At 36.7% G+C, this 261938-nt stretch overlaps 1 protein-coding gene and 1 pseudogene across 3 annotated transcripts; both read left to right on the top strand.

Annotated features, from left to right (window-relative positions):
* Nucleotides 1-28689: 28689 nt before the first annotated feature.
* On the top strand, nucleotides 28690-161482 carry MGAT5B (alpha-1,6-mannosylglycoprotein 6-beta-N-acetylglucosaminyltransferase B). Of its 3 annotated transcripts, XM_051995520.1 has the most exons (17): nucleotides 28694-28786; nucleotides 33616-33728; nucleotides 67500-67641; nucleotides 91574-91686; nucleotides 92712-92785; nucleotides 99472-99642; nucleotides 100678-100842; nucleotides 101647-101816; nucleotides 123896-124027; nucleotides 126020-126153; nucleotides 132781-132911; nucleotides 136749-136904; nucleotides 137855-138001; nucleotides 138649-138765; nucleotides 155847-155921; nucleotides 158174-158436; nucleotides 159280-161482. In XM_051995520.1, the coding sequence occupies exons 1-17, from the start codon at nucleotides 28719-28721 to the stop codon at nucleotides 159476-159478; spliced, it is 2370 nt and encodes a 789-aa protein (XP_051851480.1). In that variant the 5' UTR covers nucleotides 28694-28718; the 3' UTR covers nucleotides 159479-161482. The 3 variants fall into 3 exon arrangements, with proteins under 3 accessions (XP_051851482.1, XP_051851480.1, XP_051851483.1); XM_051995522.1 differs by lacking the exon at nucleotides 33616-33728 and having other exon boundaries at nucleotides 28690-28786; XM_051995523.1 differs by lacking the exon at nucleotides 158174-158436 and having other exon boundaries at nucleotides 159280-159384.
* Nucleotides 161483-239493: 78011 nt separating this feature from the next.
* LOC127561392 (cyclin-K-like) lies at nucleotides 239494-245334 on the top strand (annotated as a pseudogene).
* The last annotated feature ends 16604 nt before the right edge of the window (nucleotides 245335-261938 follow it).

Here is a 261938-nt window from a genome sequence, read left to right as displayed (position 1 = left end):
AGTTTTGTCACAGATGAGTGTATATATCTGGGCAAAAGCTGGGAAGGCAACTTTGGCATCTACTTAACGTCAGATCCTTCTGACTCAGCTTCTCTATTGTTCCTTTGAACAAGAATGTTTCCCACCTGATTATTCAGGTACTGGCTATGAGGTGGATCTGTTCCTGCATGATTGATTGTCAATTGTGGCTATTACTTAAAGTCAAACAGAGTTAAGGATGCTTTATCTTGTCATGTATGTGCTCTCAGGTTGAAGCCTGGAGGACCTGTTTTAATGCTATTATAATCATGTCCCTCTTATAGCAAATTTCTATTATCAGAGTAAGTACTCAGTACAAGCCATGAGCACAATACAAGTATGTAAGATCTTGCTGTTTTCAATCTCAAAATTTATAGTTATTTTATTCTAAATAATTAGATAAATGGACAAATAGATATTTGGCCTAGTCATCTGCCTGTTACTAGATTTATATCTATATGAAATAAGATCCTTAAATGTTTCAAAATGATATAAGAATATTTGCCTATTGATACTATCTATGAAACCTAACATTGATTATTGAAATTAAAGCTAAAACATCTCAGTATAATTTAGAGAAGAGAATTTTAGCGTAATCAGTTTTCTTAGAGAGATATAGCTTAATGGGATATTTTATGTAACATCAATGAAAAAATCAATTTTATTTATGTTTGTTATTAGTGTGGAAATAACATTTGTTTGTACTGTATGTCCTATGGTACAGGCATATTTTCTTATAAATGCCTTATTGGAAATGTACTGTTTTGGAATTGAGTACTTTAAGTATCCTTCCAAACTTTTAACCTAAGGAGTAGAAGGCCTCTACTTGCAAAGGTGTTGTTATTCATGTTTCCATGACAATTTTTATTCAACCTTTTTTGAGCTTTGTCTCTTCTAAGCTCCAAGACATGTACCTCCAACTACTTGCTCAAACGGGATACTATCCTCTACATGATTCTGAAGCTCCTCATGTCTTTTTTTTTTTTAAGCTGACAAAAAATTTTATTATGATGTCAAATTTAATATATACTCTGAAAAACTTACAAATTTAAGTTCACCATTCCCTATATAATCTCTTTTTTTAAAAAAAAAAATAACTTTTTATTGATAGAACCCATGCCAGGATAATTTTTTTTACAGCATTATCCCTTGCATTCACTTCTGTTCCGATTTTTCCCCTCCCTCCCTCCACCCCCTTCCCTAGATGGCAAGCAGTCCTTTACATGTTGAATAGGTTACAGTATATCCTAGATACAATATATGTGTGCAGAACTGAATAGTTTTCTTGTTGCACAGGGAGAATTGAATTCAGAAGGTAGAAATAACCCGGGAAGAAAAACAAAAATGCAAGCAGTTTATATTCATTTCCCAATGTTCTTTCTTTGGGTGTAGCTGCTTCTGTCCATCTTTGATCTGAATTAACTCTCTTTATCGAAGAAATCCACTTCCATCAGAATATATCCTCAAACAGTATCGTTGTTGAGGTATACAATGATCTCCTGGTTCTGCTTGTTTCACTTAGTATCAGTTCATGTAAGTCTCACCAGTCCTCTCTGTATTCATCCTGCTGGTTATTCCTTACAGAACAATAATATTCCGTAACATTCATATACCACAATTTACTCAACCATTCTCTAATTGATGGGCATCCTTTCATTTTCCAGTTTCTAGCCACTACAAACAGGGCTGCCACAAACATTTTGGCACATACAGGTCCCTTTCCTTTCTTTAGTATCTCTTTGGGGTATAAGCCCAGTAGAAACACTGCTGGATCAAAAAGTATGCACAGTTTGATAACTTTTTGAGCATAGTTCCAAATTGTGAAGCTCCTCATGTCATGCATCTCCCCTTCTCAGTGTGGACTCCGCTAGGCAGGGCGAGTTCTATACCCCTTATCAGACTGAAGCAGCTCCAGAAGATGAGACCTTCATTGTAATGTTCTCTTCTCTAAATTATAATGTTCTCTGGATGCAGATTTCTTGCAGGGCTTCTAGAAGCAGCCTTCGTTTCAGTTTAAAGTAATACCGTGTTTCCCCAATAATAAGACACTATCTTATTATTTTTTTGGACAGAAAAACGCCAGAGGGCTTATTTTCAGGGGAAGGCTTATTTTAATGAACATTGACAGCAATTTTAATAAACAGGTAAATGTGAACAAAAAAAAAGTACCTTTATTCAATAATGATCATGTCATCTTCTTCAACAACATCATCATAAGTGTCCATACCCTGAATTCCATCCTGGATGTCTTGCGCCTCTATTTCCTTCAGAAGAAGTGGACCCAATCTGTCATGTCCAGCAATATAGCTCTCTTTAAATGAACATGTCTTGTCCAGGTAACCTGCTCGTAGTGCCTTGGCGACACAGCTGCCAGTAATTTTATCCCATGACTTCTTCACCCAAGTCACGACTTCTTGCAGACAGGGCTTCACAAAGTTTCCACACTGATTCTCTTTCCATTCTATTTTCAATGTAGTCATTGACTTCCAAGCACAAATGGTCCTTGAATGGCTTGTTTATTGCAATATCAAGGGTATGGAGATAGGCAGTCATTCCTGCAGAAATCATTACTTGATCTATTCTTCTCTCTGCAAGGAAGTTCTTCATTTCTTTAGTGCAGTGAGTGCTGGCTGAGTTCTTCTTTTATCCTCCATCATGCCCCCTGAGTTCTTCTTTTATCTCCATCATGCCCCCTCACTCCCGCTTACATACCGGGTTTTTATGTTGTCCTGCCTCAGCTCTCCTCCGCAGCACTACTCTCAACGGCACCAGCAAGCAAATCACTGGGGAAGAACAGGATGATGTGCTCACTGCTGCAGCTCTGATTGGATGCAGCTCGGAGCGTGGTGTGCGTTTCACCCGGGGGGGTAGGGGGGAGGACGGTGCATACAGAGGGTACCATAATGTAGCGTGTAGCTTCACCACAGTAGCAATCTCAATAGGGCTTATTTTTGGGGGAGGGCTTATTTTAGAGGACTCTTACACAGTAAGGGGAGGGCTTATTTTCGGGATAGGTCTTATTATCGGGGAAACACAGTAATCACCTCAAATGCAGCCAGGAGTTAAAAGTTCAATCCTATATTGTGTCCTTCAAAATAGCCCGGTTAGTTTTCTTAGAGGCCTATCTCTCCTTGGTTCCAAGAGCTCTTGCCACTAGACCTTTGTCTCTCCAGCTTCAGCCTCTAGCTCCCTCCAAATCCAAAGCCTCCAGCTAGCGCAAAAGTGGAAGTTGGAATGAATCTGACTCCTCCTCCGAGAGTGGGATTGTAGGCTTCTGACTTGTGACTCTCCCAAAATCAATCCTAGTTGAGGCTCCTAGCTTATATATGTTCTCTAAAGGTGTGAACTCTAATGTGTGAACTCTCTTAAAGGTGGGAACTCTAAAGGTGTGAACTAAGTACATAAGCATTGCCTCTATAATTCCAGTGACTTAGCACCTTGTTTCAAGTTCTGGCCCATAACACTTCATCCCTTTGCCCCAAATAAATTTGGATTCTAACAGTTTGAGGAGGGAATGATGTAGCAGCTCTTAGAAGGAAGTAGCAGTAAACCTAAAGCCACCTGGCCTTAGGAGTGATGTATTTAGAAATGATATATTTCTTTCGTTAGGCTATCCTGTTCCAATTTATTCTATATGACCAGGATGCTAAGACCACAAATATTGCTGGCTGCCAGATAACAGCCTATTGGTCTGTAATAACAGGGTCTCTGAGACTAATAAGATGCTTAAAGTTGATGCAGGCTCAGAACAAAATTGGGTATCTGCCACTTGACTTAATGATGTGTCAGATCTAAAAACACATCTCTGAAAGGTTCTCACCCTGCCTCCTTCCTTCCCCAATCCCAGCTCTGCCCAGAGAATTATGGGCACTGTACCTGTACACAAAATCAAAACTAGACCACTTCTCAGCTCCACCTTTAAGCCATAAAATTAGCATATCAGTGACATGAAGCACTTGGTCCTTCTCACTTTTCCCTATAAATTTATTTTCTTGCTCCTGGTTTTTTACTAACTTCTTTTGGTACTTAGTCAGTTCTAATTGGCATTACAATTATGATAAATTTTGCCCTTTGCTTTGGAGATAGGTCTGAGCCTGCTAATTTTCGAGACACCTTATGACATCAGTCTGGAGCCCCAACATTTTTGCCATCCCCTAGAACTCCACATTTGTTGTCCCTTAGAATAATATAAATTGAAAGGTCTTATAATGAAAGTAGTTCTGGATTTAATTTTGAAAGGTTTAGAATTGTCAAATGGTCTGTTAACTCTTTTCTCTATACCTTAATTCCTGGTATTGATCTGCTGTAGCTTAAATAACCACATCTAGGCTGATTCTAGATTAAGGGTTCTTAACTAGAGATTCTTTGTACTTACGTTTATTTTTAAAATTCTGATAATTATTTCAGTGTAATGAATGTAATGAGTTTCCTTTGTAATTCTATGTAGTTTATTATATATTAAAAACATTCTTAGAAGTGATCCATAAGTTTCCTTAAATTTCCAAAGGGTTCCAAAATAGTTTAAGAAACTCCTGTTCTCAAGATTAAAGATAATTTAGAAAATATTGTTGAGTGACCATTTCCTAATTTTTCAAATTTTGAAGTCTTTTTCCCTTCCTTGCTGAGCCTGTCTTCTAATGTCAGTCTCATATCTGTATTATTGTTACATGATTCCAAGAAATGCTTTTCAATCAGATTTTATGGAAAAGTCTAATAAACCATTTAAGTTATAACATTGAAGAAGGAATTGTTTCCCTAGTATGAAAGAAAATTTTATACACACACACATAGATATATTTATATACTAAAGAAGTTGAAATTGGAAGAAAACTTGATTTCATTATGCACCATGATTTAAATATTCTTGAATTTTTCATATGCAGACTATCAGTTATACAATAATGATAAGGGTACTAGAGGTCTTTTGAAGTGATGATCTATGAAAAGTTTGTGGATATTGATGCTTAAGAATTCATTATTTTTGTTGAATTAGCCATATTTTATATCTGGAAAAAATCTTTGAGGTTTAATTGATATTACATGAACCAAAATAACTTTTTATTGATATTAACGAAGATAAGAATTGCTGATGAAAGAATACATTAAGGAAAAGTAAATATGTGTCTACATTTTTGGCGAATAAATTATTTAAATAGAGAAAACAGCAAATGTTAAGGTTTTTTTTTTTTTTTTTGGTTAAATTGTCAAATCGAAGGAAGTTATGCAGTGGCTTGTCTGGCTCTTCTACAGGTAGGTGAGATTGAAAGCTGTAGTGATAGTATTTCTGTGAGGAATGATTTGTTTCCCCTATCAAAAGTTTCTTTGGGAACTGAATGTCAGTGCCTCAAGTCACTTTCTTTTATGAATTGTTTAAGCATATCCTGTCACTTGCAGAATTGATTGGACTTTGATAGAAATAGCCAGTTTTCTTTCTGTGAAGATTAACTCAGCTTTCATTCCTTCATAGTTATAACCACAAACTAGTTAAAGATGAATAGAATATGGCCAAATATAGAACATATTTGTCCTATTTAAATTGAATTGCTATGACATTGCTTAATATGTATTAAGCACTTTTAATACGTTAGTTGCTATGCAAAATATATGAATAATGTGTGTATACACATTGTTATCCCTTAACTTATAAAATTTTTTATCTTCCCATTTTCAGGCTCCATATTATTAGTAATTCGTTTCAGCTTGGTTCTTCTCTAAAATATAATCTTCTCTGGTTCTTGGGGAGCTTCTGGGAGCAGCCTTTGTTTCAGTTCAAAGTAATCACCCCAAATGCAGCCAAGAATTAAAGTCCAAATTCTTTATTTTCTCTTTCAAATATTGTCTCCTTCCTTGGGTCAATTAGCTTTCTTAGAGACCTCTCTCCTTGGTTCCGAGAGCTCTTGCTGCTAGTCCTTTGTCTCCACCAGCTTCAGCCTCCAGCCAGCACAAAGGTGGAAAATGGAATGAATTTGTCTCTGCTTCTGAGAATGGGCGTCTGTGTTAGTGGGCTTGTTCTTTTGTGGGCTCCTCCTTATCTATGCTCTCTTAAAGGTGTGAATCTTGTGAAACTCTAACCCATCAATTGGAGAATGGTTAAGTAAATTGTGGTATATGAATGTTATGGAATATTATTGTTCTGTAAGGAATGAGCAGCAGGATGAATACAGAGAGGATTGGCGAGACTTACATGAACTGATGCTAAGTGAAATGAGCAGAACCAGGAGATCATTATATACCTCAACAACGATACTGTTTGAGGATGTATTCTGATGGAAGTGGATCTCTTTGATAAAGAGAGCTAATTCAGTTTCAATTGATCAAGGATGGACAGAAGCAGCTACACCCAAAGAAAGAACACTCGGAAATGAATATAAACTGCTTGCATTTTTGTTTTTCTTCCTGGGTTATTTATACTTTCTGAATCCAATTCTCCCTGTGCAACAAGAAAACTATTTGATTCTGCACACATATATTGTATCTAGGATATACTGTAACCTATTTAACATGCAAAAAATTGCTTGCCATCTGGGGGAGGGGGTGGAGAGGGTGGAGGGAGGAAGGGGAAAAATCGGAACAGAAGTGAGTGCAAGGGATAATGCTGTAAAAAATTATCCTGGCATGGGTTCTATCAATAAAAACTTATTAAAAAAAAAAAAAAAGAAAGAAACTCTAATAAGTACTAAGTACATTAGTGAACTAGAGAACTGTTAAGTACCATGCTAAATTAGATAATTATTGTCTCTATCAATTCCAATGACTTAGCACCTTGTAAGAATCCTAACACTTGGGAAAGAGATAGTTTATCTGGCTATATAGTTGATCATTGTATTGATTAGATTAAGTAGGGTTTGTGAGGTCACACACACAGCTGATTAGAGGAAGATGTCTCCCATTATGAAGTTATCTCAATATGACTAAGGTCCTGCCCACAAGTGGTCTCTGATCATAGACATTACTTCCGGGGCTCTCAAGTTCAGCCTCCTGGTTGCACTGGCTTGATCCATTTGTCCTCTGATCCTAACACAGCCTTACTTCATCTTGTGTGTTATTGTAAGGGTCAGAGGAGGAGCCATGCACAGTGTGATCAGGAAGCACAAAGACCTTGAAGCCTGAGATGCCCGGAAATGGATTTCTGTGAAACATCAAGGAATGCCTCATGGTCCCATTGAGATCTGCATCATCAACAGGAAGCATCTTTTTCTCTAATTGACTGTGTTGTGTGACTTCATAGGCCTTATATAAACTGTGGGGATGAGGAAGCAGGTCTCTTTGACCAGGAGTTCTAGTAGGAGTAACTAAGAGTGAGCAGGAGATCAGAAGGGTAGGATATGAACACGTGAATAAAAGATCCTGAGCATGCATGTAACTGTCTCGGGTGCTCTATCATACATTAAACCACTGTTCCATAAAGTGGTGGCCAGAGATCTCTGAAGACCTCCTACAAAGGTGAGATTGGTAACATTGGTATAAGCACTGCAAAAGACAGTGGCCAGAGATTCCTCTGAAGACTTGGGAATTAGGAGAGACTGGCAGTAGTGATTACTGAGTGGGCATGAACATGTTAGTTCATACTACCTTGAATTCTCTGAAATAATTTTGTTATTTGTTACAGTGCAATAATAGTCCTTTAGATTACCAAAATATTTTAACCAATTCCCCGTTTATCTGAGAATTTAAAGTGCAACTTAGATTCTAGCTCCTTTTCCCTTTTAATCCCCCATTTTATAATTAGGAAATTTTGTTTGCTTGTAATTATTCCTATCCTGGAAATATTAGCTTCCTTAACATCAAAGTTTTAAATTGTATTTCAATGTAAATCAGTGATTTGAAACATTTTTCATATGGTTATCGATAGTCTATTTTTCTGTTGAAAACCTTTATGTCCTTTCATCATTTACTGGGAGAATGGTCTTATACTTTGCATCATTTTATTTATATACTTGGAATCATCATTTTATCATAGAAACATATTTCATAGATTTTTTTCAAATCTGATTAACTTTTTCCTTTCTAATTCTAGTTGCCTTGATTTTGATTTACCATGTGCCAAATACTGCTAAGTGCTGGGGCTATCTATCTATCTATCTATCTAGTTTGAGATATTTTGGTTCAAAAAGAGAGATGAAGCATGGAGCCATGAGAGAGTAGACTTATGCATTCCTTCCGAGAGCAATATCAAAGATGATTTGATCATGGTTCCAGTTCTAATTTTAACAATGTGGAGAGTGGAGGGTGGATAAAACAACTGTAATTAGAAGTTAGTTGGGAAGAAGGAATTGAAATATATTTGCTATAATTCACTTTAGATTTTTTTGTGTCTAGCTGTTCTTTCTATTTTCACATTGTTTGGTAACTATATCATATTTTTGGCTCTGCTTATTTTGCAACAATTCATATATTTCTTTTTATACATAGAGATGCATATGAAGAGAGATTCATCACATTCATCATTTCTAACAACACGGTAATACTCCATTACATTCGTGTACCACAATTTGTTTAGCTATCCCCCAATCAATGGGCAGCTATTTTGATTCCAATTCTTTGATATCTCAGAAAAGTAAAGCCATAAATATATTGTGTATATAGAGACTTTCCTATCAGTGGCTTCCTTATCAAAGAGTATGTACATTTTAATCATTTTATTTGAATAATTCCAATCTTTTTTTTCAAAAAATGGTTGTACCACAATGGTCTAAGACAGTTCCAAAAGACTCATGATAGAAAATGCTAACCACATCCAGAGAAAGATATGAATACAGATAGAAGCATACTATTTTGACTTTGGGGGGAGAGGTTCATTATTTTTTCCTTTTGTTCTGTTTCTACATTGACAATATGATTAATGTGGAAATATGTTTCACATTATTGCATATGTATAACCTATACCAAATTGCTTACTGTCTTAGAGAGGAAAGAATAGCAAGATGGAGGGAGAAAAATTTGAAACTCAAAATCTTTCAAAAAATTAACGTTGAAAATTGTCTTTATGTATAATTGGAAGAAATACTACTATTTTTTTTTTAATAGTGGTACCATTTCATGACACCAACAATGGATTAGTGTGTCTGTGATTCTAAAACCTCTCCAACAATGACCATTGCCAGTTTTAATCATTTTTTTCTTATTTGCAGGATGTGAGGTAAAACCTCAGGTTTTTGAGTTGTGGGGGTTTGTTTTTATTTTGCTTTTCTCTTATTAGTGATTCGGAGCATTCATTCATTTGATTGTGAATACTTTGCAATTCTTTTTTGGAGAATTTTTTGCTTATAACTATTGAGAATGGCTATTGGTCTCAAATATTTTTGACACTAAGCTGTTATTAGAGAGATGGGACACAAATTTTTTTTTTCCATTTAAGTTTTTCCCTTTTTATCTTAGGGTTGTTAATTTTGTTTTTGCAGAAGCTATTCATATTATCAAAGTTACCTATTTTATAATTTTTAATTATATCTATTCCTTGTTTGATTAAGAATATATCTCCTACAAGGCTATACCTGTGAGAGAGGTATAATTCACTTCTCTACTAATTTTTAATAGTATAATCTTTAATATTAATGTCACATCCTTAGTAGAATATAGTGTAAAGTGTTGGTTTAAGTCTAATTTCTGCCAAACTACTTTCCAGCAAAAATGTTTTAATTAATTTTTGGTTGAGTCTCTAGAATGTCTAATTTGACTCCTGTCATTCTCAAAATATAGTTTTGTTTCCACTATCTCTATACTTATTCGCTTAAAAAATTATAACTATAACTAACATTTCTAGAATTTAATCAAATAATTTAGTTCAATTAAATAAAGCATCATATTTGCAAAAAGCTTTAAAGGATATTTTGGACTCAAAGTACTGAATGGTATCCTTAAAGGAGTTTTTTGGTTAGATTTTTTTAAAGATAAAATTTTGTCTATAAGAAATATTTTATTCCTTTTCTCTGAACAACAATTCTTATTTGTTAAAGTCACATAAGACATTATCTCCAATTTAGTAGGTTCTTCCATATGGTAGTCACCATCTCTCTCCCGGTAATAGCCAATATAAGAAAATAACAGTGATAATAACTCATTTTGGAGGGGGGGAACCCTAAAGACATATGAAACTATTTGTTCTCAGGATGCAGAACTACTACTACATACCAGAATTATTGTATTAGAAAGACCTGAGAAATATGTTCAAGATTATACCTAATCAGAGGCTTCTCTTTTGGGAATAGAAGTTTATTTGAAAGCTTGTTTTAACTACCATTTCTTTAAAATATAGATGTCTTTTTTTATTCTTTTTGTAAGGCAGCAACAATCCTTTGTCTTCTTCATTATTAAAATGAGAATCATGATAGTTGACATGTATAAAGAACATTAAGGTTTAAAAAGCACTTTACATGTTATCATATTTAGACTACTGGTATTATTCCCATTTAGGATCAGGAAGTAAGTCAAAGAAATTACAGCAAATAAGTGTTGAGGCAAGATTGAACCTATATCTTAACTGCATCATCTATACAATGCTACTTTCTAATACTTGTACTATTTAACTTTGAGGCAGCCAGGTGATATAGTAGTTAGAGCTTTGGACCTGGAGTCAGAAATACTTGAGTTTAACTCTGGCCTCAGAAACTAGTTGTCTGACCCTAAGCAAGTCACTTAATCCTGTTTGCTTCAGTTTCCTCATTTATAAAATGAGAAGGAAATGGCAAACTTTTTCTTTGCCAAAAAAATCATAAAAGGAATCACAAAAAGTTGGATACAATTGAAATAACTGGACAACAATAAATTGTGTTGTGAGGGTCTTATTGTAATGTCTAGTGCTCATTCTCCTATACTCTTGATACATTCTTTTTTAAAATAACTTTTTATTGACAGAACCCATGCCAGGTAATTTTACAGCATCATCCCTTGCATTCACTTCTGTTCCGATTTTTCCCCTCCCTCTCTCCACCCCCTCTCCCAGATGGCAAGCAGTCCTTTACATATTGAATGGGTTGCAGTATAACCTAGATACAATATATGTGTGCAGAACCGAACAGTTCTCTTGTTGCACAGGGTGAATTGGATTCAGAAGGTATAAATAACCCGGGAAGAAAAACAAAAATGCAAGCAGTTTACATACATTTCCCAATGTTCTTTCTTTAGATGTAGCTGCTTCTGTCCATCCTTGATCAATTGAAACCGAGTTAGATCTCTTGTCAAAAAAATCCACTTCCATCAGAATACATCCTCATATAGTATCGTTGTTGAGGTATATAATGATTTCCTGGTTCTGCTCATTTCACTTAGCATCAGTTCATGTAAGTCTCGCCAATCCTCTCTGTATTCATCCTGCTGATCATTTCTTACAGAACAATTATATTCCATAACATTCATATACCACAATTTACTCAACCATTCTCCAATTGATGGACATCCATTCATTTTCCAGCTTCTAGCCATTACAAACAGGGCTGCCACAAACATTTTGGCACATATAGGTCTCTTTCCCTTCTTTAGTATCTCTTTGGGGTATAAGCCCAGTAGAAACACTGTTGGATCAAAGGGTATGCACAGTTTGATAACTTTTTGAGCATTGCTCTCCAGAATGGCTGGATGTGTTCACAATTCCACCAACAATGTTGTTATTCTTTTTAACCAAAAAAGAAAGGAGGTGTTGCTTTATAAGTCATACATCCTTATTCAAATGCAAATTATATAATAATTTAATAATCCCACAAATTGAAAGTCAGGTATGATTTTCTAGAACAACTAGTTATGAGTTTGGTTTACAGAATCTTAATTGAAAAGTATCTCAGACATCATTTTTGAATGTAAAGGAAAAGTATCAAGTGCTTACCATGCAATAATGTCCTAAGTGTGGGTGATACAAATAGGAATGTCCCTGCTATCAAGAAGCTCACATTTTCACATTCTCCACACATAGAGTAGGGGCAGGGAAAAGGGTAAGACAGGTCCTTAAAAATGCAGGCCCTTAAAAAGGCAGGACAAATAGCAAAGTCCAAGTGGTTGGAGAGCCTTGTATCCTGTCAATCTTCATGGTCCTTTTGTTTTACTGGAAAGATTTTAGTGGGTGATTCCTTTTTCACCCAAATCACTTGAAAGGCCATGTCCATCCTACAGCTGGCAAGGCTGACTGGACCTAAGGTTCATAGTTCTTAGAAGCATCAGGATTAATCTGTTCCCCTAGGAGGGGGAAAAAGAGGAAGACATACAGAAAAGTTAGGACAGGGAGGGATCTGAAGTGGGTGAGAGAAAGAATCCCTTGAATATGAATTTCCTTTACAACTTTTCAGTTTTACAACCTCTCAGTGATGGGGGTACTCACTGTCTCCTTTTTTTTTTTTTTAATTTTTATTTAATTTTTATTTAATTTTTATTTTTTTTCTCACTGTCTCCTAAAACAACACCTCTTACTTTTGCATAGCTCTCATTGTGAGGCAATTTTTCTTTATTCCAAGTCTCAGTATCTCTCTGCAGTTTCTGCCCATTGCTCCTTGATACCAAGCTGAACAAGTCTAAATCCTTTTTTTTGTATGATAGTTTATCAAATAATTAAAGAAATTTTATTTCTTCTAACTTTCTCCAAACCAAAAAAATCTTAAAATCTTTCAGCAACCCTTATCTGTCATGACCTCCAGTCTTCTTATCATCCTAATTGTCCTCTGGGTTTACTTCAATTGTTATATTCATCTTAAAAGTTTGGTGTGCAGAACTGAACTCAATTATTCCAGTTGCATTTTAATCAGAGTACTATTAGTTCCTTAATTCTGAACAAATTCTGAGTGTAACTCATGTCAGATTTTTCAAGCAGTGTGTGACACTTTCATTATATTGATCTTGCAATTTATTTCAATCTCCCCATTAACCATTAAACCCTTAGATGTTCAATATTTCTTTTGATCTTTCTCCCATTCCCTATAAATCACTGAACACTAGCCATTCCTCTTTTTCAAGTTTAGCACTCCTACTTATAGAACTATGGATGGCACTTTTTCTATACTCATTCTCAGATTATATGCTCTTGTTTCTATTGCCTGTACTTGTCTTTTATTAAACCTAGGTCAGTTGATAAATTCCCTTTGCATTCCCATTACTTTTATAACACTATCCTTTTTCTTTCTCATCAAAATCTTTGAAGTTGTCAGAGTTTTATTCTTGAGAGTGTCCCATTTCTTCTTTTCCCCTAAAATACCATAAACTGTGAAATTCTCCTATTACTGAACTTACTGAAATTCTTTCTCACAAATCTAGACTGTGCCTAGTTTTTCTTCCCAATTGGGAAAACATTAACTACATCACTGTTTCAAGGTCCAATTTTCAGTCTAAATTTTTATTTCCTACTGCAAAAGTGACTTACCCTTTTCTGTTGAGGAGCCAGTTTAGATTTCCTTGATGCCTTAGCCTGCTTGGGTAATGTATAAGGATGGTATTCATATAATCATAGAATGTTCAAACTGGAAGAGTCCTTAGTAGCCATATTATCCACTCCAGAAACATTTTCAGATAATTTGGATCCTCATTAGCTATATATAGTGTTTCTATATATAACTTTTCAAAAGTGGTACCAGGATAGTGAAAACATCAATTTACATTCCAATCCTAAAATCTTTCCCACTCTGTTGTTTTCTTCTATTTCTTTGCATTGCTCATTTAAGAAAACCTTCTTATCTCTCCTTGCTATTTTCTGGAGTTTGGCATTTGGTCCTTCTCTTTCTCCTTTACCTTTCACTTTCCTTCTTTCCCCATATGTTTGTAAAGCCTCATCAAATTGCCATTTTGCTTTCTTGCTCTTCTTTTTCTTGAGAATATTTTTTGTTGCTGCTTCCTGTAAAATATTGTGAGCCTCTGCCTGTAGTTCTTCAGGCATGCTATCTACCAGATCTAATCCTTTAATTCTATTTATATCCACTTCATATCAAAGGAATGTTATTTAGGTTATATCTATATGGTCCAATGATTTTTCCTCTTTCAAGTTAAGTCTAAATTTTGCAATAAGAAACTCATGATCTTGACAACTGTCAGCTCCATGTCTCATTTTAACTTTTCCATCTTTGCTTTCACTGTATATAATCAATCTGATTTTGATAATGATCATGAAGTGATGTCAAGTAGAGTCACCTTTTGAGTTGTTGAAAAATAATGGTTGCTATGACCAGTAAGTTATCTCCATCAAACTCTATTAGTATTCTTCAAGACCAAACCTACCTTATGTTGCACTTACTTTTTAGTTTCCTACTTTTACATTTCAATCTCCTATGATCAATGTGACATCTTGTGTGTGTATGTGTGTGTGTTATTTCTAGAAAATGTAGTTGATCTTTATAGAATCAAGCAAACTTTGGCTTCCTTAATATCAGTGATTAGAGCAAAAACTTGTGATACTATGATATTGAACAGCTTGCCTTAAATTCAAACAGATATCATTTTACCACTAAGCAAAATTACTTAAAACAAGAAAAAACAAAACAGAATAAGAAACATTGTCATGTGAACAGAAGAATGTAAAAGGAGACTTCAAAATATATAACAAATTTTTCTTTCAAGAAAGCACATATAATAATAGAACATATTGTATTCAGAACTGTCCATCTTTTCCTTGTTTCCTTGTAGATTTTCTGCTGTGTACTTTTAAATTTATCGTTCTTCCCTTTTCTACCCCCCCACCTCACCCAAGTAGACTACAATTAAACATGTATATATTTATGTCTACATATACATACCCATATATACATATACACACACATGTCTTGTTTCCTATCCCTGCCAACCCTTTCCCTTAATTTACATATTTTATTCCATTCCTGTTAATCTACACACCCTTCCATGTCCCTCCCCCATTTAGGGTATTATACTTTTGTGTGTGTGTATGTGTGTGTGTGTGTGTGTGTGTGTGTGTGTGTGTGTGTATGTGTATGTTTCTGATATGAGTAGGATTTCAGAGTTCCTAGTCTCATCCTCCAACTAATTCCTGTCATACCTCATTCATATGCCATAATTAATGTTTTTATATTTTCCTACATAGCTTTGCTTTTCAGAATTACATCATACTTAGCTCTACCCCAATATTTACTTATTGCAGTCTTAGACATATGGTTTACATTTCTACATAAAAAATTTAAACAATTTTTTTCTTATTGAGTTCCTTGAAATTGGACTTTGATGCTGACTTTTATATATCAACTTTCTATTGAGTTCAAATTTGTTTGATATAAAATCATGAAAATCTGACAAGTCATTGAATATCCATTTTTTCCTTCAGTGTAATATTTAATTTTACTGAATACTGTATTTTCAGCTGCAACTCTTGTTCTTTTGACTGTCAATATGTAATATTATAAGATCTTCAGTCTTTTATCATAGCTGTTGATCCTAATTGTAACTCCAATATATTTGAATTGTTTTGTTGTTGCTTGTAAATTTTCCTCTTTAACTTAGGATTTCAAAATTTAGCAATGATGTTCCTATGTTTTTCTTTTAGGATCTTTTCCAGATGATATCAGTGAATTTTTTTCTATTTTCTCTCTTGTTCTTGTTATTTTATTCTTTTTTGTATTGTTGTATTAAAGTTCTTTTTTTGGTCATAGCTTTCAGGTAGCACAATTAACCTTATGTTTTTTCTTCTTGAGCTTTTTTCCACATCTGTTGTTTTTCTTATGAGATATCTTCTGTTTTCTTCTTTTTAAAAAAAATCTTTATATTTTGTTTTATTACTTCTTGGTCTCATATAACTTTGCTGGCTTCCCCTTGCCCAGTTCTAATTTTCAAAGAGTCATTTTCCTCCTTAAGACTCTAGATCTCCTTTTCTAGTTGGGTGATTTTCCTTTCATAATCTTCTTGTTTTTCTTGGATTCTTCTTTTTCAAAAAGTTTTTTCCTCAGACACTTTCATTTGTTTTTTAAAACTCTTTTTATAATTCTTCTATGAATTCTTTTTGGGCAGGTAACCATTTAACATTACTCTTTGGGGTAGCCTCTGGTTTCAGGTCTTACTTCAATTTCCCCCCTGTGACCTGGAACCCAGAGCTCAGAATTCCACCTTCCTGTAAGTACCCACAATCAATAGCTTCTTGACCAATTCCTGCATTCACTGAGCGTTTGCTGATTCCTTCTCTCTCAGGATCATGTTTCAGAAGGACAGTGGGGAGTGGCATTCCTTATCAGCAGAGGTTCCCTCAATCTTCCCTGATTTAGATTCCCCGATTTCCCACATTATTCAGAAGGTAAAAGTGCCCAGGTATGAAATGAAGGACAACCCAACAAAATAAAATTGTTTCAGTTTCTCAGAAGAGAATGGGTAAAAGAGAGAGAAAAAGAAAATGTCCTACCCTTCTCACTAGTTCAGTTTATGCTGTAAATGAGCTGAAATCTTCATTCTCTGTTTGCAGCATTATTTGCCAAAAAGAAAACCACAGAAAAAATAACAAGTATTTCAGTCTCACTAGTTTTAAAGATAGGCAATCAGGTAACTTTTATTAATTAAGTAGTAATCCTGACCTAGTCCACACAACTTATACTTATTCTTGGGTTCAAAATACTCTACAAAGTCTACAATGTTACAACTATTAAGTTATGAACTCCCATCATTGCAATTATTTTATTTAAATCAGACAGAAAACACAGTCAACTGAAGACAAAGGCATTTACTGAAATGACAAAGTAAAACCAGTAGCAATATATCTATTTCTCCATAAATCTAGGGCATATATTCTCACAAATGCATAGTATCAATGGGAATAATATACACATGTAGAGTTCACATGTGAAGAAGTATGCAAGGATGGAAAAGTTAGTGAAAGCATATTGAAAAAGGGTAAAATTATACCCCTCAATGTTTCCTGACTTCAGGACCACTGTTATTTTTATAATGCTCTTGTTTTCCTTGGTCTTAGAGCATCTGTCTTAAAGATGCTTCAGTGGCTGCTGTTTGTCAGAAGTTTCTGTCACCATCCAATTTCTGACTTAAATAAATTCCTTGGTGAAGATATTACTATACTGTCAGAAAGATCTGAAACTCTTTTATTCTGACACTCATAAAAGAGTCTCTAATTCTTCTCCAAATTTTGTCTCTGAGGCCTTCCATATTCCAATAAGTAGCTTCTTAAATCTCGTAGGGGCCAAGTTTTCTGGAGCAGTGTCATTATAGAAAGCTAATACTCAGGGTTACTCGCTTCTTTCAAACATTCTTCTACTATATAGTTTGGGTACTTTTGCTGATAAACTTTATCCTAACTTATGGTGATTGTCTAATATGCTTCCTAAATTTATAATTCTATAATTTAGCTTTTTAAAAAGCTCAATAATTCTGGATCTCAGGTTCTTCAGTTTTTAAACTCTAGTTTTCTCCTGTTGATTCATATAAATGAGTGATGTAAAAATAAAAAGTCCATCTTTGCCAAGGAGATAATTTTATTGTCTCTGTTATCCCTCTTCTAAATTTTTCATATGCAAATAAAGCATCTTAAAATGTCTTAAGGAGGGACATTTGCCTCATAATCTTACAATTGCAAAATGAAAAGATCTCCAAGAGTGGCTCTACTTTGGAATAAAAATCACAGTTCTTATGTTTGTTGGAATACATGGGAGAGCTGTTGGAATAAATTGGGATCCACCTGACAGTGGCTGCTGGAGATCCAACCCAGAATGGATCTCCTCTTGTGAGAGGATGATACAAGGAGACTGAGAGGCAGTTGCTGTTCTTCTGACCTGTCTGACTGAGAGGCCTTTGCGTTGTCTGACCCTCTCTTATTCCCTCTGCCTCCAATCTATTTTATTCTCAGTCTGCAACACCTGTGTCACTAAAGGCTGCCTTGCAACTCCTTCAGATGTTATGATCCAGAGCTGTGGAGGCTCTTGGAGAATTGACCTGTCTCTTAACATATGTTGTTGTTCAATCATTTTCAATTATGTCTGACTCTGTAATCCTATTTGGAATTTTCTTGGCAATGATGCTGGAGTAGTTTGCTCTTTCTTTCTTCAACTCACTTTATAGGAAACTGAGGCAAACAGGAATAATTCACTTGCCCAGGAAAGTGTCAGAGGCTAAATTTGATCTCAGGAATATGAATCTTTCTAATTCCAGGCCTGATATTCTAACCACTGGGTCACTTTGCCTCCCTATTTCTTATATAGCAAACCTCTTAAATGTGTGATGTAAGGGACCAGGCCAATGTACCATACTGCACTGCAGTGGATACCCTGTTTTTGCAATTGATCTTTGCACAGAGGGTGGTTGCTACAGAGAAGTTTTTTTTTTTTTTTTTTTTTTTTTTGTAGAGAATTTCCTGTATTTCCTAAGGACCAGAGGGCAAGTTGAACTGTGGACATAGATAAATTTTCAACTGAACTTTAATTCTGAAAGGTAATTTGGGAGAGATCCCAAAAGTCCTGAGGTGTCTGAAAATAATTTTTAGGCTTGAACCCATCTCCTAGTCAAGGAGCAAAGTTTATTGAAAGTAATATAAAGCCATTACAAAGTGGGCTGAATTGTAAGGGAATTCACTAAAGAATCAGAACCAAGGAGAGTCATTATATTCAGCTTCTATCATAGATATTCTAATTCTATGGTTCAAGAGCTAGGGAGTCTATCACTGGCATGTTACTTCTACATGGGTAGGGCTAGGGAATTATCTTCATATGAAATAAGGGTGGTCTCTGAAATTTGATTATCAGTGACCAGATAATCAGTCAGCAATGAACTGAGACGTAGTCTATTTAAAATCAGACATATTGGGTATAGGAGTTTCCTGAGGCAGACTCCAAAACCAAAAGTTTTAGGGTTTCATATTACATCAAATACCACTCATCTTAAAATGAAAAGTATATTTCTCTCTCAAGGATATGTTAGGTACAATGATATTTATTGTAAACATGACTCTAACATCGTCACCCTCTTAGTTCAGGTTCAATGTCTTGATGAAGTGAGGCACTCATGGGTCACTTGTTGTACCACAGTTTCCTTTTGATGTTCTGACCTAGTTTCCCTAATTGTCCTATTTAATTACTCTGCCTCAGGTTGTAACCTTTTCCTCTTAATGTTTGATGAGATAAAGGTCTACCTCAGTTGCTCTGCCCCAAAACCCCAGGCTATAATCATTCCCTCTTAAATGGTTGATGAGATAAAGATTTTATATCTTTAGGTTATAATCTTTCCTTCTTAATGTTTGACAGGATAAATGTTTATCCATTTTAGATGTCATTAGAATATCAGTAACCTCTCTAGTACCTCCCTCCATTGTGTCATCCTAAGTGCCTCCCCTCATTAGGCTATCCCCATCCAGGTACCTCCCCCATTATGTCATTGTTCTTGTTATCCTATTAAAAAGCTTGCTTTCTGATACTTAGTGCTGGATTCTTTGAGATGATAGTCTCGTCCAGCCCTGGGACCAAGATCCATTTGGTCCCAGTATATCTCTCCATTTAATAAACTCTTAAATTGGTCTCTAACCTCTGTCTTGCTCAGTTTCTACAGCATTACAGTAGGATGAATGGATTTAACTGTAAAAGATTTAACTGTAATGCTCTATTACAGTTTGTCCCCTCTAAGCTGAGACAAACTCAGCCAGGGTGGAATGCAAAGACATATTCATTCTACTGTCCACCTTTGTGGTGGCTGGAGGCTGAAGCACATGCCTAGGATTCAGAGACAGATTCACTTCATGTCACACCAGAGTGGCTGGACTCCTGCATTTCCTCCACTGAGAGCAAGGCCCTCTGAAGAACCTCCAGAAAGCTAGCTGAAGCCCCAGGTAAGGAGACAAGACTTTGAAGGAGACAATAAAGAATTTGGACTTTAACACCTGGCTATTCTTGTGATGATTACTTGGCTAAAAAGAAGGTTGCTCCAAGACCTCCAGAGCCAACAAGAACATTACAACTCCTTATTTCTTCTTAAATTAAATATAAAATTTTCCATTTTACTTTTTTAACTCCTTCATGAATGACACCAATTTTTCTTTTCTTTATTTCTTTATTATATTTGACTCATATTTCTGCACTCTCTGGTACAGTCAAACTAGACATGCTATTCCACACATGCAATATTCCAACTGCCAATGCCAAGCCTTGGCTTGTACTGTTTTATATGCTTGGAATGCACTCTTTTACTTCTTAAAACTTTTGTTACTTTTAACACTCTATGTAAACATTGCCTATTACATGAAGCCTACTAATTTTCTCTACCCCCATTTATTAACATATCTATATGCATTTTAAGATATTTTTATGAATTTTATAGTAATCAACAAACACAAAAATTTCCATATTTTATGTACTTTGCACATATTTGTGTATATGCTATCTTCCTGGATGAATACAAGCTCTTGGAAAGCATTATTGTTCCAATTTTATCTTTTTTTTCCCTTTTGATTCTAGCAGAGTCCCTGACACATAATAAGTATGTAATAAATGTTTGCTAAATGATCTTTTTTAAAAAAACAAATTTTCTGAGTTTCTTTTATTTTTTTACATCACCAGAATTTCTCCCAGTATCTGTCCCTTACCTCCCTCTCATATAATTTTTAAAAATTATTTAAAAAGAGATTACATGAAGTAAAGTAGATAATTTTGATACATGAAATTAAAAAGGTTTTCTCACAAACAAAACTAAAGCAGGCAGAATTAGAAGGAAAACAGGAAACTGGGGGGGGGGGATTTTTATGGCAAGTTTCTCTGATAAAGATTTCTTTTGTATTTTTCTCTTTTTTTTCTTTATTTTTAGTATTAATATTTAAAATTTCCTCAAAATCTCTTTCTCCTTCTAGAACCTTCCTTATTCATTGGGAAGGGTGCTGTTATGGACCAGAATGCTGAACTTGAAACAAGGATGCTTACAAAGCACTAAGTGGAATTGAGGAAACAATGGTTATCTAGTTTAGCATGGTTCAGTATGATTGCCTTAATCCTACAACAAATAATGGTTTCCTAGTGATAAAATGATTGGTTTATACTCAGTGTGGAGCATATAAACTAGGCGCCACAGCCAGAATTCATTTGGAGAGATTCAGAGGGCAGAGAAGACAGGTGGGAACTCAAGCTCTTGGAACCAAAGAGAGAGACAGGTCTTTAAGAAAGCTAACCAGGCCCCAGGAAAGGAGACAAGACTTTGAAAGAGATAATAAAGGATTTGGACTTTAACCTCTGGCTACTCTTCTGGTGATTACTGAACTGAAACTAAGGCTGCTTCAAAGACCCCCAAGAAACCAAACCAGAAAACATTATAGAAAGCAGAGAGGAATTGTAGGAATATGATGAAATAAGACAGGAAACAGCCTGTCTCTCCCAATTTTTTCTACAACTAACTTAAAATGATGGCTCTGCTCCATCAGCAGAAATAATTAAAAAGTGGAGTAAAGCAAATCCCTTAACTTTGTTTGCCTAGGTTTTCTCATCTGTAAAAAATGAGCTGGGGAAGGAAATGATAAGCCACTGTGGTATCTTTATCAAGAAAATCCCAAATGGAGCCACAAAGAGTCAGACATAACTAAAAATTACTGAATAACTACTCTTTCTAGAACACCAAATTGCCTCTGGTATCCAAGAGATAATAATTAAAATCTCATCATTGTTACATTTGGAGCTTTAAAATAGTAACTTTTCTGTCACTAGAGGTCTTCAGTACAAGCCTACTCCTTGGGGATTTTTTTAAATGAAGGAAATAAATTCTGAGAACTTATCCAACTCCTTACCATTTTAGTGTGAACTTTATACTAAAGACCATGGATGCCATCTTTTTATGTATGTGCTTTTTGGTTTGTTTTGTTTTGAGAACCTCTCCTAATACACTGTGAGTAGCCTCAATAAGCAAGGGAAAGGACAATAGATGTCATCATTATTCTGACAGGCTAATTTGAAGAATGGTCTTCTGGCATAAAACTTTTTTTTTTAATTTTATAATAACTTTTTATTGACAGAATCCATGCCAGGGTAATTTTTTTTACAACATTATCCCTTGCACTCGCTTCTGTTCCGATTTTTCCCCTCCCTCCCTCCACCCCCTCCCCTAGATGGCAAGCAGTCCTACATATGTTAGATATGTTGCAGTATATCCTAGATACAATATATGTTTGCAGAACTGAACAATTCTCTTGTTGCACCGGGAGAATTGGATTCAGAAGGTAAAAATAACCCGGGAAGAAAAACAAAAATGCAAATAGTTCACATTCATTTCCCAGTGTTCTTTCTTTGGATGTAGCTGCTTCTGTCCATCATTTATCAATTGAAACTCAGTTAGGTCTCTTTATCGAAGAGATCCACTTCCATCAGAATACATCCTCATACAATATCATTGTTGAAGTGTATAATGATCTCCTGGTTCTGCTCATTTCACTTAGCATCAGTTCATGTAAGTCTCTCCAAGCCTCTCTGTAATCATCCTGCTGGTCATTTCTTACAGAACAATAATATTCCATAACATTCATATACCACAATTTACCCAGCCATTCTCCAATTGATGGGCATCCATTCAATTTCCAGTTTCTAGCCACTACAAACAGGGCTGCCACAAACATTTTGGCACATACAGGTCCCTTTCCCTTCTTTAGTATTTCTTTGGGATAGAAGCCCAGAAGTAACACTGCTGGATCAAAGGGTATGCACAGTTTGGTAACTTTTTGGGCATAATTTCAGATCTGGCATAAAACTTCAGATACTGCTTTTCCATCAAGGGGATTATCTTAAATATTTTATAACAGAAAGCATGAAACATGCGCTAGAGAAACAATATTTTCCCATTCCAAGTCTTCCCATTCAGTTTGCACTAGTTGGATACTTGTGCAAATCTGGGTATTTTGTCTATTATTATTTTTTATGATTTTCAAACAGTGTCAGTAAGTGCTGTTAAGAGATTACTAATGCTCCAGTGCTCTTGCAGAGAACAATGGATTGTTGCAGCCTGATAATATGCAGCCTGATAACTGTAGTAAAAGTATATTAAATGTGATTTCAAACACAGTAAACAGTTTCTTTTCTCCCTTTTCTTCTTTACTCCTTCCCTTCCTTCTTCTCTTTTCTCTCCCTCTTCTTCCTTCTTTCCTTCTTTTCCCCTGTTCTTTTTCCCTCACTGCTTAACCCCTTTCCCTCTCCTCTCCTTCCTTCTTTCTTTCATTTATTCCTTCCTTTCTCTGTCCTTCCCTATTTTGCTCTTCCCTCCTTGCTTACTTTTCCTTTCCATCCATTTCTTCCTCTGTCCCTTCCATCCTTTTCTTCTTCCTTCCTTCTTTCTTTCTTCCCTCCTTTCTTTTTGCCTTCCTCCTTCCTTCCTTTCTTTCTACCTCCCATTCTTCTTTTCTCCCTTCTTCACTCCTTTTCTTTCTCATTCTTTTCTTCTTTCTTCCCTCATTTCCTTCATTCTTTTATGCCTTTCTCTCCCTCCCTTCTTTCTGGGAAGTCACTGAGAAAAATTTCCCAGTCATGTATATATGGGAGAAAGGAAGAAGAGAAGGAAATAATAGAGATTTTAGGACCAATTATTTCTGCCCTCCTTTCTTCCCTTATTGCCATCATAAAAACCCTGAAATTGCTGTGTAATCCCAAAGCATCCAGTACTTCAGCATTGAGTCAGAATGCACTTGGCCTCCTAGAAATGGAATTGGAGATTAAATGTGAGAATTATTCTTCCTTCACTCTTTAGGTTTTGAATCTTGCCTCATATTTTACAGAAAAAGTTGAGGCCATCTACCATAAGTTCCTTCTTCTCCCTTTGTAATATTCTTTTCTCTAAAATATAATGTTCTCTGAGAGCAGGTTTCTTGGGCGGCTTCTGGGAGCAGCCTTCCTTTCTGTTCAGTGTAATAATCACCTCAAATGCAGCCAGGAGTTAAAAGTCCAAATCCTTTATTGTTCTGTCCAAGTCTCATCCTTCCTTGTGCCCAATTAGCTTTCTTAGAGGCATATCTTTCCTTGGTTCCTGCTGCTAGTCCTTTGTCTCTGCCAGCATCAGCCTTTCTTCCTCTGAATCTCCAGCCAGCACAAAAATGGAAGTTGGAGTGAATCTGACTCCACCTCCAAATATGTGCTTGGGGGCTTCTGTCTCTGGCCCTGAGAGCTTCTTGATTATATGCTGTGCACTGAGTACACACTAATCATTACATCACTAGGAAACCATTATTTGTTGTAGGATTAAATCAATGCTAAACTAGATTTAATCACTGTCTTCTCAATTCCGCTTACTTAGCATCTTGTAAGAATTCTAACATCCCTTCTTTCTCATCTCATATTATTCTGATGCTTTTTGTCACTAATCTTTATCCGTGTCTCACATGAAGAAGTAACCTTATTCATTTCCAAAGTCAACCCCTGTATCTGCAAAACAACCTCATTCCATCATGTTTCTTCAAAAAGATTGCCCTGTCTTCCCCACTTTATCACTTATCTTCAATCTTTCCCTGCCTACTGACGCCTTACTTATTGCTAAAAACATTCTCATATTCTCCCTATTCTGAAAAAAACCCTCACTTGACCTTTCCATCCCTTCCAATTATCATCTTTAAAAAAAGATTTTCTTTCCTTTGTGGCTGAACTCCTTGAAAAAGCCTGCAACTGGTGTCTTCATTTTCTCTTCTTTTGCTCACTTTTTAATCTCTTACAATCCAACTTCTGAACTCATCATTCCATTGAAATTCACATCTCCAAAGATATCATTTATCCCTTACTTGCTAAATTCAATGGCCTTTTCTCAAAATTCCCTGACCTCTCTGCAGCCTAGGACATGCTGATCATCCTCTCCTTTTTGCTATTCTTCTCTCTAGATTTCCAGAACATTCTCTCCTGGTTCTCTTCCTACATATCAGTTATCTCCTCAGTATTTTCTGTTGGATCCCCATTTAGATCACAACCTTTAAATGTAGGTGTTCATCAGGATCCTATCCTAGGGTTCTTTTCTCTTCTCTCTCTATTACTTCACTTCTATTACTGCAGTTTCCATGGATTTAATTGCCATCTCTCTGCTGATGCAGACAGCAACTGAAGCCAAGAAATTAAAAGATACTTGCTCCTTGGAAAGAAAACTTTGGCTAATCTGAATAGCCCAGTAAAAAGCATAGATATCAACTATTGAAGGTTTGTACAGTCAAAGTTATGGTTTTTTCAGTAGCAATGTATGGCTGTGAGCAACATAGAATCAATGCTTTCAAATTGTGGTGCTGGAAAAGACTTTTAAGAGTCCCTTCAATAGCAGGTCAATCAAATCAGTCAATACTTGAAGAAATTAATTCTGGCTATTCACTGAAAGGTCAAATACCAAGCTGAATTTAAATATTTTGACATAATGAGAAGACAAGATTCATTGGAAAAGAGTCTGATATTGGGATAAATTTAAGACAAAGCAGAAGGGGAAAGCTGAGAATGAGATAGTGTCATGGAAGCAACAAACATGAGTTTGGATAGACTTTAAGAAATAGTAGAGAATAGAAGGATGTGGTGTGCTATGGTCCATGGGATCATAATGAGTTGGAATGACTGATCAACTGAACAACTACATTTAACCTCTGTTTACCTCCAATCTTGCATTTCCACTTTCTTTTCAGATATTGCAAACTGGATATAGAGTAAGTGTCCTAAACTCTGCATGTTCAAAATGGAATTGATAATCTTTCTCTCTAAGCCCTACCCACATTCCCAATGTCTCTGCTACTGTCAAGTACACCCATCTGACACTTTTTCACAATTTATATGTCATCATCAACTCACTATTATATCCCAATATTCTAACATTATCCCCCATATCCAAGCTGTTGCCAAGGCCCGCCAATTTCTACTTTGAAACATCTCTTGAATATGCCCCCTTCTTTCCTCCAATATTTTTGTCATCATGAAGCAGGTCCTCATCATTTCACATTTGGATTATTAAAATAGCCTTATGATGCATCTACCTGCCTCAGGTTTCTCTCTACTCCAATCTATCTTCCATTGAAATATCAGAATGATTCTTTTAAAGCCTAGGTTCAACTCTGTTGATCTCCCTGGGAGGATCAAACTAGATCCTTATATATAGGGTCTAGAACTTTACATACATCATCTCATTTGTTCCTCTAAAAACTACTTATGTGAGATGGGTACTACAGATATTATCTTCATCTTACAAGTTAGGAAGCTCAAATAGACATAGTGATTTGTCTACAGTAAAGGGTCAAGATCCAGGTTATCAGCCAGGTATGCACTCAATACATTCCACCATACTTCCTGTCATGAGAGCTTAGATAGGATTCATCCATCTAACATGTGCCTTCTGTTGGTATAGAAAACCTTTTTAAATAAATAATCAAGCCCAAGCAAACTAGAACCTTGGATAAGATTTTGAGCATTTTTATTCTGGGAAAGAGAATACAAATGAGAATTAAGAAGCTCAGCTAAGAAATTTGATCCATTGGGTATATAGTTGGTGCCCATTTTACCTCATTGGCAAGAACTTTTAAACTTCTCTGAATGATATGATTGAACTATATCCTCAGAGAAGTTTAGAGGCAATTCTCAAAATAAGTTACCTATTTGTGATCTGTAAACTTAAAAAATTGATAAGTAGATTTCTATATAATTTGTTTTTTTTGGTAATCTTATGCATTTTGTTTTATGCATTTTGAAACTTTATTTTGAGTAAAGATTCATATGCTTTGCCAAAATGGCAAAGAGATCCATGACACAAAAAAGAAACCCTGCTCTGGAAGAGCCTTTACTCTGCAGAAAATTCTTGAACATTATTACTTCAGGATAACTTCCCTCAATTCTTTTTTTTTTTCCCCCTGAGGCAATTGGGGTTAAGCGACTTGCCCAGGGTCACATAGCTAGGGAGTATCTGAGGCCAGATTTGAACTCAGGTCCTCCTAACTTTAGGGCTGGTGCTTTACCCAATGCACCACCTAGCTACCCATTTCCCTCAATTTTTACTCAAATTAGTAGTAAGAAGTCAAAAAAACACATTTATTAAGGGACCATTATGATGTGTCAGATAATCTACAAATGTTATCTCTTCAATCCTTATAAGAACTCTAAGAGATAGGTGCTATAATTATCTCCATTTTAAACAAACAGGAGTTTAAATGACTTGGGCAGGATCACACAATTAGTAAGAGTCTGAGGCTGGATTTGAACTCAGGACTCTATTTACTCTACTATCTAATTACTTCCCAGGTCCTGATGGGTAAACCTGAAGGTTTAGGTTTGTTTTGTTTTGTTTTTAGTACTGTTTCTTATTAGCGCCCATTCCTTATTTATTATCATCCAATAACTTCAATTACTTTTAGGAAAAGGGTTTTTTGGAGAGGTAAGGAGGGTATTTGTTGGGTTTTGGGTTTTTTTTTTGTTGTTGTTGTTGTTGTTTTTTTTTAATTAATGTGATATAGGAAACAGTTATTTATAAAACTGTTGGTACAAAAATGTATCCCCAAAATGTCCAAACGGCACATTTTCCTGTAAGAACATACAAGTCCAAGGAAAAGTTAGCTCAAAAAGATAATTGAATGACAATGTAAGAGGACATATGTAAGAAGCATGTATGGTAATGTGGTACTTCACATCTTGTTTACACTTTTGATTGATCCAAAAGCATATCTAGACCTTCTGCAATTACATTATTTGGGTTAGGGGTACTAAGCACATCTCCATACATATTAATATATTACCAAACCAATGTTCTACACCAGAAATAAAGTAGGTGCCTTGCAAAGCCAGCGATCATATATAATCAGGGAAGAGCAGCCTCAGTTTGGGAATCTGTTTTTTCCCACTTACCCATGTTTTTGATACTGGTTGTTACTAAATGTACACCTTGTGCAGGAAACTAGGGAAACAAGATAATGGCCAGGATCAGGAAAATAAACTCCAACAAGGCCACAAGCACTTGATTTTGGGAGGGAGTTTACCTTACTAGCTGCGTCCCTAATCCAGAGCCAAGTGGGTGGGGGGAAAAACACCTATTAATTTTCACCACTAGGTGGGGATAGCGCCCCAATATAATGCCGTGAATGCTAGGATTGGGGAGGGGGGTAAGGAAGTGGGGGCAGCAGAGGCTTCGCAACCTCCACAGGAGGACACAATGCAGGCTAGGCTTAACGCAGCGCCTGGGCCAGATACCTAGGAGTGAGCAGAGCGGTAGTATCAAGAGTACCTGGGACCAGACAAGCAACTTCTTTGGAGCAATGGAAGCATCCAGACAGGCCCCAGAAATGCGAGGACGGAATGCGCATCGGGACACAAGGGGAGCCAGCCTCTAGCACGGGGGCAGAACGGGGAAGGAGCCAAAAGGTGGACTGCCGTAACTCCCGGGGACTGGCATCGAGGACTTGGTGTGGCTTCTGAAATGAGGGACCCCGAAGCGGGAAGACCGACGGCACTTTAACACAGCCTCGGGGTCCTGTATCGGAGTCCTTGAAGGGAGAAGCGTGGTCTTTAGGGACCCTGGGTGTGCCCAGCGCTTGGTTAGCAATACCCAGCCCCGCCCCATCCCCCGCCAGTTCTGACCCCACCCCCACCTTCGATCCCCTTGCTCGGATTTCCTTCTTCCAGAGTTGAAGACGGCTCCCCACTCTGGGAGTCTAGTGAAGAGCGGGGCCTGCAGAGCCTGGTACCCCACAGTGACCACGTGATCCTGAGAACTTGAACTTGGGGGCGGCAGGTGGGAGCGAGGTTCGTTTCCTCTTGCTCTTCTACATACTGGATCAGAACCTGGGACAGGGTTCCCACTCCCCGTGTGTGTGTCTCTCTGGCTCTTTTTGGAAGCAAGTTCGAACAATGATCACCATCAATTCCGATGGGAAAATAATGGTCAGAAGATGTCTGGTCACATTGAGACCCTTTAGGTAAAGTTCTTTAATAACCATCTCTTTGAGGGTTTTTTAATGGAGATGGTTTGGATGGGGGAGGGGTGATTTCTGTCCTCTTCACTGTGGGAAGGAGTGTGTGATCCAATTAATCAAACTTCAGAGTGATCAATGGGTACAGACTCAGATAACTAGGCAGCTTTTAGGGTCCTGTGGAGGTAGAGTGGAAGTGGGGAGGTGGAAGGCAAAAGGCAACAGGAGTTCTGTCAGAGTATGTAGATAATGTCGGAGGGTGTAAGTGTGTGTGTGTGTGTGTGTGTGTGTGTGTGTGTGTGTGTGTGTGTTTGTTCTCTTCGAGGCTTTGGTTCAGAAGGAAGAATCCAAAAGCTCCACTGAGAGTAGTAACTAGCTATCTTTCAGCAAGAATAGTGAAAGTCAGCCTACATCTGTTTAAATCCTTTTCTCTCCATAAACTATGCAATCTGTCCACTGCCAGTGGTCCTTGCCTTCAATGCATAAAGTTATCTCATTTGTGTGCACACCAGAGAAACCTGTGCTCCAGACTGCGCCCTTCTTCTTTCTTCTAATTTCCATTCAGTTTCTTAGTCCCTCTAATTGGACTGAGGTTGGAATTGGAATATGGAGAATGGTATTTTTCCAATAGGTTATTCTCCAGGTTTGAGTTTCAGAAATTGTGGGAGACCTACTAATCACTTTCCACTTGACTCTGGATTATGGAAATGGTAAGGTGGACTGAGGATGCACAAGGCTAGTAGACTAAAGTCCAGGAGATAGCTGAATATTGGGTTGGGAGGCAGAATCCTGGGGGGTCAAAAAGGCCTTGGCTCAAAAGAGGAGAATAGGAAAATGCAGACAGCATCTCCCTTCCTCCTTCCCTCTGTTTTGCTCTGGGGCCGGGGATTAGGGCCTGTCACTCTCGGGTTGTTCATCTCTGCCTTAGTATTTTCTAGTTCCAAATTGCATAAATGGATTTGTTCCTTTAGGGTAGGCCAGTGTTATTTCTGAGCAGGAAGGTTACAAGCTGTGCTGGGACCTCCTGGGAGTTCACAGAGTCAGATTTGGGGGTAGATGCAAAGACTGGATTGGAATTGAATCTTTATCTAAGAGCACAGAATAGAGGGAAAAAGGAGGAAGACTAGTATGGAGAGTGGGCTGGGATAGCATGAAGGGTTTTTAGGACACATGTTAGATGCAGCAACAGGTTAGGAAACCCCAACCAATAGGTTAGGGAGTGTGGGAAGCCAGAGTGGGCAAAAAGCGTGTGCAGAGAAGGTATTACCCAACCCAGTATGAGGATTATGTAATGGAATTGACTGCAAGCCAAGCCCTTTAATTTTCATTCCACTTTATATCCAATAGACTCAGGAGACCCTTTATGGAGCTATATTTGGAGAATATTGCCCCGTGTCCTCCTTTCTCTTTACTTAGCTGGATCTCCCTCCATCTTGGCAAGGCAGAAATCCCGACAGCTAAATTAAATGGCCTCATACCAATCATTTGTGAGCTTCACAGATAGCTTCTGGGACAAGAAACCAGGTTCCTCAAAGGGGGATCTCCTCAGAAAAAGAATAGAGGAAAGTTTGAGAGGCTGTTACTCCAGAGAGATGCTGAGATAAAAGGGAATGAGTCAGAAGTGGAGGAGAGGGGATTTCTCTTAGACTAGATTCAAAGAATTTTAGAATATTAAAACTGGAGGGACAGGTGTAAACTTAAAGCTCACTGTTCAATTCTTTAGCTTTACAGATAGGAAACTGAGGCTCAAAGAGAGGAAGTGACAACCAATTAACATTATGCCACAAATTAGTAGGATTTGAAACGGAGTCCTGAGCTTTCTGACTTTGGTAGAAAATCTTTTAGTTTCCTACCTTCCAGGAACCTTGAGATAAGTCCTCACCTCTTTTCCATAGTCCTAAAAAATGGAGATCTTTGTTCTGCTATAAACAACAGATGAGGCCAACATCTTAGACTAACAAAAAAGGAAGCATTGGATGAAGTTAAAAGCTACAGATGTTTCAGCACCACGGAGAGCTTCCAGGTTCTTTCCATCCAAAAGCTGCTGAACACTTAGCTTCATACGTAATTAACAAATGAATAGATATATTGGAGGAAAGAAGGGAGAGAAAGAGAGAGAGAGAGAGAGAGAGAGAGAGAGAGAGAGAGAGACAGAGAGACAGAGAGACAGAGACAGAAAGACAGAGACAGGAATACAGAGAGACAGAGACTAGCCCTTTAGAGCTCCCTCTTCTTTTTTTTCCTTCCTCTTATTCCTCTCACATCTTTGTAATGTCATATCTTCCTCCTTCACTCCATGAAAGCAACATGGCCTTTCTCCTTGTTGAGGCAACTCCTACTACATATACTCAATCCTATCTCCTACCATCTCCAGCAGATTTTCTCCACTATTGTTTCCACTTATTCTTTAATGTTTAATCTGTCCTTATCTATTGATTCCTTCTCTGTTCTTTATTATTGTTGTTTACGAATACATGGATTTTCCTCATCTTTAAAATCCTCATTATATCCTGTTATTCCTGACAGCTATTAGGCAGTATCACTATTATCTTTCTAGTTAAACTTCTTGAAAATGCTGACTCCAAACTTGAACTATTACAATAATCTCCTAATTGGTTTCTTTGTCTCATGTCTCTAATCCATCCTCCACTCAAGCTGTCAATATGATTTTCCTAAAGCATATGTCTGACCATATTACTCCACAATTCAATAAACTTCAGTGGCTACTTATTACCTACTAAGGTAAATTATGAAATATTTTATTTAATATTCAAAGTTCTTTATAACCTGGCCTCTTCCTATCTTTCCAATCTTTTTACATTCCACTTCTCTCCATGAACCAGATAGTCCAGCCATTCTGGCCTACTTGTTCCTTAAACATAAAACTTCACATCAAGTCACTTTTTTCCATATCTGAAATTCTCTCCCTCCCAACCTCCAACTTTTAAATCTCTGGTTTCCTTTGAGACTCAGATCAAGCCTCACCTTCTAGAGGAGGAAAGAGGTGAGGAGATAAACTCTTTTAAGCATATGGGTTGGACTTGCAGTATGGAGATAAAGGAGATGAGAGGTGAGGAAAGTATATACCCTGCTATAATCCTATAAAAGTTGTAGCTTCAAGAAATAGCTCAATATGGTAAAGGCATTATTTCAGCCTTGAAAAAAATTATGGTTATATAGCCAAAGACAATAAAGTCCAGCTCTAGCTAGAATTGCGCCATAAATACATTCATTGCTACCTACTCTCCCATGTGCTAGTTTATATAGTTCTAGATAGCTATAATTAATTACATATTTGTTTGCACACTTCCATGAACACCTGCTTACATTTCTTCAAAGATATAACTATCTCTCTCTCTCTCTCTCTCTCTCTCTCTCTCTCTCTCTCTCTCTATATATATATATATATATATATATATATATATATATATATATATAGTTCTACCTTTTCTGAAAGTATGTTTCCCAAGGGCAAGAAGAAATTTCTTCCATTTTTCCCCAACCTCTTCCCCCTAACCCTTCTTGCCAATTTATATATGAAGATTGCCTTAATGCAGTTCAATTAATGCCACAAATTAAATTATACAGGTGGTATTTTAGTTTTTGGAATGTACATACAAGAAGTCTGGGTTGAGGGTTGGCAATATTCACTTGAATAAGACTCAGGTTTGGGTTTCTTCTTTCCACTGGTCATTGTTTGGGGGGACTCTTTCAATTGATTATAGTGATATCTTCTATTCCCATGGTGTTTCACAGTTTAAAAATGCTTCCTTGCAAACATTCTTTGAAGTAAGCATGTAAGCACTATTGTCCCCATTTTATTGAGAAGGAAACTGAGGTTCATAGGGGATAAAGTGACTTGTTAATGGTTACATAACTATAAAGTGTCAGAATAAGGATTTGGGATTGAAATACAGGCCTTATAACAATTCAGTTTTCTTTCCAATATGTTAGTTTTCCTATCAACATAATATTTAGCATCATGTAATAAGGCAGAGACCCTGTGATATCATATAGGAAGATGTTTAATTTCAGACATGAAATTTCAAATGATCTAAATTGGGAAACTGATGTTACCACTGGACCTTTGCTGAGGTGCCAGCATGGGAGCTTACTAAAAATTCTTAAATGTACCAATTTGTGGACTTTATTGGCAGGGGTAAGTAAAAACTCTTCTTCCCTCCCCCTTGAAAAGGAGGATATTACTGAAACTACAATGATCACAATAGAACTTCTTATAATTTTCTCAACTCACTTGTATTATTTGTTGTTCAGGCATTTTTCAAGCTTGTCCAACTCTAAGTGATCAAAATGGATGAGAGGAATTAAGGGTATTTTTTATGGATAGGTTTAGTGTGTAGTGAAGCTACTGCTACTCCTATACATCATTCATGGGACAGATCCCTAGGCCAGGTGATATGGTGGGGTGGTCTAGACCAGGGACTAGTTTTTCTGACTCTGACCTCTCTGACAAATTTGCCTTATTTTCAGTAGTCTGTCTCCTGAAAGAAGGAATTAGAAGCCCAGAGTCTGAGAAGAAAAGTGTATTGGCACTGACAAAATGCCTTGACTGAGGTATAACAAGTCCTGGTTCTTAGAGATCAAATACAACAATGTGTGAAAAGCATTTTATAAACCTTAGAGCAATATGATTATATGATATTAGAATATTAAAAACTGGTGCTAAAACCCAGGCCTCCCCCTTTGATGGTCTTTCTGAAATGCCAGAGCTGCCTTCTATCTATCTTGTATATATGTGAAGTCCACAGGAAAGAACTTCATGGCTTACAGCCCCCTATGCTTTGCTTTGTCCCCTCAACCCCATTCCTTTGCAGGCTGTTTGTTCTGGGAATCGGTTTCTTCACACTCTGCTTCCTGATGACATCCCTGGGAGGCCAGTTCTCCGCCAGACGCTTGGGGGATTCACCTTTTACTGTCCACACTGAAGGTACTATGGGCAAGAAGCCTTTGACTGGGGGAAGAGGGATAGGATATGAGTGTATGTGCTTGTTGAGGAATGGATGGAAGTGTTCCTGAAAGTACAGGCCCAGTAGTCTCCTAGCTTTTCCTCAGAGAGGGGCTACACATAGACATGTATGGAGTATGGAGTATATCTTGGCCTATGGGTGGGAACTTCTGGGGATAGGCTGAAGCTGCGTGACTAATGTGTGTGGGTGAGACTTGCATGCTGCTTCTGCTTAAGGGATGAAATCCTCTAAACATTTTCTGCCCAGTATTCCCATGCTAAGGACCTTTGCAGATAAGAAAAGAATAAAGATTTGCTCTTTGCAGAATGAAACAAAATGTTCTACACATAGTAGACATTTAATAAATATTTGCTCAGTTACATTAAACTGAAAAGCATTTGCTGAAATGGCCTTTAAACACAGCTTATCTCTGTAACTATAAACTTCTGTGATTTTTGGTCACATTAGGATAGGAAAACATTTGGTTTTCATTGAGTTCAGAGAATAGGTCTGACTAGGGACTAGTATTTTTGACTCTGACTTCTCTAACAAATTTGCCTTATTTTCAGTAGTCTAACTTCTAAGATGATCTGGATGGTCTTCTCTAAAAGCTTAAGAAATGTTGATCTTGACAAGACACCATATCATAAGATTTACATCACTATGGAACGTTAGAGCTAGATGGGTCCTTGGAAATCATATGGTCCAACTCTTATTTGCAAGGGAAGAAACTGAGACTCAACTAAGAGAAGTCAGTCAACAAGTATTTATTAAGTGTCTACTATGTGCTGGGCACTGTCCTAAATGTGGAAGGTCACAAACCTGGTTAATATCAAAGTTGGAGAAAGTGTCATGATTCATAGTTCTTTGGTATTTCTACTACACCATAGTGATGATTAAGGGGAGAAGAAATGATGGATTTTAGTGTACAACATGGCTCTTCAGCTCATTCTAATTTTTTTATTTTCTTTCTGCTCTAAGCTATTAATTTTCCTCCCAATTCTCTCCTTCATCATCCAAATTTCACTTATAATTTAATTTTTTTTATATTCTACTTCATTTATTCCAAATATAGTTCTTGTGTGACCAAACCATTTTTTTAAAATGTGAAACTCTACTTATAGTTGCTATGGAGTTATTTTCTTCTAGGTTTTCTTTTTAGGTAATTCTTTATATTTATAATTCCTTATGCATATGAAATATTTATATTTAGGCAAATATTTTATATATATATATGTGTGTATATATACAAATTCTATACATTTATTCATGATGTTTAATGTCTTTCTTTTTACCCCTATCTTCTGATCCCACTAAAGTTTCCTTGGTCAGGATATTGGCTGGTTTCTTTCTCTTGGGACTTGCCTAGAGAACTAGGTAATCTTTTATCCCTCTGGAATTGACACAGTCAGATTCCTACATGATCTTGTTTCTGATTGGGACTGCCCAGTCAGAGCTCTGCTGATTCTTTCCCACTTAGTGTTTCCCCCTTGGTCATGTCATGATCAGAATTCTCAGGGATTTCTGTTCTCCATGTCTTCCTTTTTTGTTTAATTAAATTTTAAATTTTTTATTCTGGACTTAGCACACACCAAGCAAAATGAGCATTTCTATAAATATTGTTAAAGAGGAGAGGATTGTACATAAAATTATGAATCTTTATGATCAATCCACACACATTTATTAAGCTCTCACCATTTGTTAGGCAATATGCTAAGCAATAAGAATGCAAAGAAAGGCAAAAATAGCTCACAATCTAAGGAACTCACTTGTTAATGAAGGAGATAATAGACAAAGTAGTAAGTACATACTAGTTATACATGGGGCAAAATGGAGGTAATCTCAGAAGGAAGACATTAATATTAAAGAATCTCCTTGCAGAAGGTGGGATTTTAGTTAAGACTTTCTCTCTCCAAGGAAGCTAGAATGTGGAGGCAAAGTGGAAATGTGGAACAAAGTTCTAGGTTTGAAGTACAGTTAGTGATAATGCATTAAGTCAGGAGATATAATACCTTGTGCAAGGACCAGCAAGGAGACCAGTGCCATGGGGTTACCTTGCATGCATAAAGAAATAAAATGAAAGAACATTGAAAAGGCAGGAAGGGGCCAAGTTACCAGGGACTTTATATTTGTCCCTGGAGGTAGTAGAGAGTCACTGAGTTTATTGAATGGGGTGGCAGATAATATGATCAGACCAGAACTTTAGGAAAATTATTTTGGATGTTGAATGGAGGATGGAGAGGAAGGAAGAACAACTAGAAGTTTATTGCAGTAATTCAGATGTGAAGTGATGAGGGTCTACATCAGGGTGGTAGCATTATCAGAGTTAAGAGGTGTAGCAACATGACTAACATGGTAATAGGTTTTGCATAAATATGCATAAAACTTATCTCAAATTACTTGCTTTCACTGGGGGAGGGAAGGAATTTGGAACTCAAAATAAAAAAAGAATATTTAAAAAAATTTTAAAAGATATATGCTGTGGAGATCATTATACACTTCGACAATGATACTGTATGAGGATGTATTCTGATGGAAGTTGATTTCTATGACAAAGAGACCTAACTGAGTTTCAATGGATAAATGATGGACAGAAACAGCTACATCCAAAGAAGGAACACTGGGAAACGAATGTGAACTATTTGCATTTTTGATTTTCTTCCCAAGTTATTTTTACCTTCTGAATCCAATTCTCCCTATGCAACAGGAGAACTGTTCGGTTCTGCAAATATGTATTGTATCTAGGATATACTGCAACATATTTAACATATATAGGACTGCTTGCCATCTTGGGGGGGGGGTGGAGGGAGGGAGGGGAAAAAATGGAAACATAAGCGAGTGCAAAGGATAATGTTGTAAAAAAAATTACCCTGGCATGGATTCTGTCAATACAAAGTTATTATTAAATAAAATAAAATTTAAATTAAAAAAAAAGATATATGCTATGTAGATGCTGTAAATCAAGAGAGAGCAAAGAAAATAAAGTATTAAGATAATGATCAACAGCTTCAGAGGTTGCAAAGAGGTCAAGAAAGATGAACATTGAGAAAAGGCCATTAGAATTTAATTTAAGCATTTAAAAAATCTGTGGTAAGTCGTTTTGGAGATAGCAGTTTCCATTGAATAATGTTAGAAGCAAGATTGAAGAGTTAAGAAGAGAATGAGAAATGAAGGAAAGCCAATTGTAAGTGATTTTATCAAGGAGGTTAGTCACAAATAGAGGAGAAATATAGTACAATAGCTCACAATCATGGCTAGATCAAGGGAGGGTGGTTTTTGAGAATGGGTGAGGCATACACATATTTGTAGGCATCAGGGAAGTGGCTAGTAGAAAGGGAGAGATTAAAGATAAGTAAGCTTGTATTGTAAGCTTCTTTTTCTTTTCAAGAATATAATATAATCAGTATCATTATTCAGTTATATCTGATTCTTCATAGCCCCATAGACCATACTGTCCATGGAGATTTCTTGGCAAGGATACTGAAGTAGTTTACATTTCCTTCTCCAGTGGACTAAAACAATCCTTTCCTTAATTGGGGCAAATAGATGTTAACTGGCTTGACCAGGATCACACAGTTAGTAAGTGTCTGAATCCAGTTTGAACTCAGGAAGTTGAGTCTTCCTGATTCCAGACCCAGCACTCTATCCACTGAACCACCTAGCTGCTCATTATACTATATCATTATGTGAAAATATCTTATTATATATTATGTATACATAAAATTATACATATAACATATTATACACACACACACATACACACACACACATATAATATGTAATTTTCAAAGTTGTCCAACTTTATGAATTTCTGGCTTCCTTCTGTTCTCTTTTCTTTCTTTCTTTCTTTTTTTTTTTTTTTATTTTGTGGGAAAGGACCCTCTCCTTATCTCACTCTTTATCTTCCACTCCTTACCAACTTTTAAGAGGAAAAAATCATTGTAACAAAAATGCCTAGTCAAACAAAAAAAAAAATCTACATTCAGCATGTTCAAAATTGTCTGTCTCATTCTTCATCTTCAGTCCATCATCTTTCTGTCAGGAAGAGAATAGAATTGTTTATCATCAGTCTTCTAGAATCATGGTTAGTCATTGTTCTGAGTGATACTACTGGGTAAAAACCACTGTTAAGTGATTTCTGGGCACAGTTTCAAATTGCTTTTGCAGAAAAGCTGTACTATATAAAGTTTTACCAAACTTGCATTAATGTGCTTATTTTTCTGCAGCCCCTCCAAAATTTTTTTCATATGTGACTGGTGTGCAGTTGAAATCGCAACTTGTTTTAATTTTAATATCTTTAAACATTAATAATTATTATAGGGCTTTTTAACATGATTTTTGATAGATTGGAATTCTTCTTTGGAGAGTTATCTGTTGAGGATCAGTTCTTGTCCTTATAAATCTGGTCCAGTTTCTTCCTTATATGTCTTGGAAATGTGACTCTTATTAGAGAAACTTTCTACAAAGGTTTTTCCTCCATTATCTATTTCCCTTGTATTTCTAATTGCATAGTTTTTGTTTGTGGAAAACATTTTTAATTTTATGTAATCAAAATTATCTCCTGTGATTGATCCTCTCTATCTCGTTTGGTCATGAATACTCTTCTTATTTCTATTTCCAAACTGTAATTTCTTCTTTGCTTCTCTAATTAACAATATGACCGTCTGTAAATTAGTTGTGTATTTCATTTGGAATTTATTTTGGTGTATGGTATGAGATTGTTTATACTGTCAGACTGGTCTCCAATTCCCCCAGCAATTTTTGCCAAGTAATGATTGCCTTAGTAGCTAGGATATTTGGATTTATAATAGCTATGCTATGATCATTTATATTTGAATGTTACATATCTAATTCGATTTATCAATTTTAAAAATATTTAAATAGTACTAAACAGTTTTGATGAGAACTATTTTGGAGCATGGTTTGAAATATGGTATTGGTAAGATTCTTTGCTTTTTCAATACCTTCCTTGGGATTTCTCTTTTGTTCCTCCAGGTGAACTTTGTCATTATTTTTTCTAGCTCTATGAAGTAATCCTTTGAAAGTTTCATTGGTATGACAGTGAATAATTACATTGATTTAGGTGGTATTATCATTTTATATTGAATTGGCTCAATTTGTTGGGTTTATCTTTATTTCTGTGTTATAGTTCCTGCATGGATCTTGGTAGGTAGACTCCCAAATATTTTTTAAATTCTCTAATTATTTTGAATGAAACTTCTTTTTCTTTTTGCTGCATTTTTGTTGGAAGTATACAGAAATGCTTTTGATTTATGAGGGTTTATTTCATATCATACAACTTTTACTGAAATTATTTCAATTAATTTTTTAAATAACTATTTAGGATTCTTTAAGTAAGCTATCATATCATCTGCTAAAAGCAATAATTTTGTTTCTTTATATACACTTATTCCCTAAATTTCTTTTTCTTATTTTATTGATTCAATTGGTATTTTTAGAATTATATCAATAGTGGTGAAAATGGACATCAAATTTGTTCAGAGATGTCTGACTTTTCTTGACCTCATAGATCAGAGCATGCCAAGTCCTTCTGTCCTCCACTATCTCTTGAAGGCTGTCCGAGCTCATATTTATTGCTTCCATTACACTAGCTATCCATCTCCTGCCCTTTTCAATCTTTCCCATCAGGTCTTCTCCATTAGTTCAGTTTTCTCATTATGTAGCCAAAGTATTTAAGTTTCAGCTTCAGTATTTGACCTTCCAGGGATTAGCCTGAATTAATTCTTTTAAGTATTGACTGATTTGATCTCCTTGTTGTCCAAGGTACTCTCAAAAGTATTCTCTAGCACCACAATTCAAATGTGTCTATTCTGTAATATTCAACTTTCCTTATGGTATAAATCTCATAGCCATATATTGCTATTGGGAAATTCATAGCTTTGCTATATGAATTTTTGTTAGCAAAGTAATGTCTGTTGATTTTTAGTATGCTTGCTTTAGCTTTTGTCTTCTCAGAAGACGGAAGACAATCAGAAGTTGTGATTTTCTATTATAAATACTCCTAGAACTTAGTTTTAGATAAATATTATATTAAAGAAAGATCCATTTGTTTATATGTCTTTAGCATTTTTTGGAAAATGGAAATCAGTATTATGATTTACCAAAAGTTTTTTTTCTATATCTACTGATATAATCCTGTGATTTTATTGCTTTATTTTTTATTTCTTAAAAACTAAAGCTATTAATATGATCTATTATGTTTATAGTTTTCCTAATATTCAATCAACCCTACATTCCTGGTATGAATTCAAAGTGTTTAATCTTTTTGATATGTTGTTATAATCTTTTTGCTAATATTTTATTTAAAAATGTTCTGTAACTATTCATAAGGAATATTGGCCTACAGTTTTCTTTCTCTGGTTTGCTCTCCTCCTTTGGGGCATTTATAGTATGTCATATCATTAAGTCATAATAATATAGTTATTCATTGCTACATGAGATTATCCAATTTGAAATTTAAGTTTGAAGTTTACAGTTTTTGTTCAAGTTGTATATTATTGATTCTATAGGACTGAAATTCTAAAGAACAAGTTAATTTAAGTCAAGCGTGTAGAGGACCACAGAGTGAGGGAACTCTGGGTGAGGTGTAAGACTCTTCAGCCCAGAGGGAACCTGCTAACAATGTCTGGTTTGGCTCCCCATATACTCTAAGGGCTCTTGACTTTCCTGAGAAGTCAGGAGACTGTGATAACCTGTACTGTAATTGAAACAGAGTGATATCAGGTAGCAAAGAGTGCTACCAGGTGGCAAACTATATACAATAGCAAGTTGTTTATGTGGTCCCCCATGCACAATATATACTTAGCACATGCCCAGTATTGTTTTGGTACATAAGGATAGTAGGGTATATAAAGAGAAAGACCTTGGAATAAACAGACTCTATATTTTAGACTCGGGAGTCTTGCCTCATCACTCCTCCACTAAGACAGAATGTGTTAACCATCCCAACATGGGGGCTCTAGAAAGCACAATTTGTTTTGTTACCCTAACTTGGGGGCTCTAGAAAGCAGGACATAACACAAGGGGGTGAACTTTTATTTCTGTTATTATTTCTTTTATTTCTGATATACATTACCTCAATTCCTAAAATGCCAAAGACACATAAGAAAATGATAATTGTAGTCATTCCACTGCCTGAATACCAACAACATTTTCAGATTAACCTCAGACCTGGGAATAGATGAAAACTATATTGTTTAGTTGTGAATTTTTCTGAGTTTCAATGACAATCAGAAGTCAGGAATCTGTTCTACTTTTAACTATCTGTCACATTGTTATTTAAGGGTTAAAAAGTCTTGTTCCCAGCAGTCACCTTTAAAAGGGACTACCTAGTATATATTATTATGTATACTATATAAAAAAGGTTAGAGTAGATCAAGGATCTACTAAGGATCAAGGAAGTGATGTCATAACATGTAAATGAATTGGATTTAAATGAGGGAGAGCTGTGCAAAATCACCTGGCTCATTTTCTCCTTTGGAGCCATTTGGGTCCAGTGGCCAGATATAGATCACTATGATCACTATGACTGGGAGATCTTCATTTATTTATTTATTTATTTTGCTGAGGTATTTAGGACTAAGTGACTTGCCCAAAGTCACACAACCAGAAAGTGTTCATTGTCTCAGGTCATAGTTGAACTCTGGTCCTCCTGACTTCAGGACTAGTGCTCTATTCACTGTAGCCCCATCTTGATCTTTTTAAGCTAAGATCTTCAACAGGTCTCAGTCAGACCTGAGGCTAGGTAGCAAATGAGGCAAAGAATATCCTCTTTCGCTTAATCCTATATACATATACATATACATATACATATATATATATATATATATGTAAATCTGGATGGGGAAGATCCTCAGGGTAGGGTCACACAGCTAGTAAGTGTCTGAGGCCAGATTTCAACTTAAGTTGAGTCTTCTTGACTCCAAACTACATCTAACTGCACCTCACCCAAATCTTCTCAGATTTCTCTGATTCTCTCCTTTTCATCCTTTAAACATCTTTATATTTTTTCTTACTCTTCTAAAATACCTTCCCTTCTCTCCCTGTACCTGTCTGTTGCCATGTTGAATTAACTGTACTTCTACACAAAATTCTTTAGGTATATTTATTTGAGTGTTGAACACACCTGAACGCCTTCTTTTGACTGATTAAAATAAGAGATGTTCATGGGATGCCTGCTCCTTGCACTCTTTCCTCCACTTTTGCATACTTTTCTTCTCATACATTTGATTGTGAGAAAATCTAAGTTCCCCTTCCTATCTTCATCATTTCTTCCCTGCAAAATTTCCTTTGGCCTTTTACTTTCTTCCTTTAAGACTACCAAAATTTTATTCAATTTTTGTTTCACCTGTTTATTTTGTGTTTATCATATTTAATTCCCTTAATGAGTCTTGAAAACATTAGGATTCTATAGGAATATTTCACTCTTCTCCCCCATTAGAATATAAGCATTATATAGTTGTTTAGCTCTTTCCAATTATTCAAATGTCATTCAACATTCAACAAGCATTTCTCAAACATTTACTATATGCCAGACTGTGTTAAGTACTGTGAGTACAAAGAAAGACAAAAACAAATTGCTGCCCCCAAGGAGCTCCTTGGGGGAGAATGTATATAAACTTTTTAGGCTTCTCTTTATTCTTGCTTTTGCTTTCAAAATTTTGACTTCCTTCTAATCTTTTCATAAGAATACTTGAAAAAAAAATCTCCTATGCCATTAAAGGTCAATTTTAGTTCCTGTAGAACGGTAGTGAGTTTCTCAAGGTAAGTCATTCTTAATATTCAATCTTTATCATTTGCCTTTTGGAATGTTGCATCACAAGATCTTTATAGTTGGGCGTTGCCAAATGTAATGTAATTGTGACTATAGTTCCTTGGTATTTAAACTCTTAAAAATATATTTTAAAATTATTTATTTTTAACATTAATTTTAAAAAAATTGTGAGTTCCAAATTTTCTTCTTTCCCCTTCCATCCATTGGGAAGGTAAACAATACACCATTTATTAGGTATTTTAAGCCTTGCTTTCTGGTTACTTGAAGTGTATTTCCTTTGACTTAGAAATTCTGAATTTTGGATGTGACTTTCTTGGAAGTATTCAATTTCAGGTTTCTTTCAAGAAGTGACTGGTAGATTCTTTCCATTTTCATTTTGATTTCTGGTTCTAATAGATCCAGACAGCTTTCATTTATGATTTATTTTCTTTAAAATCTATTTTATATTTCTTTTTAAACATTCATTTAAAAATTTTTTGAGATTCAAATTCTCACACTTCCTCCAACCCTTTCCTCTCCCATTTAGAAGACAAGCAATATGATACCAATTCTATGTATGAAATCATGCAAAACATATTTCCATTTTAGACATATTGCAAAAAAAAAAAAGTGAAAAAAATTAAACTTCAATTTGCACTCAGAATTCATGAGTTGTCTGAAGGATAGCATTTTTTTTTAAATCATGAATCTTTTGGAATTGTTTTGCATCATTGAATTAATCAGAGTGACTAAGACTTTCACAGTCAATAATTGTACAATATTGTTTTTACTGTATACAAGGTTCTTCTGGTTCTGCTGACTTCATTTTGTATCAATTCTTATTAGTCTTCCTAGGTTTTTCTGAGACCCTGCTCCTCATCTTTTCTTTTCTTTTCTTTTCCTTTTTTGCTGAGGCAATTGGGGTTAAATAATTAGCCCAGGGTGATACAGTGAGGAGTGTTAAGTGTCTGAGACCAGATTTGAACTCAGGTCCTCTTGACTGGGTGGTGCTTAATCCATTGCACCATCCAGTTGTCCTCCTTATCATTTCTTAAAACACAATAGTATTCTAACACAATCACATACCACAATTTCTTCAGTCATTCCCCAGTTAATGGGTATGGCCTCAACTTCCAGTTCTTTGCCATCACACACACACACACACACACACACACACACAACCCTGTTATGTAATTTATGATTTTTGAAACATGGTTTTTAAGTGCCCATTTTTTAAGGAGGTGGACTTTGGTCATGGTTTACAAGGAGCAAAATGATTCTTAAATTTTCTCTCCTAAGCCTTTTTTCCAGGTCAGTTTTTAAAATTTATGCATTATATTTATCTGAGCTCTTACTGTATTCCCTGCTAAGATTTTTTTCAAATGCCCAAATGTTGGAGTTCAAATGTTGGGTTCTTGTTCTTCTATAAAATATTATAAAAGTTCTCTCTGGGTGCTTTCCCTGGAATCAGGATTTTGTCGGTCCCTGTTTGGGCGCCAAAATGTGGTGAGCTTTTTCTTCTCAAAACACAGCCAGGTGATAAAAGTTCAGATCTTTTATTATCTCCAATATAGCCTGGTTAGCTTAGAGGTCTATCTCTCTGCTTGGTTCCAAGAGCTCCCTCGGAATGTCTCCAGATCCAAAGGTTTGTCCTTCAGCCTCTGCCTCTGCTTTCTTCAGCCTCCAGCCAGCTCCACTCTTCATGTCATTCCGGTGAAATCTGACCGAGAGCCTCTGTCTGTTTCTTTTATACAAGAGGGAGGAATTGTGGGATACGTGAGAGAGGGATTATGGGTTTTCTCCCATAGTGCTCTCTGGCCCAAAGAGCTTTAAGGGAGGTGTGAATTCACCAAGTTACAAAGTTTACTTTGTGAATCTGGCAAACTTGTGAACTCCGATGAGTAAAGGTGTAAACACAAGCATTGTACTAATTAGTTCTACTTGGTACCTTGTTTCAGGTTCTGGCCCAAAACATCCTCTTGTAAGATCAGATCAACAATCTATCAACTCTAATGAGTTAGCAGTTTGTAAGGATTCCAACATCTCCCCCTTTCTTTTGTTTTAGAACATAGGGTGGTCATGACCTCCCTGATTTCTCAAGGAGGTGAGAACCCCCCCAAAAAAGGTGATCACGCCTTCCCTGACACCTCAGGAAGGGAGATGAAAACACCAAAAGAAATAGGAAGTCAAATCAGATTAGCGGGTTTCTGAAGGTGCTCACTTGAAACAGGTACACATAAATCCATGAATATGGGCCTGAACTTTGAAATAGATATACATGGTATACATAAATCCATCAATATGGGAGGCATTATACATAATTTACAATAGCACATAGCAATATAACACAGGCTAGTAGTAATGTAACAAATAACATGAATCATCCTGAAAATTTACAAATGTCCATAAGTCCTAGAAATAGTCCATAAGGAATCCATTGTCCATTAGTTCATGTGCCAGGAACCTAATAATTCCTGTAAGCTCTGAAGTATTGCAAAAAGTCTCATCAACAATTTTTCATCTCAGGGAATCCAATGATTCTTGCTGGTTTTTCAAGAACTGAAACAGTCTCATCTTGTGTTAGGAAATCCAATGATTCCTAAAGTTTTTAAAAGTCCTTTTAACAGTCTCATTGTCAGCCATCTGATTCTTTCTCCATCTGTGAAAATATAAGCAGATCCTCTTCCCCAAGCAGTTAACCTAATTCCCTTCTATTACCAAATTTGGGATTTCTCCTCATCATCTGGTAATTACATTGGAGCTGTTTGCACTGGATACTGCCTTGTTGTCTTAAAAGGCCTGTATTCTTCCCAACTGTAATCCTGATAGCTTTTCTGTTGGTTGATGACATCAGAGCCCTGAATTTCTAAAGACTCTCTGGGTGTAACCTCAGTTGCTATCATGCCCCACCTGTCCTTTGATTGATACTTTGGAGCTGGATCCTGCCTCTCATTTCTCTGGGTCATCCTACATTCAGAGGCCCAGTGAAAGCCTCGGTTACATTTTGGACATGGGGTTTTGGGTTTTCTCTCACCCTGTCTTCTCTATCTCCATTTCTACATTGGGTTCTTAGATGTCCAACTTTTCCACAATGAAAACATCGACGAGTTTCTCTAGAATTCCTTTGCCAAGAAGGACCTTGTCTTTCCATGTTCATCATAGTTTGGGCATAATAAGCATTTGTGCCCACTGAGCAGTTTGTAAGGATTCCAACACCCAAAGTCTTCTAGTTGCCTTTTTCTGCAGACCTATGATAGATCAAAGTGCTTACTCTTCTTTCTCTTTTACTATCTCGATCATAATGTCCCCTTTATTATTTGGAGTACATATACAAGTACAGGGCTCCTCAGTGATTTTCTATGTTGGAATTTTAATGGAGAGTTTCATATCCAGGTTTGTACATGTCCAGATTGTTGCAAGGCATTTATCAAAAGCTTTCATGTCTTTGTGTATGTATGTATGTATGTCCTAGTTTAAAGATATCAAACTTGCATGAAGCCTGAACCAAACTAAATGTAATCAGAAAATAACTAACAAAATAAACAAGCACATACTACAATATAGATAATGTTAATTTTGTATTTTCTAAGTCATTATGCTATCTGAAGAGATATTTCTATTTGGGTTTGAATCACTTATCTAGTTTGGGTAGATTTGAACTTTGTTGAAGGTCAGACTAAAAGATAATTGTTAATAAATTGGTATCACTTTGGAACAAAGTCTTGGTTGGAATATCAAGGGATCCATCCTGGCCTTGTACTAGTCAACATTTATATCAGTGACTTGGATAAAGGCACAGTTTACACACTCTTTAGATTTTCATAGGACATAAAACTTGGAAGAACTGTGTATTAGATGATGTGATTAGCATAATCACAATCAGGATCCAATGCCCAAAATTTGGAATAATGTATAAAGTCTAATAAGATGAAATTTAATAGTTATAAATATGAAGTTCTTTATTTGAATTTTAACACTATGCTGGGTTGCTTATGAGTAATTTATTTGATTTAAAAAATGGAATTCTAGTGGATTGTAGACTCAATAAAAATTCAATAGTGTGAAATAATAGTAAAAAACAAAAAAAACTTTGCCACAACCTAGACTATATTAATAGGAGCAAGAGTATCTAGAATGAGATAAGGATAATAGTTTTGTTTTATCCTGCTATGTTCAGACCATACACTTATTCTTCTTGGTCTCAATTGGCAAAACTAGTGTTAAGTGAATTGCAGAGAGACAAATTTCAGCTTGATGTAAAAGAAAAGTCTCTGTTTATGAGAACTTTCACAATAGCTCTTATTCATACCTTTATTTTCATTCATAGACAGCTCTCAGAATCCTTATCTTTTTTCTGTAGAATTATTATGTACAAGCATATCTCATTTTATTAGTTTGCTTTAATGTGCTTCAAAGATATTGTCTTTTTTTTAAATAAATGGAAAGTTTGTGGCAATCCTGTATCAAGCAAATCTATATCAAAACCATTTTTCCAATAGCATGTGCTCACTTCATGTCTCTAGGTCATTTTTTGGTAGAAACATTTCAAATTTTTCATTATTATTATATGTATTATGGTGATCTGTGACCAGTGATCTTTGATGTTATTATTATAATTATTTGGGTCTCTATGAACCATGCCCATATACAACAGCAAATTTAATCGATAAATGTTATGTTTGTTCTGACTTCCACAAATCAGCAATTCCCAATCTCCCTATTCTCTGAGAGACAACAATATTGAGATTGACCAATTAGTAATCCTACAATGGCGTCTAACTGTTTAAGTGAAAGGTAGAGTATAGCAAACTTCATTGTTGTTTTATTTTAAGAATTTTTAGCAAACACATTTCCATCAGTCAGCAGCCATCAACATCCAGGCAAGACTACATCAGTAAAAAACAGTTATAACTCACTGAAAGGCTTACATGGTAGTGAACATTTTTTTTAGGAATAAAGTGTTTTTAATTAAGGTATATTAATTATTTTTTAAACAATATTAATAGACTACAATATAGTAATGATCTAATTTCTCCTGCTGTGAAGTATCACACTCAGAATTGTACTTAACTCCATTCTTATTTGATTCTTCCTGCTTTTCACCTAGTTTAGTTGGCACCTCTCCCTCCTGCTGTTTCTTCTTTTTCCTTATTTTAACACTTATAAAATTTCCTAAAGCCAGTTGTATTAAATCATATGTATTAAGTATGTCTTTGGAAATTGAGTGAAGTCCACTTTTATTGTAGAATTGACAAAGATCCTCTCCTACTAATTTCCACTTGTCTAGATCCAATTCCTTTTCCATAGAGAAACAAAGGTTAGGGTAAACTTTTATATACACTGCCATATCAAAAAGTTAATGTGACTCATTTTATTGTAATATTCACTTTATGATGATAGTCTGAAACCAAATTGGCAAGATCTCTGAGGAAATCCTGTTGTCTCCTATTTGGTCTCCTTGCATGACCTTACCCCAATTTATCTTTCATTTAATATTCTAAGACACCAATAGATCTGTGATCTCAATGATGGGTATTCCCTCCACCATTTTCTATACAGATGGGTAGAAGACAGTAGTTCACAAGAAACGTAGAAAGACCTGGAAGAAAGCCTTTAGTTTGTTACGTAGATCTTCCATGGAAGATCTATGAGAGAGCATCTCCAGGAATTTCACAGGATCAGAAGGGATAGATGGGTTGCAATCTGCACTGGTGAAAGGAAGAGCCCCCTCACTGAAATTACAAATCCTTTGACGTCCTGAAAGGAGAGTTATATAGATCTTAACCCTGTTATTGTCTTGTTTAAAACCTTCAGTGTCTTTCTATTGTATATGGTATAAAATGCAAAATCTTCACAAAGTTTTGACATTTAAATCACTCTATAATCTGGCTCCAACTTATTTTTCAGGCTTATTTCATATTACACTACATTATGCATGCTCTGCTACAATCAAACTGTATTAGTTTCCTTCCACATCTTGACTTGCTAATTCTTGCCTCCATGAATTCCTATGTTTTTCTTCCTGTCCTGCTCTGCTTCTCAAATGATATCTTCCTTCGATGTTCAACCTAACCATTGCCTACTTTACAAAATTTTTACTGATTCCCTTAATGCTTAGAACTCTCTCCTTCTTCTTCTTACCCATTATTTATTTAATTGGGGGGGGGGAGGGAAGGGAAGAAAATGAGGGTAGAGCACATAGAAGCACTGTTGGAATCTTTACGAACTGCTAACTAATTAGAGTTGATCTGATCTTACAAGAAGATGTTTTGGGCCAGAACCTGAAACAAGATACTAAGTAGAACTAATTAGTACAATGCTTGTGTTTGCACCTTTACTCATTGGAGTTCACAAGTATGCCAGATTCACAAAGTAAACTTTGTAACTTTGGGAATTCACACCTCCCTTAAAGCTCTTAGGGCCAGAGAGCACTATGGGAGAAAACCCATAATCCCTCTCTCACGTATCCCACAATTCCTCCCTCTTGTATAAAAGAAACAGACAGAGGCTCTCGGTCAGATTTCACCGGAATGACATGAAGAGTGGAGCTGGCTGGAGGCTGAAGAAAGCAGAGGCAGAGGCTGAAGGACAGAACCTTTGGATGTGGAGACATTTAGAGGGCTCTAAGCTAAACCGGCTGAGTTTTGAGAAGAACAAGAACTCCAACATTTGAACTCCCAACAAAGCACCATATGGTTGAATTTTATTTCTCCCCACCAAGTTGATATAATCATAGAAAGTAAGGGGCAGATAATAGAAATAATGAAGTGATATGCTAATGAAATATGAAGACATGTCTACCTACATCCTGTCATCCTTATGAAGTGTTTAAGTTTTTCCTTAATATAGTTTAAAGAGTGACTGGCTATTGGCTGGGGTGGGGGTGGGGGGCAGAAATGTCATATTCCTGAAGGCTTTTAAAAGACTAAATCTGCCCAGATTTAGAGATTGTGAGTTTGAGGCAAAGAACAGCTATGTGGAATGTGACCCCATTACCTCTAACAAAGGATGGATAAGGGAGAAGAAGAGAAAATGATTTTCTCTTTTCCACTCTTTTAGGTCTTGGCATTATGCAGCAGATAATACATCCAGTAGAATTCAGAGTCAAGAAGACCAAAGCAGGGAGCAAAGAAACACCCACCAGACAGAGACACAATAGGATTTAGAATAGGAAGCAGCTGCAAGGAAAGAAACCTTTGGTAGCAGAGATGAGAATTGATTCAGTGTTATGAGACAGAACTCTGAATTTGAAACAAAGGATTCTTACAAAGTACTAAGTCAGTGGAATTGATAGAAACAGTAGTTATCTAATTTATCATGGTTCAGTATGATTGATTTAATCCTACAAGGAGACGTTATGGTCCAGAACTTGAAATAAAGTACTAAGTGGAATTAAGGAGACAATGGTTAAATCTAGTTTAGCATTCATTTAATCCTACAACAAATAATGGTTTCCTAGTGACATAATGATTGGTTTATACTCAGTGTGTAGCATAAAGCTAGAAGACTCAGCCAGGGAGATTCAGAGATTCGAGACAAGCAGACAGAAGGCTGGAGGCTGGAGGCTGAAGGCTAGAGCACAAACCCTTGGACTCAGACAGATTCATCCCATCTCACACCACCTTGGTGGCAGGCTCTCCTCCTTCGCTTCCCCACTGAAACCAAGACTCCAGAAGGCCTCCAGAAAACTAGCCAAGCCACAGGTGAAAGAGATAAGACTTTGAAGGAGACAATAAAGGATTTGGACTTTAACACCTGGCTGCATTTGTGGTGATTACAAGAAAATCTCAACAGAAAACATTACATTTTAGAGAAAACATTACATTTTGGTGCCCAATGTGGGGCTGACAGGATCCAGATTTCAGTGGAAAAGTTTCTGATCCTTATTTCAGTGGAAAAATCTCCTTGACCCAGAAATTAGGGTGAATACAAAAATAGACAAGAAAACTTAAAGGGCTAAAATAGTACTTCATCTAAAATGGGACAGATGTTTAGAAAACAGACTTCTTTTCCAATTCAAGGAAAATGTGTAGAGAGTATTGTCAGACTTATGAAAAGTCAAGGTTTGATTGTAACTTCTTGGGAGCAGCTCATTGAACTTTTAGAAACAGTACAATACATATGTCTTTGGTTCTCTAAGGAAAAAGAATTGAATCCAGATGAGTGGAAATTAGTAGGAGAACAACTATGCCAATTCTACAGTGATAATGGACCTGACTCAATTTCCAAAAAAAAAAACAGTTTGTACATATAATTTAATACAACTAGCGTTAAGAAACTATATAAGTATTAGAATAGGAAAAAAGAAAAAAGAGCAGGAGTGGGAGGGTACAGACAAATTAGGTGAAAAGGATGAAGAATCAGCTAAGAATGGAATTAAGTACAATTCTGAGTGTAGTTCTTCACTGCAGAAGCCATTAGGGCCTTTCCTATCTCATAACACTCCCCCCTCAATTAAACCCTTCATAGAATGAAGGAGAAGGAGGAGGGAAAGAGGCAGTAAAACAATCAGCACCACTTATGAAGCAGCCTATGACAAGATTACAAAAGGCACTGGTTAAGGCTAAGAAAGAAGGACAGGATATATCTGATTTAAAAATAAATGCTTACCCTGTGATTGAAGAGAACAAAAGAACTAAAAGGAAGAAAAAAAAGATGGGACAGCTCTGAACAAAATGTATAGCAATTATTATATAGGATTTCTTGAAGTGGAAATTTGTTTTGTACTTTGAATCGTCTCATGTTCTGCTGTACTATGGTGATGTTTTTGGTTTTGTTTTTCAAGAGATAATTAACCTAAGCTATAAAAAAGAGCTAGTCCTATGTTATGAATTTGTCCTGACTCAGGCCAGTTCTAGGTAGTTTATGGCTAAGAATTAATTGGATGTTAGACAGTTAACAAGAGTAGATTTACTTAGTCATAATAAGGAAGGGTCATTCAACAAATGATATTCTTTGAGAATACAATGAGTTGATTCAGCTAAGAGAATCTCATCTGCCTCTAGAGAAGACTTGAAACTTTTTATGGCTGTTTTGTACTTGGATTGACAGAAAGTGACTTAATAGACTAAGCCTTTAATCCCTTGAATTGATCAAGTCTGGAGAATGAATGTTTTCAATACTTTAAAAACTTATCTAATTTGCATGGGGAAGAGATGTTATTCATTCAAATTTGGAATTGAACTCCACACACATTAGTTTTTCAACTCAGTAACAGCACTTTTTAGAGACAATAATTCCAATTTATAAATTGGATATTGAATCATGCTGTCAAAAAGTCCTCTGATGGCAAATACAATATGTTTTTTATAACCATCTTTCTCTTGGTCAGTGACATAAAAGACTTGGGTCAGAACAAGCCAATAGTGTATATCTGAGGGAATGAACTAAAACTTCCAAATGCTGGTTCACATTTCCCATACCAAGAGTTTCCTGATGATTTCAGGTAGTTTAGGCCAAATAAATCTATTTTGTCCTTCTAACTTTTTTTTTCTTTTTCTTGATTATATATGCCTAGGTGAGATCTTTGATTAGTTTGTTCTTCATAAATTTGCTTACAGGTCCACTCCATTTAAATTCATAAGTTCCCATAAGGAAAAGAAGATAAAGATAGAGAATATGAAATGCATTATTGTCTCTAAAATGTGCTGTTACTGAGTTGAAAAACTAATGTGTGTGGAGTTAAGTTCCAAATTTGAATGACATCTACCCAATTGAGTGTTGCCTGCCCAAAGGTGGGGAGATTTAAGTTCCAGCTTTGTAGGGAATAGGAAGACAGCTGTGAATAAGTGATCACTCCTCTGTCCATATCTTCAAGAGGAGAGGCAGGACTAAACCTTGACTCATATTTTACTGAAAAATTTGAGGTCATTTTCAGATGAGAGCTCCTATTCTTTCCCTATTTCTCATCATATTATTCAGATGTCTTCTGTTACTCTCTTCTCCTTCATCTCAGTTTCACTTAAGGAGGCAGCTTTTCTTTTCAAGGCAAATTCCTCTACATATACAAGCAATCCCATTCCATCTTGCTTCCTCCAATAGAGCCTCATTTTCTCATTAATCTTCAATTGTCTATTGGCTACTTACCCCCATGCCTACAACTAATATATTTACAGCCTAAGAATATGATTTTCTTTTGGGGAACAGGATAAAAAACTCTTTCTTTGGTAACTAGACAATGTAGAAGGTAGATCCTTGGGCCTGGAATCAGGAGGTCCTGAATGCAAATCCAGTCTCAGGCACTCACTAGCTGTGTGACCCTGTGCAAATTATTTGACTTCTGCTGCAGTTTCCTGGAGGGTAAATGGGGGTAAAAACAGTACCTTTACCTCAAAGGATTGTGTGGGATATTATTTGTAAAACACTTAGCAAGTTACCTGGCACAAAATAGATGCTTAATATCAAGCAATCAATAAAGCCTGCTTTAATTAATCAATTTATTTAATAAATGTTTGTTTACTTTGTTTCTGTTTTGGTAATTTTTGGAAGGAGGTAGTCCCCTCCTTCCAAATGTTTATTACAAAAAGATAATCATAGTTATTAGAAAACATTTATCAAAGCAAGCAATAAAATAATAATTGGGGAAATTATACAGAATAGTTTATCAATAGAATATAGCAGTCAGGGAAGTCTTTCTAACTTAAGAGCAAGATTATCCTCTCCTCAGCTTAGATAAAATTTCATCTTGATCTTGAGTTAGAAAGATTATCATTAACAGTCTTTCTATAGAAAGATTGGGCATGTAGAATCAGAGGACATTTAGAGGTTTTTGGTTTCTCCCCACATGTCTATCACTCTAGGGACCTTCCCTTGCCATTTAAAATTTATCTTCCCCATGTATTGACAGAACTAGATTTGCATATAAGGCATTAGGCCTTAGGCTTTAACTCATACTTCATATTATTTAAGTAAGTTCCACATTTTCCTGTTGATTTCTGCTTTGGGGTTGAAGAAAATGGAGGAAATGGAGAGAGTCATAACCAGTATATGTCTCAGGAAAGAGATATATTTAAAAAGGCTTGTTGCCTATCTCTGGCCTTCAATCTGAGAAGCCCTAATAGAGACAATTAGCAACATGAAGCCCAAGTTCGTTGTCAAGATCTTCATTCAGATGGTAGAGTTCTGCTAAGGTATTAGCTATGTAGGGAAGACATAAAATAACAGAATAATAGAAGCTCCATAGTCATGGAGAGCCTAGACGGCTTGCTTATTTATTATATAATTTACTCACCCCCATCCTTCCACCCCACTCCCTCCAAATGCTCAATACTCTAAAAAAACAACATTCCAAAACAAACTATTACTTATTGAGGAATTGATAAGACTTTCTATTTTTTTTTTGTTTGTTTTATATAACTTTTTATTGATAGAACCCATGCCAGGGTAATTTTTTACAGCATTATCCCTTGCATTCACTTCTGTTCCAATTTTTCCCCTCCCTCCTTTCACCCCCTCACCCAGATGGCAAGCAGTCCTTTACATGTTGAATAGATTACAGTATATCCTAGATACAATATATGTGTGCAGAACCGAACAGTTTTCTTATTGCACAGGGAGAATTGAATTCAGAAGGTATAAATAACCCGGGAAGAAAAACAAAAATGCAAGCAGTTTATATTCATTTCCCAGTGTTCTTTCTTTGGGTGTAGCTGCTTCTGTCCATCTTTGATCAATTAAAGCTCTCTTTATCGAAGAGATCCACTTCCATCAGAATACATCCTCAAACAGTATCGTTGTTAATGATCTCCTGGTTCTGCTCGTTTCACTTAGCTTGATAAGACTTTCTAAAGAACCAGGGCAGAGTATGGGCTGCAATAGAAGAGACTCAAGAAAAACAGTCCCACTTGCCTTCTATAGAGATTAGATAATAACTTGGAAGATGATGATCCTGAAGATAATAGAATTGGTACCTACCATGTAGTCAGGAAATTCTGCCCATCCCAACCAAAGGTGAAACTCTATAGAGATAATAAGAAAGAAATATTTCTTTCCAACCTCATATACTGGCTGCAAAATTACCTAGGGAACAGAGGGTATCCATAAGAGATCTTGAAAGCTGATTTAAGTCATCCACAAATTCAGGTTTGGTAGAGCAGTCCAACAAAGTACTTTTCTAGAAAACCTTAGAGAATAGAAGATATCCAGAGGTATACTCAAGTTAGTTTGAGCATATAATATTAAAATTTGCATAGCAGGCCTATGGATGTTGATAGTCATGCACAAACTCAGTTTAACATGGCATATGTAGCAGGATTATTCAGCCAGTGAACAGATTTAATTGTGATGATTAAGGAAAAATAGAAGGTTATGCATGTAGTCAATCAAAATTTTCTCTCTCTCTCTCTCTCTCTCTCTCTCTCTCTCTCTCTCTCTCTCTCAGCAAGTGACCCTATTAAGACTGTGCATATCTCTGGAAGTGAGTAAAATCCTCAAGCCCACTAATTATGAAAGGCCTAGGTCTTTGTGGAAACAAGTTTCTGGCTTAAGAACTGTGTCACATGGATTTTGCTAAGACTATATATAAGAATTTGATGAAGTTACTTGAGAAAATGATACCTGAGCCTTCCCAAGTCACTAGACTACCATCCAGAATTGGGACAGTGGACAAATGTCACAAGCACCTTTGCTTGATTAGTGGAAGGTGTTTGACCTGAGTGGGGATAAGGGAGGGAGTATATAATGAATCAGGATTTGGTTGAAAGTTGAGACTGGCCATCCATTCCATCTCCAACCTAGCATCCATCCTGTATAAGTGCCAAGTTGGAATATCAGAGAAGAAGATGTACTACATGTGTTTGTATTATATTTTCCTTTTTTTTTTTTTTTTTTTTTTGGCTGAGGCAATTGGGGTTAAGTGACTCATCCAGGGTCATACAGCTAGGAAGTGTTAAATGTCTGAGAACTCAAGTCCTTCTGACTTCAGGGCTGGTACTATATCCACTGCATCACTTAGGTGCCCCTGTATTGTATTTCTTAATGAAGCAAAAGATATTTGTGAAGAAAAAAACTTTTTATTGTTTTTTCCTTTTACCAAGGTTTCCAAAGGGTTTGTCATACACCATTCACAAGATAGATAATGAATATGTTTGTGTATCAATTTGACTTAGACTGTAGAATGGACTACCTTATGAAGCAGAAGATTCCTCCTCAGGGTCTTCAACTGGAGACTAAATAAACACTTGTAAGGGATAGTTTAGAGGGATTTCTTATTAACATTAGAATACATGGTTTCTAAAGTCTTTTCCAAATTTGAGGTTCTGTAATTTTGTGTATGTTAGGTCAAATATATTGGCTGCAAAATTACCTGAGGAACGCAGGGTATCCATAAGAGAGCTTGAAAGCTGATCTGAGTCATCCACAATCCTTAGAAATAGTTCTGATGATTATAAAAATACAAGTGACTAGTGTAAAATGTAGAATTACTAGTGTAAAAATGAGAATGGGGAGGTATTTTCAACTCTAAACTGGATCACCAATGAGAAAATGCCTCAAGATGCCTGATTTGGTGAATGAGATGGAATGGAGTAAGGAAATTTTAAGTTTATTCTGAATCATCAATCTCTTATTCAAAAGTACTACTTGATGTATAGGAGATGAAGAAGAAGGAGAAGAAATAATTGTTTTTCTTATGAAATTCCACTTAAGAAAGGTACCATGAAATCACCAATCTATCCACTTACCTTCAGAGAGACCATCATACCAACTCACAGGATCCAGTATTGTAAAGTTAGAAAGCATTTTTAGACATCCAGATTACAGAATCACAGAACTTCAGGAACTAAGGAAGCCAGATATTATCTGATCAATAATCTCCTTTACAAGAAATCCCACAAGTGATCATCCTTGCTATTGTTTGTCCATTGTTTTCTAAGAGGACCATCACATCAGGGAAGTGAAGCCATGACATGCAAGTAAACTGAATCCAAGTGAAGGAGGGCTGTGCAAGGTCATCTGCCTCACTTTCTCCAGTGACAAGATACAAATCAGGATAACTGGAGATGGCCTCGGATGCAGTGGGAGACCTTAGCCTCTTAATGTTAAAGTCTTTCCCAGGTCTCAGTTTGACTGAGGCAAAACCTATTAAGTGATCAAGATTAAGAAAGAAATGAAGAAAGAATGGCCTCTTTTATCTAATATCCACAAAAAATAATTAATCTGGAAGGGGAAGATCCTCTGGGTTTTTGGCCAAAACAGAAACGATTGTTATTTACATGACTTTGAGCCAATCAGGGACCAAACAATGACTACATGGGGTTTTGACATGGGACCTATTATTAATTGGCCAGTCAAAGAGAGCTAGATTGATTAGGGTTTGAAGCATGGTCTTTAAGAAAGAAATCTAGCCCCCAAACCCTAAGGTATCTTGGGATATTTCATCCATCAAAGTTTATATTCCTTTCACAAAGCATCCATAGAAAAGGAAAAATAAAAATAAAAATAAAAGGAAGGGAAAGGAAAAGGAGAGGGAAGGGAAGATAAAGGAAGGGAAAAAGGAAAAAAAACTCTTTTGTCCAATTGTCCTACTCAGTTGGATCCCCAGTGGGGCAGCTCCTGATATTAATTACTCACTAAAAGGTTCTGGGAATAAGAATGTGGCAATCAGGAAATGCCCTGTTTTGACAAAGGAGGAAACTGAAGTTTAGGTAGGTAAGGAATTTGATTCTGTTCAAGGGACCTTGCCTGAAGCATTAAATCAAACCTTCTATATCAATCTATTGATTCTAAGTTCCTTAGCTATCTTCCATCTGTCCTTCAAGCAGACTGTCTCTTCAGTTTCATAGAAATTAAAGAAAAAGGCATTTCCCTAAGAAAAAAAAGCTATTTTGATGTCCTTCCTGGAAGTTTCTCAGTGAGGAATGGAGTTCCAGTTGGAATCTCTGCTCTGAGCAAGAATCCACCAAGTGATCATCCAATTTGGGGCTAAAGGTCTTCGATTCTCAGAGGATGGGGACTCATTCTAAAGCAGCCCACTTTACTTTTAGATAATTCTGCTAGGACATTTCCCCTTACATTATGCCTTATTTGTTTCTCTGTAACTTTCAGCTATAATCTGTAATTCTGCCTATTTGGGGTAGATCAAGTATAATCTGCCTTTTGCAGAGTGGTCTTTCATATATTTGCATATATTTAAAGAAGATATTATATCTCTGCTTTTTTTTTTCCCTATCCTCCAAGTTAAGCTTCCTTAATCACAGAACCATACATAGAGAGGTGAAAGGGACCTAAGAAGTCCCTTTACCCATATTTTACAGATGAGGAAACTGAGGCATAAAAAGTTTAAAATAATTTCCCCAGGGTCACACAATTTAGTAAATATATGGGGCAAATTCAAACGTGGATTTTCCTAGAGATCATATGTCATGGTCTCAAGGACAGTCACCACCCTGATCACTTTCTTTTCGATATTAGTCAGCTGATCAATTCCTTTCATTTCTGTGCTTTCCTCTCCTTCCTTCTGAGATGCTAATAGCTCAAGTTCCAAAAACTTATAGATTAGAAATTTCCCTACATGTTTTTATCTTTGACAATTATGGATATGCAGTTTTTTCTCCCCTAGACCAACTTTTAATAAATGCAATATTTAGATGCTACTTCTGCCAGATCCTATTGATAGAGATTAAAGTGAATAAAGCATGTTAATTTTTCCTTTCATTAAGCCAAATTTTTCCTTTTTTTTTCCAACTTCATGCTATTATTTTTTTTTGGTCTGTTGGACCAAGAAGAATAAATCTAATCCATCTCCAGCATGATAGCCTTCAAATATTTGGAGACAATTATCATATCTGCTTTAAATCTTCTTTTCTCTAGGCTAAAAGATTCAATTCCTTTGACTTATCCTCAAGATCTCAAAACCTTTCACTATTTTGGTTATCCTCCCATCAACACAATCTGGTTTTTACAGTATCTCTCTTAAAATATGGATTAAGCAAATAAACTCAAAATTTAAGATGTGGTCTGAATGAGGGAATATTATCATTCTATATTTTCTCTTATCTTTTAATCCTACTTCTATTAGTTTATAGGGACAGCTGGATGGCCCAACGGAGAGGAGAAGGGAAGAGAAAGGAAGGGAAAAAGGAAAAAAAGGTCTTTTGTCCAATTGTCCTACTCAGTTGGATCCCCAGTGGGACAGCTCTGGAGAGAGTACTAGGTGTAGAATCAGGAAGACTCATTTTCCTGAATTCAAATCTGTCCTATGACACTAGCTGTGTGATCCTGAGCCAAGTCCCTTAACCCTGTTTGCCTTGGTTTTCTCATCTGTAAAATGAACTGAAAAAAGAAATGGCAAATCATTCCAGTATCTTTGCCAAGAAAATTCAAATGGGGTCATGAAGAGTCATACATGACTGCAAACAACGATGTAGTTTATAGAGGAGGAAATTGTGACCTAGAGAGAGAAATGGATCTCACTCCAAATCAGAAGTTAGTTGTCATCCTACTATGCTCCCAAATACTCTAGGTAAGCCTTAAACATTTTTTTAATCTCCTTATTTCTCCTGTTTCCTTCCAGGAGAATCTGATTCCATCCAGAATCTTTGAGTAGGCTAGTCATGTTAGAGTTTACCAGTGAGCCATTTATCCTACCTAATTATTCCTTTATTATGTAAAGACCCTCCAATTTTTTTTTTCTTTCCCACTTCAAATACTGGTGAAAAGTATGTCAGATTAGAGGGCTAAGTACTGGAAAACACTTGATTGATATTAGCAGTGCAAATGACTTTGAAAAGATAAACATATTTGTGTCTAATGATTGCCACCTATGGGGAAAGAAAAAAATTTACATGATAACTGTATTATATATTTTAAAAGAATTGAAAGTTGTACATAATAATTTGTAATTTCATGTACAATCACCTTTTTTATTCTGCTATGTTATAGAATTGCTTGTTTTATTTCATAAATTTAAAATAAAATAACTATTTTTTTAAAAAGCAAACCATTTCCCTTCAACTTTTTGTACTTGCTGGGTAGATCAGGGGTGGGTCAGAAGGAGTGATGGCCCAGTAAGGAAAGCCTAAATTTAATAAGTTGAGAATCAAGAGGCCACATTGAAGAGCTGGCCTTGGAGCTAGAAAGACGTGTATTCAAGCCCTACCTATGATCTCTGAAAGATAAACTATCTATATTATCCTGTGTATACTATTATACTATCCTGAGCACAATAAAAATCCATATTCGGTTCCTATCCCTCTTTAGAATCCTTTCATCCCCAAACCAAACATCAAAGCTGCTCTTTTTTTTTTTTTAAATACAATATATGTATACATGTCCAAACAGTTAATTTGCTGTATAAAGAGAGTCGGACTTTGAAATAGTGTACAATTAGCCTATGAAGGAAATCAAAAATGCAGGCAGACAAAAATAGAGGGATTGGGAATTCTATGTAGTGGTTCATAGTCATCTCCCAGAGTTCTTTCCCTGGGTGTAGCTGGTTCAGTTCATTACTGCTCTATTGTAACTGATTTGGTTCATCTTCATTGTTGAAGAAGGCCACATCCATCCGAATTGATCATCATATAGTATTGTTGTTGAAGTATATAATGATCTCCTGGCCCTGCTCATTTCACTCAGCATCAGTTCATGTAAGTTTCTCCTGGCCTCTCTAAAATCATCCTGCTGGTCATTTCTTACAGAACAATAATTCATAATATTCATATACCACAATTTATTCAGCCATTCTCCAATTGATGGGCATCCACTCAGTTTCCAGTTTCTGGCCACTACAAAGAGGGCTGCCACAAACTTTCTTGCACATACAGATCTTTTTCCCTTCTTTAAGATCTCTTTGGGATATAAGCCCAGTAGTAACACTGCTGGGTCAAAGGGTATGCACAGTCTGATAACTTTTTGAGCAGAGTTCCAAATTGCTCTCCAGAATGGCTGAATGTATTCACAATTCCACCAACAATGTATCAGTGTCCCAGTTTTCCCACATCCCCTCCAGCATTCCTCATTGTCTTTCCCTGTCATTCTAGCCAATCTGACAGGTATGTAGTGGTATCTCAGAGTTGTCTTAATTTGCATTTCTCTTATTAATAATGACTTGGAACATCTTTTCATATGGCTAGAAATATTTTCAATTTCTTTGTCTGAGAATTGTCTGTTCATATCCTTTGACCATTTATCAATTGGAGAAAGGCTTGATTTCTTATAAATTAGAGTCCATTCTCTATATATTTTGGAGATGAGACCTTTATCAGAACCTTTGACTGTAAAAATGTTTTCCCAGTTTATTACTTCCCTTCTAATCTTGTCTAAATTGCTCATTAAAAAAAAAAAAATTTCTAGTCCAGGAAGGAAGAGATATCTGTATATTAGGAGTGCTATAGACACCCCAATTTTTGTTTCCCCATCTATAGGGAGGCATGTTTTAGAGTGGGGGAACTCCTCCATTCCTCAAATATTCACCTATTTCCCAATAGTCAGCAAGCTCTCTGTCTTCTTTTTCCTCATTCTATACCTTTTGCTGCCATCGTTCCACATCCTGCCCCTGCAGATTTATACCAATTCTTATTCAAATTTAACCTGTTTCCCACTTTTCCACTTTGGATTTGACAAGCTTTTCCAAAGGAAGTGACCCCTCTCCTCTAACCTCAGATGAGCTAAGTGCACTCAGAGTGTCCATTAGAAAATGACTTACATTTACATGGAAAGGGGAAAAGAGTACTTCATCTGGGCAAGGAGTGATGGGAAAGAAGTTCCAAAGACAAATATTATAGGGGACACATGAGGGGACACATTCCCTTCTATCAGGAGTTAGACTCAAAAATTGTCTGTTTAGGAGAATGGGAAAATATTGTTTTATAAGGAGTTACCTGTAAGGTCAGTTGGGTTATTTAGTGGATAGAGTACCAGCTCTAAAGTTAGAAGAACCCGAGTTCAAATTAAACCTCAGATATTTATTAGCTGTGTGATTCCTGGTAAGTCACTTATCCCCAATTGCTGCAACAACAACAATCAAAGTTATCTGTAACTTTTCTTCAAGGACAGTGGGTATTTGTCATATCATTTTCCCTAAGGATAGGGAGGACTGACCTGCAGGAGCTAGTCTTTCTCCTTAAGGAAAGGACAACTTTCTTCCTGGTCCTTAATTCTATTCACTCAGCAGCAAGCCAGTAGCTTATTACCTTGCTTTACTTCATCCCTGTGCACTTAGGGGCAGCTAGGTGGCATAGCGAATAAAGCCAGGAAGCTGTTGCTATTCACTTATTTTCAGTCATGCCAGTTCTTCATGACCCCCATTGGGATTTTCTTGACAAAAATCTGAAATGTTTGGCCTTATCCTTCTCCAGCTCATTTTACAGATGAGGAAACAGAGGCAAACACATATAAGGGATTTGCCTAGCTAGTAAGTGTTTGAGGGCAGACTTGAACTAAGCAAGATAAGTTTTCCTGACTTTAGGTACAATTCTCAGAAAGAGCTGACTTCAAATCCAGCTTTAGAAACTTCCTAGTTGTGTGTCTATGGACAAGCCATTTAATCTCTGTTTTTCTTAGTCTCTTCAACTATAAAATGGGGGTGATAATAGCCTTCCCTCCCCAGGGTTGTTGTCATTATTAAATGAGATAATAACCGTAAAGTGCTTAGTAGAGAGACTGATCCATCATATTATATATAAATACTTAATAAAAGATTTTTCCCTTCCCTTTCCTTCTCCATGAGGTAGTGCTGGGGCTGGTCGGGAGTAATTTATGTCTGTTTTATATTCAGGCAAGATGAAGTCTGAGAAATCAGGCGACTTCTCTAAAATTCAACAGCTAGTTGGTGGCAATGTCAGGGCAAGAATATAGGATTTGGAAGCATGAAGATAGTGGACAGAAGACTAAGTTTTAGCATCAAAGGGCCTGAAATCAAACCCTCTTTGCTACTTACTAGCCATGGTTATCTCTAAAAACAAGTGGTTGGACTAAATGATATTTAGGATGTCCTCTTTTGTCTCTAAGTCCTACTATCTAAAATGTATTCTCATTGTCCTATACTGTGTGTGATATATCTGTCCTTTTCTCCCAGGTCCATCTTTAGATGTCTTTTTTCCCATTTTCCCAAAACCCATACATAGAGTTCAACATAAATTTGTTGTTGTTGTTGTTGTTGTTTTCTTTTATTATTATTATTATTATTATTTATTTTATTTAATTATAATTTTATATTGACAGAATCCATGCCAGGGTAATTTTTTTACAACATTATCCCTTGCACTCGCTTCTGTTCCTATTTTTCCTCTCCCTCCCTCTACCCTCTCCCCTAGATGGCAAGCAGTCCTATATATGTTAGATAACATGAATTTGTTTATTAGAACACTTACATTTATTTAGAAATTCTTTGGCTGATCAGCTATTGGGTTTTATATTTGAGAAGTGCCTGGAGCTAAAGTCCTTTGGGCTTATAAAGTAGGATTGTTGAAAACCTAAAGAAAGATTTCACTAATAAGACATGACCAAAGATATGGGGTCCCTGGCCTTTAGGCACCAATGCACAATACACACACATACACACACACACACACACACACACACACACACACACACACATATCCACTACTAAGTATCAGTAGTGATTGGAAAGTAAAGGAAATGCCCAAGAATCATGAAGCTATGTAATAGTTTTTGGTTTCAAGTGCTTTGCTCGTTTTTTAAAAACATGATCTCCTGCATAAATGGTCTCTATTTCTAGCACGATATGGGAAGTTTCCATTTCGATGACCGATCTGGGAAAGCTTTGGCTTTGTTCCCATTCTTCCCATACTGTCAGTGAGCTGAGTTATCCAGAAAACTGCTCAAATTCAGGATAAATATATTCTTTTTTTGCAATCTAGACTTGAGGAAGAAGGATGAAGGAGGGATATGCTAGAGTGAAGGCTTCAATGTGTAGGAGGAACAAACAGAAAAATAGCAAAAACAAAGGAAAATAAACAACACAACAACCCTCTCTGAAGGAACAACTAAATTTGGGAGAACAAAGACTAAGAGTTTCATTTTGAAAGAATTGAGTTCAAGATCTAGATAATTTGGTCCTTGTGGTAGATAGTGCCAAGATTTTGAAGTTCATAGCAGGGTCTCTGTATGTAAAGAAGTGAGTTGGACAGGAGCAGCAGAAGATAATGCTTCCTGCAAAGTCATCAGTTTTCATCACTGGTCAGGGAAAGGTATCTGTATCAAGCATTAGTGTCTTCTGCCTCTGAACCAGGATCTCCTTCTATAGAGGTAAGACCAGGTAGGAGAGGGAGGAAAGTGGTCTTTGCCTGCCAGGTAGCATAGGGGATAGAATGTAGCATAGAGGATAGAACTTTGAGTTTTGAGTCTCTGCAGAAGATCTTACTTCAAACCCAGGATTTGCTACCTGGCAGATACTTCCTGGCTGTCTGAGTCACATAATCTTTATCTGCCTAAGTTTCCTCAAATGCAAAATGGTTATTGTGAGATACAAATAAGATAATATTTGTAAAGTACCTAGCATTATGCTTGGCACATAGTAGACATTTAATAAATACCTTTTCTCTTCCCTTGTTATAACTACAGGTTTTGAAAAGTTTGAATCCTTCTTCTGTAGGGTCTGATTAGGCATTTTCAGCTATCCTTTATTACCATAAAGAAAAACCACCTCCCAACAATGCTACTTCTTGGTCCTCCACTTCCTTCCCAGGCAGGAGTGGTCCAAAGACCATTGAGTCTTATAATATCCAGTCAATAAGATCAATAAGTTCTATATTAATAAAAGGGAGTGATATTTTGCCACTTTTGTGTCAGTGCTCACTCTGCTATGGCCTTTGTGTCTATGCATAATTGATTTTAGTTGCTAATTGGGCCCAAGCTAGTGCCTACTGCTTTTGCCCCTGTGACCCATAATCACTACATTGGCACCTATCCCACTATGCAAGGTTAGTTGCTACCCTACTATATTTTGTGGGTACTGCCCCTGCCTTTTTGGGTTAACACCTTCCATTACTTGGGCCTAAGCTCTGATGACCTTGTTGGGATCTTATTCCAGGGCCTAGCTTTGACCCTTATGCTAAATAGAATATTGCTATGGCTATGTGTTCCTTTTCATCCTCTACCTTCCAACGACAAAGTAGGATCCTTGCACAGAGCCTGACTTTTCCTTCCCCATCCCAGGACAGAACCTTGCCACAAGCTTGTAATACCACTGCAAAAGCCTAGTTGCCCATTCTGCTAATCAAGGTGCTGGTAGCTCAGAAAATGACAAGGGATTCTGATCAATCATGATGAGGCTTGAGTTCTTCTTCCTCTCAATAGTTATCCTTCCTATCATGGAAAATTGCTCCTGCTCCCAGTAGGAGGCAGGAGCCCAGGAGCTCCTGACATTTCTACCTTAAAAGAAGGCCATCAAGGCTAGGTTTGCCCAACTCAGAATTATTTATCTATGGTATATGCAAATAGTAACTACTTTTGCCAAGGTAGGGTATTCGAGTGCTAGGGCTTGAATTCTGCAGGTGCCTCTTACTGGAGGGATTTGGGCTGGGGGGCAGAGGGGGAAAGAGAGAGAGAGAGAGAGAGAGAAGAGAGAGAGAGAGAGAGAGAGACAGAGAGACAGAGAGAGACAGAGAGAGAGACAGAGAGACAGAAACAAAGAGACAGAGACAGAGACAGAGAGACAGAGAGAGAGACAGAGAGGAGGAGTAAAAGGAGGAAGAGGAGGAGAAGAAGAAGAAGAAGAAAAAGAAGAAGAAGAAGAAGAAGAAAAAGAAGAAGAAGAAGAAGAAGAAAAAAAGAAGAAGAAGAAAAAGAAGAGGAAGAGGAAGAAGGAGGAGGAGGAAGAGAAAAGGGAAGAGGAAGAGGAGGAGGAGGAATAAGAGGAAGAGGAGAGAGGGAGGGAGGAGAGGGCAAAGGATGGAGAGGGAAGGAGGGAAAGAGAGGGAGAAAGGGAGAAAAAGAGTATTACCATTCTCAGTTCAAGAATGAAAATGAAAGCTGTTTTTAAAAAATTTTCAAACTTCAATATCCCCTAATATCAGCAAATCAACTTGGGATATAATTGGTACATTTGTTCCTGGGGAGAATCAGGAAATTTCCTTTCATATGTCTTTTAACAAAGTCTATGTGATACAGCTTCTAGTGTCTTCCCAAATGCCACATCGAAAGTCCCAGTTTCTTCACCACACTTTTTCAAACGTTACAATCTTGGGGGAAGAGATTGACCTTGATCTAGGTCTATTAGCTCTATCATCAGTCATCTATGCTCCAAGAGTCATTAAATTATGTCTACCCTTTGATCTAGCAATACCAGTACTAGGCCTATAGTCTCAAAAGATCAAAGAAAGAGGAAAATAACTTATTATGTTCAAAAATATGTAACACAGTTCTTCATAGTAGGAAAAAAAAAACCCTGGAAACTAAGGTACCTACATATTGGGGATTGTCTAAGGCCAATTGTGGTACATGTTTAGATTAGATATCACAACACTATCATTACACCATCAAAAAATGGTGAAAACAATGGTTTCAGAGAAACTTGGGAAATTTTATGTGAACTGATAATTAAATGAACAGAATAAAAGTAACTTTTACTATAACACCAATATTGTAAAGAAAAACAACTGAAAAACTTGAGCACTGACAAATCATGATTCCAAAAGCCTAACTAATAATGAAGTCTGCTACGGATCCCTTATAGGGATGTTCAAGGACTTAAGTTACAGGATGAAATACACACTTCTGGACATCACCAATTGGAATAATTTGTTTTGGTTATCCTCATTTGCTACAAAAATTATCTTTTTTCTTTATCTTTTTTTTCCCCAAGAGCAGGGAAGGTAGGTGGGGGGAAATGGCTGTTTTTTTTTTTTTAACAAAAATACCAAAAGTTATATAAAAACTAATAAATTTAACAATTAGTAAATTGTTCATCAATAACCTTGGAGACAGAAGTTTCAGTAGGATGATAGTATTGAAACCATATTGCAAGTTGAGAGGTGTATGGAAAACAGAGGCAGAAAGTGGTTTCAGAACTTCTATTATATGGAGGGAGGTAACTTCTGTTATATGAGATGGGAGGTAGGAGGAATAATTTTAAATTTTGCCCACGGCATTCAAATGAAGACATTAGTATTCTGTTCTACTTGGAATTCACTGTTTTCAACTGGGGACCAGAGTGAGGCAGAGGAAGAGCAATGACTTGAAACCATAGCTACTCATTTGACTTGGTATCCTAGGGATTTGCCTGGCTTGAAGTTACCTAATCTCTCATTTTTTACTTAACTCCCTCATCTTAACATTTAATGCCCTCCAGAACATATCTCCAACTTGCTTTTCCAGGTTATTTCCTGTCACTTCCTTTCATATTATTCTATACTCCAAACAAACAATTTCTAGCTGGCCTCTGAACTCAACATTCTATATGCTACAATTCATTTCTCCTTCACTTTCACCTTAGAAGCTTTAAATCCTATAGTGCTCAGCTCAGATAACACCTTTATCGTTCTCTGATAGGGCTCTTTTTCCTCAAATTCTAGCTTTTTTCTCATATGTGAATGTGTTGTATTTTCCCAGTAGAATGGAATCTCCTTAAGAGTAAGAACTGCTTTCCTTTTTTTTCCTTTCCTTTCCTTTTCTTTTTGTTTTGTATTCGCAGGACCCAGCACATTGTCTTGTATAGGGTAGACAGTGCATAAATATTTGTTGAATGAATAACTGAAAGATCCATTGCTATTTTCTTAATTTTTCCTTTTCCATTTAAATTACAAAAAATGCAAGTAGTCAGGAAAATATCCATTGGTCCTCCTAGAGAATCCTTCTTTACAAGGGAAACTGAGTTTAGGATTATAGATTATGCCCCAATTCTACTTATAGTTATTGTGTTGCTAAAGAATAGTTCTCAGTACAACAGGAGTACTGAAAAGAATCCCATGCAGAGAGCTGAGCTCTGTGCCATCTCTGTTTTATCCTGGTCCCTATGAGCCAAGTTGCTTCTAAATAATCATAATCACTTGGGTCTAATTCTGCTGAATTTTCTTCTTAACAGTTATTGGTGCATTGGAGTCCCGGGTTGTCCTACGCAAGATGAGTGACCTATTGGAGTTGATGGTGAAGCGCATGGATACAATGGTGCATTTGGAGAATGGCAGTGAATTGCACAGGGAAGATAAAGGACATGTTATAGATAGGTGAGTTCCAGATATAGGAGCTATATGACTCCACCTTAGGTTGTGATGTCTATGAGTAGGTAGACCATGAGAGGTGTGGGAAAGATTCAAGCTCTACTCTCCCTTTAGGAGAGGAATTCAAATTCATTCTTTTTTTTTTTTTTTTTTTTTGCTGAGGCAATTGGAGTTAAGTGATTTGTCCAGGGTCACACAGCTAGGAAGTATTAAGTGTCTGAGGTCAGATTTGAACTCAGGTCCTCCTGACTTCAGGGCTAGTGCTCTATCCACTGCTGGCCTGAGGAATTCATTCTTAACAAGAGGGAATGTAACACTAGATATTTTCCTAAGGTCTGTTGATTTTAAGTATTATAGTCATAAAAAAGTAAGATCTGGAAATCAGCTCTGTTGCTTACTTAAGGACACTTTGGTCAAATCACTTCTCTTTTTCTAGTCCTCAGTTTTCTTATTTGTGAAATGATGGCATTATTCTCAATGACCTCTGATGTTCCTTCCAGTTTGACATGTGTGACATTCAACCCTTTCAGTTTGCAGGTGAAGAAACAGAGACACAAAGAGAAGTGGTTTGCTCAGCATCATATTGCAATTTAGTGATATAAATAGGACTAAAACTTGAATTCCCCAACTCCTTTTCTAATTCCCTTTCCACTGTATTCTATTTGTTCCTTCTACTGTCCAAGATTGAATTGTTCTATTTTATGTAAATTTGGGGAAAGCCCATGTTACACTATTTTATTCTATGGGAAATACATGACAGAATAGATGTGTTTCTATAAGCATATGTCTGCCTATACATTAGTATTTAAAAAATAATTTACTTAGCATACTGAGGAAAGCAAGGGATTGGGAGTCAGTTGACCTAAAGTCTGACCCTAGCTCTGCCAGTGTCTAGTTCTGTGATTTAGGGTATGTGATTTCTTTCTTCCAAAAATCAGTTTCTTCATTTATAAAACAGGCATAACATTGTGTATTTCCTCTGTTCAGATGATTCCCAGGTTTATATATTTAATCATTCTTCTCCTAAGCTCTAGTATTACATCTCCAAATGCCTATTGAATGCTTCCAACTGGAAGCCCTACAGGCATCTCAAGCTCAATATGTTCATGACAGAACTCATGATCTTTACTACCAAAACATCCTTCTTCCTAATTTCCCTGTTCATTCATCCTCCCAGACATTCAAATGTGCAAAACTGCACATTTTCAAAACTTCACATGTTCATTATCCCTTTAAATCCATTTGTAATCATTTGCCAAGTTTTGTCAATTCTACTTTCATAGTTTCTCTTATATTTTCATTCTTCTTTCCACCCAGAGAGGAACCAGTCTAGTTCAAGCCTTTATCACCTCTTACCTTGACTAAATTCATCATCTTTCCACACAAATCCTCTCTTCTTCCTCACTTCTCTGGTATTGCTGAAGGCATCATCATCCTCCCAATCACCCAGGTTTTCAACCTAGTTGACATCCTCACCTCCTCATTCCTTGCCATTGCTCATATCCAGTAAGTTGCCAAATCCTATTATTTCTATCATTGTAATATTTTTGGTACTATATACTCCCTTCTGTCCTCTGATATTGCCATTATTCCAGCAGAGGCCCTCATCACCATACTATATACCTTGGACTATTGCAATAACCTCCTGGACGGCTTCCCTGCCTCATCTCTCCCCACTCCAGTCCATCATCCACTCATCTATCAAAGTGATTTTCCTAAAGTGCAGGTCTAAACATAACATGCATCCCCACTCCTCCACTTAGTAAACTCCAGTGGCTATTATTTCCAGGATCAAATATGAAATTATTTGACTTTCAAAGTCCTTAATAACCTGGCCCCCTCCAACTTTTCCAATCTTCTACTTTACTCACAAACAATGTTTCCTATGAGCCAATGACACTAAACTTTCTTGTTATTTCTCAAACAAAACACTGCATCTTCAAACTTTAACCTTTTTCCTGGCTGTTTACCTTACTAGAAAAGATATTTCACCTTATCTCTGCCTCCTGGCTCCCTTCAAGTCTTAGCTAAAATCTTACCTTCTTCAAGAAGTCTTTCCTGGTCTCCTTTAAAGGCTAGTGCCTTCCTTCTGAAAGTAATTTTAATCTATCCTGTAAATATCTTGATTATATGTATTTTGCATTTTGTCTCACTAAGTAGATTGAAAACTTCTTGAGAGGGAGCAGCTAGGTAGTGCAGTGGACAGAGCACAAGCCCTGAAATCAGGAGGGCTTGAGTTCAAATCTGATCTCAGACACTTAATATTTTCTAGGTGTGTAACCCTGGACAATTCTATTAACCCCATTTGCCTCAGGAAAAAGAAAGAAAGAAAAGTTCATGAGAGCAGGATATGTTTTTGCCTTTCTTGGTGTCCCCAGTTTAACATAGTGCCTGGAGCATCATAGATGCTTAAGACATGCTTGTTGATTTGACTTGATTCCAGACTCCCTTTCCAGGCCTATTACAATTATTTCTCCTCCACAAGCACTGTGGCTCAGCTCAAGTGACCTACTTGTTTCTCTCTTATAACATTCTGTCTCTTGTCTTTGTGTCTTAGCACAAAGACTCACATTACCTCCTATAAACAGATGCTTCCTTCCATTCCTGATCCCTGAACATTTTAGAGCTGCCTCACTTGGAATGCGCTTATTTATTTATTTATTTCTGTGTTTATGTACCCATTGTTTTCCCCAACTTAATAAAGCAGAGACTGTTTCATTTTAGTATTTGTATACCAAGACCCTAGCACTGTGCCTGGCACATAGAAAGTCTGTAATAAATGCTTGTGGATTAATTGTCATAAAGGGTTGTTGTGAGAATCCAATGAGATATGTTAGTCACCTAGGTTTGGATTGAAATCAGAAACACCTGGGTTCAAATTATGCCTTTTGATAATAGCTGTGTGATCCTGGGCAAGTCCCTTTACCTAAGCCTTAGTTTTCTCTTCTGTAGAATAGGGATAGTAATAATACCTACTTCACAGTACTGTTCCAAGGTAGACAGACAACATATGTACAATGCTTTGCAAATCATAATGCTAATGATGAGCAAATGCTAAGCAAACAAATGCTAAGCAAACCATAAATGCTAGCAATTATCATTATTGTTATTACTATTAGTTAATAGATTTTTAAGTCACAAAGGATAACATAAATTTCAATTATTAGTTGTGTGACCTTCAACAAGCTAATTTACATGTTTGAGCCTCAGTTTCCTTATCTAAAAAGATCTAATACTTACATACTTATCTCCAGGAGTTGTTTTGAGGAAATCTTTGCAAATCTTAAGCTTTAAAAACTATGTAGAGATTTGAGATATAATTAAGTTAACAAAATTTTTGTAACCCACCAGGCAAATAATACACACCCCTAAACTCAGTCCCAGTGTCTTTTGCTTTGGAACATTGATAAATCTGTGCCCACAATGTTTCTGGAGACAATGCTAAACTCATGGCCTCTATTCTTCAACAGGACTATAGTTTACAGGACAGTGGCAATTCTTGCTGAAGTTCAGCTGTGATCAAGGCAATTCCATGAAACTGAGTATTAAAATTATCTAATTATTCTTATTCTGATCTATGATTTCTACATCTCTCTAGCTTATCCTTTTTATCTACTTTTCCCATCATTCTGCTTTTCTTCATAGGAGTTGCTTTCATGAGTGGAGGAAATTTCATGAGGGGAAGGGTCCATGATACCCCTTAATCCTATCCTTAAAAAATCAAAACAATTTATTGTAATTGTTGGAACCTATCAGATCTCATTGATGGAACTATACATTTCAAAGACAAGATGTTCCTAGTTTCAGGATGATAAATGATATGTATGAACACACATACATATTGATGTATAACTTATGGACTCGTGGCATTTTGGAGTAGAAAGAACTTATAAATTATTTGCCCAAACTATTTTACTGATATTCAGAGACCCCATGGTCACACAATTGACATTCATGTATTCATTTAAGTTGAGAAAACACATTACTTACAATATTCATTTGTACATATTCTGTTTGTTGTAGTTGTTTAATTATTTAGTTTCATCATCTGATTCTTTGTGATCCCGTGGACCATATCATACAATACTATCTACGAGGTTTTCTTGCCAAAGATACTTGAATGAGTTGTCATTTCCTTCTCCAGTGTATTAAGGCAAACAGTAGTTAAATGATTTGCTCAGTGTCATATAGTTAGCAAGTGTTACAGGCTATATTTGAACTCAGGTCTTCCTGATTCCAGGCTCAGCTGTATACACTGAGCTACCTAATTGCCTACAATATTCTTTTTTTTTTTTTAAATAATTTTTTTATTGATAGAACGCATGCCAGGGTAATTTTTTACAGCATTATCCCTTGCATTCATTTCTGTTCCGATTTTTCCCCTCCTTCCCTCCACCCCTTCACCCCAGATGGCAAGAGTCCTTTACATGTTGAATGGGTTGCAGTATATCCTGGATACAATATATGTGTGCAGAACCAAACAGTTTTCTTGTTGCACAGGGAGAATTGAATTCAGAAGGTATAAATAACCCGGGAGGAAAAACATAAATGCAAGCAGTTTATATTCATTTCCAGTGTTCTTTCTCTGGGTGTAGCTGCTTCTGTCCATCTTTGATCAATTAAGGCTCTCTTTATCAAAGAGGTCCACTTCCATCAGAATACATCCTCAAACAGTATCATTGTTGAGGTATATAATGATCTCCTGGTTCTGCTCATTTCACTCAGCATCAGTTCATGTAAGTCTCGCCAGTCCTCTCTGTAGTCATCCTGCTGGTCGTTCCTTACAGAATAATAATATTCCATAACGTTCATATACCACAATTTACTCAACCATTCTCCAATTGATGGACATCCTTTCATTTTCCAGCTTCTAGCCACTACAAACAGGGCTGCCACAAACATTTTGGCACATACAGGTCCCTTTCCTTTCTTTAGTATCTCTTTGGGGTATAAGCCCAGTAGAAACACTGCTGGATCAAAGGGTATGCACAGCTTGATAACTTTTTGAGCATAGTTCCAAATTGCTCTCCAGAATGGCTGGATGTGTTCACAATTCCACCAACAATGTATCAGTGTCCCTGTTTTCCCACATCCCCTCCAACATTCCCCATTATCTTTCCCTGTCATTCTAGCCAATCTGACAGGTGTGTAGTGGTATCTCAGAGTTGTCTTAATTTGCATTTCTCTGATTAATAATGATTTGGAGCATATTTTCATATGTCTATAAATAGTTTCAATTTCTTCATCTGAGAATTGTCTGTTCATATCCTTTGACCATTTATCAATTGGAGAATGGTTTGATTTCTTATAGATTAGGGTCAGTTCTCTATATATTTTGGAAATGAGGCCTTTATCAGAACCTTTGATTGTAAAAATGTTTTCCCAGTACAATATTCTTTATAGATATTTATGAGCATGTTTTCATCCCTAAGAGAGAAAGGCTACTTGAAGACAAGGACTGTTTCATTTTATCTCCAGTGCTTGGTACATAGTAGGTACTTAAATAGTGATTGGTTCATTATTTCATTTGATCTTCATAACAACCTTGTATGGTAGGCAATGCCAGTATCATAATCCTTTTCAAGTGAGGAAATTGAGGTTCAGAGAGGGGAAGTTATTCACTTAAGGTCACAAAGTTAGTGGCAGAGCTATGACTAGAACTTAGATCTTCTGACTCCTAGTCCAGTAGAGTTTGTTATATTCCCATTTCTTGGACCCCTCCATAAATACTTTTAACTGTGCGAAGCAGAAATAACTGCTGATAACTAATAACTAACTTGCTATATGCTGCATCTTATCCATTATTGGTGATACTTTGTTTAAGTCCTCAGATATCTTCTCCCCTGCGTCTATACATGCTTCTAACCTACCTTCTTTGACTGTAAACTGCAATGTAAATTAGCTTTAATATCAACCTAAACAATGAATAATTAAGATGGTAAATCTGCTACAAAAAATTTATATTATGAATTCCATACCCAAGTAGCAAGGTTCCTCTCCATTGGTGTGAATGATTAAACTCTAACTCTGTATATTGTCAAATGTCTTCCATATTCACAGAATCTGTGGGGAATGGAGTAGAAAGGGAGACAAAAGAAAAGAATATATGACTCCTGGCCTCAAAATGCTGACATTCTATTAGAATGTCAATTAAACAATTAGACAAAGTGCTGACATTCTGTTAGAAAGACAATATACATACACACACACACATATACATACACAACACACATATACATACACATACACATACACATACATATATATTACATATATACATACATATAGCCAGAGAATAATTAGACATGTAGGGCAAGCAACATATGAACAAATGCAAAATAATAAAGTTCTCCCTTTAATCAATGATTAAGTCTCTGCTATGGGTAGAGCTGAATATGATATAAAAGCACTAAACTTCAGTTTCTGGTTTCAGAAGGCTTAGTTAGAATCTAATAGAGGAAAATAGAACAGAAATAAATATTTCTTAAGCATCTACTATGTTCAGTGTACTATGTTAAGTGTTGAGGATACAATTTTGCTGCTGTTCACTAGTGTTTAGCTCTTCAAGACCTCATTTGTGGGTTTATTTGTTTTGTTTTGTTTGGCAAAGATCCTGGAATTATTTGGCATTTCTTTCTCTAGCTCATTTTATAGACAAGGAAATGAGTCAAACAGGATTATGTGACTTGCCAAGGGTCACACAGCTAGTAAGTATCTGAAGCCAGATTTGAACTCATGAAGAGGTCTTCCTAATTTCAAGACCAGTGCTTTATCCTCTGTGCCATTTAACTGCCCTGAGGATATAAAGAACAAAACTGGATATAAAAAAAACTGGATGCCCTGAGGATATAAAAAACAAAACAGTTTCTTGAGGGGCCTACATTCTAATGGGAACATATAGAAATTGTTAAATAGAGCAATATATTTGGAAAAAGTACAAAAATATTGTTAATATGTGTTAGAATTCTAGTGTTAACTCAATGGAATTGATAGAAACAATGCTTATATAATTGGTTCACACATTAGAGCTCATACCGTTAAGAGAGTTTACACGTTAGCTCACACATTAGAGTTCACAATTTGGGAGATTTCAGGATTCAGTATGAGAGTTTACACCTCTCACAATCCCACTATCTCAGAGGAGGAGTCAACCTTTGGGTTCACACCTTTAAGAGACCATATATAAGAAGCTCTCAGTCTCAGCGAGGGTCAGTTAGAGATATTGAGAGCCAGGAGTCAGTGGAGAAGTCAGAGAATTGAAGAGATTGAGAAGCTAGAGACTGCAGTCAGGCAGAACTGGGGATTTGGAAGAGGAGAACCAAGATTCAGAGAGAGCTGGAGGCTGAAGCTGGCAGACAAGCTTCAAGAGCTCTTGGAACTAAGGAGGGAGATAGGCCTCTAAGAAAACTAATCTGGCTATTTTGAAGGAGACAATAAAGGATTTAAACTTTTAACTCCTGCCTGTATTTAAGGTGATTATTACATTGAACTGAAACTAAGGCTGCCTCTAGAAGCTCCCCCAGGAAACCTGCTCCCAGAGAATGATCATATTTTAGAAAAGAAGAACATTACAAATATGGACTTTAAATATAAATTAAAGAAGTTTCAGTGGTTTGTGATCTTAGCCAACTTAAAAATCTCTGGAGCTCCATTTTGTTATCTCTAAAATAAAAAAAAAAAATCCTGAGATGATTGCAAAGGTTCTAAATGTTCTAAATTGTGATTCTTTAAGCCTATTCAGTGCTATTTACCAAAAACTTTGGGAAACCACCAGTCTTCAAAATATTCCCTAAAGATTATGGGAAGATCAGCATACTATTAATAAAGAACAGAATTGGACTGGCTGGACTATTCTTGAAAGCAATTTGAAGTTATGAGAGCAAAGCAACTGATATGTACACATATATTCTTTGAGTCCACTGCTAGACACATAGTCCAATTAAGTTAACAGTAAAAAGAAAGGCCCTGTACATCAAAATATTTATAGCAGGACTTTTTGAAGTAGCAAAGAAGAGGAAACATAGTAAATACTTATTAACTGGGAAATGACTGGATAAATGGTAGTTTTGAATACACTGGAATACAGCTGTGATATAAGAAATTATTAATTTGGTGGATAATAGAGAAGTATGTGAAGACTTTTCATGAAAGTCTTTCATGAATTAATTTAAGTAAGCAGAGCCAGTAAAACAATATACTGTGCACACTAACACAAAATCAAGGGAAAGAACAACAATAAAATAAAACAATTGAAATTACATTATATATTTGAAATTATAATGAACAAGTTTGGCAATAAAACAGATATGAAAAGGTGCTTCCTTCTTTTTTTTTTTTTTTTTGGTAGAAGTGGGAGACTATAAATGTGGAAGACTGCCAATAATAATAGTCATAATATATCTAACATTTATATAGCACTTATTATAGGGCAGGCCTTCAATTCTGGGAGGTAGGTGCTATTATTATTATTATTCCCATTTTACAGATAAGAAAACAAAATAAGAAAACAGATAAGAGGAAACAAATTAAGTGACTTGTCCAGGGTCACACAACTAGTACATATTTGGAGCTGGTTTTGAGCTCAGGTTTTCTTGATTTCAAACTCAGTATCCTATCTATAGGATAACCTAATAAGGATAACCAGTATTATAAGTATTTTATCTATAGACTACAGAGCATTATATATATATATATATATATGACATATATATATATATATATATATATATATATATATATATATATATATGACTTTTATGATATGTTAGTCTTGTTGTACTGGTAGGATTTTTTCTCCAGTCTTTTAAATTTTTTATTACAATGGATGGCTCTCTGGGAAGGGGAAAAATAAAGAAGTTACACTGGGAAATATGGTAGATGTGAAAACAAAAAATACTACTAAAAATTATTTTTTCAAATGGTCCCTAATCCTGGCAGTGCTACATATGGTATTGGAGTGTCAGCCATTAAAAATTTTAACATGAAATTAAATTGATGGACTGGGGAATGGAGTGCCAGAAAAGACAAAGGAATATTCTTTTCTCACTAAAATTTAATCCTATACTCCAGCTTGATTTCTTTTAGGCATGACAGTTATCTTCTCAGATCCTCACACAGGGACCAATTATAAATATCTTATTACAGAAGAGAAGAATAAAGGCAATTCATTGAAATGGAAAAAGTCCTCTGAGTGGAAAGGGTGTGACCTTGAACAAGATATGTTATCTCTTTGGGCCTCCTTTGTAAAATGAGGGGGTAAAAACACATGGTCTATTAGTTCACTTTCCACTCAACAATTCTATGGAAATCTTTCTAACTTCCTTAAAAAAACAAAAAAACATACAAACAAAAACTATGCATTTACTAGTTGTCAAGAAACGCAAACATTTCATATGTGAAGAAGAAAAAAAATTGTATATGAAACTGACCTTTTTTTTTTTTTTTAAGTATATATTACAGAGGGCAGCTAAGTGGCACAGTGGATAGAGCACCAAGCCCGAAGTCAGGAAGACCTGAGTTCAAATATGACCTCAGACATTTAGAACTTCCTAGCTGTGTGATCCTGGGCAAGTCACTTAACCCCAATTGCCTCAGCAAAAAAAAAGAAGTGTCCCCTTCTGAACTTTTCCCTTCTGTATATTTTTAATGTTTCATTGATCCTATTTTTATTCCATCACTATTTTTACCCTTGCCTTCCTTCTCCTGCCTATTTCCCAAGTCCTCTGTTATAACAAATATGGTCAAATCAAACACATCAAGACTTTGATAATTTCTGAAAAAGCCATTCTAGTCTATTACCTCTCATGATCCCTCTTTTAAAATCATGGTTAGGTCATGGCTTTGACCAAAGTTCTGGTCTTTCAAAGTTATTTTCCTTTAAATTATCATGGTCTTCATGTAAGTTCTTCTCTTGGTTCTGCTCAATCCACCATGTATCAGTTCATTCACATTTTTACAAACTTCTTTGACTTTTTTCTCTTCATAATTCTTTATAGTACAATAATGTTCATTAAAATCAATATACTTCAATTTGTTCAGCCATTTCTCAGTTAATAGACACTCCCTTTGTTTCTAATTCTCTGCTACAACATAATGTACTGCCATAAACATTTTTTGTACATATGAGTCCTTGTACATCTTTTAACCTTTTTCAGCCTATATGTGTAGTAAGCGTATCTTTAAACAGGTATGCATTCTGGGATATAATTCGAAACCTTCTTTCCAATTATGGAATCTTCTTAGTGGGTTTTGTCATTCCCCAAATGAACAGTGGTCAGACTAGGTTTGAGTTCAGGATCTGTCTACTGTTGTTTGCTTTCTCTTCCCAATGGAGAAAAGAGAACAAGGATAACCAAGATTATAAGTATTTTACCCATAAACTACAGAGCGTAATGAAAAGCATACTGGACTGAAAGTAAGGAGCCTAGGGTTCTCCCTCTAATTCTGCAATATCACAACCTCTTTTTCATTAGAAAATAAAGAAAGCCAGTATTCTAAGTATTTAATTTAACCACAAACTACAGAATATAATGAAAAGCACACTAGACTGAGAGTAAGGAGCCCAGAGTTCTGTCCCTAACTGCAATATCATGACTTTTTTCTTATTGGAAAATAAAAGTGTCAGCACTTTCTCTGCAGAATGATATGTGGATACAACTACAGAAATTAAAGCATTTATAAAAGTTAAAATAAGTATGACTACATTTTTTTTCAAAAAAAATGTATTAATTGTATATATATGTATATATTAATCTGTTGTCTCCTACAGCTGAACTATAAATTTCTTTTTTTTTTATTATAACTTTTTATCAACAGAACATATACATGGGTAATTATTTACACCATTGCACTCACTTCTGTTCCTACTTTTCCCTTCCCTCCCTCCACCCCCTCCCCTAGATGGCAGGCAGTCTTATACATGTTAAATGTGTATATCCTAGAAACAATATATGTGTGCAGAACCGTACAGTTCTCTTGTCGCACAAGAAGAATTGGATTCAGAAGATAAAAATAACCTGTGAAGAAAAACAAAAATGCAAGTAGTCCAAATTCATTTCCCAGTGTTCCTTCTCTGGGTGTAGCTGATTCTGTCCATCATTGATCATTTGGAACTGAATTAGATCTTCTCTTTCTCGAAGATATCCACTTCCATCAGAATATATCCTCATACATTATTGTTGTTGAAGTGTATAATGATCTCCTAGTTCTGCTCATTTCACTCAGCGTCAGTTCATTTAAGTCTTTCCAAGCCTCTCTGTATTCATCCTGCTGGTCATTTCTTACAGAACAATAATATTATATAACATTCGTATACCACAATTTACCTAACTATTCTCTAATTGATGGGCATCCATTCATTTTCCAGTTTGTAGCCATAAACATTTTGGCACATACAGGTCACTTTCCCTTCTTTAATATCTCTTTGGGATATAAGCCCAGTAGTAACACTGCTGGATCAAAGGTTTGAGAACTTTTGGAGCATAATTATGGCTGAAATTTGTATAGTGCTTTAAGGTTGCCAAGCTCTTCATCTCATTTATAATTCTCATTACCATTTTATGGATGAGGAAACTGAGACTGAGAAAATTAATGACTTGCTCAGGGTCAGACATCTAGTAAGGATCTGAAGCTGAACTAGAATTTTCATGACTCCAAGTCCAACATTCTAACTACAATGACACACAGTTGCCTTATAGAAGTTAAAAGATGTAACATAGTGTCCATCCTTAGATTAAGGAAGTACTGTTTTCAAGTGTTCTGGTAACTCCTAAAAGCTGCTGACAGAATGCCTTTAAGTTACATTGCATTTCTGATAGACATTGCTTAAGGAGTTCCTTAGACTGATGAAATCACATGTCTGGATCTCTTTCTCAAAAAAAAAAAATAAATATATATCAACTTATTATTATTGCAGGATTACCTATAGTAGCTGAGTACTTAAAATATTTTGCCTATAGTACAGAAAAGGCTAGGCACAGTTCTAGGGAAGTCAAGGCTTAATGTAGATTTCAGAATCTGGCTCCAGCCCATCCTCAGATAGTCCATCCTAATGACTGGAATTGCAAATGTCTGACATTATCTCCTCTCCAAAAGATGTGTCTTTGAACTACAGAACTCCATTTTATCTTATTAATATTGATTAGCTCTTCTGAAGCTGAAGTAAAAGAGTGATAGGAAGTTATTTACTGTCCTTAACTAGGTTTCCAATCCAATAAGGCTGTTTCCAAAGAAGCTAGATTTTCTGAAAGTTGTAAGAGATAGTAAGAGGCAATATACTGAGTTAATGAGTTAATAATGAGTTAAAAATTCAGAGCTCACCAATGTTGACCTCTAGAATTAGACAAGTATCCTTCAAGATAGTTGATTTTCCAATGGGGATTTCTAGGGAGTTCATAGATAGTTGTACCCTCTCCTGTGCCCTGACCAAAGGAATGTGTATGTCTGTGTATATTTTCTCATTGTGTGGATCTGTTTTTGTCTGCATCTGTTTTTGGTGTGCTTTTGGTGTATGTGTTTAGAAAGAAAAGTTATTTGTTTCTTAATAAAATAACAATTCCCAGCAAGTATGCTAGCCAGCTGTGGGGAAAATCAATATCACTATTAAAGGAATGCAGCTCTTGTATATCACAGGAGGAAAGTGAAATTAAACGTCCTTATGGAGGCATCCTAGAGAGCTCATTTACCCAGCAAGGGTAGTGGAAAATGTAATAGGCTATAGCATGCTTGGGCTTTATAGCAGAGAAAGGAGAAACTGCAGGGGGAAAGGATTACATTTAAGAAACTTGTGTAAACTCTCAGAAAGAAGAGGAAACCCAAAACATGGGAACTCTTGACCTGTGAATGAGTCATAGTTAGTGCTCTGGGGGAATAAGAGAGTTCTTTTTTCTCCTTCTCTATATCCCTATTCCTTGTAAGACAAAAAGGAAGCTTTTAAGAACTAGGCAATGGAGTATTTGTTCTATGGCCTGTGAGACAACTTGTAACATTCATTCAATATCTCCTGCACTACATCGTGCAAAACACTGTTAAATTTTGTGGAGGACAAAGAGTTGAATCTGCCTCACAGGGCTATAATAAAAGCAACTACTTGTAAACCATATGCACAATAATATAAACATATTGTTACCAATATTATTATTTTATTCCAATAATGATATTGTAGCATTTGAGATAACCTCTCTTGTATGTGGAGCCCAAAGACTAGCTACCCAAGGTTCAAAATATTTTATTGTATCCATATTTTAGCAAAGTTATAGCTCATGAAATCTCTCCAATGATTGGTTTGCTTTTTTTCTAGTCTGCTAGAAGACACATGACACATTAATTCATTAGACATTCATGAAATATAGAGAAAAGATCTATAGTAGAACATTTCCCATCCTATTCCCCAAGTTGAGGTCCACCATTTCAATGTATATATCAGAAGCAGAAACAGTGAATATGCATGGGAATCCCTTATGAGGAACAACTCACATATCTAATGCTGTAGGACCCCTGATTTTTTTTTTGTGTGTGTGTGATGTAGTATGCCATTCTCCTTGAGCTTGTTGATCACTGTGTGTCTGCTGATCTTGCTAAATTCTGCCAGGGATATTGTTCGTCTGGGTTTTTTCTGGTCTTTATGGGCTCACTACATAGGCTCTTCTGATCTGTTAGTGGTTGCTGTTGCTTATAGTTCCTGTTGCCACATTGCTCTGCTAGTCTCATGGGCATCTCTGTATTCATCTTGTACTTAGTGTGTGCCAAGCATTATGTAAATGCTGAAGTTAGGAAAAAGTGGGGGAGAGAGACAGAGAGAGGGGGGGGGGAAGAAAAGAAGGACAGAAGAAAGAAGGGAAGGAAAAGGGAGGAAAAGAGGAAGGAAAGGAAGGAGGAAAGGAAGGGAAGGAGGGAGGAAGGAAGGGAGAGAAGGAAGAAGGAAGGAGGGAGAGAGGGAGGGAAGAAAAGGAAGGAGGGAAAAAAGGAAGGAGAGAAGGAAGGAAGGAGGGAGGGAGGGAGGAAGGAAAGAGGGAGGGAAGAAAAGGAAGGAGGGAAAAAAGGAAGGAGAGAAGGAAGGAAGGAAGAGAGGGAAAGAGGAAAGGAAGGAAGGAAGGGAGAGAGGGAAAGAGGAAAGGAAGGGAGGAAAAAGGGAAGAAAAGAAGGAGGGAAGGAGGGGGAAATCCTAAAAATTTCAAAAAAATAAATAGTTCTCATTCTCAAAGAGCATACATTTGAATTGGCAACGCACTATGTAAAATATTCAGAAACATAAAATTGTGTGTGTGTGTGTGTGTGTGTGTGTGTGTGTGTGTGTGTGTATGTGGTAATGAGTATGCTTTGGTATGGTTCCACAAGGTCTTTTGTTTTGCCTGTGGTAGGGTCAGTTTTTGAAAAAAAGACACAGGTGGGAGGGATAGCAAACATCCCTTTGAGTTGGAACTTATAAAGTCAGGATACTCTATTCATGGTGCTATCTAGTTACCTCTGATCTGAATTAGAACTCTCAGATTTCTGTCTCACTCTCCTGATCAAGCTGGAGAACTCACTCCCTGAACCTAAAATGAATTGAATGAATGAATGAAAAGGCCAAAGTCAGAGGCCTATTTCTTCAGGGCCATATATAGCCTTGGAGAGAAGAAGACCCTGGAGCCTTTTCCCTTAAAGTCTAGTCTTTCTCCAGGTGCCAAAAAAGAAAGAATCACTTTCCACTCCCAGACCACAATGCTGGAAGCCTAAATCACAGAATCTAACAATTAGAAGAAGCCTCAAAAGTCGTTTAGTTCAATCTCCACCTGTAGCACCTTCCAGTCTTTGCTTCAATATTTCCAATATCAGGGAACTCTTTACTTATTGAGGGACTCTATTGCACTAATGGGCTAATTTTAACTGCTATAATCAACTTGTCCAAGGTCACATGGACATTATCTCAAGTCAATTAGCATTTTCTGATTCTTTCCTTGAGGACTTCATAGCTAATACAAATCAGTCTAGATTCAGAGCTCCTTGAAGTCTATCAGAACATTTGGGAATGACTCCTCATCTTTTCTGATCCCTTGATGATTCTAAAATCTTATCAATGTGGGTAATCCCTTTAATAGTGCAGTTCATAGTCCATCTTTGTCTTCTCATTGCAGGTGACTTTAATCAATGTCCTCTGTTAAATTCCTCTTATATGGTCCATTCAGTGTGTGTTGAGATCCTCCCTTAAGATCTCTTGCTGTAGTTCATGGAACTTATACAAAAATTGACCATAAAGACCTCAAATTCAAATGCAGAAAGGCAGAAATAGCAAATGCATCCTTTTCAGATCATGATGCAATAAAAATTACATTCAATAAAAAGCCAGGGGTAAATAACCAAAAAGTAATTGGAAACTAAATAATCTCATCCTAAAGAATGAATGGGTGAAACAGCAAATCATAGACACAATTAATCACCCAAGAGAATGACAATAATTATTCAACGTACCAAAATGTATGGGATGCAGCCAAAGTGGTAATAAGGGGAAATTTTATATCTCTAGAGGCCTATTTGCATAAAGGAGAGAAAGAGAAAATCAATGAATTAGGCTTGCAACTAAAAAAGCTAGAAAAAGAGCAAATTAAAAAACTCCCAACAAATACTAAACTTGAAATTCTAAAAATAAAAGGAGAGATTAATAAAATTTAAAAAAAACTATTGAATTAATAAATAAAATTAAGAGTTGGTTCCATGAAAAAAACAATGAAATAGATAAACTCTTGGTAAATTTGATTAGAAAAAAGAAAGAGGAAAATCAAATTGTTAGTCTTAAAAATGAAAAGGGAGAACTTGCTACTAATGAAGAGGAAATTAGAACAATAATTAGGAGTTACTTTTCCCAACTTTATGCCAATAAATTTGATAACTTAAATGAAATGGGTGAATACCTTCAAAAATATAGATTGCCCAGATTAACAGAGGAAGTAAATTGGTTAAATAGTCCCATTTTAGAAAAAGAAATAGAGCAAGCTATTAATCAACTCCCTAAGAAAAAATCCCAGACGAGATGGATTTACAAGTGAATTCTGCCAAACATTTGAAGAACAATTAACTCCAATGCTATATAAACTATTTGAAAAATTAGGGAATGAAGGAATCCTACCAAATTCCTTTTATGACACAGACATGGTACTGATACCTAAACCAGGTAGGATGAAAACAGAAAAATAAAATTATAGACCAATCTCCCTAATGAATATAAATGTAAAAATCTTAAATAAAATATTAGCAAAAAGATTACAGAGAATCATCCCCAGGATAATACACCATGACCAAGTAGCATAAATACCAGGAACGCAGGTCTGGTTCAATATTAGGAAAATTATTAACATAATTGACTATATCAATAACCAAATTATTATTTTTTTATTTAATAATAACTTTATATTGACAGAATCCATGCCAGGGTAATTTTTTTACAACATTATTCCTTGCACTTGTTTCTGTTCCGATTTTTCCCCTCCCTCCTTCCACCCCCTCCCCTAGATGGCAAGCAGTCCTATATATGTTAGATATGTTGCAGTATATCCTAGATACAATATATGTTTGCAGAACCGCACAGTTCTCTTGTTGCACAGGGAGAATTGGATTCAGAAGGTAAAAATAACCTGGGAAGAAAAACAAAAATGCAAATAATTCACATTCATTTCCCAGTGTTCTTTCTTTGGATGTAGCTGCTTCTGTCCATCATTTATCAATTGAAACTCAGGTCTCTTTGTCAAAGAAATCCACTTCCATCAGAATACATCCTCATACAATATCGTTGTCGAAGTGTATAATGATCTCCTGGTTCTGCTCATTTCACTTAGCATCAGTTCATGTAAGTCTCTCCAGTCCTCTCTGTATTCATCCTGCTGGTCATTTCTTACAGAACAATAATATTCCATAACATTCATATACCACAATTTACCCAGCCATTCTCCAATTGATGGGCATCCATTCAATTTCCAGTTTCTAGCTACTACAAACAGGGCTGCCACAAACATTTTGGCACATACAGGTCTCTTTCCCTTCTTTAATATCTCTTTGGAGTATAAGCCCAGTAGAAACACTGCTGGATCAAAGGGTATGCACAGTTTGATAACTTTTTGAACATAGTTCCAAATTACTCTCCAGAATGGTTGGATTCATTCACAACTCCACCAACAATGCATCAGTGTCCCAGTTTTCCCGCATCCCCTCCAACATTCATCATTATTTTTTCCTGTCATCTTAGCCAATCTGACAGGTGTGTAGTGGTATCTCAGAGTTGTCTTAATTTGCATTTCTCTGATCAATAATGATTTGGAACACTTTCATATGAGTGGTAATAGTTTCAATTTCATCACCTGAAAATTGTCTGTTCATATCCTTTGACCATTTATCAAATGAAGAATGGCTTGATTTCTTATAAATTAGAGTCAGTTCTCTATATAGTTTAGAAATGAGGCCTTTATCAGAACCTTTAACTGTGAAGATGTTTTCCCAGTTTATCAATAACCAAATTAACAAAAACCATATGATCATCTCAATAGATGCAAAAAAAGCATTTGATAAAATCCAACACCCATTCCTATTGAAAAAAAAAAACTAGAGAGTATAGGAATAAATGGACTTTTCCTTAAAATAGTCAGTAGCATCTATTTAAAACCATCAGTAAGCATCATATGTAATGGTAATAAAATGGAACTGTTCCCAATAAAATCAGGAGTGAAACAAGGTTGCTCACTATCACCATTACTATTCAATATTGTGTTAGATATGCTAGCTTCAGAAATGAGATGAAAAAGAGATTAAAAGAATTAGAATAGTTAATCAGGATACCAAATTATCACTCTTTGTAGATGATATGATGGTATACTTAGAGAACCCCAGAGATTCTACTAAAAAGCTATTAGAAATAATTCACAACTTTAGCAAAGTTGCAGGATACAAAATAAATCCATATAAATCATCAACATGTTTATACATCACTAACCAAACCCAACAGCAAGAGATACAAAGAGAAATTCCATTTAAAATAGTTGTCAATAGAATAAAATATTTGGGAATCTATCTGCTAAGGGAAAATCAGGAACTATATGAGCAAAACTACAAAACACTTTCCACACAAATGAAGTTAGATCTAAACAATTGGAAAAATATTACGTGCTTTCTCCTTGCCCAATTCTAATTTTCAAGGAGTTGTTTTCTTCCTTAAGATTCTGGATCTCCTTTTCTAGTTGGTTGACTTTTCATAATCTTATTTTCTTGGATTGTTCTATTTTTAAAAAATTTTTCCTCAATCTCTCTTACTTGATTTTTAAAGTTTTTTTTGACTTCTATGAATTTGCTTAGGGCATGTGACCATTTGACATTACTCTTTGGGAAAGGAGAGGCTTTTTTTTTTTTGTTTCAGTATCCTCCTCTTCTAAAGAAGAACCCCAATATCCTCTATTCCCATAACAATTTTCTTTGGCTGGATTCTTTCTCCTTTGACTATTCTTTTTTTTTTTTTTTTCTTTTTTGGTTTTTAAGCAGCTTGTTATTGTATTCACCTTTAATCCTGAGGTGTAAGGAATGGTTCCTCTGGCCTCAAATCCTCCTTCACTTCTCTCTTCTGGCCTGAAACTGAAATCAAGAACTCTGCCCTCTTGTAAATGCTCACAACTAGCTATGTCCCTGTTCACTTTCTTCTCACCCATATCTCAGCAGCATAGCTAAACCTAATGTCCCTTATAGGCAGAGATTCTCTTAATCTTCCCTGACTCAGAAGTCCAATCCCCATGTAGTCTGGGAAATGAAAGTTCCTGTGGCTGGTGCTGAATCTCTTTCTCATCCCACCTAGTCTCAGGGCTCTATGCTTGCTATTTCAGTAGGGCTAACCTGGAGGTATTTACACTTCACTTGGGTCAAACCTTCTTCCTGGTATTTTTTTCAAATCTCCTATTGTCCCAGAAGGATCACTATTCTGTCAGGGTCAGTTATGTTTTGTAAGATTGAGGAAGTAGATTTTTAATTTTTGAATTTATTATTTATTTTATCTTTTTAAAAAAAGAGCTGGGACAATTAACTCTGTTTTTTGTACAGTTTTCATTATGAAATATATACTTCTCAAAAACAGGCTTTGGAAATTCTCTTTGTGATTCACATGGAGTTAGTTGTCCAACCTTTAAATCCAAATCATTCTGGTTTTCGTGGAATAATCAATAGTAGGTCTGGGTCCTAGTGTCTCTTGCTCATTGTTTGGGTTTTGATGGCTCAGAGTGAATGAATGTAAGATGCAATTGTTTTCTAGCCAGAAATTCAGATTCTTCCTCTCCCAGATTCTTTTATGATGCCAAACTACGCTATCTTTTGTCTCAGTTCTTTCCTAGGCCTTAATCACTGAATGGGTATTACCTCTGACAAACTGAGATCTGTGAAAGACCTTAGTTTAAAAAGGCCAAAGTCACCCACTCTGCATCCTGGGTCATCTCCAGCCAATGTGGCCTCTGATTATTCTGAATGAGAAAATGAGCTGAAAAACTTTGTGCAGCTCTGGCTCACTTGAATCCAGTTTATATGCAAGTCATGACACTGTCCTGGTGATGTCATTTGTCCTCTTTGAGAATAAAGAATGTACAACAATAAATACAAACTCCCAATTCTTGAATTATCAGATTTGAAAAACCCATTACTCAATATTTCTATTCAGTCATTGTTGCTCAGGGGAAAAAATACAAATCCAGGGACCCAAGGTCCAAGTTCAAGTTCATTGCCATGTTTGATCAGCCACCATCGTTGTGCTGGGATGGGGGAAGTGGCAGGGGCAGGAACAAGGACAGAGAAGAAACATGAATCCCTCCTCCCACTTGAGGAAAGTCTCTGGGAGAGGTTCAAAAATTTATGAGTTGCTTGGAAAATCAGAAGAAAAAGAACATCATAAAGCAAAATAACTCCTTTAAGGTATGCTGAATGGACCATTCTTCTTTGGTTCATTGGCCTTTTATTCAAATTAGCTCCCTTCTCTTGTTGTCATGATAGGGACCAAAGGATTGCTATGTCATCCCAAAATCCTTCAGCACTGAACATATGTGTCCCCTAATGGCCATGCTTAGCTTAGTTCTACTTATGTATTATGGCTATCTAGCCGAACAGATTAAGGAACCTCCCCTTAATTTCCACCATTATATAGAGAGATTATCTCATTTAACCCTCACAACAATTTTGAGATTGATACCATATAATTTAAGACTTCAAAAGATTAAGTGACCAGACCAAAATCATGCAGCCTAGTCAGAGGTAAGATCTGAATCCATTCCTGGGCTGATTTTAGGAAATCCAAGCCTCCCAAAACTTATATTCCCTTTTTCTCAGATCACTTTGAATGTGCAATGTATTTATACCAATTCCTTTGACCCATTTCCCCTTCTTCATTCCAGCCCTACCCCAATGCTACCTCTGGAGCATTGAATCCACATTCTGTCAGAAGTTTATTTTTTAAATGTGAAATTTCTTTGTTGTTTGTTTGTTTTTGTTTTTGTTTTTATTTTTGTTGTTGTTGTTTTGCAAAAATTAAATGAAATAAATACCTCCATTTCTCAGGTCCTAGCTCTGCTGGGTTCTAATCCCTCTTGCATATATTCACTTGGTTTAAGAAAACTTAGACCAGGGACACAAGAACTATCATTACATAATCTATAGATTATGTTGAAAGTAGAAAGTGCCATCTCCATCAGTGCTGAGTCCAGTATGTTAAGTTTAATGCCAGATAATTTCATTTTGAACAAGATGAACTTGCTAAATCAGATAAATTCTGCCTGTACTCTTTAAAATCTGTGCCACAGATACCATATAAAAATTTCTGAATAAAAAAAAAAGGAAATGATTACCTTATATCCAGTTAGCAAAGATGACAAAAGACGAGAATAGTCAATAATATGGACAGAGAGGAAGACTAATATACTATCGATGGGGCTGTAAATTGGTCCATCCATTTTGGAAGACAATTTGGAAATATTCTAATGTCACATATAGCTGAGTAAGGGGCTTGTCCCACAAAAGGGCCCTGGCCCTGAATTTAAAACCAAATTTATTCAGGGACAGCCTGACCATAAAGTCATGTCATTATGTCTCTTCCCCATGATAGAGCTATGGAGAAAATCTCTAAAATGAAGCTAAGATATGGCTCAAAGTCTCTTCTAAAAAAAATTGCTCAACATATAAAGTTGTAGATATCAGGTTTAGAACAGCTAGCTATTTTCTTCCATAAAAGACATGTTTAAAATCTCAAAATCTCAAGGGTTGATTAATATATTCTTAAAACACAAAACAAGGCCTGTAAGCTCTATTATTCTTTTTTGAGAGATAAGAAGTACCCTCTAGGAGGCTTGCAGAGACTGACAAACAGATTTTACTTTTTTTTTTTTTTTTTTTTTTTAACAGTCTGTACTCTCCAAATAGCAATTTGAGCTTCAAATTTGTGTAATTGTCATGGCTAGGGTTTTGATTTTCAGGATGATCTTGATGGTGATCATTCCCTCCTCCAAGAAGTGGCATACTTGCTGCCATTCAGTACCCAGAAACTCTTGGCCTCTCAAACTCGCAAGATGGTTCTCAAGGTTAGAACTGCCAGTCTCAGAGAATTGCTATTTGGCCACGTGTGCACAGAGAAAGAAACACAAAATAGAAGAGGCAACTAGAAACTTGAGATCCTATCTCAGGCTCATTGAAGCAAATATGTACTCAAAGTTGCTTCTAGAGAATAGAAAAACACAAAAAATTTCTCTACTCTCTCAATGAAAGTCCAAGGAATGGATCTAGCAATGATTGTGTTCCAACAAAAAGGAAGCTTAGGAAAAAAAGTATACTAGAAGCAATCTCTCCTTCCTCACTTCTTATAGCTCCTTAGAGTGAGTTGTTTTTCATGGCTTCTTCATTCATTAGTAAGAGGCCAAAACATGTGTGGACTGGGGTTCAGATCATGCATACTTAATGAGAGGTTACACTTACACTGGAAAGGGATTAAAACATCCATTCTCTCTCGCTCAGAGATTTTACTGTTAGACATATACTACATTGAGGTCAAAGACTCAAAAAGTTTTATACATTTATGGTCATTGTAAGGTAGTAGATAAGATTGTGTAGACTTGGAGTGAGGAAGACCTAAGTTCAAATTCCTCCTTAGGTAATTATGAACTGTTGATTCTGGCTTGTTCCTTACTACTTTCAGCTTCAATTTCCTCATCTGTTAATTGGAAATAATCATTGTACCTACCTTCCAGGATTTTTGCAAAAATTAAATGAAATAACAACTATAAAATGTTTCATAAACCATAAAGCAAAATATAAATGTAATTTTATTGTTGTTATTAGTGCAATGCTGGAGAAACTGAGGCAAGATAGAGATTTGAGACTTTTTAATATTTTATTTGTATTTCTGAGAGGAGAGATTTTCTAGGACTAAATGATCCATTTTAGGCCCAGGGTTGATGTCTTAAAGCATTCGGTATCAGTTTTGAATGTGAGATTCCACTGAATTATATATGGCTCCAGAGGTCAGGGAGAGAAAAGCAAGGGGTGGAGTCCAAACACTGGTAAAGTTCCATGAACAGACCATCAATCTGGTTCTGACAGGGTGGGAGGGGGTGTGAGAACTATAAATTCTTGTTAACTTCGGAGGACTTAGGAGCCAGGATGTCTGAACTCCCCCTTATCTGAGATTATACATTTATAGTTTATGACTCTTTTGGAATGCCAGTGGCCAGAACTCCACAGACCTAATTATCTCAGTCCTAATGAACAGGAAAGGGGGGGTGGGGGGAGGAGAGGTTTGCAACCAGGGGGATTGAAGCAGAAGAATTTAAGGAACTGAGACAGAACAATTTAGGGACACTGAGGCAGGATCATTTAGGGAAACCTGAGGCAGAACAATAAAAGGAAACTGTGGCACAACATTATTATGCAATTAGATATTTTAGCAGTATTTTTGGTAGCAACAACTAGAATTAAAGAACATGGCCATCAGTTGGGAAATAGCCAAAAAAATTTGACCCATGAATGAGATAGAATATTTAGAATAATACAGCTCTATAAGAAATAATAAATATGAAGTATATAGGGGAGCATGGAAAAATTATATAAACTTCATAAAATAAGCTATCAAGAAAATAATATGTACAATGATTACAAAAGTGTAAATGAAAAAAAAATGAAATAGCACTGCAATTATAATGAATGACTACTACAAGTAAGAATGAGAATGCAATTCCTTTGCAGAGATGGGGGGCTACTGATGTAATATAATGTATATATTATAGAACTTAATTGTTGTATTAGTTTTGCTAAACTGCTTTTCAAAACTTTGTTATAATGGATAACTCTCTGAATTGGGGGAGAAAGTAGGAATATTTTGGGAAAAAGGTGATATTTAAAAAGTAGATAAACAAAAACTTTTTTTAAATGCTCCCAAACATATGGTTCTACATATATCCCTTATACCTGTAGTATTATCAGGGTTAATAAAATGAATTAAGTACTAAATTTTGATTCAGGCTTTCCTTAAAAGCTTGTCTTTAGCACTGACTTATTGTGTGACCTGGGAAATTTTGTTAAACTCAATGAATGAGAGTTTCCTCATCTGTTTAATGGGGATTTTAATATTTATATTATATTTATCTCACACAGTTGTCATAGTTATCTTCAAATAAAAGTGTGTAAAGCACTGAAAACTATAAAACAATATATATGTATATTAGTTATTATTGTTATTGTTATAACCATCCTTCAGCATTTTCTGGGGACTACAGTTCCATTTTCCCATCCTTGACTTTAATAATTCTCATATTTGAGGATATATATGAGCCTAGAGCTTGGATCCTTTACTTGCCTCATGGAGTTCATTGCTTGTAAAAAAAAAATCTGCTTGGGAAATGATGCCTTGAGAAGGTACATATGAATTTTCCACAGGCTTATAATTCATACTTCCTTCTTTGCTCAGGTTTCCACCAGGTGCCAAGTTAATGGAGAAGATCCAAGCCATTGCCCAGAATGTCTCTGACATTGCCATGAAGGTGGATCAAATCCTACGCAACAGTGTCCTACACAACAAGGGTGGGCCCCACTACCAGTTTCTGGCTGTAGATATTTGTCTTCCCTTTATCCCAGCCCCTTTCCATCTTTAAGTGATTTCTGTGTAATAGAGCCTCAGGAGGGGTGATGACAATCTCTGCCTCATACCTGAGCAAATTCCCATAAGATTAGGTTATTGGACAAAGTTTCCCAAAGTTGGGACTTTTTGGAAGAGCTTCAAGGAATTGGTAACAATTGATGTAGGAGTGGTTATCTCATTAGATTTAGCATAGCAAATCTATCCTGTTCCCAGCATCCCCCAACCCTGATAGAAAGAGAAGTCTTAAATTTGAATGAGCAACAAATTGAGGATAGGATAGGTGTGGGACAATCTGTTTACTAATTTGGCTGCTCTTAACACTTATGCTTTCAACATATATTTATCTTAAAGAGCTGAATGAGATCATTGAGAAGAGATAAGATCTGCTCCAAGAGTTTTGCCTAAGAGACTTGAGCTCAAAAAGATTTTGAGACCATTGAATTAAATATGCATGTATGGTGCCAGGAAAGAGAGTAGAAAATACCCTAAGCTTCCTCTAGACAATACCCATTCAACTCCACAAGATGATAATGGGGTAAAGTCTGGCCTGCCGCCAATATCTAAATCCACATTTTCCCTAATAAATGAGTGAGTAGATACTACCGAACCAGCATCTGTCCTGCTTACCCATCAGACCAATATTCACAGGAGTGAAATTCAGTTCCTAAGTAAGGGAGTAGGAGATGGGGTGGGCAAGGCTAAACACCTCTAGGAAGTACTATCCATCTGCTAGCTGGACATAGCTTGGGATCATGCAGAGGAATGGCATGAATCTCCTGACCCAATCCCTTGAGCATAGATGCTTACAGTTCTACTTTGTGAAGTTGAGTGCTAGGAAAATCCATTTGCCTTCCACCTTCCACCTGTCCACCACCACCTTCCACTATTTCCTTTTGGGGAGCAGGATATGACTGGGAACCTTATCTTTCCATATTATATGCCTTTTCCTCTGACCATCCCTTCCCAGTGTCTGAAGGTCAACAGGATCAATGTGAGGTGCCCAATGACCCCAAATATCCAGACTGCTCTGGAAAGGTAGAGGTAAGTAAAACCCAAATGCCCTAAGGAAAATATTCTGTGGGGAGGCAGGAAAGAACAATGTGGGTGATTCTTCAGTCAAAGTTATTTAAGAGAGGCATTATAAAAATAAAATTATATTGGAGGTTTCCGAAAATGCTAAATACTGGTGCAAAGAGCAGGACAGTTCCTATCATTTTCAAAAGAGTAACCCACCTCACTTTTGTATAAAAGTGAGCCCAGGGAAGTCTGGGTGATACGAAAAAAGAACAAGAAAATAGAGTCATAAATTTGAAGCCTAAAGAGACCTTGTAGTGTAACCTTTTCATTTAGTAAGAAACTGCAGCCCATAATAATGAAGTCATTTTCCTATCATACAAGGAATATGTTAAATCAAGATTTTGATCCCTTTTCTCCTCAAATTAGAGTTCTTTCCAATACACCACAATAACCATGGTAAAGAAAAGACACATGAGATCTTAGGTAGAAATGGCATATGTCACTGCTTAATAATTCAGTGGGAAGCATTGAAAGTCAGCTGCCTGTGTAGGTACATTGAGAAAGGCCCTTGCCTCTCTTGAAATCATTGCTATATGGTATGGTAAATTCATTTGATATCAACAAGACTTGAAGTCTTCTGTTTTAAACACTAGCTGTGTGCTTGAACAAGCCATTTCCATCTCAGTTTCCACATCTGTTAAATGGGAATGATGCCTGACTCATAGGATTGGTACAAATACCACTAAATAGATGTCAGTTATTGCAATTATTATTCAAGTCCTTACTCTTATCTACTGATTTTGTGACTTTGGGGTAATTATTTAACCCGTTGGGCCTTATTTCCCTTATTTGTAAAATGAAGGGTTAGGCTGGATGATTCCCAAGGGCCCTTCTAGCTAGGACTTTCTGTTAATGTTGTTGCTTGAGTTAATCCAATGAACTACATCCCCACTTCTTTCAGCCTTTCCTGCTCAGCAAGACTAGGAGAAGGCAATTGTATGCCCTGGGCAAAGTTTGAAAATTGGATCCCTTGAGTGTTATTGTTCAAGAGAGGCTTTGTGCTTTCTTATGCAACCAGACTTGTCACAAAATAATACCTATGTATCTTGGGGAATGGAATTTTCCAGCATGAAAAATATGTGCATTTTAAAGAAGTAATTTTAAAATGTCCCTTGTTGAAGCTTTTGTGCTCTCTCTCTCTCTCTCTCTCTCTCTCTCTCTCTCTCTCTCTCTCTCTCCCTCTCTCTCCCTCTCTCTCTTTGTCTCTGTCTCTTTGTCTCTCTGTCTCTGTATCTCTGTCTCTGTTTCTGTTTCTGTCTCTCTCTGTCTCTGTCTCTTTCTCTTCTTCTCTCTACTCTCCTTCCTTTTCTTTTTCTCTCCCTCTGTCTTTCTGTCTCTCTGTCTCTCTGTCTCCCTCCCTCCTACTCTCTTTGTTTCTCTCTCCCTCTGTCTTTCTGTGTCTCTCTCCTTTCCTCCTTCCCTGCCTGATTGTCTCTCTTTTTCTCTCTCTCCTTTCCTCCCTGTCTCTCTCTCCCTCTCTCTTTCTCTCTTCCTCTATCTCTCTGTTTTTTTCTGTATGTCTGCCTCTGTCTCTCTCTCTCTCTCTCCTTCTTCTTTCTTTCTCCCTTCTCTTTGTCTTTCTCCTTTCTCTCTTGGCATCTCTCTTTTTCTCTCTCCCTCTCTCTCTCTTTCTATGTCTGTCTCTACCTCTCTCTTTTCTCTCTTCTCAGTCTCTTCCTCCCTTTTTTCTTTTCTTCCTTCTCACTTTTTCCTTCCCTCTGTCTTTCTCTCTGTATCTGTCTTTTTCTCTGTCTTTTTCTCCCTTCATCTCTCTCTGCCACCCTCCCCCTCCCCCCCATACACACACACAATATTTTGCACCTCAGCACACTTGTTTTATAGAAAAAGAAGGAAGCAAGGACTCCTTAAATCTTAATTCTCCCTGCTGGTTTTATTTGTGATGCAGTTAGTGGCAGTGCAGAGAGTTGAGGTGTGACACTCCTCTTCTGGTTGGCACAGGTTCAATGTGAAAGAATTCATGAACCTGACATATATTAGTGGCAAAAAAGAAAGTTTTATTGTTGGTGCAGAAGCCAGCTTTGCTAGGAAGACAGACTTCTGAGTGACAAGGTCTTGGCAGAGAAATAGCAAAAAGGTTTCACTGAGAAGAGGGTCTCTTCACAATGGGTTAGAGTCCTGGCAGACAACTATTCCAGGAGAGGTTCCTTGACAAGACATATTCTTGCTTCGGACATTCTGCAAGGAAAAGGTAATTAAAATTACCTTTTAATAGGAAATCTGAGACTGAAGTTTCAATTGAATGAGATTCCTTCAATAGTGTCACTGCTTCCAGGCCTAGATTTCCAGTTGAATGAGACCACTTAAGATTGAGCTAAGTAGGAATGATCCTGGACTAATTTTCAACTCAATAGAGGGTGCAACTATTCAATAGAAGGTATAGTTACTCAATAGAGGGTGTAGCCAGTCCCACCTAGATACCAGAATGAAACTACCTATCTTAATTCCCTGAGGCAGGTCTCTCCCAGAAGAGAGCTCCTCAGAGTTTCCCTCCCATCACCCCAAAAGTTCCAGGGGAACACTATTTGTATCATCTGGAATATTATGTTAGGCAGGTGTGGATTTACTCACACCTATACCTATGAGATTCACCACCCTAGAAATACTAGCTCTCAACAGATTCTGGAACTGGTAAACTACTATAACCATAACATCTGGGTACTGGAAATTCATCAGACCCCATCACAGCTATCACCATTATTAAGAAGAATTACTTTTCTATGACAAATTCACAATTACCTCAAAGATTTTAAATGATCATTTTGCTAAGAAAAAAAAAGAAATTTTGATGATAATTTTATTATATATTTTTAAAGAATGGTAAATTGTACCATAATAGATTAGTAATTTTATGTATAATCATCTTTTTAAATTATATTATGTTGTGTTATAGGAATATTTTTATTCCATGGACTAAAAATAAAATAAATTTTAAAAATGAAATAGCATGTGACACAAGATACAATTCTGACTTGGTCTGATTTGGCCTAATTTACTTGGACCTTATAAGACATCTTATTCGTAGCCCAGATTAGGCTTGAGGATGACTGTATTTAAATGTCATGAGATATTCAGTTTTTTTAGGATCTCCTCTTGTAGTTTTCTTTCTAGGTGGGATCTTCAAATTGCCTCCCTGGCTTTGGACTCTATTTCACCTCCATTTCTGTAGCTATCTTTGACTCTCTTGGATTTTTCCCTGTTTCTAAACCTGTGGCCCTCTAGACTTTGACATTTTCCAACCTAGCCTCAAAAAGTTGATAAGGTCTTCAATATTGGCTGTGGTTAGTAGAGAGAAATTGAAGAATTGATAAAAATTAATCCTTTAGCAGGCAGGCAGAAGGTACTGATTGAGATAAGTTTAGCTCTGTGGTCCTACCATCTGGGGAGGTCATCCAGTCAGAAATCCAAGTTATATCAAACCTCTGAGACCCACACTCTGTAAAGGTCTTGAGCAGCCTCAACTTGCCATGCCTTATTAGAAATCCCAGTCATGTCCCTGAGGTTGAATTTTCCCTATAAAAACTGCTGCTCTCCTTTGGGTCAGTCTGCCACTCTACCTCATGGTGTTTTTCTCCTTCCCCCTTCCCCCATGCCACATCATACCTCCTAATACCACCATGCCTTGTGGTATTTCTCCTGATTCCACTTCTCTTCCTTATAGCTTACTTTTTTGGGTTGCTATGTCCCTTTCCATCATTAATTATTAAAACCCTTCCTATGCTATCCCAACTCCCAATTTCATATTTTCCATTCCTGGTGTCTAGTATATTCCTTCATTTTATCTGTAACCTCCTCCCTATATAAATCTATTTTTGCCAAAGAGAATGATAATCATGAATTCTTCACATGACCAAATCCCAACTTTTGGTGCCTACCATCATGTGATGTCTACATCACCCACATCAGAGTCTTCCAGTGGATAGACTTTAGGCCATTCCATACTAACCTTCTAACATCTCCGTCTTGGACATTTATACCTTCTTCCTTGTAAATCCTATCTTTATTTTTGTTAAAGATATATATTTCATTTTAATTTGACAGACATTAAAAGCCTATATATAAATCATTATGATTGATACTGGGAGTACAAGAGCAAAAAATGACAAAATTCCTGCCCTCAGAATCCATAATCTAATGGAGTTGGGGATTAGCGGTGGCAAGATCTAGCATGAACTCAAAAAAGAATGGTGCAAAGTAGTAGGAGCAAAGGAGGGGTCCCCCCCGCCAAAAAAAAGGAACATGTACCAAAGAAAAAAAATGAGGGGAGTGAGTTGTTTTCATCTCTAGACGTCAGGGATGGGTTCATGGGAATAATTAATATAGGTCTTAGAGGGAAAAAAAAACGATGAAAAAGGCCTACAAGAAAGAAGTGTATTCCAGGTATCAAAAAAACAAAACAAAACAAACAAACAAAACAAAAAAAAAAAGACGTAAATATGTATAGCAGGCAGGAGGAGGTTGAAGAATAGCTTATAGTATAATTGTCTAGAAAGTTGTATAAAAGAATAGGAGTGGTGGGTTTCCTATTTAGGCTTCTTTTGGGCATATTCATATGCCCAAAGCCCCTCTTCAGTGAAATTTGACTTCTTCATCTATTGTTCTAAGCTTGTATCTTGTATAATCCTTTAATGTCCATGTAGCCTCAGTGGAGGACAGCATCTGTCACTGAAGCCTTTCCACTTGAAATTAACTTTGACTGTTAAAAACAGATTGCTCTTATTTTCATGTTTCAAAGCTTTTTGAGTGCCTTTTGAGAGTCCATTAAATTCCAATTTGCTAAGTAAATATCTTTAGCTCTTAGCTCATTAATAGAATAGAAATGACTAATATTGGAATGTGCTCCCTTCTCATCTCTACCTTCTAGAATTCCTAGCTTCCTTCAAATCACAGTTTAGCAATCACTTCCATGTGCAACTATTTGTTGATCTCATTTTGGGTTTTTTTAAACAAAAATATTAGAGTGGTTCATCATTTCTTTCAATGGAGTCAATCAAACATAGTAAATCAAACAAGTCAGTTACCTAAGATTATACAAGCAGTAAATGTCTGAGACCAAATTTGAACTCAGGAAGATAAGTCATCCTGACTTCAGGTCTGGTACTCTAGCTACCTTTCCTGCTATTAATGCTCTCCTTTGAAATTACTTTGATGAGTTTTGTCTTTATTTACATGTATTAATGTGCTTCTGTCCCTTATAGAATGTAAACTTCTTGAGGGCAGGAACTCTTGTTTTTTGCTTTTGTATCCAGAGTGTCTTGTATGGTTTTAAAGGATTTTTTTTTTTTAATTTATTGACTTGCAATCCTCAACTTCACTGGTTTCGGGTTTCCAGTTCTGACCACTTCTCTAATTTTTTTTTTTCTGTTGACCTGTCACTCAGATACTCCCATAAAAGTCAAACTTCCCTATTAAATTCTTAGTAAATGTGATTGTTTTTAGTACAAATTAAAATATATATACAAAATTTCCAACAAAAAGAAGTGCTTCCTCATGATCAATCTTTCATCCCTCCTCTCCTTAGTGGAATTAGTCAGTTAGATGTTAGAGATATGTGAAACTCTATATTCCTTCCAAACCATTGTCCCAGACAAATTGCTTTTCCTCATGGTGGCTATGCTCAGGATTACTCCAAGAAGGTAATATTCTAATTTTCCTGCTCTTTCCTTCTCTTACCATTACCTTTTTAACCTCGCCCTCTTGCTCCAGTCCATTCTTTCTGGCAACTGGGGTTTATTATAACAGCTCTATTAATATCTGAAATAAAATATGAGAAATGGCTGCCCCATTAAATATTCCAGATTGCCACTGAATATAACCATTCTGCATCCATCTGGGGGAGAGGAGAAAGGATACATTATCTGCAGGGTTTACCCTTATGGTGAGTAGAACTGTTCTCAGAAGAAAGTAGAAAGAATGCTTCATCTATAATCAGGAGAAATATATGTTTAATATCATCTCTGATATTTAGTAGCTCTGTGACCATAGAGCATTACTTAACATCTCCCATATTCAGCTTCTTCATCTGTCAAGTCAGAACTTACCTCACTGAGTTATTGTGAGGGTGAAATGAAAATTAGTGCATAAATGCTTTTTAAAAATAGTTAATTTAGACCTTCCTGACCACATTTTGGAACTCTGTCAGGAGGTTAAGAGAACCAAGGATCATCGATCTAAGGCTGAATGACCTTAGTACCCTCATTTTACAGAAGAGGAAACTAAGGCCAGTGGAGGTAAGGTCACACACATATAATAACTAAGATTTTAACCCAGAATTTCTGAGCTCAAAGCTAGCATTCTTCTGACTATACCATGATGCCTCTGGAGTTTAAGGAAGAATTATCCTGTCCTTCCACGTCACTATCGAGTCTTCTATAAGGGGAAAGCATAAGTAAAATACTTGTATTGCCCTCATCTTGCCTTTTTCCCATTTTTCCTAATTCCTACTTTGTTCTTGGCTCACTCACCTTTGTTACTGAAAGATGAGCTAAAGTTGTAATTAATTACTGCAAAGTCTCCTGATTTTCTCCATCATAATTAAGTCAACCGATTCTACTGTGGATAACTGGGTCGATATTGGGAAGTAAGGGATTAGAGCTTATCCTCTTGATTCTGAGTTCCATTCTTTTCTGCAGTGGATGCATGCTCGATGGACTTCTGATCCCTGTTATGCCTTCTTTGGTGTGGATGGCACAGAGTGTTCCTTCTTAATTTACCTCAGTGAAGTAGAATGGTTCTGTCCCTTAATGTCTTGGAGGAATCAAACAGCAATGTTACCGGCCCCCAAGCCCCTCCCTGAAGTCCAGGTAAAGGCTTTGCATAACAAAATTGTCCCCATAGTAGAATCAATTAACTAGTTCCTACTCTTCCTCCACTGCCATAGACCCTTTTAGGCAGAAAGCCCTATAGATTCTGGGACCTGATGAGTCTGTGAGGTAGAATCTTTAGGGTGAGATATATATATACACACATACATATATATTTATATATATATAGTCCAAGCCCGGTCCATGTCCAATTAAAAACTATTATGTCAATTGTCTATATCTACTTCCTTTCTTATCTCTGGTTAAAAGATATGTCCAGACATGGGGACAGTCTAGATCACTCATAGGCAGGTTTTAAGGTGGGAGCCCTAGAGACCCATCTTATAGTGAACCCAATTGCTTTAAGTACAGGTATAATGCTTTAAGTACAACTATAACTGGTCCAATCCCACAGCTAAGGCCTGGAAATCACAGGAGACTAGTTCTGAAAAGAACACTTTGAATTAGATCCTTAGTGCCAGGGCTGCTCATTTGTTCTTCTATTCCTGTCCCAGAATCTAGTTGCACTTTAAATCTTGAGTAGCAACCATGGTTCTAAAGATGTCCTCCTTATCAGGGTTGGAGACGTCTAAGGGAACCCAGGTTCTAATGGTCAATCAGTAAACATTAAGTCCTTTAGGACTTGGTAATACAAATGCAGAAATGGAATCATCTCTACCCTCAAGAAGCTTCTAAAATGAAAGTTGTGACCATTTTTTAGGGAGTTTTGGTGTAAACCATTATAGTTATTGTGAGTGAAGCCATAAGGCCATAGATTATTATATAATTTCCAGGTGCTATTATAGTATTGATTTATTATTTCCAAAACAAGCACAAGAGGTCAAAAAGGAAGATGGGCACATATATAATTGGTGAGCAGATGACAAGATGCCCAGATTGGATAGGATGGGTATCCTAGAGTATGGATGGATAATGAGAAATTAATAGACACTCCCTCCCCCTAAAATGCTGGGTACAATTGTTCCACACTAAGCATCAATGTCTATACCATCTCCTCCACATCATCCCCTATAGGCATCTTTCAGGAGCAATCTCTCCCACCTTTTGGAACTGATTGGAAGTGGGAAAGAGTCATTGATCTTCATGAAGAGGAGAATCAAGCAGTTGGCAACTCACTGGGTTCTGGCAGCACAGCGCCTAGAAGCAAAGCTAAAGGGAGCTGAGAGAGACCAGAAACAGGTAGATGGGGAGGACTTTCCTTGGAACTATACCAGGAAATTCATACTCTGTCAGGAAGCTATGCTCTTGCCCTGTCACACCCCAATTTCAATACCACCAACTCCCATACTTAAACCTATACCCATTACTTAAGACAAGTAACACTGTCTCTCACCTCGCCCTTCTGCCCATAAGTAGTTAGCTTCCTCAAACTAGTTCTGACTTGTCACACACTTTGCATGTTCTGAGAGATCCTTTTCAGAGCCTCTAAGTTTAGACTTCTATTATGGTCCTTATACTGCCTGGGCTATTGCAATGGAGTTCTATGTCCTCATGAGTAAAGAACTTCCTCTCACAGTGAGTATACAACAAAGCAAAATGAAGGATTAGTACTACAGACCCAATGTACCTACTTAAAGTATGGATTTCTTAATTACCTGGGACAAGCAGGCATTTCATAAATGAAATTGTATTGAAGTTTGAGTTAAAGTCAAGCAGATAGAATGGTGCCTAAATTAGGACAGGTCACTCCCAAAGCTTAGGAGAAGAGTGGGGCATGTGGCTTCTAGCCCATAGCTGCTATTAGTTATAGGAGCAGCAATAATCTGGTTTACTCTGGACAACTTCTTTTACCCTGCTTATAAGGCTTCCCCATCTATTTCTTGGTAACTATCTACTTTGATGCCACATAAGAAATCAATTTTAATTTAGAGATGTCATCTGCTATTGATCAACTTCCCCAGATCCATGGAGATAGGGTAAATCTAGATAAAGCTTTTATTTTTTTTCTTAATACTGATCCACTGTCTTTTCTCTTGGCTTTAGATCCTCATCCATATTGGTTTCTTGACAGAGGAATCTGGGGATGTGTTTAGCCCAAGAGTTCTAAAAGGAGGGCCCTTGGGTGAGATGGTACAGTGGGCAGACATCTTAGCTGTCCTCTTTGTCCTGGGCCATAACCTGAAGATCACTGTGTCCTTGAAAGAGTTGCAGAGGTGAGTGTGTAGAAGAGTCTATTATTACAAAACTAGAGGTGAAGAATCATTCCCTTGCAAAGAGGCACTAAAGGGGTCTCAGTTATTCAGTAATGTGTGTTGGAAAGCATGAACTCTGGAGGGTCCAGTCAAGCCAAAGATACTAAGATCTGTGAGCACTAAGAAGAATTCCTGGTGTTCTGCTTAAATTTTGGGGCTAAAACTTTCTATCGTACATGTCCACATCATTCTTTCTTAGAGCAGACATGTTTAAAATTTTAAAATGCACTAAGGCCATATATATATCCTGTTATTCAAAGAGAGTTTCCATCTAAACAAGGTCTTACGTCTAAATGCAGTAAAGTTCTATTATTTGTGTTCAATATCTGGCCAATATTAGCTTGATAGAATTGGACTGAATTGTATAGGTCAGCTCTTCTCTGCTTCCCTGATCCTGATGGGACTTTGTGCATCAACAAGGCTTCTTTAGGATTCCTCACACTGGGATGCTTCTTGGATCCATTCTAGCAAGCCATGTGTAAGTTAAGCCTGAGGTCAAAAATGTTAGACCTCAGGCTTACTTCTGTCCTAGCTATTATAAATAAGTCTGTAGATAAAGGTAGAAGGCTAGACAATTAGATGTTATTGCGTTGGGCTGCTGAGAAAAAAACGTCATTCAGAAGTAAATATAGGAACACTGAGTAGGAAGAATAACATAGAGACTTCTGTTCTGTGGTTTCACTCCTCTTTCAAATATGCTTTCCATTGGTATTTTTCCAAAGGTCCACCCAAGTATACTAAACACAAAAATATACAAATCACTGGCAAATGAATTAAACATATTCTTTCAGAGTTGTTGCTCTTTTCAAATAACCTTACCAGTTAGCATATTATGTATGAAGTCTGACTTCCCACTGTGCATTTTAAAGGATTATCAGTTCTAGATGTATTCATGAGGTTTGCTCTTTCCTTTCTCCTTCAAAATGCTTTTAAAAGCATAAATTTGGAGCTGGAAGGAACCTTGGAAGTCATCTGGTCCAACACTCATTTCATAAAAAAGAAACTGAATTTCAGAGAGAAGCTTGTAGAAAGTCACATATCAGGGGCTAAATCAGGATTTGAATCCTTGCCCTGCCTTTCTTCTGTTATATACCACCATCTTTGTTTGAATCTTTCCCCACACAATAACAGACTCAAGTCCCCCAGTTCAGTAAAATTATGACAATAATAATTGATCAAATCTTTGTATTTCTTTAAGACTTGTAAAAAGCTTGGCATGCAAGCTTTCTTGCATCTCATTTGATTGTTTCAATTCTCTCAGTATGGGTATTATTATTCTCATTTTGAAGTGTAGGGACTAAAGATGTGAAAAGGAAAGAAATAAGTACTGAAGTAGAAGCAGGTGGAAAGTAGCTCAATATAAATGTTGTCTGTTTTGCAATTTTGCCTAGGGTCAGTGCTGCATAATATTATCAATCCTATTCCTTCTAGGTAATATACATAAATAAGAGGCCCAGGTTTTGGAGCTGTCACAATACAGGGTGCTGAAGGAAGACAAAAGCTTCACTAGTGCAGGGAGATAGAATCAGTCTTTTTATAGAATCTTGCTGTTTTTATTGTATGAACAGCATAGCCATTAAATTATTGTAAATAACAAAAAGGAAACATTTCTCATGATTCTGAATTTCTTGAAGCAGCTGAGAAAGAGGAGTCAGAAACTGGAAGATAAGGAAAATGCTTTGGGGAGGCTGTTTGCTAAGTTGCAAACATTCTGTATACCATTAATTTTGTACCAAGTGATTATACAAACATGGTAGACTTGTAGTATCAATATCTATGGCTTCAAAAAGGCATTCAGGCTGAATATAGGGGCATTGGTGCAAACTATAATGCCCAATCCAGAAATTGGGCAAGACATTTAACTTCATCATCACAGATGTGGCATAGGGACAATATACCACTCTATTCATACATCCCCAATAAGCTATTAGGATAAGATCACAAAAATCAGAGAATTGGAGAGTTAAAAATAGATGTCAGTGTATTCTACACATAAAAGGAATCCCAATAAATGACCATCCATCTTTTGTTTGAAGACCCTTAGTCTTCAAAGGTACAAAAAGTACCTTTGTGTCACTCTAATTATTAGAAAGTTGTTGGGATTTTTGCTTTCTGACACCAATTAAAATTTCTTATCTCAGCTTAAACCTTTTGCTCCTAGATTCTTGCTTTTGGGTAAACAGAAAAATTAGCACCTCTTTTAAATACTAGAAGAATATTATCATTTTTCCTGTCTCTTCTCCAAGGTAAACATCACTTATATTTTCAATTGATCCTCAAATAACAATGGATTCAAGGATCTTCACTATTGTGGTTTCCTTCTCTATTATATTAGTGTCTTTCTTCTAAACATAATTCTCCAGATAAAGTCTGATGAGACCAGGATACTGAGGGATTATTGCCCTCCAAATCTTGTAAGCTATGTCACTATGATTGCAACCTTGGATTTAATTCATTCACTTTTTTGGCTTCAACATTATACTGATGACTTATGTTGAGTATGAATCCACTAAAAAAAAAAAAAAAGCCCAGATCTTTTGCAAAACAATTGTCTAACCATTCATCTCCTGTCTTATATTTGTTAAAGTAAAATTTTATACCCAAATGTAAGACTTTATGTGTATCTTTATTGAGCATTACATTATTAGATTCAATCTAATACTCTAGCCTATAAAAATTCTTTTGAATCCTGAGTCTTTATACAATATGTAAAATTTCCTAACCAGCTTACTATTATCCACACATCTAATGAACAGCCATCTATGCCTTTTTCCTAATCAGTGATTTAAAAAATGTTAAAAGTACAGATTCATGTACATCTCTGAAATACTAGAAACTTTCTGTCATATCAACATAAAATAATTAACAACTACTCTTTTAATATATCCTTTCAATCAATTCCAAATCAATCTAATTGTATTATCACCCGATCCACATCTCTCCATCTTCTCCACAACTCTATATCCATTGATCAGCAAAGGTATCATCTAGAAATCAGTAAAGATGGGGTCATTGGGTTTGGTGGTCTCAAAAAGAGATTGTTCTAAATAGAAATTTTATTTCAGTTCAACAAACCACTTGTAAGACTGTGCTGAGCACTGAATATACAAAGACAAAAACAAAACTCAAGAACTTTACCCCATATTGGGAATATACAATAACTACATAGACAAGTATATGTGTGATGAAATGCTCTCATACCTCAACCCAACTCTAATATCTTAAGCCACTCCCAGAAAGATCTCAAATCTCCTTTCATGGATACTCTTGGACTTTTCAGCATAATATATGTTGTATTTTTTCATGCTGGAAGTTTTGATAAGAGTGTAATCCAATGGAGAGGCAACCCCTACATCTTCACTTGTGTGAATTAAAAAGATAAACTCAGTTGCTGGTTTATACCAAGGTAGATCTAACTACTGCCCCCCTTATCCCATGGAAATTGTGTATGCTACTTTTAGCTCAGGTAAAACAAAATGTAAAGAGCGTATAAATTTCAGAGAATTTCTTGAAGAAATTGAGGAAAGTTTGGAAAACAAACTTCCAAAACTTACAACATACAGAAAACAAATCAAAACAAAAGAAATTGCTAAGTTCCCTAAGACAGAATATAATCAGGTCAACAGAATTAATTTAGTTCATGCTTAAAGACAGGAAACATAATAGAGTGGACAAAAAACTGGCCTTAGAGTCGGAAAGACTTGTGTTCAAATTCTCCCTCTGACATATATTAGCTAGATGGACTTGGGCAAGTTGGTAATATGTGTTCCACCTTTAAGAGTATTGCTTATCTTCATGTCAGAGAGAGAGAGAAGACAGGAGAGAGAGAGAGAGAGAGAGAGAGAGAGAGAGAGAGAGAGAGAGAGAGAGAAAGAGAGAGAGAGACAGAGACAGAGAGACAGAGAGACAGAAGAGAGAGAGAAGACAAGAGAGAGAGAGAGAGAGAGAGAGAGAGAGAGAGAGAGAGAGAATTCCTCATATCAGTGAAATCACAAACCCAACCAAAATGCAGAAATAAAAATGTTTGAAATTTTAAAAGACCTTAGAAATCATTTAGTCCATCCTTTTCATTCTTACAGGAATACTGAGGCAGAGAGGAAAAGTGAGGTGTCCACAGTCATATGGGTTGTGAGTGGTAAGGACAGGATTCAAATCTAGATATTTTAACTCCAAAATCAGCATTCTTTCTGCTATATCTTAACTGCCTCCCAGAAGACTTTCTTCTGACCCCATAAGCAAGTAGCATAGATTCTCATTATTAAATTATCAAGGAAAGTGTTTCACTTTTTTCTTGTTTTCTTCATTTTCCTGATTAAGCTAAGTAAAGATTCTTTGTATAGGAAAGAGTTTGGACCAGAGTGGTATAAGAGTCTACTGATCAATCAATGATTACAGATTGAATAGAATCATTGTACAATCACAAATATAGAAACACAATAATAATTTTCAAGCATAACAAGACCTTAGATGTTATTTCTCTGGTCCAATATTCATTTTTGTTTTTGTTTTTAATGATAACTTTTTACATTTGAAATACATACAAAAATAGTTCCCAACATTCATCCTTGCAAAACCCTGTGTTCCAAGTTTTTCTCCCTCTTTTCCCCCAACTCCCTGCCTCTAGACTGCAAGTAATCCAATATAGGTTAAACATGTACAATTCTTGTATACATATTTCCACATTTATCATGATGCGCAAGAAAAATCAGATCAAAAAGGAAAAAAATGATAAAGAAAGAAAAAAAGCAAGTAAACAATAACAAAAAAGGTGCAAATACTATGTTGTGATCTACATCCCGTTCCCCCAGTCTTCTTTCTGGATGGAGATGGCTCCAATACTTATCTGTTAATTAAAAAACTAGACCCAGAAAAGTGACTTGCCAAAGATCATACATGTAATAAATGGCAGGACTTGGATTTGAACCTAGGTTCTTCTATTCTAGATATAGCACAGGAGATATATTTATAGTTTAAAAAATGTGTTTAGGGGCACAAAGCCATACAAAAGACTTTTCAAATGTTTCAAAGGCCTAGATTTGGACACTAAATATAAAAGATAAGTATGTGATTGGAAGCTAGCTTGAAGGACAAAAACTTTCAAAATTCATGTAAGAATTTATTTTAAGCCTTTATTTGCTAAATGGAAAACAATTTAAAATAACTTCTGGTCACTGGAGATTGTACAGAATATGATTTTTTGATTTCCCAAAACTATTCCTATTCTGAGGTGACATTGGTGCTTAGATAAATTCTCTGCCTTGGATTTAACTGTAACTAATCGGCTAAATAGACTCATAGACTTTAAAAGCCAACTGGTATCTCCTCTCATTTTATGGTAATCCTTTCAGTCTTGAAAAGAGACAGTAGCAGTGCAACTAAATAGGAGACATCACATTGCCAAGTCAGTAGGAAGGAGGTAGCATCTTCTAGGATCAATTGGAATTTGGGTTTCCTAATCCAGAAGCCACCATACAGGAGCATAGCTCAGGTTAATATAAAAATAGATCAGTGAGATAGATGTGACATTAATCTGAGTTTAGAGACTCACTGTTCAGTTTCAGCACTGGAAATGTCTCCTTTGGCTGGTGAAATGGCCTGTTCAGGGAAATTAGCAGGACATAAATGCCACTTATAGATTTATTTTAGTTTATTCACAGATGTTCCTGGCAGGTGTCTTAGCTCCTGCCTAAATAATGAGTCTGGACAGATAAGCAAACTTTTCCCTGTTCCAAAAGCACATCTGGATTTACTGTTAACAAAGCATCACATTACTGCTGGTGTTGTACAGCTCAGCATTGCAATAACCACAGTCTCTCTGACTAGGCCATCATAAGGTGATGTAAGACATCCCTCGAGGCTAGGAGGAGGGAGACCCATCAGAGTATATCCATCTGCCAGTTACATTATGAGTTATTATTACAAGTATTGGGATCAATTGATTTGTCCTTTTCCTCTTCCTTCTTCTTTTTAAAACCTACTCTCTCTCTCTTCCAGCATTCTTGGAATAAGTCATGCTCTTCAATTTTATTTGCATAACTGAGCTTTTAGTCCATCCATGAGTGAAATTGGTTTTAGTAAAAAATTAGTTGACTTAACTGGCAAATGATGAAAGTTTAAATAAAATTATTTAAAGAAGTAAGGCTAGGAGGGGGAAAACAAAACAAAACAAAACGTTCTCTTTGAAGCATATGGCTTGAATGGAAATCAGTCTTTAGGTCCATAAAACAATAGACCCTTAAAGTAATAAAGGATCTTAGAGATAATCTAGTCCAAGCCCCATATTTTACAAATGAGAAAACGAAGACTGAGATAATAAATGACGAGGCAGAGTTCACACAACTAGCTAATAGCAGAGATGGCCCTAGAATCTTGATTGCCAGTTTAGTCCTTTTTTTCTTTAATATTTTCTCCCCCAGAGGATCCATGATTTCACTGATATAGGAAGGTCTTCCACTAGGTAGGTCATAGTATCTATGGAAAGAGAGACTAAGATCATATATTTAAAGCTGAAAGGGGCTTTCATATTCATCTAGTACAATGTACAATGTAAGGGGAAATTGAGGCTCAAATGTCTTGACCAAAGTTACATAGGAAAGTAGAAGGGTCAGGAATCAAATCCAAATCCTCTGGTTGCAAATCCAATGCTCATGAGCTTCTCTATTTCTTATAGAACAGTGTGATCTATTTCCCCAAATGATTTATACTCAACTTTTCAAGATTCTTTCTAGGCCCCAATTCATCTTCTCTAAAAGGAGGGAATTGGTCTAGATCATCACAGAAGTCCTTTCTAACTCTGATATTCTGTGGTTGTAATGTATCTGTTTCCTAGAGTGAGATTGTTGTTGGCATGTCTATTTTTTGAGATCATCTATAGAGCCAGTACTGTTCTTATCTTAACATATGTATTATTTTATCATATAAGACACTGGACAAATTAATTTGAGGCATTAACCAGCTCTCTTAGAAAGTTTCTGTATTGGCAATTCTCTGTGTTTGATGATTAGGAGGGATAACTGGAGAAGAAACAGTGTTCATAGCTCACATTCAGTATAGCTTTTTAAAATTTATAATGCACTTTCCCTTCGCTTGGGCTTTCAGTCCCTCTCATTTGAAGCTGGATCATTTCCCCCTTTTCAGCATTTAACTATGTTGGCAGTAGGTCAGGTTTTGCAGAGAAAGGTGACTGCCACAACTCACTCAGCCAAGATTCTAGGTGAAACTCTAGGAAGTAGTCATTCCTATTAATGTTGTAGTTCATGAATCCTCACTGATGTATTTCCCTCAGCAAATGAACCAAGATGACTCCATTAACTCTTGACACATTTATTAAGTGCTTACTTAATCAAAACATTTTAAAATATAGGTTAAAGAATGACATTATCTAGAAGACCTTCTATATATTTGTGAGGCACTTACCTATCTATCAATGCATAGTGTCTCTGGAAAATGAACAGAAAACTCAAGTCACTAAGTATAATGGTGATCTGCGGCCAAGGAAACTTAAATGCATAAAATACAATTCTTAATGTCCTTTCTTTTTCTCAAGAGTGATTTTCAAACCTCATTATTGGTCATACTACCTGTGTTGGATCACTTGGCTCAATTGATAAACTGGGTTAATCCAGAGCTTTCTAGGGAAGAAAGAATTCCTTGCAGAGCATTGTGTATCAATGGAATGAGCTGATCCAGAAGAATGCTCATTTGCCACTTCTGCACTCCTTTAAGCTTTTTTTTTTTTTCTGTTTACCCAATCCTATTCTTACTCCTCTGTGACAGTTCATTTAACCAATGCTTTCAATGTCTCTATTTCTTTCAATTAAAGTACTATTATGCTTCTTTTTTTTTTCAAAATGGCAGAGATCCTTAGCCTAGGATTGGCAAAAGCCTCTCCATTTCTGCTTCTTCAGGTGGGCTCTAAGAATTTTCCTTCACTTCTTTAACAATAAATAGCAGTGCTAAGAAATATCTTCTTTCCTTTTTGTCCTCTTGCTTAATAATAATAATAGCTAGCATTTATAAGGTTTGCAGAGTACTTTATAAATATCTCATTTTATCCTCACAACAACCCCAGGATTTCCTAATGTCAGGTCCAGAGCTCTATCCACCAAGTCAAAGCAAGTAATAAGGAAGAAAGTATCTATTTTCTTTTCTTTTCCCACCTTCTTAGCAACATCTCAGTGTAGGGAAACATCTCCTTTCTTCTTCTCCATCTTCTTGTATTGGATGCCAGAGAAAGAAGAATGTATTCTCTTTTACCAACTAATTTTTCCTACCATTTATATGCTGATGATTCTCTTTTCTGTCTCATTTCCTCACATTTCCAATTACCTGTCAGTCATTTTGAACTGGATGTCCAATAAATATCTTAAACTCAACATGTCCAAAACAGAACTCATTATCTTTCCCCAAAAATCCTCCCCATTTGTTTGCACAGTCTTCCAATTAGACTGTAAGTTACTTAAAGGCAGGACTGTCTTTTGCTTCTTTTTGTAACTCAGTGTTTAGCACAGTGCCTGGCATATGGTAGATACTTGATATATTCTTTGATTGATTGAATGATAACAGGTGACCACACAGAGTTTCCTTTCTAATTCCAATATAGAAAGCTATAGCCTCTTTTTTATTTTCCTCTTTAACCTCATTTTCACACAGATCTGAAATGTATTCTTTTACCCCCCCACCCCATCCCCATGCTGCCTATTTCATTTTACCTCACTTTTAGATTCTGGTTTATGATGAATATCCAAATTCTCATTTCTGCTGGCTGAAGGAAATATATCTTTGTTCAATAATCAAAAACAGTTTATAGGGCTCATGGTTTCCCAGTTATTCTTTCTAAAGTTTTTCAGTTTATTATATGCAAATAAACAACTGAAACACAGAACACTGAAGCTGGCCTTGCTCTGAGTAAGTGCATTATTTCTACAATGGCTTTCACTGTATCTTACATTTGGTTTTGGGTTTTTCTTTTTTAATCATCCAAAATGTCAACATTTGTCAGGGGCATTCCCTCATGTACAAATAGGAAAACTGAAGTTCAGAGAAATGAACTGAATTAGCTAAAGTCATAGGTGTTTTGACTCAAGGTCAGTGCTTTTTTCATTGTGGCATGACTTCACAAGGCTGGACTTATCTTACTTTCTAGTGATTTCTGCAACCTGAGTATTGAGGATATGGAAGCTGTGGGTAATAGAAATTCATTGGTAATGATAGTGTCGTATATAAGTCATTCCGGCTTCATTTTTAAGAGCTGCTAGTAAGAAGTCCAATTCTCTTACTTTTAATAAAAAAGTTGTTAGTCTGACTTAATGCAAGGACTCAACAGATTCAAGTTCAAATCTTGCTCCAAACCCTTACTAATTGTGTGACTTTGGGCAAGCTAAATTAAACTCTCTTCGTCTATTTGCAAAATGGAGCTAATAAGATATCTGAGGTGTTTTGTGACAATCAAATAAAATATTATCTGTAAAGCACTTCAAATTATAATACAAACTGGAGACAGCGAGGTAACCCAGTAGATAGACCCTGAAGTCAGGAGGATCTGAATTTCAAATCTGCCCTCAGATATTTACTAGCTATGTGATCCTGGATAAGTCAAATAATCCTAATTGCCTCAAAAAAATTGTAATAAAATCTGTGCCCCTCCTTAATCACTTTTAAGTATATTGCAAGTGATAATTATGTTCTTCCTAGCTGAAGAGAGTTCATAACTTGTCTAGGAGAAATCCTAGAAAGATTGCCTCTGGACATTGACCAAAGACACATCTAGAAATGGAATCACAAGGACTTTGGAACTGGAAAGAGACCTTAAAGATGGACCATATGATTAAAGAGTTGGAAGGTCTCTCAGAGGCCATCTCATCCATCCCCTATATCTTAAAGACAAAAAAAAAAAAAAAAAAAAAGAGGCAAGAAAGTGAAATGATTTTGTCCAAGGTCATAAGTTCTCTATCTCCCTCATTAGTATTCCTTCCATAGTTCCATGCTTCCTCTCTATCACCTACTCTAATCTTCATTTTACAAAAGCAGAAACTGAGCCATAGAAAGGACTTTCCCCAAGTTTAAGTTATAGAACTAGGAAGTGGGATCAGGACAAAATTCTACTGCTTCTGATTTTTAGTCCAATACTTTTATTCTCAGCTTCTAAATCTGACCCTTCCTCATCTGGAATAAAAAATCTAAGCCTTCACCAAACACAGTGTGGGAAGAAGATCCTTTGAGAGGAAGTGTGACACCTAAGGAGAATGTTCTTCCAACCCCCCACTTCCCAGGTGTGTGCTGTGGGGAAAAGTTCCATTTACACCATGCTAGTTACACTCTGAGGAATAACCTTAGAAGTCAGTGCAGCCTGATAGATTGAATTGCTGCCCTTCTTTGGCGGTAATTAGAAAAAAGTTTTCAGAAAGGGAGACCTCTTCAATTCATGTCATTGTTCCAAACAGCCACTTAGTGTAAAATTGCCCATAAAAGTGAACTTAAATTGCAAGAGATAAAACTATTGCCTGCTGATTCTCCTCACAGCTGACCCTTTTGCTTCTGGGTTTGGTGAAAGTTTAGTTTCTTTATGAGGTGAACAATGAAGCCAATGCAGACATTATACTTGGATGAAGTCACTGCAAATTAAAAATTCTCTTTTTCTCTGACTCTAGCATCAGAGTGGCATTCTAGTGGAGTCATTCCTAAGCTATATTGAGCAACCTTGCAATTCTTTTTTTTTTAACATTTATTATATTCTGAAATTAAGAAATAAAACAAGCATTTCTATGATATAACAGAATAGGGGGAAAAGATAATTACACATGAAACTGAAAATCTTCTATGTATAACTTGCTACTCCCTTTAAATACATAATAAAATTATAACTTTTTTTTAACCTTTACTTCCTCCCCTGCCCTAGAGAGATATCTTTAAGAGATTTTGTCCAAGGTTATAATCCTCTGCCTCCCAAATGAGTATTCCTTCCAGAGTATCATGCTTCCTCTCTGCCACTTAGTCTAATCTTCATTTTACAAAAGCAGAAACTGAGGCATAGACAGAACATTCCCCAAGTCATACATCATCCATTTTTCTAAGTTATAGAGCAAGGAAGTGAAGTCAGGACAAAAATACAAATATGTATATATACATATACATATATATATATACACATATATATATTTGTATATTATGTGTTCATATGTATATTTATATTATTATATATTATATATGTAAAAAACCATTTTAAACATCTTATCATACCTTCTCTGGATACAGATAGTGTTTTCCTTCTTAGATCTTTAGTAATTAATTTGGGATATTTATAATAGTCAAAATGACTTTTTCTCTCAAAGTTGTTCTTAAAACAGTATTATGTTTACTACACACAACATTCTCTTGGTTCTGCCCCTCACTCATCATTATTTCATGCAAGTATATCTATCCATGTTTTTCTAAGATCACTGAGCTCATCATTTCTTATAGCACAGTAGTATACAATCATATAACACAATATATAATATATAACTTGTTTAGTCATTTCCTAAATGATGGACATCCCATGAAATGGATGGAATTTCTAGTTCTTTGCCACACAGAAAGAGCTGCCACAGATATTAGGAATATATACATTCTTTTCCTTTTTCCCTAATCTTTTTTGAAACAGACCTCGTAGTGATATTGCAAGGTCAAAGGGTATAGGCAACTTAATAACTCTTTGGGCATAATTTCAGATTGCTCTCCAAAATGGTTGAATTAGTTCACAGTTCCATCAGCAATGAATTAGTGTCCTAATATTTCCACATACCCTCCAACATTTCCCCTTCAATCATTTTAGCCAGTTTGATAGGTATAAAATGATATCTTAAAGTTGTTTTAATAATCAATAATGTTTAGAGCATTTTTTCATGTAATGATAAATTTTGATTTTTTTTAATTAGAAAACTATCTGTTAATTTGTCAATTGCAAAATAATTTGTATTCAAATAGATTTGATGAAGTTCTTTATATATTAGAGATATTTAACAAAACAAGATCAAAATGGATACGTGATGTAAAAAGAAAGATTACAAAGAAATCTGAAGAACATATATTATCTATCAAATTAAGGATAAACAATTTATGAATAAACAAGAGCAATGGAAGGTGTAAAATGGATAATTTTAATTCCATTAAATTAACAAGGTTTTGTACAAATACAAATGTATTTGAAGCAGATGTAACCAAGAGAAGCAGAAAATGGCAAGGGGGGAGGTAAGAAATTTTTATAGACCCTTCTAATTCTTAAATCCTATGATTTATCTCTAATATCAGTTTCCAGGTCCAAAATCCCTTGACTCCATTTACTGCTACATCTTTGGTCAATGGCCAAAGACAATCTTTCTAGGATTTCTTTAAATTACTTATTCTTAAATTACTACATTGGGAAGAACCTAATTATCATCTTCCTGAAGGAGGATACCTCCACTGAATGGATGTCTCTGGACCAATTTGCCACTTCTGTCTTCTGTATTATTTGTGCCCCTTTTTGGGTATGGGTGATGTCTTTTGATTTGCATATAAATTGGATTTAAGTGAGGCAATGTTGCTCAAAGTTGTCAGCCTCACTATCTCTTCCAAAGTCATCGAAGTCCAGTGGCTTGACAAAGTCAAGACAATTGGTGATGATTCAGAATGCAGTGAATAACCTTATTGTCTTTGGTGTCTAACCAAGCTCTAAGTGCTCCACAATACCTGTTTCACTGTCTTCATGGCCATTGAAACAAATTGCTCTCATCCAGCCATTGCCATCAGGGGAAGTCTTCACATGCTTGGAATAGACAACCCTTAACTCACCAAAGGTTGTGAGACTCTTTGGTTACCCTAAACCTGTTCTGGCCTGCCTGCAGAAAGTTTACTAGTGTGTGGCTGCTGTGATGCTACAGCATATTGAAACTACAGGTGAAAGTTGGGTGAACTAAGTGGACACCAAAGGGAGAAAATAGCCCTGAAAACAGCTCAGCAAACCTCACACCTGAGATAATAATCTTCCCTGAACACCTGCTACACACTTATATCATTTTACCATTTTTACCTATCTCAAAATTCTGTGGCACTAGGCAAGTGGCAAAGCAGTAGGTGCAGATATACTGGAAGCATAGTCACAACCTTGCACATAGGCAACCCAGACCACAAGGTCATCTTGTTGGAAATAGCAGTGGGATTCAACAGCCATCTAGATATCTGAACAGCCTTTTTTAAGAATCACACTGCTCACTTCCTGGTCTAGGGAGGGAGCAAGAAAAGGTACCTTAAAAGTGTCTGTTTTACCGAAACCCTGGCATGCTTACTATTACAGGTGGAAATCCCCACCTGCAGTAAAAAATACACACACACACACACACACACACAATTTTCACAAACATGATTCCACTCATCACTGGTACATGGACAGCATGAAATCCAGTATACTTGAAAGATGAACAGCTCTTATTGCAAGAGAACTCAGCCGGTATTGCATCCAAATAGCTGCTCTGAGTGAAACAAGACTGGAAAATGAAAACCAGCTTATCAGAACTGGATACATATTTTTCTGGAGTGGCCATAGTAAAGGCTTCCCTTTACTATGTGGTGGCACAGATTCTGCAATTAAAACAAATCTATTCAATAAGCTTGTATTTCTTCCAAAAGGAGTGAATAGCAGACTCATGACAGTGCAATGCCACTTGCAGGAAAGCACTTTGCCATTATCATCAGTACATACACTCCCACCATGATGAACCCTGATGAGATCAAAGAAAAAATTTATGAAGACTTGAAGACCCTCATCACCAATGTGCTGAAAAAGAGCAAGCTTACAATTCTGAATGACTTTAATGGAAGAGTAGTCATAGATTATCAGTCATGGCAGGGTTCTTGGAAGAAAGGAGTTGGAAACAGCAACATCAATGATCAATTACTATTAAAGACTTGTGCATCTCATGACCTAATCACCAACACTGTCTTCTCTTTATCTAAAAACAATAAAACATCATGGATGCGCTCTTACAGAAAACATTGGCATTTAATAGATTAATTGGCATTGTGAAGAGAAGAGACCGAAAGGATGTGAGAATGATGAATTTACAGAGTGCTGGACTAATCATAGACTTATCCTCTTCAAGCTAAATATTCACATTGAACAAAAGCAGCTGCCCCAAGACAAGACATCCACCAGAAGATTTAATGTCAACACATTAATTTGGAGAATTTGGAGAAGAAATTGAGCCAAAACACAATTGGCCACAATGGAGCATAAATGGAGTAGACAGCTTTTAGAGATTTGGTATAGAGCACTGCATATACTCACCTGGGCCAAAACATTCACAAACCTCATGATTGGTTTGATGAACATAATGGGGAAATTTAGAAGTTACTAAACAAAAAATAAAACAACAACAACAATTAAAAAAAAAAAACCCTTCACAGGGTACCAGCAGGATAGTTTATTTATCTCCATCAAAAGTAAAGTGACAGAGAGGACTGGCGAGACTTACATGAACTGATGCTAAGTGAAATGAGCAGAACCAGGAGATCATTATACACTTCGACAACGATATTGTATGAGGACATATTTTGATGGAAGTGGATTTCTTTGACAAAGAGACCTAACTGAGTTTCAATTGATAAATGACGGACAAAAGCAGCTACACCCAAAGAAAGAACACTGGGAAACGAATGTGAACTATCTGCATTTTTGTTTTTCTTCCCAGGTTATTTATACCTTCTGAATCCAATTCTCCCTATGCAACAAGAGAACTGTTTGGTTCTGCAAACATATATTGTATCTAGGATATACTGCAACATATCCAACATATAAAGGACTGCTTGCCATCTAGGGGAGGGGGTGGAGGGAGGGAGGGGAAAAAATTGGAACAGAAACGAGTGCAAAGGATAATGTTGTAAAAAAAAAAATTACCCTGGCATGGATTCTGTCAATATAAAGTAATTATTAAATAAAAATTAAAAAAAAAAAAAGTAAAGTGAAAGTGAAGCTTAGAGAGACACAAGATTCTTGGCTCAGTTAAAAGGCAAATGAAATTCAGCTTATGCTGATAAAACCCAATCTAAAGTGCTTTTGTGATGTCTTGAAGGCTATTTATAAATCAAATATCTAATCGTGCAGCACAATTATGCAATGCTGTGGAGCCATATTGATTAGTAATAAGGAGAAGAGATGAACTAAATACTTCCATTGTATTTTCAACAGACCATCATCAATCAACACTAAAGCCACTGACTATATAATTCAGGTTGAAATCAATCCTTTCTAGCTAAAGAAGAAGTTTTAAAGACCATTAATGTCTTCTTGTGTGGCAAAACACCTAGTGCTGATTCTATTACAGCATACAAAAACTGACTGAAGGGGCAGCAAGATGATAGAGCACCAGCCCTGAAGTCAGGAGGAACCTGAGTTCAAATCTAGTCTCATACACTTAACACTTCCTAGCTGTGTGACCCTGGGCACTTAACCTCAATTGCCTAAGGAGGGGAGGGGAAGCTGACTGAAATTTCTAGGTTATATAGCAAGAAGAGATTATTCCCCTCAAAATTTAAAGATATCCATCTCTATAAAGGTAAAGGAAATAGATTGTCTGTGACAAGCTGGAGTCTCTATCTTAGTCACTGCTGGCAAGAATCTCACCGGAGTCTTCAATAGGCTGATCCTTTACCTAGAAGATGGTCAACTATCTGAGAGTCAGTATATCTTCAGAAAGTATTGATAAGCTATTTGTTTCCTGACAACTGCAGGAGAAATTCCCGGAACATTCTTGAGATCTGTATACAATGCTTATCGACCTGACCAAGGTCAAAAGGACTTATGGAAAATTGTTAGAATTCTTACAAGGCACTAAATCACTGGAATTGATAGAGACAATAATTATCTAATTTAGCATGGTACTTAACAGTTCTCTACTTCACTAATGAACTTAGTACATATTAGAGTTCACACCTTTCACACCTTTACGATTCACACCTTTAAGAGAACATATATAAGCTAGAAGCCTCAACCAGCATTGAGTCCAGGAGATTTACAAGACAGAAGCACAAGCCCACTTTCAGAGGCAGAGTCAGATTCATTCCAACTTCAATCTTTGTGCTGGCTGGAGACATTCGGAGGAGGAGAGGCTGAAGCTGGCAGAGGCAAAGGACTAACGGCAGGAACCAAGGATAGAGATAGGCTTCTAAGAAAGCTAACTAGGCCCAAGGAAGGAGACAAGACTTAAAAGGAAACAATAAAGGATTTGGACTTTAACTCCTGGCTGAATTTGAGATGATTATTACTCTGAACTGAAATTAAGGCTGCCTCCAGAAGCCCCCCAAGAAATCCGCTCCCAGAGAAGATTATATTTTAGAGAAGAACATTACAGAAAATTGTTAAAATTTGATTGCTCGGGGTTCATCAGTATTGTGTATATCAATTTCATGATGCCGTCACCCATATTCTGGATGATTAATGATGTTTTTATGCTTTTCCAATCACCAGTGGTGTGAAATAAGGCTGTGTGGTTGCTCCCATGCTTTTTAGCATGATGTTTTTAAGCAATGTATTCAGACACCTTCAGTGAGAACAAAAACAGATCAAAGTCAGCTACCACATTGATGATAAATTATTTAACTTGAAAATGCTACAAAGCAAGACTAAAGCAGAGGGACAGTTGGTGCATGATTTTTTTTATTCACAGATAATTGTGCACTCAATGCAGTTTACAGTTTAAATACTTAATAATTAAATAAATAAATAGATAACTTCACTTACCTTGGTAGTATATTCTAGGGATGTACACATAGATGATGAGTTTGATGCATGCATTATCAGAGCTAGCTCACTGTTTGGGAGGCTCCAGGGGAAAGGGTGGGAGAAAAGAGATATAAGACTGCTTACTAAAGTGAAGGTCTAGAGAACTGTTGTGCTGATTTCTTTGTTGTATAGCTGTGAAACATACCAATATACCAGCAACATGCCAGGAAATTGAATTGTTTCTAGTTGAATTGTTTTAGGAAGATTCTGAAGATCAATTGCCAAGACAAGGTACCAAAGAGGGAGGTCCTTTCTCAAGCTATACTGTCAAGTGTTCAAATTCTATTACAGAGAGTATAAGTCTGATGGACTGGCCATGTTGTTTGAATGCCAAAAGTACATTTGCCTAAAAAACTATTTTACAAAGAACTCAATGCAAGGCAAACACCCACATGATAGAAGAAGCAATATAAGAACTCTCTCAAGGTCTCTCTGAAGAACTTTAGAATCAATTGGAGATACTGGCAAAGGACTACTCTGCATTGCATGTCCACATCAAAGAAGGTTTTGTGCTCATAAGCAAAGCAGGATTGCTGTAGCTCAAAAGAAACATGAGATGCATAAATTTAGAGACATCTCTATTCTAGATGTTCATATGGACTATTTGTGGCCAACTTGTGGTAAAGCCTTTTGAGCTCATATTGGTCTGATCAGCTACATTAGGACACACTGTACTCTGAGCCCAACATAATGTTGTCATTTTGGCCCTCTTTTAGAATGAAGGCCAACCAACCATTTGTGGCTTTCTGAGACAATTATGGAATCTTTGGTACCTACAAGCTAATTATGAATCGATCAGTCAACTAGCATTTACTCATCTATCATGTGCTAGAACTTTTTTGGGGAGGGGGAGGGAGGTGTTTGGATCAGGGAAGGGGAGTGATTGTAAAAGTACAGGAATGATAAGGTATCACAAGTCAAAGGAATTTGGAAGTCCCTGTTCTTGAAAGCTAAGAATGATGGGATAAAGCTAAAAGTCTGGGGAGTAATAGGGTACTGGGAGTTATGCTCGCTATTTATGCTATTATTTACAAATGATTTCATATCTGTAAAAAGGATCCCTTCATTTTATAGACAAAGAAACCAGAAAATTACTAGTTCAAACTCACATGGCTTAGAAACCAGAGATAGGATCAAAATCTAGATAGCCCTGACCATTGTTTTTTTCCATGATACTACATTATATCACATTTCGATCAACACTGTCATTGCTCTAAACCTCTCCCTATTAAGGGGTTAGGTTATAAAGCTTCCATAAGTCCTATTGAGGTATAAGGATAAGATGACTAGGAGAAATGAGATGACAGCAGGAACGTTTCATAGGTATAACTCCTACACGCATAGAATGCATAGGATTATAGATCTCATTTAACAGATGAGCAAACTAAGACTCAAAGTGGGCATCTTTGGTGGTTTTAAAAGTATTTCCCTATTCCTGTTAATGTGTGCATCCAAATCCATTAATTAATTCAATGTGTATTTATGATTATAAAAATATAGTTTTGATAATAAAATACTAGCTAGCATTTATATATTATAAATATTCATATATTTCTACTTATATATAGCTTTAAGATTTACAAAGCATCTTGCAAATATTATTTTATTTGATCTTCATAACAATTCTGGGAAGTAGGTGTCATTATTATTTCATTTTATACATGAGAAACTGAAGCAGACAGCGGACTTACTCAGGGTAACATAAATAATAAGTGTCTGAGCCCAGATTTTAACTCAGTACTTCCTGATCCCAAATTCATCTCTCTAAACATTGTACCATATCGCTACAACAAAAAGGGCACCATATTAGGTCAGACCCTACACAAGTCAACAATTTGAGCCTTCCTTATCTATAAACTAAAGATAATAACAGTTTTGTGTAGATCAAATGAGATATCAAATGAGATAATGCATATGAAGCACTTTTCAAAGCACTCATAAATATCAGCTATTAAGTAAAGGGGTTACAAAGACAAAATGAAAAAAAACCCTTGTCCTTCAGCAGATTATATTCTACTACTGAGGTTTAATATTTATATATAACTAAATTGAAAATAAATTGAAGACGAGAAGAAATTAAGCACCAGGAGAATTAGAAAAATCTTTCTAGAAGAGGTAACATCTGAGCTGAGTATTGAAGAAAGTTAAGAATCCTAAGAGGTGGAAATAAGAATAATGTATTCTAGGCATCCAGGACAGTCTGCTGCCAAAGTATAACAGAGAAATGTAATGTCAGGTTGGGAAGAATAGTAAATAAGCCAGTTTGGCTGAAACATGGGGTACCAGAGGAGTAATGTGAAACAAGTCTGGAAAAGTACTCTGGAGTCATAATGATGGGATCAGATGTGAACATTGGGAAGATTACTTTGTTAGCAGTGTGAAGATTGAACTGGAAAAGAGAGAGACTGAAAGTAAGAAGATCAACTAGTAAAGTCCAGGTGAAAGCCAACGAGGCCCTGAACTAGGTTGGTACTATTTGTTGCTGTTATTATTGTTGTTCATCCTTTATTGGTGCTTTAGGAAAAAGAACAATGACATTAAGAGGGTGATATCTTGACTTCCAAGTGACTTGGATTTAAGTGAGGCAAAGCTGTGCAAAGTCATCAGTCTAATTCTCTCCTCCAGGCATGGTGTCCAGGGAGGACATAGGTCAAGACAACTGGTGATGGCCCTATTTGCAGTAGGTATTCTTGGCTAGAGTCTTCCCAGATCTCAGTTTGTCTGAGGCCAAGCCCATTCAGTAATTAAAGGCTAAATAAGGATTGAGATTTTTTAAATGACCTAATTTGCCTTCATAAAAGAATCATTCTAGGAGGAGAAGGCTTTTAGACCTGCAAGTGGAGAGAAAGGGGCAAATGCTAGAGATAGAAGATTGACAATACTTGGTTATGGATTGGATACAGGAGATGAAAAAATGAGAAGTTGAGAATGACTCAATGGCTTCAAAGCTAGGAGATGAGAAAGAAAACAGTGACCTTAATAGACATAGGAAATTTTGAAAAAATATTGGATTTAGGGTAGAAAGAAAATTAGTTTTGTTTTGAACATGCTGAGTATGAGAAGCCTTTGGGACATGCAGCTCAAAATGTCTTTCAGTTAGTGTGACAGGCCTGGAGTCCAGGAGAAAGATTAGGTGTTTATTTATGGATTTTATAGTCATCTGCACAGAGATGATAATTAAACCCAATGGAGCAAATGTGATTACCAAAAAAAAGATAAAGAGAAAAAAAAGAAAAACATGGCAGATCTTTGGGGACACATATTAAAGGAGAATAATTTAAAAGATGATCTAGCAAAGGAGAGTGAAGGACTGGTCAGACAGCTAAGAGGAAAGAAGGTAGTTTCACAAAAAGTGAGTCTACCCCCTGCAAATTTTCCTCTCCTCCTGCTCTCCCTATTGAAATCCATAGGATATTCCACTATCTTTTCGGTCATTCAGGCTCTCAATCTGTGTGTCATTCTTAACTTTTTTATTTTGCCAGTTTCTCTCAAATTTAGCTTTATAACATCTCTCTGTTTTGTGTAGGGCATGTGTTACATACACACACATACACACACACACACACACACACACACACACACACACACGCAGAGTCTCTTCTGACACTTTCCCCTGATACCAGATCTGATACCCCTCATCACTTCACTGCTGGAATATTGCAGTAGTTTTCTGGTTGGTTTTCTCTTCCCACTCCAGACATTGTCCTTGCAGAAGCCAAAGTGATCTTCCTAAAATGCAGGTCTGACTATATCATCCCTGTCTTTAAAAAAAAAAATCCCAGTGACTTCCTATTACTTCCAGAATTTGTTATTTGTTATTTGGCCTCTTCCTATATTTCCAATCTTCTACTTTTCTCATTTTCATGAACTCTGAGATCTAGTAACACTGGCCTTCTTGCTATGCCTCAAACAAGACAATCTATTTCCTCACTTAATAAATTTTCACTGACTGTCCCCTATGCCTAGAATTATTTCCCTCCTCACCTTTCCCTTCTGTCTTCCCTAGCTTCCTTTAAAGTGTCAGCTGAATTTTCTTCCCTACCAAAGTGATTCTATTTGTGTGGTGGGATAAAGTGAGTGGAGATGGTGGGGAAGTGGCTTCTCTGTGTGATTTCATTCTCAAAAGACATAGCCTCAGAATCCCCTGAATTTGTACACATAGGATTGCAGATGAGTCTTATCAGCCTCCCATGATAGTGACAATTTATGAGGAAAACAACCTCTCAAAAGGGGAGAAGAAACCAAAGGTTCATTTTAGCTCCTAGTATTTTACCCTTCTCCTCTTTACAAACATACTCAGGAAGTAAAGCTTAGCTTATCATTACAATCTTGAACTTAAGTTAAATTTAATAAACAGTAGACCCAACACATTTACTGTGGGAAGTTGTCACTCGGCTACTCAACAGGGCTGGTTCCTTGAAAGGCATAATCACTCAGCTATGGGTCAAATAGAAACTTCTCTGTTATCATTTAAAGCCCTTTATAATCTGGCTCCAATCTACCTAACCAGGCATTATATATTAGTTCCCTTCCCATACTGTATCCAAACGGGTCTATCTACTTCTTATTCCTCACATACATTCATATACACATTCTGTGCTTTTGCACCGGTCTAGAATGCTTTCTCCTCACTTCTGCCTCTTAGGATCTCTAGATTTCTTTAAAGCTTAGCTCATGTGAAGGAACAAAGAATATTCTAATTCCCCCATCCAGTTATAAATGTTCCTTAAAAATTATTTTATGGGCAACTAGGTGGCATAGTGAATAGAGCACCAGCCCTGAAATCAGGAGGACCTGAGTTCAAATCTGGCCTCTGACACTTAAAAGAAGCTAGGGAAGACAGGAGGGAAAGGTGAGGAGGGAAATAATTCTAGGCATAGGGGACAGTCAGTGAAAATTTATTAAGTGAGGAAATGGATTGTCTTGTTTGAGGCATAGCAAGAAGGCCAATGTTACTAGATCTCAGAGTTCATGGAAATGAGAAAAGTAGAAGATTGGAAATATAGGAAGAGGCCAAATAACAAATAACAAATTCTGGAAGTAATAGGAAGTCACTGGGATTTTTTTTTTTAAAGACAGGGATGATATAGGCAGACCTGCATTTTAGGAAGATCACTTTGGCTTCTGAGAGGACAAATGAAACACTATTCTTTTTATTATTACTAATAACCTAGACTTGGTTGGGTCAGGGTTTCCCTTTCTTGGATGCTTGTTTGGCCCAAATTCTGAAGGGTTCCTTTCTCAGTAACTTAGGGGTACCGCCAGGCCGGGGAAGCTGTCCACTCACCATACCCCTGCCGTTTGACCTCATCTACACTGACTATCATGGCTTGCAGCAAATGAAACAGCACATGGGACTGTCCTTCAAGAAATACAGGTGAGAGGCAAGTGTTGGGTCAGAGGTGAAGGTGGGGAGTTGGAGGACAACATATGGATAAGATCTCTAAAAGTTCTAAAATCCAAGACTTTACTCTATATTTACTCTATAGTTTTCTATAAACTCCAGGTCTATAGCTTTCAGATTCTAGTCCCTTCTTTTCAGATTGTCCGTCAACATTGTTTTGTTGTTGCCATTTTGTTGAGGGGGTGGGGGAAGAGTTGTATTATTTTTTAGTAAGTGCTATAGTTTAAAGAGGTGTTTTATAGGCGTTATTAGGGTTATTAAATGTGGTTGAGTCCATTTAGGAAACTATTGCTTAGATGAGAAGTTATCTGGATGAGATTTCTATCCCTTTTTCACTTTAAAAAAAACTGAAAGTAATTTAAGTTTTTCAGGCTGTCTTACCAGAATGACTTGTTCCACTTTCATTAAGATTGGTAGGTACTTTTGGTGACCTTGGGGCCTCTACTATAAGGCACATACATTTTATCTAATGCCATGTCCTATATGATTAAGAATAAATGCCCTCCTTCCATCTCCTATATTTTTCTTGTTGTACTAATTGGTCTCATAAGCCACTTTTGTAAGAAGGGAACAGCTTTCCTTATAGGAGGAGGTTAATGCTAGAGGAGTATACAAATTCAATTCAGCTATCATTTGTTTTTCAATCATTTAACCTATCCAGAATAGAACAGAAACAGAATCCCCTCCCCCCACCTGCCTGCCCCATCATGACACACTTGAGTATAGATGAGAAGAAGAATCAAACATTTTCCTGGTCTTTTTTTCTTCTTTCCCAAGCTGCCTTTCTGCTACTTGAACAAAGCCTAATTCTGACTTTGGCCAGATCTTTTGGCATTTTCTGAACTACCCATCCAGTGTGTCCTTGCTCTTACCTGCTTCCATTTTGGGGGGCTAAGAAAATGCTACTGGGCTGGCAAAGCAGCTGGTATTGATGAGGGGTATAGTGATGGGGGCAAAAGAATCCAGGAGTAATAGCAACAATCTAAAGACAGTCAACAGAAGTTCCCAGATTTCTGCTCATCTCCATCATTCCAGTAGTTCATCCCCTCGCCCCTATCTAACCTCCATTTTCACATCCCCCACATCCATTTCAGTCCTGAGAAAGACAAATGGAATCACTCCCTGATATATCTACAGCCAACAAAATATGGAATTAAATTTAGCACAGATAGTCCTGCTATTTATTACATTTTCTCTAATTCCATTGACTATCCCACATGATTTTATTAGAGTAAAAAAAGTGACAGGTTGCATTATTGCTTTTATTAAAAATTAATTGCTGAGTTCATTCAGCTCTTTTGCACCCTCACCCAACTTGAATCTCTCACAGTGGGAATAATGTCAAATTCAACATTTCTTTGGTATGAGGAACAAGCACCTTAGAGCGGCCTGGGACTCTGAGCAGGGAGATGAGGCTTCTTTTGGGGGAAGTTTAAAGTTTAATGACTTTTTTCTATTTCTGGAGAAATGCTGAGTCCATCTCCTCCCTTCCTATGGGCCTGCTGGACTCAATTAAGAAAAGAGGAGGAAACTATCATTGTGTGCCTGTGTCTAGATGTAGCTGTGTGATATATTACATTGCAGTCAGATCTCTTACTCTGAATGGCAGAATCCTTCATAGAAAAGGTTTTTCTAGGCCATCTGGGCACATGTGAGAGTTAAGTAAGATTTTGTCAAGAATAGAAGTAACAGATGTTTTGGAGAATAGCTTCTAGAACTGTTTTGTCCTTTGCTTCTCCAAAGAACAGACTTTCCAGTTTCCTTGAATTTTCTTTCATACCCAAGAAAATATTCCACTAAGAAAGTCAGATACAGCCTAAGGATGTAAGAAGCTCAGAACTTACTCAGAGGCAAAGACTTAGACTTTTCCTAGAAAGATTTCCATGACATTTAGGTTCTGTATATGCTGCTCTGTAGACCTAGATAGGTAGACTATTGACCATGAACCTTACCTTTTTCTGATAGGTGTCGATTCCGGGTGATTGACACCTTTGGCACAGAACCTGCATACAACCATGAGGAATATGCTACTTTGCATGGTTACCGAACCAACTGGGGTTACTGGAACTTCAACCCAAAGCAGTTCATGACGATGTTCCGTGAGTGGCCCTCCATGTGGGACTGGTGAGGGGTAGGGCCTTCTCATGAGTGCTGAGTGTTATCATATGGTTCAACTGGAATCTTATCTCTCTTTTCTGAACCATCAAATAAAGGAGAGAAAGAAGGAGGATGACACTAAAGTTCTTCTTCCCCAGGCTCCCACCTTCTCAGAAGGGTAAAGGAAAGGGAATAAGCATTTATTAAGCACCTACTGTGTGCCTACTGTGTTTCTCTGAGAAATGCTACCCCTTAATGATGGAGAGGTAACAGGTTGAAGGGAGAGGTTCAGAAAAGAAGGCATAACCACAGAAGAACTCCTTCAGAGTTTAAGAAGTTGAGGATTAGAAAGGGGAAGTTTTTCTTGGACCTGGAAGGAACCTTGGAGATCATTGAATCCAACCTCTCATTTCACAGAAGAGTAAACAGACTTTCAGAGAGGTTAAAAGATTTGCTCAGAGTCATAAGATTTAGAATGAGATGGTATCTTAGAAATCATTGAGCCTAAATCTCTCATTTTACAAAAGAGGAAACTGAGAACCCAAGAAGCACACTTTCCCATCATCTCCCAGTAAATAGTCAAACCTGAATTAGTATTTGTTTGTTTTAATGTCCATTTCAGAGCTCCCTTTGTTATACTACATTGTCTCATAAAACAAGAAACAGAAATACCTTATTTATCTATTATCTCTGGGTCATCCCATAAAAGACAATTTTCCAAGTAATTGGAGCAAACTTCTTCCAGACTCAAAGCTAAAGAAACAATGAGATGGCACAGTGAATAGAGTGACTATCCTGGAGTCAAAAGGACCTAAGTGAAAATTTGGCCACAGACATGTACTAGCTGTGTGAACTTGGATTTGGCTATAGACACATATTAGCTGTGTGAACTTGGGCAAGTCACATAACCTCAGTTGCCACCCCTTCAAAACAAAAACAAACTCAAACTCCTTAAATAATAGTAATCTTTCTAACTTGGTTATAGATTATGCTGCCTTCTTAAATATAGGCTAGGGATAGCAAAAAAAAGCTTGGCCTATGGATTCTTTGGTATCTGGAATTCCTGGATTGAAGAAAACTGTTAAAATATTGTAAGGTGCAGCTGTTCTGCACTATCTGGCCCTAGCTGTTTGCATAGAAGACCAAGCAAGGTGACTATGTTGAAGTGATCTCCTCATCTTTCTATAATACACTAAGAAGAAAGTCAAAAATAAAGACATCCCTGCCCTCAAGAAGCCTACATCCTAATGGAGGAAGTATTCAAGCAATAATACCACTGCCTATCTAGCAATTCCATTTTACCTCCTTTAATCCAGGTTGTTAGAACTGTCTGTAAATTAAGAGTAAATAGATTCAAAGTAAGGGCCTAAGAAAATGATATATCGGGGCAGCTAGGTGGCACAGTGGATAGAGCACCAGCCCTGAAGTCAGGAGGACTCGAGTTCAAATCTGGTCTTAGACACTGTCTAGCTGTGTGACCCTGGGCAAGTCACTTAACCCCAATTGCCTCAGCAAAAAAAAGAAAAAAAGAAAAAGAAAATGATATATCCTTTACACTGCAATTTTGTATTCAGATGTCTGTTTCTTGGCCAGGTTCTATAAAGCTAAGGTTACCAGATAAGAGCTCCAAATAAATGGCTATTATATAAACAAGTAAAAAATGCAATCATAGCACATAAAATAAAGAGGTGAAATGGAGATGGGGACAGGTTAGAGAAGGTTGCTTCTTCCAAAGCAAGTGAGTTTTGAGCAGTATTTTAGTGGAGAGAAAGAAGGAAAAAGCTTTAAACAGAAAGGATAGATGGAGATCATATTATAATGGTGGAGAAACTGAGGCAAGATAAAGATTAGAGAGTTTTTAGTATTTTATTTATGGGAGAGCTTAATTGATTGACTGGATCGGACTCTTGTCTCAAAGTATCCAGCAAGAATGTGAGTTCTCAGTGACATATTTATATCTCTTAGTTCAGGTAGCTAAACAAAGGCAAGGGATGGAGTCCAAATTCTGGTGAGTGGGAATCTCCAGGTAGGGACCATCAATCAGATTCTGACAGGCTGGGGGGTAGAACCATAAATTCTTGATGATTTAGGAAGAGTTAGGAGCCAGGAAGTCTGAACTCCCCCTTATCTTGAGTTTACACAATTATAATTTATAACCTTAGAGTAACTAGCCCTGAGTTATATCAGTCCTAATGAACCACAGGGGAGTTTGCAACTAAGGGATTGAGGCAGAACAATTAAGGGAAACTGAGGCAGAACAATTTAGGGAAACAGGCAAAAAACTTAGGGAAACTAAGGTAGAACAATTTAGGAAAACGGAGGCAGGACAATTAGGGAAACTGAGGCAGGACAATAAAAGGGAACTGTGGTACAACAATATGTGAAGGGAAGGGCACCAATTACTGTGGGGTGGCAAACTGCTTAGCTTGGCTAATGCTAAAGTTATTAAGGAAGGATATTAAGAATTAAGGGTAGAAGGCTGAAGATGGAAATGAAGTGTGGAAAAGACTCAGTGGAAAACCTTAGAAATTAAATAGTTTGCATTTGACCACATAAATCAAAAGATTTGAGGCTTTTGAGCAGGAAAACAGAGAAAAATATGTTTAAAATTATTCTGGTAGTGTTCAGAATAGACAGGGAAGATAGTAGAGGCAGCAATCTCAGCAAGGGAAGCATTATAATGTTTCGGATTCCAGAACACTACAGACCAAAAGCTCCCATTAGGGAAATGCCTAATGGAAGCTCTATGTGTCTGTATACCTATAATTCTGTGAATCTCAGAATTTCCTCCCAGCTCTCAATCTTTATCATATCCTCATTAGTATTTAGAGGCCATTTTGTCAAACCATCTCATTCTATGAAGAGTGAAGAAAATGAGCTTCACACAAGATGATTGTAGTTCCTATTCCCACCCCCCCAAATGCCAGTGAAGTAGTACAGTAAATTGAGAGCCAAGCTTGAAGTAAAAAAAACTCAAGAGTTGAAATCTGCTACAAACTAGCTGTATGGCCACGGGCAATTCCCTTTCCTCATCTATAAAATGAGCTGGAGAAGGAAATGGCAAATCATTCTCTTTGCCAAGAAAACCCAGATGGAGTCACAAAGAATCAGATGCAACCGAAATGACTGAACATATAAATAACAGTACTAAGATTTTCATTCATACTCTCTGATTCCAAATCTGTCCCAGTCCCCTTTTTAAGTCATGCTGAGATTTAAGATCTAAAAAGAAATTCCTAAGCAGTGCTCAGCCCATTTCAAACTATTAACTATTGATTTATTTTCCCAGAGGAAGAAACTGGAAAGTTGAATGTTTTTTTCTAGATCTTACCCTCCTGGCCTTGCTTCCGGAACCTTTTAATTATCTGTAATACTTCTACAACTCAATCTTTCTTATTTATCTAATTCCAAATCTCTCAGGACAAATCCCCTGCTGCTGGAAGGGAAGGAATAATAATAATAATAATTATATAGCACTATGTGGCAGGTACTATGCTAAGTGCTACATAATTAATATCTCATTTGATCCTTACAACCACTCTAAGAGGTAGGCCATCATTAACCCCAGGTCCAGTATTCTATCCATTGTACCACCCAGCTGCAAAGTATGACATGGAGACCCTGTGGGCCATTCTTGGCAAAGATATTGAAGTAGTTTGCCAATACAAATAGAGGTTAAGTGCCTTGCCCTGGGCCGCATTGCTAGTAAGTATCTGAGGCAGATTTGAAACTTTATGATTTTGGTCTTCCTGACCCTAAGCCCAGCACTCTGGCCACTGAATCCCTAGCTGCTTCCTAGACAAACAAGTTTAAGTGACTTGCCTAAGACCACAGAGCTAATTAGTGTCTGATGTAATTGATGTCTTTTCTAAATAGGTATAAATAGGATGGGTCTGAGTTTAATTGACAAGAGTTAAAGAAAGAAAGAATTCAGATAGGCTGGGAAAGCCTCATATTTGGGGTGGGCTTTGTTCTCAGTGTATTCTGCTGCCCCTGGTACAACAACTTTATTAAGTACTTACCTATTATATACTAAGTACTAATACTTGTCAAGTACTATACTACCTACCTAATATACAAATAATTCCATAATTCTTCTGGGTGAAATATACAGTTTAGATAAGATGTCAAAGAACTTACAACCTAATACTTTCAATACCCAATGTTATAAACTTAAGTAATTTAAAGGGTTATAAAATAAACTATTAGAAAAAATTTCAAGTCACTACTGATAAAAGGGGTATAGGAAGATATCATGTAAGTTTAACTCAATAAATATACTTTTAATACAACTGATGAAATTGAGCCTGTATCCCCAAAATATATATGACACTATGCTGGGCTTAGAGATGTAAAGACACATGAAATTAGGAGATCCAAGTTCAAATGTGATCTCAGACACTTAACACTGCCTAACTATGTGATCGTGGGCAAGTCACTTAACCCCAATTACCTCAGCAAAAAAGAGAGAGAAAGGGGGGGAGGGGTAGTGTAAAGACAGAATCAACAATGTCTGCCCTCAAATAATTTACATTCTTGTGAGAAGACACAATATAAACACAAATCAATATCATATTAGGAAAATTTGAGGAAAGAATATCTATTCTTATTTATTCTTATTATTCTTAACAACTGGAGGGTGGGGTGGACAGAGATCAGGCAAAGCTTTATAGAAATGGCAGGAGATAAGGTTTGTAGGAAGAAAAGGTTCTAAAAGGAAGAGGTAAATGCTTTCTAGGCTTGGGGGACAAATGGTGCAAATATACTGAGGTGGAAGATATAATGTTAAGGAAAATTTAGGAGTCTCATTCATCTGGAACATAAGAATTTAGTGATAGGAGGTATGAAATAATGCTGGGAAAGTATAAGAGGCAATGGGAAACACTGAAATTTTTTGATTAAGGAAGTGCCATGATCAGATCTGAGCCTTAGAAAGATTATAGTTTATCCCTTCCACATTGTGATTTTGCTGACCAGCATCAAATGGAAATTTGGGGAAAGTTTCATGGAAGTAGCAAACAACACAAGAAGGCATGCAGATGACAGAAAAAAAATTGAAAAATTCAGAAATACGAAAAATATACATATAGTATTGTATAAAATCAACTCAAATTTTACAATATGAGGATTAAAATTGTTCCTCCTATAATAAGAGACTGAGGCATAGCTCTGAGCCAATGATACTTTTTAAAAGGGTCTGTGGTCTCTAAAAAAATGGACTTCAGATCTTCCTCACAATCTGAGAAGTCTCCTTCTCCCAGAGTCCTATTTTTATAGGGCTAGATTTCTAGACATTCAAGAACAATCATGCCAAATACAGAATAATTCTATCAATTGACATATGATGTCATAATCTAAACATAAGCTAAAGTAAGCAAAGTAATATGTCAGAAGGATCATGAATTGGGTAAAGCAAGAAATATCTCCTCACAATATGGATGAGCTTCTCCTTGGGTTATGCAGGAGAAGATTGTAGAAGCTATCACAGTCAGTGAGCTAAATGGTTCTAAGATGGTCATCAGTCCAGAGGTACAAAAATAAATTAAAGGTCTTTCTATGTAGTTGAGTCACTTCTGTCACTCTGGACTTGATCACCATGACAAGGGAAAATAAGAGTGCAGGGCCTCTAGTTAACTTTCTATAATTAAGCAAGTGAACTTAGAATCTGCAGCTCACAGCTCTGGGCCTAATATACAGAACTTTGATATTATTCTATCAAATTGATTAATACTGATTAAAATAGAGTGGAGGTCCCAATTAATTATTTCTCACAACAATAAAAGAAAAACACTCAAGAATTCTTCTCTGGTATAAAAGGAGGGCCAAAAAATTTTACATGGATTTTCCAGATCATTGTGGGGAGGAGGGAGAATGAAATGCTCCTAATCCCTGGGATATGGAAGGGATAACTGTAGAATCAACTAATCTTGGCAGTTTTGGATATGCAATAAAAAGGAGAAAGAACACAAACAAAACTCCAACATGATGAAACTGGATAACTGGGAGAGAAAGAGTACTCTCAACAGACATGGGAAAATTTGTAGGAAGGGTGGACTGGGTAGAAAACGTGAGTTCTGCTTTGAACTCTTGCGTTTAAGATACCTACAAAGCATTCTAATGGAGTTTTCCAGCAAGGAGCTGGAGATTTGGGACAGGAGCTCAGAAAAGAGATGAGGATTCAAAATAAAGATATGTAAATTTAGGATAAGAGGAGAAAAAGCTGGGGGGGAGGCTTATTGGATAAAAGAATGACTGTAGAGAAGGCTCAAGCCTTGGAGTGGGAATTGGGCTGGGTTTTGGCAGGGTGGATGGAAGGAAGAAGGAAAGTCGAGCTGAGTGGGAAAGCTCTTGTTTTGAGTACTAATATCTCTAAGGCTAATGTTTTATTTGAGATTTGTCAGCACCCAGGTAACAGAACTATTTTCCTTTGGCTAAAACAATTACAGGTATGTGTTATTATGTGGATGGGGTGGAAGGGAAGGAGATGGTAGTATGAAGAGGGAGAAACTGATAATCATTAACTAGTTTGGATGAGTTTATATTCAAATTTCCTTCCAACTCTAAAAATCCTGGATGTGTAGGTAACCCTTTCTTCCTTTCTCTCCTTCCTGCATCTCCCTGGCATGCAGCTCACACGCCGGACAACTCCTTCATGGGCTTTGTGTCAGAGGAGCTCAACTCAACAGAGAAGGAGCTTATAAAGAACAACAAAGCCAGCAATATGGCTGTGGTATATGGCAAGGAAGCCAGCATCTGGAAGGTGAGAACCAGATGGCAAGAGTCTACTTCTCTTCTACCATCCCCTGATCATCAAAAATCCTATTGTTTAACAAATATGAATTAGAACTCAAGGCACAGAAAATTGGGAAGATTTTCATTAAAAGGTCCTCTTTAACATATATAGCCAAGGTCCATCAAGGTCCATGTATATCATGAGGTTATGGGAAAGGAAAAGATTCAGGACTGTAAAAAACTTGTTAAAATGACTCTTCCATCCATTTGATTGAAGTAATTTACTAAAATGACTGCTATTCTTGAGTATAATGTACTCAAGAACATGTTAATGATGTTTAGTGAAATCTAGAAATGAAAATGATTACAAAGAATAAGCATAACTTGTCAAGAACACATGAAAACAAACTAACCCATTTCTTTTTCTTTCTTTCTTTTTTTTTTTTTTTTTGGATTGGGTTATTGGACTAGTAGGTCAGAGGAATGCTATAGATATAGCATATGGATATAGATATAACATGACAAAGATTTTGGTGAAATATTTGACAAGTTCATAATATTCCTATGAATAAACGAGATGGAGAGATGTGAATTAGATGACAGTACAATTAAATGATGGATACCGTGCCTCAATCAGAATATCTCTAAAGAACTGCATTCAATTCTAGGCAATATATATTTAGAAGAAGAGAAATGATAGAACAGCTTCAGTAGTGGGAAATTATGCTTCAGGAAGATAGATGAAAACAACTAAAAACTAAATGTTTAGTTTGAAGATTAGAAGACTTCTAAGCATGTGTCTTGGAATATTCTAAGATATGGAAAATGGAAACTATATTACTTTGCTTGGCCCCAGAGGCCATACCTAGGAGCAATAGTTGGAAGTTACAAAGAGGCAAGAAAAATGATATCAAGGGAGAAAAATTCCCTAACAACTAGAATGCTCCAAAAGTAGATTGGAATGCCTTGTGGGTTCTGTGCTCACTTGAGGTCTTCAAGCAAAGTATAGTAGAGAGAATTCAGTAGAACAAACATATGGATTTAGGGTAGGATTACACCCTACATGTCAACTGATTTGCTTTCTAATATTGAAGAGGAATGGGAGCTTCCACAGAAACCTATGTTTTATAGAAACCTAAGGTTCATAGAATATTATAATTGGATTTATTTCCAATTTATTTAAGACTTTATTTAAGACTTCTCTCCCAGGTTCAGGAGACATTTGAGTTGATTCTCAGAAGAAATCCTTGCTTCCAATTTAAAAAACACCTAGTCTTGAATCCTATTCCACTTGCCGTCCTTAAAGGTCATTTGACAGAAATATACCCAATTATTCTTTTCCTCCTTATAGGGACAGAACAAGAGGATTTAGGTTAAACACCAGAAAGAAACTTGGCTGTGGGGTGAGACACTAAATTGATCACTGGAGAAAGTAAATTCTCTTTCTTAGGAATCACAAAATATATATATATATATATATATATATATATATATATATATATATATATATATATATAAATTATTTTAATTAGGCCAGATAAAGAGAAAAAAAAAATGGCTGGTCCTGAGAACCCCTTTTAAAGAATCCAGTTTGGATTAATGGATGAGATACTAATGTATCCTTTCTCCCCTCTTTTTTCTTCTGCCCACCTCTTGGGGATACTGAAGATACAGGTATGGTACAAGTGATATGTCTCAACTTCTGATTGCTCTTTATCCTCCTCCTATCTGTTGAGTCTTGAACAGTGAAACTTGGTATCTGAGACACCTGTATTGAGTTTAACTGAGGAGGGAAATAGTCTTGTGAGGAGACTAGAAAGACAATAAGAATAGCTGGATAGAAAGATCTTTCTATGAAGGGGCAGACAGAGACCAGGACTCTGAAACCCAATTTGACACTCTGTCCTGAGGACTGCCCCTAGAGAGTGAAAAAGGTGCCAAGGAATAAACTATATTGGTGATATGCAGCAGGTAGCACCAAGAGGCCAGTTTGTTACAGTGGTAACAAGGTGAAGACTTGCAGAGAAGAATATTAAAGGAAAGAGCAAAAAGGCCCTAACCTTCAGTAGAGAACTTCAGTGACCCTCATGGGGTTGAAAGGAAAGGGAATGAGACTGGGAAAATCTTTGCTTCTCACATTTGATAGTTACTTTTTAAAACAACATGATAGTTGCTGAGAAATAAAGAAAGCAGAGAGGATAATAAAACAAGTGAGTTTATTTTTACAAGAAAAGTGAAGATACTGCCCTGGGAGAATAAAATCATGAAGTTTAGTAAATAAAGTTACTCTTCACCAGATTTAAATGCCTGGGGCATTGTTGTTTAGCAAATGATCTCATGAGTCATTATGCCAGTCTTTCTAACTACAGGAGAACAAGAATTTTTTTTCTTCAAGCAGAGATATAAGGAAGTAAATTGAATCAGATGACAAATTCATGACTAAGGGTGGGAGAGGGGGATAAGAGGGTGAGGAAAGATGGAAGAAGAGAGGGAAAAGGTCATTATATTCCTGAAAGGAAGCACAAGTCCAGATCCAGTCCAGTGATAGCTTTATGGGGCTAGTAATGCAGACTGCAGTTTTCAATGATTTTTTGCCTTGCAAGGAGTGTAGCACTAATGAGACTAGGACCACAGTTCCATCTAAATGTATGAGCCAGTTACTCTCTCTTTGTTTCACAGCCTCCTTTCTATCCCTGGCATCAGGGACCTAGTCAGTTTATAAGGGAAGCAGGGAAAATAAGGAAAATCTATCCCCACTACTGGAAAAATACTTAGCCTGATAATGTTTAGTCATAGCATTCTAAGCTGAAAGAGACTTTGGAGGTCATAAAGTCTAACCATATCCTTTTACAGAAGAATAAATACAAGATAATTTGAGGAGAAAGAGAGAAAGAAAGCATTAACGCTTTATAATTAAGGAAGGCTTCAAGGAGGAAGCAGCACCTGAATTGAACCTTAAATAAAGTCCAAGAGACAGAAAGGAGGAGGATGTACAGTTCAGGCATGGGAAACAAATTGTACAAATGCATCAAAAGCCCAATTTGATTGGAACATAGATTCAAAGAAAGGAGGTGGGGATAAAAAGACAGAAGGCTGGAAAGGTAGCTTTGCACCATATTATGAAAAGTGTTCACTGTCAGACTAAAGAATCTGTATTTTATCTTAAAAACAGAGAGCTGATGAAGACTTTGATTGGGGGGAGGAGGAGTGATGTGGTCAAATCTGGGCCTCATGAAAATTATTTTGAAAGTTGTCTCAGACACAGATTTTCTCTACCTTAAATAGCCCATGCTAAAATCTCTAATTTCTGAAAGGAAAAATGGAAAGGTAACTAATAAGTTGCCTATTGGCATGATTTTTATAGAAATTTTATATAACCCTCAACCCCTAGAATTGGGTTTTTCATCCAGTAGATGCTTAATAAAGGTTTCCTTGAGATATCCCTGAGGTATTTGAGATATCAAGATTCCTTGCCTGGGAAAATGCCTTTCCCTAATGTAAGCATTTGCACTTGAGATTGATGGAATGAATCCTCCCCTCCCCACTTTGGGCTCAGCATTGGGAAAGACTTAGGACTAGTATCTCTCCTTAACTTTTTTTCTTCCTTCTCTTTCTCTTTCCCTTCTCAGCACTACTTCCCTAGATAAATCTAAGGTAAGGAGAGCTAAGGGTTATAGGAATATAGAATTGAAAGTCAACCTAATCCAACTGTCTCATTTGGATAGAAAATGCCACAAGCCCTTAACTCCCAGTTACGAGTTTTTGTCATTATACCAACTATTCCTGACTCTTCAGTTATATTATGATGCCTCATAGGTGGTTCTGCATTATTCTGCACAGGTAATTCCTTCTCTTCTTCTCCCAGGGCAAGGAGAAATTTCTGGCCATCTTGAACAAGTACATGGAGATCCATGGCACTGTGTACTATGAGACCCAGCGGCCACCAGAGGTCCCTGCCTTTGTGAAGAACCATGGCCTTCTGCCACAGCAGGAATTCCAACAGCTATTGCGAAAAGCTAAGGTGAGGGGCACAGAGTCACCTCTTTTTTTTTATTTTTAAATTTTTTTTAAGGCAATGGGGGGTTAAGTGACTTGCCCAGAGTCACATAGCTAATAAGTATCTGAGGCCAGATTTGAAATAAAGTCACTTCCAAGGCCAGATTGAGAGCAGTGGGGGGACAGACAATTTGAGATGAAAATTATTCCAACCTGTTCGTACAATGACTCATGAGTGGACATAATGCTGGAGAATCTAAATCACATTAAGCTTGAGAATCTTGCTGCAAATGAAACAGAAGAAAGAAGTTGCAGCACAAGGGCAGGATGGCTCATGACTATTCATGCAAATAGTGGAAATGGTAATCATATGTCCTAAAGCTAGTAAAAAATATTATTTCGTGGGACATTTGGTAATTGTTGTTATTCAGTCACATCTGACTTTACATGATTCCATTCTTTTTTGTCTCAATAATATTTTATTTTTTCCAAATACACATAAAAATAGTTTTTAACATTCAAAGAAGAAGAAGAAGGTCTGGGTTAGAGAGGAAACAGTCTTATTGGGATGAAGGAATGATGGGTCTAGGAGCTACTGCTCTTGAAGGGCTCTTGGTTTGCTAGCTCCACATGGCCTCAGGTGTACAGAGAGTTCACATTTGCTGCTTTGGAAACTATGGCAAGGAAATATGGGTTTCCAGGTAGACAGATCTATGCCACAAGGAGACTCATAAGGGGACTACATGATGGTATTAACCTAACTAAGGCTGGCAAGCTTGATAGAAGAATAAAAATATTTCTGTGTAGAAGTAAATGCTTCTTGGAACTATCTGATAGCCTCTGGGAGAAAAATTTTGGATTCATTTCTTGGTTCCTACTTTTTTCCCACCTTCCTCCCAAAACCTCACCCACCTACTCATATTTCTCTGACATAAACAATTCCTGTTCTCACAATACTACTACCTATTTCCCTAGCTCTTCATAGGGTTTGGCTTCCCCTATGAAGGTCCTGCTCCACTAGAGGCTATTGCCAATGGCTGCATCTTCCTGCAGTCTCGCTTCAGCCCACCTCATAGCTCCCTCAACCATGAATTCTTTCGAGGAAAACCTACTTCCAGAGAGGTAAGTGATGGGAGGCTTCTGATCTTCAAGAGGGAGGAGCCAGATATAACTAGAAGAGGGCCCCTGAAGTCTGTAAAAGTGCTGATAATCCTCTAAATTGGCTTTTAATTAGGTCTCATCAATTGACTGCCTTTTCCCAGTAACTTTTCCTATCATGGGTTGTACTCTTTCCATGGAGTACCTTTCCCTACTGCCACATATTCTTCCTGCCACTTTTCACTTCCTCTATCTCCTTTCACTGATATAAGAGACCTGAGCTAATTACTTCCTAGCCCCCAACAACTGAATTTACCTCGGTTACCAGATCCTACTTATATCTTGGAACTTAGGGATTCCAATAACAATTCCATTGGATCTCCAGAATGAGAAGAGAAACTAAGGCATGGGAAGTGAAGTTAGAGATTTAAAGGTTAAAATCTGTGAGTCTAGGGTATGTAAATAAAAACACAAAAGCTGTGGGACTAGAACACAGTTGGTTGGGAATTAAAGTAGAAGGAACCTGGGAAATATGATGAAATGGAACAGAATCAAAGAGTTTGGGACTATATTCCTTCAGCACATTTGGGTTGGAGGGCTGTCTGGCTTTCTATACTTGAGCTACCTCAGCAGGACACAGAGAAGCTGAGGACACCTTGTGTCCCGGCCAGGTGTTTTCTCAACATCCCTATGCTGAGAACTTCATTGGCAAGCCACACGTGTGGACAGTTGACTACAACAACTCAGAAGAGTTTGAGGCTGCCATCAAGGCCATCATGAAGATTCAGGTGAGAGATTGTGGTAAGCCCATTTAACCTTATAGAGAAAAATCAGTGGGAAGAAGAAGGCAAGAGAATCCAAGGTCAATTTTTGGACTATGTTCTATTATTCTATCTACCAGTTTTAAGGTTTCTGATCTTACATAGCTATTCTACTTAGCCATACCTTTCATTCATTATTAACATTTTCTGTCGAAGACAATTTCATAGAATTTGAGATTTATGAAACAGAAAGGCCAAAATATTAAAAAAGTAATAGAGTTAGAGAGGATCAATTAATATAAATTAATACACATTTATTAAGCACCTATCATGTACCAGAAATTATACTAAATACTGGGGGTATCAAAAAAAAAAAAAAAAAGACAAAAGACAACCCCTGCCATCAAAGAGATTATAATCTAATGGAGGGAGAAAATGAGAAAAACAAATATATAAAAAGCAAGCTATATACAAGATAAATAGGAAATAATTAACAGAAATAAGGCACTAGAATTAAGAGGTATTGGGAAAGACTTCCAGTAAAAGATGGAGTTTTAGTTGGGACTTAAAAAGAAACCAGGAAGGTCAATAATGGGTAGAAAAGGGAGAACATCCCAGGTATAGGGAACAGAGAAAATACCCAGAGCCAAGAGATAGAATGTTTTGTTCATGAAATAGCCAGACCAGCATCCCAAATTCAAGAGTAGATGTCAGGGAATTAGGTGTAAAGAGACTGGAAAGGTAGGAAAGGTTAGGTTATGAAGAGCTTTGAATGCCAAACATAACATTTTGTCTTTAATCCTGAGGCTAATAGGGAGCCAAGCATTTATTAACTAGGGGAGTAACATGATAGGATCTGCACCTTAGGAAAGTCATTTTAGTGACTGAATAGAGGTTGGATTGTATGTGTAAAGGGACTTAAGGCAGGTAATTCCACAAGCTTGGATGATAATAATCATCTGTCATAATCAAGGCATGAAGTGGGAGGCCTGTACTAGAGTGGTGGCAATGTCAAAGGAGGTATTTTTGAGAGATGTTGCAAAGATAAAATCAATAGATTTTGGCAACAGCTTGGATATGGGGAGTGAGAGATCATGAGGAATGAAAATGACATCTAGGTAGGTTGTGAGTCTGAAGAACTGTAAGCAGAGGAGATGGAAATGAAGGGGAGAAAGAGGGGGAAATAGTTAAGTTCCACTTTGGACATTTTTGAGTTAAGATGACTAGTGGACATCCAGTTTGAGGTGTCTGAAAGGCAGTTGAAGATGAGAGATTGGAGATTGGCAGAAAGGCTGGAGTAGTAGAAGTAGATTTGAGAATCACTATATAAAGATGGTAATAAAATTGATGGGAGTTGAGATCATTAAAAGAAGTAGAATAGAGGGAGAAGAAAAGAAGACCCAAAATAGATCCCTGAAGAACACATGGTTAGAAGAAATGATCTGGAAAAGGATCCAACAAAGGAAACAGGATATGAGTGGCTAGATAGGTAGGAGGAGAACCAGGAGAAAGTGCTGGCCCAAAAGCCTAGAGAGAAAGTATAATCAACAAGGTTTTAGAGAGGTTGGAGAAAAGGTCATTGGATTTGGCAACTAAAAGATTAGTAATTTTGGAGAGAGTTTGATGGAATGATGAAGTCAGAAATCTTATAATAAGGAGTTAAAAAAAGACAGGGGAGAGAAAGTGAAGGCACCTATTGTAGACTTTTCAAAGAGTTTAGTTACAAAAGAAAAAAAAAGAATAATAGGGGGATTGGAGGGATCAAGAAAGATTTTTTTCGAGATGGGTGAGAGAGTTTAGTGATGATAGAAGAGGCAGGCTTTTGGAGGAGATAGGATAGATCAGGATTGCTTGAATTAGTGGGAAAGATCATGAACCTGGTAGTTAACTTGTTAGGAAAGTTCCTAACAAGTTAGGAAAGATTTTGAGGTTCATGGATTAAAACACCAAAAATCTGTTCATTATGGAGTGAACTTTAAAAAAAAAAAAAAAAGAGGAGTAATTGCTGAACGATAATATCAGAGTGGAGGATGGAGGAGGATCTGAAAGTGGCAGGACTGTGCCAGGGAGTATGAAAGAAGCAACTAATCTTGAAGAAGATGCTAAGAAATATGGGACCTTCAGAAAAAAACTATTTCAGTGCCTGCCTCAAGTTGAAAGGAAAGTGACATGGGTACTCTGGGATGAAAGAAAATTTGTCCAATAAAAGAAAAAAAAAAAAAAAAAAAAGGAGGTTTCCAGGGGGCCAAGGAGAATAGAGACTGGGAAAAACAAGGATTTCAGGTAAACAGAACTGAAAGTTCAACCTTTTCATTTCACTAATGAGGAAACCAAATCTCAAGAAAATTAAGACCTTGGCAAAGGACATACAGTAGTTAGATTCTGAGATACAGCTTCTACCCAAATATTGGGATCTACAAACCAAGTACTAGCTACCCTTCCCTAATTACTGCTTTGCCCTGAGATCCTTCTATGCCTTAATGTTCTTTTTAAAAATTTAAAAAATATTTTTATTATCTCCAGTTACATGTAAAACTTTTTTTTTAACATTTGCTTTTAAAATTTTGAATTTCAGATTCTCCCCCTTTCTCTCTATACCCCCACACTGAGAAAGCCATGCAAAACATTTCCATAAAAGTCATTTTCATATCTCAGTGTTCTTATGATTGGGATAAAGTTATATTTCTGAACTCTTCTAATTCCTAACCTTTCTACCTTCTTCACCCCTACTTCACGTCACCCTCAGCCTTCTTATTTACCTTTCCTAGGACCTAGTATTTTCTACTAAGGCAGAGCCATTTAAAATATTTTTTTTTTGGAGGCAATTGGGATTAAGTAACTTGTCTAGGTCACACAGTCAATAAGTGTCTGAGGCTATATTTATACTTAGATCCTTCTTACTCCAGGATCATTACTCTATCCACTGTGCCACATAGCTGCACCCAATTAAAATACTTGCAGCATACTCAGAATAAAACTCTCACCTATTTTGGAGAAATCTCAGTTCTTGGTCAACTTTTTTTGGTAATTAACTCATGGCTATGACCACATTGGCATCTTGGGCCCCTTGTCCACTTTAGACATCAGAGTAACCTTGAATTTTGGGGAATGGAAAAAGACATTACTCACAAAGCTCCAACTATCCCTTGTCCTGCCAGTGACAGACTTCACATTATTATTTGTCCTCCAATTCTCATTCTCAGACTACCATGACATCAGGCAGCTGATACCATTACATTCAAGTGAATTGAATTTGAATGAGGGGGGGCTTTGGAAGTTACCAATACCCATGACATAATCAGTCACTAGATGCTAAAAACCCTAGCAGAACTATTGTTGAACTGTCCTTTCTCATCACAATGTCAGGTATAATCATCAGGAGTGATTTCTTTCTGTTAGTAGCAGTGGACCTCAAGAATAATTTCTAGAAAGAATTTGTTACCAGCAAAAGAAATTATGGTCTTCTATAGCACACAAACTTACCTATATTTGTTTATTTATTTATAATTATGAAGGGAGAATTAGTTGGTAGAGTTCCTTCTTTGCTCTCTTTCTTCCTTACACTGACAACATTCTGTTATACTTTACCTTTGGGACTTCTCTCCAAACACCGGAAGCAAGTGATGAATTAGCACTTAGCAAATCTAGTAATTTATCTAAGTGAATGTGTAAAGGTCAGATGCCTTTGCTTCTAAGGGAAGATTTTGTTTATTTTGTCACTACAAGAAGGAGTGTGTGAAATAAGGTCTTTTCAACTTCAAACTCAGTTGCCTGATTACAGGATAATTATCTGTCCAAATATATCTCCCAACGTTAATATGAGGATCCATAACACCTATAGCTACAAGAAACTTTAAAGGGCTTATTAAATTTCTTCCACACACAACCCCTTTTTGTCTGAGAAATTTTTAAGTGACCCCATGTATGTGAGTATATAAAATAGGTATACAAATCAAATATTTACTGATAATAAAGCATAACTTCATGCTCTCATCCAGTAATAACAATACTCAATATAGGGTCTTAAACCACAGTTTAAAAAGCCAAACTTCCTCATTTTGCAGATGAAGAAGCTTAGTCCCAGGGAAGCAAAGTTACCTTGCTTACTAAGAGGAAAATTTATGTGCTTAAGGTAACTCACAATTCTAGACTGAAGGCTTCACTGACTCACACAAAATGACTTTTCTGCTCACTGTTTGACTTTTGAATCTTACCACTTCAGCCAGGGAAAACCAGTGTATTTAAATATAGACTTTAAAGCTCTTTCTATTAACCATTACCTTTAAAGGATGAAAACATTAATTCTCGAGAGGAATGGCAGTACTCTTTAGCTAAATAACTGCCAAGCTCATCCAACTGTCTAGCTCTAAGCTATGTGGTCCAATCCAGCTGGATTGTTGGATGCTGGACATCTTACCACAAAATTCAAGACCTTTCACAAACAGAGGTGGTGACAGAGAGCAAAAAGCCTTTATGAAAAACTTCATCTTTCAAAAAAAGAATAATAGTTCTTTTCACTGGAGCTTTTGACTAATGATGTCATCTTGCCAACCAGTAGAGCATTCTCTCCATCCCCATCTTGTGCCTTTACCTTTTATTAGATTCTCTGGACCATTTCCCTCCTACTTCAGTGGTTTAAATGAAAGTCTCCTGATTCTTAAAGGCTCCTCTTTTACTTAAAAAGTCACAACTCCCCAAATTTCTCCTATCCAACAGTATTTCAATCACACTTCAGTCTCCAAATCTTTATGTGGTCCAGCACTTAGTATAGAACCTGGCACAAATTAGGCATTTAAATGTTTATGACTGACTAAATTCTCATTTTCTTAGTTTTACACTCATTAGTCATAAAACTTATATACACAAGTTAAAAGGGATATACTTCACACCTCTGCCTTGAAATTCCCAACAATATTCCCAACAATATCAATCTCTTTAACATCCTTGAAATTGTGTTTCTTTCCAGCCACATTTCTCTAGTTTTGAATAAATAAGAGATGTTTCTTGGTCCCATACATTCAAGGGATTATTTCCATATTGGAAATAATAACAAAGAGATCCAAATCCTCAAACCTTATACCCCAGATCATTTTCTTCTCCAAAATATCCAAAATCCTACTTGAATTTCTTCATACTTTTTAAGCTGAGGCAATTGAGCTTAAGTGACTTGCCCAGGGCCACACACTTAGGAAGGTTAAGTGTCTGAGATCAGATTTGAACTCAGGTCCTCCTGACTTCAGGGTTGGTGTTCTGTCCACTATGCCACCTAGTTGCCCCCTCCTCACACTCATTTTTGAGCAGGATACATTAAAGTTCTTTTTCTATTGGTATTAGATATCAAAATGTTTATACAAAACAGAAGCAATATCCCACACTCTTAGACAATATAAAACTCATTCTTTATACAAAAGCATTTTCATCATTTCTCATGTTTTCTTCCTCCAACTGAATGATTCCTGATTGGTTGGCAAGAAAAAAAATTTTCTTTTTCTAATGGCAGAAAGACCTTTTAAGGTGATAAGAAAATATTGTTCTTCTGTCCAAACACATCTTCTATCAAAACTCTTCTTTCTTTATCTTGTTGCAAATCTGGAGCCAATACTCATAAGCAGGATCAATGCTCAACAGTCTATTGAAACTGATTATAGTGCTCACCTGTAATTAGATCTAAAGGGTATAATTTCTAGTCTGGTTGATTTCTCTGGCAGGATATTTATGACAGGAAGTATCTGGCTGGGACCTTTGCCTACTAGCTGAGGCTTTGAATTTAGGTTTGACAAGGGCTTCAAACGACTGAGAAGGAATAATTCTGCTGTCAGTAAGCATGGGGAACAACATTTTTAGAAGAAAATCTGTTCCCTTGGTGTGTTTATTTATAACTTAGGCCTGGAGCTTTGTATATAATATGCTTCCAGATGGTAGCTTCCAGATGCTGCCTTCAGGAACATGACTGTCTGAAACAGATTTCAGGAAGGAATCAGAATGTTTGAACTCCTACTGGGATGCAGCACACTTCTTGTAACACTTCAAACCACTAGTTCAACAAAGAATGAAGTATGGCAGGGTAGTGTAATAGACATGGCCAGTATGGTTTGATCCCAGAGGGTCAGTTTCCTAAAAGTCTAGCTAAAATGGTGACTGAGAGGTCAAGTAATATAATCAGACCATGAACAGGAATGTATGGGCCAATTGGGTAGTCTGGAGTTAAGAAGATCTAAATTCAGATCTAAATTTGGATACCTCTTAACTGTAGGACTTGAGAAAACTCACTTAAATTCTATTTGCTTCAGTTCCTCATCTGTAAAATGGGTATACACTAGAGAAAAAAATGGCATCCTACTTGAGTATTTTTGCCAAGAAAATGATGTCCAAGAGGTCATGATGAGTCAGCCACAACTTAATAATAACATAGGAATGAATGTCCAGGCATATCTCTTAAAGTGTGGTTCTGGGAGGTTCTAAGTGGTTCAGTGAATGGAATGCTGGGCCTAGAATTGGAAAGGCTTGAGTTTAAATCTAATAGAAGACACTTACCAGCTGTGTGACTCTGGGCAAATTGCTTGACCTATTTGCCTCGGTTTCCTCAATTGTAAAATGGAGATAATAATAGCATTTATTTTGTTGCTGTAAGGACCAAATGATAATAATTGTAAAGCATTTAGCATAGTGCCTAGAACATAGGAAATATTTTATAAATGTTAGCTATCATTAAATGCTACTATCACTACTACTATTAGAGGCAGCAGTGGCCTCAGTGGATAACAAGTTCAAATCCAGTGTCAGATACTTTCTAGCTGTATGAGCTTCAGCAAATCCCTTAACCCAAGTTTGCCTTAATCCACTGGAGATTGGCAAATGAAATGGCAAACCACTCCAGTATCTTTTCCAAGAAAAGTTATGATCCATGAGGTCATGGAGAGCTGAACATAACTGAATAACAACTATTATTATTGTTGTTGTCATTGTTATTCGGGTATAGGTTCATGGAATCAATGATTGTCACATCTGGAAAAGATAATTCAATCAGTATTTATTAATTACTCCCTTTGTGCCAGTCTCCATGTACTAAGGACACAAGATACAAAAGAAACAGTTCCTGCTCTTACACAACTTCCTCCCTACTAAAAGGATGTGGCATGTAAACAGATAAGTAAAAACAAGATAATTTGAGGAGGAAAAGAAGCCAATACAGAAAGCCTTAGCAGAGGGGCTAAGTAGTCCTTGAAAGAAGTTTAGAATTCAAAGAGGAAAAGGTGAAGAAAGAATCCATTCTACGCATTTGAGGAAAAACTTGGAGGCAGGTCAAGTTTGGATGATAGCTAGTAGTATGTAAGAGTATATGTGGGTGGAGATGGAATAGTGGAAATAAGGCCATAAAGGTAGGTGGAAACCAGATAGTGAAAGATTTTAAATTCAAGACTAAGAAGTTTGTATTTTTACTCTAAAGATTATAGAAAGCTACCAAAAAAAAAAAAAAAAAAAAAAAAGGATGAACAGAGGAATAACATGATCTGACCTGTATGTTAGGAATATTAAAGCAACAGGTGTATGAAAGATGGTTTGGAGAGTGAAGAAGGTAAAATCAGGAAATTATTAGTAAACTATTGCCATGATTGAAACAAAAGCTGATGAGGGCCTGAATCAGAATGGGGCAATAGAGCTGACTTGGGTTAAAGAGCTCATCTCAACCAACCTTTTCACATTCTCATTGAGGAAACTGAGAATCAAGAAAATTAAATATTTTGCTCAAAGTCATGTAGAAAAAGTATTGTTTTATCTTGATTAACTAAAAAAAAAAAAAAAATCTTGCCCAGGGTAACACAGGGTCCATGTCACTGTATCAGAAAGTGTCAGAGGCTGGATTTGAATTCAGATGCTCCAGGGCTGGTGCACTATCTACTACACCACCTAGCTTCTCTATACAGGAAAAGTTTGTTTCTTTCCTCCCTCCCTCCCTCTCTCTTTTTCTTCCTTCCTTTCTTCTTTCCTTCCTTTCTTCTTTCCTTCTTTTCTTCTTTCCTTCTTTCCTTCTTTCCTTCCTTCCATCCTTCCTTCTTTCCTTCCTTCCTTCCTTCCTTCCTTCCTTCCTTCCTTCCTTCCTTCCTTCCTTCCTTCCTTCCTTCCTTCTGTGAGGGATGTACAAGATCCTTACTCAAAATGATTACTCAGAGATCACTCAGTAGAAGGCAGAAAAGTTGTTTATTGAAAACCTCCAGAGGATGAGCCATCCCATTGCGAGATAAGAAAGAGAAAGCTTGTGGTAGGAGGGCTAAAGAAGTAGTAAAGATACATAGCTTTTATACAAGAAATTACATCACAAGTAACAGAGCATTGAGAAGGGGAGGGGAAGGTATCTAATTGGTTGTTGCTATTTGGGGAGATTGGAATGGAAGGTGAAATCTCCTGATTTCTAGGAAACAGAAAATCAAGTCTTCAGGCTTAATCAAGCAGATAAAGATCCAGCTAATAGACTAAATATCGATAAATGTCAAATACCAATAAATGTCATCAGTTCAGGTTAAGTAAATATATTTCTAGTTGGCCAAGGCTCAAGTAAATATGAGCCTGCACATATTATACAGATCATAGGGGAAACACAGAAATAATAAAATTCAGAAAAATAATTCATACATTCCTATAAGTTTTTCACCTTATCTCTATTCCCCACAACTCCTCCCTTCTATTATGTAAATAATTTTTATCATATTTCTATGAAGAACTTACATACTGCTTAAAATCAGTTATCATATCTATACATTGCTTGTCAAGTTCACCATCAAGATCATCCCTCTCTAATACATTCCAGCCTTTTCTCTGAAGAATCATCATTTTAATAGCATTTTCTGTATGCAATATGTTGATAGGAACCATTGAACTATATTGGTTACTAATGTAATTATAAAGGGTAGACATAGTAGCAATAGGATAATACCACTGATTGCAATAAGTTCATACCATAAAAATTGCTTCCATCAACTATCTTAGAAACAGTTATCACAGAACAGATTGGCATTAGGCAAACATAAAAATACAAAGATAAATAAAAATGACAATCTAGGGAAACTGAGACACAACATTACACATTCTCCTGAATATTTGAATTATTGAATTACCTACCATAGATACTTGGAAGGTCTCAGCACCATAATTTTGACCAATCCAATGTGAGGCAAATAAATCAAAATGAAACTAGAAAATGCAAGAACTTATGGCAAGAACAAGTCTCTTCCTGACAACCCCAGAATTATCAGCAGTACAAAGACCCTCAACTCAGCCAGAGAATCCAGTTTTAGATGGACAGTTCACTGTGTTAGGTGGTCTGCAGTCATTTGTGCACTTAACTCAGCTTCTGCTTATATAGGAATAACAGGACTCAAGACAGTCATGCTGCTCATTCAAAGGGGCAACCCACTCCAGGGGAGAAGGGTGAGGCTTGGACCTGTGCCCACCCAGAGGGACAGACAGGGCTACTACTAGAATACAGATTTCTGAGCAGTGCTATCAGAGCACGCACAGTTAGACCACGAAGTCAGGCAAACCCCAAACTTTAGAGGCTTGATCTCAAAATTGTAATGTTATTTAAAATGTTGAGATACCAATTAAGAAACTGGGGTTACAGGGCTGGAGACTGCCAGTCCCAAGACAGGTGTCTTTATCTTGGAGATTTCTTAAAAACAGAATAGTCCCCAAAACTGAGTCTGCCAGGGCAATTCCACAGAATAAGGGGTTTCAAAGCTAAAGCATAGTAAAAACAAAAAGGACTGCTTAAGGATTTCCAATTCAATCTGAACTGGTGATATAGGGGAGTGTAGCCGAAGTATCTAAGGCAACGTGAATAATATTTTAAGAAAAATCCACCAGTTTCCCCATCTCTTCCTCTCCTTTTTTTTTCCCTCATGGAAAAGAATCATCCAAAAAAAAAAAGTAAATAGTCAAATAACTATCCACATATAAATCCAAAAAGTGAATTAAAGTTCCTATACATAACAGACTAGTACAGGAGGAGTTTCCTAAAAAAAAATAAAATCTAATCAAATCCCTCAAACAATTACATATTCTGAAGTGAACATACATAGATATTATAAATATATTATAACTTCCTTAACAGCAACAGTTACCAATTTTAACAATTGCCATCCCAAATCTTAAACATACAGTAATAGATGACTGAGTCAGAGTTTAACAGTCATTCGCCAACCATTCCCAAGTCCCCCAAATCAGTTCAATCAGTTGAACATATCAGTTCAAATTACATCAGGAGCATGGGTGATGGTCTCAACCTTAGCTGCTTTGGGCTGATAAATAGGCGAAGAACTGGCTCTCAGTCCAAGCAGGGTCATGGGTATGGTGTCAATCAAAGCTTCAGATGGGCCGATCCATGTCTCAGAAGAGGTTCAATAATTTGTAATTTGACCAAAATCTAGAACAACAAAAAACCAAATTTAACAAGGTTAAAACAGCCTGGAGCTGCAACAACATGTGGGGAGGCCAGTATAGATTGGCCAGCAGTTCCTATGTGAAGGAATAAATTTGCTTCACAGGACAGGCAGACAGCTATAATCCCAATAAATAGCCGTTAGGTTTCACAGATCATTGTAAATTGTCCTCTTATCATTTAGAAACATTAAAAAAAATCCTGAAATCCACAGACACAAATATCCAGTAACAGACAGATGACCAGGCTAAATACTTATTTGCCTAAGTATTTAGGATATAATGATTACATATAACCAGATTGGAAGCAGCAAGGTATGATATATTTGAATTGCATTGACAATTCTTATTAACTATTGTTCTGATCATAGAAATCAGTCACAGGAGGAAAAAATGCAAGAATATAACTATAACATAATATAAGCAGTTAAAACTCAGTCTTTAGTACATCAGAGAGTAGAGCTTTAAAATTTCCAAATAGCACTAATTATAAACACAAAGAATTTTATCTCCAAAGTTTCAAACAAATCCCAAACAGTTATTTACCATGGCCTTATATCAGCAATAGTAAGAAATTTATCCAAAAGGCACACAATTCTTATATACCCAAGTAGATGTTGCATCTTGAATAAATTGAATATTATACCAATCATTTTGCTTTTAAAATACTCAATACACAGAAAAATCCCAAACTACATATGGTTCACAACAAAAACATTTTCAAAAGGAAGAAGGCAAAAACTATTATCCTTAGAGTCCCTTTCAGATAATTGGCATCAATACAGTTAATTAAAACTTTCTATTTTCACATAAAAAGAATCTGAAAAGTTCTTGAAAACATCAATTAAGCTTTTTGAAATAACCCTATCAAACTATAGATCACATTTCTGATCATATTCTTCAATATTCATAACCATTATGTATCTAAAGAAACAAATATTCAATCAATTAACATCTTATAAAGAGTAGCTTGTCTCTTTAAATGACCGTTTGTTTTCTTCAGCCAAAGGAACCAAGCGGCTGCTGCTTTCTACTGCTGCTATGCTGCTCTCTGCCCACAAAAACACATCCCGTCTCACAGCCGTCTCTCTGTGACTACCCTTTCCAACTAGTTCCTTCTTTTTCCCCTGATTTCTTCTTGAAATCATTTGCTTCTATTAATCAATCCTTCTTAAATCACCTTCATATTCCTATCCCATCTCTCTGTTCTCCTCCCAATGTCTACTTGCTCAAACCTCCGAAATACTTCTGACTAGATGCTCTATTTAAACTATTAATTGCTTTTGTAAATCAATCTCTTTTCCCTTGTCTTTAAATCACCTTTTTTTTTAAACTTTAAACTTCAAGATTCACAATTAATTTTGAACCATATTTCATAAAACTCATAATATAGTTTACAAATTACTCAATACTTTAAAAAAGCAACATACCATTTAAGTAGGGAGATACAAACACAAGCCCCCGCTAAGATAAGCTACTGGCATTTTGTTTAATAACCTATATTTCTAATTTGAAGTCCAACCAAATAATAAAAAAAAGAAAAGTTTTTCTCTTCAGATGTAAAGGCCACAATATTCAAATAATTCTTAAGATTTTTACCCAGAATAAATCTAACATGTGCAAGACAACAGTAAAATTATTTCATCCAATTTCAATTTTATTTCAATTTCAAAATTATAGTACCTCTTTAAAATATAGCAAATTCCCAAAACTCTCAATCAAATATTGCAGACAGTTACCCAGTTTAGTCTTCTTAAACTTTCTGTTCTCTAATTCCATGAAGAAAAACTTACTTCTTCTCCTGGAAAAAAAATTTTTTTCTTAGAAGTATGCCTAGTTTTCCCACAGGTCCAACAGGTCAGTACGCCCCTATTTACCTTTCTTACTCTATCTGCAGTTTCTTATTTCCAATTTTAAGTTTCCAATCTTAATACACACACCAATTTAAAGTTATTTTAAAATTAACCAGTACTTTAGTTTGTGAAATTTCCTAAAATCTACCTAGATATTTCATTCAAACTTCTTTTCTCTAGTAATCAGGAAATAATTAAGCACCAATCCTTGCTTTACCTTGAGAATTCTTTTCTCTGGCTGAGTTCTGATAACAGGCTCCTTGTTTACAGTAGTGATACCCACTGTTCTTCTATTTTCTCAAAACTTTCCAAACTTTCAATCTATGTTTTTATTTTTTTCCCCTTCTTTCCCCCTTCCTGCAAAGCCACTGCCAGAGACAGAGGAAGAGAAAGAGAAAAAAGATTTTCTTTTCTTGAGAAGCCCAGAACTAGTTCCCAAATTACATTCTGAAGCACTTTGAAAGAATACCACTTTGAATGAATTCCAACTACCAACAATTCAGTCTGATATTTTTCTAAGCCTGTAAAACAGAGGCTGAATTCTTATCTCTTATGAGCTTTCTAACTTTTAACACAGAACAAAGGCAATGCAAAGCAGACATACACACAGACATACACAAAACTCTATTTTCACCTTTTACATCCAGATTTAAGTCTGATATATCCAAATAATCCTGGGATATACATCCTCCAAGTTTTCTTCCCTTTCATATCTGGGAAGTTCATTCCAGTCTTAAATTCCCTAGCTAACGTCCTGATACAAATTTTTGACTGCTTCTATACCACCCTGGACCCGAACAAGGTGTTGGCGGAGGTCCTATGTTACCCTCATGCCTGGGCGGAGGCCCTATGTTATCCTCACACCCCCACAGCCATCCAAGAGCCTCCTTAGGAAAAGTCCTTTATCATTGGGGTCAACAGCAGTCCACACCAAAAATAAATTTAAGAGGGCTAATTCCTCAGGGTCTCCCTCAATCCAGCCAATAAACCCCCAGACTTCCCAAGAGCTTTACCTCGAGAACACATGTTTCTTTTCAGGCTGCACATGCTGGCTATCAGGATTCTACTTCCTTCAATCTTCAATTCTTCATTCCACTGAGTATCCCTGCCTTGGGTCGTTGTCTAAGAGGGGAGGGAGGCTGCCCACCCAGAGCCAGAGAGCATGGAGAAAACTACTCCGTGGGCACCTGTCCCTGTTCAGGGTGCACATAGCTGTCTCCCCCAAAGACTCCATTCCAGATGAGCCCCCAACTGTGAAGGATGTACAAGACCCTTACCCAAAATGATTACTCAGAGGTCACTCAGTAGAAGGCAGAAAAGTTGTTTATTGAAAACCTCCAAAGAATGAGCTGTCCCATCATGAGATAAGAAAGAGAAAGCTTGAGGTAGGAGGGCTAAAGAAGTAGTAAAGATACATAGCTTTTATACAAGAAAGCATTGAGAAGGGGAGGGGGAGGTATCTAAATGGTTGTTGCTATTTGAGGAGATTGGAATGGAAGATTTCTGTTTCCCTAAAATCTCCTGATTTCTAGGAAACAGAAAGTCAGGTCTTCAGGCTTAATCAACAGATAGTGGTCCAGCTAATAGACTAAATATCGATAAATGTCAAATACCAATAAGTGTCATCAGTTCAGGTTAAGAAAATATGTTTCTAGCTGGCCAAGCCTCAAGTAAATATGAGTCTGCACATATTATACAGGTCATAGGGGAAACACAGAAATAATAAAATACAGAAAAAGAATTCATACATTCCAGTAAGTTCTTCACCTTATCTCTATTCCCCTCCCTCCCTTCCCCCTTCTTCCTTCCTTCCTTCCTTCCTTCCTTCCTTCCTTCCTTCCTTCCTTCCTTCCTTCCTTCCTTCCTTCCTTCCTTTCTTCTTTTCTTCTTTCCTTCCTTCCTTCTTTCCTTCCATCTTTTTCTTTCTCTCTTTCTCTTTCTTTTCTCCTTTTTCTCTCTCTTTTTTTTGTGTGGGTGGTGGTGGGTGGATGGTGGTGAGGCAATTGGGGTTGTGACTTGTCCAGAGTCACACATCTAGTATTAAGTGTCTGAGTACAATTTTGAATTCAGGTCCTCCAAACTTCAGGGCTCTATCTACTATGTGAGGTCTCAAATATCCTTACCTTCTTCCAATTAAACATCCAATTTCTTAAACTTATCCTAACACGATATAAATTTGAAAACCCTCATCATCCTGTTGTTTCAATATCCTTCTTAAAAGTGATCCAGAATTGAGCATAATTCTTTAGATATGATCTGAATAGGGCAGGAAAAAATAACACCATCAAATTCTTTATTACTCCAGATTTTAATCTAAGACAAATTGAGGGCTAAAGGTGGGAAGAGTTGATTGCCATATCACATTATTGATTCATTTGGGGCTTGCACTCCATCTAAAACCCCCAGATCTTTATAACTATACCCTCTCTATTTTGTACTTATGAATGAACAGTGTAAGAGTTGAATGGAAATGTAAGATTTTGTACTTCTCTATATTGAGTTTTATATTATTAGATTCATCCCAATGTCAGTGCATTTTTTAATCCTGTCATCCAGCATATTAATTATCTTAGCTCTTTGTATTATTGAAAATTTGATAAAGATGTCATGTATGTCTTTATCCAAGACATTGAAAATATGTTAAATTGAAAATACATTCAATAGCACAAGGCCAAATACTAGAGCTCTGCATTAAAGACCTACAGTCAATGATTTAGAATCATTATGACTCAGCTTTGAATCTGGCCATTCAACCAGCTCTAAATCCAATTATCCTATTGTATAGTTCAAAGATTCTTAAACTGTGGGTTACAATCCCATAAGGAGTCAAGTAACTGAATGTGGGGGACATGACATTATGATTTATTATCTGTAAATGTTGACTTGTATACCTATTTTATATATCTGTATACCTAGGATCATGGAAAATTTCTCATGCAAAAAGGGGTCCTGAGTAGAAAGGATTTAAGAAACCCTGGTCTAATCAATATCTATTTCCTCCACAAAAAAACAGCCTGAGATATTTTATCAAATGCTTTGCTAAAATCTAGGTGTCCCAATATTTATAGCTATTCCTTGGATTTATTCATCCAACAATCCTGTCAAAAAAGGAAATAAGGTTTGTACTATGACTAGTCTTGATGAAGTCAGTTCCTTTCTAAATATTTCCCAACTCTCTCATTACTATGAGAATTTTAACAAGAACTTAAGTCAATTTCATTGATTTACAATTTGGATATGGGAATGGGTGTTGGGTTTCGGAGTGGGAGAATAAGAGATGGTACTAAGATTATAAACCTGGGTTCCCGGAAGAATGGGTTCTCTCAAGAGAAAGAGGGAAAGTTGGAGGAAAATATGGTTCAAAAGGAAAGATAATATGTTCCATACTGAACCTTAGCAAGAGAAGAAAAAACTAAGACACAGAGAAGGGAAACGGTTTGCCCAGCTATGGCTAGTTATTCACAGAACAAGAACTGAAACTTAAGTACTTTGAATCTTAGTCTAATGTTTCCTATCATCTTGTATATGAACTTACCTTCAGCCCTACATGGGCTTTGCAGGACTTTGAGCTTCTAAGAAACCTCTTTTACCATTACCCATTCCTGAGAAAGTAAAAGTGAGTGGAAGCCCTTTGCATTGCAGCTATGTTTCCTTGGAAGTACCCCCAAAATAGCTTTTTTTCAATGTTTTTTAAGACTAGATCTCCCCATTTTCTTCAGGCTAATAGTACAGGAATTACTCATGGGCCTAATTCTGCTTCTGAATGGAATGGGAACTTTTGATTTGCTCTGATTCTGTCCTGGGCTGGTTTGCCACATCTTAGGCAACTTGGTAGCCCCTTGCTCCCAGAGCTCTCTGCTCATCATATTAATCACAAATTTGGTGTGGACACATGTTCAGCGTAATCCACTACAGAACTTCTGAGCTTAAGAGATCCTCCAGCTTTAACCTCTCTTAGGGGAGGAGAAAAAAAAAAAAATATATATATATATATATATTCATTTCATGGAGTTGTTCTCATCCAGGAAAAAAAATAAGCATAAATAAGAAACATGTTATAATGGTATTTTTAAAAATGCCAACTGGTGAGTAGGGAAGTAGGGGACTGAAAAAGACCTCAGCTTTGTCTGATGAACCACTCTCTTTCAGTTCTTTCTCTTAACTTTCTTGTGTACTACCCAGTAACCAGCATACACATTCCTAATATCACCTTGTATATTTTTTTTTGCATATATATGCCTACATGCGTTTATATGTATATATACACATATACTCAACATTGTGTACATATGTACACACATGTGTGTATTCATGGACATAGATGTATATATGCATGTATATGAATGTGTAATTTGTCCTTCATTATTATATACATATATCTATGCACATATGTGCATGTGCATAGACACACACACTTTTCTACTAGAATATAAGCTCTTGGGGGGGAAAGACTGCTTCTCATCCATAATGCATAGAACAATATCCAATATGGTAGCTGCCTAAGAATTGTTTGTTGATTGATTGATCCTCACAAAAATCTTGTGAAGTAGGTACTACAAGGATCATTATTTTTTACTTTTTAGATGAAGAAACTGAAGTATATAGAAATATGCTAAACTAAGCATGATTGCTGCAGAGGCTAGGGGAACAGGGGGGAACCACTTATAACTTCTCAATGCCTGGAATATTCTTTCTATCAATATCCCCCCAAATAAATTGATCTAGAGTCTCCCAAAGGCCCGGGTCTCTGGAGGTAGTGACTCAGTTTGGAGTCAGGGGCTGACTTCATTGCTGTCTTCATCTCACCATTTCTTCTTACAGGTGGACCCCTATCTGCCCTATGAATACACATGTGAAGGGATGCTTGAGAGAATCTATGCCTATATCCAGCATCAGGTTAGTCCCCAAACCTTCTCCTCTCCCATCTAAGGCCTTCTCCTGAAAAATGTTTCTTCACTCTTTGCCTGCCAACCAACCCATCCTTATAATACATAAGAAGGAAACTGGAACAAACTATAAATTAAATGGTGGAGAGACCTCTTAGTCTTTAAAGATCATCCTGTCTTCTGATTCTTTTTACACTAATCAGCATTCTCAAAACAGATTTATATGGGGATTTAAAAAACTTAATTTCAGAGTTAGATGACCCTAAAATCTAGCGTCTTAAATGAGTCTTGACTCCATATGAGGTCATGTAATTGAATAAGAAAATTGTGAAATTATAATTTACTATCAAGAAATGTTTGATTTCTATGCCTATTATATATATCCAGGGCCACATAAAAATTTCTCAGGCAAAAAGGGAGTATGAATAGAAAAAGTTTAAGAAGCTCTACTCTAGTATACTTGTTACTTTTTTCAGGTGAGGAAACTAAAGATCTAAGAGGAGAAGTAATTTGCTCAAATTTAGTGGTAGAGTCAAAACTATATCCTGATTCTCAATTCAGGGTTCTTTCCATGATACCATTCAACCAGTGGTGTGCTTATAAACATTTAACAACTATTTTTCAGGGAAGAGGGGGATGGGAAACAGTTGCTCACAATATCTCTTTTTATGTTTAATCTGTGTTGTTATTATTTTCTCCATAATATTTTAAAGTCTAGACAATCAACAAAACAACAAATCAAATCTTTGTTTGTGACATTTGTTGATTTCTGAGGTACAAATGCTCATGCTTAAAATTTAACAATTCCCCAGCATGTCTGAGCAGCCTCTACAGTATACCCCTGCTACCACAAGCCTTCAATTATCATAATTAAAAAGCATTTATCAAGCTCCTAAGCAATTCTAGAACTGTACTAGTTTGTAGACAAAGAAAAATGTCCATCTATCTCTCTCCTGCTCTGTAGGAACTTACAACTTTAAGGCAAGTATAGTGACAAGTATATATGTCCAGGGCATATTAATGACAAAATGTTTCTATTAACATTCAGCAAGTTTTGAATAGACCTCGTAGGATTTACAGAGGTACCTTTCTGAGATGCGAATAGAGAGCAGAGACTCGTAGATTGCATAGGACACATGTTTTCCTTTCCCTCCTTCAGGTAATGACTTTCCCAATTTCTGAAAATTTCCCTTTCTGAAAAAGGGAAACATCTAAATATTAAAAACAAACTGGGAAGCAAGAAGTCCAGAAAGAGAAATAAACAGAGTTTTGCAGGTCAAAGGAGGGGAAAACATCCTCTTTAGCTTCAAGTTCCCCAGGTGGAGCTCAGCAGTGTCCCAAGGATGGTAAGAGAGTAGGGAATGGAGCACAATTAATAGACCTAAAAAACAAGCCAAGAAGATGAAAAAAAGGAAGAGGGGGAAAAAAGAGAAAGAATAGAAGAAACTGGAATGAAAGATCATAAAAGTAGGGAAGTGAAGGCACCATAGAACGGTAGTCAAGTCAACCAGTCAACAAGCATTTATTAAGCACTTTAAATATGCCAAATATTCTTCTGATTTTTGGTGGGAAGTCAAACCAGGTTGGTTAGTGACCAGGTTATTCCTCCCCCTACATATCTTTTCTGGGGGGGAAAGTGGGAAGAAGAGTAAGAGGTGCTAGTCATTATGTTAAATGCTTTTTTTTGAGTTTTTTTTTTAAATAATAGCTTTTTGTTTTTAAAAATACAAGCAAAGATAGTTTTCAACATTCACCCTGCAAAACCCTGTGTCCCATATTTTTCTCCCTCCCTTCCTCCTTTCCCCTTCTTTTAGACAGCAAGTAATCCAATATAAGTTAAACATGTGTAGTTCTTTCTACATTTATTATGTTGCACAAGAAAAATAAGTTCAAAAAGGAAAAAAAAATGAAAGGAAAAAACCAGTACCTTCTTTTTTTTTTTAAAATAAATGTCTCATTTGATCCTTAGGTAGGTGTTAACTCTTAAAGGTCATCTACTTAAGTTTCTTCTCTTGTTTTTCAGAAGAGGAAACCAAATTAGAGAGATTGAAGCTGAGTAGGGATTTGACCCCCAACCCTTTTGATTCAAATTTAATGTTGTTTCTATATATCATACTACTCAGTTGTGACTATGCTGTTTCCTCTTCTCCAAGAAGAAAGGAAAGGAGAAGAGACTAAAAGCCAATTTATCTATGCCCATTTCTCCCCTGTGGCTTCATCTTTACCCATTTCTCTTTCCTAATTTTACTTTCCTCCTGGCAGGATTTCTGCACAACCACAGAACCCTCCCCACTGGTGGGTCCACCCCAACCTGCTCGAGCCCCCGCTTCCCTGGCACCCAACACTACACACCTGGTTTGGCCCCACAATGCCAGCCTGGGTTCGGAAGCCTGGCCTCCTTTCCACTCATTTCAGGGCTGGCTGGCAGAGACCGGAAGGACCTGCACAGATGCCTGCTTGGATAGGGGCCTCATATGTGAACCTTCCTTCTTCCACTTCCTCAACACTCAGGATGCTTTCCTGAAGTGAGTGCCTATGCATCCCTCCTTCACTTCAGCGTCTCTAGGAAGAGAGGAAACCCTAAAAATTATATGTTATAATCCCCTCATTTTAGAATTGAGGAAACTAGCCAGAGAGACAAATATCTGAGGTTACACACATAAGTGGCAAGACCAAGACTGAAAATTCTATCTTTTGACTTCCTGTCCATGTCATCTTACCTCCCTTGCCTATCTCTAAGCTCCAACATTCTTAACCCAGGGTGGTTTTTCTTGCCTCCTCTGACAATCCCAAAGAGGACTGGCATCTAAGTTCTAAACTTCCTCTTGATTTCTATATTTCTAACATGTAGCACCCTCTCTCTGAAGCTAAAAACACATCTTTCCAGAGGTCCTGGACATTTTAAAACTCAAAAGAGTCTAGTTGCAACCTCTGAGTAATTCTCTACCTCACCTGCATTTGGGCCTAAGTCAAGGTCACACTGGTTGTAGCTTAATATAGAACCCCTTCTCACTTCTTATCCTCAAACCTTCTCTCAGAGTATATTCTTCTGACTTTTGGTGGGAAGTCAAACCAGGTTGGTTAGTGACCAGGTTATTCCTTTCCCTACATATCTTTTCTGGGGGGGAAGGTGGGGAGAAGAGTAAGAGGTGCCATCTGTATTCCATGCTGATCCCCCCCACCAGGAGCCACTGAGATGGAAGTAAAGAGGGGGAGAAAGTGAGGAAAGGGGGAAGGAATCTGTTGGTAACCTGGGCTAATAGGAAGCCAAGTTGGTGGTACATGGGAGGGAAGCTTCCTTGGACCTGCTAGAATTGGGGGAAGCTGGGTATTCAGATGTGTGTGTGCTCCTCTCTCTTTCCCCACAGGTTGAATGTCAGTTGTGATCGAACTGAGTCAGAAATGAATCACCTGTACCCGGCCTTTGCCCAGCTAGGTCAAGAGTGCTACCTGCAGAAAGAGCCGATACTCTATAGCTGCGCTGGCTCCAACACCAAATACCGCCGCCTCTGCCCATGCCGAGACTTCCAGAAGGGACAAGTGGCCCTCTGCCAGCACTGCTTGTGATATCTGTGGGTTGAGCCAAGGGTAGGGGCTGCTAATGGCCTCCTTTGTGCCAACCTTCCTCTCTATCCTCCTCTTCATCTCCATCCCCTGTCTCCCACCTTCTCTGAGAACTGTTGGGATATCCTGGCTACCCTGCCCTATTCCCAGGAGAAAGCACCAGAAGTTTTGGTTCTCCATGACCCACCCTCCCTGACTCCAGGCTGGGACATTCCTAGTGACGGTAATGTGTCCTTCTCTGAGGCAGGAAAATGGTAAGAGTGGAATAACAAGCTTCCCAGGAGGGAAAGGGAAAAGGATGTCTCATCCCTTCAATCTCACTCTAGGCTCATGATTTGACCACTAAAAGGCCTAGATTCTAGGGGATTTAGCTGAGGGGAGAAGATATGGGTCAAAAAAAAGCAACCTGAATCTAGAAGGTCCCCATGGTTTCATATTCTATAATCTGTCAAACCAGATGTGTAGGTCAAGAGAGGGAAGATTTTAGACATCTTGGACCCAGAAAAAGAGCCATTAATGTGTAGATGAGTAGGAACAAAGACAGGGAAGGAGAGTGGTTTGAAGGATGCAACCAAGAGAACTAAGAAAGGACTTTGTTATCCTCCCTGATCTTGATACCTGAGGAAATTGAACCTTAATGCTGCCTGTCTTTGGGCCACTTCCTTTATTTGTGGAACTTGCATGACCACTCTGGACCCTGGTTCACTGCAGGTCATGTTTGGGAGGAAAAGTTAGATGAGAGGGAGCCTGGTAGTCATTGGTGCTGTCTATGATCTCTTACTTCCTTCTCCATGGCTCTAAACTGTTTAGGGTCCCAGCACAACCCCCCTTCAAGTAGCAGGGGCTAGTATTGGATGTGTAAGGATTGTTACTCAGGCCTTAGGAACTGATCTTTCCATCCTGTAATTCCAAATTCCCTCTTTGGATTCTGGACTTGAAATCTATTTATTTTCCCTAACCCAGAGGCAGTAAGTTTAGTTCTAAATCAGAAATAATCCAGCCTCGCCATGGTGCGAAATCAGTGACCCTGCTATGTAAGGACCAGGACTAGTAAAAAGGATGACTTTCTCTAAGCCTTCCAGGCAAATTCATAGGGTTTCTAAGTCATGTTATTACAGACCCTAGATAAAGTTGCCCTCCCACTTCAAAAAGGCAACCTCCCTGTCCCAACAGAAACTATCTCTCCTGCCTCCAGATTCCCCAGGCTTCTGGTCAATTCTTAAAAACTAATCAACTCCTATGCAGCATATCCTCAGTCCCAATTCCTGGAAATTTCCTGTCCTAACTCCCTTTCACTCTCATTTCTTTGACTTTACAGATAGAGTAGGCAGGCCCAGAGCCTTCCTGGCTTGGAAAGATCTGGGTATCCAAGTATACTGCCACACCTCCCCTCCCTTTACTGATTATCTGCCCCACTGAGAGCTACCTGTTATCCTGACATGCAACATCAAGCACCACTCCTCCCCTTTATCCCTTCTCTTAAAAATTATGGTAGAAAGAAATGCTCCTGAAGTGTAGAGCAGCATTCCAGATCTGTTTTAAGTTCCTAGACCAAGAAGATAGCCCCATTCTGACTGAATGGGTCCCATTCTGCTCAAAAGCAGGAACTAGGGAAACAGAAAGTCTTGGGGATGGGAAAGGGAGGAGGCAGTTAAATAGCACAGCGGAGAGAACACCAGTCCTGGTGTCAGGAGGACCTGAGTTCAGACACTTAAACCTAACAGTTACTAGCTGTGGGATCTTGGGCAAGTCAACCCCAATTGCCTTGCCAAAAACACACACACAAAAAAACATGAGAACAAGGGCCTGATTCAGGGGGTGGGGATTGAAGGGAAGCAACAGAGAAACTTTTTTCTTTTTCTTTTTCTTCCTTGCCTTCCTCTCTTCAGTCTTCATATCTCCCTTCCTTTTCTTTCTCCCTCCTTGTCTTCTTCTCTTTGTAAAGAAAAATCCTTTGTAAAGGATTTATTTCTTGAAATAATAAATATTTTATTGGGATGTCAGAAAGTTTGGGCTATTTTTCTTGGTCTTTTCTGGCTTGTAGTATGGAGCACAAGGGAGGTTCTGAATGCCCAGGGATGAGAACAAAAGAAGAAGCAGCATTTCATAAATGTTTTATAGTCTATCTAGACCAAGAAAGACCCTTAGAAATTCTAGCTTTTCCAGATGAGGAAACAGACCTGGAAAGCTTTGACTTTCTCAAAGTCATACATGGAGGTAGTAGCAGACTGATTTAGTGAAGTCAACTTTAACATGAGGCCTTTCCCAACCACTCTCAAGTCTAAAGGTCAAGAATTTCAAAAGTAATAATGAAAAAAAAAAAAAAGAAGAAGAAGAAGAGGGGGAAGAAAAGTGCTTAATAGTACCAAATTTTAAACCATACTACAGAGCAGTAATCAATAAAGTTATTTGGTACTTGTCATGCAGGAAAGTCCAGATGAAAAGTTCATTCCACACAGAAATAATTTAAGTAAATATTATTGCTATCCACTGAGGGAGAAGGAACACAGCTACTATTAAGGACATTCAATGTATGAACCTTTGAGCCTGTAGTAATCAGCAAATCATGGGATTGGGAGGACAAATCTATGCTCTAATTGAAGGCCCAAAATCACTCTGGGCTCACAGTTATATCTCATTTAAGACAAAGGATTATCTATAGGGTTCTTATCTTTGGGCTAGTAAAATAAAAGTATTTTCTAAATTACCCAATAAAAAGGGAATGATTTGGAACCAGGAAACTAGAAATGAGATGGAGAGTAGTAAGAAACTTAACCTTAATGGTGCCATTCTAGCAAGAATGTGGTGGGATTGGAGAGAAGGGCATACTAGTTAAGCCAATTATCACTTGTCAACAGTACTGTTTAAAAATAGGAAAAAAAAAATAATCAAAAAGCTAGATTAGGAACAGAAGATGTAGAAGCAAATGAACATAGTAGCATAATGTTTGATAATTTAAAGTATTCAGCTATTAAGGAGTTCACAAACACAGTTAGAAAATAATCTGGCAGAAATTAAGTTTAAACTAACATTTCACACTATATACTATGTATAATGTTTGCTAAATGATTTCATGATCCAGGTATAAAGATAATAAAGAAACTAAAGGAACAACCTACGGACTTGAGAAGAGTTCTTAACCAAATTGAAAAATGACAGGATCATGGGCAATAAAATGGACAACTTTGATTATATAAAATTGAAAAGATTTTGCATAAACAAAATTAATGTATTCATACCATACCAATTAAACTTACAAAGGGTTAATTTGTAGAAATAAAAACATCTAGAGGATCAAGAATATCAAGGATAATTGAAGGGAAATAAGTAGGAAGTAAAATTCACAAAATTAGAAAGAAAATAGTTACATGAGGAAAATTTTTATGAAAATTTTCTGTTAAAGTCTAATATCTAAAATATAAAGAAAAGTGGTTCAAAAATATATAAACAGAAGCCACTTCCCAACAAATGAAAAATATAAGTAGATAGGTCTCAAAAGAAGAAAAGCAAGCTATCAAGACTCATTAAAAAACTAAATCACTAATAACAAAAGAAATACAAATTAAGACAACTCTAACAACCTACCTCAGATTTTTTTAAAAATAAGTAAATAAATAAAATGAGGGGAGTAGAGGGGAACAACCTGCCATCAGATGGTAACCATGACAAAAACAGAAATTGGCAATGGTTAGAGACAAGCTGGGAGAATAGACACTGTTGCCCACTAAGTGTTCATATTTTAATAGAGGGGAAAGATATAAATGTACCTTGGGAATCATAATGATTTTAGCAATCACAAAAATATTTAAATAAAACAAACATAGGCCCTGGGTGTAATTTTGGCCTATTTTCTTTGTTTTTCGAGAGGAAGCAAAAGGGAAAGGGAAAGAAATACACAAAAGAAGAATGAAAAATAAGGGGAATTTATTATTTCTTTAAGGAGGGATCGGTGAGAAGAAATCTCTACTCCCACATCTCCAGTCTTCTCTTAGAATCACATAACCTTATTCTTCTCTGAAATGGATAAAGTTGAACACACACACACACACACACACACACACACACACAAGAGTTTAGTATAAAAATACCAAATTAAATTCAACAGGAATATGGGTGATGAAAAGGAAGAAGGAAAGATTAAGAATTATAACCAAAATCAATCATCTTTGGAAGGTTGATCTTTAGATATTTTTAAATTATTAATTAAATCATAAATAAATAATAAGTTAATTTAAATTATTAATTAATTAAATCAATAAATAACTAATTAAATAAATTATTGGATTGAAAAACATCAAAAACAAAAAAGAAGAGAGAACACTTCCATATACAAAGAAGAGAAGAGAAAGAGAATTATATGAGAAAAAATGAATCTGTATTACATTCAGCTTACTTATTTATTCTTAGCATTTAAAAAATAAATGCTTCAGTGATTCTCCTTTATTTCTTTTCTTCTTTTTTTTTGGAGGGGGGCAATATTCACTAGTTCCTCCTTATCTTTTCCCCCCAAATGCATCTCCCAAATAACAGAAAACACAGTTCTTTTAACAAATAAACATAGTCAAACAAAATAAATTCTCACATTTGCTATGTTCAAAAATTTATGTCTATCACCTCTCTGTCAGGAGGTAAGTAGAATGCTTCATCATCCATTCTCTGAAATCCTATTTGCATCGATTAAAGTTCTTAAGTCTTTCCAACTTGTTTTTCTTTACCATGTTGTTACTTTATTGATTTTTCTCCTAGTTCTGCTCACTTCTCTCTGTATTATCTTATATAAGTCATCTCAGATTTCTCTAAAACATATATATACATCATTTAATGTAATGCAATAATATTCCTTTATATGCCATAATTGGCTCTCAATTGATGAATACCCAGTTTGCTTCCAGTTCTTTGCTACAAGAAAAAGAACTACTGTAAGACAAAGAGAACAATTTCTACAATAATAGCAATCTTGTAAAGATAACCAATTTTGAAAGACTAAAGCTCTCTAATCAACAGTGTTCAACTACCATTCCAAAAGACTCATCATGAAACATGCTATCTACTTCCAGATAAAGAGCTGATGGAATGAAGCATACTTTCTTTTTTTTCCTTTTTTAAAAATTTTATTTAAATTTTATTCTTTTTAAATTTTTTTCATATTTTCTTTTCTTTTGTTTTTCTTTTTTTGGAGAGGAGGAACTTAGCTAATCTAGGAATTAGTTTTTCATGATGATAAATGTGTATAATGAAATTTTTTTCTTGCTTTCTCAGTTACTGCAGGAGGGGAAGGAGGGAGTAAAAGAATTCAGAACAAAAATGATTTTTTATAAGAGAACTATTGAAAAATAAATTTTTTTGTATATGTGTCCTAGTCTAACTGCCTGAAAGTCAGGTATGTTACATTGTCACTCTTCCCCTAGATTTCTCTGGTTTCCTTAAGAGAGTTTGGGGATGTCTAAGTTTTCTGCCATTGGCTCCAGCCCTCACTAATAGTGTTCCCCCAATTGTATGGGATGGGCACCCTGCACCCCAGTTCTATTTAACCAATAAAGGCCAGATTAAATTTTACCAAGAAATATTTATTTCAAAGTCACAATCACAAATATACAAAAAAATAACCTCAACACATGGTTCTTAATCTCTACCTTCTTATACAAACTCAGTCTCTGTGAAGGGAAGAAAATTAAATTTCTAGATCAGTTCTTGTAAAGAATTGTTTTGCGTGCTAAATCCAAAACCTCTTGAGGCCTAGGCAACCTGTCTCTTCCAGGGTTTCCTGCGGGCCTAGCTGGCTGACTTTGTTATCCCACCTGGAACCTCTCCCACTCTCACCCCTCACCACACTCCACCTTTCAGTAGGAGGGAGATTACTATAAACATCTAAAACTGAGAAAGACAAATGAAATGTAATAAACAAAAACTGCAGTGCCATTTCTAAGAGCCAAGGGAAAAAAGAGGGGAGGAGAGGTATTTTCCCATTCTGGTTCAGTTCATGGCACTCAAATGGTGCATAATCTTTTTTTAATCTAAATGTTCATAATGAACAAAAAAGAAACAAAAAAGAAGAAATACTTCCATATACAAAGCAGAGCAGAGATAGAGAATCATATGAGAAAAAATTAATCTATATTACAGCTTCCCTTTTTGTTCTGTGCATTTAAAAAATGCTTCAGTGATTTTCCTTTATTTTTTCTTTTTTCTTCTTCTTCTTCTCCTCCTCCTCCTCCTTATTCTCCTCCTCCTCTTCCTCTTTTTCCTTCTTCTCCTTCTCTTCCTTCTTTTTTTGGCAATACTCACTAACTTCCTTATCCTTCCCCCCAAATGCATCTTCCAAATAACAAGGAGAAAACACAATTCTTTTAACAAATAAACATAGTCAAACAAAATAAATTTCACATTTTCCATGTTGAAAGATTTATGTCTATCACCTCTCTGTCAAGACATGAATAGAATCATCCATCAACAGTCCTCTAGGATCTTAATCTGCTGGACCAAAAAAGAAAGAGCACGTAAGGCATAAGAGAAAGTTGAAACTGATATTATTATTATTATTATTATTATTATTATTTCTGAGACAATTGGGATTGACTTGCCTAGGGTCACACAGCTAGGAAGTGTTAAGTATCTGAGGGCAGATTTGAATTCAGGTCCTCCTGAATTCAGGACCCTCCTGGCTGGTGGGTACTCTATCCACTCTGCTACCTAACTGCCCTGAGACTGTCATTCTGCTTGTTTTAAAGACACAGCCTATTTCAGCCACCTAACTGAAGGAGGCTAATTCTTCCCTCATGGTGGGAGAACACAGGATGCAAGGTGCGATCTGGTGTGTGTGTGTGTGTGTGTGTGTGTGTGTGTGTGTGTGTGTGTGTGTAGATGTATGTATTTATATAGATGTATATGTGTATATATATATATATATATATATATATATTTCTCTTCATTTGATCTCATTGGGATATAAGTTTAGTAATAGATTGCTAGATCAAGTACTAGCTAGGGAAAAGTTGGATTAGTCTTAGAATTAATCACAAACTATCAGAATTCGAAGGAATCCCTTATAGATCCTACAATTCAAACAAAAAAACTCCCTCATCTTACAAATAAGGAAAAATGAAATAACTAATGCTGAAGATCACAATGCCAAGATCTCTAGTAAGGGTCCTACTAATCTAAAACCTTTGCTGAAACACCATCTCCTTCCAAAGTGGGTATGGGACCAATTTCATTTGAACCAGTTCCTCTAAAATTGTATCTCCTCCCCCAATCCCACCCCAGCAAGAACCCAAATGTCAACTTGTTTGATAAAATAGACTGACCCAGTGTTCAAGGACTTCTAGTTCCAGTCCTTCCTCCACATTCTGAATCAGAGCTATTTCCTTCTTATTAACAACATCGGATGTAAATGATAATAACTAGTTAACTATACTTGTCAAGAATATTTACTTGAAAAGCTTCAGGGTATTTTTCATAAAGAAGGTTAAGCAAACTCTTGGAACACTAAGCAACAAAGAGAACAAGTACACTAGAAAGAGTTTTGTATTTAGAATCAGGGAGATCATATTCATATCCTGGCTTGCTATGTACATTACATGGGACAAATCATTTAATTTCTCTGGGCCTCAGGTCACTCATCTGTAAAATGAAGAGCTAAAATAGATGTTCTTTAATGTCCTTTCCAGCTCTAAATCAATAATCTTATAAACTCAGGGGAAAAGTCTGGAATTTGTGGGGTTTTCCCAGGAATTATAGTAGGACTATACAAGAGTGCTCCTTTAGAGGAGATTATAAGACGCTGTGGCATAGTGGGCACAAATACCTTTTATACCCAGGCTATGATGGAGACTTTTAAAGATTGGAACATGAGAAGACAGGGTTCCTTTTGGCAAGGGACTTCCAGAGAGACTCATCAATGCTTTCAATATGATAAAGCAGGGCAAAATGCAACAGAGCTTCCATTGGGCATCAGAATATAGATTGACTCAGCCCTACCAATCTGTCTCTGGGTTTCCCTGTAGGCTATAGGCAATAGGATTCTTGTCAGTGCCAAATTCAAGCTTTCTCTCCTTATTCCCTTCCTCTCTATAATCCCCAGAGACCTGTCAATGTTTAATGCTTCTATAAAACTGTAATTATGAAAAAAAGGTTTCAAGTTGAAAGTATTAATTCCCTGGGGTTTAATTACTCACAAAAATTAATGCAAATCAGGTAGAATCCATAAGGAATGTCACTATCATAGTGCCTGAATTTTATGGTTTGGAAGAAAATAGAGATCTGGGATGAGTATAATGAGTTTGGCAACTCTACCCACCAAATGAAGTTCTGTCTATCCAAGATATCCTTTTTTAGTACATTGCTTCTGTGGATTTTCATGGGCTTTTAGCTCAGAAAATGCTCTTTTGAAAGTAGTATGATCTCCAAAGTAATATCTGACCCATAGCTTCAGAAGACCTGATAAAAGGCTGGAGGAGCTGATCCCTGCTGACAGGAGTTAATAACAGGTTGTTCAAATACAAAGAGGTGTGGGAGAGGAGAGAAGTCTGTCTTTAAAAAAAAAAAACAACCTTTTTCTACCCTTATCCCATATCTAACTTTTGCATGGTCCCACCAATACCTGACTCCAAGGTGGATTATAGGGTAGATGAAATTTTTCTTCCAACTTAGAGCCTGCTTTTAGCATTTTCCCTTCCACAATAGTATGATCTCCTTTACTTCTTTCTGCTCTCAATTAAGAGCTTGATCTCAGAAAACTGAGGCAGAGGAAAGAGGATGGAATGAGAAATCAACTGGTAAAGTCCTAGATATGCCTCATATTCTGACTAAGTCTCTTCTATTTCTGGGTTTCAGGTAAATTGGGTTAGGAGAGGACAGACAAATTAAAGTTTCTACCTAAATATAACAGCACAAGGAAATATTTTATATCAGCAATGTAATTTTTTTTTCTTTTTCTTTAGGTTTTTTTTTTTTTTTTTTGGAGGGGAGGGGAAGCTGGGAGGAGGGAGGCAATTAGGGTTAAATTCCCAGGTTCATATAGCTAGTAGTATCTGAGTTTAAATTTAAACTCAGATCATCCTGACTACAGGGAAGCTACTCTATCCACTGTGCCATCTAGTTGACTTAATAATTTATAGTTGCTTATGAGATTAAGTGGTATTAACTTCTCCAAAGAGAAGTAGTATATTGTAGCAGGTAGGGGGTCAAATTTTAGAATAATAAAGACCTGGGTTCAAGGTCTGTTTATAGCATGTCTCATCTATGTGGCCCAGGACAAAGGCCACTGTTTTAATCCAAAACAAAAAAGCTCCCTCAGTAATTTTTCCATCTTAATTAAAGTTTTGAAATTCAAATTATTAGAAGCCAAGGAGTAAGTGTGGGAGATTTTTTTTTTTTTTTTTTTTTTTGAGGTAAGCAGGAAATTCTTTGTCCAACCTCTGGTGCACTAAAAGTTATTCCTTCTGGTTCAGTGATTATTAGAAATACTAAATCCAAATTTATCCCTTAGAAAACTGCTGTTTCTCAACTGTGTCTTTATTCTAAGCAGGAAAAGAGAATTTGGGGAAGGCCAATAGATAGCAGGAAGAAACTTCCCAGATAAAAGTAGAATATTTTTTGGGTGATTGGAAGAATAATCTACATTCCTAGAATGCTAAGGACATTAAACATTGCCATGTTTGCAATTTCTACTCTCCATTATTTAGATGAATAATGTGAGACCTAGAAAAATGAGACTTGCCTAAAATCACACACGTAGTCTTCCTAATTCCTGACTCCTAGTTCTTTAATCTGACCACTATAGCTATACACTGCCTTTCTGAACTTTCCTAGAATGAGGAAGAAGTAGCAATTGTTTCCCCTCCTGGAAAATACCTAACTCATCTGACTACCACATGACACAGATAATTAAGTCCCTTCATCTCTCTGCCCTTCAGTTTACTCAGCTTTTAGGAAATTTGTATGAAATCTAAGGTTCCCTCAAGGGAAGTTTTCTTGGCAAATATTTAACAAATAGCTTCCCAAAAGTATACAGGGGAATACTTTTTTAAAATTATTATAGCTTTTTATTTACAAGCTATATGCATGGGTAATTTTACAGCATTGACAATTGCCAAATCTTTTGCTCCAATTTTTCCTTTCCTTCCCCCCACTCTGTCCCCCAGATGGCAGATTGACCAATACATGTTAAATATGCTAAAGTACAAATTAAATAAAATATAAGTATACATGTCCAAACCGTTATTTTGCTATACAAAAAGAATTGGACTTTGAAATAGCATACAATTAGCCGGTGCAGGAAATCAAAAATGCAGACAGACAAAAATAGAGGGATTTGGAATTCTATGTAGTGGTTCATAGTCATTTCCCAGAGTTTTTTCACTGGGTGTAGCTGGTTCAACTCATTACTGCTTTATTAGAAGTGATTTGGTTCATCTCATTGCTGAAGATGGCCACGTCCAATCAGAATTGATCATCATATAGTATTGTTGTTGAAGTATATAATGATCTCCTGGTCCTGCTCATTTCACTCAGCCTCAGTTCACATAAGTGAACGAGATAAGGTGAGATCTTTCAAGACAGTTGTGAAAATCGAGTAAGGCTTCATCTATTTTAAAGTTTGAGTAGGCCTGAAGGACTTTAGGCATTAAGTCAAGAGCATACTTAAAGTCTCCTCCCTGTTATCCCCCTAAAGGCATACTTAAGTCCCCTTCTTGTTATCCTCCCTATTTCAACCAAATATGGGCAACTATGTACTTATTGGTCAAGTTCAATTTCTTGGGTAGTTTCTGCATTTAGAATGTAAGATCCTCAGCCAATAACGATGAGGGTCAGTGGTGGGAGGGGGTATTTACATTAGGGATTAAAAGCGTTACTCCTCCCCCCTACGGTGCTTCCTCCCTTCCATTGTCTGCTCGATGGGTGGGATGCCCGATTCTCGGGAGAACATATAATAAACTTTGCTTTGCTTCTAGAGATCTCTCCAGTCTTTTTTTATTAAATGGTTTCTGACCCACACAGTCTTGGGGGCTCATCCAGGATTACACTACTTCTGGTGAGTAGGTGAACCCTTGGGGTGCTGGTGGGGTGGCGCCCTGCCATGATTTAGGCAGCCCAAGAGCATCTAGGGCTTCTCTTTACTCCCCAAGGTAAAGTGGGCCTGAAGTGGAGAAACTCAGAACAAAGCAAAGCGAGAGAAACTCTGCGGTAAAAGGTAAAAATCCCGACTGGTCAGTGGAGGACAGGTATCAGTCTTAGCAACCCAGAGGTAAGTCCCCTGTGAGACTCTTAAGTCTTAAACTCTGGAGGGGTCTCTGGACAGGAGCCTGTGAGGCCTGGATTCTTAAACTCTGGATCTTAGGATAGGATAGAATAGCTGGGCCTTCTAGGGTGATTGAAGTCAATTGGCAACAATTGGTGTGTTTGGGTGTTTTGGAATTTAAATTCTGTCCAAATTCAATGGGTGTGGCCCAGTCCCAGCCAGCTCTCATGGAGAGAAATGAAAAAAATGATCAGAAAATACCAGTAGATAGTCCCTTGGGAGATAAATTAAGTAATTGAAACAAACTGCCAAAATATATAAGGAAAAAGAAAAATATGATAAGGAATTGTTGTTTTATCTGGGGTGACAAAGATATTGGGGGAGGCACTATTGAAGACTGGGGTGCCAAAGACTGAGTTTTGTACCTGAAAGAGAAGGAAAGGATTGAATTCCTTTAGCCCCTCCAAGGGCCCTCGGGCTGGGAGGAGAACTTAGATCTATTTTGAATTCTCTCTCCTCATTAGAGGAGAGGGGACTAATTAGGGGTGCAGCTATGAAGAAGTGGGATAGGAGAAATCCTCCAGCTGCAGGAGTAGTTTCAGCTGACCAAGAAATATCGTTAGCAGATCCCAATTGGAAGCACAATCACCCTATACATTGGGGAAGTATGTGGGATCGAGAGAGTGAAGATGATGGCTTCTTTCCTTTCCCTCTCACAGGTCCTGACTGCAGCAGGACCACGTGGAACCAAGGGAAAGAAACTGCTATTTAGTGAAATTTCATTATTTTAAATATGGTGAAAGTGGTTTTATATTATTGGGAATTTAAAGCCGTGTTTGGAATTTTAAGTTAAAATATAGGTTATTAAAACAAAATGCTGGTAGTTTACCTTAGGGGAGGTTGGGGTTGTATCTCCCTACTTAGATGTTGTGTTTTCTAGAGGTATGGGTAATTTGTAACTGAGTTATGCCTTAAAATTTGTCATCTCTGTTGGGCAATTATAAGTTTTATGAAATTTGGTTCAGTTATTTGAGAACCTTGAAGTTTAAAGTTTAAAATAATTTTTTTTTCTTTCACTTAAAGATGAGGGACAAACAAGTTTGATTTGCAAAAACAATTAATAGTTTAAATGGCGCATCTAGTATTGGTTTGGGAGTGTTTAACATATGTTGGAGAAGGTTTAAGCAAATAAGCTTTGGAAGGAGAGAGATGGGACAGGAAGAGATGGTGTGAGAGAAAAAGAGGAAAATAGCTCTCCAGAAATGGGGAAGAAAAAGGCACAATTCCCTAGTGAATCTGCCATTTGCCATGGGAAAAGGAGATATATCCCATGAGGTTGGGGCCTGTCGTGAGTTGGCAGATTGGATCATAGGGAAATGGCACCCTAGATAAGTTAGGGTTGGGAAGCATGGTGGAGTGGGGAAAGGGTAGCCACATGGAGAGGGACCTTGTCAGGTGATCTAATCCCCCTTCCTCATTAAGTATGGTGGCTGCAACAACTTGCTGGTTTGGATATCAATTGCTTCTACTGTTTAAAGGAACAGCCTACATTCATATGGTATTAATAACTGAATGTTTTATTTTTATTTTTCAAGTCTATAGCTGCTCTAAGAAGTTTGTTGGAACTGTAAGTTATCTGAAAATGATTTATTTCTACTAAGATTCCATCTGTCTAAAGCAAATTATTTAATGCTTATTTACATACATGATAGTCTCCTTGTTTAAGGAGGATGATAAAAAAAAAAAAAATCTAGAGCAGGATTTTAATCTGATCTGATAATTTGAAAGAGTTATTTCCAAAAATTCTTTTTTTAGAATGAAGAGAGTATTAATGTTAAATCTGAAACATCTAAAAGTTTCTTTTATGTGGAAACCTGATGCACAACATGTGATTTAGAATTTTTTTCTTTGTATTTGAGTATTTTAAAGGCAAATGAACTGTGTAATGTTAAATTTAGAACTATCTACTTAGATAAGAAGGATAGCTATATAAGCTGTAAACCTTAACTGTGAAAAAAGAAGCTGTGATTCTTGAGAACTAGATTCATCTGAAGCCCTTGATTAATGATAATTGCTGTAGAAGATAAAATCCTTTGGGACTGCAGCTAATATTTGCTGGGAGTTTTGAATTCAGGTTGTGACTGCATAGGTCATAAGGTGGAATGGTTAAAACTTAAGGAGTTACCTGAAGTAAAACTGCCTTAAATATATTTTTTAATTTGTGGCCAGACTTTGGTTGCTGCTATTAATCTTTTTTTACTTCCTGGGGCTAGAGTTTCTTTATCTAAAGGTTTACTTCGCCCAAGTACTTGAGACCACTCCCACTTTGCCTTTTGAGAAAGCTGGGAATCTCATGGCCCTGATTAGGCTAAGGTTTAGGCCTAGAGCCTTTTACACTGTGTGTTGATGGAAGGCAGGGCTATCTCTGGAACCCCAATCCTAGGCCCCTGACTTACAGCTAGAATATGCATACTGTCTAGAGTTAAGCAGGAGCTATTGAAATGGAGAACACACCCACTCCTACCACACTTCTCCTTCACTATCTTGCCCTCAATGATGGTGGCCCTCTTAGGAGGTTTCCACTGAGGCAAACCCACTACATCATGCTTCTATAATGAGGGGGTGGCTCAAATTCCTGGACTAATTTGTGACAGACTCTGGGAGTCTTCAGGGGGATTCGTCGCTCATAGGACACTGTGAGGACGAAATCCTGTTTTTTTCTTTTGGCAAACAGTCCTCTGGGAGGGCCTTTGTGACACCTCCTAGAGACGTCTATGAAGGTTATATTATAGAATGGGAAAGTTTTTGGGTTTTGCCATGAATTAGCTTTCTTCCCCATTCCTATAGAGATTTTAAGCTGTTTCTTACTTCAGAGACAAACACTGGGCTTGAGAAAAATGCCTCAATCTCAACACCTGAACTCTGAATAGATTAGCTGAATTCCAATCTCTCTGGACAAGTCCATCCTTTAAAGGGCTTTTTTCTTTCCAATCCTGGGACTGATTAACACTTGTGCCCTCAGGCAAAAGCGGCCGTGAGCCAAAAGACACCCAGCATGCTTGTCTCTTTTAAAGCTGAAAGATTCAACCTAGTGATGTAATGCCAGAGAAACTGAGGCAGGAGAGAGATTAGAGAGGTTTAATATTTTATTAATTGGAGAGTAAGATTGACTGGACAGGACTCTCGTCTCAGATTATCCAGTCAGACAGAGATAAGTATACTGGGACCAAGGAATCCATATTGGTCCCAGGGCTGGAGGACCCAAAGAATCCAGCGTCCAGCATACAGCTGCTAGATGCCATTCTCCAGCAATGAATGAAGGAACCCCAACTTCTTAAATACCTTTTTGGAGACAAAGAAGAAAGGGAGGGAAAGTTTTTTTATCAGGGAGGGGAAGCCATAAAACCTAAAAATTCCAGAGACAAAGAAGTAAAGATATCATGGGTTGGTCTTGGAATATTCTAAAGGAATATTGTAAATCCATAAAAGAATCAGGAGATCTACTCTTTTATCTTGCTAATTCATAACCCAAGAGCGAACAATCCTTAGTTTTACTGGGTCAGAGACAGAACAGTTAAGGTAACTGAAACAGGGAAACTGAGTCAGGACAGTTAAAGAAAACTGTGGCATAACATTCCACACTCTTTCTCCTAAATATTCAAACCTTTGAATCTTAGCACCTTCCTCTAGATACCCAGGAGGTCTTTGATCCACCTTATGTAAAGCAAATGAGCCAAAAATAAAACTAGAAAAATGTAAGGACTCATTGGCAAAAGCAAGTCTCTCCCTGATAACCCCAGAGTTAACAGCTATACAAAGGCTCCCTTGTTGCAAGCATGTCAGGTCCTCTACAGTTCTGGAGCACCATCTCAGCCAGAGAATCCAATTTGAGATGGACAGTTAGGTCTGTGGTCATTTGTGCACTTAACTCAGTCTCTGCTTACAAAGCAGCAGGGTCCAAGGCCCATTCAGAGAGGCAGCCCTCTCCATGGGGGAAGGATGAGGCTTGTAGTAGCTCCACCCGTCCCCACCCAGAGAAACAGGGCTGCTATTAGAATACAGATTTCTGAGCAGATTATGCAGTTAGACCATCAAGGCAGGCAAACTCCAAACTTTTTAGGTGCCTCAAGCCAAACTTCAAGGTCCTTTGAAATGCTGAAATACTTAATGAACTGGGGTTACAGGAATGGAAAAACAGATCCGAGAGACTGCCAGTGTCACGACAGGTGTCACTTTTCTAAAAAATAATCTCAAAAACAGTCTGCCAGGGAAATTTTAACAAAATAAGGGATTCCAAAGCTGGAACATCCAAATTCAATCTGAACTAGTGAGATAGGGGGTGGGGCAGAAATGCCTAAGGCAAAGTGAATAGGAAGCTAGGGGTTCCCATTCTTTCAGGTATTTTGAAAAAATATATCAGTTTCCCCAATGTTCTATCTCTACCTCCCTTTTTTTTTTCTCACGGAAAGGAATTATCAAATGACCATTCCCCATATAAATCCCAAGAGCAAATCAAAATCCCTATACATAACAGACTAATACAGTAGCATTTCCTAAAAAGCCCTCAAACATAACAGCAATAATTACAGTTTTAACAAATCCCATCCCAAGTCTTAAACACACAGTAATAGATGATCCAGGCAAGGTTTAACAGTCAGTCATCAACCATTCCCAAAGTCCCTCATATCAGTCCAAAGTACACTCGATGCAGGGTCAAGTCCATGGTCTCATTTTTAAACTGCTGCTTAAGGCTGTGAAATGACAGGAGGCTCTCATTCCTTGCAGAGTGGGTGTGTCATGCTGACAATCAAGGCTGATCAAAGCTGATCCAGGTTCCAGAAGCAAGTCAATATCTGTAATTTGACCAAAATCTAGAACAAAAACACAAATCTAACACATAAAGATTAGATCAGTCTCAGATAGAAAGACTCAGTTCACCAGACTGTTGCAAAATATGAGGAGGCCAAAATGGATTGGCCAGCAGTTTCCTATGTGAAGAAATGAGTTTGCTTTAGAGGCCAAGCAAACGGCTGCAGTCTTACAGACCCCTGTTAATTGTCCACTTATCATGTAGAAACCTAGAAACAAAACACAAATATCCAGTAACAGACAGATAACCAGGCAAAATACTCAGTTGCCCAAGCATTTAGGATACAATGATTACATATAACCAGACTGAAAATAGCAAGGCACGACATAATTGCATTAACAATTCTATTGACCATTGCTCTGATCAGAGAGAGATCAGTTACAGAAGGAAAAATGCAAGAACATAACTATAACATAACATAAGCAGTTGAGTTTTAACAGCTTATCAATCAATTGTCCCAGTAACTGTCACAGGGTGGAGCTTTAAAACTCCCAAATAGCATTAGCTAATTAACTCTAAGCCCAAAAACTCCAATAACAGATGTCATCAAATTTCGGATAAATCTTAAACAATTATTTATCATATCCTTATAAGTCATACCCAATACATAGAAAAACATCCCAAATTGCATATTGTCCATAACAAACATTTTTAAAAGGACAAAGAAAAAAAAACTATTATATTCAGAGGCCCTTTAAATAACCTCAGAATGACCCAATATAATCAATTTGAACTTTATACAAAAGACCCAATTCCACATAAAAGAATTCAAGAAGGTTTTTTTTTAACATAGCAATTAAACTCTTAGAAATATTCGTACCAAAGTATGGATCACATTTATGACCATATCTCTTAACCAAGAAAACCTTTATGAAGAAACAAATATTCAATCAATTAACTTAAAAATAAGCATGTCCTTAAAAATCAGTTTGCTGAACTGGCCGTAATCAGATAAGAAAAAAAGCGGCAGGAACATACTCAGGGGGGTGAGGAGCAGAGAGGATTCCATGTGGCCATCCTTCCCCCACTCCAGACCCCTTAGAAAAAACTTCCCTCAGGTTCCCCACTCAATTTCCTACATGGGGATCCTTTTCAAGATTTAACCCATCAGTTTCCCAATATCAGGTTTCTTCCCAAATCCACCCATTTCCAACTTTCTCTTTCCCCCTTTTTCTCACAGGCTGCTGCAGTCAGCCAGAGACAGAGAGAGTGAAAGATTTTTCAACCTTCTTGATATTTTCTAAGCCTGCAACACAGAGGCTGAATCCTTATCTCTTACAAGCTTATTTTAACTTTTAACACAGACACACACAAACAAACGTGGAGCTCCAATTTACTATGCACAGTTGCAACGTTGTTTTCCAACCAACAACATAACAGACAAACCACACAGAACATAGAACATATATGACACAGACTACACAGTTACAACATTAAGCAAACATATACCCAGAGGATATTCTCCAGCGTCCCAGAAAATACCCGTCTCAGAATTTGTAAACCCGTCGGTATTTATTCTGAGACCACAGGTTGCAACAATAGAACAGACCAGAACCAGAACCAAAACCAGATGGTACCCCAAAAGGTACCCAGACAGACTTACTCTCCCAAATGCCGAATCAAATGCCGAATCGATTTCGTTGTCCACTGTAGGCCGGACTGAGGCTGAAGAACCGCTTCCTTTTAGCCAGAGTGCTGGTCTTTTCTCAAGGAACAGACCCAGGTCCTGAGCCCCCCTCAGGCCTAGGTGGAGACCGAGAGGTCTCTAATCTCTAATCCAGTTCTCAGTTTCTATTATCTCGGTGGGAACCTCCAAATTGTAATGCCGGAGAAACTGAGGCAGGAGAGAGATTAGAGAGTTTTTAATATTTTATTAATGGGAGAGTAAGATTGACTGGACAGGACTCTCGTCTCAGATTATCCAGTCAGACAGAGATAAGTATACTGGGACCAAGGAATCCATATTGGTCCCAGGGCTGGAGGACCCAAAGAATCCAGCGTCCAGCATACAGCTGCTAGATGCCATTCTCCAGCAATGAATGAAGGAACCCCAACTTCTTAAATACCTTTTTGGAGACAAAGAAGAAAGGGAGGGAAAGTTTTTTTATCAGGGAGGGGAAGCCATAAAACCTAAAAATTCCAGAGACAAAGAAGTAAAGATATCATGGGTTGGTCTTGGAATATTCTAAAGGAATATTGTAAATCCATAAAAGAATCAGGAGATCTACTCTTTTATCTTGCTAATTCATAACCCAAGAGCGAACAATCCTTAGTTTTACTGGGTCAGAGACAGAACAGTTAAGGTAACTGAAACAGGGAAACTGAGTCAGGACAGTTAAAGAAAACTGTGGCATAACAGTGAAACCTAGGACCCACTCACCACCTCAACTTTTTTTGGGTCCAAACCCCAATGTTTCTTCCACTCTGCTGCTAACAGCTGTTGGTTTCCCTTTAACTCTAACCTAAGACACTGAGCACTTTTCTTCTCAGGGCAACTTCTGCCTCCTGAAAAAACATTTGGCACAGAAGTGCCTTTTAATACAAATCTCTCCCAGACTTAGGTCTATAGGTGTCCTGGAAATTGTCCGAGGAGACCTAGTCTCTATCCTGAGTTCGAGCAGGAGGGACACTGGAGAAACTGCGTCACACCACAGGGACTGAATTGGCCCCCAGCGACCTGCTCCCCGGTAGGGAATTGAGGTTTGGCTCTCTTTCCCTTTTTATCCCAGGACAGTCCAAACACCTCAAGGGCCAGTAAGCTGGGTTGGCAGTGCTGAGATACTTTGCACTCCCCTCTCCCCTTCCACCCCTCCCCTATAAGAGTGAGGAAAGTGGGGGGAAGGCTTAGGGTCTTTGCTTATTGAGGAACTAACTCTTTTTTTAAAAAAGGCAGCACCGTTAAAAGATTTCTAAGAGCTTAAATTGCATTCTTATCTTGATCAGATATATAGTCCTCCAGTTTCCCCTGACTTCTTAGTCTACACCCTGAACCAACACTAGGAGAAATTAACTTTCCTGGAAAGTAAGAGTGAAAGGGCTAAACTTGAGGCTACTTAACACTTTTTACTATAGACAAATAATCTTTTACTCCCAGCATTTTCTCCTACTTCTCCTTGTTAGATGGGCCATCAGCATTTTTACAGACAGCCCACAGAAGGGACCTGATGCATCTCCTGCTGTTGTCATCTCCACCGTGGATGACACTCCCAGTTTTAATTTGCTCTGGAGATACGGGCTTCAACCTTTGGACTCTCAACTGCCCTTCAGCTTGGAGAACATGGGACAACTGACTGGGAATGACTGACCGGGACACACCCCTTAGATGCACTGCTACCATCCCCAAACCCACACCTCACGCCTCACCTTTTGGCATGAACCTCAAATCTCTACGACTCTTGCCAGCTTGAAGCAGTTAAGAGGAGATCAGTGCCCCTTTTCCCACATGCCTTTGGAGGTGACTGCTTGAGGGTGTGATGAAGAGGGGACCCTCCGAACTTGGAAAATCCTGGAAGGAGAAAATCCTCAATTCTGTCTCAATTTTGACCCATGTCTTTTTCCTTAAATGAATTTAAGTTCCAATTGCTTGAGGGGGGAATGATGTGGGAAAGATTCCTTTCTCGATTCCCACCCTCTCCTAGTTAATAATGTAAATTTCCCTTTAACTCACAAATCCTGGTCCCTTTGAATTCCAATAGAAGATCTGACCTATCCCAGCCCCACCCAGATCTGAACCAACTTTGGAGCTACACCTAAAAGCCCCTCGAGCAAAATCTTCCATTATAAAGGGGAGACACTGGGACCCCCTCTTTGCAGAGATTCCAAACATGCTAGTCATGTGAGGGCCCTCTGTCCACTGAACCCTCTGTCCGGTGCCCTCCTTATCTCTACCTTCACCTATACTTTAACCTTGCTTGCCCAATAATAAACCTCTTTTATCAATCTAGTTTTCGGGCCAATAAATGCTTTTATTGGGGACTCGTGCCACTAACTAAACCCTAATCTCATTTAGGTACCCCAAATCTAGACATCAACAGTCAGATGCATTTTTCATGTTTTGCATGATCACGGCAGAGGGGGCGGGGGGGGGGGGGTGCTCTATATGGGAAGAGAACTTTTGACACCCAAACAATTCCCCATTAGCAGAGAAAATGAAATGAAGAGGAATTCATTCTAGGTGGAGGGAAGGAGGCTTATAGGATCAGCTGCCCATGTTGCATGGCTGATCCTTTGCTCCTGACCAGTGGCTTTCCTTTCTAAAATATTAGATCTGGTAGCCAAAGGATGGCTGATCTATGTACCAGCAGTAACTGCTACCACTCTCTTGGTAGAAGAGAGTAGGAAGCTCACCTTTGGAGGCAGTCTTATAGTAAATGTCCCACACCAAGTAAGAACTATATTAAATCAGAGGGCTGGGAAACAGCTCACAGATTTCAGAATGTTGATAATCTTAATCCTGCCTCCTGTCCCCTGGAACAGAACCACCCCTTCAGAGGAATATTGTTATTTAGAGTTAAATTGATTTTCAAATGAAAGTAAGAGGATTCACAAGACTCCCCAATGCCTGGGGGAGTAAATTGATTTATAGATGGATCCTCTAGAGTGGTAGATGGGAAAAGGAAAAATGGGTTTGCTATTGTGGATAGAGATAGGACTTCCACTGTTACCAAGGGTAGTCTACCTGCCCATTAGTCGGCTCAAACTTGTGAATTGTATGCCTTAAATCAAGCCTTGAAATTATTGCGGGATTAAGATGGGACTATATATACTCATTCAAATATTCTTGGGGTGTGGTGCATGTATTTGGAAGGATTTGGGAGGAAAGAGGATTTGTAAATAGTAAGGGTAAAGAACTGGCCCATTATACACTAGTTAGAGAGGTATTAGGAATGTAGTAGTAATACATATAAAGGGACATCAGATGGGAAGCTCTTTTGAGGAAAGGGGAAATATATTAGCAGATGAGGAGGCCAAGGGAGCTGGAGACCAGGTGATTTCTCATATGATGGCTCTGATACCTGTACTTCCCCCTAGTCTACCCTCTCCCAGCTTTACCCCGAAGGAAAAAGAGAAGGCCTTGACTCTCAGAGCAGTTGGGAACTCAGAAGGATGATGGCTCTTACCTGATGGCAGAGAGGTACTGACCAAAGCAAGTATGAGGCAGGTCCTTCAGCAACTGCACCAGAGCAGTCTCTGAGATGTCCAAAACCTATGTGATGCTGTGCTGACAAGGTATGTTACCCCTGGCCTATATACTATGGCCCGACAACTGGTGGACGGCTGTCGCGTTTGTCAAAGGACTAACAAGGCTGCTCAATGCCAGATCCCAAAAGGGGGATGAGCTCGGGGAATCGGACCATTTCAAAGCATCTGGGTGGACTTCACTGAACTGCCACCAGTGGGTCACCTCAAATACTTGCTGGTCATAGTGGACCATCTGACCTCATGGGTGGAGGCACTCCCCTCAGCCCGAGCAACTGCCTCGACAGTAAGTAAGGTCTTATTAGAACAAATTATTCCTAGATATGGAATAGTGGAAAGGATAGACTCGAATCAGGGAACACATTTTTCTGCCCAGGTGTTGCAGAATGTGATTGGAGCTTTAGAAATCACTTGGGATCGCCACACCCCTTGGCATCCTCCCTCTTCTGGGAAAGTAGAAAGGATGAATCAGGAAATAAAATGGTAACTAACTAAATTTAGTTTGGAGATCCAACTACCTTGAATTAAATGTCTTCCTCTTACTCTGGTCAGAATCAGAACCAAGCCACATAGAGAAATTGGGCTTTCACCTTATGAATTATTGTACAGTCATCCTCTCCAGGCTTGTCCTGTGGGAAACTGGGACCCTATCTTAGTGACAAAGGATTTATTTCTTAAGAGATGTTAAATCATTGCTAAGACATTTACAAGAACTTCAACAAAAAGGTTAATAGCTCAGACTCCTCTAGGTTTCCCTGTTCAGAAAATTCAGGTGGAGATTGGGTGTTGATCCGTTCCTGAAAGGATGAGAAGCTGACTCTGTGCTGGGACGGACCCTACCAGATGATACTGACCTCGGACACTGCTATTCACACCCAGGAACCAGGCTGGACACACCACACAGAACAAAAGGACCTGTGGCACCACCTTTACCCGAGTGGACAGTTGAAGATGGGGAGACCTCAAATTACATTTGAGGAGGGGACCTCCACTGAATGGGAACACAAATTCTGAATCCAGTGCATTGTAACTGTAAGACTTTTCTTACATTAATTACTTTGGGAATTACTTTGGGAAACTCTCATGGGGCTTTCCCGGAGCTTTGGATTTGCCTATTTCCTCATGATAGCCATAGAACCCAGACCTTTATCTTCCAGAGATGAGAACCAGCTCCTCCTGTCATGCAGAATATAGGGAGAACTTTTAATTTATCAAATTGTTGGATCTGTGGTGGATCCCAACAATTGAGCTAATGGCCATGGGTACCTATTCCCTTAAGCCCAGCCTGGATCCTTAGTAACTGATCCCAAATTCATAATGGGACTGGTTTCTGGAACTTAGAAGAGAAATATCAAATAGGATTTGTTAAACAGGGCAAAGTTTGAAGCTGGGAAATAGTGTATGTGAGTGGACTTAACTCTGGACAAGGTAAAAGACTTTTTCTTTCCTTATCTGTAGTGGACACTGCAATTGGCAAGTGGACATTGCAGCCGTCATTTGGAGCTCTTGGGAGCTCTGGCACAATTCCTTAGGAATTGCTGCGGATTGACAAAAGACTTTTTGTCTGCTCCATCTCTAGGAGATACGATGGAGGCTGCAAGGATTTGGAAAACTAAGTTTTTACCTGTCTAGACATCAATGGGTTGGTACCATGTCATCCCAGGGACACCTGGAAAACATGGGACTCTGTTTCCCACATTTTGGAGTACCTCTAACCTAATAGGTTGCCAGTTGCCAATTGTAGGAGGAAGGAACAGGGTTTATGGAAATGTCAGTATGTCACCTTTGTGGGGGAAGGTCCCCTAGGGACGAGAGACCAGCAATATTGCCCTTTTACAAAGAATAGTTCAGACATTTTCAAGGGAACAACCTATTCTAATGGGTCATTATTGGATCTGTGGTTTAACTGCTTATACTCACCTACTTCTTAATTGGACAGGGATTTGCTATATTGGACTAATAAGGCCAAATTTTTTCTTTCTTCCTGAATAGGGAAAATATTTAGGGATTCAGTTGTATGATGATTTGGGAAGAGAGAAATGGGGTTTAGATATCTCCATTACTCAGACTGTAGATGCAAATGGTTGGGGTGATGCCTGGCCTCCAGAAATAATAGAGTATGAGCCAGCCACCTGGGCTCAAGATGGAAGTTGGGGATATAGAACCCCAATATATATGTTGAACAGGATAATTAGGCTTCAAGCAGTTGTAGAAATTATTACCAATCAGACGGCTGAGGCACTAGATCTTTTGGCTGACCAAGCTACTCAAACAAGAGAGGTTGTTTTACAACAGCCTTGTGCTGGATTATTTGTTAGCTGAGGAAGGGGAAGTTTATGTGAAACTAAATTTGTATATTTGTTGCATAAAGATGACAATGGAAATCTAGTAAAAAGTCATTAAAAACACTAGGAAACTTGCTCATGTTCCTGTACAGACCTGGATCTCACCGTTCAATATTTCTTGGTGGTCCTGGCTTGTGGGAAGCTGGTGGAAGCAGCTCCTTTGGATTGGCCCTATAGCTCTCAGTAGTGTTATATTACTCCCTATCTGCATACCTTGTTTGATCCCATTGATAACCAGAATAGTCCAAAACTCATTACCTAGAAAGATTAGGTTGGAAGAGAAAGCTGAAGGGTCTGTTAGATTGATGGTGTTAAAAGGACAAGGGTGGGAGCCAGTCCAAGGAGACCAATAGGAACCAGAAGGGGATGAGGAATTCGATAGGGAATGTGAAGTTATGCTACCAGAATTTGAAGAGATCTTTCAAGACAGTTGTGAAAATTGAGTAAGGCTTCATCTATTTCAAAGTTTGAATAGGCCTGAAGGACTTTAAGCATTAAGTCAAAGGCATACTTAAAGTCTCCTCCCTGTTATCCCCCTAAAGGCATCCTTAAATCCCCTTCTTGTAATCCTCCCTATTTCAACCAAATATGGGCAACTATGTACTTATTGGTCAAGTTCAATTTCTTGGGTAGTTCCCGCATTTAGAATGTAAGTTCCTCCGCCAATAAGGATGAGGGTCAGTGGTGGGAGGGGGTATTTGCATTAGGGATTAAAAGCATTGATGCTTCCTCCCTTCCATTGTCTGCTCGATGGGTGGGACACCCGATTCTCCCAAGAATATATAATAAACTTTGCTTTGCTTCTAGAGATCTCTCCAGTCTTTTTTTTATTAAATGGTTTCTGACCCACACATAAGTCTCTCCAGGCCTTTCTGAAATCATCCTGTTAGTCATTTCTTACAGAACAATAATATTCCATAACAGTCATATACCACAATTTATTCAACCATTCTCCAATTGATGGGCATCCTCGCAGTTTCCAGTTTCTGACCACTACAAGGAAGGCTGCCACAAACATTCTTATATATACAGGTCTTTTTCCCTTCTTAAAATCTCTTTGGGATATAAGCCCAGTAGCAACACTGCTGAATCAAAGGGTATGCACAGTTTGATAACTTTCTGAGCATAGTTCCAAATTGCTCTCCAGAATGGCTGGATGTGTTCACAATTCCACCAACATTGTATCCCTGTTTTCCCACATCCCCTCCAACATTCCGCATTATCTTTCCCTGTCATTCTAGCCAATATGACAGGTATGTAGTGGTATCTCAGAGTTGTCTTAATTTGCATTTCTCTGATTAATAATGATTTGGAGCATATTTTCATATGGCTAGAAATAGTTTTAATTTCTTCATCTGAGAATTGTCTGTTCATATCCTTTGACCATTTGTCAATTGAAGAATGGCTTGATTTCTTATAAATTAGAGTCATTCTCTATATATTTTGGAAATGAGGCCTTTATCAGAACCTTTGACTATAAAAATGTTTTCCCAGTTTATTGTTTCCCTTTTAATCTTGTCTGCATTTGTTTTGTTTGTACAAAAACTTTTCAATTTGATATAATCAAAATTTTCTAGTGGTCAATAGTGATCTCTAGTTCTTCTTTGGTCATAAATTCCTTCCTCTTCCACAGGTCTGAGAGGTAAACTATCCTATGTTCTTCCAATTTATTTATAATCTCATTCTTTATGCCTTGGTCATGAATCCACTTTGACCTTATCTTGGCATACAGTGTTAAGTGTGGGTCAATGCCTAGTTTCTGCCATACTAGTTTCCAATTTTTCCAGCAATTTTTGTCAAACAGTGAATCCTTATCTCAAAAGCTGGGGTCTTTGGGTTTGTCAAACTCTAGATTATTAAAGTTATTGACTGTTTTGTCCTTTGAACCTAACCTATTCCACTGATCAACTAGTTTATTTCTTAGCCAATACCAAATGGTTTTGGTAACTGCTGCTTTATAATATAATTTTAGATCTGGTACAGGTAGACCACCTTCATTTGATTTTTTTTTTCATTAATTCCTGGGAAATACTTTTAAGTATCATTTGTATTACAAACATTTTTTCTTCATGATTTTCTTAAGGCTAGGCAATCAACAAATAATAAATCAGACCCTGATGTTACAGCATTTGATGATTTTTTTAAGGGTAATTGCTTATGTTGAAAATGTATCAAATTGACTTTCTTGAATAAGTTTAAGCTGGTTCCAGTACTCTCCTCCCTTCTGATCTATAGTTCTATTCTACCCTTGTTATCAATGAGGATTTATTAACTGTTCAGGTATGCTGGGCTCTGTGCCCAATTTGCCTTGTTGGGGGAAAAGGATAAAATAACAATCCAAAATTGCATCTTCTAAAGCCCAAATGAGCGATACTGACAAAGGAGTAGGTCTGCTGGAGATGACTTCATAGAGGAAATGGGGCTGGAGGTAGACCTTGAAAGAGATGTAGGAAATGTGTTCATTGTTTTGTTTAGCAAAATACTATGGTGAGTGTTAAAGGAATCTTAAACATAGTCTTTGCTGTATCTTAGTTTAATTCAGTTACCTTAGTCAATAAACCTTTAATTATTCTGGACTAAGGTCAGAAGAACAATAAACCTCTGAACCAAATTTTCAATGAGATTTTACCACCCATAAATGCCCCTTGCTCTTAAAAATTATACCCAAACCAAGCCCTGTATAAATTTCTTCATGTGCACAATGAGGATAATATTTATATAATCTACCTGCTGCATGTAAAATATAAAAACACAACTACATGTGTCAGTTGTTATTTCCTAGAAAATTTAAAATGTTTAAAGTACTTGAATTTTAATAATAGTATTTAAGTCACATATGCCTTGTGAAATATCCAGGACATATTTCTCAAAAAAAAAAAAAAAAAGTAGGCCAGAAAGCGAGAGAAGCATGCATGAGCACCACACTAGAAATATTAAAAGATCCAAATATAATTTACCAAGTATTGCTGGTGAGCAGGACAGGTCAAATTATCTATTACCTCTTAGCCTGAAGGGCTTGTCTGTTTGCACCTAAATTGGGGAAAATTCACTCTTTTCTCCTTTCCAGAAATAAAATTTTCTTTTTCAGCAATTCTCTATCCTTTTGTAGGTCTAGCTTCCCTGGAAACTCACTCCTTTTTGAGAGCTTGGGATTTCCTTTCAAATTCAATGTACCAAAGCATCTTGGCCTGGTATCTCATACTGGCTCAGTTTTTACTAGAAGTATTTTACTGGACAAATTAATAGGTTCTCTGCTTTATTAAATGTGAGGCTCTCAAACTTTTCACTGTTTATATTGGCAGTCCACACAAAGTTTACAAAAGCTTCAATAATTTGTATATTCTTCCTTCCTGACCTTCCTTTCTCCCCTCCCTCCTTTCTGTGTACATTCAAACAAATATACAACATCAACTGAAAATTATCCACTTTAATATAATTCCAAAAGCACAAAGACAAACTCAAAATTAACTCTTAAGGAGATAAGAACTCTAAAAGGACTCACCACTGATAGCAATCAGCAGGACAGAAGAAATAGTCTTCTTCCCTTTTATCCCTAGTGAGAGAAAGATGAAGCTAGAGAAAGAGTAGAGCGGGGGCCCTGTGAAGTAACAAGACAATCCTGAAATCATAGAGCTAATCAGAAAGAAAAAATCAATTGGCAACTGAGACTGAATTGGAGATATTCTCCGTATACTTCTGGGACTTAAGGACCTATTCCCTATATATACTTACTCATATCTACTCTCTATTATTTTTTTTTCCCTGTGCAGGGAGTATCTCAAGAAGAAAATTATATTATTTATTCATATATATGTATGCGCACACATACATACAGAGACACATATACATATAAATGCATATATATATACCTGTATAAACACAAAAATATACATATATATATGCATATATATTTAGGTATCTTATTTGTAAATATGGAATAAAGGACTAAGCAGAGATTAAATATTTTCAGATGATGAAATTGAAACTATTTCTACTCATATGAAAAGGTATTCCAAATCATTATTGATTAGAGAAATGCAAATTAAGACAACTCTGAGATACCACTACACACCTGTCAGATTGGCAAGAATGACAGGGAAAGATAATGCAGAATATTGGAGGGGATGTGGGAAAACTGGGACACTGATGAATTGTTGGTGGAATTGTGAATACATCCAGCCATTGTGGAGAGCAATTTGGAACTATGCTCAAAAAGTTATGGAGTCAATTCTCTAGATAATTTGGAAATGAGGCCTTTATCAGAACCTTTGACTGTAAAAATGTTTTCCCAGTTTCTTGCTTCCCTTCTAATCTTGTCTGCATTAGTTTTGTTTGTACAAACCCTTTTCAATTTGATATAATCAAAATTTTCTATTTTGTGAACAATAATGATCTCTAGTTCTTCTTTGGTCATAAATTCCTTCCTCTTCCACAGGTCTGAGAAGTAAACTATCCTATGCTCTTCTAATTTATTTATAATCTCATTCTTTATGCCTAGGTCATGAACCCATTTTGACCTTATTTTGGTGTATGGTATTAAGTATGGATCAATGCCTAATTTCTGCCATACTAATTTCCAATTTTCCCAGCAGTTTTTGTCAAACAGTGAGTTCTTATCCCAAAAGCTGGGGTTTTTGGGTTTGTCAAAGACTAGATTAGTAAAGTTACTGACTGTTTTGTCCTTTGAACCTAGCCTATTCCATTGATCAACTAGTCTATTTCTTAGCCAATACCAAACGATTTTGGTAACTGCTGCTTTATAATATAATTTTAGATCTGGTACAGCTAAGCCACCTTCATTTGATTTTTTTTTCCATTAGTTCCCTTGAAATTCTTGATCTTTTGTTGAACTTTATTGTTATTTTTTCTAGGTCACAAAGATTTCTTATTGGGCTTCTATCTCCTCTTGAAAGTCAAGGTGATGACTTTGCATGCCATATTCTTATTTATTTCTTTTAAGGATTCCTCTTGACTTGAAATTATTTCTCTCAGCTGTTCTGTCAGATGAAAGATGTTTTAGTTTTATCTGCATTTTTCCCTTCATTTAAGACTCCAAAGCACATCTATAGAAAGATGTGATTCTCACCCAAACATCAAAAATGGCATGCTATGGTTTACAGTACAAATTTCTGATAGAGTGGAAAGAAATGGCACATTTTGATACCACTGAGATTTTTGTTCTGTATTAGTGTTCCAAACATGTCCAGCAATGTGTGACTGAAATGTCAAGATTATCAGTTTCCTTGAGCATAGTAAAGTACAGACTCAGTGATTCATTTCAAAGGTAAATTTCTTTGAGTAGCATGCTCTCAAAGTCTCTGTCTTGGTTAGGATAAACCCTGACAGGAAGAAAAATGAGGACTACTTTTGCCATAATACTTTTGCAATCAAGGAAACACTTTGGCTTCTTACTGTGTAAGCTTGTGCATAATTGGTGAAATGATCAGTCAAGCTCTGATTTATGCTTATAAAGTATTCTTCCAGCCACAGTAAGCCAATGTGTCCAAGTTACAATTGTTTATTAGTGCTTAGAGTCTTTAAATATGAAATATTAATTGGTGGCAATTTTTTCCTTTTTTTTTTTACACATTCTTTTTTTTTTTAAGTTAAACATGTATAACTGTGTTAAACATATTTCCACATTAGTCATGTTGGTAGCACTTTTTAAAAAATGCTCATTTTAAATATATCTACTGCCAAAGTGGAACTGTTAAAATCTTACTAGCTCCAGGGTTATTATTGACTCATTTCTTAGTCATAGAAGGATATACCTTCGTAGTACCAACTACTTCCTAGTACCAGGTGTGGGATCACTGGCAGCACTGGCATCCTCACTTCATAGCTGACTAGTGCTGCTACCTTCTCTGGCAAGCAATATCTAACTGGCCAAAATATAAGCTAATAAATTGTTCTTTTAAGCCTTTTGTAATTTTGTTCAATATACACAATAAACTTTTTAGTGATAGCCCCACTTGAGAGGCAGAAACTCTAGCATGTACATGTGGTAGCAAATTTCTTGATAGAGGCTTCCAAACTGACATCTTCTTCTTGTATTAAGGCCCATGCCTAGGGGAAGGGGCAGGTCAATTCTCCTAGAGCCTCCACAGCTGTGAATTATAAACTTGAAGGTGTTGCAAAGCAGTCTTCGCAGATGTTCCTTGTGGATTGGGAATGAAATAAATTGGAGGCAAGAGGGAAGAGACTACAACTGACTCTCGATCTCCTTGTATCATCATCATCCTCTCACATAAAGAGATTCATTCTACAGGTCTGAATTAGACCTCCAGCAACCACTGGCAGGTGGCTCCCATATCACAACATTGTAGTACAAGTTTGTTTGGATGTGCATAGACTAACACCAAAATCTGTGCAAAGCAATTGACCACGTTGTAAAAGTTTGCTTATACTTGTCCATCTATCAATCTCCAAATGTTTTCATTGATGATTTCAAAACAGTTCTACTCTTTTTGAAATCAGTTTCAATCATGTATGCATGTATGAGGTCATTCAGAAATTTAGCAATAGTAGCATAGTTCTTTTTTTTTTTTTTTTTTTGCTTTTGTGACTTTTTATTTTCATATTTTTTTAAAATTTTTATTTATTGAATTAAATACAAAATTAAAAAAATAGAACAGAAAAAAGGCAGAAAGGGGAAATTTTAAAAATAAATAAATAAACAAAGCATTGTCATGTGCCCCTCTACATCAGGGAAGATTCAAAATATAAGCAGCATGGCTCTTAACAAATTCCCGATAAAAGTTGCCAAATTCTCATATCTTGAAAGCTCTTTGTTGTTTTTCAATCATTACCGGTAATGTCCGACTGTGACCCCTTTTTGTTTTTTCTTGACAAAAATACTGAAATGGTTCACCATTTCCTTCTCCAACTCATTTTACAAATAAGGGAACTGAGGCAAACAGGGTTAAGTAACTTGTCTAGGAGTCAAATAGCTAGTCAATGTCTAAGGTCACATCTGAACTCACTTGAACTTCATTGTACCACCTAACCATCCAGAAAGTTCTTTGGATATGGCCACTTAAGAAATTCTTCTAACTTGTGGCAAAACAGGAGCAATCAATCAATCAACCAATAACCATTTATTAAGCACTTACCTGGGAAGGCTTCTACTAAGAGATAGGATTTTAATTGAGACTTAAAAAAAAGCTGAGGAGCATCTGTAGTTGGAGTGAAGGAGAGAGAACATTCCAGGCATAGAGGACAATCGGGGGAGAAAAAAGGACAGAGAAGGGTTTTGAATTGATGACATATAAGGATCAGTGCATAGGTTAAATTAAATGGCCCTAGAGGTTCTTTTCAACTCTTGGATTCTGTGATTCTCAGAATCAATTCAAACGTTTCCAGGATACTATGTTATACAGATACTTCATAGAAGTTGTTCAGTATTTTTCACTTAACATTTCAAAATCAGGAAGCTAGGAGGCATAATTGGCAGAACTCTGGGCCTGAAGTCAGGAAGATCTGAGTTCAAATCTTACCCCAAATACTTTAGTTACTAGCTGTGTGACCCTCATCTGTTAAATGGGATAATAATAGCACCTCTGACAGGGTTGTTCTAAGGACTAAATTGGATAATAATTATAAAGCACTCAGCATAGTGGCTGGCACTATGTAAGTGTTATCTATTAGTTATTATTGTTGCTGTTGAAAACTTCCTCTAATTTATCTGAAACTTTTAAGTCTCCCCTCAAGTTCTTTCTTCCCCAAAATGATGAAGCCACCAAGGCACATCAACAATTCCAGGTGGTTCATTCCTCCAACTATGTTCTCCTTCAAGTGTTGAAAAATGGCAACATAGGCTCAAACTGGGCAAATAAAAGCAATCTAAACCAATATTTTCCTTATTCTTCCTTTATCAAAAGAATCTAATAGTTTTGTTGTTTAGTCATTTCAGTTGCATCTGACTCTTCATGACCTCATGTGGGGTTTTCTTGGCAAAGTGGCTGCCATTTCCTTCTCCAGCTCAATTTACAGATGAGAAAACTGAAGCAAACAGGTTTAAGTGACTTACCTGGAGTCATATAGCTAATTAATGTATGGGACCATATTTAAGGTCAGATCTTCCTGACTCCAGGCTCAATTACTCTATCTACCAACTACCCTAATTTGATAGTATCCACTGCATAAATCCAACACTGAGAACCACTGGCTAGCTAACAGAGAGTCCAAAGTATCCTGAGTTCTTATCCTAGACCACATTAATCCTCTTTTTCAAAATTTAGTAGTCTACAAATATTCAAATCTCTCCCCTTTTCTGTACCACCTCTATATATGATACGCCAAATATGGTAGGCTTTGTGGTAATCTTATTGATAAACAAATCATTGAGATCTTTTATTACAGATAAAGGAATTTTCCTAAATCATTCCATAAATGTCCAGGAGTCAATAAGATAGCTTTTGTAAATTGCTTCTTGGGCACATCCTACATTTCACATCCCACATTCCACTCATGCTGTGTATACCTGTTCACTTACTGATATTCTGACTCAACTAATCTGTCCATTTTTCTGGTACTGAGAATCAACCAAAATCAAATTCCTTGACATAAGCATTTATAATATACCTACTCTGTGTTAGATATTATGCAAAGGATTTTTTATAATCATCACCTCATCTGAAACTCACAGCAACTTTATCTGTTATTAACAACATTTATTAAAGTTAAGGAAACTGAAGCTAAGTGACATGCCCATGGTCAAACACCAGGTCAAACACAAAAAGTGTTTGAGATCATATTTGACTTCAGGCCTAAAGTCAGAAAAACCTGACTTCAGGTATTGTGCAAAGGACTTTTTACAATCATCATCTCATCTGATACTCACAATAATTGTTTTTCTGATATTATTGACATTTAAAGTTTAGAAAACTTTGATGATGATTGTAAAAATTCCTTTACATGATATCTGACACATAGTAAGTACGATATAAATACTTGTTTCCCCTTCCTTCCACCTCCCTTAATTAAAATGATAGTCATTTGAAATTTATGAAGGATAGGCAGAAACTAGAATGAACCTGGTCTTTGTACTACTATGAAGGAATGAAAGAAGAATATTTTTTTCCTTTAAGACCCAGTTTCTCCTCTCCTGCCTACTCTGTTTACTTCTATAGGTTTAATGAGATGCACTATGTTATAATAACAAGATTGTTTTTTTTTTTAATTTAGGTACAATTTAAAGATCTTTGCACTTCTCTCTTCCACTGCTTCATATAGTTTACATCAGACAAAAGTCAGGCATATAATAATATCTTAGAGCAGTGTCTAGCACACATAGGTACTATGTAAATACGCCCTTCTCCCTTCTTCAAAAGATTATCTACAAACCATAATAGTTCTTGTCTTTGTACCTGCATCTTCAGTATGGTTACTTTGTATTATTTCTAGGCATACCCATGGGTTTGTTCTACACTAGTTGAAGGTGGACTTTCTCAATAAGAATACTTTACAGAGATTCATTTGTTCTATATCCTACATACTATGTGAATCAACAAAGTAAAAATGTCATGTTATTTGTAACTCAGAAGCAGCAAAGTCTGTAACTCCTAGATGTGTATTGTATTTAAGCACATCCCCAAATATTGCTGCTATTAAGTGTATCAATCTTTGTGGCACAACCTCTTTATTATTAGTCTCTGAATTATCAGCATATGAATTTCTTTGTCTAGATGTAGCAAATATATCACCAAACTGACATTTCTTCTGTGTGATGTCAAGGTATGTGACCCTCAGATCTTGCACAAGTCAAAAAGCTTTTCTCCTAAAGCTTTCTATCAATGTGTAACATTGTTCAATTGCTTAGTTGTGTCCAACTCTTCATGATCCCATGGACTGTAGCATAATAGGTCTTTCTGTTCTCCTTTATCTCTTGAATTCTGTCCAAGTTCATGTTTATTACTTCCATGATACTATCCATGCTCGAACATGGGACAAGAAACAGCAGCATTTCAGAGCTTTTCTTGAATAGCACCCTCGGGCAAGGAAAGGGAGAAGAGATCAGTAAGACTTTTTTAGTCAGAGTAATTAAATAGGCCAACACATCAAAGGGCCAAACGAGGAGACTGAGGAGAGACTTAAATGCCTGTTCTGACTATAGTCCTCTTCTCCATTTGAAAGTCTGCCTCCATGATATCTCACAAGATCAACACCTGCCATAGTATTTCACCCTACAACCATCCAGAGGTGATAGTGCTGCTTGCATTTTTCAGTGTGTGGACTTAGATTACAGCAAATGCACAAACTTACTGACCATGAGGTGGAGGGAAAGTAATTGTGTCTACAATAAAAAACAAGGAATTGTTAAGGATCATGCCTAAGTGAAGGGGCAGGTCAATTATCTAAGAGCCTCCTTAGCTGTGGATCATAACATCTGAAGGAGTTGCAAAGCAGCCTTTACTGACATAAGTGTTGCTTGTGCACTGGGAATGAAATAAATTGGAGGCAGAGGGAAGAGGAGAGAAGTCAGACAAAGCAACTGCCTCTCAGTCTCCTTGTATCATCATCATCATCATCATCATCATCCACTCACATGAAGAGATCCCTTCTACAGGTCTGAGTTAGACTTCCAGCAGCCAGCAGGTGGCTCCCATATCCCAACACTATCTAGTCATTTCATCCTCTACTAACCTCTTTTCCTTTTGCTTTCAATCTTTCCCAACAAGAGGGTCTTTTCCAATGAGTCCTATCATCTTATTATGTGGTCAAAGTATTTAAGATTCAGAATTAGTATTTGATCTTCTGAGTAATAACTTGAATTAATTTCTTTAAGTTTTGACTGAGTTGATCTCCTTACTATCCAAGTGACTCTTAAAAATCTTCTCCAAGCACTACAATTTAAAAGAGTTGATTGTGTAACACTTGTTTCCTTATAATTTAACTTTCACAGTTATACATTGCTTCGATTAAAAACCATAGCTTTCATTATATGGACCTTTGTTAGCAAAGTGATGTCTCTATTTTTTAGCATGCTGTCGAGATATCCCATAGCTTTTCTTCCAAGAAGCAAGTCTCTTTTGATTGCATGACAGCTGTCAACAGTGATCTTTGAGCTCAAGAATATAATATCTGACATTGTTTCCACTTTTTCTCCCTCTATTTGTCGGGAGGTAATAAGACCAATGTTCAATATCTTAGTTCTATCAACATATTCCTCTTTTAAAACTCAGATACCTGCCCATTCTATAGTGGAATTTCTTCATGGGTGATCCAATTGTTCCATGGTTATTCCCTACGGGTTCATTATTCTTTTCCCAAAATGTTTCCTAATTTGGGCCCACAATGGCTCTTTGTAAGACTATCCCTAAATTGTCCCACCACAGATGTATTGTGTGTTGTCCATAGCTGTTGTTCATTTCTCTGATATAGAGACCTGGTCCTCACTTTACCTATAGCTGAAGCTTTTATAATTTTTTTCAATTACAAACTATAGTCAGGTTTCAAGCTAATTACTTAATTAATTAATTGAAGGTTGTAAGTTTATTATTGAGAAATAAATTATTCAAACATCCCTCTAGATTACTATAGAGTTCCGAAGGATAAAATTAAATATGTAGCATAAGTCAAGTCACAAGCTAAATTTGTATGACCTTCAATTCTCTCCTCTGGCTCTGAGAAAAAAAATGGGGATAGAATTTTGTCACCATTCAAAGCCAGTGGGAAATCAAAAGCACCTCACCTTCATTGAAATACCTATATACTGTCTAGTTCTTAGTCCTCTGGTTCTCAATTTTATTGCAAAAGTCCTTCATAGAGAAGGTTGGTTAGTACATTAAGTGACTCCTCTATTAAGACTTTTTTGGAAAGATTTTAATAATTATGGCTGTTTGTTATAATATGGGGTGGTTGGGATGGTGAGCTACTTACATTGATGACACCATGGATCAGTTTGGATACTTTAAGGTCTATAAGGTATTTAAAATACGGATCAGCTAAGTAGTGCAGTGGATAGAGCACCAGCCCTGAAGTCAGGAGGACTTCAGTTCAAATCTGGTCCCAGATTTGAGACTTAACACTTAACATTTCTTAGCAGTGTGACCCTTGGCAAATCACTTAACCCCAATTGCCTCAGCAAAAATAAAATAAAATAAAATACACCATACTTCATTTGAGCCTCACAGCAGCTCTGTAAAATAGATGCTATTTTTTTCAAGAAGGGGGAGGATGGGGGGGTCATGGAGGTGTTAGGGGCCAGAACTTGAAACAAGGTGATAATTCATTGGAATTGATAGAAACAATGCTTAAGTTTACACCTTTGAGAGTTCACACATTAGCTCACACATTAGAGTTCACAAGTTTGGGAGATTCACAAGTCAGAAACCCACAATCCCACTCTCTCAGAGGAGAAGTCAACCTTTGGGTTCACAGCTTTAAGAGATCACATATAAGAAGCTCTTAGAGCTTAAGTCAAGAGACTTGAAGAGATTGAGAAGTGGGGGAGTCAGTTGAGGATATTGAGAAGCCAGGAGTTGGAGTTGAACTAGAGGCAGAAGCTGAAAGAGCTAAAAGACAAGCTGCAAGAACTCTTGGGACCAAGGAAGGAGAGAGGCCTCTAAGAAAACTAACCAGGCTATTTTGGAAGAGACAATAAAGAACTGAACTTTTAACTCCTGGCTGCATTTGAGGTGATTATTACTCTGAACAGAAACTAAGACTGCCTCCAGAAGCCCCCCAAGAAACCTCCTCCCAGAGAACCATCATATTTTAGAAAAAGAAGAACACACCACATGGGGGGGAAGGAGGTTGTTTTGATTTTGCTTTTGGAAAGTGGTAGGAAGAGTGATACAGTACTAAGTAGAACTGTGGTTTCATATGTGATTTCAACAAAATCCCATTATAGTAAATCTCTCGATCAAATGCAGACCTGAATCTGGACCAGGTATTCTAGGCCATCTGTTCATCAGTTTTGTCATGCTGTCTTTGCCTGAGGGAAAATTATTCATGTTTTATATCTGAAAAAAAAAAAAACTGAAACTAAGAAAGCTTAAGTAATTTGCCTAGGTTCCCAGAATTATAAGCAGGACTCCAAACCAATTCTCCACTCTTAGAGCAGTAGACATTAGATTATTATAATGCTGCCTTTCAAGATAACGTAAAGTCCCTTCCAGTTTGGCAATCTAAGAAAACTTTTAGTTCAAATGACTTACCTGGGGTCATACAGTTAGCAAGGCCACATTGTAATGCTGGAGAAACTGAGGCAAGATAGAGATTAGAGAGTTTTTAATATTTTATTTGGGTTTCTGAGAGGAAGAGATTTTCTGGGGGACAGATCAAAATCCATTATTCCCCCTGAGCTGAATTGGACTTTCATCTTAAAGAATTCAGTATCAAATGTGAGATTCCAGTGATTTTTATATGGCTCCTAGTGATCAGAGGAGACAAAGACAAGTGATGGAGTCCAAACACTGGGAAGTATCAATTTGGTGGTATCAATTCAGTTCTGACAGGTTGGAGGTAGGACTATAAATTCTGATAACTTATGAGGACTCAGAAGCCAGGATGTCTGAACTTCCCCTTATCTGAGATTTAACATTTACTGTTTATAACCTTAGAGTAGCCAATCCTAAATTATATCAATCCTAATGGTCAGGAAGGGACTTTGCAACCAGGGGGATTGAGGCAGAACAATTCAAGGAAATGAGGCAGAAAAATCAGGTAAACAGGCAGGACAATTTAGGGAAACTGAGGTAGAACAATAAAAGGAAACTGGCAAAACAACATGTGAACTCAAATCCTCCAACTTCTGAACCTAGCATTGTATCATCTAATTGTCACTACAAAAATAATAGATTTGCAGAGATGCCAAAGAAGAGGAGCCAATAGACAATGAATATATTTAAAGATGAAACAAGCTATTTAGTCCATCTGATTATTTAGCACTATCATTTTTATAGATAAGGAAAACCTTTTGTAACCTTAAAAATTATACAATTTTGAGCAATTATTATTATTATGCTTTGTGACCTTAAAAACAATACAATTTTGAGCAATTATTATTATTAGGAGATTGTGGTAATAAACAGAAGTACCAATCTTAGAGTGAATGAGACTCAGATTCAAGTCCTGACTCTGACACATATTATTCGTGACTATGGACAATCCAATTTACTTCTCGGGGCTCCAGGCAAATTTCTACATTATAAATTATAAATGAGTTGCAGATTTTCATGGGTGGTTTGGGACATTTGGGAAGTTCTCTACACCAAGAAATATATAACATACACCCCATATCTACACACAAAAAACACACAAATGTGTACATACACACATCTATGCTAATCCCCTTTATATGTTGTCCTGCCCTTCTCAAATGTAAATTTTTTGAAGGGAGGGGAATAGCTTATTTGCTTTTGTTTGCCTACCATTTATCACATTTAATCTGGAACATTGCTCTTCAGTCATTTTAGTCATGTCTGATTTCTTTTAACTCCATTTGGAGGGTGTTTTTTTGTTGTTGTTGTGGGGGGTTTTTGCTGAGGCAATTGGTGTTAAGTGACTGGCCTAAGATCACACAACTAGGAACAGTTAAGTGTCTGAGACCAGATTTGAATGCAGGTCCTCCTGACTTCAGGACTGGTGCTCTATCCACTGTACCACCTAACTGCCCCCATTTGGGGTTTTCTCGGCAAAGACACTGGAGTGGTTTGCCATTTCCTTCTGTAGTTTATTTTACAGAGCAGTAAACTGAAGAAAACAGAATTAAGTGGCTTGCCTAGCGTTACACATGTCTGAGACTACATTTGAACTCAGGTCTTCATGACTCCAGGTGAGGAGCTCTATCCACTGTGCCACCTAGCTGCTTCAATTTGGCACAAAAAAAAAAAATGCTTAATAAGTATGGGTTTTTTTCCCCACTCATTTGTATATATGCAGTAATATATGTAATAGTAGCAAATGGGTTGAATCCATGATCTGCAAGACTGAACAAAGTCCCACAGAGCTGATCATTCACTATGGTCCCTTTGGTGTGGTAGAGGCAGAGGGTTCTGCCTCATTGCTGGAAGACACTAGTTGAGATGATTCTGCAACTCTTGATTAGCAGTTATTAATGATAGAAGTAGAGGAGAGAAAATGGGTCATAGAATCAGATGGAGCTGTTTATTTGGTGGGCTATGAGAAAAAATGAAGGAAAACAATTTTGTTCTAGCATTCTCTTCCTTGGGATTCTAGAAAGGGGCTAGATTTAGGATATGTGACTTCTGGGATCAGGAAGAAAAACAAGTAAGATATTCTCCTACCTTCAAAGAATTTACATTTGAATAGGGTAAGACAACATATAAAGAGGAGTTAACATAAATGTGTATGTGTACACATTTATGTGTTTTATGTGTGCAGGTATGGAGGGTATTTCATATATAGAAAAAGAACTTCCCAAATTGGAAATTCCTATGACTGATGAAAATCTGCAACTGATTGAATTCAGTCTATGTGAGTCCAGATTGGAGTCTCTTGTGGAGAGTGGAACTCCTATTCTGTGGTTCACAAACATAAATATGCATACATACATACATATATTTGCATGATTTAGGGATTGCTGTTGTGGTTGTTTGTCTTTCATTCTTAAAGACAACCATGACAGCGGAAAGGTGATGCCATGACATGCAAGCAAATTAGATTTAAGTGAGGGAGAGAATGCAAATCACCAGCTTCATCTTCTCCTCCAGAACCTTTTAGGTCTAGTGGCTAAATATAGAATGATCTGGATGCAATGGTATTGAATTAGAACATAAAGGACCACAATACATGCTCAGTTCCACAGGAGGTGGTCCAGCCTCTAATATGCACACACACACACACACACACACACACACACACACACACAGAGAGAGAGAGAGAGAGAGAGAGAGAGAGAGAGAGAGAGAGAGAGAGAGATACAGAGAAAGAGAGTGTATGTTAGTTAGACAGACAGATAGAAAAATATTTAGATAGCATTTGAAAGAGAGAAAGGAAGGGAAAGAGAAGAGAGGGAGAGGAAAAGGGAGAGAGAGAGGAGGAAGCAGGAGGAAAGGGGAGACAAAGAAAAAAGGAGAGAAACAGAGACAGAAACATACAGAGAGAAAAGAGAGAGAGAGAGAAGAGAGAGAGAGAGAGAGAAGAAGAAGAAGAAGAAGAAGAAGAAGAAGAGGAGGAGGAGGAGGAGGAGGAGGAGGAGGAGGAGGAGGAGGAGGAGGAGGAGGAGGAGGAGGAGGAGGAGGAGGAGGAGAGGAGGAGGAGGAGGAGGAGGAGGAGAGGAGGAGGAGGAGGAGAAGGAGGAGGAGGAGGAGGAGGAGGAGGAGGAGGAGGAGGAGGAGGAGGAGGAGGAGGAGGAGGAGGAGGAGGAGGAGGAAGGAGGAAGGAAGGAGAAACAGAGACAGAAACATACAGAGAGAAAAGAGAGAGAGAGAGAGAAGAAGAAGGAAGAAGGAGGAAGGAGGAAGGAGAAAGGAGGAAGGAGGAAGGAGGAAGAAGGAAGGAGGAAGGAGGAAGGAAGAAGGAGAAAGAAGGAAGAAGGAAGAAGGAAGAAGGAAGAAGAAAGAAGAAAGAAGAAAGAAGAAGAAGACGACCGGGGGGGGGGGGTGGGAGGGAGGGAGGAGGAGAACGGTATGGAAGGAGTAAGAGAGAAGGGAAGGAAGGAAAGAAATTTAACTCTTTTAAGATTTCACAGCAAAATCAATGGCAGAACTAGAATTAGAAACAAAAACTCCTGATTCTCAATTCTATGCTCTTTGTGACCTAACAGCATGCTTTCCCTCAATCTTCACTTTGACAGACTCAAGATGCCAAAGACCTGGCTTAAAGCTCTCCATAAGGGAAACAGGCTATCTCAATAGTTAGGAAGTTGAATCTAGATAATCAACTGTCTGAGATATTGTAGAAAAATATTTATTTCAAGGATAAGTGGTACTAGATGATTTCTGGAGTCCCTTCAACCATGAAGATTCTAGGATTCATTTCTGTCTGGCCATTACATCTATCCCAGCACAAATTTGTCTCTGAAATTGAAGTTAAGCTCCCTAGAGAAAGGGGTAGGGGAAAACCCAATTCTTCTAAGGGTATCAACTGCTTCTCAGAGCTCAGCTATTTATTGCTGGGTGTTCATGAGCTAAGTCACTTTTCTTTGATTCAGCCTATAAAGTTAAGAGGCTGAATTGGATGATCAACTTGGGCCCTGAGAGTTTTAGTATTCTGTGACTTCTGGTGATGATTAGAGTGTTTGCTCTCTCAAGTTTGATGCCATTTTCTTTTAAAACTTAGAATCTAACCCATATTCATCATTAACCTTCTTTCAATCGCCATACAATCACTCAGATTCCCTCTGTTTTCTTATTTTCTTTTTCTGTATTTTGTCAGGCCTCCTGCTCTGCATGCCACCTGAAAACATCATTAAATGCTGAATTAAATCCTCCATGCTGAGGCAGCTTGTGGCTGTTTTCCTACTTGGAGATAGCAGAGCCCAAATAGCAGAAACATAAAGACAACTGGCAATTTAATTCTGAAATTTCACAAACAACATAGTCAGTAGTATATGAGACAGTTGGACAGGATAAGGAGCTATGGTCAACTCCAATTGTTTAAAAAAAAATGTTTAAAAATTGAGATTTTCTTTTTCTACATCTTCAGAATTATCTTTAATATTCAGAGCCCCAAAATAGTATTTTTTAAAAACAAAAAACAAAATGGAAAAAAAAGTAGTACAACTTATCGATATCTTGAAAAGTCCAAAAAATCTGTGCAATATATAACCAATGTATCTCCCACTTTCATGAAGGGATAAGTTGGGGGAGGAAGGTGTATCTTCTTATATCCCTTCATTCAAATCATGCTTGATCTTTATAATTTTGTTACATTTCACATTAATATTTTTGTGTATAATTTTCTTTCCATTTACCTTGCTGTGTTACTATGTATACTTTTCTTGACTGTTTACTTCACTCTGATTCTATTCATATAGATCTTTCCATGCTTCTCAGTATTCATCAGTATTGTTTACAGCAAAGTATTGTTTACAGCACAGTAACCATCTATTACATAATATATGTAGTGTTGGAATCTTTACAAACTGTTAAGTCATTAGAGTTGATAGAGCCAATAATTATCTAATTTAGCATGGTTCAGTATCATTGATCTGATCTTACAAGGAGATGTTTTGGGCCAGAACCTGAAACAAGGTACTAAGTAGAACTAATTGATACAATGCTTATGTTCACACCTTTACTCATTGGAGTTCACCTGTTTGGGAGATTTCAGGGTTTAGTATGAGATATCCGAATTCACACCTCCCTTGAGGCTCTTAGGGCCACAGAGCACTCTGGGAGATATCCCACAATCCCACTCTCTCAGATATAAGAAGCAGACAGAGGCCAGTCGAAAGAGTTCAGCTGAATTAGATTGAGAGGGGAACGTCAAGTGAGTTCAGCCAGAAGCCCTCTCTCGGAAGTTAGTTACTTCAGGTTAGAGAGAGTTACTTCGGAACATTGACTGGGGTTGGAGAGGAGCACACTGGGAGGAAGCCCACAAGCCCTTTCTCTGAGGCAAGAGAGATTCATTTCATTTTCCACTTGGCTGGCTGGAGGCTAAAGAAAGCAGAGGCAGAAGCAAAGGACAATCTGCAAGAGCTCTTGGAACCAAGCAGAGAGATAGGCCTCAACTAATCAGGCCATTTTGGAAGGAGAAAATAAATGTTTGAACTTTTATCACCTGGTTGCATTTTGGGTGATTATTACTCTTTTAATTTTTATTTTATTTAAAAATAACTTTATATTGACAGAATCCATGCCAGGGTAATTTTTTACAACATTATCCCTTGCACTCGCTTCTGTTTCAATTTTTCCCCTCCCTCCCTCCACCCCCTCCCCTAGATGGCAAGCAGTCCTATATATGTTAGATATGTTGCAGTATATTCTAGATACAATATATGTTTGCAAAACTGAACAGTTCTCTTGTTGCACAGGGAGAATTGGATTCAGAAGGTAAAAATAACTCGGGAAGAAAATCAAAAATGCAAATAGTTCATATTCGTTTCCCAGTGTTCTTTCTTTGGGTGTAGCTGCTTCTGTCCATCATTTATCCATTGAAACTCAGTTCTTTTTGTCAAAAAAAATCCATTTCCATCAGAATATATCCTCATAGAATATCGTTATCGAAGTGTATAATGATCTCCTGGTTTTGCTCATTTCACTTAGCATCAGTTCATGTAAGTCTCGCCAGTCCTCTCTGTATTCATCCTGCTGGTCATTTCTTACAGAACAATAATATTCCATAACATTCATATACCACAATTTACCCAGCCATTCTCCAATTGATGGGCATCCATTCATTTTCCAGTTTCTAGCCACTACAAACAGGGCTGCCACAAACATTTTGGCACATACAGGTGCCTTTCCCTTCTTTAGTATCTCTTTTGGGTATAAGCCCAGTAATAGCACTGCTGGATCAAAGGGTATGCACATTTTGATAACTTTTTGGGCACAATTCCAGATTGCTCTCCAGAATGGTTGGATTCCTTCACAACTCCACCAACAATGCATCAGTGTCCCAGTTTTCCCGCATCCCTTCAAAAATTCATCATTATTTTTTCCTGTCATCTTAGCCAATCTGACAGGTGTGTAGTGGTATCTCAGAGTTATCTTAATTTGCATTTCTCTGATCAATAATGATTTGGAACACTTTCATATGAGTGGTAATAGTTTCAATTTCATCATCTGAAAATTGTCTGTTCATATCCTTTGACCATTTATCAATTGGAGAATGGCTTGATTTCTTATAAATTTGAGTCAGTTCTCTATATATTTTGGAAATGAGGCCTTTATCAGAACCTTTAATTGTAAAGATGTTTTCCCAGTTTGTTGCTTCCCTTCTAATCTTGTTTGCATTAGTTCTGTTTGTACAAAGGCTTTTTAATTTGATATAATCAAAATTTTCTATTTTGTGATCAGTGATGGTCTCTAGTTTATCTTTGGTCACAAATTTCTTTCTCCTCCACAAGTTTGAGAGATAGACTATCCTATGTTCCTCTAATTTATTTATAGTCTCATTCTTTATGCCTAGGTCATGGACCCATTTTGATCTTATCTTGGTATATGGTGTTAAGTGTGGGTCCTTGCCTAACTTCTGCCATACTAATTTCCAATTATCCCAGCAGTTTTTATCAAATAATGAATTCTTATCCCAAAAGTTAGGATCTTTGGGTTTGTCAAACACTAGATTGCTATAGTTGATTACTCTGTCATGTGAACCTAACCTTTTCCACTGATCCACTAATCTATTTCTTAGCCAATACCAAATGGTTTTGGTGATTGCTGCTTTATAATATAATTTTAGATCAGGTACAGCTAGACCACCTTTGTTTGATTTTTTTTTTCATTAATTCCCTTGAAATTCTCGACTTTTTATTGTTCCATATGAATTTTGTTGTTATTTTTTCTAGATCATTAAAATATTTTCTTGGAAGTCTGATTGGTATAGCACTAAATAAATAGATTAGTTTAGGGAGTAGTGTGATCTTTATTATATTCGCTCGGCCTATCCAAGAGCACTTAATATTTTTCCAATTATTTACGTCTGATTTTATTTGTGTGGAAACTTTTTTGTAATTTTGCTCATATAATTCCTGACTTTCCTTTGGTAGGTAGATTCCCAAATATTTTATGCTATCCACAGTTATTTTGAATGGAATTTCTCTTTGTATCTCTTGCTGTTGGATTTTGTTGGTGGTGTATAAAAATGCTGAGGATTTATGGGGATTTATTTTGTATCCTGCTACTTTGCTAAAATTATGAATTATTTCTAATAGCTTTTTAGTAGAATCTCTGGGGTTCTCTAGGTATACCATCATATCATCTTCAAAGAGTGATAGTTTGGTTTCCTCATTGCCTACTCTAAATCCTTTAATCTCTTTCTCAACTCTTATTGCAGAGGCTAATGTTTCTAATACAATATTGTTTTTTTTTTTAATTTTTATTTAATAATTACTTTATATTGACAGAATCCATGCCAGGGTAGTTTTTTTACAACATTATCCCTTGCACTCATTTCTGTTCCGATTTTTCCCCTCCCTCCCTCCACCCCCTCCCCTAGATGGCAAGCAGTCCTATATATGTTGGATATGTTGCAGTATATCCTAGATACAATATATGTTTGCAGAACCAAACAGTTCTCTTGTTGCACAGGGAGAATTGGATTCAGAAGGTATAAATAACCCGGGAAGAAAAACAAAAATGCAGATAGTTCACATTCGTTTCCCAGTGTTCTTTCTTTGGGTGTAGCTGCTTCTGTCGGTCATTTATCAATTGAAACTCAGGTTTCTTTGTCAAAGAAATCTACTTCCATCAAAATATGTCCTCATACAATATCATTGTTGAAGTGTATAATTATCTCCTAGTTCTGCTCATTTTACTTAGCATCAGTTCATGTAAGTCTCGCCAGTCCTCTCTGTATTCATCCTGCTGGTCATTTCTTACAGAACAATAATATTCCATAACATTCATATACCACAATTTACCCAGCCATTCTCCAATTGATGGGCATCCATTCATTTTCCAGTTTCTAGCCACTACAAATAGGGCTGCTACAAACATTTTGGCACATACAGGTCCCTTTCCCTTCTTTAGTATTTCTTTGAGATATAAGCCCAATAGAAACACTGCTGGGTCAAAGGGTATGCACAATTTGATAACTTTTTGGGCATAATTCCAGATTGCTCTCCAGAATGGTTGGATTCGTTCACAACTCCACCAACAATGCATCAGTGTCCCAGTTTTCCCGCATCCCCTCCAACATTCATCATTATTTTTTCCTGTCATCTTAGCCAATCTGACAGGTGTGTAGTGGTATCTCAGAGTTGTCTTAATTTGCATTTCTCTGATCAATAATGATTTGGTACACTCTTTCATATGAGTGGTAATAGTTTCAATTTCATCATCTGAAAATTGTCTGTTCATATCCTTTGACCATTTATCAATTGGAGAATGGCTTGATTTCTTATAAATTTGAGTCAGTTCTCTATATATTTTGGAAATGAGGCCTTTATCAGAACCTTTAACTGTGAAGATGTTTTCCCAGTTTGTTGCTTCCCTTCTAATCTTGTTTGCATTAGTTCTGTTTGTACAAAGGCTTTTTAATTTGAAGTAATCAAAATTTTCTATTTTGTGATCAGTAATGGTCTCTAGTTCATCTTTGGTCACAAATTTCTTTCTCCTCCACAAGTCAGAGAGATAAACTATCCTGTGTTCCTCTAATTTATTTATAATCTCGTTCTTTATGCCTAGGTCGCGGACCCATTTTGATCTTATCTTGGTATATGGTGTTAAGTGTGGGTCCATGCCTAATTTCTGCCATACTAATTTCCAGTTATCTCAGCAGTTTTTATCAAATAATGAATTCTTATCCCAAAAGTTAGGATCTTTGGGTTTGTCAAACACTAGATTGCTATAGTTGACTATTCTGTCTTGTGAACCTAACCTTTTCCACTGATCCACTAATCTATTTCTTAGCCAATACCAAATGGTTTTGGTGACTGCTGCTTTATAATATAATTTTAGATCAGGTACAGCTAGGCCACCTTCATTTGATTTTTTTTTCATTAATTCCCTTGAGATTCTTGACTTTTTATTGTTCCATATGAATTTTGTTGTTATTTTTTCTAGATCATTAAAATATTTTCTTGGAAGTCTGATTGGTATAGCACTAAATAAATAGATTAGTTTAGGGAGTATTGTCATCTTTATTATGTTCGCTCGGCCAATCCAAGAGCACTTAATATTTTTCCAATTATTTACGTCTGATTTTATTTGTGTGGAGACTTTTTTATAATTTTGCTCATATAATTCCTGACTTTCCTTTGGTAGGTAGATTCCCAAATATTTTATGCTATCAACAGTTATTTTGAATGGAATTTCTCTTTGTATTTCTTGCTGTTGGATTTTGTTGGTGGTGTATAAAAATGCTGAGGATTTATGGGGATTTATTTTGTATCCTGCTACTTTGCTAAAATTATGAATTATTTCTAATAGCTTTTTAGTAGAATCTCTGGGGTTCTCTAGGTATACCATCATATCATCTGCAAAGAGTGATAGTTTGGTTTCCTCATTGCCTACTCTAAATCCTTTAATCTCTTTCTCAACTCTTATTGCAGAGGCTAGTGTTTCTAATACAATATTGAATAATAATGGTGATAGTGGGCAACCTTGCTTCACTCCAGGTCTTACTGGGAAAGGTTCCAGTTTTTCCCCATTGCATATGATGCTTACTGAAGGTTTTAAATATATGCTCCTGACTATTTTAAGGAAAAGTCCTTTTATCCCTATGCTCTCAAGTGTTTTTACTAGGAATAGATGTTGGATTTTATCAAATGCTTTTTCTGCATCTATTGAGATGATCATATGGTTTTTGTTTGGTTGGTTATTGATATAGTCAATTATGCTAATAGTTTTCCTAATATTGAACCAGCCCTGCATTCCTGGTATAAATCCTACTTGGTCATAGTGTATTATCCTGGGGATGATTTTCTGTAATCTTTTTGCTAATATTTTATTTAAGATTTTAGCATCAATATTCATTAGGGAGATTGGTCTATAATTTTCTTTCTCTGTTTTCAGCCTACCTGGTTTAGGTATCAGTACCATGTCTGTGTCATAAAGGGAGTTTGGTAGGACTCCTTTAATCCCTATTTTTTTCAAATAGTTTATTTAGCATTGGAGTTAATTGTTCTTTAAATGTTTGGTAGAATTCACATGTAACTCCATCTGGTCCTGGGGATTTTTTCTTAGGGATTGATAGTTTGTTCTATTTCTTTTTCTGAGATGGGAGTGTTTAGGATATTTACTTCTTCCTCTGTTAGTTTAGGCAAGCTATATTTTTGGAGGTATTCTTCTATTTCATTTAAGTTGTCGAATTTATTGGCATAAAGTTAGGCAAAGTAACTCCTAATTATTGCTCTAATTTCCTCTTCGTTAGTGGCGAGTTCTCCCTTTTCATTTTTAAGACTAACAATTTGATTTTCCTCTTTCTTTTTTTTAATCAGATTTACTAAGGGTTTGTCTATGTTGTTGGTTTTTTCATAGAACCAACTCTTAGTTTTCATAGAACCAACTAATTCAATAGTTTTTTTACTTTCAATTTTATTGATCTCTCCTTTTATTTTTAGAATTTCAAGTTTAGTGTTTGACTGGGGGTTTTTAATTTGTTCCTTTTCTAGCATTTTTAGTTGCAAGCCCAATTCATTGACCTTCTCTTTCTCTATTTTATACAAATAGGCCTCTAGAGATATGAAATTTCCCCTTATTACCGTTTTGGCTGCATCCCATACATTTTGGTATGATGTCTCATTATTATCGTTTTCTTGGGTGAAGTTATTAATTATGTCTGTGATTGCTGTTTCACCCAATCATTCTTTAGTATGAGATTATTTAGTTTCCAATTATTTTTTGGTCTACTTTCCCCTGGCTTTTTGTTGAATGTAATTTTCATTGCATTGTGGTCTGAAAAGGATGCATTTACTATTTCTGCCTTACTGCATTTCAGTTTGAGGTTTTTATGTCCTAATATATGGTCAATTTTTGTATAGGTTCCATGAACTGCTGAAAAGAAAGTGTACTCCTTTCTGTCTCCATTACATTTTCTCCAGGGATCTATCATATCTAATTTTTCTAGTATTCTATTTACCTCTTTGACTTCTTTCTTATTTATTTTGTGGTTTGATTTATCTAATTCTGAGAGTGCAAGGTTGAGATCTCCCACCATTATAGTTTTGCTGTCTATTTCTTCTTGCAGCTCTCTTAATTTCTCTTTTAAGAATTTAGATGCTACACTACTTGGTGCATATATGTTTAATATTGATATTGCTTCATTATCCATGCTACCCTTTAGCAAGATATAGTGCCCTTCCTTATCTCTTTTAATTAGATCAATTTTTGCTTTAGCTTGATCTGAGATCAGAATGGCTACCCCTGCTTTTTTGACTTCACCTGAAGCATAGTAGATTTTGCTCCAACCTTTTACCTTTATCCTGCATGTATCTCCCTGCTTCAGATGTGTTTCCTGTGAACAACATATTGTAGGATTCTGGCTTTTAATCCATTCTGCTAACTACTTCCTCTTTATAGAGGAGTTTACCCCGTTCACATTTATGGTTAAAATGACCAATTCTGTATTACTTGCCATCTTGTTAACCCTGGTTTATGCTTTTCTCCCTTCTTTCCCCCTTACTCCCTTCCCAATATTAAGCTTGTGAGCACCACTTGCTTCTCACAGCCCTCCCTTTTTAGTATCCCTCCCCCCCCGCCTTAGAGTTTCTCCCCCTATCTTACCTCTTTCCCTCCCAGTTTCTGTATTCCCTTCCACTTAGCTTATTCCTTCCCTTCTCACTTTTCAATGAGGTGGGAGAAGTTTCACCATAAATTGAATATGTCTAAAATTTTTCTCTTAAAGCTAATTCTGAAGGCAGTAAGATACCTACTATATTCATCCCCCTCCATTCTTTCTCTCAGATATAATAGGTTTCCTTTGCCTCTTCATGAGATGTAGTATCCCCACTTTCCCCTTTTTCTGGTACAATGTCCTTTCCTCATCTAGTTTCTAGTACAAGGTATACATGTATTCTTTATATATCTTTATAGCCGAAGTATAGTTCCCAAGATTAATCTTTACCTTTTTAGATTTCTCTTGGGTTCTGTATTTGTAGATCAAACTTTTTGTTAAGTTCTGGCTTTTTCATCAAAAATAGGTGAAATTCGCTTACTTCGTTGAATGTCCATCTTCTTCCCTGGAAAAAGATGCTCATTCTAGCTGGGTAAGTTATGTTTGGTTACATACCAAGTTCCTTAGCCTTTCAGAATATCATGTTCCAGGCCCTTCGATCCTTTAATGTGGATGCTGCTAGATCCTGGGTGATCCTTACTGTGGCTCCTCGATACTTGAATTGGGTTTTTCTAGCCGCTTGCAGTATTTTTTCCTTCATCTGAGGGTTCTGGCATTTGGCCACTATATTTCTTGGTGTTTTGATTTTTAGGATCCCTTTCAGTAGGAGATCGATGAATTCTTTCAATGTCTATTTTGCCCTCTGTTTCTATGACTTCTGGGCAGTTCTCTTTGATAATTTCCTGGAAAATAGTGTCCAGGCTCTTTTTTTCATCATGCTTTTCTGGGAGTCCGATGATTCTCAGGTTGTCTCTCCTGGATCTGTTTTCCAGGTCTGTTGTCTTCCCCAGAAGGTATTTCACATTCTTTTCCATTGTTTGATTTTTTTAGATTTGCTTGACTGATTCTTTTTGTCTCCTCGAGTCATTCAACTCCATTTGTTCGACCCTGATTTTTAGTGAAGTATTTTCTTCACTCACTTTTTTAAAATCTTTTTCTAATTGTCCAATTGAGTTCTTTTGTTCTATGGAATTTTTTTCCATTTCGCCAATTTTGTTTTTTAGAGAGCTGTTTTCTGTTTCCAGTTCACTAATCCTATTTTTCAAGGATTTGATTTCTTTATCCACTCTCTCTTTAAATGAGTGGGATGACTTCTCCAGACTCTTTTGCCAAGCCTCCCTCTCCTTTTCCCATTTTTCTTCTAGCTCCATTGTGAGAGTCTTTTTAATTTCTTCTATGAGATTCATCTGTGCTGAGGAACAGATGATCTCCTCCTTTGGGGATTCACCTAGAGACTGTCTGTTTTTAGTCTCCTCAGGATTTAGAGTCTGCTCTTTATCTGTGTGCCTCCTCTCTGCCATCTTGGGTGATTATTACTCTTAACCAAAACTAAGGCTGCCTCCAGAAAACCTCCCTGAGAAACCTGCTTTCTCCCAGAAAGAACCATTATATTGTTTTAAAGAAGAACAAGAATTCCACAATGTGGTATTAAAACATACCACAATTTACTTACTTATTCTCCAACTGATAGGCATTTCCTTTGTTTCCAATTCTTAGCTATCATAAAAAGTGTTATTCTAAATAGTTCTGAATATATGGAAATTTTCTTCTTATAGAATGCTTCCTTGGGATATTAATCCAATAATTAAGTCTCTGGTTCAAGAGTATGGACATTTTAGTCCCCTTACTTGCATAATTCCAAAATGGTTCTGAAAATGATTGTATCTTTTCATAGCTCCACTAATGATGAATTAAAATTCCTATCATTTCATAATTCCTCCAATATTGACTACTATCATTTTTTATCAATTTATAAAAGGGGGTGAAAGTTCAAGGTTGGGGTTTTTTTTGTTATTATCTATTTCTCTTATTATTAGTGATTTGGAATATTCTTTCATGCAGTTATGAATGATTTGTAATTCTTGTTTCATAAACTTCATTGCCTTTGATCCCTTATCTATTAAGGAATAGCTGTCATTGTTAAATATATTTATTAATTATTTAAATATCTTGGATATAGAACTGTTATCCAAGAAGTTTGTTACTGTTTTTTTCTCATTTTATCATTTTTTCTTATCCTTGGTATATTAATTTTATTTCTATAGAAACTTTTCCATTTCATGTAATAAAAATTATCTATTTTATCATTTGTAATTGGCTCTATCTCTTATCTAGTTAAAAATATATCTCAAGGCCTCATTTCCAAAATATATAGAGAACTGACTCAAATTTATAAGAAATCAAGCCATTCTCCAATTGATAAATGGTCAAAGGATATGAACAGACAATTTTCAGAGGATGAGATTGAAACTATTACCACTCATATGAAAGAGTGTTCCAAATCATTATTGATCAGAGAAATGCAAATTAAGACAACTCTGAGATACCACTACACACCTGTCAGATTGGCTAAGATGACAGGAAAAAATAATGATGAATGTTGGAGGGGATGCGGGAAAACTGGGACACTAATGCATTGTTGGTGGAGTTGTGAACGAATCCAACCATTCTGGAGAGCAATCTGGAATTATGCCCAAAAAATTATCAAAATGTGCATATCCTTTGATCCAGCAGTGTTTCTATTGGGCTTATATCCCAAAGAAATACTAAAGAAGGGAAAGGGACCTGTATGTGCCAAAATGTTTGTAGCAGCCCTGTTTGTAGTGGCTAGAAACTGGAAAATGAATGGATGCCCATCAATTGGAGAATGGCTGGGTAAATTGTGGTATATGAATGTTATGGAATATTATTGTTCTGTAAGAAATGACCAGCAGGATGAATACAGAGAGGCTTGGAAAGACCTACATGAACTGATGCTAAGTGAAATGAGCAGAACCAGGAGATCATTATACACTTCGACAACGATATTGTATGAGGACATATTTTGATGGAAGTGGATTTCTTTGACAAAGAGACCTGAGTTTCAATTGATAAATGACGGACAAAAGCAGCTACACCCAAAGAAAGAACACTGGGAAACGAATGTGAACTATCTGCATTTTTGTTTCTCTTCCCGGATTATTTATACCTTCTGAATCCAATTCTCCCTACGCAACAAGAGAACTGTTCGGTTCTGCAAACATATATTGTATCTAGGATATACTGCAACATATCCAACATATAAAGGACTGCTTGCCATCTAGGGGAGGGGGTGGAGGGAGGGAGGGGAAAAAAAAATCAGAACAGAAATGAGTGTAAATATAATGTAATTATTAAATAAAAAAATTTATAAAAAAATAAAAATAAAAAAAAAGAAAAAATAAATAAATAAAAATATATCTCCATAGCTATGAGAGGTATATCATTTGTTTCTCTTCTTTTTTTTATAATTTGATCTTTAATATTAAATTGATCTAAGTCTAATTTTTACCAGATTGCTTTCCAGTTTTCCCAGCAATTTGTATCAAATAAAGTTTTTTTCCTAGGTAATTTTTATTTTTCTATTTTTTCAAACACTGAGTTATTGAGTTCTATTGTCTTTGATTCTTCCTTGTCTAGTCTGTTCATTACATTAGTATTTCTCTATGTTTTAACCAAAACCAGATGATATATGCTTTTTCATAATACAGTTTGAGATCTGGAAGTACTATTCCCCTTTCATTCTTACTTCTTTTCATCATTTCTCTTTATATTCTAGATCTCTAATTTTTTCCAAATGAATTTTGTTATTGTATCAAGTTCTATAAAATATCCCTTGAAAAGTTTGGTTGATATAGCTTTAAAAGTATACATTAACTTTGGTAGTATTGGGAGTTAGTTTCATGTCTTCATGACCTAGCTATGAGCATTGAATATTCCCCCAGTCGTTTTAAGTTGTTCTTTATTTCTTCAAAGAAGATTTTATAATTGAATCTATCATATATTATTAAATATGGCAATGAGAAAGGGAAATTTTTTTCATCTTTGTATTCTTAGTACTACATCAGTACGTCTTATAGATTGATCACCTTGTTTTCTTTTAAGGCCTAATTAAAATCTCATCTTCCACAGAAAACCTTCCCTAACCTCTCTAAATTCAGTACCTTCCTTCTTTTTATTATTTCCTATTTATTTTGTATAAGGATCTCTTTGAATATATTTGTTTGCATGTTGTCTCCCAATTAGATTATAAGCTCTTTGAAGACCAAGACTACCTTTTCCATTTTTTTATATCCCCAGGGGTTAGCAAAGTTGGCTGAGACACTTAATATTGATTGATTGATTGATTGACATTGTTGAAAGGAACATGAAGGAGAAAAATTGGATGTTGTTATTCTGCTGTGGCTTGACAGCCTATTTAGTTTTGAACTCCTCCTAGAATTAGTAGTTAGAACATATGTGGAAAATTGGAGGTAGAAAATCCATTAGATATTGTGGGAAAGGAAATGAAAAAGTAGTGAGTAAGACAGGATGATGTCATTAGGAAGGCATGATTTAGAGAAGTACCTGTGTTAAATAGGGGGAGATTATAAATATAGTATTCCTTTGAAAAAATATTTTCAATGTTAGAAAAATTTTTTAATGTTTTTTATTTATATTTCCTCAAAGGTGAAACTGGAAACTCATTTTGTTGTTGTTCATCCTTCACTTTCTTTTAAAATTTTTTAAAAATATTTTATTTTTTCTCAATTACACCTTAAAACAATTTTTAAACATTTGAGTTTTTTTTAAGTTCTGTATCTCATCTATTTTTAAAAGCCACTATTCTACATATTGAGGATATGAAGAGGGAAATAAAATAGTCCTTGTTTTCAGGAAGCTTACATTCTATTAAAGGAATATAACACGTCATTGCCGTCCATTCATTCAATCATGACTCACTCTTCATGACTCCACATAGCATGTCAGGCCCTTTTAGCTTTCACTATCTCCCAAAATCTATCCAAGATCATGTTTGTTACTTCTATGACAATAACATGTATAAAAGGAAATAAATAGAAAGAGGGAAATCATGCTAATAATGATGGACAGAGGACTAGAGATAGGAAAAAATCTCATGGGGAAACATCACTTAACTGTGACAAAATAAACAAGAGATTCTATTAGAAGATGAGAGAATATATTTGAGACATGAAACTATTTGTGCAAAGTGCTGGTGGGAGATTAAATACAGCATAGCAGGAAAACTTAGCAAGTTAGTTTGCCTGAAATGAAAAGTGTGTAATAGACCGAGCAATGTGAAATAATTACAAAGAAAAGTGGCAGTTAGATAGTAGAAGGCTTTATATTCCCCATTTAAGACAATGAGGAGCCAAGGACAATTTCTGAGTGAGGGCTGCATTTGAGATGAAGGAATTATGGTCATTGCTAAGGGAAACATATCAATTGGCTAGTTAGATTAATTAGGTTATTTAAGGATGTGTTCTTTCCCTACATATACCATTCATATCATCTGTAAAGAAATCAAAACTTCAGGAATTTATCCAGAAGATAAATTTTTACTCACTATGCAATTTCTTCAACTGTCTAATTTCTTGGGAATTTTTATAACCAATTTTACTGGTTCAGCCTCAACCCTTAAAGCAGCTCAATTTCTCTGGAGATGGGGGAGGGGTTCTCTCTCATTCACTGTCCCCTCCCCATCTTTCACCCCACACATAGTGCCTATTTGTCGCACAGCTAGTTAATTTCCCAGCTCTCTTCACCTCATTCCTCATTTCTCTGTAGGCAATTCACAGTATTCCTTCATTTCAATGGTCTGCCAAACTGCCTCACACCATTGATTACAAGGTAGTCTCTTATTTACTTGTCCACAGTCAGCTCTTTGTCTAAAAACTCTATTTAAGTTTGAGTCTTGAATAGATTTGGTCAGATTATTCATCCTGTTGCAAATCTACCTTCTGTGGGAATGAAGTTACACATGCTCTTTCCCATTGGCCTTTGTTCTCCTACAACTGCTATACCTGTGCAGCAGTAGTGTTTTTCTGGAACTCCCTCCTCTTGCAGTTCTTCAGCAAGTGCTAGTACTGGGAACAATATGTTGCTTTGGGCAGCATCACTATGGAAATAGGACATGCTAGGTATCTCTTACTCTTTCCCCCCTTCAGAAAATTAAATCTTTTAAATGTATATGAGAACTGCCATAAACCTCTCATTGAAGCAGCCTACTATTTCCCATCACCACATGTTTCTTTCTACCTCATTGTCTTCTTTTATACAAGGGAAGGAAAATAAACCCATGTTTCTTTTTTTAATTTTTATTTAATAATTACTTTATATTGACACTCGTTTCTGTTCCAATTTTTTTCCCTCCCTCCCTCCACCCCCTCCCCTAGATGGCAAGCAGTCCTTTATATGTTGGATATGTTGCAGTATATCCTAGATACAATATATGTTTGCAGAACCGAACAGTTCTCTTGTTGCATAGGGAGAATTGGATTCAGAAGATAGATAACCCGGGAAGAAAAACAAAAATGCAGATAGTTCACATTCGTTTCCCAGTGTTCTTTCTTTGGGTGTAGCTGCTTTTGTCCATCATTTATCAATTGAAACTCAGATCTCTTTGTCAAAGAAATCCCCTTCCATCAAAATATGTCCTCATACAATATCGTTGTCGAAGTGTATAATGATCTCCTGGTTCTGCTCATTTCACTTAGCATCAGTTCATGTAAGTCTCGCCAGTCCTCTCTGTATTCATCCTGCTGGTCATTTCTTACAGAGCAATAATATTCCATAACATTCATATTTACCCAGCCATTCTCCAATTGATGGGCATCCATTCATTTTCCAGTTTCTAGCCACTACAAACAGGGATGCTACAAACATTTTGGCACATACAGGTCCCTTTCCCTTCTTTAGTATTTCTTTGGGATATAAGCCCAATAGAAACACTGCTGGATCAAAGGGTATGCACAATTTGATAATTTTTTGGGCATAATTCCAGATTGCTCTCCAGAATGGTTGGATCCGTTCACAACTCCACCAACAATGCAATAGTGTCCCATAAACCCATGTTTCTATCCATCTATATCTGAGACTAATGCCAACTTCAAGATTTAGGGTAGAGGCTCTTAACTTAAGATTAAGAACTTGTTTTTTAAAAAATATTTTTGATAACTGTTTTTCAATATGAGTGGTTACCTTCGTAATGCTAACTATTTGTACATTTAAAAATATTATTTGTAAAAACATCACTGCTGAAAGGGTCTATCACACACACACACACACAACACACACACACACACACACACACACACACACACACACACACAAAAGGATAAGAACTCTTAGTTTAGTCAATCAATTCTGATGAACGTGACCCTTTCCAACAATGAAATGACTGATGCCAGTTCCAATGATCTTGTGATGAAGAGAGCCATCTACACCCAGAGAGAGGAATGTGGGAACTGAATGTAGATCACAACATAACATTCTCACTCTTTTTGTTGTTGTTTGCTTGCATTTTGTTTTCTTACTCACTTACTTTCATTTTTAATCTGATTTTTCTTGTGTAGCAAGAGAATTGTATAATTATGTTTACACATATTGGATTTAACATATATTTTAACATGTTTAACATATATTGGATTGCTTGCCATCTAGGGGAGAGGACTGGGAGGAAGGAGGGGAAAATATGAAACACAAAGTTATGCAAGAGTCAATGTTGACAAATTATCCATGCAAGTTTTGAAAATAAAAATCTTTTAAAATTAAATAAGTAAATTAAATTAAAATTTTCTTTTTCATTTAATTTATTTGAAATATCATTTGCTCCACTCTTGCCTCCATGGCTTTAGTCTCCAGTTTACTTCTGCTGAGCAAAGAAATGCCTCTCAATTTTGAATGGAGAATCAAGCACAAGAACCATCCAGGGATCAAAGACTGTTCTTAAGAATCTGATCTGATGCATACATATATTGTATTTCACATATACTTTAACATATTTAACATGTATTGGTCTACCTGACATCGGGGGGGGGGGGGGGGGAAGAGGAGAAAAGTTGGCACAGAAGGTTTTGCAAGGGTCAATGTTGATAAATTACTCATGCATATATAAAAGCAAAAAGCTATAATTAAAAAAAAAAAAAACTTTAGAGAGATGGGGAAAAAAGAATCTGAACTGTTCTCAACAATTTGTAAAAGGAAAAGGCAAACTCTGCAATTGACTACTGACTCCGGAAGTATACTCAGATTCACAACAGTTGGAGCAAATCAGTGCCAAGATGTCCTTAATCCTCTCTAACTTGTCAGTAATCACTCTCCACATCCTTCCTGTGAAGGAGTTCATAAGTTATGGTTTGTCAGGTTTAATTCAAGTTCATCAGGTAATTCCCCCTCTTTCTCCATAGGTTGCAGAATGTTGACCTGAATCAGAGGCAAAGGCATACTGGAGTCAACTCAAATTTTGCCAAGTAAATTGTTAAATTTTTACTGTGAGAATTTATACCTTGGAAATTGACAAATGCTACAAGTCAGGATTTGAGTTATTGTTTTGTTGATCATCTAAATTTAAGAAAGTAATGGAGGTCAAGCCATTCCCTAATTGATAAGTGGTCAAAAAATCTCAACAGACAATTTTCAGATGAAGAAATTAAAACCATTTCTAGTCATTTGAAAAGGTGTCCTAAATCACTATTGAACAGAGAAATGCAAGCTAAGACAACTCTGAGGTACCACTACACACCTCTCAAATTGGCTAAGATGACAGGAAAATGATGAATGTTGGAGGGGATGTGGGAAAACTGGGACACCAATATCTTATTGGTGGAGTTGAGAACTGATCCAACCATTTTGGAGAGAAATTTGGAACTATGCCCAAAGGGCTATCAAAATGTGCATACTCTTTAATCTAGCAGTTTTTCTACTGGACTTATATCCCCATGAGATTTTAAAGGAGGGAAAGGGACCCACATGTGCAAAAATGTTTGTGGCGGCCCTTTTTGTAATGCCAAGAAACTGGTAACTGAGTGGATGCCCGTAAGTTGGAGAATGGTTGAATAAGTATATTATGTAAGTATGGTATATAAATGTTATGGAATATTATTGTTCTATAAGAAACGATTAGCAGGATGATTTCAGAAAGGCCTGGAGAGACTGACATGAACAACGCTAAGTGAAATGAGCAGAACCAGGAGATCATTGTACATGGCAACAACAAAATTATATGAAGATCAATCCTAATAGATGTGGCTCTTTTCAACAATGAGATGATTGAGGCCAGTTCCAATGATCTTGTGATGAAGGAAAAAAATGCAAGCAAATAACAGAAAGAGTGGAAATGCTATGTTGTAGTCCACACTCATTTCCCATAGTTCTCTCTCTGGGTGTAGCTGATTCTCTTCATTAGTAAACAATTGGAACTGGTTTTGAATCATCTCACTGTTGAAGAGAGCCACATCCATCAGAACTGATCATCATATAATTTTGTTGTTACTATGTATAATGAGCTCCTGGTTCTGCTCATTTCACCAAGTATCAATTCATGTAAGTCTCTCCAGGCCTCTCTGAAATCATCCTGTTGGTCATTTGTAAGTATCAGATTAATGTGACTTTGAGCAAGTGTTTTAACTAACTCCATAACAATCATATTACTTATTATAGTTGGCATTTTTTTTAAGTTACTGATACTGGTTTTCATGATCTTAATTGTTTCTGTTGTACTGATATCAATTTGCATAGATGCTTATTATTTATGTGCTGCATACTAATGTAAATTACGCCTAATAACATTATTTTTTTTAATTTGAAAAAAAAGGATGTAAAAGAAACTGCAAGGTACTGTTTAAGTCAAGCCAGCGACCACTATCACAAGTTTCTGGAGACAGCTCTTACAGACCTATACCCAAAACAAGTTCAGTGATTATAACTGTTTCACATACTTTTATCAATCTCCTAATTTTGTATTTTTCTTTCCCAGATTTGTATTACCACCTTCCTTTTATTCATCTTTCTACTCATACCAATCCCAATTTTTTCTTTATTTTATCAACTCATTTATAAGACGATAAAATGGCTAGCTACTTAGAAGAACATAGCTGTTTGAAACCTGCTTTCATCTCTGTGGTCCAATTCTCCCTTGTACATAAAAGTAATAAAAATGCCTTATGTAAGCCAGAAAAATGCACGATACTAAATTAATTTTTTGAGGGGGATATAGCATAAGTTACTTCTATATTATTGCAAAACATAAAGTGTTCAGATTCTTACAAGGTGCTAAGTCACTGGAATTCATAGGCAATCTGGGAGATTCACAAGTTCAGTGGAGGAGATTCACAAGTCACAGCTCCCACAGTCCCACTCTCAGAGGAGGAGTCAACCTTTGAATTCACACTTTTAAGAGATCATATATAAGGAGCTCCCACAAACCGACTAGAGACTTCTGGGGAGATTGAGAAGCCAGGAGTCGAAGTTGAGCAAGAGGCTGAAGCTAGAAGAGGCAAAGGAATAGCAATAGGAGCTCAAGGAACCAAGGAGAAAGATAGGCTTTTAAGAAAACTAACCGGGCTATTTTGAAGGAGACAATAAAGGATTTGGATTTTAACTTCTGGCTGCATTTGAGGTGATTATTGATCTGAACTGAAACAAAGGCTGCCTCCAGAAGCTCCCTAAGAAACCTGTTCACAGAGAATGATTATATTTTTAGAGAAAAGAACATTAAAGACTTCCTTGTGCCAAAATATTTGAAAGGGCATTTAAACCAAAAGATAATGTTCCTAGTGATAATAGTAAGGATAAACAAATTCATTTTATTACAATCATTCACTTTTCTTGACTTTTGGGTCACAAATGTTTAATTTTAAACAATGTTATTATTCATAAACATTTATTTTTTCTATCTTTGTTGTTGTTTAGTCATTTTTCAATCATGTCACTCATGACCACTTTGGGGGCTTTTTTGTCAAGAATAGTGAAGGGGCTTGCTATTTCCTTTTCCAGAAAAGGAAACTGAAGCCTGAACAGGGTTAAGTGATTTTCTCAGGGTCACACAGCTAGTCTGAGATCAAATTTGAATCAAAAGAGGAATCTTCCTAACTTTATACATGTCACTCTATCCATTGTACCACTTAGCTTCCTTCTCTTTTTCCAAAGGACATGTAAAATCCTGTTTGGAGTTTTGTCTTGTTTCAGCTTTTGCTTTTGTACAATTTTACAACTTTCCTCTTAAAAGTTGCATATTTGGGAGGTTTTTTTTAAACCAAGAATTTCAAATAAATAGATCTCTGATCTGGAAAGTAAAAATAAATATATTTGTGAAAAAATTAAAGCTAAGAATAATAAATTTACAAAATATACCTATGATGGTAGTTTAACAACTACCTGCTCCATAAGTAAAAAAAAAATTAAGATCTACTTATTCATAACTTAACCATTCTACAAAAGCAATTCTCATTTTATTTTAGAGGCCTAGATATTTTAAAATATGAAAGGTTAAAGATATATTTTGCCATGAACGAATCTGATATATTTGTGATGTGATGTGATGTGATGTGATGTGATGTGATGTGTTGTGAATGAGAATGGCAACAATGCATTGAAATAAATATTGAGCCTGAAAATCTTATTATGTATTGTCAATGGGCAATCTGGTTTATTAAAGTAACATAAAATTATTACAATTCATAACATGATTTCTGTGAAATAGGATTTTCTGTTACACCTCCTACAAAGACAAAATATCAATCTCAATTAATTACTTAAAAGGAACAACAAGTAGCAGACCATCAGTGACATTATTAAAAAAAAATTGTAGAGGAAAAACATACTTACCCATCATGTTAATAGTATTATTATTGTAACTGATATTATAAATATGAAAATGATAAATAAATTTTCAATAAATAAATATCTCTACTACATAATTATTATCTATCTTATAGGAAATTTAAGACCTATAAATTCTGGGATTTGTAGTTCGGATGGACAAATATTCTCTCTCAGTCCTAAGAACAATTTATGATAATTTCAATCATTGAGCCAAACAATGATTTTTTTAAAAAATCATTAAAAAATGATATTTTTTTAAAAGCATATACAGGTTTGTGTATATAGGTATGTAGATATGTGTATATTTGTGAGAGAGGCAGAGACCAGAGACAGACAGACAGATAGACAAGAGAAGATGAAATGAGAGACGTCAAGACCTGAGCAACACTATAATGGGAGTCAGTCTATACCCAGGGCTTAATGAGCTAAACCAAAATCAGTCCCACAAAGACAAAAGAAGTGAAGGAAGAGATCAAAAGGCAAGAGCAAAAAAAATACTAAACAGTAGCATAGAAGTGATCAATTTCCTCAGGTAATTCTACCCAGAACCAACACCCTTTCAATCTGGTCAAGGAGTTATCCATCTCTTAAACCTGGGATTCTAGTGTGATGCAGGAGACAAAGAAACTTTCTTCCATAGGAGGAAAAAGTCTCCATCCTTCAAATGGCTTCCTTTAAAAGTGTAAGTAGGTAGGACATTGTCCTCAAAGCAAACCCAGTATCTTATCAGCCATTGGGGGAAGTTTCCCAGGCCTCAAACCATTGCTGCTTCCTCTCCTAAAAGCATAATCAGAATAAGATCTTTGCTAGGCTCAGGAGATAGGCCACTTAAGAAAGATCCATCCAACAGAAGTAGCTACACCCAAAGAAAGAACAATGGGAAATGAATGTAAACTGTTTGCATTTTTGTTTTTCTTCCCAGGTTATTTTTATCTTCTGAATCCAATTCTTCTTGTGCGACAAGAGAACTATTCGGTTCTACATACATATATTATATCTAGGATATACTGTGACACAATTAACATGTATAGCACTGCTTGCCTGGGGGAGGAGGTGGAGAGAGGAAGAGAGAGGAAAAGTCAGAACAGAAGTGAGTGCAAGGGATAATGTAAAAAATTACCCAGGCATGGGGTCTGTCAATAAAAAGTTATAATTATGAAAAAAAAAGAAAGAAAGATCTATCCTCTACAACTAAAAACAATCAGCTTCCTAATAGTCCTAAATTTGATTTATTAAATGGATGACACCAAGATGGGGAACATCATACTATATGTCTGACCTCCTCCCCCACTTTTCCCCCCTGCAAAGCAGACCAAATTACAATAAAATGAACCTCATGGGTAGCAAGAATGTTAAGGGGATAACTTAGGTCTACCCTCTTGGTGAGACGGGAGTGGGGAGCTTTATATAGAGATTATATGTATAATAACTCAGCTATCTCCTTCTCCCCAAGTATTTGCCTCCCTTAGAGGTTTCTTGAGATGGCAAGGAGCGAATCCTCTTGCTAGATCTCCTCCTGGGAAACAGCACTAACTTCAGAAGCCTCCCTTATGAGGGCTCTGCCTATGCAGTTCTGAGTGCACTGGGCATGGGACAATCCCAGAAGAGAGGCAGCATAATTAGCCTTGAGCAGAACTCTCTCTCTTGCTTTTGAGCTCTTTTGCTCCTGCACTCTTGCATTCTTGCTTCCTGCTACCCCACTGAGAGGATGACTGAATAAAGACAGAATTTTTGCACCTCCTGGTCCATCTATCTCTATGAGATCCAGGTGGGTGCCCAAAGACTGGTAAGTTGGCCTAGATGTGCCGCCAACTGGTGGGCAAATTAGCCTTAAGGGACGCTACAATAGTCCTCCCATTTTCTGCACTAATCATACCACATCTCAAAAAAAATAAAAAGAGAAAATATCATTTACTAAGTGACTATTAAGTACCGGAGAGGGGGAGGGGGGAAAGGGAAGATTGGGAAGGAAGGGGGACATTTCAAAGGGCTTACACTCTAACAGGAGACAATTAAGTCATATAAGATAGTATCCAGAAATGACGTTTTAGTCTGGGAAGTAATAAGGAGAGTGAATGGAATTATAGGGCAATCAGTAAATGTGCCCTTTCGAGAAATATTGATTTGATTCTTATTTCCAGAGCAGAAAGTAGAAGAAGGATAGGTGCATTGTTGGTAGAAAATGTCTACTTCTAGGCCCCATGTTTTAATAAGGACTATAGTACATTAGTTTAAATTTGAATCCACACTCCCCAAGGACTGAGTGGGTAAGTAGAGAAAGAGAACCTTAGACTGGGAGACAAAAGAATGTTTTTGTATTTCTTTCATTGCTATAATTTTTCAGTAACTATTCCATTCTAAAATCTAATTTGTGTTCATTAGTGAGTTGATAAGGAGAAGAAATTATTTGGTTAATTCATTTGATCCACATGATATTAGATATTAACCAGCAACTCAAAGTAGGAAAAATACTCAATACAAGCTTTTAAGCTAGAATGCTAGGAAAAAAGAAAAGAAAAAAAAAATCTTTCTAAGTTACTTCTAGAACTCTGAAGGAAGCAGTAACTTTGCTTTAGGGAGCCAACCTACTAGTCAGACCGTGATTTGGGAGAAGCCCATATGTGTTACAGAAATGATTTACATTTATGGAGAGTTTAAGGTTTAAAAGTGCTTTTCCCCACAACAGCTCTATGAAGTAAGATTAAGGGGTCCCCTGAACTTGTCCTTTTAAGATGTCATATTTTGCTTGTAATAAATCTAGTTGCAACACAATGTCTTATGGAGTTGTGATATTGTTTTTGGTTTGCAGATAGTACAAATATCATTTTTCCATATAACTGAGGAAATTGAAATAGATATGAATTTGGTCAAGGTCATCTGGCTAGTAAGGATGAGATGTGAGATCTATCTGGAGTCCAAAACTAAGGTGTATAATTCCAAGTTGAACACTTTTCCACCAAACTCATATCACTGTCTCTCATGTAACCAGAAGGTCAGAGAGAAACAAGATGTTCTACAAGTCATCCAACAAGGGAGCATCTAAATGGTGTTATGACTGAGGAGAATCAATCACCTATCTTCAGATCCACATTTAATCAGTTGCCAAGTACCATCCATTCTACCTCTGAATATTTCCCTTATTTATCTTTTCCTTTCTATTTTTTTTACCACTATTTCATTTCAAATCTGAATCATCTAAATTATTAAAAAAAAAAAAAACCTCTCTTCTTCCAAACTCTTCACATCTACAGTCTATTACCCATATAGATGACAAAATAATCTCCCTAATACAAAAATATGAGCTACATCCCTACCCTAAGCAAAAAAAAAAAAAAAATTTAACCCTTTCGGTGACTTGGTAACTAAATAAAATACAATTCCTTAGTCTGACATTCAAGAGAGTTCCCACCACCACCATCACCACCCTCTCTCCAGGGTACCACATTTATTACCTTTATAATCTTATTTCTCTCCCCTTTCCCACTGGTCCCTAGATTTTGAAGTGATCCATAGTTTCATTGTCCTCTCCTATCTCCATGCTTGTATTCTTCATGCCCTATTATTTCCCTTCTTCCCATCTCTGCCTATTTTTATCCACCCCCTCTTCAAAGCTAATCTCCACCTCATCATCTAAACTAAAATTCAACACTTCTTTTTCAATGTCTTTTTTCAATGTCTTTTGTTTAACCTTTCCTTTATACATCATTATTTTCCAATCTACCATGTTTTAGTTGCATGTGCACATATATTATGCTATCCAATAGACTTATAGTTCCTTGAAGACATTTTTCCTCTTTGAACCCCGATGCCTTGAAGATAGTAAAAGTTTGAATTAAAATGAACCACAGGATTTGGTTTGTAAGTTGTTTAAAGAATCTATTTTTTTACCTTTATTGCCACCTCTTTACTAAAAACTGTCCTTTAAAACATTAGAATGACACATTCATCGTTAGTAACATGATATTTGATTTGTCTTTTTTCTTATAGAAGAACAGAAATTCAGAGTTGGAAAGAATGGAATTCAATTCAAAAAGTAGTTGGGAGGCAGCTAGATGGCGCTGTGGATAGAGTACCAGCCCTGAAGTGAAGAAGACCTGACTTCAAATCTATCTCAGACACTTAACACTTCCTACCTCTGTGATCCTGGGCAAGTCACTTAACCCCAATTGCCTCAGGAAAAAAAAAAAAAAAAAAACATTTGGCACCTACTATGTGCCAAGTGACATGGCATAGTGGATAAAAAAGCCCTGAACTAAAATTCTACCATAGGCACATAACTGTCTTTATTATCCTGGATAAGTCAGTTAAACCCTCAGTGCTCCAGGAAACTCTAGGAAAAAGTAGCATATCTGCATTAGTCAACAGTTGACTTATCAGGAGTTCCCTACATTCATGAAATCACATGTGAAGATGAGAGAAAGGAAGGAAGGAAGGAAGGAAGGAAGGAAGGAAGGAAGGAAGGAAGGAAGGAAGGAAGGAAGGAAGGAAGGAAGGAAGGAGAGGAGAGAAGAGAAGAGAAGAGAAGAGAAGAGAAGAGAAGAGAAGAGAAGAGAAGAGAAGAGAAGAGAAGAGAAAATTTGTTCTGTTCTGAGGATCCACAAATAAATATAAAATAGTCCCTTATCTTAAAGAGCTTATATTCTATGAAGGAAAAGCAGCCTGAACAAAGAGAAGTAACTATTAAATATATTCAAAATAAATAAAAAGTATTTGAGGGATGGGAAAAATTTAAAAATTAAGATAATCAGGAAAAGAAGTTTTAGAGGTTGTCTGTCCAAATTCTACCTGAACAAGGAATTCCCCCTACCTCCCTCCAAGGAATAACACTGCCTCCCTCCCCCTGCATCTCTTAAAGACCTTCAGCAATGGGGAACTCATTGCCTCCTGAATCAACTTGCTCTACTTTTGAATGGCTGAATAATTCAAGGAGGGACCTTTCTAGAATAAAACCATATCTGTTAATGTAGTTACTATTATTATTATTCTCATTTTACAGATAATATTGATTATTATTCACATAACTAATAAATGTCATATAAGGTCAAGATCATAGAGTTCGATCCTAACTTGGTCCTGTGTGGAATAGATAGATAAGATGAAGAACTTACAGGAATGTATGAATTCTTTTACTATAATTTATTTTCATTATTTCTGTGTTTCCCCTATGACCTGTATAATATGTGCAGGCCCATATTTACTTGAGCCTTGGCCAGCTATATCTGAAGCCTGAAGGCCTGATTTTCTGTTTCCCAAAAATCAGGTGATTTGGGAGAAAGAGAAACCTTCCATCCCAATCTCTCCGGATAGTAACAACCAATTAGATGCCTCCACTCCCCCCTACCCCCCCTGCCACTTTCTCAATGCCTTCTTACTTGTGATGTGATCTCTTGTATAAAAGCTGTTTATCTTTACTACTTCTTTAGCCCTCCTACCTCAAGCTTTCTCTTTCCCTTATCTAGTAATAGAATGGCTCAGCCTCCAGAGGTTTTAATAAACAACCTTTTTGCTTTCTATTTTGAGTGATCTCTGAGTAGTCATTTTGGGTAAGGGTCTTCTACACCCCACACAATCCTTTTAGCTTTACCAGTTAGCTTTGGAATATTATTGTTAGGAAGTATCTCCCACCATTTAGAATTTGTTCCTTGTTTAGGATCAAACTTGCCTCTTTGCAACTTCAATCCTTAGTTATTAATCTGCCTTTTTGTGCCAAGAAAATATCTACTTACTCTTTCACATGATAGCCTTTCAATACTTGAAGAAAGTTATTATGTCCCCCTAAATCTTCTTTTCTTCCAGCTAAACATACCTAGTTCTTTGAACCAATCTCTCCTTTAGGAACAATTTTCACTTCCCTTAGTATCTTTGGGAGTAGAAATTGTTTTATTATTTGTCCTGGTATTTCCAGCACCAAGTACAATACTTGGTATAAAGTACGTCCTTAACCGATACTTGAGTAGTTATGTAACCATTCCAGAAAGAAACAGACAGACAGACAGGGAAGATACAGAGATAGAGAAAGGGGAGAGGAAAGAGAGAAAGAAGAGGAAGAGTAAGAGAGCAGAGAGAAGAGCAAAGAGAATCTATTAAATGCTTACAATGGGCTAGGCAAAGTGATAAATATGCAAATACACAAAGCTAGATCAGCTCTACTCTTTTTTTTTAATTTTATTATTTTTATTATAGCTTTTTGCCAGAGACCATGTCCTTGAACAATGCCAGAGGCCATGTCCTTGGACGCAGGAAACAAAGAGCTAAGAAGATTAGCAAACACCCTAAATTCCTGAAGATTAGATAATGTGTGTCCCAAGAAATCGGTCATCTCCGCCCAAGATCTAGATAACAGTATACTCTAGGATTTCCGCCACACCTATGGTCCAACATTCTTCTCATTGTAACCCCCCACTCAGAAATCCTATTTAATTAAACTCTCTTCATTCATTAAACAGAGACATTCACCATCTTAAATCTTGAGTTGCCTCTCTGTCTCTCCGATCCTGTCCCCAAGCACGTGGTGCTTTACAGACTGGTGTCTTACAGAGCCTTTGCTCTCCCTCGGCCCCGGCTCCACTCGATGACCCACTGTTGATGTCCTGCCGGACAGGACAGCTTTTTATATAATTTTTCAGCATTGACAATTGCAAAACCTTTAGTTCCAACTTTTCCCCTCCTTCCTCCCACCCCTTCCCCCAGATGGCAGGTTGACCAATACATATTAAATATGTTAAAGTATAAGATAAATACAATATATGTATACATGTCCATACAGTTATTTTGCTGTACAAAAAGGATTGGACTTTGAAATAGTGTACAGTTATCCTGTGAAGGAAATAAAAAATTCTGGCAGACAAAAATAGAGGGATTAGGAATTCTATATAGTGGTTCATAATCATCTCCCAGAGTTCTTTCACTGGATGTAGCTGGTTCAATTCATTACTGTTCTATTGGAACCGATTTGGATCATCTCATTGTTGAAGAAGGCCACGTCCATCAGAATTGATCATCATATAGTGTTGTTGTTGAAATATATAATTATCTCCTGGTCCTGCTTATTTCACTCATGTAAGTCTCTCCAGGCCTTTCTGAAATCAATATGCTGGTCATTTCTTACAGAACAATAATATTCCATAATATTCATATACCACAATTTATTCAACCATTCTCCAATTGATGGGCATCTACTCAGTTTCCAGTTTCTGGCCACTACAAAGAGGGCTGCCACAAACATTCTTGTACATACAGGTCTTTTTTCCTTCTTTAAAAATCTCTTTGGGATATAAGCCCAGTAGTAACATTGCTGGATCAAAGGGTATGCACAATTTGATAACTTTTTGAGAATAGTTCCAAATCATTCTCCAGAATGGCTGGATGTATTCACAACTCCACCAACAATGTGTCAGTGTTCCAGTTTTCACACATCTCCTCCAACATTCCACATTATATTTCTCTGTCATTCTAGCCAATCTGACAGGTATAGTGGTATCTCAGAGTTGTCTTAATTTGCATTTCTCTGATTAATAATGACTTGGAGCATCTTTCCATATGGCTAGAAATAGTTTCAATTTCTTTGTTTGAGAATTGTCCATATCCTTTGACCAAAATTTATCAATTGGAGAATGGCTTGAATTCTTATAAATTAGAGTTAATTTTCTATATATTTTGGAAATGAGGCCTTTATCAGAACCTTTGACTGTAAAAATGCTTTCCCACTTTAATGCTTCCTTTCTAATCTTGTCTGCATTAGTTTTGTTTGTATAAAAACTTTTCAATTTGATATAATCAGAATTTTCTATTTTGTGATCAATAATGATCTCTAGTTCCTCTTTGGTCATAAATTCCTTCCTCTTCCACAAGTCTGAGAGGTAAACTATCCTATGTTCTTCTAATTTATTTATAATCTCATTCTTTTGACCTTATCTTGGTGTATGGTGTTAAGTGTGGGTCAATGCCTACTTTCTGCCATACTAATTTCCAATTTTCCCAGCAATTTTTGTCAAATAATGCATTCCTATCCCTAAAATTGGGGTCTTTGGGTTTGTCAAACACTAGATTATTAAAGTTATTAGCTGTTTTGTCCTTTGAACCTAACCTATTCCATTGATCAACTAGTCTATTTCTTAGCCAATACCAGATAGTCTTAGTAACTACTGCTTCATAATATAATTTTAGATCTGGTACAGCTAGGCCACATTCATTTGATTTTTTTTTTCATTAATTTCCTTGAAATTCTTGATCTTTTGTTTTTCAATATGAACTTTGTTGTTATTTTTTCTAGGTCATCAAAATAGTTTTTTGGGAGTCTGATTGGTATAGCGCTAAATAAATAGATTAGTTTAAGTAGTATTGTCATCTTTATTATATTTGCTTGCTCAATCCAAGAGCATTTAATATTTTTCTAGTTGGTTAGATCAGACTTAATTTGTGTGGAAAGTGTTTTGTAATTTTGCTCATAAAGTTTCTGATTTTCCCTTGGCAGACAGATTCCTAAATATTTTATACTACCAGTAGTTACTTTAAATGGAATTTCTCTTTGTAACTCTAACTGTTGGGTTTTATTAGTGATATATAAGAATGCTGATGACTTATGTAGGTTTATTTTGTATCCTGCAACTTTGCTAAAAGTGTGGATTGTTTCTAATAACTTTTTAGTAGAATCTCTGGTTTTCTAAGTATACCATCATATCATCAGCAAAGAGTGATAATTTGGTTTCCTCATTACCTACTCTAATTCCTTTAATCTCTTTCTCAATTCTTATTGCCAAAGCTAGCATTTCTAATACAATATTGAATAGTAATAGTAATAGTAACTCCTGATCTTTGGGGATGGTTCCAGTTTATCCCCATTACATATGATGCTTACTGATGGTTTTAAATTGATATTACTGATTATTTTAAGGAAAAGTCCATTTATTCCTATACTCTCAAGTGTTTTTAATAGGAATAAATTTTGAATTTTATCAAATGCTTTTTCTGCATCTATTGAAAGATCATCTCTACTCTTAAGGAATTCTGATAAGGAAAGACAAAAAGGAAAGGATAATAAGAAAAGGAGAAAGAGGGGCACTTGCTTAGGGGAAAGGGAATTGGTAAGAAAGTGGAGCAGACCAAAGAGTGAACTGAAAGAGGTGAGCAAAAGACCTTGAACTGAAAAATCAAGAAATGACATTCTAGATTATAAAGCAGGGCTCAGGGGAGAAGTCTTCCTTACTGGGGCAAGACAGATCAGAGAATGAGCTGTAATTAAACTGATCACATCTGTCAATGTTCTTCCTAAATTTTTACTCCCAGAACTGCATACAATATCCCAAATGTTTTCTGATCCTGGCTTAGTACAGAACTATTTATACTACCTGGTTGCATTTATTGAACTTAACTGCCATGCTACATCCCTATTGTTTCATTCATTTATTCTTGTAACTCACCAGTTGAGAGTTAGGGGTAAAATCTATGATCATAGACAAAGCAAAGCTAAATGGGAAAACTTGGCTCAAACCCAATGTCCTTGACCTCACATAAATCTGACATGTATTAGTTGTGTGAACCTTGGTATCAATGTCATGTGTAAAATAGGAAAAATAATTCATTGAGAGATATGGTCTTGTCATAAAAGGGGATCTCCTTGCACCATCCAATGAAGGTTAGAAGATTCAAAGAATCTTGATAACCTCACAAGGCATAATAGGTCTCTTTTTTAAAAGAGACCTATTGGAAAGCTTTCCAGATTTTCTTCAGGGTTTACTGAGTGGGCAAATCTTCCTAGCATAATGGTCAATCCTCCCTGAAGCAAACACCTCTTTCTACTTTCAGAGTAAGTAAGAGGCACTAGGATGTATTATCCTAAAAAGCCGGAGTTTTAACCACTAAGTAAGCAAAACTAGACTAAAGGAAAGGACCAGAACAATTTTGTTACTAAAAGGTATGCAAGTCTAAGCACCTCCATTGCATGGTCAGAGTTGAGGAGGAAGAATTTCCTGGAGTATACCCATTACACATTAGTAGAGGTACAGTATTCAGCATGAGAAAGAGATATTGCTGTTGTACTCCATGTGGGTACCCCATGTTTTAGGAAAGACACTGATAAACTGGAGTGATTCCAGAGTAGTACTTGAGAAGAGGTCACTGGTGATGATTGTTCTAAGTTGTCCATGTACCATGTATCCACTCTCAGTTTTACAAGGTAAGAAAATGTTTTATACCATTCAATAAGCTTTTATTAAATACTGAGGAAAATTAATATTATGATCTATTATTTAATAACCAATATTACTCTGTTTGGAAACTTTTTCTCATTTTGTCAGCCCCTCTTCTCCTTGCAATTTCTGAAGGGCTTGATAGAGTAAAGTGATCACTCCTAGTGTCCAAGGCTCATTAATCATCTTGGGCTGGACATCTTCCAAGTGGAGGTTTCTCTTTGTTTAGCTAATAGACCAAGAACCTATTTGAACTAGGCCTTCCTCAGGGGACAAGTCTCTATTTCTTACTTTCTAATTAAAGTTGGAGTTGAGAAGAGGAAAGATCTGAAACCAAACCTGGGGGAAACCTCAATGAGAAGGTTTTGTTTTTCTAATCAAGATTTCTGGAAGTAGCTAGGTCTTATAAAGCAACTAACATTCCTAAATATCAGAGAGAGCTACAATCAACCACATCTGAAGGTCAGTCCTTTTTTCCCAGCTGCAGATAATCCTATCATCTGTCCATTCCTATAATGATGAAGTAATTAGAAGGAGTTAAGAATTCATACCTGTTTTCTCATTAAAATATCTACTTATCACCCTTGCATTTGCCAGGGTATGCTCCAATTATATAAGCATTCAAACTCTACTGCAGAAAAAGCAACTCTGTTGGGCTGGTCACATTGTACTAATGCCAAATGTATGCTTGCTGAAAAGACTATTTCATGGAGAATTCACATAGGGCAAGAGCTCACAAGATGGTTAGAAAGAAGCAATACAAAGACATTCTCAGAGTCTCTCTTAAAAATTTTAGAATTGATTGTATGACATTGGAGACATTGGCATAAGAATGTCAACATGATGTGTCCTCATAAGAGAAAGTGATGAGTTCTATGAGCAAAATAGAATTGGATTAACTCAGAAGAAATGTGAGATATGCAACATTAGAGAATCTGCCGCAAATGTTCACAGGAATTATTTGTGTCCGATTTATGGCAGATCATTCCAAGCTCACGTTGGTCTGATCAGCCACAGTTAGACACATTAACTTATGTCATTTGGTCCTCTAAAAGAACAATGAATAACAACTACCAACTGGGAGACCAATCAGAAGGAAGACACACCTAGGTTTAAAAGAGCTGGTCAGACTTCACTCTGGGTCTTTTAGCATAAATGGAAGCAGGCTATTTTTATTACCATATTGCATGTCCCTGTTTATAAATGATATCTTGCATAGAGATTTGCCTTTGATTATCTTTTTTTATTAAATTTCACTTCTGACAGTACTTGCTATATGACAAGAACAAAAATAGAAACAAAATAGATATAGTAGATGTATACAAATAGATTCAAAGAAATAGATATAAATACAAAATAGATACAAAGTCCCTGAAGCTCACAATCAAGGGGGAAAAACAAACTTGAAAATAATTAGACATGTACAAGATATATATAAAATAAATGGAAGGTGATCTTAAAGGGGAAGATGCTAGCAGCTGGGAAGACTGGGAAAGGCCTCCTTTATAATACTTAAAGAGCTATATAAATATGTAATTGTTTTTATTGATCCAGGTTGCCTTGTTATATAAATATTTCAGGGATAGATGATAGCTAGAATTTATAAAAACACTTTATAAGATTTGGAAAGCACTTAATAAATATTATTTCATTTTATCCTCACAACAACCCTGTGAGATAAGTACTATTATTATTCCTATTTTACAGTTGAGGAATCTGTAGACAGAAATTAAATGACTTGCATAGAGTCATACAGCTAGGAAGTGTCTGAGGTCAGATTCATACTCAAGTTTTTCTGGACTTTTATTCAGTACACAATAAATAGATAATTAGAAGGATAAATGGATAGATAGATTATAGATATATAAAGTATTTAATGATAATAATACCAGTAGTAATTACTATTGAATGCTTTATATGTAATTACAGAATATATATATAAAAATCTATATGGTAATTACAGAAAAGCTAAGCAGAGCTGGGACAAGAGTCAGAAAGGCTCATGAAGATGAGTTCAAATCCAGCCTTATATACTAATTCTGTGATGCCGGACAAGTCATTTAATCCTGTTTGCCCTAATTTCCTCATCTGTAAAATGAGTTGGAAAAGGAAATGGCAAATCACAACAGTGTTTTTGCCAAGAAAACCCCAAGTAGGGTCACAAAGAGTCAGACAAGACTGAAAAACAACAACAACAATGAAATGGACAAATCCCTCCTTTCCGCCTAGGGCCAGCAGAAGAAAGTTTGCTTAGTTAGATTGGGGATCTCTTTGTATTTCAAAAGACCGGGTCAACAATGCCCTTAAGGTTATCTGTTCCAGGTGGGTGGTGCTCAGGTGGTGCTCAGGCGGTGCTCAAGATTGATCTAATACTTGCTCCCACCCTCCTGTTGTAAAATGCTAATCACAGATTCCAATGCAACAAGCTGAACAAAAACCGTTTATAAGACTGTCTTTAGTTCGGTAAAGCACGGAATTTTGACCATTCCGTCCCCAGCTCGGTACCAAATAAATCCTAAATCTTCCTCATTGCGGCTGTCTTGAATTTTATTGCCTGGGCTATTTCAAACAAAAGTAGTGATTACTATCATTTAGCAAGTATTAGTGATACTTAGAAGCAATAAAATAATACTACTATTACTTTAATACTCAATGTCTTTAGTTTTGTTGGTATTAAGATTCCTACTAATGTAGGCCTCAAAGTTTCTATAACAATAAATATAAATGACCAAAAATTTACAGTTAATTAATGATAAATCTCTCTGAACTTAATTAGACTTGTCCTCAGACAACTCTAAGCCCATACCTGAAGCCTTTCCACCTTCACAGAATCCAAGACCAAATCAATGCTAAAATGAGGCATAAGAACAGGTTGTGTTTTTTAAACACAAAAGAGGTAGCTCACTCAACTCCTACTCATTTATGAGGGAAATTGCTGAGTTAAAGAAGCTCTTTGGGGAACATAGCTGAAAAAAAAAGGTTAGCTGCCCTGTGGCAATTGGGATGATATCATCTATAGGGAATTGCTCTCCTCTTACATCCTATTATCTTGACCCCAAAGCTCAGTTTTGGTTCCTCTCTCTCAACAATTCCCTCCACCTCAGTATTGTTCCTTGAAGTATAAATGAGCATTTACCTGGGAAAATCATTTACATCTCCAATTCATTCAAATAACTTACAATCTGCTATAAAACCACAGAGTCTGTATTGATTTGTTGCCAAGTATTGCTAGGCAACAGGAAACTTTTTCATTGTCTCCACTATAGTAGGAGAACTATAAGGAGAGGTCAATATCACAGCAGCCATCTTTTAAGAGATGAACTAGTAGAGCATGCTATCTGAGAAATAGTGGTCTGAATTGAGATGGTTGCCTTTGAAATAAAAAAAAGTTTCAAATAAAGCTCTAACTTGGAAGATTCATAAGTCCCTGTTTCTAAGATTAAATTTATGTGTGAAAATCAATTAACAGACCCAGTTAAGGCTGGAAAAGGAAAAAGTATAATGAAAAAAATCATCAAATTCCTTTTCAGCATAGAAATTAATATTTAAACTGTATCTTGAAAGTGGGGGGAAAGGAATGCTACTTCACAGAAGCCAAGAGATCAGTTTCCCAGATCTTATCGTTATCGAAGTCTTCATCTTAATGACAAAAACATCAACATCAATGATAATGCTACTTTGTAGACAATGATAATAGAAAATCGTAAGGGAGCTGAATTTAACATTTCTAAAGAGACCATTCTGGGACAAAAATGCATAAACACTAGCAAATTACTTGAAAGCTGTTCTCCTTTTTAATTAACTGAAACAGATTTATAATAATCCATATAACTCATGTCTTAAAATGGATATCATTTAAAGAGTGAATATTTCCTACAATTCTAATTTGATTAGACTAATGTTGAAGTTGCTGATCCCAACTGCTAATAGTGATTCACTTATTCTAAGGCATAGTGATGATTAAAAGGTTTTAATAAAACACACAGAACTTTCAAGATTTCTCTCTAGCTTTGGCTGGTAAAAAAAAAAAAAAAAAAAACAAGTGTCAGAAACATTTAATTATCCTGGTATTAGCTAGTGATTTAATGAGCCCACTCTAGGGATCCCACCTGGGATATGAGAATCTCTGGAGTTAAAAATCTTCTGAAGAACTATAAAAGACTTTTTGAGAATGATAGGTATGTGTGCTTTAAATTCCCAAATTAATATAAAAGTTAAAGCCCCAGGCTCCCAACTTTCTTTCTGTTTCATGTGGGAGCACTAAAGTAAAAATCTAAAAGATTTTAATTTTATAACCCCCAAATGACAAGATGGGTGTATGTGTAGGAGGTAGGGAGAGAGTCAGGATGCTGTGATTTGTACTTTGAAGCACACGAATACAGAACTAGGAAAGAACTGAGGGAGAAGCCTTTGCAGTTGTACTGCACATACACATGTAAATGTGTGTGTGTGTGTATGTGTGTGTGTGTGTGTATCTACATATGTGTGTAGATAGATACATATTCACAAGATGTATAGTATAGTGCATTATAACAATTAATCAAAAAATATTTAATAAGCTAGGTGGCACAATAAATAGAGTGCTGGAAAGTCAGAAAGACTCATCTTAATGATTCAAGCCTGACTTCAGACACCTACTAACTATGTGACCTTGAGCAAGTCACTTATTTCTGTTTGCCTCAGTTTCCTCATCTGTCAAATGAGCTGGGAAAGGAAATGACAAACCATTCCAGTATCTTTGCCAAGAAAACCCTAAATGGGGTCACACAGAGTCAGACATAATTGAAAAACTTCATTAAAAAAATTTATGTATATGATAGACACTGTGCTTGGTATTGGAAATCCCTAAGTTCAAGAAATTTATTTTCCAATGAAGATGTTCACAAATATATTTTGAAATACAACATAACAAATAACCGTATGTACAAGAGATATATAGGGTAACTGGAAGATAATCTCCAAGCAACTACCAATGGAGAGGATTGGGAATGGCTTCTTACAGAAGATGGGCTACAGGATGCATCTTTTTTTTCATATGTAATATTTTATTTTTCCCCAAATTACATGTTAAAACTTTTTTTTTTTAATTTCTTTTAAGTTTTGAGTTCCAAATTCTATCTCTGCCTTCATTCTTTTTCCCTTCCCTAGGACAGTAAGCAATCAGATATAGGTTATTCATATACAATCATGGAAAATATTTCTCATTTTGTACAAGAAGACTGGAATAAAAGAAAAAGAATGAAAGAAAGTGAAAATAGTATTCTTCAGTTTATATTCAAATAGTATCAGTTCTTTCTCTTGAGGCAGATAATATATTTCATAACTAGTCTTTGAGTATTTTCTTGGATGATTGTATTCCTGAGAATAGCTAAATCATTCATAGTTCTTCATTATACAATATTGTTGTTACTGTGTACAACATTCTTCTGGCCCTCCTCACTTCACTTTGCATCAGTTCATGTAAGTCTTTCCAGTTTTTTCAGAAACTATTCTGTGTAATATTCTCTCTAAAATGTAATGTTCTCTGTTGAGGTTTTCTTGGGGTCTCTGGAGGCAGCCTCCGTTTCAGTTCAGTAATCACCACAAGTGCAGCCAGGAGTTAAAGTTCAAATCCTTTATTGTCTCCTTCAAAGTCTTATCTCCTTCACTTGGGGCTTGGTTAGTTTTCTGGGGGCCTTTCTGGAGTTTTGGTTTCAGTGAAGAAGCAAAGTTGGAGAGCCTGCCATCAAAGTGGTGTGAGATGGAATGAATCTGTCTGAGTGCAAGGGCTTGTGCTTGTGCTCCAGCCTTCAGCCTCCAGCCTTCTATTGCCTTGTCTCTGAATCTCCCTAGCTGAGGTTTCTAGCTTATATGAGTACAAACCAATCATTATATCACTAGAAAACTATTATTTGTTGTAGGATTAAATCAATGCTAAACTAGATTTAACCATTGTCTCCTCAATTCCACTTAGTACTTTGTTTCAAGTTCTGGCCCAAAACATCTCTTTGTAGGATTAAATCAATCATACTGAATCATGCTAAATTAGATAACTATTCCACTGACTTAGTACCTTGTAAGAATCCTTTGTTTCAAGTTCAGAATTCTGGCCAACAACATCTCCAGCTTTCTTTTGTTTTAGAAAATAGGTGGTCATGACCTCCCTGACTTCTCAAGGAGGTGAGAACCCCAAAAAGGAGGTGATCATTCCTTCCCTGACTCCTCAAAAAAGGGGTGAAAACACCATAAAAAGAGGTGATTACCTCCTCCCTGACATCTCAGGAAGGGAGATGAAAACACCAAAGGAAATGGGAAGTCAAATCAGATTAGTAGGTTTCTGAAGGGTCTTAATCTTTAAAAACCCTTACTTCTTAAGGGTCAATATGGGAGGTATTATACATAATTACATAAATTACATAAGCATATAGCAATATAATACAGGCTAGTAGTGATATAACAACATGAATCAACATGAGGATTTATACATGTCCATAAGTCTAGAAATAGTCCAAAAGGAATCTATTGTCCATTACTTTACATGTGTAGAGAATCCAATTATTCCTGCAAGTTTTGAAGTCCTGCAACAGACTTATTATGTGTTAGGTTTTTTATCTCAGGAAATCCAATGATTCCTGCTGGTTTTAAAGTTCTTTAACAGTCTCATTATCAGCCATACTCTTTCAGTGTCAGATGTTTTTTAGGTCTTCTTTGTTTCAAGGTTTTTCTCTTTTTCTGTCTCTCTCAGTGCTCATTGGCACCTATCTGATTCCTTCTCCAAGTGTAGAGATACAAGCAAACCCTTTCTCCCAAGCAATTAACCTATCTAGTCCATTCTATTTTTTACCACTTTCTAGATTTCTCCTCATCATCTGGCAATTACATTGGAGCTGCTTGCACTGGACACTGCCCTTTTGTTGGGTTAAAAAGTCTATATTCTCTCCAATTGTAATCCCTTTCTCCCATATGATTGCTTTTTGGCTGATTGATCATATCAGAGTCCTGACCTTCTAAAGGTGTAACTTCAGCTGCCAAAATGCCCCATCTGTCTTTTATTTTTTATCTTGGAGCTGGGTCCAGCCTCTCATTTCCCTGGGTCAATCTACAATCTGAGGCCCAATGAAGCCCTGGAGGAATTTTAGGTCTTATTCTCTCACCCTGTTCTCTCGTTCTATTTCTATACCTACATTGGGCTTTCAAATGCCCAATTTTTCTACACTGAAAGCATCATTGAGTTTCCTCTAGAAATCCCTTGCCAAGAGGGACCTTGTCTTTCCATGTTCATCACAGTCTGGATATAATAAGCATTTGTGTCTACTCTGGCACAGCATCTTAAGATCTCCTCTAAAGGAGCATCTTTGTGTAGTCCCCATGTAATTCTTCTGCAAACCTCATTAGCATTTTCCTTAGCCAGTTGTCTGATCATAATTCTTGTAACAGCATTTTCTCCAGTGGTTCTTGTGACAGCTGTTTGCAAATGTCCCACAAAATCAGCAAAAGGTTCATTGGGATCTTGCTCTATTTTCATGAAGGCTTCCCCTCAATCTATTCCTGTGAGGGCGCCCCAAGCTTTTATTGCAGCAGTAACAATTTGCTCATACACTACTATGGGATAATTAGTCTGTGCTGAATTGTCTATGTACTGACCTTCACCTTCTAGTTGGTCAAAGGTGACTTGTATGTTAACTCCAGTTTGCTTATTGTGTTGGGCTTGTATCCTTCATAATTCACTATACTCTGAAAGCCACAACAAGTTTTGTCCAGGTTCTAAACATGTCCTTGCTATAGATTTCCAATCACTAGGGGTTAAGATTTCATAAGCCAAATTCTCTAGTAACATCTTAACATAAGATAATGTAGCCCCATAAAGAGTGCAACCCTTTTTCAAATCCTTATTTTTTTCCAGATCAAAAGGAGTGTATCTTCTCCATTGTTGACCTGAAGAATCAAGCTCTTCAATCACAGGGTATGCATTTATTTTTAAATCAGATATATCTTGTCCTTTTTTTTGTCTTAACCAGTGCCTCTTGTAATCTTGTCAAAGGCTGCTTCATAGGTGATGCTGATTGTGTTACTGCCTCTCCCCCACCTCTATCTCCCTCCACGCATGAAGGGTTAATTAAGGGAAGTAGGTCAGGGGATGGGGAATGCCCAAATGGCTTCTCTGTGAAGCACTGCACTCAGAATTGTACTTCATTCTTATCTGATTCTTCATCCTTTTCACCTAGTTTGCCTGGATCCTCCCCCTACTGCTCTTTCTTCTTTTTCCTTATTCTGGAAATTGAGTCAGGTCCATTATCATTGTAATATTGACATAGTTGCTTCTTCTACTAATTTCCACTCCTCTGGATTTAATTCTTTTTCCTTAGAGAACCAAGGAGATTTGTACTGTACTGTTTCTAAAAGTTCAATGATCTGTTCCCAAGTTACAATTAAAACTTGATTTTTTTTATCAGTCTGACCAAGCTTTCGACACATTTTCCTTTCAGTGGAGAAATTTCTTTTCTAAACATTTGTCCCATTTTAGCTTGTCCTTTCTTATACCACAATATTTCATCACAACTATATACCACAGCTTGTTTAGCCATTCCCCAGTTGATGGTCATTCCTTTGATTTCCAATTCTTAGTTACCACACACACAAAAAAACTGCTATAATTATTTTTATATAAATAGATACAACTTGAGCCTTTTTATAAAAAAATTGGAGGCTAAGAATCAAAGGGAGGGATAGTATTCTCAATATGAGGGATAGACAGTACAAATTCAGAGCATAATGTGATGAGAAACAGCAAAAGAGCCAATAAAGCTGTATACCTCACTAATTGTGAAGAGGAGTAAAGTATAAGAAGGCTAAAAAGATAAAAAAATCCAGAGGCTAAGTATAGCTTTAAATCCCCCAAAAAAGAGTTAATATTTAATCCTATAGGGAATAAAGAGTTGCTAGATGTTATTGATTAGGATATGTTACATGATCAGATCATATTTTAAAAAACTCAATTGGGCAATTGAGTAGAGTAAGAGAGACTTAAGGCATGGAAGCCGATATGCTGAAATATTCCAGGCCAGAGTTGATAGTCTATAGCTATGGCTACATGAATGGAAACAAAAGGATATATACAAAAAAAGTGAAGGGTGGAACTACAAGATTTGACAAAATATTGGATATGCGTCATGGTGAAGGTAAAGAATATAGTAAGGAGTTACAAGATCTAGAGCAAACAGGTTGTTGTCTGTCCTTTATTCTAGAAGACCATTACATCAGGGAGGTGATGCCATGACATGTAAATAAATTGGATTAAGTGAGGGAGGGAATGCAAGATCATCTGCCTTATTTTCTTCTCTGGAGCCATCTGGAGAACTCTGGGTTCAGGGTCCAATATAGACAGGACTACTGGAGAAGGCCCTGGATGCCAAGGGAGACCTTGACCTTTTTAAGCTAAAGTCTTCTGTTATTTGAGGTAACACACATTCAGTGATTAAGGCTAGGTAAAAAAAACCAAGCAAAGAATGACCTCTTTTATCTAGTCAAAAAATAAAATCAATCTGGGAGGTAAAGAGCCCCTCAGGGTTTCTGACCAAAACAGAAACAATTGCTATTTACACTTACTGTGAGTCATCAGAACTCAAGCAATAACCAAGTGAGGTCTGGGCTGTGTGGAACCTATTATTGACCAATCAATGAGAGCAAGAATGATTAATAAATACATAAATAATGAAAGCATGTGATTAAAGAAAGGAAATTCAGAGTCCATGAACATGAAATTGGAACACTTATTAATGATAGTACAATTTCTAACTGCTTTCCAGACTAGCTGAACCAATTTATAATTTACTCCATACATTAATGTGCCTAGATAACATGAAACAATCCCACCTTTTGTCATTTTTGCCAATTTGCTGGATGTGAGGTAAAGACAATGGGTGAGGTCAGGAATCCATTCACTGATTAGGACGGAAGTGAAAATTTAAAAAAAAAAAAAAGAAAAGAAAGGAAGGAAAGGAAAAACCAAGGAGTCAACCCTGCTAGTAATCTAGCAAGAAGAATTAAGATAGCAAGATTTTAGAATTAATAATAATATCATTTGTCTACTATGATTTATAATAGTATATATCTTATAAGTGTACATATAATAGTAATATAAATTGTGTCCCCTTTAATCTTTGGTGGGGGAGTGTTATGCCACAGTTCTCTTTAACTGTCCTGAATCAGTTTCTTTGTACAAGTTTCCCTTGTCTCAGTCTTCCTAATTACTCCCCTAAGCTGTAAATCTCCCTCTGGTCCATGAAGGCTGAGGACCAATTAGTCTAAGGATATAAATTCTTAACCCAAGCAAGATAAACAAGAGAGTAGACTTCCTGATTATCTTCTGTCCTTGAGAATTTACAACATCCCTCTAAAATATTCCAAGGTATTTCACTAACATCTTTATCTCTGGGTATTCAGACATCCTGTCTCTGGGTTCCTCTTTGATTCACAGCCTTTTCCAGCTGGGCTTCCCACTCTTTCCTACTCTTTCCCTCTTCTTTGTCTCCAAAAGGTATATAAAGGTTAGAGATTCTCCATTCATTGCTGGAGAATGGTGGCTGGCGGTGGATGCTGGACGCTGGATTCTTTGAGATGATAGTCTCCTCCAGACCTGGGACCAACATGAATTCCTTGGTCCCAGTATATCTTTATCTCTGTCTGACTGGATAATTTGGGACGAGAGTCCTGTCCAGTCAATCTTACTCTCCCATTAATACAATATTAAAAGCTCTCTAATCTCTCTCCTGCCTCAGTTTCTCTGGCATTACAGGAGAAGGGTTAGAAAGGAATCTTTGGGGCAAGTTTTTTTTTTTTTTTTCCCTGAAGTATATAGTACTGCTATAAGACAAGATTTCATTTGAGCTTAAAACTTCATGGCTCACCAGCTTAGTTCTCTACCCTAAATGGATTCTAGGAGTTTGGGGAAGAATATTACAATTCTCTGGCTGAGTTCTACTGTAGCAAAAAACAATAATCCTCCTACATTCCTATCTGGATGCCTTCATTGAAACAATTCTCACATAAAAGTATTAAGAGGACCCAAGTAAAAGAATCTCGGAGACAAAAACATCAATTTGTTAAAGACGATTGTAATAAAATGTTTCCTAGCACCTAATTTGCATATAAACATTTTTAGTACTTAGAAGTTTTATTTTGCTAGTAAAATCTAAATCAAAGAACTGTAGGGGGAACTATAGAAAATTGTATGGAGACTATCATATCAAATAGAAACATGGATTTGGGATTTCTGAATATAAGATAGAAGTGGAATTTCAAACTGGAGTGTTATGGAAATCCATTCTTTGAGAAGGGAGATCAGAAGCTGGTTGAAAAACCAAATGAGAAGGCAAGAAAAGTTATTGATGAAAGATAAAACAAAGAAGTCAACCGAGATGAGTAGCAGGGAGAAAGGAAGCTACAAGAAGGCAACAAAAGCCAATGGAACTGATAGTCTTGCAAGTGCTGAGCTCAGCTGTCTAGAGGCAGGCAGGCTCTGCAGCTGATGCTGAGAAACAGGAAAGCTGTAGATGCTGGGAGCATGCTGCTCTGTGAAGAGCTGGAAGTATAAGGTTGCCCTTGCTCTCTAACAATATCTGCAGCTTGAGAGAGAGAAAGAAATAAAGGAAATCTCTCAACGGTTGTCCTGTGTTACCTTGTATTGTCCTCTGTGGCTCAAAAGAGGAAAATTCTTTGAAGCCTATAGAGAGCCAATCTAAATAGCTTTACAGATGCCCCAATCAGAGGAAATTGCTTTTCACTAAAAGAGTGCTTTACTTAGCAGTGTCTAACAAGGGAGTCAAGGTGGGAAGATTTGCAGACTCAACAGCTTACTATTGCTTCAGCAGCCTGAAAGTTGCAGAGAAGAAGACTGGCACTTGACCATCCCAAATGATTTCTGGAATGTACTCCCTTCTCACTCCTACCTCATAGAGTCGTTCTCTTTCCTCATCTATAAACTAATTTGTCTCTAAAGTCCCATCCATCCAACCACTCAGTCCTTAATTCTGTCATTCTGAAATCTACCTGGTTAGGCTATAGAGATAGAAAGAAAATGACAATCAATTGTACTTACTATAACAGGGAACTTTATACCAGGAAACACAATGAACCCTTATGAGAGCAAAACAAAATATGTTGCCTCCGTCTTGATAGATTCAGAGACTCTGAATTCCTCAGCAAGTTCCCCTTTCATACTAGCTCAACCATACAACATGTAGAAAAGAGAGTCACACTCAACTAGAATGACATAAATTTATTGCTAAATTATTTTTGTGAGGATAATCAGAATTTGACCACAATTATGTTATCCAGAGGCTAGTTTCTAATAATAAAGAGGTGATTGTTCCATTGCACTCTCCATAATTCATGTAGTGATATATTTTTGCATTTATGCATTTTAGATTTATGCACGGGTATTTAAACATGTTCTTATCTCCCTCATTTGAATGTAAATAGCTTGAGAACAATGATTGCTTCATTCTTTATTCGTACATCCCCACTTCCTAACACAGTTCTTGATACTTATGTAGGTATTTAATAAATGCTTGTTTACTGACAGATTCTTCCAGAAGGAGAAAGAAGAGACTGAAAAGAAAAGTAAGTGATGTGTAGTGCATACTGTTCCCTGAAGAGACCAAATATCTAATTCTGTAGTTCAAAATTGGATCGCCTCAGATACTTTGATTTCTTTACTTAAATACCTCACTGCTAGATTTCTATAAGTTATGTCCATTTTCTCTTCCCTCCTCCCAAATACACTGTAAATAGTTGATTGGTGAGAGAATGAATTTCGTTTGTATCAGATTGTTGTTTTGATTATTCCTATTTTTTCCTCTTATTTAGTAAATGCCATGTATGATTATTCTTGGTTTTGCCTTCTCATTCAGAAAATATTTTATGTCCCCTGATTGGTGGCATTTCCCTCAAATAGGATGCTGTGCTCCCTACCACTCCATCATTATTTCCTCTTTCCTCCTAAAACCTGATACCACTGAGAGGGTTGCAGATTTTTTTTTTTTTTTTGCTGAGGCAATCAGGGTTAAGTGACTTGCCCAGGATCACACAGCTAGCACTGTTAAGTGTCTGAGACCAGATTTGAACTGAGGTCCTCTTGATTTCAGGGCTGGTGCTCTATCCACTGCACCACCTAGCTTCCTCCCAGATTCATTTTTGATGTAGGAACACATTTAGGACTACACAATGATATCCTGGCTACTGGAATAATTTATTTTATTGCTTCCATGTGTTTCATTCAATTTCCAAGTTATGTGACAAGAGTGAGTATTGGTCTTTTTTTGGCAGGGAAAGTAAAAGAAACTACAAAAAAAGTAAAGATTTTATCAAAATAGTTCATAGTTTATTAAAAGAGTTATAATTTGGTCAGTTTGGAGTTGAAGCAAAAGAAGTTATGATTCTAGAAAGGATCTTATTGCAGACTACAGAGTTTGATTTGCAAGTGGAACATCCCTACCAAGTCATCTTCAAATATGCCAAATAATTCTAAGGTGATAAAAACAAAATTCAAAAATTGATTCAACTTGCATTGTAAATGACAGCTTGTGGACTACATTATCACTACAATGGGAATCTGAGATTATAGCAGTCAGTCATATATTTGGCAAGCTATTTATGTGAATTTGAAATTCAAGAATGGACATCAAATATACAGAGATGTTGGGAACTGCTTGTTTGAAATGTACTTGTTGATGTACTAGATGGCATTGCACCAGATCCTGGACTTCTATTCACAAGGAAAACAGAAGGTGCCTCATCATAATTTGTAAAGGGCTAAAACTATAAAAAGGTGTACTTGAATCAAGCAACTGAGCATTTAAGGCTAATTACCTATTCAATATGAGACAATGACTCTATTAGCATATGTTTGGAAAAATGGCTCTTCTTCTCAACATTGGTTCTGGCTCAATGTTTGATGTTAAGATAATAGTAGGCAAGGATTAGAGGGTGGGATGAGAGAGGTGAAAATTCACTTTGCTTGGCAAGACAAGGAGGAGAGAAGTTTTTGGCAAGCCTCATAGCTGTTTGCCTGCCTCCTTCATTTCTCCCCCTAAAGACCAAGGACTTTAATTTATGCTGACTATGGCTGATCCTGAGGCCTCCAGGGATCTAGCTTGGACTTAATAATAATTCTCATCAATTGCAGCAACCACTATTTCTTTAGCATCCTCAATACAGCAGCAATCTCAAAGTTCTGAACAGTAACAACACAACAGAAAGAATCAGAGCAGACAATCCAGCAGTAGCAAAAACAGCAAATATTAACAGTCTAAAAAACCATCTCCTTAGCTTAGACCTCCCAGGTAGGTTGAAAAATCAGTGATTCTATCTCTTAAGGAAGACATAAAAAAGCAGAACCACCACCAGCTAAAATCCCCTCCAAAATACTACACCCCTAACAATACTACCTATATATCCCACCTCCAAAACATGTCAACTCTTGCAGCTGCAGTTTTAATGGGAAAGGGCAAGCAGATCAGCAAGGTAGAGGCTAGAGATCTACCAACAATTCAGATTCCTCCAACAAGTCAACCTGCCACTGGATATCAGCCACCTCATCTTTCTCATCATTCCCACCCCCACCACTCTCCAGCAATATCACTGGAACATCAACTACAAATTCCTGCATGTCAGGACATTCAAGATGAAGACAAGAAGAGCCAGCCCAAGAATTCTCCTGAATTTGAACCACTCATTCACTTGCCATACCATTCTGATGTATATTTTCTTAACTCCCCATTGGCTGCCCCACCTCCTTCAGAATCATTTACACTACTCAACACCCCCTACCAATACTTTGGATATCTTCCCCCACCAACATATAGTCCCAATTTTCCATTTCCATGATTGCTGCCAACTTATACTATTTCTCCCTACCCTCTTCCAGGGCTTGGAATTCCATCTACCAGTAGCTGTGCCCCAAAGCAGGTAACCCCCAATGCAATCTCCCATTTCCTCAATTAACATGTCCCCTGTGGGGAGAATTGCGATGTGCAGCTTGGAGGAGATAATGATGCATCTTCTCCCCTTTACTCCTTTATTTTTTTAAATCACAAACTATTTTTTCATTATTTTTTTTTAAATCGCTTACCAGGGGCAGCTAGGTGATATAGTAAATAGAATATCAGTTCTGAAGTCAGGAGGACCTGAGTTCAAATCTGGTCTCAGAAATTTAACACTTCCTAGCTGTGTGACCCTGGGCAAGTCATCTAATCCCAATTGCCTCAGTAAAAACAAACAAACAAAAAAAAAAAAAAAAACCTACTTACCTTTGAAATGTAGTTTAAATAGCAAAATAGTTAAACAGCAGGGTCTCTTGTATAATGCTAGACAACTACAGTACAGAAAAGAAACAGAATGGTGAACTTGAACTTTATTGGACCTTCAACAATATGGATTAAAAATTACAATAACTTCTCAAATAACTATTGCAAAACAATTGTAATCTAACTTTATGCACTTTATTAAGTCAGTTGTTATTGTACTAAATTACTTTTTACTAGTGAACATGTTAATCAGCCATATTGGCTCAATAGTTATCTATAAGGAGTAAATTTCCTTTCAAAAATCAGTGCTTCTTTTTACTGAAAATAAGTTTTAAATAATTCAGTATCACAAAGTCAAAACTCTATTTTCTTCAACAGTACTCTCCAGTGACACATGATGTTGTTGGCAGACTTTCTTGGTTAACTAGTATTATCAGTCCTTTAATTTTAAAATTGTTTTGGAGAGAATGGTCTTGCTGAAACTGGAGGAGAGTGTCATTTGGTTGGGTTGGGAGGGAACAAGGGAATGAGAACAAAACCTTAGAAACTAATGTATATTTACAATTATTTACAAATTCCTGTACATGTAGACATATTTTTACATAATACTGTGAATTCCATCTTGGTTACAGATGAGACTTACCACCCAAATAAAAATAGGTTCATAGGGGGAAACAAAAGGAAAGAAAGAAAGATTTGATGGAGTCACTATGATTGAATTCTGTAAATGAAAAACTCAGTTTGGGGCTCAGGGGCTATTATCTTGAGTAGTAAGAGTATATCCCTAGGAGCATTAGCCATGAGGTATCACTGACTGGCTTACCCTTTGAGAAAATCCTTAGAACTGCCAACTAGAGAGAGATATAGATTGAGGGAAATGAAACAGCAGAAAAAGTGAGGAGAACATAGGTGCTACAGTCATGCCATGACCTATACCCACTACATTTATTCTAAGAAGTTCTCTGAGTCCTGGAAAGGCTCACACATTTTCCCTTTAAATATCTCCCCCAGTTCCTTGAGGTAAAGAGTCACACACAATCCATGTGTCACAATTTTAGTAACCTGATAAATACTATGTAAAATGTCCTGACAGTCCCTAAAACTCAGTCCTTTTGTGAGGGCCGAGGCCTAACATAGCTGCTAGGCCTGGAGGATACAATTACTCCCAAATAAAAAGTTAAAACAAATGACATTTTAGAGTTTATTCTAGATTATCATTTGCTTTATATTTGTAAAAATCCTGTTCTAACCCAAGCAAGTAGGAACAAAATAAAATAAAACAACTTTAAAAAGTAAAAAATAAGAGAATACCTCCGATCAGGCCAAGGAGATCTGCTCTTACCTTCCCACCTCACCCATCCCCAACGAAATGTGTCACTACCTATTTGCCAGGAGAGGGCTATAATGCCAGAGAAACTGAGGCAGGAGAGAGATTAGAGAGTTAATATTTTATTAATTGGAGAGCATAATTGACTGGACAGGACTCTCATCTCAAAGTATCCAGACAGACAGAGATTAGAGACCAATTCAATAATTTATTAAATGGAGAGATATACTGGGACCAATGGATGCATGTTGGTCCCAGGGCTGGATGAGACTGTCATCTCAAAGAATCCAGTGATCAATAGGAGAATTCCAAATCCTTGAATACCTTTTACAGACAAAGAAGGGGACAGAAGCGGGAAACTTCTTCACAGATCCATTTGGCTCTGTCAGGATGGGGGGAGGTTATAAATTACTATTAAAAGCTAGAGTCCGGATGTCTGAATAAACAGAAATAAATTCTAGAGGATCAAAGGAGTCAGGAAGTCTGAACTTCCCTTTATCTTGAAAGTCTTACATTAGCGATTTATAATCTTAGAGCAAATGGTCCTCAGTCTTAATGGACCAGAGCAAGGTTTTACAACTAAGGAGGATTGAGGCAGAACTGAGATAGAACAATTCAGGGAAACTAGTGCAGGGAAACTGAGTCAGGACAGTTAAAGAGACCTGTAGCACAACAGGGCAAATTTCAACAGGAAGAAATATACAATGTGCTTGCCTTGAGTATGAAGTAAGAAATAACTGAATAACAACAATATCCACAGAAACTGAATTGAGTTATGAATCTCATCTCTTTCACTTCCTCAGAGATTGAGTTGGTATAAGGAGGGAGGAAATTAAGTCCCACATATTGAGGAATAAGTTTACATACTTGTGATTATACCTTTGAAATAAATTTTTTCATAGGAAGTAAAAAAAAAAAAAAAAAAGAGGTTTGTCTTACACTACTTTCCAAAAACTTTATAATCCATTTCATATAGAACTTTTTGCTGGGTTTCCTGAGACCCTTTTCTTTATTTTTTAAAAATCTTTTTAACTTTGATCCAATTCCCTACACCTGAAATGTTCTCAGCATCATTTCTGCTTGTTGAAATTCCATAAAACCCAAATCTAATGCCACCTCCTCCATGAAGTGTTCCTTGATATCTCCAATCATGTATTTCTCTTAAGCACTTCTCAAGCTCCATTATATTTTATGCTTATTTTCATAACTGTCTATCCTCTGCTTCTAAACTGTGAATTTCTTTTTTTTATTAAAACTTTTTATTTACAAAGCATATGCATGGGTAATTTTTCCAACATTGACCCTTGAAAAACCTTTTGTTCCAAATTTTTCCCTTCTTTCCCACATCCCCTCCCCTAGATGGCAGGTAGTCCAATACATGTTAAATATACATATTTATACAATTATCTTATTGCACAAGAAAAATCAGATCAAGAAGGAAGAAAAAGAAAAACTGAGAAAGAAAAAATAATGCAAGCAAATAACAACAGAAAGAGTAAGAATGCTATATTGTGTTCCACACTCATAAACTGTGAATTTCTTGGAGACTGCAGCATCTATTCAACTCTTTCTGTATCTGTACATGCCCCACCTCCCACCTCAACAAGTTTCTAACATTGAACTCTTGCACACAGTAGGTACTTAATAAATATTTGTTGAGTTAATATAGAATAAGAGTTCTCTTCCTTAATGTCTTATCTTTTCTCTCCTAATGGTTCCTAGTCTATTGTTATCCTTGTTCAAAACTTCAAAGGTTAATAAACAGCCAGAGACAAAAAGAAAGCACACATATGGAATATTACAAAATCCTTGCACCCCATTGTGAGCATGATGCATCAAACACAAGATATCTTAATTGAACAAAAGCCTGTAGGAGCTATCTTAGCAACAGTAAATGAGGCAGTGACAACAGGAGGAAAGATGAGCTTCTGTCTACCAAGGCCTTGTTGTTTCAAGTGTTTCTTTACTGCTACTGAAAATTCAATGCTGAAGAAAAGTAAGCAGCAGGCACGGTCCTCAAAGCTTAAAGTTCCTTCCCAGTGTCTGGAATAAGTGGCATTGCTAGACCAGCCCATTCCACCCACAGCTCTCCTCCAAGTCCTATGTGACAATGGATGGAACAATTAAGCCTAGAGTAGAACTCAGCAGCAAAATGACATAACATTAGCATTATCCTATAAACACAGAAAGAGATTAAAGGCAGAGAGAGGTAGCCAAAACAGGCTTCCTACAAAAGTGCTAGGAAAGAAAAGAATACATCATTTTCTCCCAGTATTATTTTGAGTGGACTTTGGAATATGTATGATTTCATGGGAAGAGTGTTGGATTTGGATTTGAATGTACATTGGACCTTGAATGTTCAAATCACTTTATTCTCTTGGTCTGTTTACTCATCTATAAAATGAGGGTAACTCTAAATTCTAATATCCTATAGCTATGCTGAGCATTGGGATTCAGTGCTACTCTTTCTCCTTCATCATTACATTTAAAAAAAGGAAAGGTTGGTTACTCTAAGTTAAACCTCTGTTATTCCTCTCTTTCTTTAATGTTCCAGATGGTCCAAACTAGTCTGTAAACTTCCTGCTCAACAACACACAAAACTCCTGAGCTTTTGAACATAGCACAAAGAGGAGTCAAATTTGTTATGAGGAAATATGAACCCTATTCATGGCCAGGGCATGCTGGGAAAGGTCTTGTGTGGGAAGGAGGGAAGGGAAGAATGTTTGATAGTAAACATCAGGAGGCAGAAACTATCTCAAGTTAATGAAAAGTTTATTGATTGTTATGTGCAATAGCCAGAATCATTTTTCAGGTGTGTATGACTCTTTGTGATCTCATTTGGGGTTGTCTTGGCAAAGATATTGGAGTGGATTGCCATTTCCTTCTCCAACTCATTTGATAGATAAGGAAGGGAGACAAACAGGATTAAATGACTTGCCCAAGGTCACACAGTTAGTAAGTATCTGAGGCTGGATTTGATCTCAAGAAAGGTGAGTCCTCCTGTCTCCAGGCTCTGTATTCTACTTATTGTGCCACCTAACTGCCCATAGAATACATGCACTTAAAAGTATTTTTATGTTTGCCCACAAAACTACAAAATTTCTCCAAAATTGCCGTAATTTTTATATCCTTGATCAAACAACTCTAATTTCTTTTTTTTTTAATCAAGCACTGATGCCCATTTGATACAATATTGACACAAGTCCTTTTTCTTAACCTAATGACATTTTATTTTCAAGAGCATCTAGAGGTTTGCTAGACAAACAATCCTGCTGTTTATCTCCTTTTCTGAATCTTTGTGGGTCTATAAGAATTATTTTTCTTTATTATATCATTCTGTTATAGTCATACACAACATTTTAACCTTTCTGGAGATAGAGGAAATAGGGATAGAATTAGAGGCACATGTAATATTGGAGAGTAATTACTTCATACAAAGATTCTACTACTTGCTGCTAGAAAACAGCAACAGTATATGGCATAACCCCTACCCACAAGAGATAGGCACTTAGTCCATTAATTGGGGAAGTAAAATATATATTTGTGTTTTAGTTTTATTTTACATTTTTTTTCAGTGAACAAAAATCTATTTTCTTTCCACTTTCTATCCCACTGGGAAAAAGAAAAGAACAATAAAATCCTTGTAACAAATATGCATAGTCAAGCAAAATAAATATCTACATTGATCATATCTAAAAACAATGTCTCAATCTGCATAATGAATCCATTCCCCTCTGTCGGAAGGTGGGAAGCATGTTTCATCACTGATCCTCTGGAATTTTGTTGGTAATTTAGTTGCTCAGAATTCTTAAAAGCTATTTTTAAGACCCAAGAAAGAGAGGGGCTCTTCCTAACCTCCCCTCACTCCAACTCCCAGTCACCATGTCATCTAAAAAATTAGATGGATAGCAGAGAATGCATCCAGCTGGGAATAGAGAGACTAGATTAGTAAGAGATGACATATTTAGCCACTGGAGAATAACATCTCAAGGGATGTTGAGAAATGGCAGCTTGAAAATACTGGGCACTGACTTTCAATGTCCAGTGATGAGCTAACCCATTGAGAATTTCATGAGAACTCTTGCTATGTGATTTTAGAGAAAAGTTCAGATTCGCTCCTATAAATGATGCTCTCTGACTTAATTAAAGTGAAAGTAAAATTTAATTATACAATACACGGAATAGATTGCCTACAACAACAACCAATACAGTACATAATACATAAAAGACACAGAATAAGGAGAATTACGATTAAAATAGAAGAAAAAGACAAAGAAAACATCACCGATCTAAGAGAGGAGCACTTACTGAAAAGTGGCTGGGGGCCTTGTTCTGCAGCCTTCAAACTTGATGGGGAAAAATCTTGTCCCAAGCAGAATACTATCTCCGTGGGTGAAGCCCAAAGATGATTAAAACTGAACTGAATTTATAGGGCTTGAAAACAAAGAAGGCACAAAACCAACTTGCTTACATATAGAATGTTATGTATAGGAGAAGGAAATGCCCGATGGGCTTCCAAGATATGTCTTGATTAATGTAGATATCAGGGAGGGGTCCAACCCGTACTGACATCCATTGTGTCCCAAGGAGTGGCTAGTTCCTGGGATTGGACAAGTGAAACCAAACACATGTGGCACATTCCCAGTCTCATAGGGTTAAAGAAAGATTAAGTTCCCATGGAGAGAGTCACATTCTTAAAATGGTTTGAAATGAACTTACTAATAAGAAGGCATTTCTTATTCAACTCTACAAAGGGAAAAAAAGACTTTCTACCTTTGTACTTTATATTCACTTTCTCATTGTATTTATGGGGCTCCTCCTTTCTATATTGTTTCTAGAAAGAATATGACAATCAATTGTCCTATTGCTCTATCTCCTACTGATAGAGCAAAACTCAATAACTAAGTCATCACTTTCCTATTGAAATATAAGATCCCTGAGGGTAGGGATATCTCAATTTTTTTTTTATTTTATGTCTAGTATCTAGCATTGTGCTTAGAACCAGAAATACATTGTACACAATAACAACAAGAATGTGTAATGATTAACTATGAAAGGCTTGGTTCTTCTCAGTGGTTCAGTGATCCAAAGGAATCCCAAAAATATACCAAAAATGCCATCTGCAACCAGAGTTAGAACTAAGAAGACTGGATGTAAATCAACACATGCTATGTTTACTTCTTTTTTCTGTTTTTTTATCTCCCATAGTTTTTCCTGTTTGCTCTGACTTTTTTCTCCCAACATAGTTCATAAAATAATGCATATTAAAAATAAATAAACTAAAAAAAAAAAAAAAAGAAAAAAGAAAAGAAAAAAAAGAAAAGAAAAGAACAACAACAACAACAAAAAGATCAGGGAAACTATTTCCCCTAGAAGCTGTACCCCATCAGAACCTTGGTAGATAATGGTTCTATCAGAGACATTTATCATATTTTGCCCCATAGTCTAATAATTTGTGTCCTTTTCATATCCCCTATACTAGAATACAAACTCTTTGAGGGCAGGATTTATGTTTTATACATAAGTATAACAATATCCCTTTAAGGAGCTTCCTTTTCATATGGAGCAATTTAGTTGCTGAGTTTTCTGCTCCAAATTCTAAGAAACAATTCCTCTGACTTAGATTCCTGAGACAGTTTTAGCTTATCTTCAATATGAAAATCTGTAGCATCCAGAAAATGTATGTATACCAGAATTGTTCTATGATATATCTAATTATAATTAACTTAATAATGTATATAATATGTAACAACAATGTAATATAGACAGCAGATGAGAATTTGTTTACTAACTGTGAGAAATGCATGGGTATTTTGGGTTTCCACAGTTATAAAAATTAAGTTGGAGAAATGAGACATAAATTAGGAAACTGAAATTCACAGGGACATCAAGGAATAATCAAGGGTAAAGGTTATCTCCCCAAAAGAACCTACACTCCTTAGGGTCAGGAACTGACTTTTGTGGTCTGGAGTGTTGGCCTGAGATTTGAGGGGAATCTTTTGTAAAGAACAAAAACAAAAAGCCTAAGCCTCCCTGTTACCTTCCCCCTTCTAGAATGTAAGCTCCTTGAAGGCAGGAGCTAGTTATGAAATGAAGGGTAGAGATTTAGATTGTGTAACTTCTGTAACATCCAATTAATAGGAAATCAGGGGAGGGACTTGTGCTGCAAGATAGAAAATAAAATGCTGCCTTTGGAGTTTCAAAAGTGGTCTACTCACCTAGGCACCTATTCTTGCGAGATTGTAAAATAAATCTTTCCTGCATTCCTCAGTGAGTCAGTGGAGTTCTTGTAAGATGTTTTGTTTCTTAAATTAACCATAAGCTAAGATGAGGTTATTCACAAAAAAGATCTAGAGTTTGAATGTAGAAAGCTAAAAATAAAAGGGTAGATTTCAGAAATATATCAACTAAGCTAGAAGTTGAAAGCATTGGATATGACAACTGATATTGAGGAATAAATCATATAGTCAATCAAACACAGTGTACATTAATTCAAGCTTTGTAATAGGAATATCTGTTCAACCTAGTTATTCATCAAGGAACTTAGGCAAATGTTACTGAGACAGAAGGAAGACAATGAAATTCAGAGTTATCAGCTACCAAAAAATTTCCTCAACAATATATCTCCTTGGTAAGTTTCTGTAAAATGTGCCCACTTTCTCCCACAACAGGGTGAGTGATATGATAGGAAAGATCATAGAATTTACCTTAAAATCATATTTGCAAAAAGCTAGCTGAAATTTTCCAATTCTACTTATGGCTCTCCTTCCTTATGCTGTCCATTTTAGTGAGTTCAAGCTCCAACTTCCACACAAGAGATATTTCTGTCTTAAAATGTTGGAGTCTTTTAAGTCTCCAGAACATAGTTGAAAATTCCTAACATTGTTACAGATGATAAATGTTAGGAGATCTCTTCAAAATAAGACAACATTATGGAGTAGAATGGCTTAGAGAGCTTCATGGAAAAAATAAGTTTTTAGGTGGACCTTGAAGAAAAAGAATTGTTGTTAGGGGGTAAATGGAGTTGTATATGTGGGTAAATGGGGTAGAAGAGCTTTGTAATCAAAATGAAAAATCATGAAATATAGAAGTGGGAAAGTATAGAAACTGTTTGGAAACAGAAAATAAGGCCAGTTTTGCTATATCATGGTTCATATAATGTTTGAATAAGTTCTTTCCAGCTGAATCCTAGGATCTTATTTTGGAGATTGGTAAAATCTCCTTTGACATTCCTTGGACAAAGGTAATTTCTTGCTAAGATTAACTCCTTGTTAACAAGATCACATGGCCAAGGCTTTTGTTCTGGAATATCTATCTTTTTAACAAAGTAAGGACTTAATCTTGTTCTCTATGCCTATTGATCCTTTAACATCACATTTGAAGACGCTCAATTAAGTTGAAGCTAAATGGAACATCTATACTACAACCTTGGATTTGACCTTTAAAAAGAGAATTGAAAAGCAAAATAGATGCAGAGAACTAGAGCTAGTCAGACTAATACAAACTTGTTTTCTGCAAAGAGGTTTCAATAACCTTGTGATTCTTTTTCTTGTTTTTCAGTTATGCCTGATTCTTCATGATCCCATTTGGTGTTTTCTTGGCAAAGATAATGGAGTAGTTTACCATTTCCTTCTCCAGCTCATTTTACAAGGGGAAGTGAGACAAACAGGTTTAAATGATTTGCCTAGGATCACACATTTAATTACTGTCTGAAGCCAGATTGGAATTTGTGAAGAGTAGTCTTCCTAACTCTAGGCCCAGTTCTCTATTCACTACTCCACATAACTTTTAGAGAAACCCAAACAAACTCAAAGACCGTCGTCTAAGAGTTGGCAGCAGAGAGAAGCAGATGTAAAACAACAAAGAGTTCCCCGGACAAGCTGGGATTGCTGGAACAGGAGCCAATGTAATGCCAGAGAAACTGAGGCAAGATAGAGATTAGAGAGTTTTTGATATTTTATTTGAAAGGGAGAGATTGTACTGGGACCAAATAGATTCATGGTTTGGTCCCAGGACTGAATGAGACTATCGTCTCCAAGAATCCAACAGCCAATGTGAGTTCTCAATGACATATATATATATATATATATATATATATATATATATATATATATATGCTCCAAGCTACCAGGGAGTAGACCAAGGTAGAGGCGGAGTCAAAGCACTAAGATGAAGAACGGACTATCAATCCGGTTCTGACTGGGTGCGGGGAGGCACTGGACATTCTGATAAGTAGGGAAGGTCTGGGGTCATGATGTCTAAGATAGGTCTTTCTCCTTATCTGGATTACGATGATTAGAAGGTAGGGGTGGTGTTGCAGGGTTGAGCAGAACAATTCAGGGAAACTGAGTCAAGACAATAAAAGGAAACTGTGGCACAACACCAACAGCAGTGGAGTGGCAACTACCTATATTGGAACTACTTAGAACTTCTAAGAGGATAGGAGTTCCAGGTCTAGGAGGAAAGCCACAGACGATGTCAAGGAGCAAAAACTTGCTCTCCTATGAATCATGTAAATGCTACAGATTCAGGAAAAGGACTACTTCTAGTTCTTTTTCCTGGTAAAGGAGCCTCAAACCCAGGGCAATATTATAAGTTTGGATAGAAGTCACTGAGGGAGGTGGGGTTCACTGTAGGAGGTATGTTGCTTAAGTAAAGTCTAACAATTCAGTTTTAGGTGAGTGTGAGGGGCTCAACCCTATGATAGTACTATAAATTTGAAAAACTATACAAGTACAAGAAGGGGGGAGGGCAAGAAGAGAGGGAAAGAGAGGGAAAAGGAGAGGAAGAGAGAATGCTTTTGATTATTCTGCGTGTTCAGGTATATTCTGGATTCTATTTTTTATCTCTGTCCAGTTAGATAAAGCCTTTCCTATGTTTAACATACTGTGAGCCTGAGGATCATTTTCCTTTTTTCATGGAGATTTAGACATAATCTAAATTCTGATGTTCCCAAGGGCAACCTGGGTTAGGTCATAAACCAAAGAAGGATTTGTGAGTAACCTCCAAGATTGAATCTAGTTTATAAAAATCCTGAGCCTTAAGTTTGGGGTTTTACATTACAATGAGTAAAGATAGAAAGGTAGATTAGTCAAGGTAGACTTGACTACCAGCCTAGAGAAATCCTATCTTTTAATTTAAACAACATCAACAAATTATGAATATAGTGGTTTACTTTTGTCCTTGGCTCCATAGGGTAACAGCTCCATTAGGACCACAGATATAGAATATACTGTTCTGATCTGCTTTCAAGGTCAAAGAGTCACAGGATAGAGCTATACAGGAAAAACAATACCTGTACAGGCTGGCTAGAGAGGAATGATGAGACTACAAGCAGCTGGTCACCATAGTAACATTTGTCTCCATTTCTGCTCACTTGCATGGGGGACGTTCATTGTGCTGTTGGGATGATTTTCCTGAGGATTTGTCCCAGCTGAGCCCCTGTCCTGCCTATTTATTCAGAAAAGAAGTATCTTCTTGGGCATTTCTATTCTTCAATTATTAAAGGTAGAGCTGGGCCCACATAGGGAAATTAAGCATGAAAAAAAAAAAAATTCTAAGTGAATGTTAATTGGAAAATGTGGTTTCCTATTCCAATTCCTTCATAATACATATGATTAAAAGCATTCCAAAAAAATATCAGTTTGAGTCCCCTTTGCCCTCTGTTCTTCTGAAATTTTCCTTATATTAGTGCCCTCTTATAGCTTCTCAAAAACTCTGGGAAAAAACCAAAAGGAACAGAATCCATGATGCTTAGCTCATAGAATCTAAATCCAGAGGAACCCACAATACCTTACAATTTGTCTATTTTTCTGTGAAAAATCAAAACGCTCCAGTCACCTACTAATCTCCCCTCTGCACACATTTCTCTCTTTCCCTCCCCAACACACACTCACACACACACACACACACACACACACACACACACACACATACATACACACAAACACCCTTACTTAATCCTGTTTTTAGACCTCAAAATATAAAAGATATTTGGTATTCAGTTCCTTGCTGCCTGGAATACAATGCAGATACAAGACAGAGACAAGCTTCCATTTCAACCAAAAAAATTCCCACCCTTCTCATGATCCTTCCACTTGCTCATCCCCATTCCGGCTTTTTAAAAATTGAGAAAAAAAAGAATGCCTTCATCCCGATTCTTTTAAGATTCTCTCTTTCTGGGCTCCTAGGATTAGACAAAAGCCACAGAATGAAAATGGCTTTAAGAAGGCTGTACTAGTCCCAGGAAGAAGCTGGAAAATTGATACTGATTCTCTGGGGGCCAACTGAATACTGGGTCCCTCTTTAAGCTCCTTACAGCAAGATCAAGGTGGAGTCTGACCTAGTATGCTCAAAATTCCAGTGATTAATTATGTTCTTTCCCCTTTCTTCAATCCTTCTCTCTCCATATCACACCCCTCCCACCATCACTCCATCGGTTTATTTCTCAGCTTCCTTCTCTTTTCCAAACTGCCCCTCCCCATCCCTACCCCAGCATTTTCACTATTGAAAGAACAAAAGAGACAATTCCTTCCTTCCACCTTATTCAGCTTCCAACTGACAGTCAAAGAAAAAGACATTTTCCTTAACCTTCATCACCACTACCAATCTTTTATTCCTCATAATGGGTCATTAGTGATCTAGCTCAGCTTCAGTGATCTCCTCCTCTCCTAGAAGAAAAAAAAATTATTTCCTCCATTTGTGTCATCAGCAGTAGCACAATGAGAATGATAAAAGTTCCTAGCTCCCTCCTGTGGAGAAATTTAGCTGGCACAGAGTTCACAGAATCCAGGCATTCTTTCATCTTCAAATCACGATCAAAAGCTGCAATCATTCTCAATGTAACAAATTCAACAAAAATTTATAAAATACTTAATAATAACTATACTAGGTTCTGGACTCACAAAGAAAAAAAAAATGAAAGACTACTTGCCACAAGGAGCTTACATTCTACTGGGACTGGGGTGGATTCAGCAGATATACAAATACATAAGCAAAAGATAACTTGAATGTAATCAGCAGATAGATCACTAGTAACTGCACTGACTGGAATGGTTTCATGGAGGAAGTGGCAACTGAGCTAAGTCTTGAAGAATTTTGAAGGGAGGAAGAAGGGAAGAGGGGCACTTTATGAAAATATAATGCCTAATATGGAGCACTTATTAGTTCAATTTCTCTGAAACACAAAGTATGTAAAAAGGATTAATTTGAAATAAAAATTAAAAAGATAAACTGGAGACAATTTTAGAGATTTTATTATTAATAATAGCTAATATTCATATAATATTTCAAGGAATTAATCTTTGGAGACATTAATAACAATAATAAAAATAGCTAAAATGCAAAAAACATTATAAGGTTTGGAAAGTGGTTTTGTGTATATTATCTCATTTTATCCATAAAATCCCAAGAAATAGATGCTATTATTACAGAAGAGAAAATTGAGGTAAGCACAAGTTAAGTGATTTGTTCACACAAATGGTATATCTTCTTGATTCCAAGTTTAGCATCCAAATTCAAGCTGAAAAAAATTGCATATTGTCATGGAGAAAATGGGAGCCATTGAAAGTTTTTGAGTGAGAGGACCACATGGTCAGTTCTGTGCTTGAGGAAGATTATTTTGGCAGTTATGTGGAAGATGGAAAAGAAACCGAAAACAAGAAAACAATTAAGAAGTCATTATAATCATCCGGGCAAAAGTTAATAATAGCCTAAACAAAAGAGACAGCCATGTTAGTGGAGAAAAAAAGGAACAGATCCAAAGGAGGTAATGGGGTTATAAAATTGACAGGATTCAGCAATTTAATGAATGGAAAATTTGAGGTTATTAATCCATATATGAGGAAAAATGGCAAAATTCTTTCCAAAAAGAAAATCTGAAAGAGAAGAATGGGAGAGGGGGGAAGATGGGAGGTTCTGAATTCTATTTTGGAAGTGCTCTCATTTTTTTCCTCTAAGGCTGCCCTTAATCTCTTCCTGTTTAATAGTTGCAAAAGAGAAGACTATAAACCGTTTGCCTCAGATTCACTAGGGCTATGGAAACAGAGCAAGGTGAAAAACATAAATAAATGATGGTCCCTGCTATCTTCTGGCTAGCTAAACCACATTAGATTATTATAACTATTTATTATAACTAGTTCCTCATGTAGTATCACCCCCCCCATACCCACCTGGGGGTGGAGGTAATGTTATATTGACATCACATTTTAGGAGAAACACTAACATATTGTTAAGACAGGAACAATGAGAAGACTTGAAAGTACTTGAAAACGAATATCAACTGAAAAAATGAGGGAGAACATGATAGATGTCTTCAAATATTTCAAAGTTGGTCAGACTTATCCTGCTTGGTGTTAAAGGGGGGGCCAATGGGTTAAAAAGTTTCAGAAAGATAGATTTTGGGTCAGTATAAAAAATATTTTCCTAACAATAAGAACAATATAAAAATGAACTTTTTAAAAGGTCAGGAGTTCTTTTTCATTGGTTTTATTTTATTTTATTTTATTTTATTTATGTATGTATGTATTTATTTATTTGTTTGTTTGTTTGTTTGTTTTTGCTGAGGCAATTGGGATTAAGTGACTTGCCTAGGGTCACACAGCTAGGAAGTGATTAAGTGTCTGAGGTCAAACTTGAACTCAGATCCTCCTGACTTCAGGGATGGTATTCTATCCACTGTGCCACCTAGCTGCCCCTGAATTTTTTTTTTTAAATAAAACAAATGACCATTTGTTAGGAATAACATAAAGAATTTTCACCCATTAGGTAGGAGCAAATTTTTATTTGGATGACCTTTAAGGACCCTTTCAATTCTAAGATTTGGTGAAGGTGAGACTAGTTAATTACCCAAAGAGAAGCTGACTACTAAATATTTGGTTTTGACTAAGCTCCCATTTTTAGAAAAATTATCCTAGTCTGTAGCCTTGGACTAATCTGAAATTCTCTCCAGTTTTTCACTGCTATCAATTGTAGAGGGCTGAAACTATTCAATCAATGCACTGAGGTCAGGACTGCGGAGCACTTGAGGCTAACTACTGATTGGACAATATTCTATAGGTATATGCTTGGAAAATGGCCTTTCCCACTATCCTGTACTGGCTCAATGATTGGTGTATTCAGAGGATTGTAGGAGAGACTGGAGTAAAACTAGCCAGGGTCCCTCTTTGGCGGTAGATGAGGGAGAAGGTGGTTGTGGAGATTCTGCTTCCATCCTGTTCAATCCTGCATCTAAAGACCAAGAATAAAGACTAAGGACTTTTGCTTATCCTGACTCCAGCTGATTCTGAGGTATCTGGGGTGCTAGCGCAGTCATCACAACCAATTCTGAAGTAATTAAGATAGTGACTGGATAAAGACAAGGCCTTTTACTGACCCACATAACCATAGTAGCCTTTTCCTAATGCCTTGTAGGATTAGGAAAATAATCATCTCAAGACAAGGAAAAAGTTATTGATTAATTCAGGCCAGTTATGATTCTTTCATGGAGAAAGTCCTGAGATGAGTGGTCATAGAAGAATGAATGGTTTTAGGAAAATGATTCTCCAACATTAAGGAACCATTGTTCTGGATTGATGAAGCAAAATATTAAACTATGTTTTATTATATTATAAATTATTCCTTGTCCAAGATCCTATAAATTGATACTTCAGAATGACCTGTCCAAGTCTAAAGATATAAAGGAACTCTTACAGTTTGGACATTTTTCAAGCATAATAATGTCTGAATTTAGAATAAGGATAAATTGATAAAAATTGTTTTTAGAAGGCTTGTGCTTATTACAAAAAGTAGAGTATTAATTTTTCTCTTTGACAGTTTTGTATTACCTGACTAATAAACTGGCTATGAAGCTTTTTTTGGTGGTCCCAACATAGGTATTTTTAAATTACAGTAATTGACCAAGAAATCTAAATCATATGTGTATATATACACAAAGAAAGATTTAAGACTTGTATTTAGAATATCCAGAAGTTCAGAGGAACTTTGGCAATTGATGTTTAAATTGCACCTGATCTATGCATGATTCATTCATTCAATGGTATTTGGGACCCAAATGGGACAGTCTGAAGTCAGGAAGTCTCATCTTCCTGAGTTCAAATGAGGTTTCAAATACTTACTAGCTGTGTGATCCTGAGCAAATCACTTTACCCTGTTTGCCTCAGTTTCTTTATCTTTCTTTTTTTTTAATAACTTTTTATTGACAGTACATATGCATGAGTAATTTTTTACAATATTATCCCTTGCACTCACTTCTGTTCCAACTTTTCCCTTCCTTCTCTCCATCCCCTCCACTAGAAGGCAAGCCATTTTATACATGTTAAATATGTCATAGTACATCCTAGATAAAATATATGTGTGCAGAACTGAAGAGTTCTCTTGTTGCACAGGAAGAATTGGATTCAGAAGGTAAAAATAACCTGGGGAAAAAACAAAAATGCAAACAGTTCACACTCATTTCCCAGTGTTTCTTCTCTGAGTATAGCTGATTCTGTCCATCATTGATCAATTGGAACTGAATTGGATATTCTCTTTGTCGAAGATATCCACTTCCATCAGAATACATCTTCATACAGTATAGTTATTGAAGTGTATAATGATCTCCTGGTTCTGCTCATTTCACTCAGCATCAGTTCATGTAAGTCTCTCCAAGCTTCTCTGTATTCATGCTGCTGGTCATTTCTTACAGAACAATAATATTCCATAACATTCATATACCACAATTTACCCAACCATTCTCCAATTGATGGGCATCCATTCATTTTCCACTTTCTAGCCACCATAAAAAGGGCTGCCACAAACATTTTGGCACATACAGGTCCCTTTCCCTTCTTTAGTATCTCTTTGGGATATAAGCCCAGTAGTAACATTGCTGGATCAAAGGGTATGCACAGATTGATAATTTTGGGGGACATAATTCCAGATTACTCTCCAGAATGGTTGGATTCATTCACAACTCCACCAACAATACATCAGTGTCCCAGTTTTC

The sequence above is a fragment of the Antechinus flavipes genome, chromosome 4 (genome assembly GCF_016432865.1).
Source record: "Antechinus flavipes isolate AdamAnt ecotype Samford, QLD, Australia chromosome 4, AdamAnt_v2, whole genome shotgun sequence".
In the NCBI taxonomy this organism is placed as follows: domain Eukaryota; kingdom Metazoa; phylum Chordata; class Mammalia; order Dasyuromorphia; family Dasyuridae; genus Antechinus; species Antechinus flavipes.
This window is presented reverse-complemented; position numbering and strand designations above follow the sequence as displayed.

Coding starts and splice junctions, on each gene's coding strand:
- MGAT5B (XM_051995520.1), top strand. CDS start 28,719: ATGATCACCATCAATTCCGATGGGAAAATAATGGTCAGAAGATGTCTG. Junction 67,642..91,573: donor AAAGGACATGTTATAGATAG/GTGAGTTCCAGA, acceptor TTCTTTGCTCAG/GTTTCCACCAGGTGCCAAGT. Junction 126,154..132,780: donor GCAGTTCATGACGATGTTCC/GTGAGTGGCCCT, acceptor CCTGGCATGCAG/CTCACACGCCGGACAACTCC.